Below are 269,641 nucleotides of genomic sequence, written 5' to 3' on the forward strand. Positions count from 1 at the left end.
AAACATGTATTAAGATCAAAAGAATCCTATAATATATTTTTTATTTCAATCCAGGGCACTTTCTAACTAGTCGTGTTTTTCTAAATTACTAACACATTTACAATAGATTGACAATACTCATAATTTTAAAATTAATTACATCTCTCAGCACCTCCTGGCATGCTGTGTTTAGTGGCTTGGAACTATGCTGATGTAAATGAACAAGGTATGGTTTTTTTTAAGGGTTTTTTTTTTTTTTTTAATTGACCTGGAAATATGCTTATCATTAAAAAAAAAAAAAAGCAGCCTTTTTGAGCAGTGGCACTTAGCTTCCAAAATTATTTTTTTCCCTAATAACACCGTTTAGTAGCTCATTTCAAAAGCTGCTAATATGTATCAAAGTCAGGTCTCCTAGTAATACCTGGATATTAAAACCAGCTCTTGAAGCAGAACTGCTGCAATTGTCATCTTACCTTTACGTTTAATTTCATTTCATTTCCTTCATTGATGTCACTGCTTTTAACTAAAATGTTTTCCAGTTTTAGACCTCTGTGAACAATATCTGCCAGGAGAGAGTAAGAAATAAAATGTTATCAGTTGCAGTGAAGATATTCTGACAGAAATGTTTTAAACTCTTTCGACTGAGTAATTTCTTTGAGCAATTCCAGTGCATTTTACTCTGAACTACTGGAAGCCTAACCAAAAGTATCTTTCCCATTTTGTCAAGGGAGTCAAGCAAGTATTTCAAAATCTCATTCCCCACAGAATCCTGTACTAAAGGAAAAAGTTCATATTGGTTCAGCCTTTAATATCAGTAGATCGCCTGACAACTTACAATAAAAGCAGTGGGGTTATATTGTATAATTATCAAATTGGCACGTATTTTCATGCCTGGAGTTCATTTTCTCATCCACAGCCAGTAGATGTTTTTGCCCTTTCAATGAGTACATGGAAGAACCAAAGCTTTAAGCAAGGCACCATTCCATAGCCCTAGACATCTCTGTGGAGAAAAGGGTAAATGAAGGATTCCCAGAAGTAGTACGTTGTAACGGACCGATGAATAATTTCTGTGTAAAAAAACTCCAGAAGCATTCACAATCCTACATTATCTGCCAGTTCCGTTATGGACTGTGCCAAATGGTAATGCTGCTGCGCTGCAGGTGGAAAGGCTGATGTTTGCTCAATCCTAAACGCAATGCATACCGTTAAGTAGCATCAGAGACAATCCACTTCTGCTTTTTCACCTCCTGTAACAGTCTACAGACTTAACAACTAAATTAAGTCAACACTATAATCCAAAGCAGTCACAAGTTAGGAAATAATAATACATGGTATCATCCAAAGCTGGTACAGTAAGAGAAATAAAAGAGAAATGGCAGCAGTTATTGCATCTGTAAGAAAAATAAAGTTATTTAAAAAAAAAAAAAAACAAGAAACGAACAAAAAAGCAAAACAGTCATATAGGATATTTTACTTTTTTTTACCGGACACTACAAGAGAAATAATAGATAAGAATAGGAATCAGTAATGCTTGTTAGATGTATGAACACTCAAAATCAATGAGCATATGGGAGAGACAGAACAACTTAATTACCATTTTTGCAAAGATAAGCTGTCACTGAAGCAAGACTCTGAACGATGTGCCTTGTCTCATTTTCTGTAAAATGTCCTTTACTACAAGGGATTATTTTTTTTTAATTCCCCATCCTCACACAGCTCTGTTACAAGATACATCTGCTAATATTAATAAAGAGAGAATGTAATATTTTACTTCTTAGTTTATATTAATGTAATAACAATATATATAATTAATAGCTGTGCTCCAGCTGCAGTGATAACCTAGAACCCCAATACACTTAATATTTTAGGAACAGAAGACAGAAGAAAATTGATCTGCCATAAATATCACCAGTGTTTAGTACAAGAAACTCCCAAGCTTTCAAAAGATATACATTTAAAAATATGTATTAAAATACCATGATTTGAAAACAAGGACTAAGTATGGATTTAGCTTAAAGCCTTTTCAATTCAATGTATTATTAATGGATTTTACAGAAAACCTAACGAAGTACCAATGTTTGAAAAAAACCAGAAAATACAACTTTTCAGCAAGTAGGAATGAAAACTATAATACATTACTCAAATGAGACTTCTGACCAATTCAATACCTTAAGAAAGAGAGAAAAAAACAACCTATGCTTACAGCTAACGGCAAATACTATTTTACATGCGTTACTGCAATATTTATAATACGGTGCTGTCATTGTACAGTCCTGAGATCTTTTCTGTTCAGCTCAGCAATAACACTTTTCCAACAAGTAATACAGTAAATTAAAAATTGAATAGTCATAATTTAACCTCAAATATGAGATTTTTGCCCATCTTTGGCTTTATATTTATGGAAAAAAAAATGAACTCATAAAAAAATTGGAAAGACTGCTTGTCGGCTGCTGTTTTCCCTTATTAGAAATGCTATGGACAACCAAGTGTTGCAGTTTTGTGAGGCTGTGCTGCTGAGACTGTTTCTTTAAGCAGCAGTTAGAGTTTTCTGCCAGCCTAAACTATAAGCAATGAGTAATTCAAGGCCAAAGTCATGGCCCAAGAGATAGTGAAGCACCTCTGAGAATCACATATAGGAGAAAACAACCCGGAGGCAGCTGTATTTTGCCACTGGAGAAGGGAGCGAGAAGATGTAACGAGCTGTGCAGACACCAAGACCAGGAAAGGGCGGGGGAGGAGGAGGCCCAGGTGCCGGAGAGAAAGATGCCCCTTGCAGCCCGTGGAGAAACCCGTGGAAAAGGCAGAGACCCCACCTGCAGCCCATGGAGGGGCTCCACGCTGGATAGAACAGGTGGAGACACAGAGGAGATGCTGTGATCCTATGTTGGAACAAGCCGCTGCAGCCATGAGGAGAAACAGAGACATAGAGAAGACGCTGTTTGTTCCTACGTTGGAACAAACCCCTGCCAGCACGTGCAGCCATGAGGAGAATCAGAGACAGAGAGATGAGTGAGAGAGAGATTTGCACCGGAACAGGTTTGCTGGGGGAGGCTGGTGACCCCGCAGAGGACTGGGACTGAGAGACATTGTGATTTATGACTGCCCACCATAGCAGTGACCCATGCCAGGGCAGCTGGTGAATAGATAAAGCCCTGGGGAAAGGATTCATGTTGGAGAAGTTCATGGAGGACTATCTCCTGTGGGTGAAACCCTACTGTGCAGCAGGGGGAGGGTGTGGAATGAATGCCCCCCCCACCCCTGGCCAAGAAGGAAACCAACTTGCAAGGGACTGACCAAAGCCCCCATCTCCCAGTCCCTGCCCCCTTGTGCTGCAATCGGGTGAAGAAGGGAGTGAAATCATGACTAGAGTGAGGTCTGCTAAGAAGGGAGCAGGGAGGTTGGTTAGAGGTGTTTTAAGATCTGAAAGAGGAAAACAGCTCATGAAGAAGTAACCGAGAACCCCATTTTTTCCCCAGTCCCTGCCCCCCTGTACTGCAAGCAGGGGGACGAAGGGAGCAAGATCATGGCTAAAGGGAAGTCTGCTTAGAATGGAGGGGTGAGGGGAAGGTGCTACCCAGAACTCCATCTTCCCCAGTCCCTGAGCCCCCTGTACTGCATGCGGGGGGGAAGAAGGGAGCATAATCCTGACTAAAGTCTGCTAAGAAGGGAGTGGTGGGGGGAAAGTGTTTTAAGATCTGGTTACGTTTGTTTTAAGATCTGGTCACACTCCCAAATCTGGGTTTTCTTCACTGTTCTTTGTAGTTGTAGTGTAATAGATAAGTTTCTCTCTTCTTCACTTTGTGTTGAGTCTGTTTACCCATCATTGATGACAGAAAGATCTCTCCCTGTCCTTATTTTGACTCCTGAGCCTCTTAATATATATATTTTTCTCCCCTGTCTGACTAAGAAGGGGAGTAATAGACTGAATTTGGTGGGCACCTGGCCTCCAGCCAGGGCTAAACCACCACACCAAGAGGATGGCTTTCCTTAGAGACAACTACAGCAAAGAAGCAGAGGAGAGAAACAACCCCGTGATTTTCATTATGAGTGTATTTATTTATTTATTGTTGCAAGAGTTCCAAATAGATTAGGGGAGAGAGAAAAAAAAATATAAATGAGAAATGAGAATTGGAAGAACGAAGAAATTAAATCCTAGGCTGTAGCAGTGGTCTCTGCCTATCAGAGACCAGAGTTACGAGATTCGTGTCAATACAAACCTGTTAAAAAAGATATATGACAAGATACCTCGAAGGAGGCACACTTCACATGTTGGATTGGTGTTCAGTCTACTAGCACTAGTGTGACATCTTACCTTTGGCATCTCAGATATCCCTTCTGAGTGTATTAGGTGCTCACAGTTCACACTGCTTTCTAGGAGTGCCCATCCCCACCCCAAAATGAGCTTTGTAGGAATTGACCTCATTCTTTCCAGGAACGCACTGCACTGCTTTCCAGGAATATCCCTCTGCTTCCAAAGTTTGAACCTTCAGCTTTGTGGGAAATTTTCCACATGTCTAATTTCGTGCATGATTTCCAGGAATTCCCCCTTTGCCTTATAGGACTTCCTCATGTGATTCCTGGGAATTCACACCTCAGCTTTCTAGGAATTTCAAGTGTGCTTTTGAGCCTCTTTGGCTCTCTAGGAGTTCTCTAGGTGCTTTCTGCCTTCACAGGGGTTCCCCCACACACCACCTTGCTCTTCTCCTTGGTCCACCTTGAATCCTCAATGTGCTTTCCAGGAATACACTCTCTGCTTTCTAGGCATTCCTACTTTCCCTGTCCCCTCCATTTTCTAGAAAATCTCTCTTCAGTTTTCCAGCAATTTACCTTTTTCTTTCTAGGAAACTTTTCCACAGGATTTCAAGGAAGTTTCCCTGTTGTTTCTTAGGATTTGTCCCCTTTATTTTTCGTATTTATCACTGGTATCTGAAACTATGTTAGTGCCTAAATAGCTTGCTGAGTGGGACCACTTTGTCTTTGCCACAGGTACTATGAAGCTTCTAAAGAGAACAGGACCAGGAAGCAAATTCTTAAGTTGCAGCAGAAGAGGACAGAAATCAAACACAGGCAAAGGTCTGGCTTGCCTCATCCACTGCCAAACACCCCCGCCACTGACTTCTCTGGTCAGCCTGGGACTCCAATAGCAATTCAGCTGCTGGGACAGTGAGGAGACAGTCGCTGTGTAATTGCTAGAGGTAAGTAAAACAACAACAAACAGCCTGCCTTCTGTGATGCCTGTGGCTTGGGGACTGCAAAAGCTGTCTGCAGCTGAGACTTTACATATTAAAAACTATTCTTAATGAAGTGGTAGTCCCTGGATGCAACACTGCAGAAAAACAAGCATGTTTCACATTAAAAAAAAAAAAGCATCACTTAAACTCTCTCATGCATTTTCATAAAATTCCTATGAGGTATAAAATTGGATAGTGTTTAGATACCAACAACGAAAGAGGGAACCAGAGAGCTACTGCAAGTTCAATTGCTAGGGGTAAGAAGAGTGACTATCCAATATAATCTGCTACTCCTCTTACAGGATCACAAACATCTGAGGCTACATATCTTGAGACTGTGTGTGTCCTCCTACTAGCCATATTTTCCACATAATTCATAAAAGAAAATAACTGGTTATATCTTCAGAGATGACTAATTTAGGATGGTTAGTTACTTTATACCTGTGTATATGAATATAAAGAAATGTATACGTAAAAATGCTACTTGAAAGGGGACCCATTTATGTTAATATCCAAAATGATGGATTTTATTCTGAAATTTCCATTTCAGTGCTTTTTTCAATTTTCTTTTCAGATATACATATAATACAAACTCCTCCAACAAAAGCTTTTAAAGTTTTCAGCTGAACAATTTTAAAGCCTACAATAGTAAAGAAGGGATTATGATACAAGATAAATATGTCTCCATCAGTGTGTTAACTACTGCAGGAATGATAAGAAAAGACACTTCGTACATGGATAAGAATGTACTACAGAGAAATTAAAGACAATCAACTTCAAATCCAAATTCTGTCTAATTTTTTTTCACCTGCTATCTTTAGTGTAATATTACCATTTACAAACTATTATATTGCCGAAAAGCACCATATTTGACAGACATCGGGGTACAAGTGGGTGGTAGGAAAACAGCAAATTGCCCACCACATGCAAACTGACTCCTAAAACAAAAGCTTGATTTCAAAAATATGATGAACATGCAAATTTCATTAACTTCAACTGAATGTGTGCATTCCCAGTATTTCTATTAAGTTAGTTGTACTTGGAATACTATTCAAGAGAGCTGTAAAAGCATGTAAAGCATCTGACTTCAGAGGACAATTCCTCAGAGCCTGAGTCAACAAGTAATCCAAATTCATTAAAGAATGAGCAGGTATTCACTGACCACAAGGCAGATTGACTAACTGTGTATTACCTGGTTATTGCTTCTATGGATTGAACAGAGTTTAGCTTCTTTAACTTCATTAGTTTCCCTACATAGTTACCCAGATCTAAATCCGTGGAATAATTTTTAACTTTAAAACCTATAAAGGTAATGTGTGTCAGGCTACTTGTACGTTTAATAAGTCCTCTAGAGCACGTGTTTGTTCATCAGTTTCTACAGTGGTAACGAAATATATCTACTGGGTGTGCAGACGAACCTTCTGCATGAATTGACTCAATCTTAAGAATTAAGGCATGATACCACCAGATGAATATCACTACAAGCCACTACACTATTTCAAAACATTACCTATTTCATCCTGTTTATTGCATTACCTTGTGGTAAAACAGCAATGCTAAATGTCTCTAAAAAGAAAAATAAAGAGTGTTCTAAAGTTCACATGTCTTCCGATGAATAGGTTCTTTTAAACGGTGAAAATTTCTGTGCTGGAATTCTTGTCATGCCTACTTAGCCTAACTACTACTCTGTGTTTCCATTTATTTCCTGGAAACCAGCACTTTCTACGGCCAGTGAAAGAAGTGTCAAGTTGTCATTAGGTGCAAAGAGTTCAAAAATATTCTTAGTAGAAGACAATTTGTATTATAAGACTTTATAGAATTCATTGGGAAATACAATCTTTTCATTACTTCATAGAAATGAGCACGAGTAACTGTAGAATATGAAGAAATGCCTACTCTTCAAAACGCACCTCAAAAATGCGTAGCAAAGGTCCAATACAGGGCTCATGCAGGTCCAAATCCAGTTTGCTTACCTCTTCTACACATTCTGGATCCTTCAAAAGATGAGGATACTTGTTATTCTCTCTTCCAGTGTCTGCTTGGCTGGATGCTTTTGCTAACACACTTCCAAAGCACATGTGATCTTTGTTGCAATGAGAGCAAAAAAATACAACATTGCTTGGTTCAGATGAGGCTAAATACATGGTACAATTAATGGTCTTCCATTCACTGCTTTCAGCCATCTGTTTGGTCTTACACAGGCTCTGCCCAAATTAAATAAAACACAGAGACTGGCAGAAAAGTGGCCACTGCTTGAAGAAATGGAATAAAGCCTGAAATAGGGGGGCTGGTGGAACACAAAGCCTTGTATTCCAGCTACAGCTGTCTGCCACACTGACGAGGAAGTAGATTGGCATAACACAGAATACTGGTTTGGGCAGCAAACCTGCAAAAACAAAAAAACAAAAAAAGTATAGTAAAAGATGATACTTCAGCTGGTCTATCTACAGAACAATGCTTGCATTCAGAGATGGAAAAACACCACAGTTTTTCCCACCAGACAGTACAAAACTACAATAGATTTTTCCTTCAAAACAAATGGCTTGCAACACATTTTTTAGAGGATTCAAAATACTTCATTAAATCTGAGAGGTTCTTGATCTGAGGAGTCAAATAATAATGAACTTTTAACAGGCACTGTGTGAGGACATACTTCAGCAGTACTGCCAAGACACTGATAATGAAAGCAAGTATCTCTGGGTACACCTGTAATTCCCCTGGAGTGCGCAGGATTCCTCAAAGTCTATTTTTCTCAAAAAATAAGCTACACAAAGAGGCTCAGGGGAAGTTAAAAGGCACTACAGAAGCCATGCTTACCTAAACCTTGTCAGCCAAGAATGCTAGAGGTCTGTTCCTCCACAGTGAAAAACTAAGAGGCAATACCTGAAAGTATTAGAGGATTAACTAGGGAACTCTTAACCTCGTTTAACTCTTGGAAAACCACCAAGTTGTAGATGCCAAACTACACCGAAAAGAGGTATTCTTACATTCCGGATGGCTGGTGGAGTAAGGCACTGAGAACTACCTTTAACTGCTGATACTGGTTCACATCCTGCAGGACAGGGATCAGAGCACCTAAACTTGCGTTCATCCCTCACCAAGCACCTACTCCCCCACGCTGGGGAAACTACTGCCATGTCCAGCTGTGAAGGGCAACATCCCTCATCTTGGGCAATTTGGGTTCAGTCTACAGAGACCACAAGGGTGATGGCACTTTAGAGAGAGAGAGACGAGCTAAAAGAAGGATCCAAATTTCAATAAAATAGAAAACATTGGCTTAACCTGAGAGTTTAAAACTCCCATTTTTGCAGATACCAAGGACAAAATTTTCAGCAGGCAATCTGCAAAATCTCCTCTGTTCCTATACCTCTGATGCACCTCAGAGATAACAAGGATGTCATCTGAACATCCTTAAGCCCTTTGGTTCCTCCCTATCCCCCCACTTCCCAGATCTAGGACTTTGCTTTTTGAATGACAGATGGCTTATTAGAAAACAATAGTACAAAACCCTTACATCCAGGCAAAAAAACTACTTAAAAGAATGTTCTTTTCTGATATAGTGCTTTTATAACAAGAGATAGCTTCTAATCTCACTCGATAGCCTACAGTCTGCAATTTACATTAAATGTGATTAATGTCCTATTTCCATATTTAAGTCTCTGACAATATTAGCACTCCTATTCCTACCATCTAAGAAATTTTTAACTATAATAAAAAACTATTATAATCTTTGATTCTCTGAAACTTACCAAGGGAAAAAAGTGTGATAACTAGCACAAAGAAGAGATAAGCTTAATGATACATAGAAATATTTTTGTTGTCTTGAAGGTATTTGAAAAATATGAAAAAAGGCTAAAATATTATTTTACATTTTGCTTCTGGACAAAATTTCTTCATTAAAAAATTCTGAACTGAATAAAGTCTTCTGCTGAAAAAATCAATAAACCAAAGGATATATTTTTTTAACATTATCAATAAGACTATGCAAGGAGGGATTACTTTTCCACAAAATCTTTGTGAACCCTTCATCTAGTCACAAGTGTTACTAGTTCTAAATAAATAAATAAAGGGACCTACAGCTGCTTCACATCAAACCACTGCCAACAGAAAAAAAAAAAGCAATAAAACCTCTGATTCTACATTACCTTTTGGTTGACACTTCCTGTTCTCAATTCTTTAATTGCCTTTTGAGAGTCATTTAGCCTTTGTCAGACCCTTACGGGTGTCAGTACCATAGGACAAGACATCAGGCAAAGTCTACTACGTCTATGTACACCTAACAGATTATTTTGCAATGTTTTATTAATCCCTTAAACAAGAAACTATAACAACAGCTTTAGTTAACCATTTTAAGAGCAAACAGACAGCACAGTGAACAGCGCTGTGGGTAGATAAGGATGAGAGTGGCTGAGAGGAATCCAGCAAAGAGCAAGAGAGTGCTCTGGAACGCACACTTTGGCTGCTAGATACCCTTCAGTAACAAATAGACAAAAGCTCAAATGCTCCAGCAATGAATTATCTGCCTGAACCACTCTAAGTAACTATGACATATGTACAATTTATACAATTCAAAGCTGTACAGGAGGAGCTTTGTTTTAAATAACAGGGACAATATCATATGCATGTTATATGAACAGGGAAATAGCAGAGGAGGAAATATTGCAGCACAGCTGTAGGCCCCTAGAAATGCTTCCCTGTCATACTGGTAGCTTCCCTTCTTTTCCATTATGAATTGACATTGTGATCAAAAAGCAATTTGAAGTTATTTTTCCTTCCCAACCCAAAAGTATTTTTAGGTGGTTTTGACCAAAGTTACAACAGTGTGGGATCCGAAGGGAACACAAGCTCGCATGGATATATTTAGTTGCTATTGGTCAAGGCGGGCACACTGATAGGAAGGTATTCATCATGAATAAAGAATGGGCATGCTCTAGGAACTCCCAGCCTTACTGACTGTTCATTTCTACTTTTGATGTATCTGCTTCTAAACAGAGTCAGAAATTAAATCTTCTTTCAGATGTAGCAGCTCCTTTGGGAGCTGAGATGTTACATCACCTACCTGGTATGATTTTCCTTATCTGTTAAATTAAGATAATGCTACTTATCACAACTAATGTTGTCAAGTATCAATGAAAAATAATTTTTACAGGAAGATAAGTACTGCAAGAGCTATGAATTAATACTGTGGCCTTCTCCTGCAATTTTACTTATAAAAAGCAACACCTAGAACACGCAAAGGCAGGGCCAGAACCTGAGCTGGCAGTCTGTGCATACAAAAAGCAAGATGACAGTCTGCCTACACATAGCTTACCACAGACTGCTCCAATAAAGTAGTAAATATCCTTTCATGCTATGTAGGTTTTCCCAAAAGTCTGACAGCCAACCATTCGTTAGAAAGAAAAGCTAGATAGCCCTTTTGCAAAAAGGGTGAACAAAAAAGGCCTCAAATATAAACTATAAAAAGACTCGATCCTATTAATTAATACATGAAAAATTATAAGGATGTTTTTTATGTTCAAAGGAAGAGAATGTAATTCCCAGAAAGGTGAATTCCAAGAAAGTCTGTAATAAATTCCTAGAAAGAAGAGGGATAGTTCTTCAAATAAAACAAAAAAAAAACAGTGGGAAATTTCTACAAAACACGTGGAAAACATCTGAGAAAGCAGAGGGGAAATCCTTGAATTTATAGAAAAAAAATAGTATCTGGGCAGCACAGAGAAAATTCCTGTAAGTCAGAAGGGAAATCCTAGAAAGCACAGGAAAAGTCTCTAAAATGCACAAGGTAAATTATTATAAGGGACAGAGAGAAAATCTACAAGGCCCATGGAGAAATCCATGAAGGGGAGATTCTCAGAAAGCATGCTCAGGAGGCAAAATTCCTAGGAAGCAGATAGGATTCCTGGAAAGCAGAGGGAAATTCCTGGAAATAAAAGAGGAAATTTCTAGAAGGTACATTAACCGTTCCTGGAAACTGGGAGTGGAAACTACTGGCTAACATATGGAAAATTCCTAAAAAGCAGATTGGGAAATAATGTTGGAAAGTGGTGAGGAAATATACCTAGGAAGCAGAAGGTGGAGTTTCCTAGAAAGTACAGTGTAAAGTCCCAGAAAGCCAAGGGGCAAATCCCAAGAAAGCAAGCCAGGAATTCCTAAGAAGCAGATGGATACTTTCCTGGAGACTCAGAGAGTCAGGTGTCCCACGCAGCGCTACAGTCTAACTTCAACAATTGCATCAGTTTTTGTCTGTACAGAGACCGGGAGCACTAGGACACAGCATCACCCCTGCCCTCCATGACAAAGTAAGAAAAATAACAGCAGTGCAAATGACAATAAAGCCATCGTTCGGGTTGAGCGCTTCTAGAGGCTTTCTGTCCCAGACCGTTCTGTTTTCCTCTGCAGCTCCTAAGGGTCAGACACACAGAGGAAATGAGGCGGAAGGTGGGAGCGGCCTTCCCCGCTGCGGGTTACAAGTGCTCTAAGTCTGAGCACACCTAATATTCTGCTTTCACATGTCACCACCAGCTCCACTTGTGTCATGGAAGAAAAAGTTTCCCTGCATCTCAATCCAAAGCAGGGTTCCAAATCGGGCCTGCTCTGGCGGCCACTCAGCTGCTGATGCTCAGAGAGCACCCAAAGCATTTCCGCAGGAGGGAGGGCTTTTGCCCTCAGGAGAACACGCAGCCACACAGGTGGGCTATGGGCAGAACGAGCTGCCTTAATGCTGACAGGCCCAGCCATATGTCTTGCACTCTCCATGAAAGGTTCATCAGGGATCAGGACAGATTCCACCAGCTCTTCTGTCGTGGCTGTACAGAGTGCGTACCACAGCTCCTCATTTGGCCACATGTTGAAAGAAGGTGAAGATTTCCTCAGTTCTTTGAGGAGGAATGGTTCAGGGCTGTCCTGCAGCTGAAGCCCTGGGAACAAAAAGGACAAAACCCACATTCCTTCCTGCAGAAAAACCACTACTCTAAGGCAGATATGGCTCCCCATAAAAAACAGGCTGAGATCTTACGCTCCTCCATAACTTGAACACCTATAGGTACTGTAATGTAGTACTGACCGTGAATATACTTCAAATATTCCACTGAACTGTTTCAGGGCTTTAGAAATACTTCCAGATAATTATTTCTCCATATCCATACATTAGTCAAAACTAGGACAGGTGTTCAATTATACCATATTACAATAAACAGGAATTTTTCAGTATAAAAATACTGCCCATACTCACTTTTTTCATGTTCTTCCTTTCTTGTCTAGTTGGTTTGGTTTAACATCTCTATATTATCACTAAATTACACAAATTACACTGAGGATGCATAAAAGTTGCAACAGACCAATTTATTACCAGAGATAACAGAAACTAATTACTACTAAATTACTAGTTACAAGGAACAGCCAGTAGTTATTAACACCAATATCACTAACCTTCATCAATTAGCATCTTTTATTCAAAATTTTATATGACTGAAATTGGAGATTTTGAGTAGTGCAGCTATAAACTGACACAGGATTTCCATTAATTTTCATCAGTCAGCAAAATACAGGAGGAAAAATGCACCAAATTAAGTGGTCTTATCACATTAAAAAAAACCTCCCCAAAACCACCAAAGGGTCTTCTGTGGCGAGTATGGCTTACAAGTCTGCAAAGCAAGCTTCCAGTGTTAAGAAAACATCTTCACTAAACAGCTAGCATTCACATCTGAGCCACTGAAGACATCCATGCTTTAAAATCTGCTGAGAACAAGCTACATTTCTGTTTGGTGCAAGTCAAATGCCTTAAGCCCTGCTCTGAAGACGGATCTCCCATTGACAGTATCAGAGGTGAAAACACGACTGCAGGATTAGATCCTACGTTTTAATAGTGCATTTTATTTATGGCCACTTACCAGAAAGCATTCCAGAACACGTCCAATTACTCCATCCATCCAGATACACTAAAACATATTCATACCAGTTTCAAACTGACTATAAAGTCAGTGCGAAAGCTCATGAATAAAGAGAAATTCTAGTGACAAGCCAGAGGAACCTTAAAGCAACTCAAACTGACTGTAAGACAATGAAAAGTCAACCAGCGTGTGCATTTAGCATAACGACCTTGAGTTGTCAGTACAAACACACCAACAGATACATGACAATTTTAACAACTGGTGAGGGAGGAATGCTATTTGAATAAGCAAGCTGCCGCCACCAGAAGGGAAAAGTCATCCATACATTTCTTTCTTTGGTGACTTCTGATGATCGTATAGCAGGATCGTAACAAGGCAATGCAATAAATTCGGACTTCATTTACACCAAGATGTCAATGCTAATTCCAGCAAAGCCGTGAAGTTACTCTGCATTTACACACAGGTCAGTGGGATCAGAATCATCTGCTGGTATCACTGCCCAAAAAACTGCAATAAGCCTCAGGCATGTTACTGCCAGATTACACGATTTCACTGTCAGGTTGATGAGTTGAAAAGCAGCTACCAGCTGTGGAAGATTTAATTTTCACAGGCAAAGGATCTTTTTTTTTCTTTTTTTTTTTTTTTCAATTAGAAGGACACGGGCATGGCATTTCTTTAAAGTTAAAACTAAGTTTTGTTCATCACTTGTAAAATTCTAGACAGAAACACTCTTGCCCTGTATTTTACCAGCAAAAATTATTTTTTCTCTGTGACTGGATGTGAAGAACCTGAAAGTTTGATTTCACTTTGGAATGCCATACAGGGCTTACCATGCAGCGCTACCAGAGACCACAAAACTGTTGATCCCACCATTACAGTTGACATAACACTGTGAAGTCATCCTGCAAGCAGCAGAAACAGTGGCCACAAAGGTATTTACTTCTTACTGATGGCAAGATGTAAAAACACACCCTTCCAAACTTGGACAAAGCTTGCCTCAATCAAGGCTAATGGGACTACAAAAATTCTGGCTCAGGAAACTTCTAAGAGATAAGGTAAGCTGACATGTTACAGTATGAACTCAGTACTTCCAGTTACCCATCAAAGACCTTTCAGGTGTCAAACACCCACGCTATAGGATGTACACCGATGCTTTCACTACACGAACTAGGAAGTTGTTGTAACATTCACATTGTAACATGAGTACCACAAAACTATTAATACAAACTTCCAGGATGCAAAGTCACTTCTGTCTTTCCCTTCCCCTGAGTGCAGGCAGTACTAAAGCTTTCCTTAACTGCACCTACACTGAAAACTTGTTTATATTTTTAACCTTTATGTATTTTGACTGCAATTTCCTTTCCACAATCTTCTTGACACTTGCTCTCTGCATTTCAGAGTTCTAGGATGCTCTGTTAATGACTCTGAATTAGCAAGCTAAACATGAAACTTCACAGCTTTCTAGCTGAATTAAGAAAACCAGCAAACACGCAATCCCTATTAACTTGGAACAACCTTTTTTCAATTGCTTCTGCTTACTAGCTAGTAAAAGTTAGCAAAGCAGAGGCCAAGCAGGTAGCTTTCAGCAAAACAGAGTCCAGAAGCACAGACAAAATGGGACTTAATTTTTCACAGCTCTGATTCAAGCTTTCTGGCTGCCTCTCTGTGCTCACAGTTGTCCTCCTCCGAGTTTGGCAGGAATACAGGGTGAATGTTCACACTCACCAAGCGCCAAGGCAGCCTGCAACGCTTAAAATTCAGAGCTGGAAGTCTTGTCAGCAAAAGGACATTGTTCTGACTCCACCAGCCTGTAAGGCCAAATTTAGTAGCCACTACCAACCACTACAATGAAACGATCAGAGAATTATATAAATAGACAGCTAAGCCCAAGGGCCCGATAAAGTGCTAATGAAATACATGGGAAAATCTCAACATTTGGCAGCCAAAAACAAGAAAACAACAGTTCAGACAAGCAAAATGCAATTAATTGTTGCCTGCTGAGTTGTGGTTTAAATTTCTTCCTGTACTCAGTAACTGGAATACCCAACCTGAAGCTGTGACTGCAAAAAAAGGTCTCACTCTTAATACCCACATCTCAGGTGATTCTGTGTGACACTGCAACACTCATATAATCTGCCAGGCAGTCATCAGCCTGCAAGCCTGGAAAATGGACATTTCCTTAAGTAATATTTTGGTTTTACCAGCAAAATAATTAAAATCTTTACATAAAACAATCTATGGTAATCGTTACAGTATATAGTAAGAACCAGTCTTGTAGACTGGAAAAAACTCGCAATTGCTTTTGGTTTCTATGAATAAAACATGTTTTTTTGACCAAAAAACCCCACCAACTAGGGTAACCATCAAGATACACACTTACAAAATGCACAAATATACATATGAACATATAGATAATTGCACATTCAGTATAAGTGCCATTGCACTTCAATTACATTCTGTTCTTACTTTTTCTGAGGTTTTTCAAAAGTGATGTGTTTTCACCTGTCACTGTATAACTACTTGGCTGCTCAAGGATGACATTATAGAGGGTGAAACATCAGACGCTACTCTTGTAATCTATTAGGTCCAGTTCTAACATATGATGGAGCTACGCACAACACCAGCTGCTGATAGTAATTTTAATTTCCTCATATCTTACATTACTGAACGTCTACATCACTTTTATTAGTAAGAAAACAAAAGTTTCTTGCCTATATTTTTCTTCAAGATTCAAAAAAAAAAAATTCTTTTTTTTTTTTCCCGAACAAGTTGGTATAGCTCTGTAATTCTATTTCAGTTCCCAAAGTGGGATTATATAGCTGTTGTTTAGGTAGAATTTCATTGAAATACACCATGATTTACAAGACAAATCCCTAAAGTTCAAATCACTTGGAATAGTTAATCAAATGCAAAGAAAGACCTTCATACAAGAAACATGGCTGATGCACGTATACATAATTTGACTGATAAATATACCCAAAAAAACCCTTTTAGCACCTACTTCAATGTATTTTTGATGCATATCTTTATGTTGCTCTACATAAAAAAAACCACAAAACCCTAAATTACTTTTCTATCTTTCATTTTGTTCGAATGTTTCACAACTTAAGCCTATCATATTACAAGGCTCTTCAGGAGACTTAAATAGTATTAAAATACTATCTTCAATTTGAAGGGCAAAATACCTGGAAAATTAAGGTCACATAATGTTACAAAACCTAATGGAGTATGGATTTCTGCTTGGAGTACTTCAACCAGAAACCTCAGTCATCTTAAATCTGTCTCTCCTAGATGTAATAAGTTTTAAAAGTTTGAATGAATTTCAGAGTATGTTTTGCAAACCCTGTAATTTCTGAGCAGGGTGCAAAGAAGTATGAAGTTCAGAACACTGAGCTGCTATTGGAAATCAGATCTTTCAAAGCAGAGGCACTCTTACACAACGGGAATAGACAGATAGCTGCAGGAACGTATTTTGAACCAGTAAATCCAATGTTAATTTCTCGCATCACCTAAGTGTTTAAATGCACATAAAAGCATTGTAGTGATCATAGGTCAAGGGGGGATAAAGCAGAGCTTGACGTGCTTACAAGATGTCAAGAGATACAAAAAAGCTGCATCTAACAGATATTATCATGCAGCATTTACCTGGCTTTTTGGATGACCCCGGTATCATCAGTTACTTCCTAAGGGCACACAAACCATGTTAAGTCAAAGCATAACAGATAACAGCCAAAACCATCTTCAAAGTAGGTTTTCTGAGGGGGGTTATTTTACAATAAAGATGTGGGGGTTTAATGCCTGATTCTTTATGGTCACCATCAGCCAAGGATAGCCAACACACTACTTACTGTTCAGCCCTCAGAAGACACCAGAGACAGCCTGAGTCCCACTCAGTGCTGGGAAGAGCCTGTGCTACTCCAACACCCCCCCACCCCACCCCCCCCAGCCAGCTCAGCAGCTCATCATGGTAGCAAGTGAGCAAGCAGCAGATTTCAGAGCTGCAGCCTGGTGTCAGGAATACTTCTACCTTTCCAGATACTAAATAGCAAAGGCCTAACTCTATCTCTTGCCTCAAAGTAAAGCCGGTCCTTTATAAAATAATCTGAGATGCCAGACATGGAGAAAGTAATTGCCTGCCGTGACTTGTCCAACTGCACAGCAGAACTCCCATCTGCATCACTCCAGTCATCTGTACAAAAGGAAATGGGCAGAAATTGGATATGGTTTAGTAGAGGATAGGTATGGTTGGACTCTATGATCTTAAGGGTCTTTTCCAACCTAGTGATTCTGTGAAATTGCCTTTGCCTAATCCAAATCAAAGGTGGTCATGGAAAAGAAGTACTCTACCTAGGTACTTATACAGGTTACCTTAACAATCATCCTTAAACCTACAGAGAAGTCAGCAAGAACTGAATCCAAAGCCAAAGGAACATTATGCTACTCATAGATACATCAACTAAGTAGAAAGACCAAGCACTACCTTGGTTTTCTTTGAAGCTGTGCTAAAGAAAACAGCTTTGAACAACTTGCTTTTTTCCCTGCCTGAAAGAGCCTGGAATTTTTTAACCCTTCCTTTAGAGGCTCAGCAAGCTGAGTTTGGCTTCAACCTGGCTTCCGATAGATAGTGAGGTGTATAAGATACATTTTAAACAGAGTACAGTTTTAGGCATAAAATCTCTAAAGTAAAAGAAAAAAAATCTACTAAGCTTTAAAAGAATGCCACCAATAAGATCTCATTTGAAGGCCGTAAGATCAAAAATAATATCAAAACATTGCAGCCTCTTTCCAGGAAACGTGTGATTTGCCATCTCTGTGCTGTCACAAGACCCTGCTTTATCACCTCCTGTGTTCATGGAGAAGTTGATTTTTTCCTTTGTGCACTGAGGTGACAAACACATCGCACTAAGGACCTGCTGCCTGTTTGACACAAGTCTGTTACATCAAGTACTTGATTTATTTGACTAAGTCGAAAAGAATTGTACTGTATGTTTCTGGCTATCTCTGAAATTTGGACAACAGAAAAACATGAAGAACAACTACTACAATGCAGAAGCAATTTACGAGTTATATGACTGAGGGCATGGAGACTGTGGCCAAACTGAGGGGCAGGTACTTTCTGACGTGCACCATGGAGCCCTGATTCTGTGGTAATCCACATCAGGAACCGGACTGCTTCCCAGTACACACATCAGGCTTTTATGGAAATAGAGGCTTCTGCAGGGACTGGGTCTGCACATGTGTAAAAAGGCAAAACAGAAGGCAAGAACTCTGAAGCAGACTTCTCCAACTCCAACTTAGACATTGTCATGAGGGAGGTAAATACTTGACTGGAAGCAGAGGAATGCAGATTCCCAGCACCTACCCAAACTTGGGTGTCTTGGTAATCCCTGTTAGCTTATTTCTTGCCACACTGGAGACTCAAGTAACTCAGTCTTCCCCATGAATGCTACCTCAACCAGCAACACGACTCATGTGATGCTGGCAAAAACTGGGAGTTGTGTGTGTCACATAACTCTGAGCTCCCCAACGTGACCTATGAAAAAAAGATCTTGTGCAGCATGTAGTCACAGGAGTACCTTGTAAAAAATTCTACTGTCACTGGGAAGCGTTCCCCACACCAGTGCCACATCAAAGATTCACAACACCACAACAAGCTTATCTGATCCTCTTACACTGTAAACCTGGGCTGAACAGCAAACAGCTTTTCCAAAGTACATGAGTAAAATGAATGAGTCTCCAAGAACCCATGGAAGAGTAGAGGACAAGATAGTTCACATAAAATGGCCAGAAATAGAACAACATAGGTTTTAACTGGAGACTTTCACCTGAAGCACTTCACAGACCTCTCTCATTCTGTGGAAGCTCTACGTACAGAATACATGAACACCACACAGCACTTCATGACAGGAACAGAAATCACACTTTTATCTGTGACTGTCTGGGGAGTTTCTGGTACCTGGCTGGACTGTGGCATGGATACCAAGCATCACTTCTGCCTTCATCTGAGAGCTCTCCTGAGCTGACTTATTCATAGTCCAGAGGTCCATATTTTTTAAGTATTGATATTATTTTTCTCACTTATATTCCCCATATACTGCAGTTATGAGAGGCCATTACCACTGGATGAGGAAAAAAAACCCTGAAACAATATCCTTAAAATTCAGAACACCATATATAAACCTGTCCAAACACATATGATTCAAAACAATGACACCAAGGTCTGTAGACACCCAGTATTTCACTGACAGCTTTAACAAATCCATGATGTGCAGCTAAGAAAGACAAATTAATACATGGAACATGCTAATCTGGGTACTTAGTGAGAAGAATTCTGGCACAGGAATGCACCAGCATTCCGTTTTCATACAGCAGATATCTACAACAATATTAAATTCTGGCTACTCGCTCAGGTTAGGATGACTGCATTAAAACTGCCTTGATACATTAAGAACAGTACATAGAATTTGATACCAAAATGCCATAGCGTTTTTAGAGGCATGAATGAAATCACACCATGTGAGTTTTAGCAGTCACTTAACACTGACGACCAGAATGGTCCAGCTGGGTTACTTAGATACTTCATACAAAAATACCAATCGTAAACCCCAAAAATAATTGTAAACATTTAAGAAAATAGAAGCTCAAAATCTATCAACGGGTCACAAATGCATCGAATGTATTTGGGAAAGTTCTTTTGAATCATGTCTACTGCATCGTTTATTTCACCCACAAGGTGGCATCTTTATTCTACGTTTTCCTTCTTTAATAGCCTAGATAGGTCCAACCTATCCTTTAAGTACTGTAACCTCAGATGAAAAGTGGAGGCCCCTGTAAAAGGCATGTTAGAATTTATATCCAGAAATCATCAATGTTTCTTCTTTTAAGATCAAACATTTACTTATTTTACCACTGAGACGGGAATCAATTTGCAAGTCGTGGAATCTAGTTCAACATTTTTCCAATTCAATTTATCTTCTAAATATAAAACATAAATTGCCTTAGAAATGATTGCAGAAAAATCTCTTGGTATTCTGTGTACTAATACTTGGTACTTGCAGTATTAAAGCTTTAAAAATGAAAACCCTATAAAAACATATAAAACTAGCTCAAGCTGTAAAGATAGCCTTACTGATAATCTAAACAGTTCAGTCACTCGATATTTACACCCAAAGATCTGAATTTAACCAGTTATATAAAAGTTTATCATTAAAAAAATAAAATCAAACATCAGCTGAATACATGCCTGCCAAAAAAAAGCATTTGACACAGGAAGTTACATGCTAGTACATACATTACACAGGTAAGCAGCTATAGCAGTATGTATTTAAAATAAACTCTAAAGTTACTAGTAATTCCATATTTTACTATGTCTGTGAAAACACACTGAAGATAGTGCCGATTAAAAATTAGTTGCAAATTGCAGAAAGATTTTTTAGATTATGGTAAGGCAGACTTAGGTCATAGAGAAAGTCATTATATTAAGAACAGGAAAAAGCCAAGCAATCAAACACGCCTTTCTCTTTAGAAGTTATGCTAACCCTGCTGTCTTGTTTTCATCGCTGTTCCTTTCTGTTTGCTTTTCTGCCATAATCAAATGTATGTATTCCCCAATCCCATACTTTGTTATCACAGCCTGGGAAAGTACCGACTTTTTACATTAAATACAAAAGTTCCCAGGAGCACACATGGTTGCATGCACACAAACACATGCCAAGCTAGCTGCTTTATGCAAAAAAATTTAAATATGAAATATCATTTCAAAGATCGACTCTCAAAGGTTGGGAGAGGGGAAAAGGGTACAGAAAACCGTTCCTAGGATATTCCCAAGTATATCACATTCATGCATTTTACTTAGATCTTTCTTGAAGATGAAAACTCAGTGGTACTAAATTAAATGTCATTCAGTTTTATACTTCCATCGACATGCAATTTGAACAGTCGTAAAACCCAGAAATCTATCAAAATTTAAGAATACAAACAGGGGAATGTGAATTATATGCACTGTTGCAAGATCGTATTTACTTAATAGACATGTCAGGAGTAAAAGTTAATTCTTACGGCTACTTTACTTCGCCCATCCAGCACAACTTTTTAAATTCCTTCTTAAAGACTGCTTGCCACTCAATTTAATGCACTTGTTCCAAACTTCTTCACCCTGAAGACCCCCAAGTTTTCCAATAACAAAAGTTATTTCAGAAATTTTGCGCAGACTGCTGTATAATTAATATGCAATGGTTTCCATTGTCAAAAAAACAAGGATAGGTAAAATAAGATGTGCAAGGAAGAAGTTGTTCTGTGTCATAAATAATTATCTTAGGCATTCACCTGTGGCAATGAAATAGCCCCCAATAAACTGTATGCACCTGTTGTGATGGTTTATTAAAGACTTGTTATAATAGAATTTCCCAGCTTCCCTCTAAACTTCTGGTTTCCCCAACAGCAGATTAAAAGATAAAGCATCATAAGTAAAACCTGCAACCTTTTCTACACCTCCATGCTAAAAACATTTGAAAATTCAGTTCAAATGAAGACTTTTCAGCCTTGGATAAGGAAGCAGATGAAAACACATTGTTTCAGCAAAATGCAGGAAAAGCACAAGCAAACAAACAGAAAAATGAAGGAAAAGTTCATGGTAGCAGGTGCAGGAGGACAAAAAATATCAGCAGCTCCCTATAACATCATAAATCATAACTTCAATCTGATTACAATTCATTACCTGATGTAAATCCCTGTTTGCGTAACTGCGGTACATTCCTGACGGTAGCGCACAGCCTGGTTCTGAGGTCCAGATTGGCTGTTCTTTTATTACCAGAGTTATTGATAGCTCAGCTCTTTGTTCCTTTCACTTTGACCACCTTTTATTTTCAGGGGTTTCTCGAGACATACTCTGGAATCATTCGAAGTATTTACCAAAGTGGATATCATTTAGAGGATGTGTTTGCTCTGGAAGAGTGGCAAACAACAAGTTCTCTCAAAAAACTGTTAGAGCTTCACTTTCAAGCCATGTGATGTTCTAATAAAGCATAGCTACACCACACACTACTGCTTTTCAATAGCTAGGCCTGGAGATCACAGCAAAGACTTGCTCTTTTGGCCCTTAGTTAAAAGTTTAGTTGATGGAAGAAACAAGACACACAGGCATGCACATTAAGCATCACATTATGGTACTACAGGTTTAGAAGAGTATTGATTTATGAAATATATAATTTAGATGTTTTTCTCTTCATTTCAGTGTTAGTTATCACTGCATCAGACCAGTGACAGGCACTGCTTCAACACTTCTTTTTTTTTTTTTATGAATTAAGAAGGTAAAAGCATTTGGTATGTGGCAACCTAGTGGACATAAAAAGAATTGTATCCAATATAAAAGCTGAAGCACTAATGATAATGTTGTCTATATAAATAAAAAGAATAAAAGTAACAAATAATATCACACAGAATATTCAAATATCTTAAAGAAAAAGCTTAATCTAATGGTAGTCTGGGCTGTATTTCTTTGTATAATAACTTATCATTCAAAATTCACAAGCAGCTAATGGTCCACATGCAAATTCCAGAAGACTTAGAGGACACATTACACCTTCAGACATGCAAACACAATTTTCCCATTTGTGCTTGTAGCTTGTCAGAAAATATCAAGCAATGAATATTTAAACTATTTAGAATTCCCACTAGCTCTGGTCATAATTTTCCTCTTTCAAATTGCTGAAGAGAATGAAGCTGTTCTTATTTCACTTAGGTTTGTTATTGCAATGACGTCAACAGAAAACGTTCTCAAATGCAAACACGACTAACTCTTCTACCCTTACTGGCATCGTAATTGTTCATGACAAGACCAATTTGAGGCACCTTCCCACAGAAATTTACGATCCTCTCCAAAATGTAGTGATATGAACAACATGACAGAAGTTTCAGAGAATTTACAAATAATTAAAATCTCTTGGGTTTGAGAGATGATGTTTTATCAGGCATTCCAATAAAGGTAATTTATACCTTCAAATATTTCAGCATAAAGAAAGAGCCTAGACAAAAAGTGCAGCTCCTGATCTTCCTTCAGAGTCAAGTGAGAGGGATTTATTTACCTGAATATGATTACATTTTTTTAAAATATACAATACTAAAATTCTAAAGTATTTTGTGGGCTTCTGGGGCAGCACAGTAGGTCTAGCACAACAAAACCTCAGTTTACATTGGCATGTTAGCACACTGACATTTTTTAATGTTAATAAAGATGAAGCCACCAAAGGAGATTTTGCACAGAACAGAAGAATGCCTGCCCAGCATTCAAGGCTGCTCCACAGTGTACTTGGCCACAGCAGGCTGGAATTACACGAGATTCAACATCAGGCGTCTCAGGAGCCATCCATCTGCTGACACCAACAGAGTTTGAGATCTGCTTTAAAGGAGGAAACATTATTACCAGCATTCAGATAAACAATACACTAACGTGCAGCCACCAGTATTTATATACTGTATAGTATTTCTATACTGTATAGTATTTCTATACAGTATAGAAATACTATAATATTTCTATAATATTTATAGAAATACGAACCCTGAGAAAGTAACATAAATCATTTGGAAGTGATCGGTATTTTCTGGTTTTACACACAACTAGGTATTCTACTGCAAAAAAAAAGAAGTAGTATGTATGTTGGAATTAAGAGAGGCCTGTCCTTTAAAAGATATTTGCATAACAAACAATAGTGGGGAAAAACTTGACATTCCATCTCACTCCTGCCCTAACTATCTTATTCTAGTCATTCTAGTCGGTATATCAGCAAAGCTGCCATGAGCAGATGCTAACACTGTAATTAATTCTCAAGACCCTTTTGTTTTACTGTAGGGAAAGAACGTGAAATAGTTGGGTGAACTAAATTGAGCATCAAGTACATTCAGTTTCCTGATGGCAAATTGATTTTTTTCACAGCAGGCTATCAGCACAATTTCAGACAAGCATTTCATTAAGATACAGCATACATAACTCCTTATAACTTTGAACTACCTTCAACACAGCATTAGGAACAAAGAGCAATCAAGCCTTTAAGACTACTCTTAAAGTAAAAAATGGGCACCTGGTGCCATGTTCTCCCGACAGAGTGAAATAAAAATCAAACTCAAAAAGCTCCCTTGTACAGTATGCCAGTTTGCTAACAGCATAACTGGCATGAACTGTTGCATGGCAATTTCTATATGAACTTCCCAGCACTTTCTGTAAAATGTTTTAAACTCCTGATGTCAATTCTTGATGAAAACCCACACAATCCCTGTTCCTTTTTCCCCAGATGACTTGTCACAGCAGAGCTCCTCTAACGACCAGGCATGGAGGCCAGTTGGCTTAGCAGTCCAGCACAGCAGAACACGGAGAAATATTGTCCCTGGCTTCTCACAGGCAGGTGTGTCATTCCTCTGCACCCTGCACGAAGTTTGTCATGAGGATGGAAGCAGTAACAGAGAAACACCAAAAAAAAAAAAAAAAAGAGAACTCACACAGTCCAAACCCTACCAATTTTCTCCAACTCATCCCCCTAGGTCTTCCACAGCTTATAGCATCGCCGGATTCAATTCAGGAGGCTGGAAAGAACGTGCACAGGATAAATGAGAAGTGGGATTGAAAGAGGGAGTGAGTGTAGAAAACCGCATTGCCCAAAACTGATATCAATTTATTACATTTAAGTAGAGGGTCAAACATGCTAATTATTCTAATTTGGGTTCAGCAGTGACTAAAGTTTTTCCAGATTAACAAAACTTGAAAATAACAAGCAGTTCATGCTGTATTCGTGTTCAAGATAAAATGGGGGGGGGTTAGGGGGGGAAGGGGGAAGGGGGTAGGTTCAAGTCAGTACTTCCTCTCGGTTCAGCTCAATTAGCTGTACTTACATAAAAGCCAAGGGAAAAAATGCTGCCTTGTTTACTGTTTCTCTTCTAACCTTTCAGATAGGGTTACTGGGCCTCTATTTAATGAGAGTTTTTACTTGAAAGCTCGGCCTTTCAGTGCTTTCCAGCTTGCTGCCAGAAACAATGCTGAGCCCTGTACAGCGACAGGAACTGCCAATTTATCTTCCTCCTCAGTTCACTCCCACCAGATATCACTAGCCCTCTCTTCTTCTGTCCTGCCTGTCCCATGGAGCCTTCTCTCACACGTGCCAAAACTCACGTCTCCATTCCAACCAAGCACTCCTGTTCCCTCCTGTGTTCTCACTCTGCTTTTCTCCATCTCACCTAGCACTCAGCTACATCTCCACACACACTGGTCAGTCTCATCAGCCATGTTTTTTTCCCCAGCTCTTTCCATAGCTATCTCTGAACCAGTTTTTCCTGCAGCTTAATTCCTTTCCATTCTCTCTCACCTTCCTGATATTCCACCCCCTCCCCCACCCGCCCCTTCCCTCTGGCAGGAAAGGCCTGAATCTCTCAAAAAGCATCCAAATTCCCACCCCAGTGGGAGACATCAGAGGTACTGGTTACCTTTATTTCTCCAGTCTAAACTTGAAGCTGCAAATATTTAGTACAGCCCACAGTCATACACCCAAGCTGGTGACGGGCATAGATACATTTAAAGGACCAGCTGGCAAAGGATGCACTCACCAACCTGCAATGGCAGAGCTGAACTCAGCTGTGAACAAAGATTTGAGGCAGCCTCCTAAGTAAAACCAGCAGTATTTAGTTTGGGTGGCCCAGATCAGGGCAGATTCAATTACAATTGATTTTTTTTTAATTGCAGGAGTTTTTAATCTTTTTGCAGGTGATGTTAAAGAAATAATTATTAATAGGGAGTTTTATATGGTGTGTTTTGTTCATTTTAATTAAAGCCTATATAATTTAATCCTATATACTTGAGGTTTTATTTAAAAAGACAAATTTGATGCACACTATATGTAAATCCTGGGAAATTCATTATTTTTTCCAAGTGGAGGAGTTCAGTGAAATATCTAACTGTACATGAAAACTCAAAGAACACATGCAACTAATAAATCACAGCCAGAGTTTCCTCAGCTCTGTTACACTTGCTCCAGATGATGAAACAAAACACTTCTTTTAATTGGGTGTTCCTTGTTGCTTTCCATACAGTGCTGCTTTCCCTGGGAGATTCCAAATGATAAGTAATGGGAAATTAGGATGAGAATTAGTCTGTTATTCTGCAGCAATGACACAATGATTAATCATATTAGTTTACTGCCCCTTCTGCTTTAAAACCCTGCAGTCAAAAAATGAGTTTTCTTCCATATTCCAGAAGGGATATGAGAATTGAATTTACAGAGTTTAACAAATTCCGTCAGGAAAGCCATACTCAGCAAAGACAGTAGATGGAAGAATCCTCTAATTTACAGTAATACGCAGATGGCAAGCCCCTTACTGAGCAATGCACAGATAAGGAACCTTCCCAAATGAATCACGAAAACAGACTGTGAAGGGACATGGGTGGAAATAGATCAGGCAAGTCTGAGCTTGTGCATCCTCCTAGAAAGCACTCAGAAAATGTTTCCTGTAGTTTTTTCTATACCTAATAACTACCCTGTCTTTTATCCAGTTCTCTTTAAGCCGCCTCATATTTTAAACACTCTCACCATTTTCTAAGCCCTGCTGAACATGAAATAATGGCTACTAGGGTCTAGGGGAGGCAGATGGAGGTTCAAAATCACTGCTGTACCAGCAAAAGTCCCCATATCTTCCACATTTCTGATGATAAGGTATTTTTGGAAGATGTTTCTGCCACATTTTCAATGTTGGAAAACACCCAAGTGCAATCCTACCTTCTCACTGTAGGTTTTGTACATGATATTATTAGGTAAATCGAAATTTTGGCTTTTAATTAGATTACTTTCCCCTCCCCCCCTTAGAATTATGATTAATATCAGAGTTCTGGAAAATTAAATACGCATCTTAATTATAAAGCAGCTATGGCACCAGAGGCAAGACTCCACAGCTAACCTTTGTGCCTTAGCCCTGGTGGGGATGCTCTTTGCCAGTTTTAGAATGTCAAAACAAACTGGCTGCAAAGCATTGCCTCTGTGTTTTAGCAAATAATACAAACCAGGAGTTCTATATAAAGAATGCAAGGGCTCTATATGATCAGGGTCTGCACAGTTAGGAAGTAGATTGGAGTAAAGCATTTGAATGTTTGTGCTGCAGTGTAACCAGGACACAGCTACATTATTGGGGAAAAGAGTAGCAGTAAAGCTGAAGAACATGGCTATGGGTCAATTTAGTAAATTGGCATTTTGTATCACTAATATATTGTATTTTGGGAAGGTAGTTCTTAGATGATCTTTTCTGTAATCACTGCACAAACTGTATTAAGATGGACAAAGAGAGAAAGGTAACAATGCACATTACCTAAAAATACTTTGTATTTAAAAATTAAATCCCACACTTCATCGCAAATTCAGTTCATAAGGAAAGCAGGCATACTTTTACCTATGAGACAATGCCAAAGCCATTACCCTGCAGGTGAATCCAGGCCCAGTGCCACATACTTGGGAATTCTGGTCCGATCATAAAATTCCATGGGAGAAGTCGAACAGGTGCTGCCTGGCCTGCCTGTAACAAAGAGCACAATCCTTGGCATTGGAGTAACTCAGGCCCAGAGAGGTTCATCTCAGGAAGTAAACCAACATTGTGCAGCCAGCTAACAGCTCTAGAGACAGCATCTTTGGGGATTTCAGCATTAAAAGCCATGTTTGAGCAGTAATTATAACTTTTCTTTTCTGTATTTTCCAATATTCTTTCTATGCCAAAAATATTGACATTCCACATTCATCGATACAAAAGCCTGAAATACCCGACTGAAATATATTTGACTTTCCAGTAAATAAAAACCAAACAAACCCAAAGCAAAAAGTTTCTTTTTTTTTTAATTTGCCCTTATTCTGCTCATTTTCCATTATAAAATATAAATCTGAAGTTGCTGCAGTGCCCACCAAGAAGTGCATGGTTCTTGTGCTGAGCAGAAGCATCCTCTCCCTTAGCCACTGTGCGCAAGGAGGAGCCATGCCAACCCAGGGAGGTGGCACGCATGCCTGCTCGCCTTTCGGATGGCAGGCAAACAAACACAATGTTAAAAGGCCACTAAAGAAAAACAAACACAAAACAAAACCCAAAGCAAATTCCCACACTGCTAAGCAATGGCTTCATGAGGTTCTTGGCACAAGCAACACATCATTTTAATCACGGAATGTCTTAGCTGGGCACGAGACAAAACGAAGGGGCAAGGGAAAGAACACTGATTTGATACAGCAAAAGAGGAAAACGTACATTAACTTATTGGACTGAAATGGAATCATAAACTTAAAAGGTATCTGAAGGCAAGTCAAACCTCATGGAGTCAATGAGGATCCTTGAGATGCCCTTTCCCCCTCACCAGCGCCTCCCCTTGCCCCGACTTCTGGCACATTTTTAAAAGTCCGACATCTTCTACCAAAACTAGCCCTGACTCCCCTGATTTACTTCAGTAAGAATTGTTCCTAAAGATGGGAAATTTGAAAAGCCATGCTTCAAAACATTCTCCACAAACATTGCTATCTCAGTATTAAACAAGTCTTTGAAACCAGTATTATTCAAATAGATAGGCCACATCGCCGGAGTTTAGTATTAGATCTCAGGTATTTGCCTGTTTAGTAACTGAGGTTGTAAGGACTCAAGTAATAGATAAACCATTTACTCCAGGTAAATTTTTATGCATTCCTTGTAAGCCAGTGGAGCTGTCATTATTTTTTCCCTGAAAAAAAAATTATTAATCTCCTATGCATAAAGACACAGGTATGTATTTGTCAGCTCTGGAAAAATCTGAAAGGAAATTATGCTGGCTACAGTCACGATTTAGGGACAAATTGTGACTCTCCCTGCTTTGGCCATGATTTCATGGCATTCTCACTAAAATTTGAACGCTTGTGCTGTCCTTTCTTTAGTGGCATCGATTTTTTCCTTGCAAGGAATGAGGCTCAGGGTGGAGACCCCAGTTGTGATCTGGCTTTACCATGGGCACAGAACATCCAGTTCTGGTCCTACTGAGGTCGCTAGCTGCAACCAGGAGTACCAATGCTGAGAGCGCTTTCTCAAAGGCCTCACAGATAAAAAGCAAGGCCTTCCAGACAAAAAGGAAAGAAAAGCATCTTAAAAAAATTAAAAAGAGGAATGGATTATAAGTATTTTTAAATTCCTCAGTATTTTCTATCTGTATGAATTTGGGAAGAGCCATATGACTTCATCTGCCTCTCTCACTCCCATAGTTTCAAGCATCCTTTTCAGATTACTTGAATTTCAATCTGAGGAAAAAAAAAACATCACAGCAAGCAGAGCCCAAAGTAACAGTGACTGACTTTGGTATGTCTGAGGAAGGCCACTGGAAGAGTGGCCATGTGTTGCAGGCCTTTTTGGGTCAATTAGAGCAGGATTGCTCCTCTGAGGTTATTGCGCACATAGAACGTGCGGGCCCTTCGAATAACCAGAAGTAATCCCTCTATTCAGATCTGAGAGGTTTTAATATCAGCTTTTCCAGGCCTTCTGATTGCTCCAGCCTGTCTGTGCTGTAATTTGCCTGGGTTGTGCCTGGGTCGAACTGACCTGGCTCATGCACAGCCCCACGCAGCTCTGCCATTTGTTTGTCCCACCTGTAACCTGCACCAGGGGATGCTGAATTGTCTCTGTGTTCCTGCCACTGAAAGGTTCAAGTTTGAAACTGTCTGCGTTCCTTGCCAGGAATCTTTAAGTAAATAGTCCTGTCAAATACAGGTCATCAGATAATAAGAGAATAAGCATTCAGTATTACGACGATGCGACAACAATAACGAGGCTAAAAGACAAAACGCATCAAAGCCTCACTCAGAAAATGATCCTTTCTCATGCCACAATTCATTTTTCAGTTCAAAATGTTAACTACAAGTAAGAGCTACATACGAAGAAAGGAAGCACTGCGAGAGCTGCTGTGCTTCTCTCAGTCAGTACAAGACAATCTTGACCCTCATGCCATAATATTAAGCCAAAGTTCTTGAAAGGAAGCATTGTTTCAAAAGCCAGCTGCTTTTTGACGGGTAAGAAATGCCTGTTAAGGACAGGGTTGAAACCCTGGAGGTCACGTTATATTTGACATGTGACATCTAAACTTCTTTATCTAAAAGGAGACATTTAGAAAGCTTTCACTCCTCTGTGCTACTTCGCTGTGCTTTGAACAGAATCCAGCCTAAGTGCGTACTTAGGGAAAGTCCATGGGAAAGCTTTAGATGATATCCTCTCAACTTATCTAAATGTTTATCTTGTGATGTGTGAGTACACCTGCCTCTCCCTTTAGGGTCTGCAGAACGCTGTTTGTGTCTCGGGTAGGCATGGCACTAAATATGCAGTAGAGAAAGTACCACCAACCCCAACCCCCTCCATCCATAGCAACACCGGAGGAAACAGTTACCAGAGAGGGAACATGCTGTCATTCATCACTCAGCACTGTGATTCCAGGAAGAGCTCATCTAGAGGTGCACAGGGGGTTTACCTCTTTTGCAGTGCAGAGCATAACAATCCAGTGCTGGTACCTTTAACTGATAGCCATGCCAGTGGCAACATGACGTTGTGTCACTGACAACAGGTGAAATTCGGGAAGCACTGCTTGGACAGGCATGCACAGCAGTAAACACCTATCTAATATACATATATTTTAGAGGGTCTGACTTCTCAAACCCCTTGAGCGCCCCGCTTGTGTCAATTTCTCACTGCAGGCTCATTTGGGGTATGGGGCGGGGAGAAATGCCATAGCAAAGGGCAGATATTAGCAGCACAGGTAAATGGCAGCACCGTGCCCTGCACCCTCGACGCCGACTTCTCCATCCATGCCTCTGGTGATGGGGTCCTGCAGCTCCACCTGCCGGTGCCGGTTCCCGCAGCAGCCCGCGGGGCGCCGGCGGCGGGGCAACGCGCCCGGGCTCACCGCGCAGCGGGCGGGCGGAGGGCCGAGCTTAACGCGGGCCTCCCTGGGAAGCTGCTGCAAACTCGGACGGTGCCCCGCGGAGTGGCAATAGCGCCTGGTCACGGTGTGCGACCCTCTGACCCCCGGAGCGTCCCCTTACCCGGCACGACGGGCCTGCGACACATGGGAGGCCCGGGCAGGGACACGTGGAAGGCTCGTTGAAAGAGACTCGGGTAGATATCCAGAGGGGAGAAGGAGCGTTTTGTCTCCACTTGGCTGTGGGAAGTCTCGAGTAACTTCAAACAAGCTTGGAAAATCCCCGAGATTCCACAGCACCTTCCAAGCGATGTGGTACAATGAGGAGACAGCAAAAAGCACAAGGAGGTTGGGCTTAGGTAACTCGGTCACACCCATATCATCAAATTCTCACAGGTGACCCTTTTTACTAGTGTGCAGCATGGGATATCCTAACACCAGCGTCCCCAAGATGGTTACCAGGGAGTGCAGAAGCCCCACCAGCAGGCAACTTCTCTTGGCCCAATTTTCTTTTTTTTTCCCTTTTTTTTTTTTTTGAGCATCTCAAATCGGTTCCTTCTTTCGACTGCAGAAACATGCCCATTTCCAGGTCAGCACATCAGCAGAACCTGGCCATTCCCAGCCCTCCACCGATGAGCTCACCGGCTTAGTCCAGGGGAGAACCAGGTGACATAACAGTAAGGCCTACTTTGTGCGTCTCACCGGGACTGCGGCTCACAGATACTTACAAAGCCCTTTCCATAGCCACCAGCCTTGATGCAACTGGAGATACTACTAAGGAACAGTGCTTGGTTATTGCTGGTGCCTATTTATATGGCCACAGCTTTATTAGAAATGGGGCTCTGGCCTAATCGCTGCATGAGGGGTAGCAAGCCTTCTGGAACACCCGTGTACATATAAAGCTACCCTAACAAACAGCTTCGGCTCGGTTTTCTCATGCATTTGAATGTAAGCGTTTCTTTCTAGAAAGAAAATGAAGAGGGAAATTAATTCCCCTGTCTCCCTGTAACACCAGACTGAGCACTGCAGGAGGCAGGTGTAAGCGCTGACTGTTTCCACTGGATACTTAAGGGAAACACATGGGCACAATTATGGGTTTAGGGAGGCCCTACCTAAAATGCTGATACTGATCTGCCACTCTCCGGTTCGGTTCTCGGTGATAACAGCAAATACCGGTCTTTGTAATTCTCCGTAGCCATGTTAAGCTCGGGAGAACACACAGCTGCCTCACGGGGACAGAAACCCGTCCGGACCAGAAGGCGGGATGATACCAGACCTCCGGGAGCAGAATGGGGTGCCCATGGCTTAAACCAGGTGAAGCCGAGCTGCAAATCAGCAGAGGGAGCCAGCTCCCTTGGTTTACAAATCCCAGCTCCTCTCATACCTGCCTGACAGCCTGGTGCCGGCCAGGAGCAGGATGCTCGCATGGTCGAGAGGGAATACTGGGAATACCGGAGTTTCCCTGCACCATTAAAGTTTACTGACCCACCCTGGCTGTGCCACCACCTCCGGAAGAGGCCAGGATCTCAGTGATTTTGAGGAACCTGGGAGGGGTCATACTTGTGGAACTTCAAAGGGGTCTTACAGGAAAGTGGGAGAGGGACTGTTCACCAGGGAGTGTAGCAGTAGGACAGGGGAATGGCTTCAAGCTGAAAGAGGGTAGGTCTAGGTCAGATGTTAGGAAGAAATTCTTTACTGTGAGGATGGTGAGGCACTGGAACAGGCTGCCTGGAGAAGCTGTGGAACCTCCATCCCTGGAGGGATTCAAGGCCAGGTTGGACGGGGCCTTGGGCAACCTGGTCTAGTGAAGGGTGTCCCTGCTTATGGCAGGGCGCAGGGGTAGGGAAGGGTGAACTAGATGATCTTTGAAGCATCTTACCAACCCAAACCATCCTGTGGTTCTATGAAAATACCCCTTTGGTTGCAAAAGCTAACTGAGGGAGAAATTTTTAAAGTTACCTTCATCTCTCCCCACCCCATTGCTACTGTGTAAGCATTTGGGATTTGGGTAAGCATGTTGTCTCTTCGTACAAGCTGCAGAAGCAGTCTTGCTCAAACCCACGGGGACAGCTATACACAGAACTTCTCTGGCAAAACCAGCCATTAACACCACTGCAGTGCCACCCCTGTAGAATCACCTGCCTGTGCTTACCTTTAATGCCTTTAAAGGAATTCTCCTCTTGTTCCCATGTGAGAGGACAGCGCAGAACTGAGGAGAAATCGGGCAATTATATATCATGATGCATTTCAAAATCTGAACTGCAGTTTGAGCAGGTAAAGTAATATGAGCACCAAAGTCTCTGTGTGATCTTTGGGTCTCTACTTCCAAAATCTTTCTTGCCAGGGAATTACAAGAAAACAGGTAGAAGATTAAAAGACACAGCCCTCCTGTCCCCAACTCAGAGGGCCTTTTCCTCGTGAGAGCTGTTCCTCCCCTTTTCTCATCCTTCAGAACAGTGAGTTTGGAGGCTAAGCTGTCTCTGAATGACCTGCTAAATCAATCAGTCTTCAATGTAGTCACACGGGTGCTCTTGAGGGAACAATCTGATTAGCTAATCATTTAATTACAAACTGCTGAATTAATAATGCAGGAGAACTTAAGTCAAAATGAGAAGGGCATTACAAGGCTGACAGCTGGGAAGAGGTGAGGTAAACTGATGTAAATTTATTTCTAAAGTGAGCATCTGTTACTTGAAAGCAGTAATACCCGATGAGTGCAGAATCAGATCACTTCTGCAGGTACCTTCCTTTCTCTAGCCAGAGGAGCAGAAAGCTGACTTCTGTGGCTATAAATATACTCAGATACTTAAGATATTTCCTAATTAGGACCAGTGAAAGAAACGAAATTACATTCTACCTCCATTAAATATCCTTCTGCTGCACAACTCCTCCATCTAGCAGACGAAGATGCTTTACCCAGCTCGGGAGCTGGATGTCTCCAGGGTGCTCCCATCTCTTCAGCACGTGTCCACAGCAGGCTGCTCCCCCCTGTGCAGGGGATTGCAGGCCCCAGGATGAAAGGCTCGGGCTGGCATGATGCAACACCACAGCATAGCACAGTGCTAGAGGTCTGGAAAGAGCTTTGAACATGATGCAAGTGCTACAACCAAGCAGTGAGACACTCACCTCTAAAGATCCTTGTGATTATTTCATTGCCCAGCAGACTCACAACAATTAATAGTGCTGGCACTGCAGTGGTTTCTATAGTACTTAAAACACCAGAAATAAAGATGAAGACTCATTTTTCTCAAATGGTACAGAGTAATGCTTTGGGGGAGCTTTTATGAGGTTTGTTCTCTGTAGAAAATCCACGCTTTTGGTAATATCTCTGAGATAACCTCACCCAACCAGAGATCCTGATTCTAGTATGCACATTGCCCAGGCCACTGCAGCCGCTGCCATGCTGTAAGGCAATGATAGGTTTGCCGCGGTGGGCTGAGCATTGCCCCATTCCCCTTCACTGGATACACCTTCTCTCTAGGTGAAAGGTTTGTGTGATTCCCAGCACTGCTCCAGGATGGGAGATGCTAAACTCAAGCCCCCTTTGCAGCACACTGCCAGAGCCAAATTCCCCTCCACAAGGACCAGTGGTTTCAGCTGTGCATCCCAAACCTGAGGTGTCTCATAGTACTTTCATTTAACACTGCTAGATGATAATCCTACAACCAGGACCAAGGGCTATATCCAGTTTCCATCTCTGCTGTTCACTTGTTCCAGTAGCTTATCATGCTCATTTTCAGTTAGAGATGGGAAATATCTGTAAGTGTATCTCAAACATGGATGAGAGCCAGTTTGCCAATTTCTAAAGCCCTCAGAGACCATGGGACAAAAGAAACAGAGGAATGTCCAACGTTTGCCTAAAGCTCTCAATTTTATGTTGTTATTTCTCCTCAACTGAAGCCCACCTGTATGTGTTGATGAAACACCGCAGATTGTAAACCACAGATGCTGAGGTGTTTACAGCTACATGTGAGATGCAGCACCCAGTTTGGGTATGATGTAAGGATGAATTCTGAATGGATTTTCACCTTATCTGAGCTCTGTATTGTTTATTTATACTACGGAATAAAATATCCTATAAGGTTTTTTTGTTTCATTTCTGTGATTTACAGAACACCTTTGCATAGTCTGCTGGTCATATAGTTATCATCCCACTCTCCTAATATTTGCATTACTAGAGATTAAGAGTCTTTTCCATTTGCTGTTTGGCTGCAGGAGAGAACTGCTGAGCTTGGCCCAGCCATCTGCACGTTCAGAAGTGTTGCACTGTGCACCACAGGCTATACAACATGGTATAGCCATTTCCTTGCCTTAAATTTAGGACTGTTTTAATGCTGTTCTAAGAAACATTAGCAGTGTGGTAAATAGCAAAAGTGTGATTATTTATAGAATGAACACAGTGGCTTGTACATTACCGTGCGACCCAGAAATGAGTACATAAATTACCCTACTGCTCCGATAGCCCAACTTCCCTCCCCCAGCAGTTTATCTGGTTTATTTTCAATGACTGAAGGTAGCACTGTTCCGCTGCTTTTTCATCATCGCTCTACACTGACATTTGCTGGGCCAGATATAAAACCATCTTAAATTCTCTGAGTTTCCATGGGCATAACTCAACATGTGAAACACTGCTAGGGTGCTGTGTTTCTTCATTCAGCCAGGAGAGACGTTCAGCCTGGTGCAGGCAGTTGGCACAAGACCTGGCAACCAGCAAGGTCTGTAATAGCTATACACAGGAGCAGATCCCACCATTTCAGAGATACAATACAAACATTAGCTCTGATTTGAGTATTTCACAATATTTTCACCATAAATTTCCCACCAGATGCCTCATGACTCCCCTGTTTATCCCACATCTGCACCACACCAAGAAATCAAAGGAAGTGTACTGTAAATCATGGAATCATAGAATCATAGGGGTTGGAAGGAACCTCGAGAGATCATTGGGTCCACACCCCCCCACCCCCCCCCACCCCCCGCCAAAGCAGCTCCCCAGCTCATATTGCACAGACAGATGTCCAGACGAGTCTTGAATATCTCCAGAGATGGCGACTCCGCCACCTCCCTGGGCAGCCTGTCCCAGGGCTCTGCCACCCTCACTGTGTAAAAGTTCTTCCGCATGTTGTTGCGGAACTTCCTGTGCTCCAACTTGCAGCCATTGCCCCTTGTCCTGTCTCCACAGACCACTGAAAAGGGGCTGGCCATTTCCCCCTGCATCCCATGCTTAAGATATTTATAAACATTAATAAGGTCCCCTCTTAGTCTTCTTTTCTCTAGACTGAACAGTCCCAGCTCACTCAGCCTTTCCTCATAGGGGAGATGCTCCAGGCCCTTAATCATCTTTGTAGCCCTTCTTTGGACACTCTCAAAGAGGTCCCTGTCTTTTTTATACCAGAGAGCCCAGTACTGGACACAATACTCCAGGTGGAGCCTGACCAGGGCAGAGTAGAGGGGGAGGATCACCTCCTTTGACCTGCTGGCCACACTCCTCCTGATGCACCCCAGGATCCCATTGGCTCTGTTACCCACCAGGCCACACTGCTGGCTCATGGCCAACCTGTCATCCACCAGGACCCCCAGGTCCTTCTCCACAGAGCTCTTCTCCAGCAGGTCATAGAATCATAGAATGGCATGAGTTGGAAGGGACCCCAAGGATCATAGAGCTCCAACCCCCCCTGCCACAGGCAGGGCCACCAACCTCCAGGCCTGGATCTACACAAGGCTGCCCAGGGCCCCATCCAACCTGGCCTTGAACACTTCCAGGGATGGGGCATCCACTACCTCTCTGGGCAGCCAGTTCCAGCACCTCACCACTCTTTCTGTAAAAAACTTCCCCCTAATATCTAATCTAAAGCTTCCTTCCTTTAGTTTTAATCCACTCCCCCTTGTCCTGCCATTGTCTATCCTTTTAAAAAGTTGAATCCCCTCCTGTTTCTCTGCTCCCTTCAGGTACTGGAAGGCTGCAACGAGGTTCCCCCCCCCCCCCCCCCCCCCCCAGCCTTCTCTTCTCCTGGCTGAACAAGTCCAGCTCCCCCAGCCCCTCTTTTTAGGGCAGGTGCCCTCCTCTGAACCCTCTCCAACAGTTCCACATCCTTCTTGTATTGGGGGCCCCAGATCTGGACACAGTACTCCAGATGGGGCCTCAGGAGGGCAGAGTAGAGAGGGACAATCACCTCCCTGTCCCTGCTGGCCACCCCTCTTCTAATGGAGCCCAGGATACCATTGGCCTTGCGAGCTGCAAGAGCACACTGCTGGCTCATGTTCAGTTTCTCATCCACCAGAACCCCCAAGTCTTTCTCAGCAGGGCTACTCTCAAGAAGCTCTTCTCCCAGTCTGTTTCTGTGTCTGGGCTTCTTCTGGCCCAAGTGCAAGACCTTACACTTGGCAGTATTGAACCTCATTAGGTTCACCTGGGCCCACCTTTCCAGCCTGTCAAGATCCCTCTGGATGGCTTCCTTTCCTTCTATTGTGTCAACCACACCACTCAGCTTGGTGTCATCAGCAAACTTGCTGAGGGTGCACTCAATTCCATCATTGATGTCATTGATAAAGATGTTAAAGAGAACCGGTCCCAAGACAGACCCCTGGGGGACACCACTTGTCACCGGCCTCCACCTGGACATAGACCCATTGACCACCACCCTTTGGCTACGGTCTGATAACCAGTTTCTTATCCACTGGATGGTCCACCCATCTAAATCCACATCTCTCCAATTTAGAGATAAGAATGTGGTGGGGGACTGTGCCAAAGGCCTTGCACAAATCCAGGTAGATGACATCGGTCGCCTTCCCTTTATCTACCGATGCTGTCACTCCATCTAGAAGGTCACCAGATTAGTAAGGCACGACCTTCCCTTGGTGAAGCCGTGCTGGCTGTCCTGGATCACATGCTCTTCCCTCATGTGCTCCAACATGTGCTCCATCATCCCCCAGCCTGTACTGATACAAGCAGTTATTCCTCCCCAGATGCAAGACTCTACACTTGCTTTCTTTGAATCTCATCTGGTTTCTCCCTGCCCAGCTCTCCAGCCTGTCCAGGTCTCACTGGATGGCAGCGCAGTGTTCCTGCGTGTCAGCCACTGCTCCCAGCTTTGTATCATCGGTGTACTTGCTGAAGGTTGATACAATTCCCTCATCAAGGTCATCAATGAAGATATTGAACAGGACTGGACCCAACACCGAGCCCTGGGGAACACCGCTAGTCACAGGTCTCCAGTCAGATTCTGCTCCATGAATCACAACCCTCTGGGTTCAGTCTGACAGCCAATTCTCAACCCACCTCACTGTCCACTCATCTATCCCATGCTCTCTCAGCTTTGCTATCAGGATGTCATGGGAGACAGTATCGAAAGCCTTGCTGAAGTCAAGGTAGATGACAACCACTGCTCTCCCTCCATCTATCCAGCCTGTCATGAGATCATAGAAGGCTATGAGATTGGTCGAGCATGAGCTCCCCTTGGTGAATCCACGCTGACCACTCCTCATGACCTTCTACTCTTCCAATTGCTTGGAGATGCATCCAAAACAAGCTGTTCCATCACCTTTCCAGGGACAGAAGTGAGGCTGACTGGTCTATAGTTGCTGGGGTCCTCCTTCTTGCCCTTTTTGAAGACCGGGGTGACATTAGCTGTCTTCAGGCACTTCTCCTGTTCTCCAAGACCTATCAAAGATGATGGCGAGCAGCAGCTCAGCAATCACCTCCTCCAGCTCCCTCAGGACACGTGGATGCATCCTATCCACGCCCATGTGTATTAATCCCTTTGAGATGCTCCTGGACCAGCCTCACCTCAACCAGAGGGAAGCTCTTAATTTCCCAAACTCTCTTACTTTCTTCCAGTGTCTGTGGGTCCTAAGGGGCCTTTGAAGTGAAGACCGAAGCAAAGGCAGCATTCAGTATCTCCACCTTCTCAGCATCCCCCGTTACCAGGACACCCACCTCGTTCAGCAAGGGACCCACCTTATCCCTGGTCATCCTCTTGTTATTCACATGTCTAAAAAAAACCCTTTTTATTATCCTTGCCAGTTACATTCCAAGTGGGCTTTAGCCTTCCTAGTCACACCCCTACAGGCCCTGACAATATTCCTATATTCTTCCCAGGTGCTCAGACCCTTCTTCCACAATTGATAGACCTTCTGCTTCCCTTTGAGTTTACTCATTAGCTCCCTGCTCATTCACACAGGTCTTCTGCCTCTTTCCCAATTTCTTACTCAAAGGGATGCACCGGTCCTGTGCTTGGAAGAAGCGCTGTTTGAATGCTACCCAGCTCTCACAGGCTCCCTTACCTTCTAACAGCGTAGCCCACAGGATAGCTCCCATTAGGTTGCGGAAGAGATCAAAGTTTGCTCTTCTAAAATTCAGGGTAGCTATCCTGCTTTTTGGCTTGCTTCTTCCACTCAGGATCTTGAACTCTACCATTTCATGGTCACTATGTCCCAAGCTGCCCCTGACCTTCACTTCCCCAGTGAGTCCATCCTTGTTGGTAAAAAATGAAATAGCACCAACACATTTTCCTAGAGCAGGAAATAATGAGCAAGTACTGAATTTACAAGAGATGTAAGAACTGTTCCTGCTCTTACTGACATCATCAGAAGCCAGAGGTAGCTAATACGCAAATAAGAAAAAAATACTCAAATATGTTTCATTTCCTGCCCAAACATCAGTGTATAAAAATAGATATTTTTTTTTTTTTTAAATCCAAAGTGAGCTCACACCTGTTAACGAGACACATGCTCTCAAAAAGTCACTCTAGTGTGACAAGCAATCAGGGGCATCAGGTAAGGGAGGAGGTGTTGGAATAAAGGGCAGCTACATCCTCTCAGCACAGACCACCAAGGAACACAGCATCTATATTGTTCCCAAGAGAGCTGACAACTCTCTCATCTGTAATGGAAAGCTGGATTCCCTCACTGGCTTTCACGACAGATTTAATAAGCATTGCCTCAGTATCTGACTGCCTCTGGACCCTTCCCTACTGACGTAATTGTCCTCGGCGCTACAGTCAAGATCAAGAATAGTAACTTACAAACATCCACAGCACAACCGTAAATCAGTGCTGCTACTTCTATAAAATCGGTAACCGTCTCTAACACTCTCCAAATGCAGTAAAACACTCCCTGACCTTCAGACACGACCCTATTTGCTCTGGAAAGCACTGGGATGTCTCATCTCCTTAACCTACAAAGGACTTTTCTACAGCTAAAATATACCATGAGATACAATTTACAGGGAAAGTTACAAATTACATCCCATGCAGTAAGAAGTTATCTGAAAAGTATCTTTAAAGATTCCCTTCTCAGGCACTTGGGATGAAACCGGAGCAAGCAGAACCAGACAGCGGATTTGGACATTGCAACCTCTCATCTGTATGGGAAGCATTCCCACCACAGCAAATGCTTTTCACAACAAAGGCGTCCAAATACCATGTTCCTGCTGTTACACATCCTAATATAAACTTCTACAACAGCCTTCTTATTAGGTGAAATACTACCCATCTCCTCAACGCTCTCACGAAAGCACACATAACTACGCACTAAAATGGACTTTCATACACAGTTTACTACAGGACAGGAACAGAAAGGGGGGGGTAATGTTTTTCAAAAACCTATCACTTCATCGCTCACTTCTTGCTCCTGATCCACAGAGACAGCTTTGAAAGATGTGCATCCTCCTTAACCCACGCCTTCCACCTATCCGTATTTCTGCTCAGATTCTCTCCATAGTACCTAATTAAAGCCAGAGGAACTCAGCTGGTACGGAGCTTTGAAGCCTACTGCCTGCATTTCACATTTGAAGGAATTGCATGCCCCTAAGTTTTTCTACATTCTCATAAAAGAAACAAAACAAAACAAGAACCCCAAACCCCTCTATCTACAAACTCTCTTGTAACTATGCTGGAAGAGCACCACAGCTATAACCCCAAGCCAGAACACCTCCAGGTCAGCAAGATGCTGCTGACAGTTTTATACTCCCACATAAACCAAACTGAGAGGAGCCAACAGTGACAGAAAAAACACTCACAGCCTCTGCTTGGCTTTTTACCAATCAAAAGTTTTTGTTCTATTTTTAATAAACTATTCCATAATTCAATTTCTAGCATTTTTAAGGTAGAATATCTTTTCTAATTCCGATTAAATACACTACAATAGGTTTTCACCTCAGTAGCAAGTGGTATGTCTGTTGGCACTTTAATGTATACATACATTTAAACTACGAATTTATTTTTCTACTTGTTCACGGCATGCTTGGTTCTCATTAGGTGACACCAATTGAAAAGGCAAGATATCTTCTTGGCATTGAAAACTACAGCTCAAAAAAGTTGAAGCATAGCTGCTTTTGTAACTATTCTGCTTTGACACCAGTTGTAATCAAGAACTTAGCTAATAAGTGCTAATTTATATTATAAAATCTAGATATTAGTCGAAAGCAGATGTACTCAGAGCAAAAATTTCAGATTGATGTGCAAAAATACAGTTCACTTATTTTATTGTTCAGCAAAGCACGTTACACACATAAACATGCAGTCATTTGATAAGCTGAATTGTTAAACACCCGTTCGTAGGGACTCTAATGCCGTTCTACTGTAACGATACCAGAAGTGAGTCTTTGAAATTGTCTGTAGGGGAATGAAAGTCAAGCTTGCAGCTGCCGTTTCTTCTTCAACAGACCTATTACTGAAGTGTAATTAATCTCTTTCCCAACTGCTTAAGCACAAAGAGGATTTTTCTATTCTACGTGCACCCTAAAGACAAAAGGAAAAATTGTGCCCAGTGCATTCTCTGGGGTTCCCTGCCATGCTCACTTCCAGTGGAAAGCCCCAGGCCTTCCGCCTCGCTGCCTTTCGTACACATTCTGGATTGTGAACCAGGCTGTGCGATACAAGAGCTACGTAACTACATAACCTATCGCTTCTCTTCTGGGCCATGTGGGCTGTTTAATTTGAGAAGAGAGACCCTTTCACACCTGTCAGTGCTGTTACTTGTGTGCAATGGGACTTAACAGAGTAAAAGCCCCAAGAACTTGCAGGCCCTGGTTGCACAGTGTCTGGCAGAAGGAACATCACAAGCCAGCTATTTCAAGGCAACATCCAAGACAGGTAATATTGTTGTTACAACATGCAATGCGTTGTGAAGTTGCTGACCCTTAGATTTGTGTTTGAAAGTATGTGAAGTCATAGATACGAGTTCTGTTTTTGTTCTGCTTACCCACTTGACACAAAGTTTACGAGTGTGGTTTTTTTCAGTGGTTACTAATGTCTTAGAGAAGTAATCACAGACAAAGGTCGCCTTAAGAATGCTCGGGCCATAGACTCCTGCCAGCATACATCCAAAGGGTATCTCATGCATGATGACCACCTGGTACACTTTATTTTTCATAAAGGTACAATAGACTGCTTTATTAAAGCAGATGTTCTCCAAAATTAACGGTACAGTTAAGGTTACAGCCTTTAAGAAACAGAAGCAGGTTCTTGTTGACTCTGCTCTTCCAGGAAAAGAGGAAGCCATTGGTAGTCTCTCGCATTTCTACCTTTACCCCCATATGAAGGCTATACACGGTATCATGTTTGTGCTGTTAATGGTAAGAGACAGGTCTTTGGTTGAGGAATTAGTCACCAACTAAGAAAAGGTGTAGCACAGGTAAGAGTGATTCAGACAGTTACAAACCCACGTGCATTTCCCTGTGCCAAGAGGCTTGGTCTTTTGTGAGAACAGGAATTTGACAGAAAGCAAACACATAGGAATTCACATCCAGAAAATGTAAAGGCTGTCCCTTCATCTCACAGTTTTCCAGTCAGCTTATAATATCCAGATTTTCGTTTCTTCAAACATTATCTCACTACCAAGTTATTGGCAAACCGTAAGTCACACTGATACTAGAAAGTAACATTCACATCTTTTTATATATATATATATAAACCTTTACTTTAAAGTGTTATCTAAAATAACATACATGGTTACCAGCCCAAATAGCCCATATAAACTATGCTGAAAATATCATATTTATTTATAGGAACCTTATTAAAATGAACTTTAACTGTGTTTGAGATCTGCAATGACCCTCCTCTTTCAAACCAGACCACAGCCCAGCTTTACACTGCTAGGCAGAGCTCTAAAGAGGAAGATGCCCCTCAGACACGTGAAGAAAGTATTGGCCACACAAAGCTCTGGCCCACCTGCTTCTGGAAGAGGTGCGAAGCAGCTTGCAAAGCATCGCTCTCTGATCAGGTTTCATGTCTTGTAACCTATACCACCCTTCAGTCTTTACAATATATATATGCAACCCTTTGTTTAAGTGAAGTCTAAAATTGCTCCTACAGGCCTTGGTGGTGTTCTGCCAATACATTGCAGAATTTAAAGAAAAAAACAAAATGAAACAACTGAGACTTCCTTTCATTCTGTTTGAGCTTCTACATATACACATTATCATCATCATCTTCTAGCACTGTTGGTAATCACAACTACGAGAAATAAACAAAGAGAAAAATCAGGAACATACGACATTATTTTATAGGCACATCTATAACCATGTAATTTGCTTCATAGTTAATTTACTGAATTCCAGTATCTGCTTTGAAGGAAAACAACTGGCATGTGGACTGTATAAAAATGCTACCTTTGAGGCCCAAGAAATCCCACACTGCTTTACCAAGCATGAATTAGATCCTGAAGAATCATTCTTTGCAAACAGAGCATCCAGTATGTACTTCAAAACAGCTCACACAAAGCCCTAGTATTAGCACTATTAGCACTTGTTCTTTTGTGATTTAATGAAAATGTTCTGCTTCAAAAGAAACAGCTAATCACATAATCACATTAGACAGTATCTTGTAGGCCTTGAGCAGCCAAGCTCCCAGAAAAACCATTGAGTAAGAAAACAGGATTACTGCTTTTAGGGCTACACATTGCATGGTCAACATTCACATTTCAGTTGCAAGATTACTACACGGTTACCTGTGCTCTATAAAATAGAGACGTCACGTTGAACAGATTATAAAACGGCTGCAGCAGTAGATATTATTAGCATATCACTTTTATTATTAACCATTGTTATCTATCACCAAAACATTAGTACATCAGCGTAAACACTGCAAAACATACATATGATTTAACAGCTTGAGTATTGACAGATTCAAAAGCTTTGGATCTGTTATCTATCCACGAGATCTAGAAATAAGGCATATGGTCAGCAGATAAGGAGAGTTTAAACAAACAGCCCAAGTGCTTTGCTTTCCTCCCACACGCCTTAACTTTGTCAGCTCTGCTGCTGGATTCCTCATAGCAAATCTCATATCTTGAGGAAGTCATACCTGAGGAAGGCTGTTGGCTGTCTCGAAACATCATTCTCTTAGCTTTGCCACTTCCCTGCACACAAAGGAAACAAACAGCAAACAGCTAGAGGGGCTTAGGCTTTCTAAAATTTTTGACAGTTTTCTGCTAGGAAGATAACGGTGTGGCCTGAGAGACTTCGTTTGTTCACGCTCACACATTTATACACAACTGACACTTTATTCCACTCAGAGGATCTTGATGTAAAATTGCAGAAGTGATCACATCTCTGTGATAGAAGCATGACAGTTTTCCCGTAAAACCCTGTCAAAACTTCCCATCAGTATCTGTAAACAGAATTAGCAGGGTGGCCACTTAGCAACAAAATGCTTTTGCTTTTGCAATCGTACAGCATGGCGCCGCCTCCTTTTAGGCTGAATGCACTCCTGTCCATATGATGGCCACTGAAAATCCTGGGGTGAGATTTTGCTATTCTGACTCTCCCCTTCTTCAGCATCAGAGTCTTCTTGCTGCATCGAAGGAAAATGCCTATCTGGATAAATCTCCTTCAGTTTGCTCTCAAAGAATAGATCTAAGCATCTTCCAGCCTCAGCAACCTCTGAATCTGGCTGCAAGAAAACAAATAGCCATTCGGTGTTACCGCACGCAGAAATCATCAAGGATCAAAACCACATGACTACTCAACCCCAACATCTTGCTTTAGTTCTGTCTGCTACATATCCATTCATCTCCTGCACACTTTCTACAGCCCATTAGTTCCTCTGCATTTACAGTGTAAAAACCAGATGCTGCTATTAAGGAACATGCTTCTGTACCTCTAAGAAAAAAAGATGTGCAGTGAACTAGAGAGAATAGCAGTCATCACTGGCTAGGGATTTCTACGCACCTGAATTTCCCCTAGCTATTCTTCTGGCTACAACTGACTTCTCACAACAAACTCAGCATCAGTCCAAAAAAGTTGCCTGCCAAGATGACCCTCTTTAATTTTAGATCCGTATGTCTCAAGCTCTCGGATCCATTTCTGTCATTGAAAAAAGTTACACCATTTCCAAAGACTAAAACTGATTAACCCTTCCGTTTATCCCAATCCCAAACCTGATATCACTGGAACCAATAGTTACACCAACATGACAGCCTGAAAGAGCAACCCTCTTGTTTGTATCCCCCCACATATGATAATAGAAACCTACATAATTGAACTTTGCACAGTTCCAAAACATGAGACGCACGTCAGTCACGAGTTCCTCCGGTGCAGAATAGTGAGACTTGTCTTTTTTTTGCAGCTTTTTTCGTATGATTGACAAATCCATTGGTCTTTTAATGATCTGATAATAATGCCGAGCCTGCAATAAGAATAAAATGCAGGTATGTAATCTCTTCAATGAAAACATTTTCTCTCCAATGACTTTCATCCCAGTTTGGACAGGGAGGATTCCTTGCATCAGGGAAGACAGCTCTAGGCTTTGGTGCCTGCACTTGCCCATCATCTTCCAGGCTGCTCTTTGTTTTGATTAAAAAACATATTTGCTAGCAAGACTGATCTTGAAAATAGCACACTTCAGTGACTACTCTGTTATTTGCACTTTCTAAAGTTTATCCCCAGATATAACTGCTGTCATTTTACCATAATCAATAGTATGTGTAACATTGAAAATCAGCTAACATTCCCCCAAGCAGTCACAGAAATAATTTTTCTCCTATTTTCCTCCTCCCACTTGTTTTACATTGTATTCTATTGTTACAATAGCATAAATCTACATCTTCCTTAAAACAGTGAGTTGATATTACAAACGTTGAGTACATGGATGAAATAGTCTCTGTGTCTTTCCCTCAACACAGTCACGTTACCACCTTTGTGCAAAACACCAGAAAAGAGGGAGTCCAGGGTTATTTCTAAAGCAAACCTCTCCTATAGCAGTGCAACATTATCCATGTGTGCAGCAAGTCAATTTTCTGAATCACTGGAACCCCTCATTTACCTTTAGTATCCTACTGACATCTTAAATTGCACCCAAGCCTGGCCTGCAAACATTGCTGGCATTTACGTGCCTCCAACCTGGCACTTTCAAAGCACACGCACAGGGGAAACACCCACACTTCCCTAGGAAGCAATACTGTTCAAAAAAAAAAAAGCTAATAAATATCTTTCAAGAGGACAAACAAGAAACTCAAGAAACTCACAAGGTGTGCTGAGTGCTCTTTGGGTTCCCTCTGACCCACGCGTGTGCAGTACTTACCAAGGGGCTGACAGGTTCATGGAATGGGAGGCTCATACTACTGCAGAACAGGGAAAGCACCAGCTTTTCACACTTCTGTAGAAGCCAAATTTGAAATACATTTTAATTCAAAGGAAGTGAGTGAGTTTCTTGCCCCTAGTTAATCAAACTTCTTAACAAGAGGAGTGTTCATGTAGTCTGTCCATTTCTGATGAGAAATGGCGTGCTTCACTCTAACCTAGGGGGTCTTGTAGCAAAAATGCTTCATAGCATTTCTGTAGTTTTGAAAGTGAGAATAGCCAAGAAATGCAAGAAAAGCAACATCATGTAAAAGGTTTTCTATGTGTCTATGCATGTATCCTTCCGGGAAACTCTTGAGAATTCATCACTATCACTATTTCCTTTCAGCACTCTAGATCTCGTCCTTGGCTCTTGGCTAGAAGAACAGCAGCAACAGTGTGGTAACAGTTAAATGGAAAATGTTTCACACTGCTCATATTCATTCATACAAATGAATGTAAGTTATGTAGTTGGTTGTACTGTATGAAAACAGTTCCATTTAATCTTCATTAACTTGGAAAACACACTAGTCTTCATTTTTTTCACTGATGAAAAAAAATAAAAGCAGCTCTACAAAAACATTATAATCCATATTTGCTCACAAACAACAGGATTTCTAATCAACTTCATTATTCTAAATAGACCCTCACTAATCAAGACCCAGATCCCAACTATTTCTGGCTAGGTGTCCCCAACCAAGGATCACATCAATGGTCAGAAGTTCTGTCCAGTTATGTACAGAGTAGGTGATGTCTGGAAATAGCAAGGATTAATTTGGGCAGTGCTGTGGCCACAGGGTCCCAGTGCACTACTGTCTTACGTGTGGTGCCCAGATAAGCCCAGTGCCTTAGCCGAGGCTTCACAGTGTCATTGCAACTGGCCCAAGCAGATGCCTGAGAAGGTGCTAAGACTTAAAAGGAAAAGGACTCTGAGAAAAAGCCAGGAAAAATTCACTCAGGGAAGCTTGCTCTGCTGCTGAGTGTGACTTCCCTGTTCAAAGGAGAAAGGAATTACAGATCTGCCTGTTCCATCTTTCTGTAATGTTTCATTCATTTAAAAATTTAACAGCAGTGTCTAGACAGAAGAGAATTATATAACTAATACTACCAATGCTTTTGTTGTATTTACTACTCTGAAATATTCGAGTAGCAACCAAGTCAAAACAATCCCCTTTCTGATGACGAGACAAAGCCTCACACAGAGATCATGTGTCCTTTCCTAAATAGTGCAACACATAGTTACTCCCACCTTCTGGTCGTAGTCATCAAGGCCATATTGTGCATTATAGCTGTGGCTGTAGCGCGTGTTTTCACAGTCATATTCCACCTCTGGCTTCACTGGGTTACGGCAAAGCGTGCACACCCACTCCCCCCTGCAAAACGAGATACCAAAAATTCCTGTGAAGCTTTGACAGCAACCTTGTCAAACAACAAACCCCAGGAATCACTGCATTGGGAAACAAGTTTCATCCTTAGCTAGTATTGCAATAGGTGGCAACCTGAAGCCCATTGACCTAGATGTTCTTTGAGAGATTTGCATCTAATCAGAAGTGTAATATTCTTGATTCTACTCATTGCACTTTTTCTGCAACAGAGAAAAAAACACCACAAAACCAAAAAAATAGTGTTTGAAATCATGTGCCAGCAGTGTGTACAGCTGCACTGATGCAAGTACCGTTAAAAAAAATAAATTAAGGACAAATAACCAACAGTTGGATCATAAAACCAAACCAGACCCATTTGATAATCGATATATTTATTTTTATTTGATTTGAAATACTTATCTAAGAAATCAAAATTATTAGACAAGGCCATAATTTGTGCTAATACATAGGTTCCCAAACCAGACATAATTCTACTTGGGCACAAGTGTCCTAGTAGACCCATTTTCAGAAACCTCTTGAAGAATTTAATGAAGGCAGTCATGCAACTTCCATAACATCAGGGCCTGAATAATAGTAGATGAAGGTATATTAAAGAATTATGGATACAGAATTTAAGGGAATGAATTCCCTTTATTAGACTTTAACTTTGCCTAGGATGTTTATTTTAAAAGGAAAACTTAATTTTAACATTGTTTTGAAATCAGAGGTTTAATGATGACTTAGCTATTACAAAAAAAGAGATGGAAATTTCTGCTTTTTGAACAGAAAGAACAAACCAGAATCTCCAAGCTACTGTCTCACAATGTATTTTTTCAGCTGAGACAGTTTTTGGGGCTTGGCACAAATTAAGTAGCCTCCAGTCCTATCTAGTAATGATTTGTAACAGAGCCCAGAATTATACACCACCAGAAACATGCATTATTCAGCCTCACTTTTAAAGTTTGGTATGTGGAAGTACAGGTGTACATCACTCTGGCTCTTTGTTGCACACAATTCATCTGTGCCGAGTTGTTAGGGAATGTATGTTTTAGGGAAATCAAGGTTCCAAACATTTCCACAAAAAAACCCATAATCCTGTTTTTAGAAATCCCATTAAGCTGTCTATAAAACTGAGTAGGAACTCAAGTGCTTACCCTTCCCTTCTGCTAGTCACTGTTCCTGCAAAGAAGAGCTGACGTCTACACCACAGATGTTACATGTGAGTCAGGATTTTATTTTTTCTTCAATAAGAATGTTTTTAAAGCTCAGGTCTGGCACCTCCATTGCACTGGCCAGCTAACTGCAGAAAGGGTGCACACAGCTGGAAACAGTTCCTGTTAACTGTTCACCCAGTTCCTAGTGACTGAGAAAATTCTTCACTTTGCAAGAAAAGTAACAAAAAAAGCAAGCAAGAGATAGAGAACCTTGTTCTTGTGTAAGGTTGACACATACATCCCTGAGGATATATTCTGCCCCAAGGCAGCAAGCAGCTACTGAGCATATTAGCGAAATGTCATGCATACTCACACTGGAAAGCTGAGCAGGGCTGGAACATGGCAGGAGAGATGGAAGACCTTGGGGCAGTGATCACAGCACAACAGTTCTCCTCCATTAAGACACACAGCACAGAAATCCTCATTTTCAATTGGATTGACTTCCTGACTAACTGGAGATTTTTTCCCGATGGAGATGCCATTGCTGAGCTTCTGAACAACAGACGGAGGATCTACAGCAGGAGATTGTGTCTGACCTGCAGCCTGAGATATGACAAATCCTCTGTCCTCTGGGTTCTCCTCTTTGGATTCCAGTTCTTTGGGTGAACTATCTTTATTTGTCTTGAAGGAAGAAAAATCTGGGATCACACAACCATCATTTTCATATATAAACATGTAACAGCAGTGGTTATCAGCTGGCAAAATGGTTTCCCTTCAGCCAGCTCTACTGGAGAATGCCCTGGGGTTCCACAGGACCATGCTCAGCTCAACATCTGCCCCTTGTTGGCCAGGTAACCTTGAGCAAGTCATTTTCTCCACATACCACAAGACAATAGCACAGAGAGAGAGCTGTACAGGTTTCATATCGCAGATGATAGAAACAGGATACTTTACAAACTTATTTGCAAATTTTACAGTAAACAGCTTAAAAAAAAGGGGGGGGGGGGAAGGATGAGAAAAGAGTACATTTTTTTGTTTCCAACAGAACTTCTCATTTTCTTCTGTGAAAAGAATTTTAAATTCAAGACTCCAATGAAGCAATAAAATACGAAGCTTTTTAAAAAATTATCAATTACATTTTGTTTCTGGAATCGGTTCCTATCACTCAAGTATGCATTTGGGTCAGTTTTAAGCTATTTTATCCTATATTTGTAACTAGGCAAATGACCCAAGTTTTCTGCCAGAATACAAAACCACAACCACTCTTCAATCCCAGAGACACTTTTCTCAGAAACGGAAGTATAAGGAGCTATGCAAGAACCTAAAAACTCCCTTCCGTATTACTTGAATTCATCATAGAAGTGTCCAGGGGCAAAATGAATTAACAGATGTGTTTAGTGTATAAGAACTTTCAGAAACTGTGGGTGTAACCCAGTGGGATCAAGGAGAGAAAACAGGTAAAGCCTCAAGGAAATTCCACTCACCTTTATAGACATACGTGAAGACTGTGTCCCACACTCAATTATCAAGAGGAAATTGCCCTCATGCTCATTGTCCTGGGGCTGGAGCTTAAACACTGGGAGCTCCCCCACTTCTGATGTACATATCTTTAGACGTTCCAGTCGCACATAGGGGATCTTCTGCTCCTTAGGGCCGGCTCTACAGTCAAAACAACCCATGGTTAAATTCAGACATATTCCACAAAATTCTCCTCTCTGCTGATTTTCAACATTTGTCACACGCTATTGTCTGTGCTCCTTTTCCTCTGTGACTGTGACTCTGCTGGCTAAAGCTGAAAATCTGGATGTTTTTCACATGCTGATTCTTTAAGAAACATAAATGCCATCACTTTAAATTAATCATATGTGTAAACAAATCACTAACTTCTCTGCTAAATCTTTGCCCTGCTCTGTACATTTTTGTTTTAATTATTCCAATTCAGGTCACATGGGATACTTTTTAGTGTGGGTGGCTTCTGCTTGATCACAGCACATCACCAACTTTACTTTAAAATATTATCACAACAGTAGCTGAAAAATTATTGAAATAATGTTAATCCTGTTCCCATTATATTTTTTAGGTTTAATTTGGGCTAAACTGTTTCTAATTGTTCAAGTGAGATAAGTTAGCAAATATTTGTTCATTCTGGAAAACTACACAGAATTACAGAAACACATGAACTCATGACTTCTTTTAAATCATTTTCAAGTTTAAGAGAATAGTTTACAACTTTCAGAATTATTATCTATAAGAAACCCCACATTCTTTTTAAGTTCTCCATCATCATTAAGTATGACAAATTTTCTAAATACATGCATAAAATTTCATGGCCAGCGCTTTTGTATAAAAAAAAGACTCTGCTACCTGACATTCTGATTGCTTTTCACATCCATTTCAAAATGTTCCTTTTCACAGTTATTGGAATCTGGAACAGAAGATAAGAAAATGAATAAAATATTTATAATATCAGAGTCAGATTAGGGTATAAAGTACTTCAATATTCATGTACTTTCTGACTGGTATTTAATATGATATTGTAAGTGAATTATGGAATAATTTCATCTATATGTATAGAAATGTGTGTGCTATTCTCTATTCTGGGATACAGGCTTTGTCTTTCTCATTGCTTTTACCCACAGCTTCTGTACCAAATATGAGGACCCTTATCCAAAACATTTTTATCTAAATGGTTATGTTCCTGGGGAATTATACATGTTCACAGCCATGCCGCATTCATCCATACACATGGAATAACATAAGTAATCCTCTTTGCTATACAGCCTTCACTTGAGAAAAACAGACCTACTGAGGTCTGAACCCCCAAGGCTCAGAAGTCTCTGCAGTCCTGCCTCCATTCTAAGAAGCTTCTGGATAATTCTAGTCAGCTGAAAACAGGAAGGAAATTGTGTCACCCATCTGTACTTTTAGACGAAAGCTCCACTGTACAGTTCCTTTCTGTCCTCCAAAGCATGTAACAAAAACCTACTCTCAAAACTATCCATTATGTAAGCATGCAAATAACTGTAGCTCTTGACTGATACTAGACACAAGAGTAACAAAATGTATTTGGAGAGCCTGGATGAGGAAGACATGAATGCTCCAGCGGATGACCTAGTCAATACCAATCCACTGACAAATTTCACAGTAAATCTTTCTTTTGTTAGGAATTAGTCTGACATAGATTATACTAAAAAGAAAGCAAAGCAAATATTGTGTCTATCTGGAGATAAGTGAGTGCCAGGAAAACATGTTTTTTTTAAAGAAAGAATATCTAGCTCAGGTCAGTGGTACTTAACCCATGGCTTGAAAGCAGCATGCCTCTAAGATCCTCTACTGTTGCCAGCCACAGGAAATGCAATACAATCAAGGCTGACAAGGAAATGTGCCTTTCATGTCGCTCCTCAAGTGTTATTCACTCATGATTTTTCCTTAGGAGAAGAGTGGCAGTCATGGCTCTGGACAGAATTACTAGAGGGTGACTACGTGCCGAGCTGAAGGAGCACCTCTTGTTCCAGGCTGCCAAACCAGAGGATGTTGCAGTGGTGCTAAGTTCCTAATGTTAATCCACATTTCCATCAGCAACTTGGCTTGTGAAAAAATAGTACCTATAAAATTTGCGGAAAACACCAAACTGGGAGGGTTGCAAACACTGCGGAGGACGTGTACAGCTAAGAAAGGGATCTTACTACATTAGAGAACGAAAATCTCCTAAATCAGTCAGATTGAATTGAGATAACTGTAGCATTAGGCTTATGATGGATCCAATTAATGTAACCACAAAGGAAATAACTCACTAGGGAACTGTTCTGTAGCAGGAACTAAGGATTAATCTGGACCACTCACTGCAGGTGAGTCAACCACAAAATGATGCTGCTGCTGCAAAAAAGGCAAATGCCATTCTGCAGTGTTTTACCAGCAGCGAGGCATGTGAAACACAAGAAGCTGATACCCTGGCTCTGCACAGCACCCCAGAGGCCTCAGGGGCAGCACTGCATTTGGATGTGGGTGGTACTCCTTAATTGCAGGGAACCAAGAATAGCACAGCAGGAATTAGGTGGGGTTTTTTTAAAAAAAAAGTCCCAACACTGGCCCATGAGGAGAGACTGAGGCCATCAGATTTGTTTAGTCTAGGAAAGAAAAGGGGAGGGAAGAGTGTTTATGCAAGCCGTGATGAGAAGAAAAGTGGCTGTAAGAGGGAAAATGATGAAATTATACACATTTTTACCACATCCCCTGGGGCTAGGATAAGAAGTATTTTGTTGTAAAATTAACCTGAAACATTTAGATTTTGTATTAGAAAAGGATGAGCTATATACCAGAAGCAGTAGGGTTTGGCAGCAGAGCATGGCTGATGCCAGAGAGTCCTACTGAGAGCCACTAGCAAAGATAACACTGCCTTGGGGATAGAGTTAATCTCTCTGACTGGTGCACATCACACATGGTGACAGTACCTCCTCAGGTGTCCCCTCACTGCACGCCTTTAAACGGTGAGAGCAGGATGGGAATTGCTCACTCCTGATGCTTCCTTGTGAAAAGCCCTTGCATCCTCTTGTACAACAGGACCCATGCTCTGCACAGAGTAAATCTGCAGCATCTGTATGTTGGGTCTGCTTTACGTGTGTAGCGTCACACGACCCAAACCAGATACTACAAAGCTGCTCCTCTCAGAGACACATAAGCCTGACTGAGGTACAGGTTTTTTAGGGAGTCTGCTTGATTCTTACAACTCACATAAATGATTGTGGCATAATTGCTGCAATTTGGCATAGTACATATAAGAGAAGACAAATATATTTCTTTGGCTCACTGAGCTAGGCCTTCTTTGTACTAATTAGAATTCTCTGAATAAAAATACAGCAGAGGGAGAGAAATATTAATTCATCTTTTACAGAGAAAAGCAGCCAAATACTGGCGTAAGTCACAGGGATAACAGCTTGATCCTGCAATCCTTTGCTTGCACGAATAGTCCCATTGACTTTTAGTGTTTGCAGGAATGAGGTTTTACAGTGTAGCACAAGGATGTTGGCAATATGCCCATGAAAAGAGTTAAGTAAGGTCTAATTCTCCATTAAGGCTGAAGAAATAGGCCTTGGCTGAAGGGAATGTTCCACAGCAGACAGAGCCAAGCGAAAGCACATACTGTGCAATATATTATCCTAACAAAAATTTGCAATGCTACTGATAGGAAGGACTTAGCAGAAGGCACATTACATTTGGGAAGTTTTGTGGGGGTTTTTAACAGAATTTGGACTCCTCAAACCAGCTCTTCAATGGTCATAACTGCAGGTCTCTCTAACAGAAGCACTTCTAAGAGAACTAATACTCCAGGAACTTCACACAGACACCCTCCTTACAAAATCAAGGCATATCACTTCCATGTTTTTTCTCCACAAATAAGATCAAACACCCTTTTCCATTGGATTAAGTACTCTGATAACATTTGAAACTTGCTCAGAAAGCATATATATGTGTAAACACATTGATAAAAATACTGTTTTGCAATGCTTGCAATGCACAGTGCTAAGAAGGACTGATCAAAAAACTAAATGAAATAATGAAAAGCCTGGTACCTTCTTTACTTCTAAGTTGTCTCATTCCGACATTCTCAGGCAGGAAAGAAGTGTTAGAGAGTAGTTCAGAAGAAGTGGAATGTTGAGATTTTTTGATTGAAAGATTAATAGGTTCTTCCAGCACTTTTTGCATAGAAAGAGTTAATTCATTAACCACATCTTGCCCAGCAGTAGCCAAGCTGTTTTCTAGAGGATTATCTACAGTATTGAAGTCTTCATTTTCCAGCTTCAGAGGGGAAAAAAAAAATAAAAATCAGGTTTTATTATTAGTTTTCTTCTTTTCCACCTTCAGAAAATAATTTGTAACTTGTAACTGGTCCTCAAATACCAGATAGGGAAAACTTTTCATACTGAAATAGCTGCTTTTGCCTGACTAACTGTAACACGTGCTATCAACCAAAGCGGATTCCCTTCCAGTAGAGGAGTTTAAGCAATTCCTACCTTACACTTCATGCCACGCTGGAGTGCATCACCTGGAGGAAGGCATGAGGCAGCCCCAGGGCTGAGGTCACTCGGAGCTCTGCCCAATGCCAGGCTGTAGCTGGGCACCGATTCTGGTGGAGAATCACAGTCACACAGGGTGTTTGGGGATGGACCAAGTGTTACAGCAGCTGCATCTTGCATCTGAGGATCAGCCAAGCTAGATAACCTTGTTGAAGGTAATTCCATTTCTAAACTGTTTGAAAAGCCCACAATGCTTAAGGATGTCGAATGCTGGGGAAGAGGAAAATAAAAACCCAATAGGTTAACAAATTTTTCAGCAGCAAAATGCTACTGTTCCTTGTATAATAGATGAGATGCTCTGTTTTGGCTATACATAATGAATCAGTTTTATCATGGGGCTTGAAAGAATCTGATGTAACCGTATACCATTTTCAAAAGTTTTAGTGTCCACCATTAAAACTGAGAAAAAGGAAAAAGAGGTGCCTAGGTTTACTTTTCTATGATTTACAAATAGTCTTTCTTTGATCAGTCCAAGGGATCCTGACTTTCAACTCACAATAACAAACGGGAAATCAAAGAATATAGAATATTTTACCAAATCAATCCTTGATATAAACCCTGCTTGCTTCCATTAAGTTCTTCCAGAAGAAGTTTCGGATCAGAAATTTTACTATTTTATTAAAAAAATCATCAGATCACTTTCATCAGATCACCTTCAGAAAGAAGGTTCAGAAGAAAAAAAGATTCAGATCTGACAAGTGGATGAAAGTATTGCTACTGTTAATGATGCTGAAAACTTTAAGCTAGTTACTGAGTCTGTCCCACTAAAACCTAGGGCACTCACCCTTTAAATATCATTGTGCAAATCCAGAAGCATCCTACATTTACTAATGAGGAAAGGGTGCACATGTCTAGTTTCTACAGAAAAGCAATATTTACCAAAGTCTCTGAAACAGTTTTAGCAATATGCATTTTCTACTGACTCACGATCTGTCAAAACTACAGAAATACTGTTATGCAAAACAAAGCAAATCCACTCATCTAGGTGAATTCCTTAAGCTGCCTTACAGCCAGGAATGTGTAACTGTACATAAATCAGGGCTCTTCTACCATCCATATGAAGCAAGTATAAATCTTAGGAACTATGCAGATCTGTGTCATTGGAATATGTAATTTTCCATTTATTTCACCATAGTTCATTGGTGCTTCACCCTTGATAACTAAATCCTTTTCACTTGACTACAATACAGCATGTATCACTCATTGTAATATAAAACAAGACAAAAGAAATGTGTTGATTGCACTTGAATGAGTTTCATTTCATTGTTGTTCTTATTTTCCAGCTAGGTACCTATGACTTCTAGCTGAATCTGAGACAGGACCCATCTGCTAGATTTTGTTAGTATCTGTGTCAACCATCACTCCATTTTGGTTTTGGATACCTTTGTCCATCTTAATCCAACAGTGGCAAAGACAGAGGCCTAGATTGAGCTGTCAGCTGTGCCTGTGTAAATCCCACACAATGCCAAAGTCGTCAGTCTCGAATTCCTCTGCTTGTCAGGCACATCACCTATGTGCTAAGAGAACACTCTGCCCACAGATGTTAATTTCCACCTAAGGATGTAATTTAATTTCTTTTTCCTCAGTTCACAATAGATACTGCAACAGGGGCTTTGCCTCAACAGCAACCACTTGTAAGTCACTTGTGAGACAAAATAGCCTGCATTAGAGACAGAAAGAGGTCAGCTCTTCTGCAGTGCTGGGGAAAGTTGTAGCATTCTACCACACAGTACTCCAGTAAGCCGGTTTTAGACATATAGAAGACACCCCAGAGAGTACTGGATCCCTGCAGCCAGGGCATTGGACATTTTCCTCCTTTCGAGGCAAATGAATGACCCTGAATCTAAGCTGTCCAACCTATAACTTTTTGGAACCAGCTAGAACTTGTCAAACATCTTCTTTCTACTTTATGTCCGAGCTGAAAACTAGAACACAGCAAATGAGGAAACGCATTGGTGGAGATACATTTTTCCATATACATTGCCTGATGGAACAGTCCTGGGAATGCTCAGGTTTCAAGCCAAAGGAATATATATGTAGGTCAGAAATGAACCTAGCTTTCATGGTCACACATCTTAAAGAAGTCCACACAGATCAAAACTGTTCATTTGCTGTGACAATTTGCTTGTGACAAGTTTGTGTACATGCAGTGACAAAATGTGGCCCATCAAGTACACATTTTCCTTTTTGTTCCAGCTCTCTCTGTCACAAGACTTTTTTCGGATGACAAAATAAACACGTGAATTGCTCTCATATCATTTACATAAAACAAAACAAATCAGGAGAACTTATGCTTGAACTGAACAGAACAGACAGACAGTAATCAGCCTTGCCTTTTCACCTTATTTCAATGTCCATTGTGACCATTAATTATGTCCTTGTGAGGTGGTTAAATATTTATTTAGCCAGATTCTCAAAAGCACGAAGCACACACAAATTCCTGTCTAAGTCAGTGGGAGCTACCTAATGCTGTGCTCCACTGGAAATGGGCATGTCAAGCCAAAAAAGTGGTAGGCACACCACCCAGAGTTGCATAGCAAGTTAGCTGGAGACCTTGTGGCTACTCACTTCTAACCACTACACACATCTTCCTTTACTTATGTTACATGAGTGTGCCATCAGCTGTTACGTAATTGAGACCTGACCCTGAGAAGACCCATCCGTGTGCAACTGTACAAGCTGCAGGCAAAGAGATAGTTCTACCAAGACAAGGTAGGATTGCTCCTGGCTTCAGAGGCACAAGGTTACTTACTGGGAGCAGTCACTGGGACGACTCCTACTGCAGGAAAAAAAAAAGAAATCGATACACACGTAAGACTTCGTTGTAACAAAAATTTTTAGAAAGGTGAAATTCAATTGCATTACATGGCTGTATCTTTTTTACTCTTCTACCTAGCATCAGTTTCTTCAGAGATCTTTTCAGATTATATAAGCCAATATAAAACCTTACTCTTGTTAAAAAGAAAAAAGAATAATGAGGCCATCAAACTGCCATCTGTCTTTCCCTTGGGGCAAAAGTTAATTTTGTGGTTATTTTAATGATGAAGCAACATTATGATCTTTCAGTGCAAAATATTAAAACTCACAGTTAAGAACAGACACATTCCATTCTGATCCATGGAGCTGCTGTCAAGTGTGAAGTGAACAATGCACTGGGAACAAGGCTCATTAATAGCCTATTAATTCACTCCCTAAAATAATCATTTCTTTTGCCATTAGCAAAAATTTCTCTTTTCCCTTGACAGTTCAGCTAGTTTTTGCAAATGGGATGCCTTTAAAGAATTGATCTCTGTTTTATAAAAGCTCTATTGCTGTTACATTGCACCCTTTGAACAACAACAAGCATTAATTATGCTCTTGGGTAGAGGATGGCTTCAGCTGTAGGTTAATTTTGAAACTTTTGACATTTTAATGTACAGCCTGGCACATCGAACTACATCTGTGTCATTATAAATGGAATTCTCATTGTCTCATAATTGATTTTGGTCTGATGATCCTTATAATATAATGGCAGCAGCATCACCACCCCAAAATGCCTTCTACCATGAATTTCATAGCTATGGTAGTGCAAGGTAAGAAGAAAGAACATGCAAAGTGCCTTCAAAGAACAAAAATAATAAACATATTGTTCAGTTCAAATATTTCTTTGATCACTGGTGCATTTTAAAAGGTCCAGTGTAAACATGCAGCACTAATACAGAAGAATTCTGAGAAGCAAATACTTACCTTGAAACACTGGGATTAGGATTTGTTAGGATTGTTTTGGCAAAGTCTCAAGGCTGTTGACATTAAATGTCATAGATAAAGAAAGCTAAAACTAGGAACCGCCAATTCTCTTTGCTATAAGAGAAATAACACGCTGCAAATGGTTGCAGAGTAATGAACGGCTGCTATTAAGTGGAGCAATCCCCCTGGCAGCTCATTATGCTAGGAGGTTAAACAAATGTACTACTCCAATCCAGTTGTTTAACTCACCGCACGCAGCAGCATGGATAACACAGTCGACACTTGCTTCCTGTTCGTATTTCCCAATTTCAGAATAGAATCCAAAGGATTTCCTTTCCGTTTTTATGAGAAAAAGAATCCAAATCTTCCTTAACATTTTGTCTGAACAAACTGGAGCTGGCTTAAAGCAGAAGGAGGAAGAGATTGTATGGAGCAAGCAGCATCATGTTTTATTTATCCTTTTTTCCAGGTCAAAGGAAAAGGTTTTGTTAAATTAACATTCTGGGAAACGTACCTAATTGCATTAAGCATGAATGCATTTGTGCTGTAAGCAGCTCAATTCTTTAAAGTTAAAAAAATACTCTGACACTTTAGGAATTCTCAGGACTCTGAATTCCAGGCTGCTATCATTATTTCCTTCACCTCTATTGCCCCAAAAATTAATAGTAATTAGGAAAAACAAACAAAAAAAAAAAGGAACAACAAACTCAGCTGATGTCATGCTCAGATTTGAAGTCCTGAGGTCGGCTATTAAATTATCATTACTTTCAATCACTAAGTAATCACAACGTACTCACTGCAATAGTAACAAAAATAAAACCTGTACTCTGCCCCCCAGCCCCTTTCCCATAAATTTCCCATGGTTTAAAAAAAAATAAAAACAACCAAAACTATTAGTTAAGCACTCGTCACCAAGATGGAAGAGTTGTCATTGATACAGCTTAGGACAAATGCACTGGGGCAAAAATACCCAAGAATGCCACCTACAGCAGATTGAGACCAATTATTCTCTCTGCTGATCCTGTTGTAACAGCAGCACTCACATGTCAGAGCCTAGAAGTTCACACGCATCAAGTCCCAGCAGAGGCTGAGAGGTTCCAACATGAACTGTCACTACATTTGTCTTGCATGAAATGCCACCATTCCATATAATTGGAAATAAACAGAGGACTCTCTCAGAATGCTCTCAAGAGTGCTCCTTAGATGTCATGAAATATTTTCTAGGATTTCCCCATTTCAGGTACTTTATGGTGATTGAGAAAAACAGAGGTCTTGAACTAAGCAGCTGTGACTTATTGCCAATCAAAAGAACAATACCAAAATGACACCTTGGTTACTATTTCTGGTAAGCCTCTCTCCAAAAGAATTTATTAAAACTACAAAATATAGGGAAAACAGCCAAAGATATAAAGGACAAAAATATAGAATCACTTCCATGAAAAAATCCAAGCACCACCACCCCCATCCCCCCAAAACAGAAACCCACTAGAGAGACCAGCAGTCGCTTTCCAGCTTCAAAAAGAAATTTTAGAGAAGAAATTCAATATAGACCTACAAAATACAGAAGTTATGAAGGTGGTGAATACAGATTGATTATTTACTGCTTTTCCTAATACAAGAAGGCATCCTACTGAATTATCATGCAACAAAGTAAGCAGAGGAATTTCTCGTTCAATGCAGAACTCAGTTGCCACAGAATGCTGAGGAGACCCACTGTCTTAAAATGGACTGCAAAAATGGATTAGAAAAATTCAAGGTATGCATCCATGAAGAGCTACAAACCACAACTGACTGGGTACAAGCTTCGGTTCAGGATGTCCTGAAGTCCTGACTTTCAGAAGGGGGACAGTGTATCATCAGTGGATCACTTTATCTGTTTCTTATACCCTCTCCTAAGTTATACAGTTGTTCAGTAATAACTTAGTAATACAGTGCATCACATATTTGGAGATTTATTTTAAGCAGAAAGTGAAACAATAAGCCAAGGGGAGAAACCCTCAAAGGTTGCTGAGGAACATAACCAAATGCGAGTTTGACAAATGCCATACAACTGATCAGTGTCCCACAAGGCAGAATCATGAGTGCCCAAGCCATCCTAGTTTTTTAGGATGAGTGAGGATGGTAGAGTGTTCCACTGCCCAGGACCCAACCCAACAGCTGGACAAGACAAGGGAACCACCCTCCCAGAAGTAAAGGCCCTGCTCCTAACTAAAGGGGTGTCCTCATGGAGTCTGAGGACAAGAGATGTTTGGCTAGTTCTGAAACACCATCAATGTCTGTTGCAGCAGTACCTGAGGCTCAAACTACAAATCTGTGCTATCAATGTACAGTAGTTATGACATTTCTTCAAATACTAGGTACAGTCTCTGGACCTCTTGCTCATCACAGCCACAAATGACAATTAGGTACATGTAAGCAAAACAGGGATCTTATGCCCTTTATTACTCCCAAAAACACAATTAGGCTAAAAACATCTTATTATCCTTGCCTTTGCTCCAGAATAGATGACCTCCCCAGTCCTGTGCACAAATTAATAACTCAATATCATACTATGTAAAAGCAACAGGAGTACCATATCATTGCAGAGCGTTGGTAACCCTTTCCACAAAATTATTCATCTAATGGAGTACTCACTCCTTCACACTGCAACTTAGCAATTCAATTACCTGTATAAAAATCTGTTTGCCAGAGCTTAGCATAATTCCCCAGAACAAAAGTGCAGATATCAGAAAAGTAATTTTGAGATTTTTCTTCTGCCTTGCTGGCATTCTCATGGGAGAGGTTGAGTATTTGACAAGCATGGAGATGGAACAACTCCACAATACAAACCGGAGGTACCAGCCACGTGTGCGAAGTATAGTGGCAGGGGAACACGAAGAGAAAATTTAGCCATTCTGCACACTGGCAGAAAACTTCCATTTCTAGTGCTGCATTCTTAAAAGGTGCTAGTCAGACCCGAAGTTGTGCTAAGTGCAGTACTTAATATCAAACAATCAACAGTCTAAGTACAGAAACATTTATTCTGCACACACACACAAATCAATTCACAGAGAAAGAATAGTTAAGTGAATACACAAGAAGACTGAAAGGCTGACAAAATATCACCCTTAATGTTCAAAAAACCAGTGAAACAAATGAAAACGAGCTCACAAAACTGAAGTTACACGACTAGACCCTATACAAGTGCATATAGAGCAGGTGGGCACAGACAGGAATTACTCTGAACTCCAAGACGGCAGTAGCCTTGCCACCAATGTCTCTGATCAACACCAGCTAGCAAACCCTACTTTAAATGGCTGGAAAGGTAAAATTCTGTCTGCTCAGTGAAGCTAGATTTGATTTGTCCTGATAGACAGTGAAATGTAACACACGGGGACATTTTACAAGTCTGTGAAGTGTTTTATCTTTGCTTCTCTGCTTCTGCTTATCAATAACCAGTTTTAAATGTGAGGGATGGAATTATTCATCAGAATGACTTGAACGGGTGCTCTTTGAACTCCAAGGCGCTCACATGGCATACGAGTACCGCACGCCGTGGTGTAACGGCTGCACTAGCACTTGCCTGGGATGATCTGAGTAACGTACTTGTGGTTTCCCTGATTATGAGTAATGCTGTGATCCCAAGCTATTAATAGCATCTGCTCTATATTACTTCACACATAAATAAGATCCCATATGCAGACAATTCATCTAGTTATCAGTCAACAGCATCAAACGCATACCATAAACATGCTTCAAAATTTATGCACAAATGTTTAATTACATGAGCAAGGAAACCACTGGGCTAATGGAAGCTTTTATTTTTTGACAGAACTTGGCAAACATATCACCAAATGGTTAATTCTGAGTTTTACTACATCCTGGCTCACACTGCTTTTTCTCTTTAATGAAAGAATCTCAGCAGCCAGAGAATTGCCTACTCCGCTAGGAATGCTGCACACACCAGAGGCTCTCAGAGTTCAGCAGAACTGCAACACAAAACCAAGACGCCCAATACGAATAATTCTCCAAAAGGCAGAACACAGCTCTGGCCGTTTTCTCTAACATATTTTCCAAGTGCAGTATTTTAGACTTCTCCACATTTGCTTTTTCCATGTCCTCTAAGAACTTGAGAGAGATGAGAAGTTCTGAATACAGGCCACATGAAAGTAAATGGGCAAACGCCTACACAGAAATTTTTGTCTAGAGATGACTACGAAAAAATTTAGTCGGGCAAAACAGAGATGAAAATGAATAGGCACATTCCCTTGTTCTTAAATAGGGCCAAATCTCCCATTTAAACCTAGAGTTAATCTAATTGTCAGCAAAAGCAGTCAGATATCTTTAAGGAGCATTCAGGAAGAATAGATTTCAAGGGTTTCCTTATTCTGCTGTTTCCCTTCATCATTTCTAATTAGCTATTGCCAGAGCCACTGTCAGTACATTATGGCTTCATCCCAAACAATTCATTAGAAGGGATGAGTAGAAGCAAATATATGATGCTGTATCTGTTGAAAGGCTTCGTTTCTTGCAGAAGTACAAGGAAGCTAATAAAAAAAACCCCAAACCAGACAAGCTTGTGCTTTCTGCACTTCTCAGCACCATGTGAAAAAATTAATTTTTCCTGGGAGTATCCTCTTCTTTCTGCCTTCTCAACTTGTACAGAAACATATGAGCCTTCTTCCTTTTTTTCTCCTCCTTTTCCCATCAGACTACACAAGTATCTCTCTTGCACATCTGCTCCCATTTTTCTTCCCTCTTTCTGACTTTTCTGGTTTAAGCTGTTGGGAGTAACCTTCCTTTACAGGTCCAGAAGACAAAAGGACAGCTTCTTCCTCAACATGCATGTAGAAAAAGCCCCTGAAAGCTAGCTGGTTAGCATCACCATTCATTTTCAAAAGTAAGTTTGAGAGTACGTCTGCATTTCACAAAAAGTATGTGCTCGGGTTCATGGTCTTGCTCAGGCCTTAAGTACACATTTTGAATTTTTACAGTTATATCCTAAAGTAAAGGTAGGCCCATCCTGTAAAATTTCCATGGCTTTCCTCAGTCCTGATCAGAGCTAAAGAGCATTGTCTTAGAATGTTGCAATTCTATTACTTGATCCAGAAATTCCATCACATCTACAGGATTAAGTTAGCAATTGCAGATTTCTTTGCAGCTTCCAAATCAGATTTGTGTGCTGCTTCCAGACTCTCAGTAATCATTACCTTTCCATGTCTCTACAATTCCCAAAAGGAGCTCCAACAATTCCCTGAATGGGTATTGCATCATAAACCTGTTGGGTCAACAAAGCTACATACTAAAGGATAAAATAGTTCCCTTTTCTGAGGCAACAAGGAAAGACAATTGCTTTTCCACACACAAATTCCAAGAAAAAACAGCCATGGTAGACTTCCACATGGCACAAAACACAAGTCATTCACAGAAGTACTAGACCGAATTTAGCAACCAGACTATGAAGTGCTGTTTGGAATGTTTTAAACTGTACAGGGGTGTAAAACGCAGCTCTTCTGCCTCAAATGCACAGGTGACATCCAGAGTCAGCAAGGATCTATTGATACAGATGAGCTCTCCTGGTTTTGTTTATATGCTGCTTCTTCAATAGTTAGGGCCCCTTAGTAGGTGGAAGGATCAAACCATGGCTCTATTATGTGCTGAAATATTCTAAAGATAGAGAAATCTATGATTTTTTTTTTCCTTATGAAAAAGGGAAAGGAATAGAACAGAATTATATCCCTTTCAGACACCACATTTCAGTAATAATTATAATAATTAGCGTTGTTATTTCCAGGGCAACTATTTCAAAGGATGTTTTTAATGTCTGATTTCATCAGAATCTCTGAGTCCTCCCTCCTGCCCCCCTTCAAATTAACTGCTGCTAGTATGGTAGTTGTCAAGTCATGATAGTTAAATCCCTAGAGATAGGGACTGGACAGAATTTACTCAGTGAAGAAATAGACTGTCTTTTTATTTACCAGATCATGCTTAACAATCATGCCAGCTAGATCTAAGCACTACCAGCTCACAGAACAGTTGCTGATTCTGGCTGCAGCACAGTGTGCAGGCATCTTACTGGGAGATGCACACTAGGTTAGGCTGTGACTGTATTCTCAGATTTACAAGCCATTTTGTCAACTTTTTACTGTCTTAATTTTTTCAAATTGATTGCACATCTCAATGCCATATTATATTCAATATTAGCAAATTATATTTTTCCTTTAAAGCTTTTTCTTTTTTTTTTTAATAACAGGTTCTTTATACCTTTCTCAGTGGATGGAAAGCCGATTGTTGCAATGTGCTCTCAGGGGAGTGACTGCTGACACTGGCTTCTTCATCTAGAGACTGTGGCAGGGACGGACTATCACTTTTGTCAAGAGGAATTATAGGCTTGTGGGCATCAAGTTCAGTTGAACTCTCACAGACCTAAAAGTGAAAATTAAGAATTTGTGTTTTCAAAATCTCAGAAAGAAAAGTGGTAACAAATTTTCATCAACTCACAGCATATACATTATGACAAGACTGGAAAGACCCTGAAACAACAAAGATGTTCACAGTAACCCTAAGTAGAGAGATAAATGAATAGGGAAAGATTTCTCTCAAACTATAATGATTTTTTTTAAAAAAAATTAAATTAATCAAGCTGCTGAAATGTAGAGCTGCACTAAAAGCCTGCAATCTGCCCCTAAAAGCCACTTTGAGACCTATTCAAGGTGAGAACTCCACAGGTTTATACAAAGGGAAGTCCCAGCCACCTTTCTGCTGCAATCCCCGCTGTTTAGAATGAGTTTTAAACCCACCTTACTGTGCACCTTATATGCCTTGTAACTTGGATGCTCACCACCAAGCACCGTCCCTTTTCCAAAAGCAGGACCTTTCCAGCAGAGCAAAAGAGGAGAAATTAGCCCTGCTGACAGAACTGTAGCAGAACAGCGTGTATGAATACTAATGAAAATCTTAATGGACATGATGCAGTAGCAAGAGTAGTTACTAGTAGAATGGGAAATATTTCTCAGACAGTAAATAGGTGTTCTTCACTCTCTTTTCATTAATCATTCAGATTCAAAATGGAATCTTTTTCAAGGGCTCGGGGCTTAAAGTTTCCAGTAAAAAGGGGTTGAAATCAAGATTGACACTACTGCAGTCCTCCTGTTACATATTCACAAAGGAGGAATGATGATACTTTTATTCTCCCAGTTGCTGCTCACCCTGTCTATTTAGCGATTCAGATCTTTGGCGTGCAGGTTGTTCATGCAGCTCTTTACAGAAAATTTTGGCCCAATCTGCATAAAGCATGAAGCATCTGCTGAATACATAGAAAACAACAGAAAGTTCAACCAAGTACATGAAATCCCAAAGGTGTCTCCCATTTCTGAGCTTACATTGACTAAAGGCAACAGGAAAGAACTTTTAGAGAACCTACTTGTACTTCATCTTGGATTTGTTGCTGAACTGGTGCTGGCTGCCTCACTATATAGTTGATTTGACCAACTATGGTTTGTTGAACATGCTGAGGTGGCTTGGCTTGGTTCAGTTGCAAGCTGGACTGTCCTTGGGCCTGCAGAAGAAGCTCCAGATCCTTCTTCATCTCCTCCAGTTCAAACTGGTGGTGCATTATGTCCAGGCTCTGCTGGATGACTTGTTTGTGGGTGTTGTCGTTCTGACCTGATGGTGGTGATGCTGGTGGCACCTGCTGCTGCGGTGGTGGCTGCTGCAAGTGGTTAGATTTTATCTTCTGGAGATGACCAAGCTGCACTTGCACAGTTGATGTCTGCAAAGAAGCCTGTGTGCGGAAGGGCTGTGGATGGCTTGTGTGAACTTGCTGAGCTTCATGCGATACAAGAGCGTAACCCAGGGGTGCAGTTTGCTGTGGCTGCTGGGAAGGCAAATGCTTTCCCATCCTCACAGACACATTCTCTGGCTCTGACCTCAACTGCTGTTCCACCCCAGACTGCGTTAACTTTGTAGGCTGGGGGACACCCCTTTGCTCTTTGTCATGTTGCTGCATGCTGTACTGCAGAGGGAAGTGCTGCTGATGCAGATCAGGAGGCTGTCGAAAATTATGATGGTGTTTTATATCTTGGTAAGAATGCTGAGCTTTATTTGAGTGAGGTAGGCTGAGGCAGTGAGAGCAACAGGCAGGCGTGGGACACTGAACTGCAGGTGGGAACTGATGTGGCTGGCTATTCATAGGCTCCAGCTGTGAAGCTGATGAACGGTGCCCATGATACAAAGAGGAGTGTAATCCTTGCACATTTCCACAGAGCAGCACATCTGAGTGAGAACTGTGTTCACCTTCCACAATGAAACCTCCTGGAAAAAACAGAAATTTACTCCCTCTGATGATCTTGACAAGTCTACACAATAAAGACAGGTAAATGACAGCCATTTCCTTGTCTTCATTTCAGATGTAAAAGATATTAAAATGTCCTATCCAGGCAGTCCTTCAACATACCTTCAAGACAAATTTTTCAAGATTTTTCAGTGATTTAAAATCCCAGCAAACTTGCACTGATGTCAGTGGAACTCACAGTCAAATTACCAGCACATGCTTTGAAAAACAGACCTCAATTTATTTTAACTGATGGATATAGCTTATGCTTTCATTTTTTACTAAAGTGTGAGCACTTCTTTTTATCCATAAGCACAGGTACAAAAGCCTGCTTCCAGGTTGAAAGTGACAAAAATAAGAGAGATTGATGTTATGTAGGCGAGGGTCATAAAAGCTAGAAATAGAAGTGACCTATGAACTCATCTTGCCCATGCTTTTAGTAAAGAGAAGATTATTCCCCGTAATACTTTTGATAGTGTTTTGCCCTATCTAGTTTTAAATATCTGAAAATGGGAAGAGAACCAAACTTTTAGACCTTTTATTGGCCCACCAAACTGAATTTACTGTAAAAACCCACTGCAGTTGAGAAATTCATAGCTAGTGGGAAACAAAGTCACAGTATGCACATTCATAATATAAATACACTGTAATTATTATACAGTCAATGTCTTAGGGACATCTTTGTGCCTGTTAATTGTGTCACAAGCACTGCTCAGGTCCCTCGGCCGCTAAGACACTACAGGATCTGAGGAGCACGGGCATGACTGAGCCCAGTTGCCCCTGGGTGAGGCAGAGGGACTAGCACAAGTCCCACTGCAGATACTCCATTTCACCCAGGGTACTCCTTACATGACTGCCAGAGTTGGTGTTGTACAGAGCTGCAGCTTGCAGGGACAGACCTGAACAGTGGGCCAAGTCACAGAATCACAGAATCATAGGGGTTGGAAGGGTCCAACCCCCAAGGCAAGGCTGTTTGATAGCCAGTGATGATACATTTTAAGTGATTTCAGTTAAAAGTTCTTTGTTTATCTCTGCACAGTGTTTACACTAAAGTAGTAGTTAGTTTCTTACATTGTGAATTTCTAAGACCATCAAAGATGATATTTAAAGAGTGTATTTCTAAGTAACATTTATGAGAAAATATTTATATATAGCAATGTCTTTTAATAGGTGAATTGATATAACTGGAGGGAAAACCAAGAAAGTTCAACCACACCAGCTCTTTTTCAGAACATAACAAAACATACAAAGCTGGAAGAAGTCAAAACAAAAAAGGAGAGCTCTTTCCCTAAAGCACTGTATGTGTCTGTATCTCTCTTGTCAAGCTTTGGGCACTTGACTAGTAAACAACAATGTATTTTTCTTACCCAAATTGGACAGTTGTTTGGTCCAGTAGGAGGGATCCCAAGTAAATTTGATCTTCAGAGGAGGGCCTATGTCTGTGTTACAATTTGTCTCTAACAAACGCTGGATCTGAAACACAATCTGGTAACAAATCAAAGGGTGATGATTTTATTCACGATTCTAAGATGATGAAAATCATTAAATCCTTAAAACAGTTCTTATATCCACTGAACGATTTCAATTTACTGAGAAAATAAGTATTGCTCCTACCAGTTCTTTACTGAAGAGAAAAGGGATGCTGTTTTTACTGCACACTGCCCAGTTGATGAAGTTCTGCACATGCTCTACCTGTCTGCTTAAAACCACAACACCTTGCAGTTGTTGCTCCAATTTCTGCTTCCTTTCACTGGTGATTTTCTGTTAATAATGTGAAGCAGTAGAAGATAGCTGTCATTCTTCAGAGACACATAATGCACACAATCATTGATACTACATTAGGCATTATTTCCAGGGACACCTATTTAGAATCTCTTTAAACCACCAATGACAAAAAGAAAGCAAATCCTATTCAACAGGCATGTCTTCATTCAGGAAGAATGATGACTTCCCCAGGAGCAACCAACCTACATCATTCTGGTCTTAGTTTAACAGAATAATGTAACCCAAGAAAGCTGTAAATGTTGGATGAAATTTGCACCGGGACTACTTCATTATCTCTTAGGACACACAACAGAAGAGATCCAAGGAAAATATAAAAAGAGGGGAAGCATGCAGCATTTCCTCAGAATGGTCTTACAGTCTCCAGCAATTCATGATTTAGGGAACGCAAAAGCACAGGCTACGTTACCACCCTTGGTGCATTTATCTATTAATTAGAATTACTTTTGAACCCAAGCACAATATTTTTCAGCAAGGAGTTACACACTTATTTACCATCTCTGTGAAGAACTATTTGCACGTGTTTGATTTGAACCTAGCACCTCCTGATTTCATTTGATGCCCCCTACATGCACTTCAATAGACCACTATGCATATACTTCAAGTATATGCACAGTTCAGTTGTGGTTGTCAATAATTCAAACACCAAAACTTTGTCAAAACACATGAAGCTGATTTACTTAATGCTTAATAATACTGAGACAAAAACATATTTTTCCCTTTTCTGTAAAGGTACTGATTAACCATATTTGGATCAAATGTGTCATTTCAAAGGTATCCAGCAAATGCTGAGAGCCTTCTCTTTCCCATACCTGCTAAAATTATCCAAGAATAACTGTGAAGCAGCAATTCTAATCAGATCTGATAGCTATTTTAGTGCCTAGCACACTTCAAAATGAAACCAAGTATTCTTTCACTGGACATGCAAAAACTGAAAAGTGAAAAACTGCAGGCTCTGTTACAGAAAGTAGACCAGAGGATCATTTCCAAAACAGGATATTAAGCGTGCTGCTAGTGGTCTTCTACAAATTAAACATTAAAACGAGAAGCTGGTGTGTTTTGTTAGTACTCAAAAGGTGCACACACATTCTCTCTAACCTCACAAGAAACATGGTTAACTCACGATAAGCAAACATTTTGCCACTTCATCCTGAATCTTTGTCAACCATTGATTCCACATCAAATTTTGCAGAAAAACAAAATAAGCATTTAAAAACATAACCAAAGGGCCAATAACTCTCACAATCTATATTTTTTCCATTGGCACTGGGATTAAATTTAATTTAGCTTGATTTCCCAAGGTATTAAGGAAACTAGCCTTACTTACTTCAAGTTGTTCAAGAAGGATGTTTGTTCGTTTATTGATTTCATTCATCAGAACCATCTTGGCCATTTTTATTTGATTTTCCACCTTTTTGTATAAGTGTTTTACTTCAAGCAACCTGTGGGCGAGATACATGCATCCCTGGATAAGCCAACCATTATGACATTTATTCAGAGCTTAGTAGTTATTTGTTACAAAAAACAATCTAACTATTGATAGAGAACTCCAATGAAAGTTGTGCTACTTCACACAAGTTATCCTACACTTCCCTTCAGTGTCTTATAAAATGGTTTGGGTTGGCAGGGACCTTTTAAGGTCCTCTAGTTCCTACCCCCATGCAACAAGCAGGGGTATCTTCAACCCAATCAGGCTGCTCAGAGCCCTGGTCCAACCTCACCTTGAATGTTTCCTGCAGGTGGGCACCTGCCGCTTCTCTGTGCAACCTGTTCCACTGTTTCACCAACATCTTTTCTTCCTTATATCTAGTCTGAATCTACCCACTTGTACTTTAAAAGCAATAGTCCTTGTCCTATTGCAACAGGCCCTTCTAAAATGTTTGGTCCCATCTTTTTTATAAGCCCCCTTTAAGTATTGAATAAGGTGTCCCCGGACCCTCACCTTCTTCATGCTGAACAGCTCCAACTCTTCCAGCCTGTCATCAGAGTAAAGGGGCAGAATCACCTCCCTCAACCTGCTGGCCATGCTTCTTTTGATGTGTCCCAGCACACATTTGGCTTTCTGGGCTGTGGCTGCACATTGCTGGCTTATGTCGTTTTTTGTCCACCAGTCTCCACAGGTCTTTCTCCTCAGGGCTGCTCTCAATCCCCTCATCCCCCAGCCTGTCTTGGTATCCTGCACAGGACCCTTCACTTGGCCACACTGACTCTCACAAGGTTCACATGGATCCACTTTTTGAGCTTGTCCAGATCCTGCTACATGGCAACCCACCGCTCAGGCATGTCAGCTACACCACTCAACTTCATGTGATCTGCAAACATGCTAGGGGTGCACTCGATACACTATGTCATCGATGAGAATATTAAGCAGCACTGGTCCCAATACAGAACCCTGAGGGACACCTCTCATCACTGATCCCCATCTGGACACTGAGCTGTTGACCACTACTCTCTGGATGTGACTTGCTAATGTTGATTAACTCTCTGTTGTGGTTTTGTCCCACCTGAGAGCTGAGCACCACGAAGCTAATTGTTCTTTAAAAGGGAGTGTAGGAGGAGAGTGGTGGTGTGAGGGGTGGTGCAGGGAAGAGGGAAGGGAAAAAAACAAAACCAAGGAACTGAAACCTCGCGGGTGGGATAAGGATAGTTTACTAGAATGGCAGAAAGAGAGATATAACAATGATAAAGGACTTTCTAGCAAAATATATGAAACTGGTGATACACGATGCAGTTTCTCACCAAGCTGCACAACTCAGGCCGTGCAGCCCAAAGCCACCCCAAAAAAACAGACCGTCCCCAAAACCTCAAGTCCTGGAGCTGCCTGCTCCTCCTCCAACCAGCCCCCCTTTTATGCAGAGCATGATGTAATTGGCATGGAGTACCCCCTTTGGACAGTTTGGGTCACCTTTCCTGGCTGCGTCCCCCCCCATTCTCGTTAGTAGGAGAATATAAACTGAAAAGTCCTTGATTGCTTGGCAACAACTAGAAACATCAGGGTGCTATCAGCACTGCTCTCATCCTGACTCCCAAACACGGCATTCCATCTGCTATTAGAAAAGAAATTAACTCCATCCTAGCTGAAACCAGGCCACTCTCTCAAACACCATGCCAAGAACAATCTTAAACTCTTGGTCAACATACACAGAAGCCATATCAAAAAAACCTTTCACTTTACACTTGTACTCTTTCAAGGTGTTTGAAATGGTTGTATTAATGCAGAAGAGATCCAACAGCTAACAATTACATAAACAGTAGCCACAATCTAGTTAATATAATGAAACCTTTTCATTTTTTATTAGTCTTGACTGAAATCACAGCTTATTTTGAGTTTTCTTGAAGAAATAAGGCATTTTAAAAACAGTCTTTATTACTAATCTGTTTAAATTCTAGTTCAGAAACAGATTATACAAAGAAATCAATTCTGATGGCAGATGTCACAAGCCTTATAAGGACTATAGAATCATGTATTACAATGCCATGACTTGTCAGTACTACTTAAATATGAATTTCTTATTTTTAATCTTCACATTATTTCCTATCTTCAAAAAAACAAACAAAAAAAAAGCATCTGCATTTACTTCTGTTAATCTACATTTAGTGAAAGTAATATATTTACTGATCACCCAATTTCACGGAGAGAGGAAAAAAAACTATAGCCATTACCTGTCTTCTATCTGTTTAGCTGAAACCTGAATCCCATTTTTTTTCTCTTCCACTTTAGTTATGACATTTTCCAGGATAACTCTCTGGTTTTGCAAAGCTTCATCAAGATGTCTGAACCTGTGAAAGAAGGGGAAATTCTCACACCATCTTTTTTTGGTTGATAATCAACTTTTGTCAGCTGACAAACTTAGGGGACCAGGTGTCTTAATACCTTTCTGGACATGGTCCCCTACTTCTTTCATACTGCAAATGTTCTCCATGACAACTAAACCTTATCATACAGGCCGGCTCACCTCACAAAAACTGTCCCTGTGTATAGACAATTCCCCACATAGCGCACACACTTCCACGGGCAAGCAGCATGCTTAAGTATTGGCAACTCCAGTCTTGTACAGTTGTGATGTCTTCACTGAAGACAAACAGAAGTATTTGAACCTTGTTAAGTACTGAGTCCAACTTGTGCCTTTGAGCACAGTCACAAGAAATTATATGCTTGCATACATAATATCTGGGCAGGCAATACAGTTGGGAAGGTACACACCGATGGGAGCACTGATTGATTCTGTGAGGACAATAAACCATATGTTATAGTGCTTAGGCACTGGAACAGGCTGCCTAGAGAGGTTGTGGAGTCTCCTTCTCTGGAGAGATTCAAAACCCACCTGGACATGTTCCTGTGTGACCTAATCTAGGTGATCCTGTTCTGGCAGGGAGGTTGGACTAGATAATCTTTCAAGGACCCTTCCAACCCCTAACATTCTGTGATAAGAAAATTGATCTAAGATATCTGTGGCTATTAATTTTGGATTAGCCTGCAACTTCAACCGACAGGAATTGCAGATGAATAGTGTTAAATCTAAATTAGCTAGCCCATTAGACAGGGTTGTGATTAAGCAATCGGTGTGTGGTACCTGTGCTCCTTATGCTCTGTCAAAAGGCAGTTGCGGCACATAAGTGTATCGCAGGTCTCACAAAACAGCTTGAGTGGCTCTGGAGTGTGCACTGGACAAAATAAGGAAAAACCTCTTGCTTCATCTTCAGTTGCTGAAGAATATAAAGCAATGCTCTCATTGACAAGAATTACTATTATATTTAAGAAAAAGAGTTGCCAAAACTCTGGCAATTTTATTGAAAGTCTTGGTGTTACTTTTAGGAGACCCAGATTCTGGAAATATCCGATTGCATGAAGTAGGGTTTGTTTATATTTCCTGGTCTTATGCATCCTACAAACTGAGCACATCAAAGGGGTTCAGAAAGAAGTCATCAAACCAAATTCATATTGTCTTCTAAACTCTCACGGGTTTTAAATATCTGTTATGATTTTGGGCAGCTGACTTGCTATTTTGGATGCCTTGGTCTGGCGAGCCAGTCAACAAAACTGTATTGTATAAAGTAGAAAAGTAAATATACTAAACTTGAAGTCAAAGCAGAATCCTTTGTTCTTAAACAAAGGCACATGGGAAACTGCTTTTCAAACTTGTATTTGTTGTAAATGCAGCATGTAAACATCAGCAGCTCAGGGATTTTGATATTAGGCACTAAAACCTGATGCTGAAGAGGGTGGTTTGTTCTGGTTTTTTAAGAGTAATGTGATGAAAGTAAGAATGGACAGTGGATGCATGAAGTGGAAGTGTTGCTCCTGTGCAAACTATTTTTGTTTTCTTTCCTGGATATGATAAGATTATTTCAGAAAAAGGGAACACTGTCAATGAAAGAATAGAAAAAACCCTGCTAAACCAAAACCCCTTCCACTAGAGTTAGACATTGACAAGTTCCTGCACATTAATACCTAAGGCAGGGAAGGCAAATCTCTTTTCTTGGATACAAGAAAATGCAGCCTCCAGAGCCTTATTTTATCAACCAGTGTAAGCACCAGCCATCATTATTACCAGTGAAAAATAGTGTTTTGTCAAAATCATCAAAAAACACAAGCAAAGCTAAGGTACAGTGAGAGATTTATGCAGGTCAGTGTTCAAATCTTCTGTCCACAGTACCATCAACATTATTAGCACACAGGAACACATAAGGGGACAACAAGAAAAGCACATGACTGCAGCTTTATAATATTCCTACAAAGACACTATCCCATTACTCTCTAACAACACAAAACATTGTTAGATAACACTTGTCGATACAAACTTTAAACAAAACAAAAAATGTTACTTATTTACATATTATTTGCTCATGTAAAATGAGAAAAAATGCTTCTGTTTTCCCACACCAATCCTTCCATGCTTATCAAAACATTAAAAAAAAATCAACTTGTGGCAGGACCATGCTCTCATCCTGTAGCAAAATGGAGCCCTTGGAGAACCTAGTTCAATTGGCTCCCTCTTCCACCCTCTCAACATAATGTGCAAGATAAGTTGTGACAGATCAGGGCAAAATTTCTATGTAACCACATTATATAGTTTATACTGTTATGAATTATTTACTACAGTATCATGTTTTATTCTTCAAGGAAATTTACTCTTTTACTTTATTATTGAACCAAATGCTAATAGATAATGTTATTAAAAAGATTAAATTGGGTCAGAGGTTTGTTTAGCCCACTCCAATATTTTTTCTATCAAGATAAAAGCAACTCACCTCAACAGCTAGTTTTTTCTGACTGTACTGCAAATATACTTTTACATTAAAACCTTTAGCTGACAATGCAAATAATGTAGCCAAGTTGTTATATATTGATTATACAACCTAAGGTGGATGTTGAAGATGATCTTATCTTCCTGTATGGGGTCAGATATTATATCTTAAAGAAAAATAAAATGTCCATAACAACTATCTCAGTTTTCATGAGTTGGTTGATCAGCAGCTGCAGGGAATGCAAGCTCTTTTTCTGAAAACTCAGGATCAAATAATCCATATTAAACTCTGACCTGTAATGAGATGCAGTCTTCAAGGTCCAAGGAAGCCTAGTAACAATCTCACATAAGGATTTCCCCATTTTTCAGCCTTTGGCCAATTGCAATCATCCCAGGGAAATCAGTGGATTTTTTAGCATTGGGTCACTAGTAATTCCCTAATTCAACAGACATGTCAGTGAGAACTGACACTGAGCTGTGGTATCCTCAGCTCACTTTAAACTCAGCTCAGAGCTACATTCTTCAATTTTAAAATAAGTTTCTTACAAATCAGACACTGAACAAGGGCATGAGCCTATCTTTGTAGGGTCAGACACTTTGACCACAACTGTCCATGTTGACTTCTTCAAAAGAACCTCACTTAAGAACAGGAAAAGTTCAGTTGCCCTAAATTCTCAATTAACATAATTTAAGTCACCATTTTCTACACTCTCTATTTTTCTTTATCTCAGGTGGATCTCTTGAAAAATTAAGAGAAAGTTAGTATATATTCCTCTGATCAGTTGGTGTCAACTTCGGACAAGCAAGATACAAAATCAATGGGATAGAGTGTCCCTTAATGGTTATAGGGGCCTAAAAAGAAAGTGACTGTTGTTCTGAAGCACCACACAGACTGAAGACAGCTACTAAACATGAAAAAACAGAGGATGTTTTATATCCAGAAAGAAAAGAAAAAATATCATCCTGAGTTCTAGTATATCCTAGTTTTTGCTTTCTTTGAAATATCCTGAGGGTATGTCTATGTCCTAAATAAATAATACGTACATAAACAATAATAATAATTTTTAAAGCACAGATTATATCCCAATTTTTATTGTTTTTAGATTAATTAGTCTATATATACACTATCAACCTCCTTGCACAGGAGCAACACTTCCACTTTACATATGTCCATTCTTCCTTTCATTGCATACCCTTCAAACTCTTCATTTCTTTTTCACCACACAGAATTTAGGCTTGAAAATATGAGAAAGTTTTTTAGTTTACATGTTTGCATCTTTTTGTTCATGTAGTGCACATAAAAACCACAACTAAACCACAGGTATATTTTCTTACAGCTATTTGTCAACAATATGACCTGGTAATCTTACTCAAAGTGAAATGAAATTGTAAACAATTGGAGTCTCAAAACCACAGTCCTTATCTCTCCATCGACTTAAGAAGAAAAACATATCATCCATCCAATCAGGACATTTGTGGGGGGACTGAAGGGACTTCAGTTTATAATACTCTCTAAAACCCCAGAAAACATGTGTCATCTGTACTATTCTTACAGATTATTCTTTTTTGTTTGTTTACACTATATTTTGCAATGGCGTACTGCGTGTCAATGAACATCCAGGACTTAAAGAACTCCATCTTTAGCAAGCATAAAGCCTAGGCTCCTACAAGCAAAACCCTGAAGAAAAACATACAATATAATAAGTATAATGTGGGCTACACGTATGTTTACTCCTTGTTTTTTTCCTTCATCTTTCTTATGAAGAAGAATGACAGTGCAGCACAAACTCTAGCACAAACTTCTTATGTGAGTAAAATGTAAACATACATCATTGCATGAAACTGCATTTTAGGTTACAAATTGCTTACATAGGTTTTCTGGTATATAAATAGAGAAAATAATGAGCAGTAACAGGAGAAGATAATGCTTTCTGTGGATCATCACTACATAGGGGTGAGACAAATTTGCCAATGGGCTTCATTTCTGCTTGCCTACAGCAATATAGTGATTACACTCAGGAAAAACGTTTTTCACTTCAGGCTTAGGAAAGGAACATCCTGTAGTGATCACAGCTACTTGCTGTCCATGACGTGCCCTCACACAAATTGCCGGTGAGCATGGGAATTGCTTTAGAGTATTTTCCTGAAGCAAATTATGTAAAGGAGGACAGAAATACTGAAAGGGTAAGGCTAGTTGCTGTTGTAGCCTACCAAACCCTAGCCCATCTCTCTGCAGATTGAACATGGGGAAAAGATTGTCTTTGTGAAACGTGAATAGCCAACATTTTTCGAATAGTGTGGAATGTCAATTGTGGCAATGGACCTAAAGTTATAGAAAAATCACACAGTCTCTCATTGATGTATACATGTCACTGTAAGTCACGCACACGGAACATGGTGTCTGCAGCACAGAGCCTGCAACTGCTCTTTTACAACTGAATAACTTATATGTGAAGAAAAAACATATGTCAAAGTGCCTCTTGGGTACCTGTGCAGCCCCTCATGGATACAGGGAGGAAGCGGTCTCCAGTTTCCTTGCTGTGTCTGTGCTCCTCTGTGCATGAGCTGCACAACCACTTATTGCAGCTCGTACAGAGAGTGTGAGCAGGTCTCTTCTCTTTACACGTGGAGCAGCTCTAGGAACAAAAAGTGCAATTACACACACAGATAACAAATTAGCCATACAAACTGTTACCTTTAATAGATTATGATTCCAATGGGCAAGCCTAATATTTTTCTTCCACAGATTGATGCAATTCAAGCGATTCTAAGAGTTTGCTTAGGATTGGATTAAAATTTACTTTTGAAAATGAGTATAATTCCTTTCTGTTAGGGTTGTACTACTTACTGATGGCTTTAACACATGAAGTGAGGGTACACCTTACAATTATATATATATATTTAGATAGATGGACATTTTCTACAGAAAAAGAGTGTAGGTTGCCAAGTAAATATGTGAAATGTTAAAGTCTCAAACATAGCCCATAAAAAAGTTTTTTACTTTACCTTTTTTTCCTAATCACAACATTACGCAGAAACATTTTTCCATATTATTTCCATGTCATTCATTAATTTCTGTCTGTTACTAATTACTTGTTAACTAACTAAAAAAATCCATAGGCTAGAATCCAATTCTGTTTTCATGTAGATGAACGTAAATAGCAGCCACTTCAGCAGATCTACTCTAAATCTAGATTATTTTAAATAAAGTTAGAGCTTCCTCAGTTTGCTTTAGCATTGTATGAACTGCTCTGATACAATGCAACTGTCAGAAAAATACATAAACCACATAAATGGTAAGGCAATTTAGAAAACAATATAGGGACACCCACATATTACTAATGAAAAACTTAGTTCCTATTCCTTAAAGAGCTGGCCAGAAGTTAGCTCAATTTATATATTGGTATCACAGATGGCAAACTGGAAACTTAAGACACAGGAATGTAAGAAGAACCAGAAACCTTAATTGATGATCATCTCTATTGACTCAACAAGTCAGGAAGCACCCTTTGTTATACAGGCCCTGATGTCTGGAAGTGCCACTAACGCATGTAAATGAAGTGGGCAATTTGAGCTTTGGTATCCAGAATGAACTCAAGAATGAACTCAATCCTTCTTCTAAAAAGGATTTGCATTAAACATAAAATACCTTGTTTGAAAACTCCTAATATTAATGGTTTTGACTTGCCATAGCCACAAATAGGTACTAATGGGCAGAATGAAGATGTTGATATAATTTTACCATCATCAAAGCATAAATGCTTTGTGACCAGTTTATCAAACTCAAACATTTCCTCCCAGGTCACAATATATCTACTGTACTTATGCATAGTTCCTGAATATTGCTACTACTCAGGGCTACACAGGCAACTAATAACAGATGGCAAAATAACTTCCTATATTGTCCTTTCTGTTGACCATCAGCTTATCTTCAGTTGAGTTACAATTGCATCCTAACTATTCTGATGGGAAACAGGAAGAGAAGGACGTGCTAGCACACGCTCAGCATATAAATGCTGACGCAAGCCTTGATGAATTTAATTGAAGAGTTTCTCTTTATGGCATCTCGGGATACAAAGACTGAAGGAAGAACAATCACAGTTCTTTGCTGGTCATCTTAATGTAAAGCCATGATTTAAAACTAAGTGGAACTTCTATGTTCACCTAAATTCCGAGACACAAGTCAACTTCTGCTTTAGTTCAGCACAATAAAAAAAAGGTTTTGTTCTGCTGAAACATATTTAAGTTTTATCATTATCTCAGTGGAGCTGGACTCTCATGACAGGTCTCTCATCAATTTATTGTTCAAGTGTTTCTAAGTATTCCAAATATTTTTTCAAAGAGACTGGCCAATTCTTGAAAATAAGACAGCAAAGTAAAGTTTTACATGTGCTTATTTGTCTGGGTAGGGAAGTATTTGTGTAAACTCTTCCGCTATTTTAGCCATTTATTTATCAACAATGTTTTCCAAAAGGTACATGTGATAATTTAAACCAAAAAGCCTATTAGAACTTATATAATCAAAGTGCAAGGGTATTTATTCTGGGAAGCAAAGCTTGTTATATAAACCAGAAGCATCTAATTTAAAATGTACCCATGAAGTGCCAGCTTAGGGAACAGGTGAGGGATGCTCTGCCTGCTCTGTAATAACCAAAACTGCTTAATCACAGGTTTGTCCGTAACTGTTCAGCTGTCAGTCCAACTAGAATTTATATTAACATTGTACTGTATTAACATAATTTTTAAGTTGCAGAGCACTTAAAGAGTGTTCCCAGAGTTACATTTTTTATGATGTGGAAATAGGCTTTTGGGCAAGATATTCTGAATTGCATGCTTTTGAAACTCCTGCTGCTGGTACACAGTACGTTTTATCATTTATGCTTCACTAACACACAAAGAAACATCTTGTTTCCAAACACCTCATTACAAGCCTTGACAGATTCCCATTTGAACATATTAGTTAAATTAAGAAAATGATGGTAGTTCAGGTGTGGATGAACTGGTGCTTTTCCTTTTGTTATCACTGATGGTGAAACTATGGCTTTAGTTGGGGGCAAGAGGGTGGATAAAAGACTCAAGCTTCAACAGTACACAACTTGACTGCTAATACAAAAGGAAGTAAGCTAAAACCTATGAAGAACGTTTGCAAGTCCCTCTAGGGTACTCCTATGCTGCAGTGAGAAATCTGCTTTACTGAACTGCTCTTAGGACTCCTAAGGGATTACAGAAAAGAAAAACCTTCTTTCAAAGAAGGTTTGAAAAAATAATCTAGTGCTTTTGAAGACATTAGATATTCTCATTTGATTTCCTTTCTACACAAATTCTCATTGAAAGGTAAATGATGTGAGTTATGGTAATTAAGAAATCCCAGTAGAAAAAGTGCATTCAAAACATTCAGCAATATCTTAGGAATCTTCTTTTTCTCTTTGAAGAGTGCACGTGAACAAACCTCTTCCTGTTTCAGATAAAGTTATTGTGGTGGGTTGGCCTTGGATGGACACCAAGTGCTCACCAAGCTGCCCTATTGCTCCTCTCCTCAGCAGGACAGGTGGGGAGAAAATAAGATGGAAAAACCCTCATGGGTCAATATAAAGGCAGTTTAATAAAGCAAAAGCAGGGTCTTGCATGGAATTAAAGGAGGAACAAATGATTTATTTTCTATTTCTCATCAGCAGACAATGTCCAGTTACTTCTGGAAAGTACAGCTTCAGTAGGTGGGGTAGCTGCTCCAGAAGACAGACATCATAAATTATGAATGCCCCCCTTTTTTTCCCTTGTTGTCTCAGCTGTCACTACCAAGCCTATGTCATATGCTATGGAATATCACTTTGGTCAGTTTGGGTCAGCTGTCCTGGCTGTGTCCCCTTCCAAGGTGTTGTCCCCATCAGCCTGCTGGTGAGTGATAAAATGTTGGAGAGCCAGCCTTGATGCTGTGGCAGCCCTGTTCAGTAGTAGCCAGAGTCCAGGTGTGTTATCAACTAGCTCATAGCTACCAATATGCAGCACAGCATTGTGAGGGCTGCTATGGGGAAAATTAACTCCATCTCAGCCAGACCAGATACTCTTCAAGCACCTTACACTTGAAGACACTTTGCTTGCATTATTTTTTTTCATTTCCCCAGAACACATTGTAGACTAGATTACACGTTCTTTTCCTTTTAACAATGGAGAAAATGCAACACAGAAGCAATTGAAAGGGAAGAAGTATATCCCCTCTAGACCTTTTTTGCAATGATATCACAGTATCAAGCCTTCTGCATAGGACAGAACTGACATGCAATCCATTGCTGTTTCTACAGGAGTTGAGGAGTGGAAAGATAACTTCTGCCCTATATTATGAAAAAAATGTTCCCCTTCACCCAAAGGCGTGAATATCCAAACTGAATATCCAAGGCGGTGTGGCCATCCAGTTTATTCAGGAATCAAGAGTGCATAGGAGACAGATTGAAGTCTGGGAGCTGGTTCAGAAGACTTCAGTCCAGTATCCCTGCTTCTGTGTCACTTTTCCCTTGCTTTTGGATAAAACAGTCAGCAGATCACAGAACAGTTTTCACAAGTTTTCACCTGTTTCAAATCCCAGCTACAGGCAACACCACATTCTGAAATAAACCCTATTCATGCAAATAATGGAATCCTGTTTTATAACAGCAGGCAGAAATACACACCTTTCTCTGTCCCTCCTTGTGACCCAAAATAGTAGCAACTAAAAAACTATGACAGTAGTCCTGCCTGTTAACTGGGTATTTAATATCTATATGCAGTATCAGTAGAAGGCCAAGGTAGTAATCCTATGCCTGCCAATTACCCCTTGCACTCATTTCCCAATGGGAAACTGAAATATGTTTTGGCTTTTTATCATTAAAACAGGCAATCAGAAAACAGTAATTGCCCACAGGATATAATGGGTAGTCTCGGTGTAACCATTGAGCCCATAGTCTGCTTCTGTTTACTTTGCATTGCGAGCAGAAAGGGGACAATGAGGAATCCAAGAGATTCGGTATCTTCCTATTATATGGTCACGGATCCAGTCCTGTACCACTAGTAACAATACTTTTTAACCAACTCTATTTTAAGAATATAGAATCACAGAATGCTTTGGGTTGGAAGGGACTTCAAGGACCATCTAGTTCCAAATCCCTTGCCATGAGCAGGCACACCTTCACTAGACCAGGTTGCCCAAAGCCCCATCTAACCTGGCCTTGAACACTGCCAGGGAAGGGGCAGTCACAACCTCTCTGGGCAACACATTCCAGTGCCTCACCACCCTCATGGTAAAGAATTTCTTGGTAACATATAATCTAACAGCTTGAGGCCACTGCCCCTTTTGTCCTATTGCTACACTCTCTGGTGAACAATCAAACTCATTCTTCAAATAAAGTTAAAGAAATATTATGAAGACATTATGTCCCTCTGTAGGAGTGAAGTAAATACAGTGTTGCATAAGCAAAACCAAAGAGTCTGTTGTTCAATACAAACTTTGCTCTGTTTCCAAACTGTTGATCTGGTTGTGTTTCACACTCACAACATAGCTGTTTTCACTTACCTTTGCCATAGCTGAGCGACCAGTTGGCAAATCTTTGAGAAAGAAATTTTCCACTACATCCCTTGCAAAGCAGCTCTGTTTGCACACAGGGCAGATGAGGATACCTGAATTTAAGAACAAAACAAAAACAAAACAAAACCACCACAAATAAAGCAATGCACACCAGCCATGTGAACCAGGAAGTTATATAAACCACACTTCAGCATTGTTGACTTTTTTGCATCACACAGACACACTTAGTTCCAGGAAACTAAGATGTTCTTCAAGCCATAAGTTACTTGTGGTTAGACCTAGTTTAAAACATAGGAAAGAAAAACAAAGCAACAAAATCCCTAGAAACACACTATGGCTCAGTTGACTTATCTCAGGATTTATCAATGATATCCCTATGTCCAAATTCCTATGACTTCATTAGGGCTTACAGCATTGAAAAAAACTGAGCTGCACTTTGAGCTGTATTCCCTTGTTACAGATATGCTTTCTGACACTTGTTACAGTACTTCTTACATTACCAAAGGTATACAAAGCATAAAACACACACTGCCTAATACTAGTTTTACAGTGCAGCATGCTATCCAAGTGAAGTAAAATAGGAGTAACATGCAGAAGCCACAAGTCAGAATAAAGGTAAAGGATTAAAAGAAGTTTCATATATCGAAGTCAGAATTGCAAGCCATCTATTACAACAAATCCACAGGTGCCAAAAATGTGATCACACTCAAAGCAAAGCAAGCAGCCTGAGCTGCAAAATCTGTCTCCACCTTCATTAGCTGCTGAGCTCAACTGGGACAAGTCTAGTGTTTGCCTGGGCTGAGAACTAACAGTTCACAAAGGCATCCATAACTGTACATTTGCCTCTGCTATTTCATCTCTAGACATCTTGGGCTAGAACTTAGTTTTTCAAGCTAGTCTAGTGCATGGGCTGGGGGGGGGGGGGGGGGGGGGCTGGGGTTTTTCTTGGTTTTTTTAAAGGGGTGTGCATATTTCTGACCACATTTCTGTAAATTACTGTAGATGTGAATTCAGTCCTTTAGAGATGGTGGTGGTGTGACAGTCTATTTATACCTTATCTTATCAATCTTTTATTTTTCTGTTTTTCCATTCTGTTAAGAACAGAATTTCAGTGCTGTGCTCACCTTGCCAAGTGATGTTTATGATAACTAACAGCAGTATTTTCCATGACTAAATGATGCAAACTCATTTAAAGCAAGATAAAAACATTTAAAACAAGGTCAATGGCAACTTTCTTCTGTATTGCCAGAATCAGTTCAATGTGCTATTTTCCCTAACTAAAATTATTTTTGAATAAGGAGGGTGGCCTGTAATTAAAGCTTAAGATGTTTTTTAGTTTTTTCTATTAGACAGTTATCAGAGACTCTCATGTTTTCCAGGTGCATAGCACCTCCTGCCCTTGGGACATGGCTCCTGCAGTCCCTGGCCAAGTGCACAGTTCAAGCCCTGGATGTCTCCCATTTTCAGAACTGGGCCACTGTTATTTTAACAGCAACACTTCACATTGACAGAGACACACAAACCCCAAACCTTTCCTACATTACCACTTCTGACAAAAACACCACCACTCAGTCAGATGTCTGAATACGTTTTCTTTCATTCATAAATGTTTTGAAGAAACTTTGAGTTCTGTTACATCTCCTTTGAAGAGGAAATCTTAGTAAGAACTGCTTTCATGAAATTTAGGTCTTTTTTTTTTTATCCCAAAGTTTGTTATAAAAGCAAAAGTGTTATTGTTTTCTCTTTTCCGAGGTTGGAGGCCCAAGGGGCAGACTATGGTCCCACTCACACTTGTTTAACTGTGCATTTCATACAACACTGAGTGTTCGCACAGACGTGAGAAGGCACAGGCAGTATCCACAGGTGTTTGTTCTACTTGGCTACAAGTCACCCCAGAGGAAAGGGCAACGCAAGCAATTCCCAATGCTTTGCTCATCTTCTTTGCATGTAACTCAAGTCCTGTTTAACTGTGTATTAAGTAGCAGAGCTGAATCTTACTTACCTATTCTATTTGTAGCTAATGACCTTCATACGTTACACTCCAGGACAAGAGAATGTTTTTATATTAATCACACTGAAACCTTTCCACACTTCCCCAAGTTATGGTTCTCTGTGTGTTAGATATCAGTTAGCAGCTCAGTTCTCTAGAGAAACTTAAGAGCAGTAGGAGCTGTACATAAGGCAAGATGTGTGATGCAGACAGTGCCCTCCTAACTCCTTATAAATGGTGCTTACCACAAGCACCAGTGAATTCTAGTGCTAACTCCTAGAAGGTGAAACAGTGTTCAAATTTTCCTGTGAGCAGAGTCACAACAGCAGCAGAAATAAGAAGACAGATACATTATGACTGATAACCTAGGAAGCAAAATGCCTACTTTGCAAGCAGCTTCTCAAGTAAGTCCCACAGGACATGCTCTAATTCTCTGCACAGTCGATCGGAAACCATGCACTCACCGACTTTACAAGGAATCGCCTCTAGCCCTTTGAAGCAGTGATCCAGTTTCTTTCTCCTATAAAACAGCATTGCCCAAACAACACTAGTTCTTGATCTGACTAATGCAGAGAGAAAACCCTGTACTGAGACTATGTAATATGCTGCAAAATGACCAAAGGAGATATCATCAATGGGTTACTTTCTGAAGTAAGACATGCATGACTCAGTTATTCCTTCAGCTACATGCCATATGGATGAACATGCAAGCAGTGTTATGCAAAACATTTCTGGGACCAGCTGCTCACTGGGAAACAAAAGCCGTGCTCAGGACCTTCCATAGCACAGATAACTTTGGTCTACACGCCACATAAGGTAAAAAAACCTTAATATTGAAATTACTATTTTATTACATTCCAACACTATCCAGTTAGTGCAGAATGTTAAATCAAATTATACCAATTGAATGATATTTAATGGAATGCTCATGGCCTCGGGCACCTTTATGTGAACTTTAAATTCTGCTAATTTGTTACAAACCAGGGAAGCATGAAATACATTCTATAAAGAAGGTATCAATTTGACAAAGGCAAGACCATCTTTTTAGTGCTTTAAACTATCTTTAAAGAAAATGCCAATAAATGTCACCCTAAGCAAAAATATATTACATGTGGATTCCAGTTCTGTGCAAAAGCCTCATTACACATATATATATATATATATATATATATATATATATATATATACATAGTGAGAAATGTAGTGGCATTAAGATGGAACAGCCGTGATTCTGGACACAGACATTACAGCTGATTAATATTAGGGGATATCTACAAAGTGATGTCCTGGATGCCACGGGACAATTCTTTTCCCAGGTTTTAGTTCCGAGTTATGCTACTGAAATCAGTGTTGTTCCAGAGATACACATGGAGTAAGTCCCACACACAGAGGATTCAGAACTTTGTATTAAACTCTCTACCACAGACCATCAAATACAGCTTTCACTGTGTGTCAAAGTATGTCTTAAATATCCAAGTAACTGTCGATTATGATTTCAAACCTAAAAACCCCTTGAGATGAATAAGAGACAAGTATAGCCCTCAACTTAATAAAAAATATAAAGAATATATGAACAAAGAGCATTACAGATAACGGGAAATGTAACAGGGACACAATGGCAATAGTGTACTGAAAGTAGTCTCCTACTCATAGGAGGACTAATCCATAAGGACCTTCTTGCCTGCCCTAGAACTGAATTCTGTATTTAAAGCTTTATCAAGCCTTAAGGCATGGGAGATGGATTTATATCTTCAGCTCATTGGGCTTCTTATTTGACTTTTTTCCATTTAATAAAACCCTATGCTCCCTGGAAATGTCCATCCTTTTTCAATATAAATTCCCAAAATAATCTAATGATAGCTTGGCATATAAATACACTACAGTATGATTTTTGAAGCAAGTACCTAAAATTAAGCAAACTTTATGTCGGTATCTACAAATAGCCACAAGCAGCAGCTACTTCAACAATACAAAGGGACCACACTATGCTGTGCTCACGCTCTGAGTGCGCATCACCAGTAAAGCATGATTCCTAGAAAACCCCTTACCTGTCCTCTGGATAAACAGTCACTTAGAGAGCTACACACAAAGTCACTTCCATCGGGGAGCGGGTGGTTATTAAGCAGAAGGGCACACACAGCGCTCTCCCTCGAATTAGTCTTTTCCGTACCGCAGACTGAAGTCACTAGACCTCCCAGAGACTACCTGGGGCTGCTCCCCCTTCTTCAGTCAGAAATGCTGACAAATCAGCTGAGCAGAAGGATGTACTGAGCCACTAAAAGGTGCATATTTTTTTTTCCTCTGGCCTCCTTTCTTGCCCTGGCAAGAAAGATTCGTTCAGGCCTCTGTCAAACTCGCCTTGGTTGTAATTTTCCTGTAGTAGTGGTACAAAAATCCCATAGTGAAAGTGAATAGCAGCATCCCACTTCCTTTCTTTCCTGGGTCTTCTCTCAGTCCTCAGAGTAGCCTGGAGCAAGCGTGCAGAAAGAAAGAGAAAAGCTTTTCCAGATCCAGGTAGCAGCAGGTCTTACAACATCATTCACTCCCATGGCACATTTTGCAGATCATTCCCTAAATACTTTTTTTGCCTTCCTTCCTCGCCACTGCCTCTAAACCACAATGTTAATTTGTTTGAAGAACCTGTTCTTTGCAGACAGCTTATTTAAATATATCATTATTACAGCACTGTGGGTGAAGGGAAGAATAGTCAGAAGCCCTAGAGACTCGCTGTTTGTACGTGTGAGAATGATGCAATTTCTGGATCTTCATAGCAATTCAACATGGAATTACAGGATTCAAACAACAGTTTACATATTAAGAGATCAGGAGCCAAACCGAGCTATGGTGCAACCATGATACCCAAATTAAGTCCATTATCATCATCAAAACCTCTAGAAGCAGTAAAAAGCTAAGAGAGTGGTTGACATGCTCTAGTTTTGTATGGAAATTATATTGTAGGAAGGAGGTAGGAATGTTTGCATAAATTATTTTTAGGAGTTCATTACCTCCTGCTGTTTATCACTTGAAATCATTATTTATGACATCACATTGCACTGAATGAATTTTAAAAGGGTAGCAAGGACCCTAATGTCAGATGTAAGGCCTCATCATTGTGACGTGCAGAACAAAACCCTATTTCAGAAGTGCAGGATAAACCACATATAAGGTATTCTCAGCATATTTGAGTTATCAGTCACCAAAGACCACATGGTATTAAACAGACTCCAGCAAAGTTTCTTCATGTGAGGGATGTGGAGGAATACTCCTATACTTACACCCTCGCAGGGCTCCACTACACTTTTAGCTGCCATTCATAGTAGGCTAACGCACCTGAACACCACCACAAAAAAACACCAGCACTAGAAAGCAGCATGCATACAGACATACAGACGTCTATGCCTCTTATGCTTACATATGCACGCCTCAGCCCTGAAAAGCTTCAGCAGCAGGTGTTTACTTAGCTGAATTGGCTTACAGACCCTTTTTTAAGCCACATGTTTGTTTCCACTCTCATGCTCCCATTAGCAACAGTAACTAGACCGTGGGTTGGAGAAAATGGAAACAAAAAGGCAATGGATCCAGTAGTCAGGTACAGGCATCCAGTCTGGACACTCCAACTCTACACCTGAGATATCTAAAATTGGCTTTGAGGAAAACAACCAGGTTCCACCATATACTGTGCAAGCCCTAGTTCCCCACAGGTCAGACCTCTCGCATCCCACAGCACTTTCATTCCTGTTTATGAGACCTGCCACACTGCATTGGACACAGGGATTAGGAGGCTGACATCAAGGTAGCAACCCTCACAGCAGCTGTTCCTTTGCTGAAGCACAAGGAACAAACTGAAATTTCTGAATGCTTGCAAGTCTTTACTCCACCTGTATTGTAGCAATCTAATTTGTAAGTGACAGAGCTGTGGATAATCTTCAGAAATCACCTCTGAAAGTGCAAACTGTAACCTCTCCACCACATATGGAAACTGAGTACAAAGACCTTTTGAACATCAAAAGCCACAGCTCACGGTTTTGTTTCAAGGTCTTCCAGTCTGATCAGGTTTAAATAGAAAGAACCCTCAAGCTGGTTGCCTCAGAAATAAATCAATACAGATAATTAACCTATTATTATCATGAGAATTGATTAGCATAAAGAAATAAACAATGGAGCTATTATACACACCACATGTATACTTGCTGCCCACATGTTGCACCTATTCCTCCACTCTTTATCCTCCAACAACCATCAGAATAATTATTCTCAGAGAGCATTAGCTACAGCTACAGCTCAAGCTGCAGGCATAATTTACACTTCCTTGGAGACCCAATTATAGGTTACAGGAAACAGTTCTGAAGACAACCTCCCACTCTACTGCTTCATATTTATATAACTAACCCCCCCCCCCCCCCCCAATTGTTTCACTTGCATTTTGGATCTAGCAGCTGAACAATAGTAAGAAAGACTGAGTAACTTTAAATCTGTTTGAAGATGACTATATACATACACATTATGAACAGTTTCCCTCTTCAGAATTACCTTTCAGCTTCCCTTTTTAGAAATAAAACACACATTTGGTGTTAAGTGGATCTAATTAAAGCAAATGGATATTCTCCTCCAGAATTAATAGATGTGATGCATTGCATCACTTGCCTTACATGATTGCATCAAAGCAAGGTTATTTGGCTCCTGGAGATACAGCAGCTGTAACACCAAGGCAGCCAAACTGTACTCTGCTGTAAGCCCAAATATGGTTATACGGTTTTAAAGAATTCTGTGGTTGCACCTTTTTTTTAAACACATACAGACTTAGTACAAGATAAGGCACCACGTGTTGACACCTGGATTCTCCTTTAGTCAGTACACTCTACTTCTTATGCCAAGACATCATACTGAAAATGAGCCTAGAGTCAGAAGAGTCCTAGAGCTCAATCTTTTTCTTGAAATAAGCCCCCTTGAAGATACCTCTGAACACATAAAATTCAAGTGCAACCAGCACTTGGCTGAGTTTTGGATGTGCCTCATTAACCAGCTTTCACAATTAGAGGTCCATGGTTACATATAGCACCTACATTACAAGCTAAAGAAAACCGTATGTTTTCATCTGGAAATAATAAAATGCAGCAAGTGAATGTCTGTTGACAGTGGAAATCACATGTTCTCTTTAATAGTCTGGTTTCTTTTAGTTTTATCTCATCAGTTTGCACTTTGCTAATGCGTAAACCTGTTCTATTTCTTGGCATTCAAGTGGGGATCTCTTGCATATTGAAGCTAACATAACACAAACAGGGACAGTTTTTTACACACACAGAGTGTGGACAGAAATTATGCAGTCATTTTCCATTATTTTTGCTGTCCAACCTCAAGAAACACAAAAAGCCACAGCACACTTTTAAAATAGAATTTCAGAGAAAATAGCTCAACACACAAGCTCAATAGAGAAACATGATACAATTAAACCTATCGCTTCCCAAAGCAATTTACAAAGCTGGGCAACTACTAATCACGTTTTACATAAACTGTACTTGCAGGTTAGACAAGTTACCCAATTCAGTCACAAAGTGTAAATAATACCACGGTTTGATATCAGTTAGCAGAAATCTGCAAGGTGTTGCAGTATATCTTTCCTGATCTGCCTAAACAGGTTTAAACTGTGATTGAGTAGTGATGGCTTGTGATGCGTTTTTAAAAGAAAAACAAAAACACAAACCCCAACCCCCCAGCTGAGATAGTCTTGCAAAAACATGAACTTCTCACAACAATGCACCTCCGCTAGTCCCCATTTATCTACTCTTGAAATGAGTATGTTGGTAATATTTCAAGCACTAAAACAATATAAAGCACTGAACATCTTACAGAGAGGAAGATTTGCAGATAAGGGTAATTTATTTTGGCACCCTCCTCCAATTCAGAAATGAGCAATAAGCACAGAAACCTGGATGAAGCCAGGTTTGAATGTATTCAGAACTCGGTGAGAAAGAGCAAGACCCAAAAAACCAAAGCAACACACAAGAACCAGTTTTGTTCATATTCACACTGCATTGGGAGCAACAACTCACACAGGCAGGAGCCAAGGGAAGTCTTCATCTGAGACATTTCCTTCTCAGGAGATGGGGGAGTTTTCTCTTTTTCTTACCCAATCCCTGTCTTTACATTTCCTATGCACTAAACCAACTGGAAACACACAGCATGCAGATCTGCAAAGAATGGGGGTTCTCTGTTACATGAAGGAAGGGGGTATAAATAAGGAAAGTGACAGTGGCGCGCAGAAAGAAAGACTGAGAATCTTAAAGTCCTCTTCATAAAAAAAGCTTATGTAGGAACCAAACTTGGAGAGATAATTTTTACTTCCCTCTCAAATTACTTCCAAACACTGAGTTCTCACAGCTTTGAATGAACTCTATGCAGCTTTTCCACAAGAGTTCTGGCTATCTCGTAACATTCTTTCAGAAGCTATCTCAAACACATACAATATAAAGGTAAGTTTCCAACGTCAACTCCCATCAAATATCAGGACCTCATATTTCCATCTTCTCAGCAATCTTAATACTTACAACAATAAACTAGAAGTGAGCTTTATGTTAGTATAGTGCTACTTATAGTAAAGCATGACAAAACCCACAAATTCCAGTAGGCTTTTGTAGCAAATGTCAGATTGACTTCACTTGGAAATACATTCACTCCTTCCATCCATATATATTGCATAAAGAATTCATAGCAAGTACAGAACATGTTTTTCTTACAGGCAACATTTCACATTTACTTCGCTAAAATGGTTTAGCGCTTTCATTTACAGATTACCATTAGCACTTACTTACACTTATACTTAAAGAAAACACTGAAAATTGAGGAGATATTATTCTGCCCCCAACCCACCAATCAGTGTAGATAAGATAAGCAATATTTGGCATCACACCATCAAAGGATTTCACAAATTTAGTGAGGCTGACCTATGGTAGTTGCAGTTTCAGCAACTGACTTAAATAACAGACACAGATGTTTTGGTTTTGCTGCTCCCCTTGCTCATATATTAACTGAGTGTCTGCACCTGCTGTCTCAGTTTATTAGGTCATCACCATTATCTCTTTTCTCTAATATCGCTCTTTCCCATAAAAGTTCCCTATCTACAAGAGAAGGAGGAAGTAAACAGGGAAATTGAAAAATATACAGAAATAACCTAGTATTTATTCAGATTTCCTACAGAAAAGTAATTCCTAGTCTGCTCAAGAGCTTGAAGGAGATATCTAATCTTTTAACAACTCACAAGAACCTCTAACTGTACATCATCTAAGATCACCAAATGATATGAATTCACTCTTCCACTCAGCAAACAGAAAAAAGGAGGGGAGAGGAGTGGCTTAGGTGTCAAATGAGGATATGTAAAAAGTAATAGAGGAGTTATTTTCAACAGCGCTTTACTATAGATAAAGTCCTTCAGACTTTAAGCCCACTATGACTGAGCATTAAAAATTCTGAGGAGACATTTACTTGAAATGACTGCTTTGTGCTCTCTGTTGTCTTCTCTTACCTTTATTTCCTTTTCTCTCTGTACCCTTTGCCATTAAGTTAGTCATTTTCCTTTATATTTTGTGTTTTGCTAGCTTTTCAGCAGTGATCTCCTCACACTGTTTCCATTTGTTCTCAAACCTGAACTTGTCTAGTTTATGTTACCTTGTCAATTCAGATTACTGTCACCTCAGAAAAGGTATCTTCTCTTCCTATGTGTTTCCAAAATCTGCTACAGAAGGGATACTAAATTATACCACTTATTCATCTAGAGTTCAAAGCCTGTGAAAATACAAATAATCCACATGCCTTTGCTCTTATAAATTAGCAATGAGTCTGGAATGCTTCCCCATGGCAATTAAGGATCACTCCGTTAAAATGACTGTATCCTGCAATTAAGTCCTGTCTTGTTCAAAAAAATGGTTTTTATTTACTATTAACATCACTACCAAAAACTGTACACATAATTTCAGGATTTCAAAAGCCACAGTCAGAAAATGCTTCTTGTCCTCACTGGTTTACTCAGCTTGTTAGGGTGAGTTAAAGTATAACCTGCAGCCAGAAGGGTTCAGAGAGGAAGAAACCACAGTTATGACGAGACAGAAGGAAGAGTTTCAGTGCACAACAATACACATATTCCAATAACAATTATTATGTCCTCTGTTAGGAACAAAGAATGGGATTGGGGGGTTGGGCAGGGGAGTGTGGAAGGAGAAAAGAAGGAAGAATAATTCTATCACCACAACTGGTACCATAAAAAAGTCCAACATGTCCAAAAGATTGGATAAAGATGTAGCCCAGAAACTGCTTTGTATCATTTATTCCGTTACTAAGCTAAGGAAATAAAATATTCATAATGTCACACTTGTTAACTGAAACTTAGTTCATTCTGGAAAAAGTTAAACATTGCCTGACTGTCATTTCTCTTCAAAACATTGCTGTTGCACGTGAAACATCATGAAGGAGGCTTGTTCCCAATCCACCTCTGCTCATACAAACCTTGAGTCTGTGAGTTGGTTCTTTCAAAGCAGTACTGCAAAGGAATAGGCTACACAAAGTACATCTTAACCCCTCTGTTTCTATTAAGTATTGTAATACAAAGAGCATGAATCAGAGATTCTTAAATATTACCTTCATACAGAACTTCATACTCGGTGGGAATACAGCTATAGCCTTGAATCAAATCCGGAAGACAGTCCTTACAGAAGGAATGCAGGCAAGGCAGCATTCTGGGGTCCCTCCTCCGCAGGTCCCATTTGCACACCAAACAGTTCCTCAGCAGATCCAGGGTCTCCATTTGTGCTGGCTGAAGTTTAACATCGAAAAAGCGAAGAGTCACAAAATGGCTCATGACAACCCCTTCACTGAGCAAAACACTTGATCACTCAAGCGCAAACTAGAAGGCGACAGCGGGATGCACGTTCTCAGAAACAACATTTATTTGGTCCTTGTGAAGAAAAAGGAAGTTCCTTGCAGCTGAAAATCACGTACCTGCTTTACAAAAAAGAATATCTTTGCAGGTTGTTGTGCAGGAAAGTGTGGTTTAAGGTTTACAAACCATGATCCCACTATCTCTCGATAGTATTTGCAACTTCTGTAAAAACTAAAGTAATCTGTTCTATTGATCTACTTACAAAGCTGTTACCAGGCTGAATTGTCACACGCTGTACATTTCCTGCTAGAAGCACTGAAACTGTGCAGTAAAAATGCTGATATGTTCCGACTGCTTTTACAACTTCACCTTAATATTTTACAGTTTTAATGTAAAGCAAATAATACGCATATCTGACCATACGTCCATCATTTCAGGGAGGCATGTTAGACCTGCCTTGATAAATGTACAGCATCTTCTGCCAATCTTCTTTATAGAAATTTAATAAAATGCACTTTGCAGCAATCAAATTTCAGCTGTTGAAATGACCACAGATTAAATTATAGACCAAACCTGAGCTTTCCACAAGCAGGACAGTGTTCCTCTTGCCTACCTAAGCTCAGTTTTGCCATTCACATTCCTTCCTGATCCTGAGATTTTGAGAGATGTTGATTAGATACAGCCTGCAAAGGGAAACTTGTAAGTTGCATCAGAGGCAAAAAATTAAAATACAGTCTCATCCCCTCTGGAATCACCCCTCCAGCTGCCCAAATCTCCTGGGGCCAGACCCTGGGGAGCTGCCCATTGTCTTGGCATAGTAGCCCTGCTACCAGCAGTACATAACTTGCAGCTACAACCAGACATGTATTCTAATCTTACAGCTGTCTATTCTCTTGAGGGATTCTGTCTGGGGTCAGATTCCAGTGGAAATGGTTAGTAAGTGCGTTTGTTTTTTTTTTTTCTTTGATTAAAAAAAAATAATAATATCTCAGAAATTTACAACCATTTTTTTTAAGTGTTGCACTCTGAACTCCTTGCTATTCAAAATATAGAAAAAAAGAGACCATCTCTGAAAGTCTGCATCAGATTTCCTGTTCTAGGACCTGTTCTAGGATCAAGTCCACCAGCTTCACTGAATTCACTTAGACAAATTCAAACCTGCCTCTAAAATTTACGATTGTAATTTCAAAACTAGAAAACCCTTTAGAAATGAGCTGTGGTAGCTGCACCTGTGGTTCAACTACTAAACACTGTATCAGTGTGTGTTACATCAGCTCGCTTTATACAGTGCATCTTCATCAAGCTTCTTTCAGAGGAAATGTCATTAGAGAAGCACAGCTTCATGGCTCACTCCATCTCTATTGTATCTTGCAACAACTGTTGCTAAGAAGACAAACCAGCACCTACAAAAACATGTAATTTCTGCAGTAGGAAGTTGAGGTCTTAGACTAAAGCATTGTATAGACAGAGAAACCACAGCCTGGGGCCAGAGCATCCATGCAGAGATAATCAGTGCAAACAAAGCCCAACACTGGGAAATGCTGTATCACCATAGAGGCCAAACCCGTGGAGGATTGAGAAGCAGGTTACCATACATTTTAACTTATGCATTTGTACATGACATATAAAACTACGTACAAGTCTTTTGGTAGAAGGAGGGCAGATGAGGACAATCAAAAGTGTTTATATTCCTGTTGACACAGGTATGCAAATAGGAAACACCAAGTCCAGCAGCAGCAATTACAAAGAAAACAATTTCATCTGGAGATGGGCTGTGAGGGTGAAGCGACAGGACACAGGGCAGAAACGGGTGAAGGTGGGCAGAGCTGGGGGGGCAATCTGCAGCCTGAGCCACACCTGCAACAGGAAGAAAAGTTGAGGCTCTGGGCAACCTGGTCTAGTGGAGGTGTCCCTGCCCATGGCAGGGGGTTTGGAACCAGATATCTTTAAGGTCCCTTCCAACCCAAACCATCCTGTGATTCTATGAAAAGTGCTGGGCTTTCGGTGTGTGAGTGCAGGCTAAGGAAAGGCATTGTGCTGGGGGCTGCCGCAGGACCCACAGGCCGCTCCTGGCCTGGGGAAGGCAACAGCCACCCCAACACAAACAGCAGTGCAGCATCCAAGTACCACAGGGGGAAGGTCTGGTAAAGTATTAACATATTTGTCTGCAATAATGCAACTCTTGGAACTTTATAATTTCAGTATTTTAGGGGTAAATTCTATGCAAGTTTTTCAGTTTCCTGTGTTCCTTTTTCCCTCAGATTTAATCAGATTTATTTATCTTCTTCCCTCCATTAAATGTGGATGTTGCTACAGGAGGCTCATTACAGCATTTTACAACATTGCAACATCAACTTTTATGGTTTTGCCTATAATTGCTTTGTTAGCAGTATTGTAAGTTGCCAAGAATATAGAAAACACAGACTAAAAATAAAAATATCCCCATCTACCCAAGCACAATGTTTATCAGTTTTGAAAAAACAAAACCAAAAACCCCAAACAAAAAGGAAGAGGTTTTACATTTCGAAAGTTAGTTGGTCTTTATTTAGCTTAATTTGTCCTGTTTTTATACAGGAAAATCCCTTATTTGGGCATCATGGACAGCCTCCCTCGGGGTTTGCCATCAGCCCTCACAGGCGCTTCTTAAGCCAATAAATGCTGCTTGCTTGCGATTACTCTTCCCTCCTACACCTCGGAAATGCTCCCCGCCAGTATTTTACCCCGAGAACCGGGAGGTGGCCAGCGGGCAGCAGAGCCTGCCCGGGTCCCTCAAACCCCCTCCGGCGTGACGGACGGAGCCTCAGGCAGCCCCGGGGCGCTGCCGCCGGCGGCTGTGAGGGGAGGGGAGGGGAAGGCAGGGCAGAGGACGCGCCCAGCCGGCGCCCCCACGCGCCCAACGGCCGCCTCGCCCAGCCATGAGTGACTGGAGGGGGCGGGACTCAGGCGGGACTCGGCGACTCCTAGCGGGGCCGCCCTACGTCAGCGGAAGCGGCCTCCCCGAGGTGGTGCCGGACGCCGTTGCCATGGCGAGGTGGCGCGGTTTCTGCCGCCGCCACCCCCCCAAGCGGCCTATCGAGCGGAGCTTACCGGCAGCGCGGCCCGTTTGGGCACGGTACGGCCCGCGCGGTGCTGCTTCGTTCCGCGAGGCCATGGCAACACCCCTCCGCAGGCGGGTCCCCCCGCATCAAGCACCGAGCATAGAACTCACAGCCCACCGCAAAGGGCCGCACCAACGCATCCCACCGCCCACAGAGACTGAACCAGGCAGCGCTGGTACAGGGCAACGGGAGCCAGAGCCGGGCGGCAGCAAGAAACCCACCACTGCTCAGAAAGGGCCAGAAATAACGGAGCAGACAAAGCTTAAGCACAACCAGTGCCTGGACGAGTGGGGAAAAACCCCAGGGAGCTCAGTAAACCAGCACATTCTTACACTGTCTTTATTCAAATGTTTTGAATAAACCCAAGGCCTTCATGCCACAAGCACACAGGCACCACCAACTTCTTTGATCTTCTCCTCGGCTCTTCTACTGAAGAACTTTGCTTTCACAATTACAGGCTGCTTGGGCAGCTTCCCCTTGCCCAGGACTTTGTAGTAGCCCTAGAATGAGTAAAAAAAAAGGTTAACTGTTTGTGCTCAGACCCGTGCTTTAGCACACACTGGTTAAAACCATGACCTCATTCAGTGCCTGCCTCAGACGTAAAATTGGCACAAATTGAAAGGAAGGTACCCTGCATTACCTACTGGAGCTGCATTTGTTCAGAGAAAAAGTAAAAACTGTAAACTGAACTTTTCTGTCATTTAGGTGTCTATATACAGAAACCACTGTGAAATCTCAGTCATCAGCTTGTCACCCCTGTTCCAAAGGAAGAGGGGTTGGCTGCACTTCTGGCTACCCAGTGAGTTCTGCTTGGTGCTCTTCACCTGCAGGGCGTCACAGTACTTCTGACAGAGCAGTGGGCTCTTCTGCACATCTCAATATGCCACAGAAGTTGCTGTAAACCTCACAGCAACAGCTGCTCTCTACCACTGGAATTCTCTCTTTTCATTTTAACACTTAAAGCACAATCATGGCACAAGGTCCCTTAATAACACAGTTGCTGAAGTCATCACTTGCTAGAAGCGGTATAACCTGCCAACACAAGCATCTTAATTTGTGACTCTTAACCATGCCTCCATGGCAGACTGGTTCGTGTCTCTGATTCGGTGACTGGCTGAGACATGGGACATCACAGCCAGTGAATAGGGATCAGATGTTTATGTTCGAGAACTATAGCACACCAAGACAATCAAACATGTTAAGATGTGACTCTAGTCTCGGTATCAGAGAAGTGAGTTCACATAAATGAGACTACTTCTGCCATGTGTTTACGCATACTTGCAGTAACATTTTAAACAAGCCACCTTTCACCACCTCCCAACATCAGGCAAGTTCTTACAGGAAAAAAGAGTAAGTCAGAGTACCTGCATTACTACTTATATGCCAAGATACTTGTCTTGGTAAGCTTACAGATATTCAAGCACTGCAGTTTATTTGCAGTTCATCATCTTCCTACTTGGCTACACAAAGCTAGGCAACACCTGAAGGACCAGGAGCTGCAGCCCTGCATATGAGCAGAAACTTACCGAGCGCACAACATCAATGACCGGGGCCAGTCCTGCCTCGTTTTTTGCATAGTTGAGCCTTGTCTGTTCACTGACAAGCGTCCATAGTTTATCCAAATTGACAGTAGGACAGAACTTCTGGTTCCTCTTCAAGTGATAGTGTCTCATGCCTACTTTTCCAAAGTAGCCAGGGTGACTGTGAAAGAAACACATTCCTTGTTAGATCACATTTTAATTCATCCTGAGTAGGTAGGACCACAAATTACCACCAACAAGCAATTACCTTGCTTGATTTAAAAAATAAGAATGTCACATTATACTTTTATTTGTATTAACATACACAGGGTTTTAGTGTAAATAACACTAGTATCCAAAACAAAGGTAACTTATTTTCTCTTGAAGCATTTGTTTTCCCTTGAACCCACAACTCGACCCCCCTCATCCACAAGGCTGGGCCAGCCCTGTATTTCTGGGACAAGCCCAAGCCCACGGACCCAGGGAGGGCTGCACTGCCCAAAGAGCTCCAGGGCTCCTGTCACTAACCTGGTGACTGACTGAGTCAAGAATGGCCACAGCCAGTGAATATAGATTAGTGGTTACTGTCCGAGTACTCCAGCACACCAGGACAACGGGCAGTGTCCAGACGTGACTCTAGCCTCGGCATCTGGCCGGACACCTCCCCTGTCTTTACAGTGCGCAGCTCAGGAGGCAGTTTGGGTTTCACCTCACATTCTGAATGTACGTAACATTCTGCCTGCACATCATTTAGCAGGGAAACAGGCAAATTTGGACAACTCTGCCAAATGCTGCAATGCACTCTTGAATCAAGACACCTGGCTTAAGTGAAAAGGACTTTGGTTTTAGGGTAAATGGGGACATGAGTTGACTGTAGCTTAACAATACACTCAACATTAGAGGAAAAATACTAGAATGGTAGGGAATTTTGTTTATTCAAATATAAAAGTTAGTTGTTTCTACTTAAAGAACATACATTTTGCCTGAATATATTAAAAATATCAGCTTACTATTTATCAAAGTTAATCCTGTGATGGTGCATACCACCAGCATTACCACGCCCTCCAGGATGTTTCCTGTGTTTGCCTGAAAAGAAAAATTAAGCTTATTACACCAATAATATTATACAATATACTTGAGCTTAGAGATGCGTTTAATGTCAGTTTAAGCTAACTATTCTGATTAATAACCACTTGTATCAGTATCAGTACAGACTGATGACCTGCTGCAGAGCTCTGTGGAGAAGGACCTGGGGGGGGTCCCAGTGGCCGACAGGTTGGCCATGAGGCAGCAGTGTGCCCTGGTGGCTAAGAGAGCCAATGGCATCCTGGGATGCATCAAGAGGAGTGTGGCCAGCAGGTCAAAGGAGGTGATCCTCCCCCTCTACTCTGCCCTGGTCAGGCCCCACTTGAGTACTGTGTCCAGTTCTGGGCTCCCTGGTATAAAAAAGACAGGCATCTCCTGGAGAGAGACCAGAGGAGGGTTATGTCATGATTAAGGGCGCGGAGCATCTTTCCTACAAAGAAAGGCTGAATGAACTGGGACTGTTCAGCCTTGAGGAAAAAAAGACTAAGAGGGGATCTTATTAATGTTTATAAATATCTTAAGTGTGGAGGACAGGGAGAAATGGCCAGCCCCTTTTCAGTGGTCTGCGGAGACAGGACAAGGGGCAATGGCTGCAAGTTGAAGCACAGGAAGTTCCACATCAAGATGCAGAACTTTTTCACAGTGAGGGTGACAGAGCACTGGAACGGGCTGCCCAGGGGGGTTGTGGCATCTCCATCTCTGGAGATATTTAAGACCTGTCTGGACACCTATCTGTGCAATCTGTCCTAAGGAACCTGCTTTGGCAGGAGGGTTGGACTCAATGATCTCGAGGTCCCTTCCAACCTCTACAATTTTGTGATTCTGTCCCCTCTTCTCCATTCAACAAGATGAGCCAACTAAAAGGTAAGTCCACAAGAGGAATAAAAATAACCACAGCCTGCTTCTGGCTTGCTTGCCGGAGTGCAAGACACCCGTACCACCACAAACAGGACGACAAGAAAGGCAGGAACTGAATGGAGCGTGCTCTGTCCCATAAGATTACGATGTCACACAACTGGCACCTACTGCCCAAGCAGTACTTAAATTACCAACTCATCGAAGTCTAAAACAACACGCAAGGCTTCAGACCAGCCCATCAGTGTGGCATCTGCCTCCCACAGTCGCATTTTACTGCGACTCGGGAAGACGGGCAGCCTCCCCGCCCGCCCCACCCCGCACCGGGTAAGCAGCGACGAGCACGCACTCCCTGCGGGGCCGCAGGCCCCAGCGCCCGCCCCGCCACTCACCAACGCGGCCGTGCCCGTGGCTAACGTGTCCTCTCAGCTTCCGGGTCTTCCTTAGTCTGGAAGGCTGAGAGAGAGAGCGGCTGTGAGCACGACGGCCAGCAAGAGGCAGGGCTACCTCCCCGAGCCCGCAGTCCCCCCGGCGGCCGCGCAGCCAGGCGCCATGGCGGCCCGGGCCCGCCGTGGGAAGGGCCGAGCGGCCTCACCGCACCCCGAGCGGGCCGCGGGCTCAAAGAAGCGTCTCCCCTCCACGCCCCACCAACCCCCCCAGCCACGACCCGTCGCGGGAGCGAAGGGCCGCGGGGCCCCTCAGCCCAGCCCAGCGCGGCGCGGCCCCGGCGGCGATACCCACCATCTTGTCGGCGTGCGCGAAAGGAAGAGAAAGAGCGCGGCGCTCGCGAGAGCGGGGCAAGGCGCGGCGCGGGCGGAAGCGGGGCCGGGCGGGGCCGAGCGGGGCCGAGCTCTCGCGACGCTTCGCTGTGGCTCCCGTAGCAGGGGGAGTGAGACTCGCGAGATCTGCGCGGCGCGGCGGTCTGGACCAGCGGAGGTGCGGGTGCCGCGGGCTGGGAGCCGGGCTCGGGCGGCCAGCAGAGCCGCCCTGGCGAGGTGGGCGGCGGCAGCCAGCCACGGATTTGCGCTTCGGCGGGGTTTCAGGCGGTTTCTGAAGCCTAAACAGCCCGGGGCTGCGGCGCGCCGCCGCGCCCTGCGAGCGCTCACCGGCACCGACGCAGCTCGCCGCTCACCCGCGGCCGCAGGGGACACGCAGCGGCCCCTGGGGCCGCAGCCACCGCCTGCCCTGCCAGCCGCGGCTCACTGCCGGGCGCTGCAGCGGCCGCTGCCCTGGCAATAGAACGGGAGCATCTCTGAGGAGCTGCCCGTCCCAGGGGGGTAACCTCAGTGGGCAGCCAGCGCCAGGTGCTGGCCCGGCTTAGTTGCTAGAGCTCGCCTCCTTTTCCCGCTGCGAGCTGTAGCACAAGGAGGATTTTACGCAGAGCTGAGGAAATGTGCAAGCCTGGGCACTTTATTAAACCTGAGTAACAACAGGAAAATAAATACCATGTACTTGAACACAACTTTGTGCCTGCCATGCTGGAGGGCATTACTGTTCCCTCAAGCTTGGTTTCTCGTGCATTTTGTACCAGGACACTGCAGACAGATCTTTTACCAGTTTGAAATGTGGTTCATCGCTACCGGCTTTGTTCTCCTTCAGGATTTCCTTCTCAGTTAAGTGGGGTACCCAGAACAGTCCACACTCAGGAACACCATTTGGCACCTGATACAGAAGGCAAAACAACACACTGCCTATTTTTGGTTCATCTGACGCCTTCAAGCACAGACTGCTGGGTAACAGGATTGTTTCACGCAGCCATAGTTTGAGTACCAGTAGGGCAGCTACAGGTTGTCAGGTTTTTATTAAAAAAGTGACCTCACCACCTCTGGTACTCAGTCCTCTGAGTCACATTATAAAAACTGGGACATATTGATGGGTAATATAATTTTTAAAAGCTTTCTAATTAAGATTTTTAAAGTGCAGATGGAGGAAACCAGCGTTGATGTGGGAGATGGGTTTTACAGCGCCGCTTTCTTTTATGTCAGCATTCTGTGGCTCACTCTTGCCTTTGTCACAACCCCTCTCTGCAGCTCTTCCTTCAGCCAACGATGATGTTTTATCCATAATTTTAAGTGCAATATATATTTCCTCATGTATTTACCAGCAGTTGTTATACAATAGCCAGAATCCAGCAGTACACATGAAGTTACTCCTTCCACTTTGAAGGACGTCTGCAAGTCCTTCTGCAACTTGTTAGAGGTTATTACAGAGGGAAACTAATGGAAATTAACATCTGTGATTACATTTCTGCTAAATCAAAAGCACTTGGTATTTTACAGACATTTCACGTACACATAACAAATTCTGTATGTACAGAAGTGTGAGGGAGGTGAGCAAAAAGGAAATGACTTCACCTTTTTTTTGTGAATAATCCCTCGATTTTGTTCTATGAGGCTGATAGCAAACCAGAACCACTGTCAGGTTAGGAACTGCGCAAGCCTCAGAGCCATCCTACCTCAGGGAATCACACTGCAAATTAAGAAAAATACAGTGTTTGGCTTGAGTTTTTGAAAGTAGGAAGCTTTAGCTAATTTTAATTATCTCTCAGATTTGCAAATATACTCAAGTACATTTTCTTTATATTTTCTTCTGCAGGCTAAAGAAAAGCTTACCAACTCTCAACTCGAGCTACGCAACCCCATCAGAAGTGAGTGTTAATTCACTGCTCTGCAGAAGGCTGGTGGCCAGCTAACCATTCCTGCCCTGCCTAGCAGCCTTCACTGGGACACAACCACCACCCAAGCAGACTGCAGCTAAGGCAAAAGAAAAGCAAACTCTCATGAAGCAGCTCATCAGAAATTTAGGCGAAGGCTCTGTCTCCTACATGCTGCTCATATTCTACTCTGATCACCTGACCAAGGCAGCACAAAATCAACCTGAAAATACTGCAGTCTGGGAGCAGGATCTGTGATAAGTGGACAAGAAATAATTTGCTGATAGCCCATGCAAAGGGGAAGGAAAATGTTTCAAGAGATGCTTCTGCCAGGATAAGGTATAAAATGCCTTGTCTCAGCCCTGGCAAAAAACACTGACAAAAAAAAAATATCAAGCTGCATGTTATGAAACAGCAAACCTACTAAAAGACAGATTTGTAATAACCACTTTGTAATTTAATTACAAATTCATTAAAAATCACAGGAAATTTACTCTGGTTTTATACTTACTCAACATCAGAAACTGCAGAGCTCTGCAATGAATATAAACAAACAGGTGTATTTACAGAGTTTATTAGGAACCATACATACATGAGGAAAGGATGTACTGTACCTACTCATTGTAGCTGGCATGTCAAAGAGCCGAGATCTCCTCAGGTTTAGCGGTCTTAGTGCAGAATGTATTACAAGTAGTTTACTGACCAGAGTTCAAGCCAACTGGAAGTTTTGTATTGTGAACCAAGTACCTTATCATCAAGTTACTTTGTTATTTCTTTAAAATTAATTAAAAGGAAAAAGCCACCCCAAAACCCAAACTCTGCCACATGAAAGCAGCGGCTGTGCGTACAACCTCTCCCACGTACCCCAGATCATTCATCCCCACAGTATCCAGGCATCAGCATAGCTCACAAACATCCTGAAGTCAGTGGTTCTGCTGAGACAGCCAGCTGCACACAGTCAGCTGCTCAGTTTTGCACCAAGCATAACTCAATTCATACGACAGGAAAAAAAAAAAAGCACCTGTTATTCTCAGGAATATACAAATATTTACCACAGTTTTCACTGCTGCCGTTACAAAAATCAGTTACAAAAGCTTACAGCACATTATGTACAAATTCTATCAAAATACATAAAGGAGCCATTGTCTGGCACACTAACAGCATCAGTTGGCACTGAAAGCTGCGGTCGGCTTGCTCCGCTCTCCTCCCACACCAAGCTCTGAAACGTCGCAGCCTCATAAATAGTCCTTGGGTTGGCATTTCAGCAGGAAGGAGTTAGTTCTTCTTGTGAAGGAACTTCATTTTGTTTCCTAAAGAAAGCACACCATCAGTCTGTGGAAAACCCAAGGGCAATGAACAGTCACTTAGCACCTGGGTTGGATTGTAAGGTACTTGCTGCAGAGTAACTTCTGCTCAACAGCAGCGGGGCCGGATGACTCTCTGAACCCCCAACCGTCAGCCACCCGCCGCCTTCTGCCCTCCCCTGTGGTTGGGTGTCCCCTCCAAGAGGAAATCAAAGTGCTAACGGGGCTTTGTCAGCGTTCAGCGTGCTTTCACTGTTTTCCTATTTCCTACCACACACCCGAACTACCCTATTACCTGGCTGCACCATAAAAGCCCTAATTAAAGACATGACAACCAACTCCAGAAATAGTTCCAAAACGCTCCTCACCGAGGCCCCGCAGAAACTTGTTCACTCCGCTCTGCTCCGTGTCTGGAAGCTCTTCCAAGTACTGCTCGACCCTCTGCTCGAAGAGACCTGCAGGAGCGGAGGGAAGGCGGCCGGGGTGAGCTATGCCGGCCCGAATCCCCTTCGCGCCCCCAGCCCTCTCCTCCTGCCTCGGTAACGGGCTCTTCAGCTTCACGCGGCACCGGGACGGGCACCGGGCGGATACCCCTGAAGGGCAGCGGATTCGAGGGCGGAAGAGCCAGGGGGCGAGGGCGGCCCGCGCTCCTCGCCGGGCCCGCTGCCCGCTCCGGCCGCCCGCAGACTAGCCGCGCTCTCCGCCGCTCCGCCTCCGCCCCGGGGCGCGCCGCAGCCGAGCGGGACGGGACCGGGAAGCGCCCGTCTCCGCTCAGCGGCCGCAGCCCAGGCAGCGGGCCCGCCGCCGTCCCAGCAAGGCGGGAGCGCCCCGGGCCGCGCCTCGGGTTCCATGACCTCGCTAGATGCGGCCACGGCCGCAAACCCCCCACAGCAGCAGAGACGGGGAGGGCGTAGGATGTGACCCGGAACCGGAATCGAGTCCCGCCGGTCCCCACGTACCCCCGCAGGCGGCGCTACAGTGCCACAGGCGCCCGCCCCGCCCCGGGCAGGCCTTGAGGCAGCCCCACTGCCGCTGCTCCCCGCCCCCGTCCAGCATCCTCCACTGCGGCCCCCTCACCCCCCAGCAACCCCCACCGCCGCTGCCATCCTGGCTGGCGGGGCTTTACCTGGCGAGTGCAGTGAGGCGTCTCCCCGGGAGCCCGGGCCAAAACGCAGAACCCCGTGCCCCGGGGAAGAAAACCGCCCTTACCTTTAGCCCGGCATTTCCTCAGCTCTCTGTCCTGGATGAAGCCGGCAAACATTTGGGATTCCATGAAAACTTCCAAGAAGCGGCGGATGCTCTTGGAGGCCACGGATTTACGGAAAGCCTCCCTTTGGAAGGCACGCTCTCCCTTTTCATTCTGGGTTAGGAACAGGGAATAGTGGCCAACCGTCTCCACAAAGAAGCGGATGAAAACCTCTGACACTAATCCATTCAGGGTGTTACATTCTGCAAAATAAGGCACCAAAATCAGCTGCTATCAGAGTTCTCAGGATCATCACCCACACGGGGCCATGTACCATCACCTGTCAGCTTAGTCATGCCATGCCAACAGCCAAAAGGAGGGGCGCTGGCTCCTTGCACCCCTGGACACACATTAGATCAGGCAGCAGCTCTATAACCAAAAGTGCCACTCTGCAGAACTGGTGTTTCATAACCAGGAGTCAATGAGAAATACAGATCCTCAGGAAGCGGCACAGAAAATCAAACATTTTGCGGGTGCTTCATAAAAAAAATATACCTGGTATTTTAGCTCTTGAGTAAGTTTTCTTGAGATGCTTCTGAATGACTTAGAACTAAAATGTTTTCTCTGGAGATAATAAGCCTTTACCAAGAACTGATCAAAACCGGGTATGTTGTAGAATTTGGGTTTTCGTCATTTCTGACATGTTAAAACAGTTTTGCATATGTAAATTACAGACAAGTAGAAAAAAATTTCAAAAGCTGGACAGGGGCCCGTTTCATACCTTTTAACCACAGGCATTTAAATTCACCCTGGGCTGGTTTTCTAATTGCTGGAGAGAAATACGAACCTTAAGAGGCAACGCAGCCCCTCTTGCACTGAAATTATTTCCTGGTGGTACCTGCTTCTCTCTCCTGAACATACTAAGTGCCAAGAGTAACTCCGACCTCAGACACACCCCTAAACATGTATAGTTACCTGGACTGAATGAGGGCCAAGTTAAATGCAAGCCTCTGTTTGAGTAAAGCTTTAGAGGTATTCATGGGAGTGCTTATCATTTACAAAGAAATTAAAAAATATTGCTGACAGCATTTTACTGTGGGTTGATCTATCAGCCCCCACTCCCTGACATCTTTGATGTCACAAAAGGTATTCAAGTTCGAAAGTCCCATCTTTCTTTCTCCTGGATGGAAAGTCACAACGCTACCTACATGTTGTTTATACAAAACCCTGTTTCCAAATTAACTTACCGTCATCTGAATCACTGTCTGAATCCTGATTTATCAGCTCATTCTTCCTCTCTAGAGCCTGCTCCAGAGCAGCTTGCAATTTCCTAGGTAATAGCGTGTCTTCATCATCCATCTGACAGAGGGGGAAAAAATTAATAAATCTTTAGATCACATTAATAAATGCAGCAACTACAGCAAATACTTTTCCAAGGTTTAAAATTCTGAAGAAAAGCATTTTGTATCTGCTACTGTCATCCCTGCATAAACAAAATAATGCAAATCTATGTGCAACTATCATGTATTTCTAAACAAAATTTCTTGTCACTCTTAATGAGATTAAAGTCAGGAATGATAATCCAAAGAGCAAGGCAAACATACAGAAACTTGCAATCAGCTCCTTACATGACAGATTCCAAATAGTTGTCTTTAAATACACACCCTGCAAAGCCTAGTTATGTGTACACACAGCTGCCCTAGTTGGTTTTAGGCAGCTTCTTTGCTTTTTGAAGGTTGTTTTTACTTAGATTCTAGTATATCTTGTTCTCTGGGTCCGTCTGTCCCCTCCCCTGTTGCTCTTTATTTAATGTTTGTTCAGCAAAAGCGAGTAGACGCAAGAATCTTAGCTCTGCAGCCACTACTCACCAGCAGGGAATTCATCTAACCTGCAGATTGTTATTTTTGAAATTATTTAGTGCCACGTTACTATCAGGAGATGGTGATCCTTCATCTCCCCGTTCACAAGGCTCCTGTTTTTCCTAACACATTAAACTGTTCTTCACCTTTCCTCTCTCAATCAGACCTTTCTTTGCAATTTTTGACCTTTTCACCTCCAACACACGAGTTTTCTTGCTAACATGATGTCATCATCTTTAGGTGTTTTCCTTGCCCTGTGCATACAGTTCCTGACTTCTTCTGACAGTCACAGCCCTGATGTCTTTTGCATACCCATGGAGCAGTACTTATTTGTAGGTAAAACAGAAAACTGCACTTTGTTCTTTCCTGATCTGTTTCCCACTGCACAGTTCCCCCCAAATATCTCTAATCAATGCTACAGGAATAAACAGCTTGCCAGACTGCAAGGCAACACTTCAAGCTATACTTTACCTGTCTGATGAATCGATCAGATCCCAGGTTAACCATCAAAGCCTAAAGAAAAGAAAACACTATAGTGAAATGTATCTGAAGAGACAGAAAACATTGTGTCTGCCTTTGAACGGTGAAAGATCATCTGAACAGTCCCAAGCCTCAACATGAATCAAATTCCTACTGCGACACAACAGGCTTTATAAAGCACGCGCTTTATAAAATGAGAAAATGAAGTTTTTATTTAGAGTTTAAAGTCTACTTTAACACAGGTTTAGATAAAATAGGCCTCGTGCTAGGTTATTATGTAAAAGAAGGCTAAAAAGGGTTGGGCAGGTCTTTTTTCTTAAACCTAAGCAAGTTATTGCTAATAATTTTTGTTAACATGGAGATGGAAAGTATTCCGAGGGGTTTAAAGAAAGCAGCATCGCTTGGGGCAGCAGGGCTTCTGAAGGGCAAGGGTGTGAAATATTAAAGTGATGAAGCAGCAAAGCTGCAAGACAGAGCTGGGAAGATGTGGGAAAGCAATGTTAGGAAAGTGGGAGGAAAACAGATTTTTATGGGCCAGAGGCACAGAGGGCCTTGAAAGCGAGTACAAGAAAAGAAAATTACATAGAAAAATGTCAAGAAACTAATAGGAGCAAGAGAAGAGTGTGCCCTCAAGTCTTTTTGTGGTGTTTTACTGGAAAAGCTGATGAAGTGTAACTCCTGTTTGATTTCCTATATAGAGGTAACAAAGACTTAGAAGTGGGGGGCGGGGGGAAAGTTCTATTTTCTGTGCTGACTACTGTTAATAGGTGTCATAGCAGATGGCACCTTATGTCTTCTTGTTCCAGGTATGAAAAAAACAGACCAAATCAGCACATTTACACTGTACTTACTGGTTGCCCAGGTTACATTCATGCCTGTCAAGGTGCCAGGTATGGGAAGAGGAATAGAATAAAGAGAAGACTAAACCTATTCTTGTGGTTTTACCAAGAGGCAGTTTAGGGCAGAGAAGAAACAAAGAGGCAGATTAAAAATTAAACATGTGAGTATTTATGTGTGCATGGCAAGCCCTCTCCAGGGTGAGGCCAGCTTTACTCCAGGCAAACAATGGTGGTGCCAGCTCCTACCTCCTCTACAGGCAGCTCCTTCAGTTTGGGTAGAGAGCTGGAGAGCAGTCCCACCAGGAAGGGGGTAGGGCAACACACGATGTCAATCATGGATGAGGGCAGAACAGGAATGAAGGTGTGTTGCCAGGAGAAGGGGTACAGCAGGGCCACCACTGCGTGCGAGCAGCTCGAGAGGGTGCTGGAGAGAGAGGAACAACCATGTTAGCAGAGGTTCTCCATCCAGCACTCTTGCCACCTGCTGATAACCTTAGCATGCTAAAATGCAGGTGCCCAAGTGGCTGCCCTGCTGGCTTCAGCTGGACTAGGCCCCATCCATCCCTACCGCTTCTGTACTGTGTGCGCAGTGAGGTGGTTTCTCCTGTGTGCAGCTCGAGGTGACTTGGCACTAAAGGTAAAAAACTAGAATCAGTTTGTTTCGTTACAGCAGTCAGGAGATGCTTTGGTTTAGAAGATGAGGTTTAGTGTTCCCAACAGCACTCAGTAGCAGCTGCCTGCTTTGAACGATGCTTAAAATCCAAAAGCAAGTTCAGTTCTTAGCTGTTGCAACCCTGTCAGTACCAAAATGCCTAGCACTGATGTTCTTAGATCAAGCACTAATGCACAAACAAGGGGAAAAAATTCTCAAGAGAAACTTTTCTAAATTAGATTTACATCCACACACACCCCCCCCCCCCCCGCCAAGCAATCAGTACTTTTTACAAAAGAAATCCAGTAAAAGCACATTTTCCAAAGTACACATATTTTTGTGACAACAGTATATTTTTACTATAATAGATTTTAATGGGCTTATTGACCAACTCTAGGAATAAAGGCATTAACCCTGCTTGGCAGAGTGCTCTAGAATACACATTGGTATGCTCTAAACATTGAGGCTTGATATCATTTGGGGAAAATGTCTTGCATCAATGGTCCATTCATCTACTGAATCCGATTCCCTTTTACAGTCACACAGTTCCCAAACGTTAAAAATACAGGAACCTCATTACCAAGCTAGTTTTAGCATCAGGGGAATGAAGACATTTCAGAGCTTTAATTTTGGACTAGGTTACAACGTCTGCTTCTCGCAGGCCGAGGATGACAGAAATTTGGATTTGTACCCAGCCTGGCATGACTGAGCGGATTTTCTCTCCGTGCAAACTTCTGCTGTGCTTAATGTAGCACGGAGGACTATAAAAAGTAACTTCACTGCTGCTCCTGCCTGAGAATGATGGGCAGAAACGCCGATTGCTTTCACTGCAGGACTGGTTGGAGGCTTTAGGTGGCAGCAGACCTCCACCGGAATAGCCCTCGCCAGTATCTTTCGTTGTAGTTTATTACAGGGCCAGGAGAAAGGTTTCACCTGTCGGGGATTAACCTTGGAAGTCTGCTGAAAGGGTAAAGTGAGAATCGGGGGACAAAGAGAGAAGAGGTTGGGGAACAGCACATGCTTGTCTTTAACTGGAAGTAGTCTGTGGGTGTGGTTTTACTTGACGTTTCCTTCCAGGTCTGTCAATCACAGCACGGTTTGGTAACCGTGCCTGACGCAGGTTGCTTGTAAAATGACAAGTTTCTCTGATTGATTTTATTCCACAGCAGGCAGTGGTGCTGCCATTGCCTTGTATTTTGTTCTGGCATGTCTACCATAGCAAGCATGGTGATGTGCTCCAGAAGAGCTGTGGAGCACAGCAAAGACTCCCAGCACTTTCTCAAGCTCATTTTAATGACTCTGGCATTTTCAGCTACTACACATCCAGTCATCTTTGCCGAGCAACTAAAAAAAGAGCCATGTTAAGCTAAAAGTGGGAAGACAAACATTCTTCTGATGCTCAGTGAGTATTTTTTTCCCTTTCTATAGAATGCCCTTTTGTAACTTGCTGTTTTACACGCAGTGCTGTGACGTAAATCAGATCCTGCATCCTCTTGTGCGTGCTATTCCCACGCTAGGGCAGGCTTCGGGCTCCAGCCCAGGACACTGGTCTCTCTTCCAGAGCTTTCCCGCGAGCTGACTGTGGCCAGGCCGCGGCTGAACGCAGCGAGCAGCCGTGGGGGGACGTCCTGCGACAGCACCCTGCTCTGCTCCGACAGCGTCCTCTGGGTCACACCGCTGCCCTTGCAGCACCGCAGCCTGCGCGTTGTAAGGCTCCACACTGAGTTTCTCAAAGTTCAGCCTCAGAAGGCCTTCCCTTGTGAGATGTCTCAGGCTGACCCCCTCAAACACATTTGGTCCCCAGAGTCGCCTACTGCCTTCTCTCCTGGACACTGCTCGTGCAGGGGGAGTCCCACACGCCGTTACCAAGCTCCTGCTTGTACAAAGCAGCTGTGTCTCCTCTGTATGTAGCAGGAAAGATTCGTCTTTAGAAAGGATACACGTCTTTCACTTCCACCTGAAGTTTTTATACTCTGCTAGGCAAAATTCCAGGAGGATGGCTGTAAGGGAACCCCCAGTTTAAATCTCAAAAACATGGTTCAGATCCTTTCAGAAGGGTATTATTAGTGAGAAATGTGTGTTCTGTAAATTGAAGAATAAATCCCTACCCTGGGACACCAAGCCTGCTCCAGTTTGTCCTTTCAAGGTGCACAATGCACACATTGTCCTGCAGCTCTTGCTTACGAGAAATTTTCTTTAAGGTGTGTGAAGCACACAAAGTAAAGCAACAGGATAGCCAAAGAAATTAGATTTTCAAAATGTTTTGACTTTTAGTAGTCTAGGGCAGTTCTGGTAATCCAGAGAGCTGGTTTTGAGAGTAGGCTTTTTCATCTGGTCTGTGCAGTTTGTACAGGAACTCTGCCTAATGAGCTAGCTGTCATTCTACTGGAAAACACTCCTTATATTACCCACACACAGGTAATTTTATACACAGGCACAAGAAGCCAAACTATTACATAGGTCACACACTAACAGGGAGCATAAACCATCACCTACTCCAGAGGGGAAGCACTGATGGAGTGGGGCACAAGCAGAAGACACACTGATGACGCCAGGGCTCCTGCCATCCCCATGCAGCATGGGGCCAGCTGTGCCCAGGGTCCCAACACCTCACTGGCACATTCCTCCCACCTTCCCTCCAGCACACAGGTCATGCCACTGCCCTGTTTAATGCCAAGCTCGCATCCTGCCCCACAGATGTGGACCATCCTGCTGTGATGCTCTGGCTCTGCAGAGCTGCTCAGGGGAAGAGGCAGACTCCTGCTTAAACCCAGCGCATCTCTCTTCTCTGTCTGCTACAGGCTGTCCTGCACAGACATGTAGCTACACGCAGAGTAAATCTGCTAACAGCAATTGACTGTGTAGAGGTGACTGTGTTTGGCAGTTTTGTGGGATGAGGGGACTTCCTTGGGTACAATGTGTAAGGCTGTTACCTTGCCATGCTACACAACCTGCGCCACTGAACTCACCCCATCACCTGTACCCATCCCAACAACCTGCACGCCTCTAAAGCAAAATCAGTGAACAATTTATAGATGAACATCCAGTTTCAATCAATTTAAAAACACAAGCAATCCACTACTACCCCTTCCAGACTTTTGTCCATGGTTATCACCTTGTTGAAAATTATTGGAATTTTCCCAGGTTTTGGTTCTTCCTGTGTCTTTTATTCTCTAGGTTAAAAAAACCCTTCAGTGTTTGATCTTCTCCCCATATAAGTATTAATACAAAATTATATGGTCTGACGCGTTCTTAATAACAACTTTCTCTTAAAGAAAAGATCTTTTATCATGTTACAGGAAAAAGATGGCAATGTGTCTTTCCCACTCATGGTTGCTCTATCTTCCTCTGGGCTATTTTGTTTTCCAAATCATTTTCTCAGAAAACTTGTCCTTGATGTGTACTTGGCTGTGGAGATGCAAAGCTCAGACAAAGAGCCGAGGCCCAGGAACTTCTGACATCACCGTGACTCAGCTGAACTGTGGAGACTGCTTGTGAACACGGGTTAGGCCCATGTCAAAAGCAAATTAACATGACTTAACAAGAACATTCACTGTCCTTTAGATAGGAAGATCTCTGCTATGAATTTCTGCATCAGTCAGCCAACAAATAACCTCAAATCTGGGCTATGTTAGTGTCTAATTACAGCACAGTTACCATATTCTGAGAAACACACGTTGTCTGCTGGTGAGCAGCGATCAGACCCTGCCCTGGCTGCGGGGAGCACTGCTGATGCACATACTAGTACTGGATGTGTCTGCTCCAGAAGACCACGGCTTGTAGTGTGCTGCAAGTCACCAGCTCTCACGAGATCTTAAAGCCGTATTCAGTTACACGTACTACTCACATGGGAAATACTCCACAGATACACTTGACAACTCTCTTTTCTCTGTAACAACAGCCAGCAGTTATATTCCTTCTCACTTCCCCCTCTACCACCTACAGTTCCTCCCAAACCCAAGGAAGCCTCACACACTGAGCACCTCCTGAGTCCCAGACTAAGCCTCTAGCACAGACAAGCACTTGCTGGCAGGGCCCCCTGATCCAACCTTGCTACTGTCATACACGTCCATGGTCATTTTGATATTTGTATTGAAGGAGGGGAAGGTGAGAATACCCTTTCCCCTTCCTCCTCCTCTCACGAGGAACAGACAAGCTTGCTCACCCCAAGGCTGCTGCCAGCTATGGACATGCGCAGGACTGGCACCGATTGTCAGAATCTGGTCCCTCTGCTTCCTCAGATGGAGAAACGTGGCCAAAAATGTAAATTCACAAAGAAGTGTTTCCACTGCCTGTGTTTACTTTTCCACAACCTTTTCATGTTTCTCATTTCTCCCAGCTGATTTAATCATGTTGCTCTGTCCACATTTGCTGAACTCTTTAATCTGCTGTGTTAGCACACTCATGCTCCAGCCCACAACTGCGCTGTGACCAAGCTACCTCCCTGACCCACATGTTCTTGCCTGCTTGCACAGGAGTCTCTGTCCTTCCCAGGTGTAATGGCTTGACCCAGGTGGGTATTACACCCACCCTGTGCCCCTGCAGAGGCCACGGACGTGCTTTTCTGGGATAGCTCCTACCTTTGTGCCAGTGAGGAACTGCATAGGGAGCAAGAGATGTTGGACGTTTCCTATGCCTTTCAATGCTTTCCCCAGATACTGGACTAACTCCAGTCTCTGACAGATACAGAGAGACAGAGAGACAGAGAGTCTGTGACAACTCTGCAAGATAAAACCATCTCAGAGGTTTGCAGAAGACTCTCAAAAACTCTGGGAAAAGGCTACAGGGCCAAGGATTCAGCTCACTGCCCCAACACACACAGACTGCAGAAGTAGAGGGGAAGGACAGAGCAGAAAGCTTGAAAAGTAAAAGCTCCCAAGTAAAGAGAAAATAGAGGTAAAAACTGTAGCAGATTGCTGTGTCTTGGGTGGGAGATGGAGTGCATGTAGTGTTGCTGTTACTTTGCTGGCAGTAATTTGGAGCAGAACCATGCTGTGTCAGATACAATACACACCTAAGCTATGAAAAAGGGAAGATTTCTCTGGCTGCATAAGAATAAATAGTAGCAGCACTTTTATTCAGGTGGATGAGGCTAAATACTAGCATCAGGGCCACGATATAAATGAAAACCTATTGGTATCGTGGCAGCATCCACACTGTCTCACTGTAATCAGTTCCCACAGTGTTCCTGCAGGACGTCAGCCATTAACACGAGCCCCGGAGCATCCCTGGCCTGTCAGAAGAGCTGATGGCTGGGAGATGTTACCACTTTCTCCCTACTCCAGTGTGTGTGCTCAGCTCCAGTACCTCCCTTCACCCCCAGGCACCTTCTGAGGCTGTCCCCCCCAGAGCCCCACACACCAATGGGCTGCTGTGCAGACACGTCTCTCATTAACCCACACACCACAAACTACTCACCAAACAGGGAGAGGAGGAATGAAATGAGAAATCAAGAAAGCTTTTGCTACTACAATGGTGCAGGACATCTCCAGTTTTCTAGCCAGTGTAAAAGCATCTGACAGGGCAACGTTTCTTCCTATTTGCACACAGTCATTGCTGATTGTTTCTCTGTCACCACTCTAGGAAGTTTAAAAGGGAAGAAGATCTTCAGTTCCTCTCTTTTGACTCAACCCAAAGGAAGGAGATGGTTTTGCAGCTTTTTAGCAAGATGACCTACCCTGCAAACATTTCAAAATAAAATCACAGGAGTGGTTGTTGCCAGAAGGAAAGAGAGGAAAGTGATGGAGCCATCTGACTGCAGGGCTGAGGCCCCAGGTTCAGGAATGTGCAAGCACAGGCGCTCAGAAACAAGAGGCACATTCAGAGGTGCCGCATCGGATGCAGAGAAGGTGGGGAGGGAGCTGTGGCAGATAACCTGCTCACCAGGAACATGAAGCAATAAATACCTTTGTGCTTGTAAACTAATACTGAAGCAAAGCTGAAACGGAGATTTATTTTTTTTAGTTTTGTTTTGTTTTGAGAAGCCAAGCTGACACGGGTAAGGTCCCAGCTGATGCGGGATTAAAGGAGAGGGACCTCTGTGGGTTCATCCACACAACCAGCAACTACCAGTGAGTCTGGGAAACCTGCTTATTTGCAAGGCACTGTTTTCCCACAGTCAGGATTCAAACTGAATCACAGAATGATTTGGGTTAGATGGGATCTTAAGAATCACCTAGTTGCAACCCCCTGCCCTAGGCAGGGACACCCTCCACTAGACCAGGTTGCCCAAAGCCCCATCCAACCTGGCCTTGAACACTGCCAGGAAGGGGATATCCACAACTTCCCTGGATGACCTGTGCCAGGGCCTCACCACCCTCAGAGGGAAGAATTTTTCCTTGTATCTAATCTAAATCTGTCCTGCTTCAGCTTAAAGCCATTACCCCTTGTCCTATCTCTACTTGCCTTTGTAAACAGCCCTTCTGCAGCTTTCCTTTATGCCCTGTTCAGGTACTGGAAAGTCTTGCTTTAAATTGTTTTCACCAAATTTTTTTAACTTATGTGTCTGCCTCTGGATAGCTATTTTGTTTTTCAATTTCAGGCAAAATTATACAGAGCTGAGGAGGTCAGCTGATCCAACCTCCTCGTCTGGTATCAGATCAGTTTGCTCCCAGAGCCAGATAAAAAAAAATAAATGTTTTCATTATATAAACCATATTTGCTGCCCTTTTTAAACTTCCATTGTGCTAAACTACTTTGCTGAATTGAAACCTCAAGACCTTTCCTTTTTCCACTTCTGTTTTAACCCAATCAGCTCCCAAGGACACAGCCAAGACGTGAGGGCCCCTTTTGAACCACAAGTACCCCGAATGCCGAGGAAACTCATGCTGCCTGAATGGCTACAGTGCCAGCCTCTCCTGTCAGCAAGGCTCGGCTCTGCTTCCGAAATCGGAACAATTTTTTACTTTTCCAGAAGCCCTTCAGGGGCAAATCAAACTACAGAGAATCCTTCAAGCCTTTATAAGGGGATCTGTAAGTAGAGACTATAATTTTTGAAGCTATTACATTAATTTTAATATATTAATAATACATTAACTTTTAATAACGTAATTTAATTTTTCATTGAATAATTATTTATCAACCTGCTGGGTTGAGAACTCCCCACGGCAGAAGCCTTCTGCAAAGGGCCCACCCCTGTGCAGGGGCAGACAGGGAAGAGGACTCCCTGCTGCAGCCAAGGCGTCTCTCCTCACCTGACCTCAGATAAGTCTGTGCAAATCTGGATAGCTGCAGGATGCTCAGGCCAGCACGGCTGCATAGGGGACTATCAATGAGGATTCTGGCCTTTCTGAATTTCCTGTTACTAAATCTGACCTGTCTCTAGAATAATCGGTTGGATGTTTACAATCTAAGTAGCAGGTGCCTTTTACATGGAGAATCAAGTGAGTTTAGGCTGTAAAAGCCAGAGCAGTATTTTGTACTGTGATTTAGTTTTTTTAAGCAAACACTTAACTGAGAGGTAAACTTCAAGTCCTGACATGAGGTCTCTGGAGGCTGACCTAAAGCATGGTGCTGACACTGTGTCTCTGATCAATACCTGACATTGGTCTTTTCAGGAGATATGGACACAACTGTATGTGTGTATTTTAGATTACTTTTTCTCTTGATGCCAGGGGAGATCTGACAATAGAAAGCTTTGCTCCTAGTGTCCTAAACAAAATAAGGAATTCCCTAGTGTAAATGTGAGTGTGACAGAGGGGAATGCATATAATTCATGTGAGAATCACGGTGAGCCACATCCATTCAGGCCAATCCAAACAGAGGATCCAGTTTTGAACTTCTCATGGTTAATCATCACTCAAGCCACAACAAACACTGCTACAGCTGATCTGTGCAACTGGCAAAGAGCTCTCTAAAGCACGGATGGGGCATCTCGGTGTCTGTTATGGACTGCAACACATTTTGCTCAGTATTAGCAGGGAGCTAATGACTCAGTCCAGAAGCAAGTGAAAATCCCTCCCTCTGCACAGGAGCTTGGCAAAAAGTACTCTTCAGGAGGGGAATGCTTCCCAGTGTGGGTGACTGATTGATCAAACCAGCGCGCTGCGGCTGCCCTGTGCCTGCCAGGCTCCGGGGTCCAGGCAGTGCTTCCCAGCCAGGCTTCCCCACGTGGAAGCAGCAGCCTGGCGCAGAGTGAGAACCTGGCTGCGCTTGCGGACGAGGGCGAAAGGCAGGGTCAAGTCATGGTGGCTCCCCGCATTTGGCTGCTGACACATTTGCTACGAGTGACCTTTGTGCTATCTCAGAGTGCAAACAATACCTCAGCAAAACACTGGCAAGGAGAGAGTGGCACGGGCTGAGGAGGAAGCGCATACTTTCCACATCACATCAGCCCAATGATGTTATCGTCCTTTGCAGGATCTTTTCAGCTATGCTTACAACTCGCAGAGCGTAGCTGCTTAACCCTCATGCCTCTCAAACGGTGATTTATCTTTTTTCCCCTCATGAAAACAAGGCCAAACACAAACCTTGTTTTGCAAGCAGTGAGTCACATGTAAGGTTTGTTCTGGTGCATTCTACCGTGCAGTCTGAGAAAAGACAAGCCCTTAAAATTCTCACAAAGGCATTACAATGTGGAATCACTTGTCTGGCAAAAGCAGTGCTGCGGTTCCTTATCTGTGGGGCACCGGTGACGCAGTTAAGTTTGGGACAAACTCTGGTGACCGCTGAAGGTAAGTTACAGAGAGCTCAGGCACCCCTTCCTCTCTGCTGCTGACAGACACAGTGGTTACTCCCGTTTCTGAACTTGTTTTCTTCAATTCACCCAGCCCCGCTTTGCCTGCTGCTGTGTCAACGAGTGCAATTCACAAAGCAGACTTTCCCAACAGTTTGCATCATCATCTTTGTCCCACTTCTGGTCCCTCCTTATCATGTTTAACAGAAAACTGAGTAGGAAACACTTCTTCCATAAACTCTTCTCTGACCATATGGCCCCCAGCTTAAGTTTGCAAACTTCTCCCTTGTGCTACCTTATCCTGACAGTATGGTTGCATCAGCAACCTCGCCGTATCTACCCGAACATTGTGAGCACACCAGGCAATGTGGAGCAGAAGGGGTTGAGAGTCCATCATGGCCCTTGCCTATCCCTTCATCGCTTCCCTGTGAAAGTGAGTTCAGAAGCACATGGACAGAAAAGCCTGTCTGCCATCATAAACACCCCCTCATACCAGGACAGATGTCACAGAACTTCAGGTAACGTTTTGATACACTGGGCACTCTGCTAAGATACATGCTAAGAGCATGGAATTTAAATTTTAGCGTTTTCTAAGATGATGAGAGACCAAAAATTCCATCTGCGCTGCTCCCAGCAGCCTGTGTTTTGCAGAAGGCTGCAGCACTCTGTGCTCACCTGCAGCTTCCAGTCAGTGGCTGAAGGACTGAGCAGGTACGTTACATGGCATGCCATAGCACAGCCAGGAGATGATGGCGTCAGGAACATCCACCACAGCTGCCTACCCTGTCTCCTAGCTAAACAGAGACGGACAGAAATACGAGGTACTGTCAGGAATTCCTTTTTAAAAGCTGCTGGATTTGTCAATCAGTTCAGGTAATTCAAATTTTCAATGTTTTATAATTATACAACTCATTATGGGATATTATCAAAGCGGTGGGAAGTGCAGGATTCATGTTGACTATACAGGAGGCTTTCTTTTTGGTTTTCATCCACGTATTGGAAGACAGATATTTAATGCAAAATTTCCAGAAGTTACCATAACTTTACACAGATTAGTGAATTATCTCACTTCATCAAGAGCTGGGTTTTCAGAATCGAGCTCCCACCTGCCTGGAACACCAGGGTGACAGTCTGAGGTCCCACATATAGCCTGCAAAGCACACCTCTGGCTCGTGACACAGATGAAGATTGCATCACATGGAGCTGAGAATTGCAGACCAGAAAATGCACTGTCAGGAGATATCTCTCCCTCTCTGAGAGTATCTTTGCAGTACTTAATTTAAAAGAAAGCAGAGAAAAGTTGATTAAAGGAGAATGTGGTTTTAATGAAGACATAATTTTTTGCTCCCATAATATTTGTGCTTGAGAATAGAGGCACGCAAAAGCCCCTGGAGAAAGAGACATGCAAAGTGCCCTTCAGAACAAGCATTTTGGCTTTTCAAGCAACCATACTTTCCATAAAGTTCAAGCAAATGAGATTTTCTGGGGGAAAAAAATAAATCATTGCTTTGACACTACAGCCACCTACCTAAGCTTTGTCAGTTGCTTACAAGAAAAACCCCCAACATTTCAAAGTGGAAAGTTATCCTTAGGGCCCACAGAGTGACCCAGTCCCTTTCTGCAGGACAGCTTCTTAGCATAAATCCAAAACAAAAGTAGTTCTGGCCCAGGTGCTCCAGAGGAGCGTTAACTGCTTCTTCCTTCTACACTGAGACTTTTGCTTCCACCAGTCCTTGTTAATGTTCACACCAGTGGTTTCAGGTCCACAGGCAATCATTGCACTATTAACAGCTGTACGGGAGGATGAAGATTTTTTCTAGGTAATAACAAAGGAGGAGAAAACCAACCCCAACTCCCTAATCCTACTCATTCAAAAGCTAAAAAGAGGGAATCTATCTAAATCCCCTTGCTGGGAGCCAGAGGCCAAGTTGGAGAAACGTTGCATCTTATTGCCATATGGTGGTTACTACACCAATAAGCAGTCCAGAAGATAATCTCCAAACAACATGGTAGCCATCCCATTGCCTTTCACAGGGAAGAGGAAAGGAGAGAGAGTATTTTGTTGCACAAATCGTAAGTGGAAGAATGATGATGTTTCCCACCATAGAGCTTTGGGCAAAGCCTGAGGTGACATGAATAAATACCACTGGGAAGACGACAGGAGGAAAAGGAAAATCATACAAGCTCTACACTTCTTGTCATGTGGCATATTAAAAATGCCATCAAAGTTTACTGCATATTAGAAATGTCATTATTAGATTGCTTTTTTTTCTCCCTTAAAAATCTCGAGACAGCTCTGTCAGTTGTGTCAAACCACCAAATTCACATCACATTGAAAACCTTCAATTTTAGCAGTGAGACTGTAAGACAGGGCTCAGCATCTTGCAGGACCAGGCTACATCCAAATATCCATTCAAAGGCAACAGCTATATTTAATAGGAAAGAATGAAGCAGAATGTCAAGAAACTGCACCTATATTAGGCCAAATAATCACACTTACTACAGAATGTTTAAGGTTTGTTTAAGTATATATGTTTCTACTTGGGGATGCTTCATAGTGCAGCAGATTGAGAAAAATCCAAGTCTCACAGAAGGAAAGCAGCGGGCGGGTAGGTAACAGAGACTCAGACAGACTCCAGAGGATGCTTCTTTTATAAAATATGAAGGGAGCTGCAAGTTGTTGTCCCTTAGTTGAAAGCAGTGGTGGTCTACAGGTTCTAAATCACTCCTCAGTGGGGGCTGATCTGGCTCTCACTGAAGGAAATGGAAACTCTCTGGTTACTTACATGAGAAATGGATGTTTTTGCTGTAGAATAAATTCTGTCTAGTGGGCATGATAATTTATTGGATAATTATATGAGCACTCATTCCTTCCACTACAGGAGAAATAGAAAAGTGGAAGAAATTCCCCAGCTTGTTTTCAGCATGTAGGACCAGACAAGAACAATAACCCTGATTAGCCTTAGCACTTCAAGATCTTTGGATAAAATATCCCAGAAGAAACGTCAGCCACCCACACTTCTCCTGGGGTTAGACATAAGACCTGGGAGCTATTACACATTCATCAGGTACAGCAGTTTGCATCTCTAAACATCCCTTCTGCAGCGCACAGCTCAGTATAGGGCTGTGCCAGGTGTGCCCAAGAGAAGACATAGTTGAGTCTCCTGTAGCTGGTGCTCAGAAATAGTCCAGACCAGTCAGAGACTGGCAACAGTAAATTCTCTCTCACAAGATGTTTTCTGTCATGTTTGTTGTCAAATTTATCTCACCTTTTTGTGTGCATGTACACAAAAGTAAAGCAAAGGAAATCTTTATTACCGGTGGAAGCTCACTGTCTGTTTGCTGAGTACACCTCCTCTCTTTGTCCTAACGTGGGTTTTCACCTTTCAACCTGCAGCTCAGCAGATTTTACAAGCTATACGATACAGCAGACTACTGGAAAGGAGCATTCCAAGGAAGCAGGTGAGTCAGGTCATGCCTATCATTGCCATGATTAGAGTTTGTAAGAATTATATCCTACTTTTGTTAATTAAAAATAAACAATAAGGAAATAGGGAATGAGCTTTCATTTTAGTAACCTCCCCAAAAGTTTAGCTAACTCTTCCTTTTCCACTTGACCTTGCTACAGGGCTGAGGTACAGTAGTTTTACCACTAAAACGCTGCCACTTATCTCCCATTTAAATTTGCATATTTTAACTGGAGCTACAAGATGATGCTGTGATTTTGTCTGCTAGATTAAAGGATCCCTAATGCTATTTTTTTGAGGTGGGCACTGAGAGACTGAGAGCAGGCTGCCTCTCAGCTGCTAACTGCACTGTTTTCTGGTGGGGCCTCACAACTCCCAGAACAACAGATTCCAATATGAGGACAAGCGTCAACACTCCCTGAATGTCCCCAAAATGTTTCTGTCTGTGAGATTAGGGAAATGCCATTGTTTGCTCTGAAAGCTTTTGCCCTTGTATACAAGTACACTCTGCTCCCCTTTTGCTCCAGAAAGTTAACAGAGACATGCCAGTGGGATGACTTCCCCCAGTATTTGCATATTTATACTTCTGTCCTGTGTTAGTCAGTGTTTCTGTCTGGCGCCCATAACCTTTGGTCAGGTCTGGGACATGCCTGGGCTTTCTGCAGTTGTGCAGGAAGACAGATTCCTCCTGGGAGTCTGTAACACTTTGGGAATGGGCAGGGAGGTTTTTGTCCTTAACAGGATAAAGACTTTGCACATCGTACGTGCCTTGCTTCTGCTTGCAACAGCACCTCTTGACTTCATGGGGTGAGCACTGCAGAGGAGCATTTCAGGGGCTGCAGGCTGCTGGTCAAGGAGATGTGGGCTGGCAGAGAAACACTGAGGGAAAAAACTCTCCTCTAGAAGACAAAGTAATCTGTGGCCATCCCTAAAGGAGGAAGATGCTAATGTGCAGGAGCTTTAGCTGCACCAAAGTTCACTGTCATCCAACATTCCCTCAGCCTCACTCCCACAGATCTCCCTTGGACACAGGTGAAGATCTGTGTGTTTATTCACAAATTTCCAGTATCTCATGAATGTAAATTCCACTGGCGTACACCTAAGGACGGTGCATGATAGACCCTGATCAGTAGCAACACCACCTTCAAGTGTACCCATGCCAGGGCTTCTGGCCAGCCCCAGCCCCAGCCCCCTGGCTCTGCCCCTCTCCCAGCACAGGAACTCCAGTGGGACCTGGCCAGGGGGCCTGCCTGGTTTGGAGAAACTGGAAAATGACTAATCCATACTGCAGCTGGGCTGGCACGGCCTCCTGGGCGAGGGAGAGTGTGGCACAGGGCAGGAGCGAACAAGGGAAGGGGGGTGGGTGTCACTTTCTGAGCTGTCACTGCTACTTAGAGAAACACTTGGCTCACCTTCACTTCAGGGTACATTTCCAAGTTCACCCATGTGGTTCAAGAGCATAAAACCCATTGCTGTCAACGGGGATTTTTTAACCTGAGGCCCATGCTACTGCTTCAGTGAGAAGTAGCTGAAATACCTCTCATAAAACCAAAATTCACAGCAATGAGAAGTTATTTTGCCTTTTACAAGAGCAGGGGCACTGTAGAAGCCTTTCACAGCCCCTAAAGCTTCAGAAAGGCCACTGAAAGGAATATTCTTGGATTTAGATCCAAAGCAAAGACGAGCCTCATACAAACACTCCCACTGACTCCAGGCGCCGTTGGACTGGACCCACATGTGAAATGTAAGCAAAATACACTCCGAGTACTTCACAATATAGTGGATTACAGCAAGAGTGGGTTTTATTTACAAAAAATGGGGTTATAACAAAGGAACACTGAGATGCCCAAGGCCTTCCTTTCCCCCTCTCCAAACATTCAGAGGAAAAGGCAGAGACTGTTCTCACAAGCACGGATACATACCTCCTCATCAAACATGTCCTCATTTTTTCCCTCCCAGCATTAAACTAAAACAAGCAGAGAAATATTTTTCTTCCAATGTTTGCTTTCTATTTATTTTCTGTTGCTACCTTTGTGCCTGCAGCAACGCCAATGTTCCCCGAGCCCATGAGCCCACTAATTTTGCATCTGCTCCCTTCGAAACTGCACTAGAGCAGCTCTTACTTTGCAGCTAGCAGAGTTGTGGGATGCTTTCAGAGTTGGGGTGAACAGGAAGAATGCTGGGAACATAAACAGGGGCTCCCAGCTGGGACAGGGATTGAACTGGGATGAGACACACCAACTCAGTCGTGCTTTCAGCAGATGTTTAAGGAATGGAAGCTTTAAGTTACTTTTTTATGAGTAATTATTATTATCATTGTTATTATTATTCCAAGTTTCTCTGTTGTTACCTTTATTTCTCTGTTGTTTTCTTGACTGTTCATGGAAAGCAAAATACTGCAAGGTCACTGGCAAATTCAAATTAATTTTTGGAGGTGAAAAAACAGCTGCAGGGATTTATTCACATAATTTCAAGCAGAAATAAAATTTACAAGCAACTTACTGGGGAACACCCCCCTCCCCAACCTAATTGCATATAACTAATCAAGGCAACCTCACAGTCCTGTCAGTCAAAACATTACTATTGTTTCCTCATTGCTGGTAGCAGCCCTTTCTGTGTTGAAAAATGGCAACTTCTGCGCAAAGATCAAGGACTATAAATTTTCACATTCTGGGCACTATATGAGATCCATAAATAACAATTTATTGAATGAATCTCACTGCACTAGGCGTGACTTTCCTTAACTTGTATAAGGTGTGAAATCATTTATTGCTTGGAGACCTGTTAAAGAGGCAGCCGCAAAAGCCCACTGCATCTCATTGTTTGAAGCCTAAACCTCCACATCGTTTATTTCTAAGCTATTTTTTGGGTACATGCAGAAATCAAACCCTTGTAAAATCTTTTTAATTTCCTGCTCTCCTTCTTTGGGCCCACAGACTGGACCTGTCAGATATTTCACTACTTTTTCTTTTTTTCCACATTACTAGTAAACTCCTTCAGTTTCAGCCATCATACCCATAAACAAAATTCACGTCAGACAAGGCAAAGGTTCCAAGACAGACAGTTATTAGCTCAAAGCCAGAGTGTTTCATTTTAGCCTTCATCCCCATTTAAACCATGAAAACCTCGGCGAGTATTGAATTTAAATCCACTGTCACTTTCTCCAGGCCTCTGTCAAAGGAGTCATTATTAGCTTCTATTTTACAGTACCTCCTAGATCCCCATGCTGAGAGGGGCCACACTATATCAAGCAGAGCTGCATACACACGCAGAGCAAGAAGCAGTCTCCGTCCTGGAGAGTTCAGGATCCCAGGCAGACCAGACAACAGATAAGAGAGAGCTATGTTTGCAGCATGTGTCACACAGCAGGTCAGAGGGTTCAGGAGAGCTCAGGATTCACAAGTCTTAATCCAGGCCCTTATCTACCACATCAGATTTTGTCACACTCTTTTTAAACAAATCAAAGTATATCCATATATTGAAGGGCACATGCAAACATAAAAAAGTATATTAAGAAAAGACTTTCCATAAGAAAGGTTCTGTCCCTTCTTACAGAACAATCACCTCATAAGCAGCTTGGTTTACTTCTCAAAGTACGTGCTAATGGCCAATAACCCAATGCCTTGCTCCCACCACAAACGGTTTGCTGGAGAGCAGGTCTTGCAGGAGAGCGCAGTATTTGGATATGTGTTTGCTAAAAGGGAACCTTCTCATTTCTGGTTCCTGTTGGCCCTGGTGCCCTATTTCCATGTACCAAAAAGGAGAGTATCAGCGTTTGGTCTGTAAGCAGGACTCCGTCATCCTCTGATCTGGAGCCTGTAGCTAGGCAGCTACCAGGAGATGGGCCATTGCATGGGCAAACCTGAGCTGTTACCTTCCAGGCAATGGGTATAAAACCCTGGTTGCCTGATGAAGTCTGGGCTACCATGAGCCCTCAGCACTGGCAACTTGACCATGTAAGCTAGGCTGACTTCAGCCTGTCAGACGGGGTTTAATTGCTACTTCTTTTCTCTGAACAGTGCCCGGAAGCATTGTATGACACTGGTGAGGCCAGCTGTCCTAGAGGAACGCTCCAGGGACCAGTGGCTTTCTGTCCCAGCCCTTGTGCCTGAGGATGCCTCCCACAACAAGCCATCCCTGCAGCACTGTGCCTGTGGTCAGTGGATGGAGTCTCAGGGTACTTGGCCAAATCAGGACAACACTGCAAAGGAGTGACTAGGAACACCAAAGTAGGGCAACATTTGTCAGTAGCACAGCTTGGCCCTCATTTTCTCTGTCATATTTCTGTGATCTTTTTCACTCAAATTGCTGTGCCATTTGAGGGAATGCTGACCTGTGCCATTCTGAGTTAATGGTTTGTGGGTGCCACTAATTCTGCTGAATGAACAATGAGGTAGAAACAAGAATGATGTAATTAAGCATGCTGCAGAAAAAGTCAGAAGGAAGACACCAGCGGTATTTTCAAAAGCCACCTGCCCTGGTATTCCTGGTGAGACCCACATCATCTACTAAAGCACTGCAGAAACCCTGGACTAGCTGCACAGTTCTCACCAGGAGTTTATGTGAAACTAAGCTATCCCAAATGGTCATTCAAACCAAGGGTTACTGACAGGGTAAGGGATGAAATAAAATGTTCCTGTTGTTCTAGACAACAAAAAAGACTGCTAAGGAAGTAACTTTATAACCTGAGAAGGGTCTGCAGCTTTAAGAAATTCTCCCCTAAAGGTTGTAAAGCTTTTACTATGCAAAGTATTTTTGCTATTATATACACTGGCGGCCACTAAGTGCAGCTATTATTTCTGGCGGTCATTCAGAGAAGGTCGGAGCTGATAAAGTGTTTAACAGAGTTTGTTTGGGTAGATCCATCTGTGTTTTTAACCACCCATACAGTCTTCTGTGTCTTTTTAAAAGATGCTGGATGTTCCTGAGACTAATAAATTACGGCCTTTATTTTTATTTGCCATTTTTTTATTTATCACACCACAACAAAGAACGTCTTCTTTAAAATGTCTGCACTTTTCTATAAGGATTATGTGAGCATCTAAAAAAGGAATGATTCTTTGCTGCAGGGCAGGGGTGCAGCCTACACAGGGCTCCCATGTCCTTGGTAAAGGCCATAGAATCATATTGGACGGGACCCCAGGGATCACAGAGTTCCAACCCACTGCCACAGGCAGGGCCACCAACCTCCAGGCATGATCTAGACAAGGTTGCCCAGGGACCCATCCAACCCGGCCTTGAACATCTCCAGGGATGGGGCATCCACCACTTCCCTGGGCAGTCCATTCCAGGACCTTACCACTCTCTCTGTAAAGAGCTTCCCCCTACTATCTAATCTAAACCTTACTTCCTTTAGCTTTAATCCATTCCCCCTTGTCCTGCCATTGATTACCCTTTTAAAATGTCCTGCCACTGTCTACCCTCCTGTTTATGTGGAGACACAACCAGTTGCTCTCACTCTTTACACCTGTGTTCATGCCTCAGATGAGCCAAGGAGGGGAGGCTGCAATCAAAGGGTAGGGAAGTAAGACTCATGTTGAAAGGATGCAGCAAGGAGTCCAAGATGGAGCTTTGGAAGGGAAATGTTTTCAGGTCATCTGAGCACCAGGAAAAACATAACAGCATTCTTATCACGCCAACTGGATGGGTTTGGTAGTGCAGGATTTGAAACCTAGTCCTCATTACAAACACTCAGTACTGCCTGGAGCAAAACCCCACTTCCCTGCCCAGCTGCAGCGCATGGCCACAAGATGAATGCAGCCCCTCAGAGGCCATCTCTGCCACTGCTCACGAATGCTCTGTTCCAAAAACCTGATATTAAGTATGACTAGGATTATATTACTTCAAAAGGTGGTGCAAACATTTGCTGTCTATGAAGCAGATGAGCATTGGTATCCCCATTTTACAGACAGTGAAGTAAGAACAAGTGGCTTGTAGCTAGTGACAGCTAGGAAATGTGTGTCCCACCTTCCATTAATGTAAAAATTACTGAAATCCTACAGTGAGAAGATCCTGACAATCTGACAACCATTCTGGACAGTTCATACAGCTATTTTTACCAGGAGATAGTACCCACACGAACAAAAAAGTGGTTCAGGTCCCTTTGCCACTCACCTGAGCTTATCTGCTACAAAAATCACACGCCGCTCCAGCAGGAGAGAGGCGAAGATCCGGATGATCTGGCGGACGCTGAGGCACTTGAAGAGGCATTCAAAGTCCACGTGTTCCAGGCGCGAGTCCATCGGCCGTCGCAGCTCAATGACCTGAACACATCCAACAAACATCAGTAAGCATCACCAGCCAGGGCTGACAGCACCAAGGGCCCCCAGCACCCCAGCCTGGGCCCTCCAGCACAGTTCCATGCTTGCCTGTTGAGGGGACACACAAGAATGACTCCCATCCTCTTTTAGAAACTGAGGCTAGAGGCACAGCACCCCAGAGAAATGGTCTCTTACACAATTCACTATCAACTCATTCTTCTTCCCAGAATACAGTTGTGGGTGTTAAACCTGCTGTTATTTCTGAAGGAAGCATAATTCTGCCTTCCAAACATCCTGTCTGAGATGTAAAGCTTGGCTGAGTCAACAGTGTGAAGCAAGTAATAAACTGGAAACACTGGAGCTGGAAGTTTACGGGGTTAAAATAGCCATAACAACAAGGTAAATTTGGTTATAAACTTGGGTAGTGATTCAAATTACCATCTAGATAGCAGCCAGGCACTGAACTTGAAGGTCAGGCAAAATTTAAACCCAATTGACTTCATTTTCACTCTTCTGTGATGCATAATTCACTAGATAACGATTCAAAACCTTTTTTTTTTTTGTCAGAAAAATATATACATATATATACTTAACTGGGGAGTCAGGACAAGGTCTTAGATGGTGACTTGTGACATCCCTTTAAAGTCTAATTTTCATACTTCATCCATGACCTCAGGCCCTCTCCTTCCTTTTCTCAAATGTCTTTTGCTTGGTTCCTTTATTATATCTTCCTTTTACTCTGCAATTGACATGCTCAGATGTGGAACTTGAAGGTAAAGGACAGAAAAAAGAAGAGGGAAAAATAACATGAAGAAGAGAGTAACAGAGGGAGAAAAATATGAAGTGCAAGACAGCAAATGATGAACTACTGAGGAATTTAAGGAAACAGAAGGGAAAGGGGAAAAGTTGGCCAACTTGAAGCTGTGTTGAAATCTCTGAAGACATCTTAACAGGAACATATACATCTCTTTCTTTCCATATGTCCGAAAATCACCGTCACTTTATTGCTTTAGACCACTTTTATGTCTTCACACACATGACACCACATTCCACAAGCATACTGTAGTGGTTTTAAACTTGAGTAGCCCTTACAAAATTCCTCACAAACACAGTGCTTTGAGGATACAATCAGCAGCAAGACCACAGGACACCAGAAGTGAAACCAGTCCATACCAGTTTAGCTGTAATATTATTTGGGATCAGTAGCACAGGACTGTAAAAAGAAAGAGACTGCTAGAAGAGTATTCGTGTACAGATCTGTTTTTCTAAAGCCTGGACTACAGACACTTCATGGTGGTGTGGCTCAGCTGTTGCCTCCCACAGCAGTGGGAATCAAATCGTGGCGTGAGGGTGTAATTTCCTGCCAGCCGACCCCGTTCTCACATTCGGTACGGGTGCCACTTCCATTCCTTAGCACTGGGAGCACAAGCTCATATCACGTCTACGTGCCAAATCATGAGGAGCTGGTTTTACTACAGACCTTGCAAAGCTAAAATCTTGCTGCAGGGTAGGATGCAATGCAAGTTACGGCAGCTTTTACAAATGCCATGGATGTTTTCTGTTGCCTGGCAAAACCTTCTGCTTTAATCTGCTCGTCACAAAGAAATATTCTGTCTACTTCCCAATTAATAATCATCTTTGTTTAAGCCAGAAGAGCCACAATGGAAGGACAAGACTCTGTTCCTAATTAAGCCAGTGCATTCCATTTAAATAACAAGTTTGTACTAGCATAACAGAGAGCAAAGCTCAGCCAGAAGAGAGTTGTTTGTTTGTTTGGAATTATCTTAATGTTTTTCTCTGGGAGAGTTCAGAAGCTTGAGTGGAGGACAGAGAAGTTGCAGATCCATGGTTCCCAGATATATTCACATCAAAACAGCATTATCAGATCTTACCACTGTTATGCCAGTCAGCCTTTTAATTTTCCTTTCCTTCTCCAGAAGAAAATGCTTGTGTCTTACACATGCCTTGCAAGTCATTTACACAAGTAACCCTTTACATTTCCTACCATGTTATGTCACAGGCCTGCTCCATTGAAGTCAATAGCATTACACTTGGATAAAATATAGCACAGTAAATCTAACCCTGAGGACTGTAAAGTAACCCTAGAGGGTTTGGTTGGTTTTTTTCCTGCTTTCAGTAACAGGGACACATTCTGTTCCTATCTGCATAGATGTGTTTCCTCTGTGTGCTTGCCCATCTGAGTGGAGCTACTGAACACAGGGACGTGCAGGGAGCAGGATTGGGCACGGAGAATGGCTAGCAAGCCTCAAGTGACAAAAAACTTCTTAAGCAAGGCATCAATACTGTCATTTTCCAGTAAGGTCTGTGTTGTCTAATACTACTCTCCTAGTTACTCCTGTCAGTAATAAAAGGAAATTACATCTTGTGCATGTGCACACACACACACAACCCCCCTTTCATATGACATGCCTTCCCAAATATAGACTTTTTATTAGAGGGACAGTTAAAGGGTATTTATTGCCAAAAAGAGGCACTTCAATGCTGCTGGTCACTCCTCCTACCCAGGACAGGCAGCAATGGGGTTTGCAGTACCAACCAGCTGCTGGCCTGTGTGAGTACAGTTGGCGTGGGAAAACTGCGCTCAGGTGTTATCGCTGTGACGTAGCCCAGCAACGCTGTCGTTCTGTTAAACGCGCTAGGCCAGGCATACTGCAACAGTGGTGGCGTTTGTGGGTTTTCTTAAACACAACTTACAGTAATGGACACATAACACTAAATTGGCTCACAATCAACAGTGGGAACCGGCATTAGCATATCAGCACTCGGTGCAGCTTCTGCAGTGCTCTCTTTGGGGTGTGCCACCTCCCATGGCCTGTTTTCCTTTTGCTGCTTGGTACCAGAGTGGTGAGGGAGTAGCATTTAACTGTTAATGTTTGCAGTTGCTTTTTACCTCATTTCCAGCTCCAGGCAGAAAGGTTTTGACTTTGATTGTCTTTCCAGGTGCAGGAAAAGGAGATTCCATAAGACTCCTCATAAATGGATAAACCAAGGCAGCAGATATTCCCCGTCTCCTTTCAACCTCGTCCAGGATCTGATCCATTAGTAAATGCATAGGAGAGAAAGAGACAGCACATGTCAGCACTACATACACTTTTGAAGCATCATTTGACCCAGATGTGCCTAAAAACATGGCAGATCTAAGTTTAATTCTCCTCTGCCACTCATTTCTTCACTACCATTGAAGTCACAGAACTCGATCGTACTCAAAAAATGAGACGTTTTCCAGTTACAAAATGGAGCCTGTTTGTGAATGAAGTGGATATTCACAAGGAAGAAATAACAAATCGGGAGAAGTAACAAATCTGGAAAGTAGAAAGAAGACTCTATGCCAAGAGAGACCTGTATTATTGGATTTCAACTAGTTGAGCTGAAGGAGAGAAAGATCAAGGCAAATCCCATCATCTCAGGCCAGGTCAGTATGATGTCTCAGAGATGAGAGGGCAGAAAAAAAGCCAGACCAGCAAGGAAAGACATCCTGCCACACTATGCTACCAGCAGAGCTCCACCAGGAAAGAGGTCCTGTGAGAGTCCCGGCCGTGGCAGCAGCAGTCATGTCACAGTCCATGCTGAGCTGGAGCCAGCCGTGAGCAGCCTCATCAAGCGTGCCCAGCTGTTTATTTACACTGGGTGCCTGCATTGAGGTCATTTTCTGTTTGACATGATGCAGAGCAGGCAATCTAGTTTTGAAATAAGCAGATGGAACTTCTTAAAGATAGAGAGGATTATTATTTTATTTTCTCTTTGGTCACATGGGCCAACATAAATTAGATCACAGCTAAGTTTTCCCACATTAGACAGACCATATAGATGATAAACCTAAAGAAGACAAGAAAGCAAGCTACAAAGCAGTTAGTGGTTTGACCTGAAATGGTGATCTTTCAACCACCACTCAAGAGCGAAAGGCCGTACAAGAGTTAGTGGGTCTGAGCCAGGCATTTTCCCTTGTTTCTCTTGGAAATGCTTTTTACTGAAACTGAACATTAAAAGATACTTAAGCACAAACTGGTGCCTTACAACGACAGCTAGTGACACCAGTGCCAGCAGAGGCATATGCTGGCACAGTTTCCCCTTCCTCCTTGCAACACAGCAAAGACCTAACTAAAGCAAAGCTGACCTTATATACATAGCTTGCATTCCAGCCCATGGAAGGGGCAGATAACCATAAATGAAAAGATTAATTTCATTCCTGATGTAATTTGCAGCACAACAACTATTCTCACCAAACAAAACCAGCTGCCCAAATGGGAAGCTGTAACGAGCCAAAGCTATGCCCCAGGTCCCTGGTTCTCCTGCACACTACCAGCACACAGTTGTGATGTGTCCAACACCTATCTCCTTTCCTGCGGTCACTATTAGATGAATATGCATAATATGCTGCATAAAGCATCTAATAGTGCATTAGATGGATTTGGGGGCCATGTGTGTCATATCCCTGTCTCAACAACCTTTGTAACACAAACAAAGAGGAGCATTTAAACCAAATAAAAGTTGAACAGAGATCTCGGGAGATAAAATGGTCAAAAACATCTGTTGAAACCATGACCAAATGAACTGGATGTCTGTGGTTCTCAAGTCTGTCTCAGCAGTAGGTATTACAGCAGTGAGCATAAAAGGCTTTGAGGAAGATGAAAATAATGCTGGCTATGAGAAACAGGATGATAAACATTTTAAAACAGAGGACTCTCTTTGCTTTTCTGATAAATAATATCCAAGGTTTAATATCTCATGCTCTTTCACCACTCACATTTTTCTGTAAAGACAACTGTTCCTTGTTTTTACTAATTTGGCAAAGAGCACCATTGGGATCATTTTCCTCTCTTTCACTGGATTTTTTAATTAGGACAGCCCTGGTTCTTCTTAATAGGCTGGAAGAAGAGACTCACTTTCAAGAACTTTCGTCTCCATCCACACCACATCTATCTTCAAAACCAACAGGAATGCCAAGGCCCAAACTCTTCCTCCTCCACTTAAGATCTGCTTCATCCAAACCCTTTCCAAACGCAGTGCTTGGAGTGCATGCTGTAGAGCTGTGCTAGATCCAGCCCATGTGCTGCCCAACATGCTGCTCCCACTCCAGCGCTGGTGTGGTCAGAAGGTGACCAGCCCTTTGTAGGACAGCACCACTGTGGCCAGACTCCTGTGCAGATGGGGTCCTTCTGTGGCTCAACCCCCCATGAGTCCAGTAGTTGAAATAGAGCAGAGGTGTGTAGGTGTGTTTCAGCCCCATTCAGCACCAAATATGCAACAGAATGAGAAACTGCCTTCCTGCACAGACCAAGAATTTGAGGTCTGTATGGCCAGGCCCAGGCTGCCTGGGAACAGCCCCATCTGATGCCAGTGCAATTAGACTCACCTGTCAGCCTTGGGTTTGCTTTGGCTGGGTGATCAGACGCTTTTTTCCAAGTTACGGATTGAACTGGGAGAGAGCATTATTTGCACTTTTGGTGTGGCCTCCTTTGTCTCCTCTAGAGTTTATACCTTGGCTGGAAGGAGGATACTTAATTCTATTTATTTTTAATTTTTTTTCCTCCACCAATTTTTTTCTTTTGAATATTAATGCACTATCATGACATCTCTCCAGACCATGAGTTTGGTGAGCTGTGCTATCCTCCCAGAACAACACATCCTGTTTCACTCACAGATATCTGTGTTTAGATACAGATTATGTTGAAGAGACACTGCTATAAACCCTTGATTTCAGAGCTTTATGAAAGACATCAGAAGCAGAGTTGCAATTAACTATTGCAACCCAATTGTTTTTCTTCACTCAAGATTTGTGTTAAGCAAAGTTTTGTCTAGAAAAGTTTGAAACCTACTTTGAAGATGAAGTTCCCTGTGATTATTAGATCTTATGAGTAATATAAATAACTATGATTTTTATTAATGTCAGTGACTCACATGTTCAACTTTATTCCTACACAAATGCAAATCTGTGTAAGTTCTGTGAGATTTCCCACACCTGAAGTGAAAATCTCTGGCAAATTAAAACAGCATTTCTATGAACATTGTATCAAAATTGGAAAAAGGGAAGGCAGCCATTTGACAGTAGAGGTATCATTGTTGTCCACAGATTACCAGTAAACCCTACACGATAGCCTTAGACGCTTGCTATATTTTGCAAGAGACACTCTCAGAGGACTAGGAGGCCTTAAACTGGAACCTAGCCAGATATTTCAAATGTTAATCAATCAGAAATGTTATACAGAGTTAACTTTATTAACCTTTTGTCTTACAACAGAAGAATGCTTGTGGCTGTGGAGCTGACTGGCAGTTCATTGTTTCTATGGCTATTCAATCCCTCAGTTTAGCTGCAGTGCCCTGCTTGTTGTCTTGAAACTCGTGTCAAGATGTGTTGTTAGCAAGGTAAACCACATCAGCAACTCTGAATTCATTAATGTGGAGGCCAATGAAAAGATTATCCATGTTTTCCTAGCCTCCAAGGATGAAAAAGCCATCTCAATGGAGTTAAGCATATAGAATTCACTTATCAAATCATCTTTTCTCTTAACCTCATCATTCCATCGGGTATTGGAGTAAAAGTGGTACTGGCCCATCCTTCAAAGAGTGGATGCCAAGAATTACAGCTCAGCACAGAACTGCTTTAGAAAACAACGGAAAAAACTTCAGTCAGCCAGATCATACAGACACCCAGATGGTTTCTGAATCAAGTTCTGCCTCAGTCGCAGAAGTAATAAGACATTCTTTGATGACCCCAATAATAGGGATGGAATATCCAAAACAGCAACTGTAAAATACAGTTATCTCCCATCAAAGGAAGAAATTCTTCTCGTCTGGTTCACCGCTGCAGATGCGTCTCCGTAAACAACCAAATTAAAAAGCAATACCCAAAAAACCCTTCTTACCTTGGAAAATAAGTCAAAGCACCCCAGCCGGCTGATGACACAATAAACTTCGGGCAGGCGTGGGCCTTTTCCACTTGGCTGATAACAGTAAAAAAAGAGGTTGAAATTACATATTAATTTAGAGTCATAAGGAAATACGCTTCTCTCTCTGATCACACTGCTATCATGTGACATCTTTCTCTATCCATTTCTCCATCAAAACAGCTACTCTTGGAAAAGCATCATATTTCTTCCATAAGACAGGAAACTAGAAATCATAAATACTGCTTATCCACTCTGGAAATCACAGTGCACTGGAGCTGTATTCCAATACACCAGAGCTGGCAGACATAAATGCACATTTAACTACAACTCTTAACTCATGAACTCGTGCCTGTCGCACAAGGAGTAGGGCCACCCCAGGACGACATGCTGGGAGATGAGAACTACAACGCTAAGGGTGGTTATGATGGCTATAGTTGCCCCATTCACTCCATGATGTTCAGAGAGAGCTCAACTTAAAGAAAGCAAGCTCACAGACCTAAACAAAGGTGAGCTGCATGAGCTAAATTATTAACTTCCTCAGAGTAATGTGTGATAAATTCTTAAATAACTTAAACAGTGGCAAGTACGAATAGATGATGCACATCCCTCCATCCCCCAAAAATTTCCTACACTATGAAGACCGTCCTCTATCACCACCCTGTCAAAGACATTTCCTAGAGAAGCAAATGGTTTAAACTGCCATGAGTAACATGTACTCCCTCAGCACACAGGACTCTGCAACCCTGCTCGCACCACTGACTGGAAAGGCCCAGCAGCACCGTGTGTGAAAGAAGGGTACAACCTTCTGCTGGATTCAGCATGTTTTCTGGAAAAGAAGTAGAATTAGGCCACTTGTGAGAACCTTAGAAAAACCATTCTCACTGGCAGAACCCTCAGAGCACAGAGCTGGTCTGCCTGTGTCCTGCACGTGTACGCAGATGGCAGTGACATCCATGCAGATGCAGCATGGCACTTTTGTGTAGTTGCAACTGGTTTTCAGCAGATCAGCAGACACACGCTTTCTAGGAGCTGGTGCTTTAACAAGGCAGTTTGCTGACTCCAGATGCAGTCACATGTAGTCCCAAGGTACAGTGTGAGGAACGCTGCCTTGTCCAGGAACTATGTCCCTCACGGTACAGAACATCTGCAGGGAAGCTAGCAAACCCCAGTACCCCAGCTGCAAAAAGCTGAAAGCAGGGTCTGAGGCAACAGGTGAGGCTGCCTCCTTCTTTGCATCTCATGGAGTCAGCTGTGCTTGTGGCACATGTAGTGAAAAGGGGCTGTAAAACAATCCCTTGGCACCACGTACCCTCTCTGCACAGCTGTATATTATTGATTTGCAGCAGTGACAGAACCATTCCCATTAATAACAGCTCTGTGATAAAGGAGCCCAGTCACTGTTTCCATCAGCTTCTGCCCACTTGTATGCTTAGCCAAAGTGGTTGATCATCTCCTCTGCATCCACATATTTTTATTTTTGTCTCATCATTAGACTCTGCTGATACAGTGATTAACTCCCCCATGGTGTGTCTGACATTTAGATGCCACAAGGATGTCAATCAAGAGAAACCAAGGGGTAGCTGTGCATTTTAAATCTGAATATTGCAATCTAGAGTTGGACAGTCAGCAGGTGCCTGCCTGTTAGAAAGACCACAAAAAAATACCAAAGCTAAGTGAACGCAGATGAGTCTATTTCTGGATCCAAACCTGCTCGCTACACGTCACATCTCTGAAAAAGCAGAGCCCTTTTTTGTCCATATTAGGTATAAAACCCTTTCTAAAGGCACTGAGTGATTATATCAAGCATGTGGGATTTTGGTTAAAATCATTGTGTCAAATCTGCAGGAATGCCGAAGCCATGCCAGGAGCCTTGGATAGCTCCCAACCAAGAGCTGTCTCACTGAGTGCCAGTAAAAACATCACATTCCTGGGTCATCTATAAGACCAGAAACAATAACTGCTCAGCGCTTACTCAAAGATTCTCCTTTATGAAACAGAATTGCTTTCAAACATCTTAAAGGCTACATTCAAACATCTTAAAAGCTCTCAGAGCTGGGATTCTTCCCTCCTTGCACTTATTGTATAGAACATCCTCTTCTGCTACTTCAGAGACTTTTCTTGCAAAGGGCACAGCCTCCCAGATGCACAGAAATCATCTGTAAGAGGCGGCAGGCAAAAGCCTCAGGCAGAGACGATCCGAGGGGCAGGACTTCTCAAATTTCTAACACTGGCAACTATTCACATAACCTCCCCTCTCAGCCATAAGTTTACATCTCAAAGATGGATCTGAAACACCTGTTCACTGTGCTTTCACTTGCTTCTTTCCCAAAAAAAAGAATATAGGGGACATGACACTCCTCTGTTCTCCGCCTGGACTCATCTCACTTCACTAGGCGAGACTCAGGCACTGGGTCTGGCCAACAGTACTGGTTTCAACCTTTCTCAGAAGAGAGCGCTTCCAAGTTGCAGGCTGTGCTCCACAAGGTAGCTACAAAGCCTTGGAGGCATGTCCTCTAAGGCTCACTCTTCCACACGATAAATAGGTCCAGTTCAGGGAAGCTGCATGGTAAAGTACAGCTGAGAGGCATCTGAGTGACTCTGCCCTGATACACTGCACTCCTTCTAGAAGAAGGAGGATGGAGGGAATGATGTTTTGGGTTTGATTTATTTTCAGTTTGTTTTCTTGGAGCCCAGGATATTTTCAGGCTTAGTCCAGTATCAAGAATGAAAATGCTAGTGAATTTTGTCGATAACAAGAGTTTCCCAAGAGGATGAATATGAACTGACAAGAACTTGGCTATGATATGGAGGAGCTGAGATGTGCATCAGGGCTGGTCTGCAGGCGGCTCAGGACAGTTATTTTTTACAGTGAGTTTAATCTGAAGTTTACTGAATAAAGCCCACTCCAAAACCTGCTATGGCAGAAGAAACAGGAGGCTTTTGCTCCAATAAATAAGCCTGCCATTTCTGTCTTTCAAATCAAACCTCTCTGCCCATGTACTTGAAATCTAGGGGAGCCTTCAGAGATCTCCTCCCAGTCTGGCACAGCTCAGAGTCTCTCACACCCTGTGTGTGCCTGCTTTCAATGCAAGGCAGGCTGTCCCTGCAGCATGCATACTCACCGGCCATTCATCTTACTCAGTGGTTTGGGGTTTTTAAGATACCAGTGAGGCTGTGGGATGTCAGGAAAGCTCCTGGTTTCACAGCTCCAAAACAACTGGGGAATGCTAGACCCAGCATTTTGACATCAGAGGAATGAAAGCAGTGACAACAAAACACAATGTTTTTCCTCTTGCACTTCACTTCCTAGCTCCTCCCATCTACCTGAAGACACACTGTGTGGAGAGGAAAGGCAGCAAAATCAGACCTACCAAAGAGCAAGAAAGAGAAACGTGCACCACAGGCCTACCTGCCATCTCAAAGAAGCAGAAGTGCTGACTAGCATGAAGCTGAAGACTCCAGAAGGACTGGGCTCCTTCCTCCCCCAAATGGACAGGACATTTCACCTGAGATCTTCTAAATAATTCCCCAGAGACCATTCTTAGGAAAACTGAAGGAAGTGGTAAAGGCTGCCCCAAGGCCAGGTGTAAAAGGACCATCACAATTGCACAGCAGCAGTTGGCTTGTCTGAAGGAAGCAGCCTTTGCAAAGCACATGCATGAGCTCTGCATAAGCCTCTAAAGGGTTCCCTTTGAGAATAAAACCATAGAGGCTTCAATTGCAATTAGCTGTAGTTAAAGCAATGATCATATAACAGAGATAGTACATAACTTTGGATGACAATGCAAATGCCATTTTTACACACACACACACACACACTGTGTAACATTTGCTCCCTTCTGCAGGAGAGAGAAAAAGACACTGTTTTATTCTTACTTGACTCTAGAACTGCCTTGATCTTGGAACAATCAAAGATGCAGATCCAATCCAGAGCTCAAACAGGGAAACACAGTATTCCTGATTAACCTCCCAGCACAGTTATATTAAATATATGTATATCTAATATCTCCTGCTCAGTTGTATTAGAACCACACACAAGCTGACAGGGCATGTAGCTTGAATGGGTGACATCAAGATGACAGATGAGATGCCTTCCATGAGCAATTTTCTGTGCATATTAGTTAAGGCTTGGCAGTTTTAGAAAGAGAGAGAAAACTGAAAAGCCAGCAAGGCTCCTTCTAGGGAAGTCTGCTGCTTTGTTGCTGTCTTAATTTAAAGAATGACAGACCTACAAATAAAGAAATTAAAAAGCAGGTTTGCAGAAATCAAGCTATTGCTTCAGATCAGATCACCACTCTCTTAAGCCTAACACAATCAGGTTCTCTTGGCCACGTAAGCCCCAGCCTCACCAGCAAGCCAACACACCCAGAAACAGAGATGTTCCTTAATGGTGTCGGCAATCAGAACAGTTCAAATGTTGAGACTCTAAAATAAATGTGTCAGTCACAAGCCAGATTCTGCAGCAGCTCTCAATTCCTTGTTAGGGCAAATCCAAATTCAGGCCATGAGGCAACTATGGGTGCTTTAAATCCAAAAGATTGGCTTCTTGTTATATGTAAACCATGAATTTTTAATGCCAGAATACCCATTGTTCACAGGGGTGCCAAAGGTGCTTGAGTGAGGGAGGACAGAGGAAAGAAAGGCAGGGGAAGGAAAAGTTTTCCATCGAGCTTTTTTTGGTTCCATAAACATTGGTCTGCATCCCATGAAAGTTGCTTTCACAGTGTAATGAATTCCTCTGTCCTGCCCCAGCAAATGCAGGATGAACCAGTCCCACCTAATGACTGGTTTTCATGTTTTGATATACACACTTCATGTTCAGGCATCTGTTCCTACACCGTCTCCTGGGGCTGGCCCATCTTAGCCTAGAAAAGTGCTAGAGGAGCAGTTTTTGTGAGAGGGAAAAGAGAGGTAGGACAAGGTGAAACAGACCCTGCAGGTTTTCATCATATTTCTGCACATACAAAGTTACCAGCCAAGAAAACCTGACATTGCCATGCTTTCTGCTCTGAGAACTGGGTCTTCTAAGATGTCTGGCCTATATGATAGTAATGTGTGTCTCCTGCTATTCCCAGGAACCAGCTGCCAGCTGTGACAATGAACTGCAGGGCATCATTTTGAGGATGCAGTATCTCATACTCTAAGATTACCCCACAAGCTAGAACTGGCACCCCTCAGCATCCACAGCAGCTCCCATGGCAATAAAGCCTGAGATGCTTACATGCCATGACTTTCTCTGGGGACAGAGGCTGGCACAGCTGTGGATCCCCACCGTAAGGCCACTGACAGCCCAGGCTGCCAAGAAGCTTGCACGGGATCCAAGCATCTCCTAAAGGATACAGGCCTGGTTTCTCTCTATCTGTCTACACCCTTTTTCTGAGCATTCATGGCCTCCCAGTAAGGAAAGTTTTGCAGATTTTACAGTACTGGTGGGTCTTACAGCGGAGGCTCTGACAGAAGAAACCCACTGAGAAGGTCCCAGCTTTCACCGCTGTGATCCTTCTATATCCACTGTGCTCTCACAGGGCATAAGCCAAGGGGTTGCACAGACAGAGAAGAGCCAAGACTTCAGTTACATCCTTTAGAAGCAATTTTTTAACATATTAAATCAAAACAATTAGTAAAATGAACTTATGCATAGACTAAGCCAAATTAAAAAACTATTTTACAAGGCACACACAGGTCCATGTTGCAGCAGCTTCACCTCTGTTCCTTCCCCACCGTGTGCTCCAGCTGTTCCTGTGCTCCTCCCCCTGCCCAGGCTGCTGCACCGCAGCACCAGCACCATTCTGATGCCCAATGGAGAGGGCTGTGACCAGCCATGTGAGGCTGAGGCCTCAGCAGGAGCTGCTCAAATCATCTTTGCTGCTGACATGTGCGTGCTGCAGAGCCATAGCCCAAGAACAGCGCTAGAAAAGAGCCTAGAAAGCCGATGGATTAATTAGCATGGAAAAGAAAGTGAAATTATCTGGCGTTATTAAAGAAAAATATAATATTTGCTGTAAAATGGCACAGCAGCATGAGCTAGTATCTCTACTTGTATCTCATTTCCTTTTGTATGAAGATGCATACTCCTCACACCAAGTCTCCAGGAAAGCTGTTACACGATTGCCTTGGAGGTATCAAGATACAACTGGAAACATTCACGCTATCTATGGAAGTGCAGACTGTTCTCTGTGGTACAATAGGTTACATTCCATTCTAATCCTGTTCCAAAATGAAACAAAACAATATAAATACATTTAAAGGGGATACTGTACAGGATTTGTAGTACAAACAGAATGTAATTGTCACTGTATCCCTTGAGGTAGTTTTGGCAGGGTTTTAGCACACACTCCCCAAACAAAGGGTTTGAAAGAATCTGAAGTCCAAAGGCAGAAAAGAAAACGCGGAGCAGTTTGTTCATATCACAACACGCCAAAGGAGACAAAGGCTGACACAGAGCGATAAACAAAGGAACGGGAGCACCAGCTTCTGCAGAAGGCCCAGCCACCCACCCTCGCAGGATCATCCAGACATGGAGCCTGCAGCTGAGGACTGCCAAACGCTCTCGAAGGTGAGAGCCACCTCTCGCCGGCTATTACAAGAGCATCTCTCTCCAGGACGGCTGCGGAATATTTCCTAAGGAGTTAGTCTCACAGCGGTTGGCTTGTTCTGAAGCAGAGTGGTTTAGAATGATTTTAGGGTTTTCTTACAGTTCTGTATCGCACAGTATGGCCCCATCTCTCTCTGATGTCATGTTTGCCAAAAACAGCATGTAGGTCCCAAATTATGGTTACTGCATTTGACACGACTTGTCGGTCAGGCATAGGACTGATCAAAGGAGGTGCTGTGAACTCCTGGACATCAGAGCCACCCTGATTGAAGCTTTCAGAAACTGCTCAGGAAGTTGGACACCCAAATACAAAAAATCTGCTTTAAAGCCCAAGCCTCTGGCATATAAGCAGTGCTCGCAGACGTTATTTGTCCCCTGTTGTATGTACAAACTCTGAATTTGCACATTTAAAAAATAAAATATGCACATGAATGTCAATAGAAGTATCACTGTGAGCCACGCACCAGGGAGGCCATTCCACCCGTGCACCAACATTTGCAGGGGACAAGAAATTGTTGCTCTTCATGAGCACAGCTGAACCCAATGGAGGAAGCACTTCAGGTAACAGATTCCCTCATTTCTTCCAGCAGGACAGAAAGGGGTTGCAATGTCCAAGTAGCAGCAGATCTCTGCTACTTTTGCCGTTTCCCCAGACAGAGAATCATAGAATCACAGAATGGCTGGGGTTGGAAGGAACCTCAAAGATCAACTAGTTCCAACCCCCCTGTCACAGGCAGAGACACCCTCCACTAGATCAGAAATGCTAAGATGTTTCTCTGTAGGTCCCCGAATCCACTTTTTTTCTAAGCCCCAGACCATGTTAGTTTTGCTCTCAGAAGGCATGGCAGAATTTGCCCCCATACAGGACAATGTGGTAAAGTACATTGGTATCACTCTGCTTTCATTTGCTGGGTAGGCTGTATCAGTGAGATGAGCCATGGCATGTCAAGTTTTGGGGCCATCTTGAAACATCTTGAATTCAACAGTCTCTCAAGGAAGTGGTAGACCAGCTTTATAACTGGCTTTGTAATTTTTAAGACAGGTTTAACAAGACAGTATTTATTATTCCCTTTTTTTTTAAACACTTTTTGCTATCTGGTTGGCAGATTTTTGCCATAGCCAGTGTCGGATAAAAACAATCTCTGATGCTGTTTTAAAATACCATTCATGTGTAGTATTGACTTAATTTTATTCTCAGTATTTCCTGCTATGCTAATCTATCTCTTATAACAACTGAAAATCCCCATTCTATTTTTGTGTTGACTTTAATGGTAGAGTGGACTTCACTGAGCCTTCAGTGAGTAAAGAAAGCCCACATTAACCTTCCGTTGACAAACTAATTCAGTATTTCTGTGTATAAATCTTTTTTTAATTGTGACTGATTAGTTCAGTCATCCTGATCCATCCAGGATCAATTGTTTTGCATTTCACAACCGTAAGCTCTGTGCACGGTTCCAAACTTGCTAACGTTCCTAGAAACAGAAGCCTTGTATTGCCCTTTACCCGTAGAGTGAAAACATTCCAGAATTTAATTCTAGCCAACATTTTCTGAGGTTTGGGAGGGTTTTTTTCCAAATTTACCTTATTATCCTTTTAAATGACACCGCATTTAAAAGTAGTTGAATTGTACTGCTGTCCTACATCTCGTTATGCTTGTTTACACCAGCAAAGGTACCTTCAGAGTGCTCCTCTCATTTGTCTCTGAATCACCCCCTGACCAGCCCTTGATTTACTGCCACGCAACCCATTGTTAACATTTTCTTTCCACATATAAACCTCATCGTGGCCACACTTACACACTGGGTTGCAGAGAGTAAGCGAGTCTCTGTGTTGCTACCTATGGCAAATACCGCCCACAGAATTGATAAACAAGTTTTCTGTTATGTTTAAACGAAACTTCTTACAAATAGAGGAACCAGACACAGCAATACCTCCCAGACAGAGCATCTGTTGTCTGCACAACAAGGAGCTTTGCCACAGGCAAAGAGCAGGGTGCGAGCAGGGTCAGGTACAGGCACAGGCAGGTGAAGGGTGCTGCTCTGTCTACTGGAAGCCACTGAAAGCTATAGAAGGCAGGTGCACCCTGCTTGGAAAGATGGGAAATAACTCCAGAGAGTGAAGGAAGGGGAAAGCAACAGCATGCCTTTATCTTAGACTGGTGCTTCTGTATGCTTCGCTGCTACCCAGGCAAGATCTGCAGGATGGACAGCAAAATCCCTGTCTGCGCTGTGCTTCACCTGCCTACACTTGGCAAACCTTTGTGCAGTTTCCTCCCCCATCCCCTGCCCCAACACACACACACACACACTGCCAAGTTCTCAATGTATCAGTTAACTGGTGATTTTCCAGGTGATAAGACAAAGTGGTTTGATAGGCAGTCAGGTCCCTGCACCACCAGTTGACCACCCCTGATTGTGAGGACTTGAAAAGGAGCCTGAGAACCCAGATGTGCTGGCAAAGGCATCTGCTTAGTGCTTGGTTGTGAGCAAACAGTGATAGTGGCCCACTCTCCACTACTGCTGACCTCCTACTCAACAGGGTGGCTTATTTACCTCCATCATGACCTGCTGCAGACTGATTAGGCAGTGCTGGCAGAATACCTTAGAGATGTAAGCAACTGTCCAAGAGATAAATGCTACTCACAGATGTTTAGAAATACCACATTTTCCTTGGTGTGCAGGCTTGTAGTATTTCTGATTCTGCTTGAAAGCATGTAATATAAAGAATATTAAAAGTATGTGCTCACACAAGAAACTTTCCATATTCTTATGATTTTCCTGTAAGACTCGGGATCCATTTGATTCAGCCAGCCATTACAAACACTTACTTTACTTGAGCTCCTTACATTTCAAATTTCAGAGTGACTAGCTCTGTTTTCTTTTAAAACCATGAGAGACAACCCCAAAGTTCAGTCTATAGTTTTGAGATATTGTTTAACAGAATTCTGCATTTTGAGGTGAAGTTGATGTACTTACCAACAGCCTCCTGCAATAACCAAACCGCCGGCTCCCATCTTCCCCAGTCAGCATGAAAGAGAAGGTCTCACTAGAAGAAAATAAATTGCCCAGATCTTATACCAGAACTACATCATAGATACGAGGCAGATCATTTAGAGAGACACTGTCTTATGCAGTGAGAGATTCTACCCACTGGAGGGTCTTCTCCCCCTCTGCCCATCACCTGGACATACTCTGAACAAATTCCACCAGCAGTAGAGCAAAAATATCTGCATGGTTGCAGACAACCTAGCTGTCTTCTTATAAGAAGAGATAGGGTCTGAATTTCAGCCACACAGCAGTCACTACTGCAGAAGGAACACAAAATTCAGAATCTGAGGGCAGTTTTCAAATGCTGTATCTCCCTCACATCTCAGTTACAGCATAACATTGCACTGTGCTTTGTTCTTAAAGGGAGAACCTTAGATATTCTCTAAGAGTAGAGACATCATTTTCTAGCCAGAAACACCACAGACTTCCAAAATTCAGCTCATTTTATATCCCTGTCTAGGGTAAGTACCATTTGTGACAGAGAAGTAAAACAACAGCTTAAGACTGCAATTACAGCACAGGTGAAGGGATGGGTCTGTGGACTTGTGCCTGGACTGAGAAACATTCCTGACTGCTTTGCAAGTTTTAAATGGCATTATAAAGCATTTTTAATTTGTGCTGGAATGCCAGGGTTTATACAATTATAGCTGTATATAGGAGGAATATCTTGTTTCACAAACATGGGCTCATGAAAGCTCTGTCTAGGAGAGGGGCAACAGAAGAGGTGGAATGATGTGTAGGCAGGGCTGTGTGCTTCTCATACCAATGTTGCCCACACAGTCGTCTGCTTCTTCTTCAGTGTTTTCAATAACTCACCATTCAGGTGCTTCCACATAATGCCATATGTAAACCAATCAAGTGTTCCATATGTATTCTTGGTTACAGTAACTCCTGCAGGTGAATGCTAGTTCCTTGTTTTCGTTGAAAGTCCCTCTAGACCCACTCTGAGCAGGTCTTATCTCATTTACCCACGTCTCAGAGTAAGCATTGTAAAAAGGCATCACCCATTCCTGGTGAATATGGGGAGAGCCCAAGTGGAGCACTGTGTCCAGCTCTGGAGCCACTCAGCACAAGACAGGCGTGGGCCTTCGTAGCCTGTCCAGAGGAGAGCCACAGAAATGATCAAGGAGCACCTCTCCTATGAGGCCAGGCAGAGAGAGAGTTGGGCTTGTTCAGCCTGGAGAAGAGAAGGCTCCAGGAAGACCTTATTGTGGCCTTTCAAGGCTTGAAGGGGGCTTATGAGAAAGACACACGGACTTTTTAGTAGGGCCTGTAATGAAGGAGTAACGGTTTTAAATTGAAATAGGGCAGAATCAGACCAAGCATAAGGAAGAAATGTTTTAGGATGAGGGTGATGAAACACTGGAACATGTTAGTCAGAGATATGGTAGATGCCCCATCCCTGGAAACATTCAAGGTCAGGTTGAACAGGGCTCTGAGAAACCTGCTCCTCTCGAAGATGTCCCTGCTCATTGGAAGGAGGGGGTTGGACTAGACCTTTAAAGGTTCCTTCCAAGTCAAACCATTCACTGATTTTATCCCTTCTGCCTACTCTACTACTCCTACACATTCTGATCAACAGGTTCTGACACAATGCAGGGTGAAAAGACTTTTTTTTTTTTTTTTTCATTCAAAAAAGAAGCTGGGCTGTAAGCTGGGCTCTCCTTTCTCTTGTAGTCATTCATCTTTGAGGGAAGGAAGATAGGGCCCCTCTGCTGGCATAGAGCTCAGCTCCAAAAGAGTTCTCACAACTGCTTTGAGCTAAATGAAGAGGTGTCTTGCAACATCAGAAAATCATTCTGGGGTAAATGACTAGGACAGGTGGTAGGCAGGGCCCTGTCCTTTGTAAGATTTATTTTAAATACTTTAATTTATGCTTTTGGGTTCAGCACTGAGAGGAACCTTCAAACCTCTTCCCTTCAGCCACACAGGCCTGTGAGGCAGGCAGACTAAGGAAGAAAAATAATACAGAACTTTTAAAAAAATTAAATACAGCTGCTTGAGCTTGAAGTGGCCAAGACTCCAACTGCTGCTTCCTTAATTGGGCATCAGCAAGCCTGTGGCTGCTCCAGATGCACTCCATCAAGACTGAGCAGTGGAGCAGCGCCGGAGGGTTTACCTGTTGTATTCAGAGACAGGGAGCCAGTCCTTGGCATCAGGAAAGCAGAACTGAGGGATAGCCTTGAGACGCTCCTCTGCTTCACGCATCTGCTTGGTTGGTCTTTCTAGCTGCAGGGGAGAAAATTGAGGTTCAGTCAGTTACTGTTAGTGCCAGCTTCACAGCACCTCTCAGGAAGGGAGGGTTACTAATGAGCTCTGAAGAACAAAGGCCCATCAGCTTCTTTATTTGTGCTTGGCAGAATGAGGCATGACCCCAGGACAGGCTTATAGATGCCAGTACAATAGAAATAATCACTGCTGATTTTTTTAAAATTTTTTATTTAATTGCCCCAAACTCCCTCATTGCACAATGGCCCCTTAAAACACAGTCCTAACTCAAATTCCTTTCTGCTGCAAGAGCACACAAGAAATGCCATAGATCAGCAAAAGTCTTTCCATTGACTTCAGTGAGTTTTTGAGTTTTGGAACAAATCCTAATATAGCCAAAATGAGTTAGAAGTGAAATATTTAGAAACTGAATTTAAACACAGTCTCTGAAGCACCTACCCTCAGGCCAAACTCTCCAACACTGGAAAAGATAAGTTTCTAAACCGGGAAAGCTTTCAGTTACCTCCTCTAGGCCCTTTGCTTTGCAACAAACTGCTTGGGGAAAATTATGAAAGCTGAATGATTAACTCCACTTAAAAACAGATTTCTATTAATTCTCCCACTTATTCACTGTATCGATCTTAGTATGAACTGTACATAAGAACTTTTCTTTTACCTTGGGAAACTGATATGTCACTTCTGGGAGGTAAGTGTTTTTAGATGGCTTCTTTTTCAGTGACACTACCACAAAATACTCAAATAGCTCCCGTTCCTGCCATTCTATCAGCTCCAGCTCCAGGGTTCGGTAACTCGGAGCCCTCTTCAGCATTGACTGGATGTGCACTAGACGCTGGGTATGAGCTAGTATTTAAGAAAAAAAGAGAGACAGACAGTTACCTGGGATGGTAATGTATATGTTTAAGCCACAGCCATTCACAAAGGATGTTCAACTTGCCATTGTAATAATCTAAGCATGTTCTCCTTTCAAAAGCAAACCTTCATACTGTAGTCTCCCCCACTAATTGCACCTATAAGTCAAAACTCTCTCCAAGCACTGAAGTGATGCAACACTATGTCACTGGAATAATTTGCAGTTCATAACTGCTACCCTACCAGAGGTCTGCTTTTTCTTCCCACAGAAGACTAGATTATAAACCACTACGTGGGCGTGCAAGGCAGCAGGGCCTCCAGGGTGACACATCTCAGGACTGTGTCACTTGGATCTGGTTTACATTGGTGAAAAACAGTTCTGTCCCTACATAGCACAGCTTTATGCTGGGAACCACTGAAGGTACATTCTCTGTATTTTCTTCTCTACAGCACAGGCACAATCCATGCAAGCTGCAGAATGATCTTCAGGGAAGGGGAAAGCAGAGGGGTATGAATTCCCTCCCGTGGGATTGCTTTCCTTGCGCAGTTTGACTGAGGTGCCATCTTAGATTCATGGTCACCTCCAGTCCTGATTCAAAGATATGCCTTGATCCAGTGACTGTCACTAGACATCTGTGGCAGATCAGTCAGTAACATCATTACTAGTTCTGGTAGGCCAAGAAGTGAAAACAAGTAAGTCAAACCAGGTTCCTGCATGCTCTTCCCCACCTCCTCACACCAGGAAAATGAATTGTTACCAGCACATGTCAATCCCCTAAGGCTCTAATCCCTCACGATGCCCACAGTTTGAAAAAAGCAGACTGTTGCTTGTGGTGGGGAAATAAGATGTCTCAAGCACTTGACCACAGCAGTAATGAATTGACAAAGGGAAACCCCTTGATGATCAGCCATCATGCAAGTGGTTCAACAACACCGAAATTTAGATTTGTTTTGATGAAACACTTAGGTCTTGATGTGACTGCACAGCTAGGGAAGCTCAATCACAAGAAACAGCCCGCCCTGTCCTTCCTTGAGACAGCCCCACAGTGCTGGACAGTACTTCATGCTGCAAGAGGTGAAATCAAAGGCCCACCCCAACAAACAGGAACCCAGTGAATCCTATCATGCCACATGTGACAAACGGATCTTTGGCTCAGGATGCCCTGAGGGTATCAATGTAAATATAAGGTCACACAGGTGAAGTCAAGTCAGGGAACCATCATAATGAAGATCCTCTGGTTCCACAGCAAAGAGTGAAAGAGCTTCCCAGTTTCCAGTGAAATCAGAATACCCTCCCAATATCAAGACAGATGCAGCATGCTGTCTGTCTTCATTCAGGGGCCTTGAGCAAAAGCAACCCCTAAATTTTTTGACACAAAGAGAAACAGAACTGTAAGTGCTTTGGGGCTGGTACCTATCTAAAAGGGAGCAACGAATCTTTTTCCACACATTACCACAACACCGCATACAGCCTGGTTTTGGGCAGTCTTACCATCACCTATCTAGAACAAATCTTTTTCTCCAAGCTGATTTTTTTCCAGCAAATGAATGAACAGTAAGCAGGTGACATCTGCAATAGACAGATATGAATGCTTGCCCCTTATAAGCTCAGCTCCACGCTCTTGGGGTGTTTTCCCCTCACTTACTAAGGACATGATAGGCTTTTAGTAATAAAATCTGTTGTTGCTGCCTTAAACTTTTTTTATAGTTCTCTCTGTGTATCAGGACTCTTGAAAATGAGAGACTAATGTACTGTCCTGGCTGAAGCCGAGTTTGTGCAGGTGCTGTGTGCTGATAAAGGAATTTCTACAATTTGGAGACTGCAGACCTATAAAAGAGGGTAAGAGTCGCTCCGCTGGATCAGACCCAGAGTCTCGCCTCCAACAGCAGCTAGCTGTAAACACTTAAAGCAGTGCATGAATAAGAAGAGAGCATATTTATCCAATCTCATCCCTCGAAGTTTGCACCCAGTAGTCAGTCTGGAAAACATCAGCATCTGTGAAGTGGCTGACAAAGCAAATCTATCAAAGGTCCTGTTCTTCATTATATGACACAGTTGCCAAATCCTTGTTAGATCCTCACAGCTCATTTTGTCCTTGCTTTCCACATTCACGCTCCTGTGTTGGGAACTTTGTGAGCTCTGTTGTAATGGAGTTAGCACAGTTCAGGAAGGAAAATATAGGCCACAGACAGGAACAAAGTGCAGTAGCAGGAGAACGTATGTTGATAAGGTTTGTGACACTGGCTGACTAGAAGGCATCAAAGGCTGATCTCTTACCTTTAAACCTGTCATCTGAGTCACTCTCACTCTCGCTGTTCTCATCTGCAGAGGAGGTAGAGGATCAGTTAATGCAAAACCAAAGCAAATATAAACTTCGCTTACTGTGGTGAAACTAGGAAAAATAATCGCTCACACTAAACTTTGTGATCCAGGCATGCTTTCTCCTCAGTTTTAAAATATCTTGAAATGCCCAGGTTGAATTACTCCTTAGGTTGTGTTTTCCTTGGATTAAGTTTCATTTTTCCTTGAGAATATGAGCTTTGTTTTGATGAAAATGCAAAACTCAGTCTCCATTACAGCAACTGGTTGCACTGAACCCCAATCTGTGCTAAGCTACAGAGGTGAACATGCCATTTAGAAAAAGGATTTTAACCTTTCCTCTTTTTTTTTTTCAGACATTACATTTTTGAAAGTAAAAGTGAGAAGTGAAAGTGAGCTTTATGGGACTTGTCTGTCCAGACAACATTCTCAGTCACCAGAACTCACCAAACTGAGTGAGAGTAACATGCAAAAGTAACATTATGACAAGATGTACTTGCATTAAAAGCACTATTTTACTTCTGCTACAAACACAGGCTGAATTTCTTTTTGGTCCCTGCTTTTACAGAAGCAGTCTGATGTGCAGTGTGAGTTATATTCACATGCCAAGAAAAGGCATGAATTAATTACAAGGTCAAAACTGAATTTTGAACAAAACTTACAGATGCAAATTACTCAAAAAGTGAACTAAAGAAGCTGGCAAAGTCCAACTGATCATGGGATTAATAGGATAGACAATGCTGAGAGTATTGGTCATTTGTAGTCCATTCCTATTTTCTATTCTTGCAGACACAAAGTTACCATTGTTCACAGAAGAAAGTGCTAAACAAAGTAGAGCTTGGGGTAGATGGTGAGGAAAGAAGGGAATCTGTTAATCCTGCACCATCCAGACAGATTCACTGAACTGTGAGGACTGTGTCATACCTCGTAGGGACGCTGTCTCAATATTGGACATAGAAAGTTTCTTCAATCGTTTCTTTCCTCTTTTTGCACTGTAGATGGAATTGATTCTTTGGACAAGCTGCAAAATAAGAAAATGAGGAATCAGTAAGACCAAACACTTTCCTGCCAGGAGACTTTTAATTAATCTATCCAAACAAAGAATTTGACCATGGATGATAGGCTAGCTGAACCCCCTAAAGAGCATGTCTCTCTTGTTGTTTGAATCACTTCTTTTGAATATATGCTTTTGGATATATTTCTAAAAACCAAATAATTCACAAACTAAATTCCATTTTCAAAATTCACGTAGCCATTTGTAAGAAATGCACAATGAGCCTGGGGATTCAAAAGTAGCCATTATCCTCTACCACGTCCTTCTCTCTACACTATTGTTTCTCTTCACTTGCACTAAATAACAGTGATCCCTTAGCCATACCCAGCTTTGCCAAACTCTTGTGGAGCTTAAGGTCATATTCTTATTTTGAATATGAGAGCAACATGTATTGGCACCTCTCTGAACTGAGATTTCAGTGTGTTCAAATAAGCCCAGAAGAAGATGGCTCTAACTTTTTAAAGCCTCTTCAGGTACAAAGTGGATTGGCTGCTTTGAGGCAATATCGTATCAGCTGAGGGTCTGGCCCATATGGACTTCTCCCTCCCACCTCAGTAATTAATGCTGTAATTGCCTTACTTCGGATGTGCTTTATCTACTGTCTAAATCTTACCCTTATCTACCAAAGTTTTTTGAAGTTAGCTGGCTTTAAACCAGCACTAGCCAGAATTTAAACTCCTGGTAATCATCTTTATGAATTCTCTCAGGAGAGCTCAACACAGATAATAAATGTCTATGTAAAAAATTCTGAGATGATGGAAAATATTAATAAGACAATGTGCACATGGTGCCTTCACCAAGATGTTGGGATTACTAAGAATTTGTAATTAAACAGAGCATTAAAACTTCTAGATAGTTGTAAATATGTAGCAATTCAACTTCACAATGTTTTTATGAGTCAGGAATAGTATATTTCATTCTATAGCAGTTTTACTCATTCAACTACAATACTTTTTGCAAAAGCTGCTTTACCTCAGCTTGCAGAGAGAAATCAGCTCAGTGAGAGAAACTAATTTGTCATCGACACAGTAGAAAGTCAGTCGCAGCACAGACTGGAACAAAAACTTGTGCGACCCCTCCAGAAGAGGAAGAGGGTCTGTCCCAGAACGGGCAGCCTGAAGTGCTTGCTAAAACCCTGGTTTGCCTGCTTGAAGCACCGTTGGGGATTTTGTCTCTGCATCCTGAGTCACGTGCAAGGCTCAGCTGGAACTCCTCTGGCTGCAGCCATGTGCCTGGCTCTGCCTGCTGGGAACCTGCAGAGCACCAGGGCAGAGCCAGGAGGATGAAATCCCTCCTGACTCCCTCTTGTGCACCAGCCCAGAAACTCCTGCATGCGACCTCTGAATAAGGCATCAGGAGCGAAGGGCTTCCCTGGGATTTTGCACTACCCTCGCTCTGCTGCTTGGCACTTGGTCTGCTTCAGCTGCTTCACAGAGCATCACAGGGGGTGGTAAAGAACAGGAGTTTCTAAAGTTTTTCTTTCTAGTAACTAACATTGTCTCAATTAAGAAAAATAATTCTCCAGTACTACGTGACTCCAGGAGGTAGAGTGGTCAAAAATACAAATTATCACCTGATCTATGATAAACTATGAACATTCGTATACTGAAATTATAATTTCATATAAGGAGAACCCCTGTCCCTTAAATCCAAATTTAAAAGAGTTGGATACAAAATTAACAGCCAAACTTTCCAAGTTTTATTCAAAACCAAGTAGTAAACTACTCTGTAAGTTACCCTCTAACTTCATGCACAGATGTGTACAGTACAATGAAATCATATATTCCAAGTGAATATAGTGAATTCACCATGTTCACTTGAAATATACTATTCACTATATATAGCCTGTCAGTCTATAGTGAATAGTATATTCCAAGTGAGTAGTATCTTCCAAGTGAAATAGTATATTCCAAAAAAGTATAAATATAGTGAATATTAAGGACATAGAATTAATTTCCTCCTTTTTGTTTGCTTCCTGCTTAGACATAATTTCAGACTAATTGGCAAAAACATAAAAATCTCCCCCTACTCACAGTATTTACAGACATGCACATTAAATATGCACTCTAATAAGTACAGGAAAGAGCTGAATATACAGTAAAAATCAACTTTGTCCACAAGCCAAAAATAAACATATTGGCAGTTCTCTCCCTCTTTGTTGCTGTTGTACTAGAAAAGCTTTCTTGGGTTGGTTTTTTTTTTTTTGGTCATTTGGTGGCTTGGGGGGAAGGGTGTGAGGGGTGGATCACATCCCTTTTAGAAGTGGAAAACTTCTTGAAAAATGGAAAGTTAATTTTTACTTCAAATCCATCAAGACAACAGGGTAATCATGCTGAAGTAGGCTGTGAATAAAGGAAGAAAAACACAGTAGGCCAATAATATATTCCCAAGACCAGTAAACAAATGATGGGGAAAAAATCCACTTCAGATGCTGCTGCACGTTATAAATAATAACTGCTTGGCTATCACCCATTCAAAATCATAAAGTTAGGTACACAACAATGCTCTGGCCCACAGATCTTAAAGAAAGGTGTGGAAAGTAGAATTGGTTTAAAATGAACTCTGTTCAGAGACGGCAATCAAGGTGTTTGCTACTCTTGGGCCAGGGCAGAGTTACCCACTCCTAGGGAAGGGATTGTCACAGCATGGCTGTGTGTAAAAAAGGAGCATATCTTGGTTGCTGAGAGTTACTGTTTCTGGTTTGTCTCAGTTTTCCTTTAGAATACAAAAGGAGCTTTCAGCGATGGCTCAACACTGGACAGAAATTTGCAAGCTCTTGCAGATCAGCGCAAGCCTGATCACCCTGACGGTACCTTTGGGATCCTCCTGGCCCGCCGTGTAGACAGCAGCTCGCTTGTAGTACTCAGGCTGTCCTCATTGAGGCTGGAAGGAGAGGAAGGAATGCCAAGCTGAGCTAGCAGCAGCATGTCATCGTGACTGTGCCGCTTGGGCAGCCGTGGTAAGCGGTGGCTCTTCCTTTCTGACCAGTTCCCGATGCGCAGAGACTGGCTGCTGGGCTTCGAAGGCAGCTGCAGGAACAAGAACAGCTTGAGCTCTTCCCCTGCTCAGCAACCCTTCACGCAGCAGGCACGTGAGCGGTGCTACACAAGGCACGTGAGCAGTGCTACACAAGGCATGTGAGCCATGCTACACAAGGCCATCATGCCAGGTGAGCCACTGCTCTGCAGGGTATGTGAAAAGAGACGGCTTAAGGTCACAAAGACAAGGGTCAATATCTAAGACTTTAGTTCAAAAAAGCCAATACTTTTGGCTTTGGTGCATTTCCACGCACCCACATCACATCAATTCTACGAGCCTTCAAACCTAACTTAAAAGGTTTGGCTGACATCAGAGCACTGACTTGCTGGGTCTCATCCATCTCTTTCACTTCCAGTAGTTAAAATCAAAAGCAATTACACTGAAGTTCCTATTTTATCCTAGAGAAAGAAAGCAGACCTCAAGTTTGCTGTGTTTCCACGGGGTTAAGATCTTTTAAGATCTGCCCATGTACACAGGTGCAGTTACAGCTTTGTCCCACGTTCCCAACGAATTCCCCTTAAAACACAAAACTCTTGTCATGGCAGGAGGAAGGGAAAAATCTCACTGAGAGGATGAAGCACAGAGTAAAAGCTACCTTTGAAAAACTGGGGGTCTTTTGGAGCAGTCCTTCGAGCAGCCCTGCCCAGCTCCCCAGAAGGTTAATTGGCAGGCTGGTAAGGCCAGGTCCCTTGCCTTCTCCTCCCAAACACAAACACTGTAAGAAGCTTAGCCAGCATGTCTACAAAAAGGCACTATTACATCAAACAGCTGTCAGTTGGCATTTGCTAATATTCTATTAGCAGTATTACGAGCCATAAACCAGCAGCGATGAATGTCCCACTTGTTCTAGCTGGAAGGCTTACCTATGACAGTGCCATGCTATGTGGGATTAGGCACAGAGGCTTCTGTATGGGTGTGTTCTGCACCACAAATACAAGGGCATAGATAAAACATCCGTTTTATATCTGGTGACTTCAAAAACTGAAAATGATGAATTGGAAAGGAGAAGACAGCAGGATTCAAAGTGACCACAAGGCAATGTTTCTGAGGTCTCTGCTTACCCCAGGTTAGCATGCCAGGAAAATCTGCAGCCATCTATACAGTAATGAAAACAATTATTTTTGGAGATGATCGTTGAAAGCCTGCTGACCTTCTGATCTCTCACATCTTGTTTATCATCACCCATGACTGAAAAGTAACATTGCTAATCCAACTGTGTTGCTAGGCTAGAAAAAACTGAGTAATAAATCATTGCCAAAACTGCCATTCCTCAGGAAATTGAGAATTTTCTATTTCTGGTTATTGGAGAGTTACCCAAGCCCATAGTTGACCTGCTCTTTGTGGCTCTTCGCTTTATATATCAGCACAATGACAACACAATTATGGCAGGCCTGAATCCTGGCAGAAAACTCCTGGCAGCATTTCAAAAAGAAGCTACCAGAATAAAGATAGCCCTGTTGCATAGATACCAGAGAATACTTGTTTACCGAATCCATTTTAATCTGTATATTCTTTGGTCACCCTGGGTAAACCAGAGAAAAGTGGACAACATCTTAGTATGAATCTGTAAAGTTCCTACCTCCATGTTACACCCTGTTGAGTCCTCTAGATGCTACAAAATTCCTGTCCACACACACACCGCCAAAAAGACTTGTTTTGCACAGCATGTCTCTCACTACGAGGTTATCTTCCTGGCTGAAGTTTCTGTTTCCTTACTCCACCTGGTTACTACTTTCCACTTGTGCCCTTTTCAGTAGCTTTGCTGAAAGCACTCCTGTTTCACAAATGATGTGGTAGGTGCATACTAAGAGTCCTGGTGCTACTTCTTTAGTCTCTTGGACCGTGATGCTCACATGCACGCAAAAGAAGTGAAAGTATATTCAGTTTATTTCTAGGTCTCTTTACAGGACAAAAATGTAAACCGTTGTGACCTTTTGTTCAACTGCAATTTTTCTGTTGATTCAGTGCAAAACAAAGTTCCTTTAAAAGGCATCTTGAATCTCAAAATGAAGCATGTGGTGAAGTTTGTATTTTTTTTCTTATGAACATCGCATAAACAACAAAGCAACCTGCCATTTCATAGTGTTCACAAAAAATAGACTGCTTTGGAAAATTCACCATAAAATGGAAAGTCTGCAGAGTTTCTGGTATTTTATTTATGCTGTAAACACATCTTGCACAGCCTTGTTAAATGCAGACACCCAGGTTTTTCTGACTATTTTGTTGTTCATGCATTCATTTGGGGGGGGGGGGCATACTCAGCCTCCTCTGTTTTACAATAAAACATGCCCTGCTACATACTTCACAAGAGCAAAGCCACACATAGCAGGCAAGATCAAGCAGCTGACTGAACCCACAAACGTGGAGGCAGTTCACAGAGAGGTGCAGCCATACAAATAATTTAGGGCCAGATACAGCTCACAACCAACCAGTGGAAGGATTCTGCTTAAACTCCTCAGGCCGTAGCCAGCACAAAGAGCCATCAGCTCCTGCACCGCAGCGCTGAGGAGCTGAGCAACAGCTGCCAAGAGCACTCACAGCCACAATTTAGGCATTCGATCGCACCCTTTTTCCAGACACCCTTTATCATTCAGCACGGCTGCTCTTCCTCCTTTGCCGTGAGTCATTTTCTTGCAAAAGCTTTAAATAAGCTTCAAGTACAGAAAGACAAGTGTCATCATGCTGTTACCTGGGGAGGTGACGTGTATTTCCTGTCCTGTGGCGTCCACATCCTGTGCAAAGAATCTAGGGAATTCTCCGAGAGCTGATGGGATTTTCGGCCCGCATGACGGCCTTTCAGCTCCACATCCTCATACGGGTTTTCCTTGGGTGATTCGCCTTCATGGGGTTCCGTTATTTTGTTTTTAGAGGGTTTTTAAGAAAAGAAAAACAGACAGGAATGCAAAGTTAAAAAAAAAAAAAAGAAAAAAATCATGTGAACCAAGTGAAAGGCTTTTAGAAAAGCTCCTCAGCTTTCAGCATGACTCATCCCTCTAGCTGCAGCTGGAAGTATTTGGAGGAGAACTTGGCTATGAGGTCAACAAGTTTCTTTGGGTTGGTTTTTTTTATTTTTCCTTCTTTTCGTTTTAATAAAATGCAAAAGTTTCACAAGATGTGCTCCTGAGCATCCACAGCTGTGGAAAATTTATTGATATATAAAAGCTAAGGCACATAAATACTTTAAAGTGTATCAGTAGATTTTATAAATCTATCGCAGCCACTCACAGGGTGAAATGAACAGCAATAAATAACTGTTCTCAACATACCACCCTTACACACAAGAAGATAGCCGTTATTTGATGCTACCTTCATTATTCTCTTTCCCAGAAAGAAGGCAAAGAAAGAACAAACTCTCCAGCTCAGCAGTGCCAAGAGAGAAGACTGGAAAATGTAAAAGATGAGGGAAGAATTTCTGCCCATGAACATACCACATCCTCAAAATGTCCTTTGAAATACATCATGCCTCCTAATTAAGCAGCTATTTGTGTCCATTTCTGTAAAATTAGTATTTCCTACAAGGAAACTCATCCTGCCAGTAACAGGTAGACACTAATCTCTAAATTAGACATAAATGAAAAATACGTGAAGAAGCAGACTGCAATCTTTGCATTTTTTGCACTTGAAAAGCAGAAACAAAATTTACAGCCCCAGTTTGAGTGAGATCCAGTACCCTTCGGCAGTCCAAGGACCAGTGGAATAACTCTCCATCTTCTCAAAGCTCCTGAACTCCCTAAACCCCTCACTGAACTGAGCAGCACAAAGATGAATGACTGCCCTCAGTAAAATGAACATGTTATATCCACTTCAGACAGTTCATAATCAGCAACTGGTTTAGCCCTTCACTATTTTGAATACAGGGACCTTCCAGTTTTCCAATCATTGTACATATAAAAACATCCCCAAAAAAAGTGATCTAGTCTAATTCAAAACTTGAATTTGCAAACACTTGAAACACACAGGAAGTTCAAAGCTTCTGAACCAGCACAGCTTTTGGTTTATGTCTAAAATTACTCTAAAACTCATGGGCTTAGTACAACATATATTGCAACACAAGCCATTAAATATAGGAAAATCCCATTTTATTACATACTGCACTGCTTAAAAATTGAGGACAGAAAACTACAGCATGGTTGGTTACACTGCCGCAGAAAACACTCATTGCTTTTTAGAAAGATGACAAGGCATCAGTGTTTTCAGTAAGAGGAAAGGCCTGGATAAATACCCAGTTCATTTGTTCTAGACAGAATATTACGTTCATTTGTTGTACAAAAGCAAACAAAAGTAGTTTGTGCTTTCCACTTCATTGTTAAGCCTGGAAGCGGGAGGCATCGGTACATCAATTTATAGCGGTAAGAGCTTTTCCGTAGCAAGTTGCCTTACAATAAAAGCAAAACTCCAGTTCTGCATCATACTAAGATTTCTAGTCAAATATAAAGACAGGAGTGAATGGTTTAGCTTGGTTTTAATTAGAAGCCTGCATAACTGATGCTCTTGGAGAATGTTTGAATTGGCAATCACATCCTATTATTTCATCCAGAGGGAATCTGATTCTACAATGTGCACTCTGCCTGGGAAGAACACCTTCAGGTGCACGGGATACTTGGAAGATGCTACAAATAGAATAAATCTTAAGCAACAAATATTCCTACAAAAAATTTAAAGCTACAAATGTTCTGATTGATTCCTTCTGCAGTAAGGAAAATAAATAGGCATCGCATACTAATTCTGTTACTTGTAAACTCTAGAGCTCTAGACATGCTAATTATAACAACAATAAATAGCCAACTTTGCAAAATGCTGCTAGTTACTCACAGTTAATTGGACTGCACTAGCATAATAAAATTTCTTGTAAGCCCAAGTCAAGTACAGGTCAAACGAGCATTTTAGAATGGATTAACAGATTTCAAAATACCCAGCTACATGAGGCAGTGCCTAAACATATGCTTCCTTGTGAGAACAAATATTATTACATTAGTCTGCATAGTATCCAAACTCCTGAGACACAATCACCCCATCAGTTGAAAAGAAACCTTCTAAAATGTAAAGCATTTTAAAGTTTTAGGGTGATTCTCTTTCCAAGACACTATGTAAAACAGAATTGCTTGAACCCAGTTAAACTCAACATTACTAATGTTGATCTAAAATATTAAGTATAGAAGCAGGCCCAGAGAAGTCTTGGATGAGAGAAGAGGGAGGAACAAGGAACTAAGAGCAGAGGTTGCTTTCTGATTCACATTCTCTACTAAAAGAAAGCTTGGGCCAAATTCCTCTTCAGAGTAATGTGGAGGTCAGTGGAGACACCACAGGGATTTTAACCCCTTCCCTAGAGCAGTTAGAGTTTCTTCAGGTGACTAGTTTGCTGTTCAAGAACATCTGCTTCTTTTCTTTTCTCATTTGCCTAAAAAGCAAGTTATTTCAGGGTGGGTTTTGTGGGTTTTTTGCATTTTTAAATGATGCCTTGAGACCAAATATGCCTCACCTTTTTCCTTTTCAAGAACAACCTCCTTCCACACCAAATCTGTGATAGTGAAACAGTTTGATCATCCCATAACAACCTGGTTTTGGTGATTTGGCAATTGAACCAAGTATTTGGTGCAGCCAGTAAACTAGAAGAGACAATGTGTTTGTCTAGGTCTTGAGCAATTTTCAAACCTTAGACAACCACCATTTTCTACTGCACATGCTCTCCCTGCTAGATGAGACACAAAGGACCAGATATGTAAAAATAACATTAGACAGCCCAGACAGACATGTTTCTGTACAAGTGACAAGAAACCCAAGATATCAAGCAAGCTAAAAAGATCCGTGAGGATACCCTGAACTACCTCAGAGCAGCATTTAACCCCATCTGACTGCACAGTGACTCCCTTCCACGGGAGAAAGACCTGGGACCCCGTGATCACCACCAGCAGGTGTGAGTCCCAGACCAGAGGAAGGCTCTGGGGAAGAGTGGCTGTGGCAGTGGCTACTACTGTTGCTGCAGCAGCACAAATATGAAGAAAGTCTCTATATAGCTGGTCTGGCTCAGAGGCTGGCAGCTTTGATCTCTGCATTTCCCCTCAATACCATCACTTCTCTCCTCCCAAGACCCAGACCAGCAGTGTTCACAATCTGCAAGCAGCAGCACTTTTGCATTCATTTGGATTTGCTGCAAAAGGAAAACACATTTACAGTGAAAGAACAAGGAAACATCCTTGTTCCTTCCACATGGATGTCTCTCTCAGAAGCCAAAAGGAGAAACATTATGCGGTATAGAGGCCAGGCTTGTCTTAATGAGGCTCATCCAACTGCCACACAAGACAACAGCAGACTATCAGAGACTTCAAAGGAAGCAGAATCAGACCCCAGGATACATATGGTCACATGAAAAATCCAGTCTTTGGCAAATACTGTCTCTAATCACCATCCCTGCTTCCATATCAGTTCCCTTTATAAGCATCACTTTCTAAGTTCCCATTCTCTTGAATTCTACATACCGAATTGTTGAGTTAACACAGGACATTTATCTAGACATTTATCTTCAGAAGATCTCACAGGCAATTTAATAATTGGTCCACAGGGGGGAAGAAAAAGGAAAAGGAAATTAAAAAAAAAAGAGAAAAAAAAAAGAAAAGAAGAGATAAAATAACAAGTGGTCTTAAGAAAAGTCCTGAGGAATTCAGTTCCTTGAGCTTAAGCATCGATGAGTTTCCTCCAGCAATTGCAATTTCTCCCTCCGTGATCCTCTGCGAGTCAGCTCTAGCAAGCCCGGAGGCAGCACACAATGTTCCTCTGCTCAGCCTCTCACACGTGGCAAATGGGAAGCAGAGGCAGACTCAGCAAGCCCGTCTCACACTGAGAAAGGAGTGAAAAGTAAGGCTGAGGGGAAAAAAAAATGCAGGCAGACACTTCTCTATAAATGGTAGAAAGCAGGCAAATGCATCGCTTCTTTCTAGATGGGAGAAGTAATTATCATAGGAATTAAGTGATTCACTGAGTGCTGAGTATAATGCCTGCCTTTTATACTGCCAAGGAAGAAGAATCAAACAGCAGGTATACAGTAAGGGAAAAGGCTCACAAGCTTGTGTTAAATTGTGTGCCTAAATTAGGAGCCAGTGTTCACAGAGGAGATACTGACTCCAGAGGGTGATGCTGCACGCCCAGGCTAAGAGCCTGCTACTACCTTCCCCGGTGGCTACACAGAAAGCTCAGGCGCTTGAGCCAAACCTCTGACAGTTGTGGCACCTATCCCCCCCTCAATCTTCTGCAGTGTTTCTGTAACACCAGACACGAGGCACAACATCAACACCCTTCCACACATACTCCCTCTGATGGCACCTACAAATCCCTGAACTATCTCTTTCACCCTCTGCCCATGACTTCTGTCCACCTGTCCAGCCTGATTCACCCAGCTCACGCACATTTGGTGCACGGAAGCCCTTGTAGAAGATTAAGATAAAATAAATTGGGCAAGGAAGAGGCAAGCAGGGAAGGGTGGCCTGGAAATTCTGCTTTAGGGGCTGCTGAAGAGAAAGCAGTAGGAATGAATCTCTGAGTACAAGCACCGCACCGGGGAACAGTACAGGATGCATGGGCTGTGCAGACTTACAGTTCCCCAGCATCTCTGGAAACTTAAGTCCAAAAACTCGCTCAATGGTGAGAATCCAGGTACGTTCCTTGCAGTGCATCTGTAGTACTCATTCATTTAATTCATGAAATTACACAAAGGCAGGTTCACACCGCCAGTGCTGGAGGGAAACTCAGCCGCTGGGACGTTTACAAGCATGTTCAGATCAAATGGATGAAAACCACAAAATCTCCACTCTCTCATAAAGTATCTGAGCTTAGATCTTGAGTACATAGAAGAGCTCTTTCAACATCAGAGAATCTGCAACTGTGCATCTCAGCTGAGGAATTTACCCCAGGAATCTGTAGAAAGAGGAACTATTTCAACATCAAATTACAGCTAAGACGCATGAGAACTGCTTTGAAAAGCTGTTGCTGAACAGGACTATGTCACAGACTGCTTATAATCCTGCCACCCAGTGTATCAGCTCAGCACCACGTTCTCAGAAAAGCAGTATGGCATCCGTACCATGCAGAGTGACAAGACTGTGACTGGCCTTTTGAGCCCTGGTGCATAGAGTTTGTAGGCAACTTCCTGTGATTTCTGAGCTTTTCCAGGATTTTTTGCCATGCAATAAACAGAAGAAACACTGCAGATACTTTCAGGTCTCTGCTATCTCTGCAGGGACAGGAAGAGCATATAACAATCATAACAAAGCATTAGATGGAGAAGAATTGGTATGGCTGATAAATTAAGAAATGTCAGCCCCACCCAAATCATCCATACAACAGTCAGTCCAAAAACCACGAGCATGAAAATGAGCAACTATTAGCATGGGCATGCCTAAACTGCTTGCACATCACAGGGTTTTAACCCTCCTGAACTTCAACACAGTCTCTGAATTTAAACTAGGATTTGGGAGAGCAGCCTCAGGGTCATACTACTCTCTGTTTTAGCAACCTGCATCACTGACTAGAAAACCAGGCAATAAAGCTGACAGGAGACTGTCAAAAGAAGCTGTAGTGGATGCTCTAGCTGTGAGAAAGGCTCTACAGAGAAATCTGGGAACTAAATAAAACATGAGATGCTTATTAAAAATAACTGAAATCACGTATCCCAACATAGCAACCAAGCAGCAGGCCAATCATCAATAGGATCAGGCAGCTAGAGTATTTGGCCTTCCTTTGACAGGCCCATATGGATACTGTTTGATTTAAAGTGCTCTGTCTGCCATTTCCCTACAGTGTCTATTATTAAATTTGCCACTATTACACTCTCCAAAAACTCACATGCTTTTTAGACTGTGAGAGGCAGACTGGAGGCATGGAAGGAGACAAGAACATACGTTTCCCTGATTGCTGACTGCACCATCATTTTGTATCAATCCTAGCCCTGTCTTTGACTAGCAAATACCCAGAAACCTCCCTGTAAGGGTCTCACTAAAAAACAAAATGCTTTCAGAGAATCAACTAGCACAGCAGGGCTGGCAGAGGTGCAATCTCTCCACACTTGTTTCAGCTCCACAACAGCCCAGCAATTCTAGTTTCTCCCAGATTTGTACAACCCTTTTGATGTGGAATGATAATATGACAGACACTAATGTGATAGGAAAGCACGACAGGCGACAGTGTGGCATGTGATGATGGGGTTTTACTGGAAAGATCAGCTTGCTGTCTTTCTAACCTTTTTCCACATTTACTGGAAGAACTTTGCAAACGTTCTAATTTGAAAGCAATGTCAAGCTGGAACATCTTCCAACTGGACCTCAGTCATCATTTCCGCGGCTCTTGGCACAGGCAACGGAGGATTCAGTAAAAGAGCCAAATCATCCCGTTTGTTACATGACATGCACTATGTCCAATTTAAATCAGAATTCAAAACAGCTAATCTGTTTAGGAGAGACAAGATGCCTGACCAGGAGGGATAAAGGTAGTGACACGCTGTGCTGGACTCCACTGGGAAGGTTAAGCCACAGGTGTTTCCTCCACACTCAGGACCTTGCTTGTAGGTCCACACCTGTCTATTTTAACTGCTCATGCACTCACTGAGGTGCTGCCCTGATGCTCCCCTTAATAATGCTGATTTGAGACATACTGCTCCATCTCCTCTCTTACAATTTCTGACTTACTGGGAAACAGATCAGCGACCCAGATTTATCTGTTCTCATCTTTCTGGAAAAGACTATGCGCTCAGGTACAACAACCACCTGACCCTCAAGGAGAGATGGCTGCACCAAAAGAAGGACATTTTGCTGCCCAGATGATTACCTGAAACCTGTATACAAGACCTATGTGGATATGATTTCATGATTTTACTCAAAAAAAACCTAAACTGAAAAAACAACAAACCAAAGAACAAGAAACAATGAAGGCCTGGTCCCAATCTGACAGGTTTGGGAATTTATAATGATTTATTTTTCAAGTCTCTGTGAAGAAGGCCCATGCAAACCCAGAGCTAGTTGACCTGTTATAATACAGAAGTAAACAAGTAGCTGATTCTCCCCTACCTGAAGTGAGATACTCAAACTGACAGAGGAAAACAGCTCAACAATTGTGTATAACTGTCTCGCTTTCTGGTCGCCTTGGGACTAACAAGGTTCGCCTATATACACCTCTCCAGGAGCACAGTGATTAAGTTGCTATCATCAGCTTTCTCCTAGACGTCAGGTGAAAAATGCCTTAGAGACACCAGGGATCAAATAACAATATTCAAGTATCTCAACTGCACTCAGGGGAACAGACTGGGAAACTGAAACCGTACGGTACATATGACAGGAAATACCATCGTCCACAAGCACAGCAGAAGCAACCGTTTTGGACATCTCTTAATACTATGATAGTTTCTTGAACTCACACAAAGCCAAGCATGGTTTCCCCAACTGGATTCATAAAGCCACATCAATTTTGGTCTGATTAAAGACTCATTCAAAACCACAAGAAGCAAAACAATGTTAAGTTTACTATGACTGCCACATTCCTGTGAGTGCTAGTACAGAAGATGAATGAAGTCCACATGGTTCCTCACACATGGAATACAGCTCTAATTAATATTAGGAATGTGCACCCCCTTCATATAACTGCTTCTTGATTAATGCAGAATGAATCATTATGTTCCAATCCAATATCTGTCTTGAACTTAACAGACATTTAATCTATTAAAGTATCCAAAAATATTATAGAATTACACAAAGCGTCTGGTTCGTAATGTCACAGGATTTCAAAGCACAATTATTTTTGGGTTTAGGGTACCTTAAAGCAATTTTTTTTTTAATCCAGCTCTCAAAATAACATAAACTACCCAGCAGTTCATCACTATTCTGCTTATTAAAGAAGGAAACGGCATAAGGACACCAGGAGAAAGACAAAGATTTAGTGTGCATATGCATCAGTTGAGGTCATGTAGTAACCTCAAAACCTATGATTCTAGTCCTAACACTTACAGACTTAGAAGATATATTTTGATCATTGCACTACTCTGAGAGCACTCAGTACCTCACACTGTATCTTGTAGATATCCGACATTAAATATGCTTTTTGTAGAAGATACCCTCTGATAGATAAGTCGATTTATCCACAGGTCTCCTCTGCTTTCCAGCAAGTAAGCAAGAAAAAGAAGTATTACCACCTAACATCCATCAGCACTTTGACAGATCCTCAACAAAGGCAAGCACTGGAATGAAAGCACCATAGATTTGCAAGTGCAAATTGCACAATAGTCTGTTCATGGAGAAGGCTAATGATCATACCAGGATGCTCTCCACAGAAAAAAAACTTTTTAGTATCTACATAAGCTCTCATTTTTTTTTAACAGACAATGAAGAGCAACATTTTTGTGTATCTGTGTTCTAAAAGCATTTTTTGAATGGTATAGAGGGACAGTAGAGATGAAAATGGAAAAAAGTAAATTCCTATTTTCACTGAGGCTGACAAGCCTGAGACAGAATTTGGGTATAAGGATAAAGAGCCCCAAGCTGCCATTCCTTGCTGTATCAACTGATATGACCAAGAAGAGTTTTGTTCTATCATCTCTGTTTACCCTTCAAACATTTGTAAGCAGCATTTGAGTGCCTCTGGTCCTCCTTTTCACCAGACTAAACAAGCCCAGCTTGTCAGTGTCTCTTCAGAGGACATGTACTTTAGGGCCCCTGACTATCTTAGTAAACCTCCAGTTTTCAGTAGATAAAGATTCATTGTCCAAAGTAAAATGAAGTACCCTTTCTATCTGTTGTAGTAATACAACACTGAAAGAGTTAAAAACAATGCAGATATTCATCACTTGTATGGAAAATCTGTGCTCTGAAGGGCTGCCCAATTTTCGGCAATTATAACAACTTTTTTGATGTTAAAAGAATGTACGCGTAGGCCATACATTTCCTTCTAAGACCAAAAGAAACATGTTTTTCTTGTGGAGCTTAATCAAAACAGTGTTTTTGTTGCACATTCCTGATGGCTCTATAGCTAAAGGAAATTATTTTTTTCTTTAACCAGCAACTGGGACTTTAGGGGCGACCAGGCCTGGTGTTTTGGGGCAGTCCACGCAGGAGCTCTGAACAGCTCCGGCTGACCGCACAAGGCCTGTGAGGTTAATCTGGCTATTGGACAGTTCTGTAAACACTACCTCAGGTAGAGTTCTTTACATTTTTGTACTGTTCAAGGCTTCAAGCCAAGGCCTTGATAAAAATAGTGATGTGGTTCATGAAAAGCAGGGCACAAAGCTGAACGGTGTGTTTCCAGTACCACGCAATGAAGTCCAAAGGAATCGAGACCTCCTCCATGCAGCCAGAGTTAGGTTTGCACTGATGCACCAAACCCGTTCAACCTCTCTTCACTGACAGCACTAAATGTTCTCACACAGGGTGCGTGCCCAGCAACACACAGCCTGCCCACAAAAGCTCAACATCCCGCTGCAAGCCCATGCACAGTGGCCGGTTCTTACCTACAATGTCTTCATAGGCATTCTCTTCTAAAGTGCTCTTGGATCCGAATTTATGCTGGCTCTCAGTCCCATTCTCAGTTGGGGAAGGAGGGTACAGCGATTGAAGACTTGATGCATCCTCGAACTCAAAGGATTTTCTAAAGTGTAAATTAATAAGTAATTAGTAAGTAGAATGCAAAATGACTGGAACATTTAGTTGAGCATTTGTTTGCTAAGAAATGTATACAAGATGACCAGAAAAACCCAAACCACACATCGTGCTTTAAGGACTAACTTTTAGAGGACCTCAAATTCTGTGCTCACAGCAGTGTTTGTGAGACTTTTATGAGGTTGGAAGTACTGTTATCCCCATCAAGCAGACAGGGAGAAAGTACCAAGGAAGTATGTGATATTTTACAAAGGTTACAGAGTAAGTTTGCCGCACAGTCCTCAGGTTAGAAATTACTTTGCTTTTGCCAGGGGCCCCAGAAACACATGGCCCTCTCTCCATGTGATAGATGTTTCTCTGGAAAGCATTGCTCCACCAGTTGCTCTGTGAGACACAACCCTTAGTTCAAAACCACACACGTCTTGAACCTTCAGAGATTTTCCTGCATAAAGGTCAGTGTACAATTGCCAAGGGCAAACTCATGTGGAAGTCACCTGTTTCCCTTGCACACCCTGTGCCAAGCACTGGCTGCAAAGAACAAAGCATGGAGGAAATTAAGGCTCTCCGAGGTAGACAAGGAACCCAGGCTGAAGGCTGGGGGCATGAAGGTTCAGGCTTTCTGACAGGAAGGTGGGGGGCAGCTGGGTCAGATGAACCCCCACAACTTGACTCTCAGCCAGGGACTCTAAAGAGGGGCGATTCACCACTTCTCCCACACCTGTCTCAGTGCTGCCAAACAGCCCTGTGACCCCAAAACTCCCCATTCTACAGTCTGCCCAGCACTTGCTATCCGAGGCAACATCTACAGTGGGGTGCATAGTTTGCACTGCCAGCTGTACTGGGGTGAGCATTCACTGGACTCATTTAGTATCAAGGATGAAACAGTGTGAAGAACAGGCTCGGGTCACAGGGTACTGTAAGGCTTTCAGAGACTGTGGATGCCCACACTTTCCTGCCATCAAAGCCCTTTCCTCTTCTCCACAGCTGGAGTAGAACATATGCTGACAGCATGTCCATATAGCAGTGGCAGGGTCTCATGAGATGTACTTCAGCCTGTTAATTGGCTCGAGTGTCCCTAAAGGCAATACACCAACTATCATACAGACACTGCATTTGACCAGAGCATTTCCCATGTGTCAGCTGGAGCAGACTCATGGGTCTGGAACAAGCTTAAGGTACCCCTCTCTAACCTTTCCCTAATCTTAAGAATATCCAGGTCCATAGTATGCAGATCAGGATCATGGCAGAAAGAAGCCATGAGTTTCAGATGCAGATATCTGCTTCTCCATACCTTCTAGCAGTTATAAAAGATGCTCAGACACTGAAGACATACCTGTGTATGAAATGAGACTCTCTAAAGTAAATATCCAACTTTACAGAATTCAAGGCAACACTACAATGCAATGACACTGCACAGGACCACAGCAATGAGCTTGTGGACCAGCACTCCACTGTAGTCCATGTGTCCCATGCCTACCTTGTGATATGCCTCCCTGGGCTGTGTCTGTGCCAGAGATCTCCAACCACTAGAGAACATCCAGCTCATGTCTATCTGAAGTGTAAAAGTTACCATGGGCACCAGGTCCTCTGAACAGATTGGCTGGATGCTACAGCAGGCAAATGTGAGAGACTTCCTTCATTTTAATATGTTGAATTATCCATCACAAAGAAAACCAGTGGTTTTGACCAAAATATTAGAAAAGTAAATATCCACAGTCCATTCTCATGACATTCTAGTGAGCGCAAGTTCAAGCTGAAACACAGTTACAAGCTAAAGACATCATGCATGTCTGTTTTCAAAGAGAGAACAGTTTAGAGACTGAGTTATCAATAATATTGAGAAAAACATTGTCACTTTTCATTCTGTCATTCTTAGGATGACTTGCATGGTCTTAAGCTCTTTGCAAATCTTGGAATTCTCTTATGGTAACTAAAGGAAGGACAGTAGCAGAGGCAATAAAGTTAAGAGTTTAAGAAGGATTTTGAACCCAGCCTTGAAGTCAGACAGCAAACATGATTTGGGGACGTTGATTTAAACTTACTCTGATCATTATTAATCCAAGGCAAGTCCAGAGAAGTCATTAAGAGTAAAGCTGTTAGAAGCAAATGGAAACCTACCCTCTGTACAATGTCAAACTGATCTGCAAGAATGATCAGGTTCACATGAAACACTGTAAATCCTACAACTTACATTCCACTAATCACAACCTAAATTAATACATACTGCTTCTGTTTTGGCTGGTACCCACTAGCCCCACCCAGAACCAAGGCTCTATTGCTGAACCCTGCTGTTGTCTTAACTTGCTATGGCAGGGGACTGAACCTGCAGAACAGCAGGTCCAAGTATGAATTGTACCTCTGCTTGAAAGAAGCTTCAAAACTTCAGCTCGCAAACTCATCATAACAAAATATGATGGTTCTCAGATGACTTGTATGGTCTCATCTCATAGAGACAGATCACTCAGCCACAGATGACATAACGATTTTATGTGAGAATAATCTCTTGGTATTTGTTCCTCTCCACCACCCATCACATAGACTGTTCTAGCACTTGCCCCTTAATTTTCCAATAAAGGCTACCATTACCAGCAGAACATTCAAAAATTACTGTCTTCTGTGAGTTGGAAATGCTGTGCTGAACAAAATGAGGTCACCTTTACTTTAGTTCACAAATTCTTGTTAAAATCTAGATTTACTTCCTCTAACTGGGATGATTGCCAGAACTCAAAGGCAAGTGCTGCTAATCAGAGCTTGGCTTTCCACATTTCCGCTCCCACCTCTTTCAGAGAAACAAGGCACACCAGCAGAGCTGTTTGATCTGTTTCAGAAGCAGGTGTCTCTTGAAAGTAAAGAACAGAATCTGAAGGCTCCTCTGCTCCTTTTCCTGCCTCAGTGAAACTCAGGTCAGGTTGCGCCCATAGAAACTTTTAATTAATTGAGGCAAGGTCAGGCACTGGTTACTGAGCTGATAGCATGCCTTTGAGATGCTGTGCAGCAGCTACTTGCAAAGCTCATCACTAAATACCATGAGCATGTGTGGGTATTGTGCACATGCAGAGATAGGGGAGCTCGTTAAAAATGCCCTACTCTGAGCACTGAAGGACTGTGCCTTCAATTTTCTAAGCAGTGAGCAGAATGGGTTGTACCATTTCCAAAAAGTCAAGGGAATCTTATAATTAAAACAAGCCGAGCTCCACAGACTGCTGGGGAAATGTAGCTGTATACTCTGATCATCAATAACTCAGGAAGGAAATAAAGGCCTTTTTGTGCTAAAACATGTTTTTCTCAGCATTAATCCTTTACAGCTATTGACACTAACTTAGGACAATGTTTCTAAGCACTGAATTAAATAAAATCTTCAACACTGCCGTGGTAACAAGCTTTGGAAACACAAACCTCTGCAGTATGTTTTGCAGTGAACAGGCAGATAGGACTATGACAGAGCAGCTATAATACCATTTCAAAAGCATAAAGCAATTTTGCTCCATTAAAAATCTCAAGGAAGGGCATTTGTGCCAAAATAGTTTAGCACACGTGACCTAGAGCCTTTTCCAGGGATTGAGGAATGCAGGTTGGAGAATTACATAACTGTAGCCATGTGAAGATATTGGTCCAGTGCACCCCATCGCTGAAGTCCAGCCGAAAAATACTTGCCGTGCACACAATTTCTAGCCATTTTCAGGTCAAAAGCATTGCATTAAAGGCAGAATTTAAAATACTGTTACTAAAAAATATGGCATATTTATTTATTTGGAGATCAAGCAAAAGACAGTTCCTTGAATTTTACCTATTCTGGGATTTTCTGTGAAATCGCGACTCTTTCTTCTGCCTTCTGGTGACGGGGGGTGCAGGAGTGGACGGGAGGGGAGGAGGAGCAGCAGGAGTAGGAGATGGAGGTAGGCCATTGCTTGGTTTGCTTTTGTGGTTTTTGTCTGCTTCATACTCAAAGGTGCGTTTGGGCTTGGGGACAGGATTCACCGCGGTGTTAGCCGGGCTTTCGAGGAGCAGCTTAGGGCCAGCCGAGTTTGCAGTCACCCCCTGTTTTGTCTTACTGCTTTTCTCAGCCTCAGTAGGTGTCTCTGGTTCACTCCCCAGATTAACACTCCCTCCTTTGTTATCACTTAAGGTTTCACTCAGTCCCTCCATAGTGCTCAGGGTCACAGACTTTTTCCTCCCTTTGTCAACACTGTAACAGCTACTTGGTAGCTGGGGGAGGCCTCTGCCAGGCTGCTCTTTCAGTGCTTGCTCTATCTTCTGTATTCTGTTGAGCACGGCAGAGGACTCCTTCCTCACGTGGCCCTTGTGGAAAGCAGCAGCAGGAGGCTCACTCCTGCCTGGTCTCTTATCAAACCGGTGGCAGGAATCCCTGTCCAGCAGTTCCTCCTCCTCCGTCTCTGGGTAAGAGCACTCCGAAAATGTTCTGCTCATTCTTCTGAGCCCTTTGAAATCAAATGTCTTCTCACTGCAGGGAGAGGTCAGCACACTGGGGCAGCTCTCACTGCCCGACCTCTCCCCAGCATCCCTCTTGTCCACACACGCGCTCATCCTGGGGGACGGCTCCCGGCGGCACTCCCATTCCGTGATCTTCTGCCTGATGTCCAGTGCCTGGGAGCGGACACTTGTCCGGCTGAGGGAGAGATTCCGCAAGTTGGTGGCAGTGCCCAAGGACAGAGTGCTCCGGGCAAGCGGATGGCTCCCTATCGCTTCCCCATCTTGAGCCTCCTTTGGACTCTCCTTTTGGTCCTCGGCCTTGAACACAGACAGCCTTTTATCCAAAGCGCCCACGCTGATGGCCTTGAGAGGGTGGCTCGGGGAGTCAGTGTCCGAGGCACTCGTGGAGGTGCTTCGCAGCGTAGACGTGCGGCTGCTCCCGTCCTTGAGGCGCAGTCGGGAGCTGGAGGCTTTGGTGAGCCTGGTAGAGCGGCAGGAGTCCTCGCTGTCACTGAGGGGGTAGGCTGGGCTTCTTCGAGGGGACAGAAGAGGTGGTGGAGAGACTGACTGACACCTAGAAGCAGAAAAAAATAAAAAATCAAGTCCTTGGGGAAAGTAGTGTTATTTGCCAAATTTCTTCTGGCTGCAGGTAAAGAAAAGGAGGTCTGCAGACTGCAAAACTAGCCCAAAGCATCACTACAACCCCAAATACTGTTCAGCCACAGGGTCAGGGGTGGCAGCAATTAACTCATGTCAGCAATACACTGATGAGCAGGGCATTTGGCACCTCCAAAGCCACTTTTCTCACCACTGTTTGATACTCAGCTTTTCCGTGTTTCCTGAGTTTAAATATAGAGGAGATTCTCATAGCAAACGATCACCTTGGACGCATCTACCACCTCAGCAGAATAGCTCCCTGGCCTCCCAGACTAAGGAGTCCCTCGGCAGGAAATGGGGGCTGCCAGGGAGAAGATTCCCACTGCAATAACCGTGGCAAAGACTGACCAACAAGGAGCACAGTTTGCTCACTGATTGCAGTGAACAAACAACTTTTAAAAGAGGTCAGATCTTAGTTCATAACATCTGAAGCAAAGTGCCACCGCGCTCAGCTGCTGCAGTGTTTTAGCCACAGCATGTCCGCCCCTGATGTACACAACAAGCTAAATAAAACAGGAAAAAAAAAGACCTCTTTTGTCTTTGGCCTGATGCTGTGGGCAGCAGATTAAATTCTCCTTATCAAACAGAAGCAATTTCTTATCAAAAGAATATTACAGACTGAAAAAACATACTGATCTGCCCACAGTATGTGTAGAAGAATATAAACTATGCAGAAAGGTCTTGGTGTTACCCTGGGAAAAAGCAGTCAGAACAAATTTTTGCCATGGCTTGCAACATCAGCTATTGTTACTGGGGTTTTGCACATTGTTGCAAAGGTTTTTAAGACAAAAAGACAAAAGGAAATTAAACAACACGCTAATCAGAAAATTAAGCCAAAACCATGTCTAAAAAAGGAGGTTTAAGGTACTGCCATAATGCATACATACAAACTGCAGCAGAAATATTCACGACTACTTAATGTTTTGCCCTAACAGCCTTTCTGTTCCGGACAGTACAGAAAGAGGAAAGAGCCAAAAGTAGTACCTTGCATATGCAGTTTCTGTTGTGTGCAGACTGTAGGCAGCAAGTTGGGTTTGGTTTTTTTTTTTTTTTTTTATAAACTGTCCTGCACATACAAAATCCAAATGAAAGAACTATTTAACAAATAATAATAATATTCTTTTAAAAAAGCCTAAAGAAAACCACGGGAGCAAATATCTCCAACTATAGCAAGGGAGAAAAGTTTCAGAAGATCCCTGGTACAACACGGTTTTCTCCCCACCAGCCCGGTGATACCTCCAGGCACAGATGCCAAGTTCTGTGCATTAATCCAAAAACCCAGAGCGGTGGAGCCATTTCTGAAAGATTGACTTTGACATAGGAGGTTCTCCTTCAAACACATCCCCAAAACAAATAATTAGATTTCATCCCCACTTCCTACAGTGGATATTTTGCAAGCAAAGCTCAGAAGTATCACAAAAGAGAAAATTTCTGATCAGAAAAGGACAATGACCAAGTTATCACAAAAGGGAATTTCTCTCTTTTTCAGAGTCCTGGGATAATCAAGCCTTTTCAGCACAGAAGTTGCACCGCTCAGTGTTTCTTGTTTTGAAAAATAAACATGCCCACAGGAAAAGAGAGACTTCATGCCAAACGCAATGGCAAATACTCCAACAAGAACTGCTTAAAGCTTCCTCTTTCCAGGTCTGAAAGGAACATGCCACAATACACTCTTCACCCTAGAAGTTAAATCTCCTGCTATTCTATACAGCTTCAGATGGGTGTCTTAAGAGATCTCAGATGAAAAGCAGGTGACAGGTGTTTTTGGTTGGTTGTTGCAGCACAGAGTTTGTAGTGAATTATCTAGAATTACCGTGGCCTACAAACCTTTTACAGGGCCTGAAGATGCCAACCTAAATCAGCCTCCTCAGACTTGGCAGGGTGCCCTGATTTGTCATTATTCCTGTCTGTCTCACCTTGATCTTACTACCACAAAGTCAAAATTTTATATTATCCTTACAATTCCTTGAGCTCAGACTTGAGGTCATGTTCTCCTGATCCCTGTATGTCACGCAGGCCTGCTCCAGAGCTGCACTGACATTTCTCCCAGTGAAACAGCTATCAGCCAGTGGAAGCTGCATTTTCCATACAAAGGCTACCGCCTCTGCTGCAGCCTTTGAAGCCGCACCATTGGCTGAGTTCGTGGTCAAGATTTAAGCTAGGGGATAGGGACAGACCCCACAAAGAGGCCACATGGAATGCTTTAGCATGTTAAAACTTATTCATTAGAATGTAAATTATAACCTGCATTGACAATAGGAAGAATAAAATAGAAAATGACTGAGGTAAAGTGAGTAATGGGACAGCAAAGGTGAAGGTTGCACTGACAATCTTCTCTGCCTTTGACCTGCTATATAGAAAATACCATAGCTATGTCCCTCCTCTCCTTTCACTGTAAGAAACATCTTTTTGGTTGTTTCCACTGTCAGGGAAAAGTTTGTTGACTCATCAGGAAAGGAGGACAAGGGGAAAAGCAGGATTTGTATAACATGCAGAAGTTGCAAAACATTTCTTCTTAGAGATATGAGCCATTCTTTTAAACCCCAGCTCCCTGGCAAGGTAACTAACTGCACTTAAGGCTCGACCTTGAAACCCCCAAATTCACTCACAAAACTCCCACGCACTTCAGCTGTGTGAGACTGGGCAGCGGTGTGAGATGGAGAGCAAAAGGCCCTGGGGAGGCATGATGTAAGAAAGAGATTCTGAGTTAAATTGATGGTATAACACAATGTAAGTGATCTGGATAGAAGCTATAGGACTAATTCAACAAGAAAGAAACAAAGCTTTGTCTGTATGCCTTCAGGCACACACTCTTTAATGGACAATGGCAAGTAACAGAAAGGAAAGAAATTTGAAGAGCAGCCCAAAAGCTGCAGTAGATAAGAAACTGGTCCTTCCCCAAGAAACCCATTTCCGTTAGAAAAATACTCTCTTGAAGGCACAATAGTTCCACTGACTTTAAAACTAGTATTATTGGACAGAGACAAATAACTAAATAACTTGCAATCTTCCATACAAAGACTGTAAAGCAAAACATTTTTATTGAGGTTTTCTACAAACATAATGATACACGCAGCATCTTACAAAGCATCTCGTTACATACACTTTCAAAACATTACATATACACATCATAAATTATGATTATGGAATCAAGATTAGATTTCTTAAATCGTTCACTTGTACAGCACCTTATTTCTGGGCAATGACATTTCGTTGATGATATCAGCATTTCACAAAACACACAGGAGTAAGTCACTCCAACTGCCTGTCTGATCAGGGCGTTCTTCCAACACACAGCTTTAGGTACACAGCTCTCAAACCACTGGCAAGTCAGCAGTAAATTGCAGTCTCAAAGGCAAATCACCCACCAAGCAGCGCACACTGTCTTGTGAACCGGTCACAGACCCTACAACTACTTTCCTGGTGGGACTCACTGCTGCACAGGGAGAGGAGCAGAAAGACTCTGAGAGGTGGTTTCCAGCCCTCTAGATGATGCTTAGGTTTCTGCTGTGCGCTGTTCCCTGACAACTCAGCAGAATTGCCCACAGTGGGAGAAAACTGATAAGATCAGTCACTGGATTTTGAACCCCAGGCACAATTGACCTTTAAACTGATTTAATCTCCTCTCCACTTTCTCATCTTCTCACACAAACATAGAAAAAAATTTAATTTATAAAACCTCTGATTCTCCAAACCCACTCTCAAATAAGAGTATGATTTCCATGGACCAATGTATGCTTTCATATTGTTTTCCCTAATAAAGGCTAGTATCAGCAGTGCCAATGAACACCTGTGGGTAAGAGTAGAGCTGTCTCTCACCTGCACCAAGAAGAGAACCACCTGCCACATCGTTTTGCGATAATTTGCATCCTCCTCATCACAAACCACAAGATGAAGAAACTGAATTCCTGCCCTCCATGTGAGGCTTTTGGCAAGGCTGACTTGTACTAAAACTCTATGGTGGTGGAGAATAGCTGGATCTTGGTGCCACATATGCCTGAGCCCTTATCCTATATCTGACACAAAAGTCAGAAAGTCTCTGATTTTGGACATCACACCAATCTTTTCCTACCTGCAAAGTATGGGTGCTAACACCTGTCTGTGTGTGACACAGGGAGAATTTAATCCAGGGACACGACTCAGAAATCGAACAATACTAAATCAGTACCAAAAGCAGAGATCCTTTGGATCCAGCTGAGCAGAAACACAACTCCTGCCTGCTTCCCTGCCAAAGAGCAACTCCAGAAAATAGAATAAATGAGTGCAGACAATTCCCAAAACTTCCTGAAATAGCTTTCAACAAAGGCAGCAGCCAGAGAGGTGGTCAAAGAGCTGGTTTTATGTCCTTTGGAGATCAGAGTACAGTCAGTAATAAGAACTTAGAAGAGTCCGCATCTGTGATCCACACAATTTTTGTAACCACTAATAACAATACTCAGTTCCATTTCTGACCAGGGATGAAAGGTGACTGCAGGGTGGTTAGTGATTTGCCATGGGAGAGTTACAGGACTCTTACCTCCCACTGCCCTGCTCTGAGCTAAGCAGCTCAGACTCCATCCACAGCACAGCTTTAGCCCTCCTGAAGCGCCAGCAGTGACTCCACAGATCATCCTGTGCTGAGGAAGGGCAAGCTGGCAAGAGCTGCTCAGTGATCTTTCCGTTTCGCAAATCCCATCTGCTCTGCTTAAACCAACACTTAGAGAATAAGACAACAGGTTTTGGTGCTCTGATCCAGGGAATTTCCCACTTCAACATGCTCGTGCTTGGGAGCCCATTTACTGAAAAATGAGCAGGCAACGTGTTGACAAAAAGACACTGGGTCTTTCCAGGCTCCTGTCGATGAGATCCTGTCATTTCACAGTAATACTGATGCCTGATGAGCTCACACACAGCCTCACAGTGCTGATTCTATTCCTCTGAACTTTCTCCCACCTTTTGCCAGGAAAACATTGCTTGCTTAGTATTTTATTTAGGTTTTCTGCTTACCCCTGTTTTTTCTCAGGGCACTGTGCCATTTCATCACGGACTTAACCTGTTTGAGAGCAATGATAATAATGTCAGAATTAGTTGTGATCATGAGCACGTTACTGTGTGTATTTACCAGATTTGGCCCGCCACACAAAACAAGGCTTCTGTTGCTCCAGCCAGCATTTAAAGAAGTCTGAAACAGAAGCAACAGGAATTTCTCCTTGCAAGAGCCAAAAAACTAATTTTTAATACATTCAAGCTGCCCTGATTTCAGGTAGTTGAAGATGTAACTGCAAAATTCTCTGGAAACTTGTAAGAGAGAATACTAGGAAATGCTCAGCTACCAACTCTCAAATTATTTCATATGACACTCAAATAATAACATTTTATGATTAATTATGGTCTTAATGCATATTTAAATAAAGAACTTCTCTCAAGCAAAAGACTGGAGAAAGAAACGATTTTAAGCACGAATTCAGATGTCCATTGTCAACACTCCATTGGAAAGAATGGCAAAGCCCACACATTTCTACCATCACGTAAATCTTTTTGGCTACTGAGCAAACCAAATGGATGTGTTCAGACTTCAGGATGAAAAATCTGAAATTATCTTTACAACTGAATGTTGAAAACCCTAAATCCTGGGGATTTTATTGTGTGCCCAGATGAGCCTATCTATGTCCAGATCTACAACCAGTATAAGCCTCCAAATAGCTGAAAGACATGCGAACCAAGAAACTCTGAGAACAAGATATAACGTACTGGATTCCTGAATTTTCAAAAGGGAAGTTTCTCCCAAGCAAATGTAACTTTTCACCACATTAAAAAGCTGTACTTGCATTTTTGTATTCAGAGTGAAAACTGACTGCATTACGGGCTCAGGCCTGATTTCTACCCATAATTTGAGATGCAAAACCAAAAATGAAGATGTGCATTTTTTGAACTGAGCAAGAGGCAGGACAGTGGTCCATCTAAAAGCAGAACCCTGCATGGTCAGGCTGTAACGCAGTGGTTTGGAAGCACAGAAAGGTCCCTCAAGTTAGGAGCTGCTCCTACTTTGTGCCTGACACCATGAGTGTGAATACTGGAATCCTTCCTTCCTGGAGCAAAGGAAAGTGAGAAGGAAGCACACCCTGCCCACCAGTGTGACTGGAACCAAGCATGACACGTGCATTTTGATGCACCACTACTGGGAACGGATGCAATGGCTTGCTAGGGTATTTGCCACCATTGAACTGCCACCTGAATTAACAGAGCAGGTGTGTGTACACCCCCAACAGAAGCTCAAAGTAGAACCAGTGTTTCTGCATATTTTCTTTTGTGACCTGCACAGAACAAGCACTTTTGAAAAGGTTTGGCACTGGCAGTGCCAATGTAACTAGCACAGTCTCCCACCAGGAGTGTTTCTGCTGCCAGGAAACCCCCAGCACACAGAGAGAAAAGCGCTCTCCTGCCTGGGGCAGGCACACGCCCGTGAGAGCTCCTGGCACAGCAACACTCGGGCACAAACAGGACTGGAACACACTACAGCAATCTTCCAGTCATGCCTTGCTGGATGCAAAAACAAAGCAGAGTAGTTTGAAGAAGGCCAAAAAACCTTAGTGACTTTGACTGAAGCAATGTTAAGGGGCACTCAAAAAAATTCCCTCTTCCTCTGTAGAAGAACTAGGAATAATTTCCTCTATGCTTTCCTCTGTAGAGTGATGAGAAGTCCAGTTTTGTTATCAAACATTACCAGTTAGTGGCCTGGTTACATTTTGAGATGAGTTATAAAACATACCACTGGACAGAGAAGCAAAGATTCAGCATCATTTTCTTGTGACACTGTGCCCTTTCCTTCCCCTACTCCCATCGAGATCCTGGATCCCCAGAATAACAATGATTGCTGCAAGGCTTTTCTGTAAGGCAGCAACATCAAATGCTCAGGGGACAAATGCAAGTAGTCAGACTGGTATAACTGGGTTACTAGGTGGTTAGCATGAGGGTTAAACGTGCAACCATCACCAAAACCATCACAAAAACATGTGGCACAAAATGGCTTTGTTGCTTAGCTGAGATGCCAGAGAAGATCCCATATTGATGTTCCTTTGAGTTTTGACATTTTCTTTTCAAATACAAATGAGCATCCAAGCTCAGACAGCTGCCTTGCACGCTACAGAAAAGCAGATGAATTGAATCTTTCGTTCTATTAATTGTACTGGGAGTAGAGGATTTGAAAGTCAATACTATTGTTACTCCATGTAACTAGGGGTTATGGGAACATTAAGACCAGACAAAAGGGACCTCCTGCACTACTGCATTGAAATCCGATTTTGTTTGGCACTAAACCTTTCTACAACAATATATCCTGCACTCTGGCTTAGCATATGGTATTGCAATTTTCTGCATAAATCAACCCAATAACTACAGATAATATTTCATTATCTTAAACATAAATAATCACTTGTGGTGAGTAGAGGAGGTGAACTTTTTGCACTCAGTGCTGGGCACACAGTAGTAAGGTGGTTTTTGAGCTGATTCACCTTGGTAATGAAGTAAGCAGTACAACTTGTCATATCTTGCCTCTAGCGTGGAAAGTGATATAAGAGGCACTAGAACAACTCCTCTTCCACCTGACCCTTTATGATTTTTGAGCTCAAAATCCCCAAAAATCTGCATTTCTGATAACCTCCTCCCTTTATTGTTGACTTTGGCATTATAACAAAAACAAGACAGAAAATACTTTCCAAACTGAAAAGTGAATTTGCATTATAAGAGTGTTTGAAATAGGCTCGTTCCCATGACTGTGTGCTAGTGATGGAGAACTCCCAGCAGTTAGAATGAGACAATAAAAATCTGAGGCTATAAAATCAAAGTTGGTGAGTATCACAAAATGTTCAAAGATACAATAAAAATAGAAACGGCAATTATTTTTCTGTTTGTACCTCTGATTTCCCCTCCCCCCCCAGGGAATTTTGATACTTTCTATTTAAATAAAAATTGCAACCCTATCAGAACTAGCTGCCAAATGATAGGCCACTCGGACTGTGAAACAAAAAGATCCAGCTCTGTGTGCTGCTTTTAAAAGCCCTAGTTTCTGTGGCCCCAAGAAGTACTAAGTTAATGATAACAAACATGGGATGCATTCACAAGAGTGCTCCTGTGAATTCCGCTGTATAAAAGCCCCTCCAGAGCTCCAGGTCTTTGCAGTCAGTTCATGAAGAGAAGGTACACAGAAACTCAGCTGACTGCAGTCAAACTGTGTTCTTACGGCTCGAGGAGCAAAATGGCCAATGGCTGATTTACACCAGTGACATTCAGGAGCCTTTCTGCCCAAGTAAATTATTTGAAGTGGCAACCGTGCTCTACAGCTGTACAAAAAACAGGCACATAAATCAAAGCTGATGGGCCCAATCCTAAATACTCAAATTAGACTGGATCTGCAAAGTAAAGACAGCAAAAAATCCAACAAGGACTGTAGAATAAACTGTGTTAAGTCAACATGTACTAGGTACATCCTTTTGCCAAGGAATTTCTAAGGGTTAAGAAGATAACAGGAAATTGCAAAATGATCTAGACTGAGGGGGCTAGCTGCCTGCTGCTCTGGGTTTGTGGCTGTCCTCTCCTGTTACACAAGCAGCGCAGGATGGTTTTTATACCATGCCACGTTGAAGCCTTTTTCACTCACCCTGTTCACAGACAGGTGACTCTGCGAAGCACAGGAGACAGCCTGGCCTGTGCTGTACTTTTCCTCACAGTGACCAGGAGCTGACCGTGCACAGATTAAAAAACAAAGTAAATCAAAAGCAAGAACCGAAATACTGGGGAGATGTTCTCTCTATTCCACCGAAATAACAATGCACTGGGCCATCTCACCTCAAAAAAGTAATATGTTTCAAAGTTGAATAAAGGAAGCCTCCCTCACAGTTACTCTTTTCCCATAGCCTGTGCTAAGTAATAATTTATGCAATAGATATTTCCACTGTTATACCTCCACTGTTATTTAGTTTTACTATGTTATGGAAACAGTCCAGCATGCTTATGTCTCACCTGTTTTCTTAAGATCTTGGGACTTGTATTGGAGAGAGTGTGGTGACACAGCAGACAACAGCATTTTCTTAAATCAGGCAGAATGCAAAAGCTCTTATTTGTCTACTTAAGAACTGCCAGTCCTTGAAACTTGTTCTTTAGCAGCATGTCTAAACATGACTGTTCAACATCCCAGCACACATGGAAGCTCTCAGTTTTGCTTTTTCAAAGGACAGGTGATTTTTCAACATGCTTGCTTATCTGCCCTGGAATCTCAAAGCAATAAACTCTGTGGAACTAATTCTGCCAGAGCTTTGCAAGTTTCCTACGTTTAGATGCACGCATTTTAGGATGGTTTAAAAATTATTTTTATGAATTGTAATGCTTAGTTTTTAAAATATCTGAGGTCATTCTGGGTTTGGTGACCTCCAAGTCTGGAATTGTGGTTTGGAAAAGCTGTTCTAAAATAGGTTCATCCCTTTCCTGCTCTGACAAGTCAGAAAAACTTACGAGGTCATTGTACACTTTACTGAAATACTCTATACCCAAAGGGAAAAGAACTGAACTGGAAGCCAAAAAGTCATGAGTCCTGGCTGCACACTAATCCAGAATAAAGCCAAGCCTGCTTTCCCTGCTTTACATATAAATCAAATTCTAGGTCACACAAAACCTCATCAAATAGACCTAAGAATAAATATCTAATAGGGATGGAAAAAGAATGGGAATTCAGGACTCCATCCCATCTTTAACTCAGAGAAGTTGCTTTCAGAATAAATACAGAATTCTTCGCCTGTTCTACCAGCATCCACAATTTCCTTCCAGACTCACCAGCTTAGCTCTGGTACTCAGTGTGCTGCCAACGTCCAGTGAGGTCTTTCTATTCAGATTTGCTTTTTCCAGTTTTCTGTGTTTGTAAAATAGTTTATTTAACACAATGAGAAAGCATCCTAAAAGAGCAGGTTATAAAGCTTGAAGCCTTTATCCATCTGTCTGCTATGAAACAAGCATTGTTAATTTCTGCTATCATTTAAACTACTAACATCACTATCCATGAGGTTTGAGGCCTGAGGCATCTGGAGAAAATACAGTATGTCACAACAGAATAGCACCAAAGCGATTGAAAAGATCTGAAAATGTCTGTGCTGCTTCTAGAGTTTCCACTGCATAGGAAAAAATACCAAATAAATATTAAAATAATAAACTAGAATAAATTTTAAAGTCCCAGCAGAACAGGAGCTCCTGCGTTACCTCTGTGAATCCAGAGCAACCTCAACATCAGCCCCGTGTGAATACAGCCTGCCTGAGTCTGACACAGCAGTCAACGTGCACTTGAAGCTCAGGCATTGTGCAGGCAGCTCACAGACCATCTGGGGCAGGGGAAACAGAGGAGTAATTCTCATTTCACCCTTTATCTAAAGAGTGTGCCCGGGCCTCTGACCGGCAGCTGGCTGCCATCCTGCCATCAAGACAACCGCAGCGACTCGGTTCAACTTTGTGCAAACCTCTCTGTAAGCAAAACCTGGAATAAAGGCAGACAGTCAGCACGCTCCAGGTGACATCATGCTAAGGGAGCTATTTGCTGAAGAGCTCTTTTTGTACCTTCCTATAACACAGGTGAAGCAGCCTGACACTGTTACTAATAAGGCTAGAGAAACGTGCCCCTGTTTTTCATCTTCAGCTTCATTTTATGCTTCACCCTCTCTTCTTTGTCCCCTAGCAGAGTGCATTTCCACCTGCCTAGGTCTCCAAAGGTCTCTGCGCCTAAATCCTGGACTATTTTTTCCAAGCAATAAAGGGTATTTCCAAAATAATAAAGGGTATTACCTTCCCTGGTGAACTTAGTCACTCTGTTACACAATCGCACCCCAACAGCCGTGTCTCTGCAGTGACAGTCATCGCAACCCTTGGAGATGGCCAGTTCTCCTAACAAAAGGCACATACGCCCTTGTTGGGTTGGGTTTTGGGGGGAGGTTTTGTTTGTTTGTTCTAAGAACAAAGCCAACCTTCGTAACACACTTTGGAAGTTCTCTCACAACCCATGACTTATGTGAACAGCTGCAAGAATAACACCAGTTGTAGGTTATTTTTTTCAGCACCTGAAGAAGCAGAAAAGAGAAGAACCAGTTGATAAGCAAAATACGATTCGCGGAGGTGCTGAAGCAAAGCAAGAACACTTAACTGCGTTCTCAGATACCAGAGATACATGTTCAAGTGATATGCAACACTTTGTATGTTCAGGAGAAACAGCTAGTAGGACAGTTTTGGGTACAGGTTGAGGGTACAAAGAGCATTTTGGAAGGTGCCACTGCTGTCATGACTTACTCTGACCTCTGAGTTCTGTGTTGACATCCTTGCTTCCCGCCTCTGAAGGCAGAAAGATTTGAAGGTTTATGACCCTCGCCTCTCTTATCATAATTTTCTTTAGTGGCTCTGACTGTATGAAATGCCAACTCTGACAGACAGACATGACCCTTGGTACACATTACACTGTCCAGATTGTAAAGAACTTGAATAATTAGCTGAATTTAAGAATTTCAGTTTCACTGATGTCCCTTTTTTGTTCACTTTGTTTAAATGTCTGTGAATCATGGTTTCATTTTCTTCTGGGTTACATCAGCCCAAATCAAGAGTTGCTGAAGAGAAGACGCTAAAGATGAAAACTGATGCAAAATTTGTTCTTACAGGAAGATTTAAGGCATTGACCTGGTCCAAATGCAGGCTTACGAAAAACAAAGTTTTGGTCTAAATAATGTTTGCACTGAAAATTGCATTAGGTTACTATATCTGACTGGTTACTGTATGCCTCATTCTACTTTGTTTAGATAAACAAGCCAGGAAAATAAAATGTGTTGGCAGGAAATATGTTGGGCATACCCTCAACTGAGTGTCATATGAAAGGCTTATCCAGACAAGAGCTGTTAGTTGTTTTTTTGTGGGTTTTATTATTGTTTTTTTATTAAAGTTGAACACAGCTTTGAAAAGCATGTTTGATATATTTATTCCCAAATCCATTGGCAGACACGTGAAAACTTAAAAAGAATAAAAATAATAACCTTAAAAAGCGCCACACTTGACTTGCATGTGACTTGCAATACTTGTTGGTGTCATACTTATTTACATAAGAGTCCACACAAGGCCAAATTTAACTTGACCAAAGGCTGCATCCTGTCCTAAATCAGTTTCACTGACTATTAACAAAAGAGTGATCAGCCAGTGCTCGAGCACTGCGCACACCAATATTCAAAAACATTATCTAAAGGAAACTTTCCAGAAGACTCAGACATTGGCTTATCTCTGTTTTTTTTTATGGACCACAATTGTCAACAGTTAGGTCAGGGAAAGGCACTCCCCATCATTTTCTTCACCAGGATCAAGGGTAAAATAAACGTGTCCATTACTCACACAGCTGAAATGAACCCTCCCAGACCACATTTCATCACCACACCTACAAGAGCTGTGGGATCTCAAGCCTAAATTTGGAATCAGGATAATACCTGGGATATTTATATATCCTTTACAAACATTTCATTCTCACTAGATTTTTATAAAACTGTGAATTTAGTTTTACACTCTTCTGTTGGCCTCTTAGGGTCTATAAGATGCTGGCCAACACTCTTTTATTTTTTCTGTCTTAGGAGAGAATTTGCATATATTCAAATCCTGAGAATCAAAACCTTTTACTACCACTGACATGCATCTGGAATGTTGCACAGCCATAAGTAAGTGCAAGTTTTACTTAATTTAGGGGAACTAAACTTTAACCTAAAGCAAATGAAAGCAAGTAGACATTTCTTCTCTCACACATCCTTTCTTTTCAGAACAGTACCAAAAATAAACCTCATGTCCCTAAAAGAAGATACATAGATAGCATCAGACAAAGCACCAAGAAAATTAAAATGTTATGGAGCAAATGAGGCAATACCAACATCTGTGTTTAAGGCAGCAAGAAAAAGCAACTAGCAATGTTTATAAGCTCATCAGCTGTGAAAATATTTGTTCTCCAAAGACTACAAAAACTAACAACAAACTCCTTGCAGTATCCCATCAGCTCTAAACTAATGAATACTTGAAGCACCAAATGGAAGGCTAGATTCTGACCCTAAGTTACATCCCTCAGAGCCCCACCGAGTTTGGCCCGCAATACGTTATTTTTTCTTGAAAAGCACAAACCCATATAACTTCTGCTATTTATTCAGTGGGAAAGGAAAAAAACTTCAAGCTGCCTCATACTCCAGAATGTTTCTTAGAAAATGTATTAAAACCAAAAAAAACCCCAAGCAAACAAACAAAAAAAAACCCCTGAGACCGGGCATCAAACCCAAGACAGGACACACAAGTGAGCCAGCAGCACTGCGTTTAATGCCGGGTTTCCGCATTAATGCGGTTGGCCAGCACCGAGAGCAGCGCAGTCATTGTAAACCCTGCTCAGCCCAGGTATAAATTAGTATGGCCCTTCCCTAATAGACTAACTCCTTCTGTACAGTAAAAGCAAATTTAGCTTAGTATTCCCAAAGTAGGCGTCCTAAGTACGCCAGAAGAAAAGGCTGTCATTCCTCATACACAGTGTCACCCAGAGACGTATCTAAGGGAGAGCGGTGGCAGAACGCAAGGGTATCAATACTGCTGTGTAACATACAAGTCACGTTTAAGGACTAAAGAGAGAAAAAAGAAGTAATCTCTTTAGAGTAGACAAGAAACATGCATTTAGCCCACCAGAGAAATTAAGTTCTGCCTAAGAGAAAGAGAGATAGGGGGAGGAGGGGCTTTTGAACAAGGAATTTTAGTCCCACAAAGTCACTTGTCCTATACCAGATCGACAAACACCAGAAGTTAAAGCTATTGCTATCGCTCTCTTTAGTAAGCAGAAGGCTGGTGTCAAGTTCCTGCCTAGGAGTAGAAAGCCCATCTACTGCAAAGCTGGCTATAGGAAAGGACATTAAAGAGTTTGGTACTCTGGCACCACATGCTCTTCACTTCTGCTTTAGTTTCCTCCTCTCATGCCTCTGACAAGCACACAACGGTGATCAGTTCAGCCCACTGATCCCAGACTTACTCAAAGCTCTCCTCTCCTGGAAAGATGCAAAACAGATGGAGGAATTCTGCTCTCAGTCCCGCTCAAGTCCGACCGTAGTCTGTGCTTCCCGAGTGCTGCTGCTTCACTTGTTAAGCAACAAATGACACACGGGCTGAGCGCGTTTGTCAAAACCTCTGTCCCTTTGTATGCTTAGAGGGAGGAAACTGGCATTAATGTTTAACAAAACTAACAGTAGCAAAGCATTCCCTGCAATCTGACGTGCTGACTTTGAAGGGACAGGTGTGTGAGAGAAGGTTTCTCCCAATTGCCTGTGGCTTGGAAAAAAAACCAAACAAACAACAACTTACTTTGTTTGGATTTTTATTTTAAAGTTGCAGGGAGCTGCAGTTCCAGTTTGTTCCTGAGCCCGTGAACTGAGGCAATTTAGCTGCCTGAAATCACAGCAGCTGTACCGGGTACCAAACCACGTGCACACAGACCTAGTGAACTAGCCTGCCAGACTCAACACACATCACCAAGGCCACATGGGTGACAGTGCTGTTTGACAGGAAAGGGAAATTAAAACTCCATAACAAACATTTTCTACGGGGTTTGTTTGACAAATTCCTGAGGAGCTTAAAAGATTCTCACTGGTGTTTCTGTAGGAAAACACATCTCAGCAGGGCAGCATGGGATGCCTCATTGCTGAGAGCCGCGGGCAGCTGCCTGGAGTGATCCCACAGCTGAGGTCAGCGGTCCGGGCTTTGCTTCATCTGCGGCCCGACACAGGCAGTGACACATCAAGACCACATTAGCTGAACTCATACCACTGGCCTCTTGATGCTCTAACAAAGTCCCTGAGGGCTGCTCTGACTAGGAAAACTAGGAGCTGATTTAGACCAGGCTACCCCACAGCTGACCGAGCAAAAGAAGATTTTATTTTATAATGTGTAATGTATGCTTTAAATGTATTTTAAAATATATAAAATGAAGACCCAGCTCCCTGCTTTAGGCATATCTAGGTCACTCTCATTTCCAAACCAGTCTCCCTCCTTCCCCGACAGAGTCCCTTGAAAACAGACTTGTACACCCAAATACACGTTAAATGACAACCACTGTCCTACCCAAGCCATGCACAAAGGAAGTTGTGCAAAGCCATCAACCGCTTCAAGGGCCCCTGCCTTCTGTCCCTGTCAGCTGCATCTACACCTGTGTGCCTGCTCCAGGGAAAGGTTGTCACTGAGACACACTGCTCTCAGTTGGTGGTTTTGGTAAGTGTTTCAGCAAGTGGGAGAGGCAGCAGCAAACGCATCAGCATTTTTTCCCCCCAGTGTATCCCTGTAACACTAATTGAATTGGCATCCCAAAATCCCACTAAACTTTCTGTTAGGCACGGATGGGAACATCATGCACACTGAAAATTTTATTTAGGTGTGAAGAGTAGTATAGCTATCTGTAACCTCTTCTATGGAGACCCCTTTAAGCCATACAACTAACTGTAGAGCCCAGGCAGACAGCCTTGCACCTGCAACTGAAGTGCAGCTTTTCTATCAGTCACAGCAACACTGTCCACATACTTCGAAAGAAAGAGCAAGAGATGAGAGAATTCTTCATTGTAATTGTGCTAACACAACAGCAATCACATATCATAATTGGTGGAAAAACTGTGCATATTAAAGTTTCAAATAAGACTAAAACCTCATTGTTTTAGAACAACACAGGGAGAAAGGATGCATCCTTTCATTTCCAAGTTATTGCTTTCTTCACAGTGCTCTCCCATTCAGAAAACTCAGGGCATGTAATAAATATTATAGTCAGTGGATGCAGAGTTATGCCCCTCCCCACGCTCTGTCCCAGTAATGGTGAGGGAGGTGGTCTGCGTTGTCCTGTCTGCCCCTGAGGTACCCAGCTTCTTTGCGCTGGTGGCAAGGTAGTTCCTTTGCCAGGGCAGGCAAACTGGGATGCATCTGGATGAATGACCTGACAATAAATCTGGACAGTGTCTGAAGTTTAACACAGAGCTGAAGGGTACCTATTCGTTTTGGGGGTTTTCTTCTATTAGGGATGGGGAGTTACAGTAACAATGGGATCCCAATAGACAAGTTGAAATCATATTGTTACATATCAGATAACAGCAAGCAAAAAAGCACTACAGTTGCATCCATGAACTGATGTCTCTAAATGAGAGAGAAATAGTGCACGAGCACAGTCTCTCTGCAGACAGAACTTCTGCCTACACAGACAGGTTTTTCTTCTCCTGACATGAGGTCATCTTTGAAATGAAAAACTTACTGTGGAAGAGAATAGAGCAACCCCAGGACAAGCCAGCAGAACATGCTGCCTGTGACACCCACGCTCAGCACTGACCGCAGCAGAGCACTGCTTAACCCCAGTGCCAGACACAGCCGCATGTTCCTTTCTTTAAGAATTTCAAAGTCTCAGCTCCTAAGGGAAAATATTTCTAGTCCTCTGCCTAGGCCTTCACCACCAGAGAATTCTTTCTTGAAAAGAAACAAACTATTTCAGTTTGGTTTATTAATGTGGACTAAGAATCAATTTCACCTAAAAATAAATTAATCTATTTGCTGTAAAACTGAATTAATGCAGCTTGACTAGGGCTTATTTTTGAAGTGACTGTACATCTTCATTTTTTTACTGCTGAAACACAGACATCAAGTCAAGATTTTTCTTAAAGCTTTAATATTAGTACTAAATCATTTGCTAAGGGAAAGCAAGCCACATTGTTGGGAGAGAGCTACAAATACCGCTACGCCTTTTCTTCAACTTCTGTTTTCTTAACGTTTTCTCAGAGTTAAATTGATCCTCTTAAGTATGGTGCAATCAAACCAAGGAGTCATTTGACACAAACAGGTCACACGGACGAGTTGCAAGCATACTATGGGCTCCTTTGTCTCCTGTTAAAGAGTTAATAAGATTTTTCACAGAGCTGCAGCTGCTTCCTGACAGAATTGCTAAGAAGTCACCTTCAGATACATGTAAGGTGCTTTCCTAACCTCCTGTTCCTTGGCATTCACTTCAGTGACTCAGGAGAAGGGATTAAAGTAATGTCCTTGAAGTTCACTGAAAGCCAGGAACCCTCATTTCATAAGTATAATAATCCTCTTGCCAACTCTCTAATACTCGCTTCCAATAAATGACTCTTGCTCCAAACAACATCAGAACACCCCCACTGCCTTGGACCAAAGAGCATCACTAGTCCAGGCTCTGTCACTGACCGTGACTGTTCATAGGTGCCTAGAGAAGAGAGTAAGAGCAAGATAAGCATGCAGTGCTACTTAGCCAGCTTAAAAGTTTGTTGACTAATAGACTTTGTGGCTACAAGCCTTTGGTAGATTTTTCTTCCATGAATTTATCAGATTGCAACATCTTCTAGCGGTAAGTTCCACAGTTTAAAAACATTATGCAAAGAAGTACCTTATTTACAACCCACCAGCTTCATTTTATTTGATCTGTATTAGTTCTTAAATGGAAATGGGTCTTCTCTATTTACCATCTCTGTTCCATGTATCATTTCAGAGATTTCTACTACCCTGCAAGAATCTTGATGCTTACAAAGCATGCAGTTGTACAAATGTTTAGGTGTAGGCACCTCCTTTTCACTAAAGATACATACTAAAATTTAAATCCATGATTTATGAGGGTTTGATTTGCAGCCAAAGTAATTAGAAAGACTTCTACAGACATTACTGACCTTTGCTTCTGTCCCATAAGGAACTACAAAAGGTTGAACCAGATGGTGACACTGTATCACTGAAGCACGCCTTGTGCCTTAGAATCACAGAATCCTTTAGGTTGGAAAAGATCATTGAGTCCAACCAAACAGTCTTGCAACAATAAACGCCATCAAAACTAGGATTGACAGGAAAATGACACTGAAAGGCTGTCTTGGCCACCAGGAGACTAATACACCTGGGTTATGCCAGTATCAGCACTTACTGAAACCCTACTCCCTCAAGGAATAGAGAAAGTACATTTGCAGAGCTGCAAATCTCCAGTCAAGTCCCACAATACACAGAGACAATGACTTTTGAGTTTTCATGGATCTTTGAACATGCTGACAATAAATCCCACAAGCCTTACACTTTTATTGTGCCAGCACTTGCTCTGCTGATTTACAGTCTGACTGAAACAGTGTCCTCATGGTTGACTCAAATAACATCATCTTACAGGGCATCACAAAGGCAGGTGAAGAAGATTACATAAGACACAGTAATGGATGGAGAACTGGTGCATGACAGCCTGTCACGCAAGTGCAACTCCAAGATTTTCCTTAGCTTCAGGTCCATACTTGCACTTACAAAAAGTTTTCCTGAAAAATTCTGATCAAAACAGATGGTGATTATAAGGAAAGACAGTTTATTTGACAGTTATTATCCAGTAACTTAGTATCCCACAGTACTTTCTAAAGTATTCTCAGAATGGAAAAGACTTTAAAACAAGAGAGTAGGCCGAAAGCTTGCTGAAGTCTAGACCTACGTTCTCAGCACCAAGCTGTCTGTGCTGATGGAAAGATGACAAACAGCTTAAGAATGCCAGATATCATTAGGGATCTGGTTTTAATATCCACATATGAATATCTCTCTAGAAATTGCTCCAGCCACCCTCTCCCCCACTTAAATGTTTTTACTCTTTTGTACTAGGAGATGCCAAATGCACAATCTAACAAACTGGGAAGCATACAAGAATATCAAGTCCGTTTCTGCTGAGCTTTAATGCAGCTTAATATGCCTAATAAAAGACAAAAGGATGGATGATGGTTATCTATATCTTTAGCCAACTGCATCATTTAAGAAGTGGAAGGAGCACAGCACTACGAGGCAGAAAGGCAAACCACCCTAATGAAAGTTTTGGACGTGAGAAGGGTGTGACAATGCCTCAACAGAGGTCACTGGCAAGACCAGGACTAGGGCCAAGGTTCTACCTAAGGTTCTTACTAATTGTCTGCTACTTTGTACGCCAGCCTAACCACGGGTAATCAGGATGATTGCCATTTCATACCAACAGCCTGGAACTATTGTGATTCGGTAATATGTTAGATAAGTGGGAAGGTGTGGCAGTTTACTGACAGAGAGAAATAAGTTATTAGATACAGAAGGCAACACAGAGGCAGCCTTATGTGCATGAAATATAGAAAGACAATTAAAACTCAGAACAAACCCAGAATATTTAAATGCAAAACAGAGATGTGTCATTAAAAAGACATTTTCCTTTAAATAAAAACAGAAAGAAAGAAACAGTTAAAAACATGTATCTCTTCCATTGCGTCCATCCCAAAAGTCTCAGAATTTAGTTTATATTTTCCCTTCTCCATTGCTTGTGGTTGGAAAAGTTCAGAATACAATGACAGGTCTGCTACACCAAGCCAGTATTCAGCATTGCTTTCAAGCTGACCTACAGCTCCCTGCTAGGATCAAAGCCAACTCTCCCTATTTTCTCTGTCTGAACTTCTCCATCTTTGCCAGCTATTCTATCTGTCAGCTGCCAGAGTGGGGACTTTTTGTCTCTGAAGTTTCATTTTTCAAGTGGATAAAAAACAAACGCCAATTCCATGATCTACTTACCTGAATATCAGTCTTTGCTAATATATTTAAAACAGCAAAGTTGTTCATAAATACTAATGTATTTGCAAACAGCAAAGTAATAGCCCCCTATGCACATGTATGGCTATCAGGTAGGAGTAACCCTGGTACAGCTTCTCAGGTATGATACCCACAGTCAGGTATGGTGAGAACAGTCACAGAGCACCTTTCTTGTTTCTATTGCCCAGTACAAAGGTATTACTGCAGTACAGAGACTGTAAAGTTAGTGCTAGTTATTTTCACATCCTTCCTCCATGGTGTTTATAATGGGGCTAAAGTCTTGTTTTGAGCCAAAACACAAGAAAAATTAAGACAGTGGCATGTCATTGTGTAAGGGAGTGTAGAACAGCCCCTCAAAACAGAACAGGATGACATACCCCTGCAAGAATCCCCTGAAGAGATGGATACAGCTACACTAAGGACATAGACACATCAACAGACACCTCATGCATTTGAAAAAAGACCCTGTAGTTTTTGTGGCTTTCTGCTCACCTCACTAAGATGACATCCAAAGTCTAGAGTTTTGCTCCTGTGTTCCAACAGCTAATTCATAAAGGTTCTTTAATCTGTAGGTTGTCTAAACTTTCCCACTCAAAGCATAACAAAGCTACCCTAGTGGGGCTGCAGATTGAAGAGAGGGTTTTGCAGCTGTCGGTCCCAGGATGAGACAGCTGGTGGGCTTGTCCTGTGCAAAGGACAAAGGCTGAATTAGCCAGCATTCATTTGTAAAGGCTTTGGCTGAGAACAAGACTCCTTCTGACACAGGTATGTGAACTTCTTCATTGCAGGTGAGTTGTTTATTTGCATACCAAGGCAATATTGCAAAGCAGAATTGCCCAAAGAAAACTTCCTGTCCTCAGAACCCTGCTCTTGATCACTGTAAACTGAAGGACAAGGAGCAACAACTGACTCTGCCCTTCTTCCACTGCACTAATTCATGAGTGAAAAGTACCCGTTACCTACAGGCATCTGCATCACTGCTTTCCGATGGACCGGAACAGTATATCTTAGCAACAAGTAAACATGCACAAATTTGCAAGCACACTTTGTTTCCTGGTCTAGAGAGAGCGATTCCCACAGGATTTCCAGGACTTCAGGTGTCCTGGGTTACAGTTATGTGAATGATTAAGTTGATCTACTTACTCCGTAAATTACTTAACGCTACATAAAGGAGGCCAAATAGGCAAAGCAACAGAGATGAGCCCTGTACTTCACATTAAACCCTTTCACACTCACTGCCTGGCCTGCAACAGGAGGCAGTCTCCACCCTTCATCTGTCAAGGCACATTCAGCAGAGAAAATTGGCCAGAAACCAAACCAAAACACAACCTGGAGACTGGCAACCGAGCAAAGTTGACATGCAGTCATACGGCCAGGAAGGTCAGTTCAAAGCCCTGAGGCCTAGACAGTGCCTTCTACAGAGGTCCTTCCTTGCAATCGCTACCATCGCAAAGAGCCAGCAAGCAGCAATAGCTCAACAGAGATCAGCCAGCAGCAGACCTTTTTTTCATTCCTCTGTTCCTCCATTTCCTACCAAAAACTTCTCTCAGCCTGGCAAAGAGGTTGCTACCAATCAACAGAGATTTTGTTCCAAACACAGGCAAATGCTTCTCAGAACCGACAAAGCCTGCAGTTCATCACTTACCTATCCAGAGTGTCCTGAGGCACTTTACTCCCTCCAGCTCTGCTGTTGACACTGGCATTCTTGTTGGCAGTCATGGTCATTTCTGCTTTCTAAAAATCTGGATATCTGTGAGAAGAAAAGTAAATTAAGCTTCAACAAGCCCAAATTACAATTAAATTTCAAGACTGCTAGAAGCACTATGCTGTGTAAAGGCAGAACTCTGGGCTGCTTTTCGTTCTGTAAAATGCAATCAGTGTAGCTATGATCCTGAAAAACTAAAGCCTACATCTCTGCTGCTTCTCTTTCACATGCCCAGCTGAGTTTATCAGAGCCCAGTGCTATAAAGGGAGATATCTTAGGGGAATTAGGTGTACACTTCAGGTTCTGGCATGTCTGATGAATACCACTTGACACAGAGCCCATAAAATATCAGGTGTTTGGTGTGGTTCTTCCATCCATCAGAACGAGAACCCAGTAACTAACTGCACTGAGTGATGCTTGCCAATACCATAGCTATGACTGGCATTTTGGCCACAAAAAAAGGGAAGAAACTGCAATTTTAGCATGCAGCTCTATTGTGGAAATATTTTCTAACAGATAATATGGTCAATAGCAAATATGTTGAATACGATTTTCAGATCTGCTTGTGACAGGAAAATATCTATAAATGGGCTCAATTGGCCAAAAGATTCTATAAGTAAAACTGTCTTGGAACACTTTTAAGACCTCCGGTAATATAAATAAACATTAATAATTCCTAGTTATTTACCAAATAAGCTGTAAATTTCATTTCAGCCATGGTAAAAACCCTATATATATACAATGAAGAGCCCAAATCATGGGCCTTACATCAGTAAGGTTGCTGCATGCCAGCAAAGGAACAGCCGAGCACCTTATCATTCTACCTCAATAGGAACACCATGCTGCGACTGAAGGGAGACTATGACGATGTGGATATGGGTGAGGATGCAATCCCAAGGATGTAAATGTGGTAACCTCTGCTGGCACACACTCTGGGTGGTTTCTGAGATGCTCCTTACTTTCTAGGCCATGTTTGCAGCACTACCACCCAGGCTCTGACCAGAACTACCAATTTTTACAACCATTAATGGCATAGTTAATGCAAAAATAAGGAGTATTACAAAACTTCTTGTTTACTCAAACCCACAGAAAGTTCAGACTGCTTGAGAAGCCAGCAGTAATGTGATGCTCAAAAGCAAACTGGTTACTGACAACACACAAAATCCTTGTACAAATAGACCCATCAGGGTGAGGAGGACGTTCTCTAAACCTCTTTATCCCAAACTGTTCTGCCACAAATAAGGTAAGAAATGACTTGAGGCAGAGTCAGTCATGCTGACCACAGACTCCAGGTCTACTTGTCCTCCAACAGTCACGCACTGATTTTCCCGGATTAAGTGGAATTTTTTTCCCCCAGTTGTTAACATTTTTCTACACTGAAGGTCCCCAAGATTCCTCCTGTGTCTCAATGCTATTGTTAGCATTGCATTATCAAGATAACAGGACAGTTAAGAACTGCCTGTTCCACTTAGGAAAGGGCTAGCTTGGGACAGGAAGGGAAACCCGTTGTTGCTGGCCAAGCTTTCTAGGACTGTGCATTCCACAGGGAGCCAGCAGTTTTCTTAATGTTTTCCGGTCACCAGTTCAATGCCTTTACTGTGTTAAATCTGAACCACTTATTAGCAGTTAAGGTGAGAAAAATAAGAGATATAAACATGGTATAAGCTGAATAACAACTATTAGCATGCACATGTTATATTCATTTTCCAAAATTTGCTTTTCTGTTCAAGGCCAGAAGAACCTGAATGGCTCTGCAAAAAAAAAAAGATGGGATACTGACCTCACACACACACACAAGATAGAAAACAGCTACATAAAAGCTCATTAAGAGGCCGTACCCATATTTATGGAAAAATTCATACCCATACCCAAAATTTAATAGAAAAGAAGTAGGCATATATATGTATCAGGGTGTTTGCTTTTCATGTAAAACTTTCTCAAATTTCAGCTTCCCAAAAGTTTGATAAAAATTGCTGTAGTCAATGTAAAATTAAATGTGTTCTTTAAACCCCACATTTCAAAGCTACCTTAAACATATATATGCCAAACTGGTTTGCTTTCAAGCAAAAGAAAATTTCACAAGAGATATTAAATTTAGCAACATACGTATTTCTTCCCATACAGTTGAGACTGCTATAAAGGCAGTATCAACTGACTTTTCTATGTAATTTTTTTTAATGCTTATTTTGCCTTAATATTTTACTGTAGGTGATCCTGGTATCATCCCAGCATATGCAGAAAAAAATCCAAATAACTTGAACATGGGAAAAAAAAAAAAGAAAAACAATCAACTTATCGAAGTGCCTGGAAGGAAGGGCTTAATTAAAAATAAATAAATAAACCCACCCCAAACAAACAACAAAACCCACCCCAAAACCAAATTGGAGACAGAGGAGAAAAAAACCCCCTAAACTAAATTTTACAGTCATGTAGCAACTTATTTCAGAAACTTCAAAAAATGTCTGACAGCCCTGTAAGTTTATATGGTAAGAATCACATCCCCTGGGCGCATGTGAGAGCATTCTTCTTCACAAAGCAATGAAAACCATAACCTCTCAAGTATTGAGACATAGTGTTCAAAACAAATCCAAAAATAGTCATGTCACATAGATTCTGCATCGCCTAGTTAACCATCTAACTATGCTTTGCCTAAAAATGCAGAATTCTGTTTTATTCATAAATGTAAATAATTACTCTGAAACCCTTATTTAGCCATAATTTGTGCTTTCCTCCAGGCATGGTCTAACTAATTTCACTAGGACAACTCTCAAATTGGTGCTAGCGATCCTTACTGCATCACTGACTCTTCGATTCCATTAACAGATATTAGGAGAGGAGGTGTAAATCCAACACTCCTCCTCCCTGCATTTTAAAATTATTCTTAATTTCCTAAAGCATCCCAACACTTCAGAAGCACCACTCCTGGCTGCGATACACTGCAAGTTGTTCCTCAGCCCACTCTCATTTACCAGTGGCGGAGGGCTGGAGCTAGGCTTGGAGCAGACACCTGGGAAGTCACAGCAATCCTGAGCACTTGCTTTACTTGTACTACCCGAGACTCTCAAGCTCTCAAGAAATCCTTCTGGCTTTTTTACCCACAACATATCCGTCAGCTCTGGCACCCCCAGAACTGATTCTGCCCTCCCCTTCTGTGTAAGGAAAATAACATCAAGCCGAGTTATTTGTGTCTAGGCTCAGATGTCTCAGACATGTCTCAGATGAACAGATGTCTTAGAGAAAACGCTTTCATAATTTGAATCATTCCATCTTCCATCCGGTTAATGTAACAGGAGCAGAAGAGGACTTTTCATTTGACATTTCTTCAGCTCAACAGACAAGCCTGATTTTTGTTTGTTTGTTGGGGGGTTTTTTTGTTGTTTTGTTTTTAATACTATGCTCAATAACTCTTCCTATCCATAATGTCCTTTTCCCTACTTAGATATGAAACCGATCATTGCACTCCATTTTCTGCACTCATTTTTACAAAATCCAAATTCTGCTGCTTACTGATGACCACTGAACTCACAACAAGCAGAAGACACCACGTAAGTGGCTCCAACCCCTCATCCAGGCACCTGGTGGGACCACGACTGCAATGCAGATCCGGTTTGGAAGGTGGCAAGGATTATATGCAGAGTTTCTAATGACTTGAGAAAGAAGCATTTGAGCGTAAGCTCCTGAGTTCTTTCCTAACTTTATCACTAACAGAGGGGCAAATTCTACCAAGAAAAAGTGCGTGCCCAGCAAGGATGTCAAATGCATTCACGAGACCTCTCTGCTCTGGATTTCTGCTGTTACTTTTGAGAAGTTTGTCAGTGACAGTTCACTGCACGTAAGGCCCTTGTTGTCTCACATGCTGCAAAGATTAACCTACACTTAACTGTCCTAGACTGAACCAATCTGAACTGCAATTGGTATAATTTATAAGGTATAATTTGGGTTGATCCTTGAGATCGGTGTTCTGAAGGCTTTTAAGGCAGATAATTTTCCTCTTGAAATTCCACTAATCTGGGATCTGGCCTGTAGACATAACAGGCAGGCGTTACATGGAAGAAGCACAGGCTGATGAGACAAACTCAAGCTTCTGAAAAATTACCTTGCAATAAAGACAAACTCTCTGAAATATATTATTAATAATAACCCATTCAGACTAATTATTTTTCTCTTAACAGTAGCTGCAGCAGAACGCCTCAAGGCACTGAGAAGTTAGTTTAGAACATTAACCTGCTTTTCTGAGTGCTTTACAGAAATCTTGCCCACGTTTCAAGAGGTGGTCTATTGCTAAACTTCTGTTTGAAAGTAGTGGCTTAGCTTTTTGGCCATTTGCTTATTCCTTTCCAGTAAAGCAGATAATTATGTCCTCCCAGGGCAAAGTCAGTTCTGATGAACTGGAAAGCTCAATAAAGTCTTTAAAGATTTCTGCCTTGAGGGGGCTTCTCTAAAGATGCCAAAGAACATTTTGTTAGAGCCATGTGCTCTAACACATAGCTCTAGGTAGACAGGTATCTAAGGTGGGCCACTAAGCTTAGCCATGCAATACCACACAAACTAACATCAAGAGGTATGTGACCTGCTCAACAAGGCAGAGATATTCAAAAAGCATTCATTCAACTATCTTAGCCCAAGTTTAGTCTTTACAGCACAGAGATAACTTACGGTCACACTAACGGGCTTCTTGCAAGACATGAGATCTAACAGCCTTCAAGGCTAGTCCTAAAAAATCCAGGCTTTGGCCTGAGTCTTTCTTCCTCTCTGCAGTCTCCAACAGCCACTTTTCATCTAGCTACTAGCCTATATAAGACTTCCTTCCAATTCAGATAAGTTACAGCTATTGTTGTACCAGCAGGGAAGTAACTTCACTGTAACTTCTTCAGGCTCGTTTATGCTAAATGAGTGTTCGAAGAGCTCCCACTGAATATAACAAGTACGCAGTTACTGACAAATCAAACTGGAATAACTGGAGGTTCCTTCAGAAGTGACTGCTCCCCATGGCAGCAAGGGAGAGACTAACAAAAAATACATGGCTGCTTTTGCATCAGAAGTTAGGATTTAACCGCATAGGTTGAAGAAAAGGTTTGTAATTTAGAAAATAGATTGACTAGTTCAAGCTTGACTATCTCTGATCTGAGACACCAGGTTAGGAGGAGTTTACAATACTTACCAGTCCAATTGGCTGGTATTATTATAAGCTCAGAGGAATTTAATCTATACATTTCAGTGGCAGTGTGAACTTGTGTAGCTTTAGCCAGTCAGGAAAAACTCTCACACTGCCCTTAAAACTGATGTCAATCTGAAGTGCTACAGTCTTATTTTCCCATGCCTATGCTAGCCACACATTCTCACCCCATCACACTGATGCAGCTATCTGGTTCAGGGAACCAATCCATCTGAAAATTAACTGGTTTTTTTTTTTTGTTTTGGTGAAGCTGATTTTTCAGCTATTAATCTGGGTGGATCTGGACTCCCAGGAAAAGATACTTTAAAATTACCTTCAACATATGTGCTACTTAAAACTGAATACGCATGCTTTCTCTTTAAGATAGAAATCTTTTTTGATTGTGGGCAGCACTTTAAATGTTATGAACACATTTCTACAGCATATAATACATAATGTTGGCCTTGCAAACACACAGGCTATATTTGCTTTTACATTTTTGAGAACAAAGAGACAAAATGGATGAAAACATTCAGGATGGCATTTTTCTCTCTGATATGAGAGAATATCACTTTACATCCAGTATCATATATTTGATGTAAAAAAACTTATAGATTTTGGGGTTTAGATGCAAAGCATCCACGTTACTGTCATGTGGTTCAGCAAGCAAGATGTGTGCACCTCAGATCTGGATCAGGTTTTGCAGAAAAACATCCTCTTGTTTCACAGAATCACAGAATTGTAGTGGTTGGAAGGGACCTTGAGAGATCATCAGGTCCAACCCCCCTGCCAAAGCAGCTCCCTAGCTCATATTGCACAGAGAGGCGTTCAGACAGGTCTGGAATATCTCCAGAGAAGGAGACTCCACCACCTCCCTGGGCAGCCTGTCCCAGGGCTCTGTCACCCTCACTGTGAAAAAGTTCTTCCGCATGTTGGTGCGGAACTTCCTGTGCTCCAACTTGCAGCCATTGCCCCTTGTCCTGTCTCCACAGAGCACTGAAAAGGGGCTGGCCATTTCCCCCTGCATCCCATACTTAAGATATTTATAAACACTAATTAGGTCCCCCCTTAGTCTTCTTTTCTCTAGGCTGAACAGTCCCAGCTCACTCAGCCTTTCCTCATAGGGGAGATGCTCCAGGCCCTAAATCATCTTTGTAGCCCTTCTCTGGACTCTCTCCAGGACATCCCTGTCTTTTTTACAGCAGGGAGCCCCGAACTGGACACAGTACTCCAGGTGGTGCCTGACCAGGGCAGAGTAGAGGGGGATGATCCTTTGCTTCTGCTACACATGAGCGTCAGTCACAGTCTGGTAAGTTCTTTCAACAAGCTGTATTTAAGCTTGATGAACACTGGTTTGTTGAAAGCCTTCAGTCTGCACATTTTGTGATAAAGGCTTAGTACAAAACAATCTGAGACGTATATAGTTTGGCCTTTGCAACACAAATATTTCCATGATGACCAGACATTGCTGTGAAAACAGCCAACTTGCAAGTTGTGCCTGACTTGTATCACAGTTCCTCAGTATTGTCCTTCCATTATGCTTTCCCTTCATCCTCAGGATATTTGCAAGAAAAGACCAGTTCAAGTACCAGCTGCTCACCTGCTCCTGTTACTTATTCCTCAATGAAGTCAAAGTCTTCTAATTGCATCATCAACATCATTTGCACAATAATGAACTGTTTCTTGTAACACAAAAAACAGATTATAATTTTACTAAGGAATGAGAGTAAAGTAGCTTTAAGGAATGAAGATTTTTTTTGCATTAATTATTTTTGCATCACAAAAATACATGAGAAAGTAGCCTGACCTCTGCTATTTCCCATGGGATGTCACCACTCCCTAAAACCTTCACAATTTAAAGCACAGTTCACTGCTTTGTGCAGACTGTCTGGGAGCACAGGCTGCAGGGGAGACACAAAGGGAACAAACCCAACTGAAAGCCTTAGTAACTCTTCAAAAGAGCTTCCCTGTTGTGCTGACACTGATGTCTGAACCTTCCTCACCCCAAGACTGACTGACAAAGCCTGGCAGACAGCTGAGAAGCATCCTGACTTTGCAGCTACTGCAGGTTCTACTTCATTAGAGCATCACAGGAGGCAAAACACGGGCCACAGCTATAATGCAGAGCACATTGCTGTCCTCAGTGTTGTTAGCACACCTCCCTTCCTTCCTGCCAGGCACACATGGCACTCAGAGCACCACAAGAGTTCAAACTCCAAAATCAATTCCAGTTACATGCCTCGTACAGCATTTTAGTAATACGTAATGGGAGGAAGAAGGATTGTGATACAGTTGCACAGGAACTTGAGAGAGATGGATTCAGTCTTCATTTTGCCATACACTTCCTGTGGGTAAATGGCTTCAGTTGTCCTAGTTGAACTATTTCCTGACTATTTCTCTGTGTGCACATCTTTTCGAGAAGCAAGCTGTGTTACCCAGCAATGTCTGAAGTAAGCTCAGCCATAGGGAGAGTGGCTTAACAGCATCTATTATATTGTACTTTCTAAGTGAATTCACTTTCCAGTGTAGACAAAGTACCTTAATTTTCATTTCTCAATTCATACTCTTATAAAGCAGAAATAGGTTAGAACTTTTCTGTACAGAGGAGAATTTACAGCACCCTAAATATTCCAAACAAACTGTGCAGGCATTCTTATTGCATATTTAGGGTGGGTAACACACTATCCAAATTACCTTGTATAAGGGCCTGATTAGGACTAAGACTGCAAAATGAGTGAATTCTCTCAGAGCAGGTAGTGGGCTATAAATTAATAACGTGGCTTCCCAGTTCCTGCACAAACTGACCCTTGAGCTGCTTCTCCCATGCCCTGAGAGACAGCAGTGAAGTTGCCACTTGCAGAACTTGAAGAACAAAATGGTCTTTCATTTTGCAAGCGACTGTGCCAGTGGGGGAAACAGCACCCCTGATAAAAGCATGGAGATCTAAGGGTTCAAATGGCCAGCTTGACCACTGCAGCTTGTGCCACTATTTTAATCCACTTTCAGAAGGCCACAAGATGACTTCTAGCACGTTTGCCTCAGGCTCCTGCAGAGCCCTTCCTGAGAGCAGCGAGGATGGTCAGGGAAACACCTTGCTTCCAACCTCCACCCAGACAGTCAGTGACATCAGGGAGGGAAAAAGGACAAACAAATTTCTTTGTACCTCATCCTGACTCTTCTTCCTTGATAGAATAAGCTGGAAAAAAAGAAGGAATCGGTCTGAAAAAGAAAGGGAAAAGGGAAGATAGATGTACAGGGGGTGAACAAGCGGGAGGTGGGGGATGTCTTAGTGGAAAAGCAAACAAAGCAGTAAAATGAGAAATAAAACAAGGCTTGATGAAAATGTTACTCCCACATCCAGTGCAGCAGGTGAGGTCATTTGTCACCCTGAGTGTTCAGGCTCAGGCATGCTTTGCTAAGAGATGAAGTGACTGTCAGTATGCTGGCATTGGCTGTAAATAAAGAGAAGAACAAAGGACTTGCATTGTTCAAGCCACAGCAAGAAAGCAAAAGCCTTGGATCAGCCTCCAGTGTAATTGCCTCTCCCCAGTGCTGAGCTGAAGGGAACAGGCAGGATGGACTACAGGAACAGAAGAAAATCCAAGACGATTTAGTGACCAAGTTTGTGCAAAGATGCAAACAGCATTTTGCTCCCAGTGAAGGCTGTAAGGAGCATTTAGTGAAGGAGTGTGTGAGAATAACCAACTCTCCTGGTCAGTGCAGATGTCACCAGGAAAACAAACTTCACAAGAAGGTGCCAGGGAACACATGGAGAGGGATGTAGAATTGATGCTTCATCATTCTCAGTAGGACTGGAAAATAAAGGCCTTCAGCAGAAGTAACTGATGGCTGCTACTGGTGCTGTCCTGCACAAAGTCCTTTGACTTCTAATACCATGCAGGAAAAGAAAACTAAATTCATCAGCATAAGCAGAAGACAGGCTGGTATTTTCACAAAGTGCTGTTTTAAGTTTCAAGCAGTGGTGGAAGATCTTTGATACCAATGCCTCATTAAGGTCAAGAACTGATTTGTGGAATTATTACGAATCTCCTTCTGTTTAGATCACTATGTCTAGTGATCATGTAACATCATGCAAACAGTAATCATTTTACAGCTCTGAGCCAGCATCTCCAAGAAGCGAGTCCTGTCCGTGATACCTAAGCTGCCAATGCTAACATTCCTAAGGAAGCAGCTATTAATTTGGGCAGACTGTCTCTATATGATGATATAAAAGCATCCTGGGAGGATGAGAAACAGGCTGGAGACCTTATGGATGTAAGTAGAAAGGATTAGTCAAAACTGTCTTGGCTTGTACTAAGAGATGAGAACAGCCTTGGGTCTGTCTCTTTTGCTCTTGGCAGTTAGGCAGGAAATCTGTTGAAAGGCACCGAGATCTTAATTCCCCTGTGTCCAAAGTACATCCAGAAGTGACCCTGGACACAGGCATTAGCAGAAGCAAATGGGATGGCAAGCAAGCCTGTTGTTTGTATTAGGGATTTGTGCAAGAGCAGTTCAGGAGAGGTATCTGTTTGCATTTAGAAATTATGTTCTTGCACTTAAAGCAACATCTGCACGATGCAGGAGTTCTGAGCTGCATTTGAGCTCTTTTGTAGTCTCAGGAGAGCTGCTTAGAGGAGAGATCCTTAAATTCAGTGCCAGAGTGTAAACTCCATCACCCACATTCTGGCATCTGGTCGAGTGGCACATTTTCCCAGAGCTGCTCCTATTGTTCCTACTTCAGAAAACTGTGGTTTGGTATCTCCAAATATCACAGTTCTACCAATGAACCAGGAGTAACTTTATGACTTGGCTCACACACGAGCAGTGAGGACATGTTCTTTAGTAAGTTTGAGTTCTCCAGAAACATGGTGAGGCCCAGGCATGTGGCTGTGACCAATGGTAAATGCATCAGTAATAAACCAGTCTCGCTCTCCTGTCTGCCATGGCTGCCTTCCTGCAAACTGGCACCTCTCTGGGCATCGAGCACCTGCTTTGCACACAGCGGTTTTCTGGTTCACATTCCTTTCATGTTTATGAACCTCTTGGCTGCTTTACACTCTACATGTTCTAAGCCAAAACAAACACCAAGCCCCCTGTGCTCCCAGGATGATAAACCACAGCGGGGTGTGAGTAGGCTGACTGAGAGGGTGCGGACCATGCCCTGCCTATCTAAGCTCCATCTCCCACCTCAGCCAGCTGAGCAGAGAAAGGAAACATAGGAGAGAAGCACGGTGCCAGCAAATCGAGCGAACCTCAGCCTTCCTCCTAGCCATGCCGCTGAAACAGAGAAACACGCAACAGGAAAAGGGGAGGAAAGGTGAGGAGCAGATAAACGTCAGAAGAGTTGAAGACTAGGAAAACAAGGGTCAGATGAACATACTGTCTCAGAAAAAAGCACAGGTGGGAAACAAGAAAATGAAAAGATTTTTAGAAGGAAAATAGGCAGTAAGAAACAGCAGGAGGGAAGAGAAATAGGCTCCCCTTCTCCTCCCTCCTGGGAACGCACCCTGTGTCCCTCAGAGAAAGCAGCCCATCTTTCCTCATGTTCAATAATGTTTCCATTCCATAACTAAAGTTTTTCTCATGGAATAAACTTTTCATTTCCCCAGAGATACTTCAAGAAAAATGGATCTGTGACACTGTGGTATCCTGACCGAGACAGACACTTCTGCTGTCCTGCAAAGTGGGTGCCACACCATGAGTATGGGACATGTCCAAACTCTGGGTATCTGCTCATTCATATACAAGCCCAAATTCAAATCCAAACTCAAGTTTTTGAGTCCCCAATTCATGGGTAGAACCTCATCCAAACAGCTTCTTTAGAGAATTGACTCACGGTGGAGGGAAAAAGGGGAGAGAAGAAGAGATGGAGAGAATATTGGCAGCTGTACCAGAATCAAAATAACATAAACCAAGCGCAGCAAACTACTTATTGCCTTTGTTACCAAAATTGTAGTATCTATAGCAACAGGGGGGGTGAGGGTGAGTGTGTGTGTGTGTGTGTGTGTGCGCGCACAAAAGCTCAAGACTTTTTGAAACCCCCAAAGAACACAGCTTTCTAATATGGAAAAATAATATTTAAAAAAAATTAAAATCAAGATTTATTGCACCAGCAGCTCCCAGAAGACAAGTCTATAGTAGTGCACAATGGTTTCAATTAAAAGCACGAATCATTAACCAGTGCAGCTGGGCTTAGCAGTTGGCAGACATCATCATCTCTTCCAGTGAGCCACGACTTCTTCAGGGACTGAACTCACTTCTCTTGCTGCAGGATGTGCCCTTCAGTCTTGTTTCTGATAGGCTTTACCTCATATCCGCTGCCAAGCCCTGAGACAGAGTGACTAATGCCACTGCTCCACAGAGAAAGTTGGGGAAAGAATTCCAGCACTGGAGTTGTGTGCGCACACCCCTTGCCAGCCATCGCATACTGCTGTCCCTGCGGGCACAGCCCTTGGCGCGGCACAGCATCAGCAAGCAGCTCGGAGAGAGACCTATCTTGGTCCACTGCTGTCCGTGTGTATTTTCCTCCCAAACACACACGCTCTCCCAAGCTCAGAAAGGGGAGGAATGAATGTCTGGCACTTCTGCGGTGACTATCTGGCAGAAGCACCGCTCCACTTTCTGGCAAGTTGACCAGGGTCTTAGAACAATTATTTCAGTTCCTGATTCAAGCGCTGGAGACAGAAGATCAAGTTACATTTCTCTCCAGCCATCAACACTAATTCAGTTTTCACTAAGTCAGCTCTGCTGGAATTTCACTCTTCCATACTAAAACAAAAAGGAAAGTGTGAATCAACACTGAAAAGCCATTAGAAGACACACAAAGAATTTCAGGAGTTGCCCTTCACAAATGTAAAAAACACCAATAAGGGAGAAAGAGATGTCTCTTCCTAGAAGGCATATTTTTGTAATCTAAAATTATGAGGGGAAAAAATACATTGCAAAGGAATTGGTACTATGGTCCTCTGGTTTGTGAGTTTGTAGAGAACATCTTCCCAGCTAGCATGTGGTCACAGGTGTACGCAGCTGTCAGAAGAAGAGCCACTTTTCTGAAGAAAAGAGTTCAGCTCCCACAGCACTGACCTTTGTCATGTGCATGAAAGGAAAGCCTCGACAAGCTACCACAGGCGTAAGTGTTATAAATCTCCTTTCATCAGGCCTTCAGCCACTAGACAGCAAAACAACTGGAAACACTTAAACCTGCTTTAACATTCCTTGTAGTAGGAGGCAGCAAAACACCCACCCAACCACCCACCAGAGCACGTTGCAGCCACCTAACTGCTGTGAACCTTGGTTCCTGCCAGCTGAGGGTTCCTGCTGAGGCTTCCCACAGGAACAACAGGTCCCAGCAGAGCAAGGAAGCTGGGCAGCAGCCACAGACCGGCAAGCTCCGCTCTGGTGAAGGCTGCATTCAGTGGCAGAAGGGAGCAAGGGGGTTTTAGACAGAGGAAAACCAAAAACAAACCCACAAACAAACCATGAATGATATCAAACATCTTTTAAACCTTCCTATGCTGAGAGATGGTATTTGATGGTTTGAAAGAGCTTCTTCGCTTTCCTTTTATGTAAATGATTTACATACTGCTGTGTACATGACATGTTAGAGACCTCTCGAGAGATCAGTCACTGTTCCAAAGAACTTACGCTTCTATGACAGGAATTTCATCAATGAAGTCACTAACTATCTTCCCAGATGCAGGCGTGAATGGACCCACTGTACTGGTGAGTTCTGCTGAGGGAACAATCTTTCCTCACAGTCCACGGAGCAGGAACAAACCTGATGCAGAGCAGTGTTACAGACTTAACCGTTTCATCCTTCACTGGAGAGGACCAAGCCCCACAGCAGCAGTCAGACGAGCACCGCCGCACCTGAGCACAGAAACCTAGAGCCCATGGCACAGGCTTATGCAGAGCACTCCCACACCCAGTCTGCAGGGGTGATTCAGACCCCCCACATCCCGCTGCTCAGCTCACACTGCAAGTCTTAACTGCCACACCGCTGGGGAGGGCAGCCTCAAAAACGCATCAAGAAAGAAGCGTGATCCATTGAGCTGGATGTTTCCAGGAAGAACAAGTAGCCAGTGCATTCAGGAACAGAGCCCCCTTTCTTGTTCCCAGGTTGGCTGCAGTGCTGTAATGTGCTATCACTTATGTTTAATAATATTAAAACATGTAACAAACTTGGAATATTTGTGTGAAATGATTAATTTTATCCAGACAGCATTTGGAGTGTCACTCTGGCAACAGCATTTCCACCCAAGGTTTTAGCACCAATGTTCCTACTTCAACTGAATTCAAAACTTAGTAAAATATAATTTAATAACAATTTGATTTTGCAATGATCTCATTGAAAAGGCATATCCAGCATTGCCTTTGCAACACAGAAACGGCCACAGGATAAGCCTGAGGGACATGGATTAACACCCAGATCAGATGCAATTTCAGCCCCTTCTCCCTTGCAGGGAACGTTTTGGCCTCTCACCAAGCAGAGAGCATTCCATACTCAGTAGGGTAGATTTGGTACAGCACCCATATGGAAATATCTTCTTCAAGACAAGACCAGGGTGTAAAAACTATTATCGGCACACATGGACTGTCTCATTCCAAAAGTCAATGAGCCTATAGCAAAGCTTGACTCAGATTTTCCCCATCTCATGGGAGTCCACATTTGAGCAAACTTTTGAATGCAAGCATCAATCACCCCGGCACTAAAGCTGGTATTCATCTTTCTTTCTTCTGGATTTAAGTTGAATGCAGCAGAGCTCTAATTTGGATCTGCTCCAAATAAGGTTGGTGGGTTTTTTTGCTGTTTCTTTTAAAGTGCGGTTACTACAGAAAATTAACTTTGCATTGGCCTGACCTTCAGAATTACACCTGTCTACTCCCAATACAACTCAAAGAGAAGCATCAAAACAGATTTTGTTATGAGCATAACACAGTTCACCTAGCAAAAGGGCAAGCCTGAAATCTACTCGGCTTTCAAAGAGTTCATGCTTATGTAGTTGTCAGCTCAACTGTAGTTTCAGACATTCCTTTGCCCACGTTCATAGAGGATGATATCAGAAATGAAATTGTCTTTCAGAATTCTCTCCTGGCTCCTACCCCTTCGCTGCTCCTCCTTCAGTTCACTTGTATGCACAGATCGTTCCCATAGCAGCAATCAAAGAGCTGAAAACGTTCATCTACAAATAGATGAATCATTACAGATACATAGGTGCAGCCGTACGTGCACAACACTGCACAGCCAGTTTAACCAAATTCACAACAAAACTTGTCTTCCAGTAAGTAAATTAGCCCAAATAAAGTATCCACAGAGTATAAATAATAATTTCCTTTTGAAAATTCCATCATCATAAAACAAGTAAGACCTTTGAGGCTTATAAAATCTATTGCATGAAAACTCTTCACTTTCAACTTAATTTGAACATATTTTTTCCTGGGTTTGATTAACAAACAAATCGAAACATTCAAGACAGAAATGAATCAGTTTTGTCTGGCATGAGGTCTGCGTTGCCAAATTCCACGTGGCTTCCAGTTGATACCACAAACTTGGCCAGAGTTCATTCAAAATCCAGTCCTCATCCTCCAAAAGGTAGATAAATACCTGTGAATCATTTTATGATGCCGGGACGGTGAGATGTATTACAGAGGCAGGTAGAATCATATCTCTGCCTAGCACACAGTGGGCAAAAGCTGCCTGCCAGCAGATTTGATCCTGCTAGAACAAAATAAATGCCTTTGTGCTCCAAAAGGTAATGAGTTATGAAATTATGAATACACTTCAAATCTTGTGTGATTCTCTACTCGTCTGATGATTTGGGGCTGAGTATTTTAACTGATAGCTTGCTTTGAAATGTGTAGGCACTATAAATGCACAAGGATTCACAGGTTCCTACAGAGCACAGATTCCTGAAGTTTCCTGATGGAACAACTGCATCTCTTTTGTGGTGTGCCTATTACCTGTCACAAACTGAACTCCCACCTCATTCTCCCCAGACAAATCTTTTTCTGTTTAACCTGAACAAAGCACGCACAGTGGGACATCCATACACAAGGGTTTTTCTTTATCCTATGTTTTAGATGCAAGAGTCACACTAAGGATCTTTTTCTGATCCTAGGAAGCCTAAGGATGTGAAAACATGAAATCCAGTTTAGCTGAGTCTTCACAGCAGCTATACTGCAGTTGGGGCTCTAAAGAAAATATGTGTATGAATATGGTTTGATATTTGAGGGTGGGGGTTTTTTCTGCTTTTTTTCTTTCCCCTCTCAGACTGTAGCTGAATTTTATGGCAATTTCAAGGTATTATCTCTGCTGGTCCAGACATCTGTCTTTTCTTAACCAGTCTTCCTTTTAAAAAGCCAATACATTTTGAGTTCATGTGACTGACATACTCTCCTCATGCTTTAGCCATACCACTGAAACATTAAGAAATGGTTCCATTCAGTCCTTCCAGATGCAAGTTTTGCCCCTTCCAAGTTTAATGAGAAAACTGGAGCCACAACATAAAAAAAATGAGAGCCCTTTGGTAGTACAGCCACACCCCACCGTCAATTCTGCTCTGTCCCCAATCTCCTCACACAGCCACAGATACACAACAGAGAAATACCAGCTGATGAAGTTTTGCAGATGGCAGCTCCCATACTGTGCCATTTTGGACTTTCTCCTCAAAGGATTACTCCACATGGCTTCTTTTGTAGGGTTGGGATTTCTTTTCTTGGGGAGATGGATATTTGGGCATGGAAAATAGCTGTGGGCAAGAACAATGGGGAACTAGCATTTAGAAACCAAAATAAAGTCTTTCAATTTGTGGAAACAGCTGGAGGGAGGAATGAATCTTATGAATAACGCAGCTGAAACTGAACAGACTATTGACAGTGAGTTCTTTCAGATGCTGACTGTGGCTACACTCTTACATGACAGCACAACACTTAAATCTATAACTAAAGATTTAATGCACAGTGACGTAGCCAGCATTTTCTGGTTTTACTCTGCTGAGATTATTCAGCTCACCTTTTCCCTACACATAGTTTTTAGGGAAGAGTAGTTTCTTCTGCACTGTGTGTACTTAACAGGGATATACAAGTGCTAGAATAAGCATTCTTTTTCAGTGCTATGTGAGAGACACACTATACTTGTGTCGACGTGGAGATGCTCCCTGAAAGGAAAAAGATTGTCCCTGAAAGGAAACAGTTGCTGCTTGGAATACTTGCTGACACAAACGGTACAGTCTCCACAGACTCCATGCCAAATGGACCTTCTGTGCAAGAATTACAGCACGGGCTGAGCATCCCAGAGGTAAGTACAGCAGCTCAGGATCAAGGGAACACACACGGGCATGTATCTGCCAACCAGCGAAGTAGAGTTACGCTTTTGTTTGTCCCACCCCCTCGCTGTTCCTGCTTTTATCTCCTCCCTGCTCATTTCATTTGGAGCACAGCATCTGTTTTTCTCCTGCAAAAAGAAAAAAGACTTCCACCAGAAGCCACCACTCCACCACTCCAGGTAACTACCCAACACAACCTTTCCACAAGTATCAGAAACACTTAAAGAAGTCTCGTTCCGATGCCCAGCAATGGGCTCTGTACTCTTTAGCCAAAGTATCATCAAAGTCAATAGCATGCAAATATTCAAATCATTTAGGTGCCCTAGATAAAGTTCATTTCCCTCAACATTGCTAATATAAACTGGACATGGTCTGCTTTAAGCAGGCAATTCATTCAATGCAGGAGCATTAGGCTAGACAGACTGCCTAGGGCATACATGCATATGTGCCTTTGAGGGAGCATCTGCTGAGCTTTACTCATCTGAAAAGATTTTTTTCACTCCTGCCTTTGGGTATCAAGAAGGTATCACACTTCTTACAAGAAACAAGAGGGAGACTTCAAGTATACATCATTCAATGCAGCAGCTTTTCAGAGTAACTCCACAAGTGAATGCCCAGTTAAAATAGACAGAAAACACTGAGCCAAAATTCCACGTAAAGAAACACCTTAGTAATCTCTTTAAATAATTCAAAACACTGTCAGTAAGCCACTTTACCCATGCTAAGGAGAAGCAGATCTATTTCAATAACAACTTTTCTTTTTCTTGCATAAAAAAATAAAAGCTATTTGCCAGCTAAATCTTTTATTTCAAAGCTACCGTGCTTCAGCCAAGCCCCATTACTCATTGTGATTGTGCTGTTAGACAACTAGATTGCTTTCATGTCCATGGGTCATACAGAAGATTTAACACAATAATCTGCCTGAAAAATTCAGTGGTAAAGTCAAGGATAAACCAAGGTAAAAAGTGTTTGCCCAGTTCTAATTTAGTCAAGAGCTTTACTTGTTTTATATAAGCCTGAGAAGTTTATCAACTTTTGATTGTTATTTTATCTAACTTTACATACTGCAAAACCTCCAACCTTCTGATATTACTGCTGCCTGACTTGTCCAGCTTCCTGGAAACTCAACCATCTAAAGAGAATGACACTAAATTAGAAATACTCTTGTCTATAAATGAGCTGTACAGAAGGCATATTGATACTTAATCAGTTACTGAGTTTAGTATTACAGGTTCACATTTCAGAAATAAACAGCTACAGAGATGTGAAGATGGGGAAACAGACATGACCAGAATTATGGAAAATCACTATGCCCAGAGAGCTGAGAACTACCTGGTTTTTAATTTACAGAGTCATCCCTATTGATTAAGCTGACAGCCCAAAAGCTCTGTGAAATCAGCTTACTCAAAAATGAAGCATTTTAATCTGTTTGCTGGGTTTTTTTTCTGTGAACAATAGTGGTTAGCAAGCAGGAAAGGTGCCATTTCAATACTTGTCTGTCTGACAGTAACCTCACAAAATATAGTCTTTATGCCTACACATTGGATCCCAAAGCATTTATTTCTGATATCAACAGAGCTTTGCCTGAATGATTAAGGGTCTCTGTTGCTTCCACTATGCATTGAAGGTAGTTCAGGAATCTGGACCTAAGGCCAAGGGCCACTGTATTTTAGTCTGAAAGTAAATCATAAAAATAAGGTTAAGTAGCACCAGTGAGTTCTACAAGCTCAGAAAAACAACCCCAGGACCAGGGGAGGGGTAAATAAATACAGGGATCCAAAAGGCCCTGTTTGCTCCAGACAGGTCATTTGAGTCTCTTTCTTTCTTTCTTAGCCAACAAGCAGTATTTTATTATATGCCCTCATCAGGGGCTGTGGGGAGATGAAAGGTTCTACAGACATGAGGAGGCAGGGGAGGTAAGAAGGGGTCTTCATAAGGGTATGAAGATAAGCATGGCTGCAGAAATGTCAGCATGTCTGCTTTGTATGGACAGAGAGGACAGACAGACAGGTAGTTCATCAATTTTATAGTCCAAAGTACAGAGACTGAATCTAAAACAAGCTCCTACCTTCTGTACAGACCTTGATAGTTCATTAGCACCTTTAGGTTCACTTGCTCCCATTCTTCTTCTCAAAGTCTCCCATAATGCTTTAGAATGTGGGCAGAACATGGGGCCTGGGGATTGTTAGGGTTTGGGGGTGTGAGAACTAAAGTTCTCTTTGGGCAGTATAAACAATAAAAGCCCTACACTTCCTCTCTCAGACAGTGAGTATATCTCTCAAGTACTAGTTTCAGAAGAAACTATTATTAAAAAATCTGTTGGAAAATAGCCAAGTTACGGTTTGTGGACAGAAAAAAAAATTGCATTTAAAAAAATTGCATTGGTACTTCCATTATGAAACCAAAACCATAAACGTACGGACCACAAGACAGACATCAAGGCCCTGGAGTGTGTCCAGAGAAGGGCAACAAAGCTGGTGAAGTGTCTGGAACACAAGTCTTATGAGGAGCAGCTGAGACAACTGGCACTGTTCAGTTTGGAGAAGAGGAGGCTCAGGGGACACCTTACTGCTCTCTCCAACAACCTGAAAGGAGGTTGTGGTGAGCTGGAGTTCAGCCTCTTCTCACAGATAATTAGCGATAGGACAAGAGGGAATGGCTGCAAGTTGCACCAGGGAGGTTCAGGTTAGAAGTTAGGAGAAATTTCTTCCCAGAAAGAGTGTTTAGGCATTGGAATGGGTTGCCCAGGGAGGTGGTGGAGTCACCACCCTTGAGGTGTTCAAGGAAAGGTTGGATGGTCATGGTATAGTTAGTAGTACAGGTGGTAGGGGGACAGTTGGACTAGATGACCTTGGAGGTCTTTTCCAACCTTAATGATTCTATGACAAATAACTATTTAAACTAATGCTATGGCAATAAAAGATTTTTAACAAAAGGTTTTTAACAAACGGATTTGACTCAGATTCCTACCCTCTGTTTTAAGAGAACAATCTTGTGAACAGCTCACAAGCATGTTGGTTCTCCTAATTTATCTCAATTGTGTAACAATTTTCAGAGCATCAGTAAAAGACTTCCAGAACCTTTTCCACTTTGCTGCCTGCATACCTCCTTAACAGTAAAGAATATTAAACTGAACTAAAGCTGAAAACAAGCAGCATTTAAAATCATAAAACTGGTACTGTTCTCTCAACACTAGCCTTATCTTTTCATGCTTACCGCTTCCCACTTGCTCTATTGATTCCAGATTTCTCTCACTCAGTAGTTCCCACTGTGGTTCTGCCCTCGAGCAGAAATCCAAAGAGAACAAACCTGCCCCTTCTCTGCCTCTTGCAATAGAGTTATCAGGGGAGCCATCAGATTAGTCAGCACAATCAACCTGTTACTTTTAAACTCCACATCTCCACAAATCCCTTTCTTTGAAGATGGTTTATCATCATCAGAACCACTGACCTGCATTTTTCCTCTTCTGCAGCACAGATACTACATTTGCCATTTCCAAGCATGTGGTAGAAATCCTGCCTCTAAAACACGTGTTGCTATATCAGCTGACTTTCATGTGCCTTTTATTCTAGTGTTTCTTCTTTGCCTCCATGACCAATCTTACCCATCAGGTCAGCAATATCTATCACTCCCTTTCACTCCCTTGGCAATGAAGGCAGGGCAGTTTCTGCACATTCTATACATCACTCGTCATTAGCCATTCTTCTCATGCTATCCCACCTAACCTGTGTCTCTGCTACTTCCGTTTTTGTTAAGTTTCAGGAGGGAAAAAAAAACCAAAACAACAATAACAAAACACAAAATCCACCCACCCCAACCTACTTTGTTTAAACATCTTTAGCAGTGTCTAATCCAACTTCACCCTGATGGTCCTCACTTTGCGTTTATGCTTCTTGGCCTCAAAAACGCACTTTTATTTCCCCATAAGTTTTTCACTCCTTTTGTTGCAGATTTCATGTTTTTCTTCTTTGTGGCTAATCCCTGGGACTCCCCTCTGAGACCCCAATTCCTGGCAGCTCTAGAGTCCCTAACTTTGGGAAACTCCTGGCCTATTCTGTATTTAGGTACCTGTCCCATTCAGCCCAGTCCACACTACTAACTAGTTGCAGTAGTCCCGTAACAATTTGCTCTTTGAAATAAGAAACCTTGTTATGGATCCACCTGTAATTCTTCTTACTCCTTTCAAAAATAAGAGTAATTGATGTTTTAAAAGACTGCTTGAGCATCCACAAACTGTTACTTAGAAAACATTTTTTATTAGCTCAGAGAAAAAAGATTTGACATTTCTATGCATTAAAACCACAAACTAGCAAAACCAGCAAGAACGAAGGCATAAATATATCCTCAAAATAGAATTTCCTTTTCTCAGGGAAAGTTATAGGAGCTCAGCATCTTTAAATATAACAGTGAGAAAGAATAAATTGAAAAAAATGTTACCCATTAACAGATGTAAAAATCACACCTCAAACTTTTTGCCTCGGCTTTTCTTCTTTTGCATCTCATTTTTGTTTCTGTCAACATTATAACATAATCCATCTGAGAGGTTTAAAACTAAACGGTTTTAGGCTGTGGGTGAAACCACAGTATGTTGACTGACAGGACATTTTGGCACCTTCTTCATCTTTAAGCATCTACTTCTCGGCTGCTGTTTCTCTGCAGCAGGGGCTAGAAAGTTTACAGACGTCAGTCCAAGACTCCTAATTTCCAAATACATGCTGCTTAAGCACCTTTTGCTTGTTTCCTTGATAACAACTATGCGATTGCTTTCCAGCTTGCCCATCTGAATATAATGGATACACACTCACATTTACTACACCTAGTGGCTTTCATCTGAGCTTCGGATTGTATCAGACCATGGTAAGCACCACGCATGGCTGTGACGCTGTCGAGCTGTTAACCCATCTAACAGGAGACAGAGCCGAGGCAGGTGATGCCCATAAAACAAGACATGGATAGTGACAAAGGGAGGTAAAACAGAAATCCAACTGTGAAACCTCCGAACATGAGCCAATTCTCCTTCAACCCAATATAAAGCTGTTTTCAATGCCTAAGCTGCAGACAACAGTTACAAACCTGTTTCTTTTCAAAAATAAAATGTTTTTCCTACAGCACACACTCCACAGCCGTCTCCAGCACAAGAAATTTTATACTTGAACAATCTGAACAGTGGGAGAATGAAAGCTTATAAAACACGTATCCTTGTCTGTGTTGGAAATAGCACAATTCCAAACCAGAGACTAATGCCGAAATACAATCCAGGGGCTGTGCTTCCATTCATAAACTGTTCCATTCGAACGCAGGGTCTGGAATGAATTTTATCCTCATGTTCAACCAGAGAGCCACAATTTATTATAGTGCTGCACTTTTCAGTTTCAAAACCATATCCCTAATATTTTTCCCTGTCAAGTCCAATGGAGATTAGCAGACTTCTGAACCAGGATCATCCATAAAGGGAAAACACAGCAGAATCCAACTGCCCGGAGACACAAAGCAGCAAGTCCAATTATGTACCACATGACTCAAAGGAAAGGAAACCTACAGCGTACACACAGATTCATCTGTTTAAGCTGGAAAGGCATCAGAAAGGTCCTTTCGTTAGTAACAGCATTAAGTGAGATCTCAAATGTCCTTACTTCGGCTCTGCCCCTAGCTCAGCACTAGACAGCCTGTACAGCAGGCTAGCTCTATTACTCCTGCACAGTATCACTGTAATGCTCCCTGACAACTTCAAACCCCAAAATAAATAAATTTCAATCAATAGACTCCCTGCTTTTTGCAGCATTTGTCTCCAGTTTTTTACGGTGTCTTAAAATATTTCTCTGGTAAAAGGACCACACCAAAAATTACAACAAAGCTGACAAAACTTTCATCAACAGTTCTCTGCATGCAGCAAGAGGAAAGAAGCATAGGATGCTATGAAACCACAAACTAAAAGCAATTTAAGTAACTACAACAAAACCTACAACAACTCCTGGACTAGCACAATTTCCAACTCTGAGACCACAAAAGGAAAAAAAGAAGGAGAAAACGAAGCACAAACCCTTTAAAACTGGTAGCATGGTCCTTCAGCCCAAGGAGCAAATCCAGCCAACCTAATCTGTGATTTAGCATGTAACTTCTAAATAGTCACTTTTCTCACAAAACTTATTGCACCAGGAATCTCTGATTTCATCAAGATATATTCATAATGTGTACAGAGAAGGAGAAACTAGATTTAAATTAACATAAACCTTTAAATCAAGTCAAAGGCAATTATGACAGCCATAAGGTACAGAATTCTTCTCTAGTAAAGTTTATTATTAACTATTACCCACATTTTCTCATAACAAATAGAAAGCTTTTTCTGGCATGTGAAAAGCATGTGTCTTGGCCAGTGTAAAACCACCACACCTCCTTCGCGCAGCATTCTCACGTCTCATCTACATGGTCACCTAATAAGACATACAGTGAATCCATCTAGCTACCTTCAAATCTTCAAATCCTCTTTGACTGGGAAATTGTTTTACAGGACAATGACAGTTCAACATGAACCCTGCTTTGACTACAGCTACTGTAGAACATCTTTTTCAAGCACAGCTCTGAGTGGCTTTTTGTTTGTGATTAAGGTAAAAAATATTTTAACACAGCAGCTACAACTCTGTCAGAAGAAGCTTCACCATGTATTTTGGAAGGCAGTATGCCAAAAGAACTGTGGTACATTTTCATTCACCTCTTGGCTACTGCTTCTTCCAAGGTTTCTGTTCAAAGACAGCCAAGACCAAGTTCTATGAATCACTGCTTGAATGGGATCTAACTATTCAATTACTTTTAAAGCCTTTCCTGTCCTTATTTCTTCACAGTCTTACACACCTCTTGCCCTTCAGGGCTTTTGTCCTCACCTCTTTCCCACAATAGGAAGTGCAGTCAATTTCTTTCCCACCCATTAACAGGTTCAGATTGAGAAGGGAACTGACTACGCAATCCTGTGCATCCCCTTTGGATATGCTCCTTTTTAACTATGCAGAGAGGAAGAAGGAAAATCTGTACAGTCACCAACTCACAGATGATTTTCTGAGACCTTGATCTGCTGCTTCACATACATCACAGATCTACTGTCCCTAATCTAGGGGTAAGTTTACTCCCTCACAAAGGTGTCTGCCACATTTATCTTTACCTGAGTATCTGAGATTATTAAATATAGCATCAGATATGAAACTGCAAATATATGATCCACCCAGATATGTTTAATTATGGAAAGCTTAAAGTTTAACTGTGAGACACAAACTGCTTTGAGTGCACTAACTGGAAAGTTTTGATGATGGGGAAAAAGAAAAATCTTAACTACCATTCTACTGAACATCCCTCAACCTCTATGGTGCAGAGGCTCCCCTCTTACCCTTTTTCTTTCCACACTTTTTTATTTTTTCCCATCTCTTATTGTTTTCTTCTCACAGCTCTTCAGCCTTGCAACTGTGAAGGAATGCTGCTCAAAGCCCCATGACTCCCAAATGGATCCACTTTGCCTTTGCTGAGCCAGTTTCTGCACAGCTCCCAAGGACAACTTGGTTTCAATTTCTTTTTCCAAGGAAAACATGAAGTGTTTACCTTTCTCACTGTAGTGAAATGGCGACATAATTGTGGACTTGAAAATAAACTTTTCTATCTGAAAAAGGTAAATACAGTTTCTGTTTGACCAACGACTTAGATACACTACTTTAGACCACAGAGTGTGCACACAGGAACACCTTGCAAAGGTGCTTACAGGATTTGAGTTTCTGGAAGTCAGTGGGACTTCAGGGATTTCGAGAACATTGTCCTCAGACAACAAAAGCACAGTGAGAAGAGATTTCCAGCTGACTGTTTAGTGCAGTTGCCACATCGATCAACACAAAAAACTAATGTTTATTGCAAGGGAACTTCAAAATGCTGCTTGTAATTTTAAAATTTCCTTGCGCAATCGAGTGCTCAAATACACCAGAAAACTGATCCTCTGTGTCTTTAGGGGGGTACTTTGGAGGCAAAAATCAATCTTTGCATTCACACCTTGGTCATCACATTTAGGCTGTTCTCTGGCTATTGAAGAATATTTTACTACAGGTACTAAGACACCTAGCATTACAGCAGCCTGAACATGAATTCTCCATCTTACTCCTTGCAAATGCCACCATATTTTGTTTCAGCCACCACTACATCAACGAAAAAAAACCCCGTCTCAAAATCATGATGTCTGTTTCCTCCCTGTATGACTCCACTCAAAAGAAATAATGAATGATAGAATATAAATTTACAACAAATTCCTAACTATCTGTTCATCTTAATCATTAAGACCATAACTCCAGGCAACAGCAATCCCTCAATTCCCAAGGAAGATGACTCAGTCACTTACATGGAAATACTGCCTGGGCTTCAAACTCATTTTTCTGGGGGGAAGATTTTAAAGGCAGAATAAAAATTACAAACTAGGATGCTGATAGCTAAGAGACAAAGCACTTCTTCACAATTCTGAGAAGCTGGTTTTCCACTTTCCTGCCTGCACTGGCTGCAGGAATGTGCTGGCTAAAGAAACACAGCAGAAATGCAAACTTCCCATTGAGATACACCATGGAGAGATTTTTTAAGTACTACATTTTTAGACATTTTAGAGATTTGTTATGAGATTGGGAGAAATTAATAAGCAAATCAATATGCATTGACTCAATCTCCCATTCTTTTAACAAAAAGATAATTAAGAGCTCTTCAAAACCAAAACATGCCTATCTTTTGGAGAGCTACAGCTAGAAGAAAGGAGTGATGCTTATGAGGCATGATTTTTATTAACCCAGCTGTTGTTATAACCACTACCTCAGAAATTCAACCACAGATTAAGATTTAGCATATTGAACAATATACAAACAAACCCCAAAATTTTTGTCTCACCTAAGCAGTTTCTCTTCAACCATTACAGCAACCCAAATTTGCCAGGATGTTTTCACAGTTTCTTACACCATCACTGTTACTGAAACAGGCTGCCCAGAGAGGTTATGGAGTCCCCTTCTCTGGAGACATTCAAAACCTGTCTGGACATGTTTTTGTGTGACCTAATCTAGGTGATGCTGCTCTGGCAGGGGATTGGACTACATGATCTTTCAAGGTCCCTTCCAACCTCTAACATTCTGCAAATCTCAGAAGGGTACAATGGAAGAGGTAGCTTGCTGGGACCAACTGTTACCAGGAGAGGAAGACAACTTTGTGGTAAACTTCATGAGTCAACTAATGCTTCATTTTGCTGTAGTTTTGAAAAAGAATATACAGCACAATCAACAATGCTGCATACTGCTGCCACCAGCTGCCCTTCAGCTCACAGCTGTTCCCTTCACAAGGCTCACTGAGGTTGGGCCTGCCCTAGCCCTGGTGACTGCTTCCTGCCTGAAGCCTGACTGAAGTTCTGGAAACGGTCACATTGATGTCTTCAGGCTACCCACAAAGTCCTGAAAGCAGCACAAAATTGTTGTCAACTCCTTTTGATCAGCTATCCTCAAATACCTCTTCTTCTTTCAATACCACAGACAAAACACAATCTCAAGTCTTGCAGAGAAATACTTTATTCATTAAGCATCACCTTCCCCTTCTTAATGCCTTGTCCTTCTTTCTCAAAACAGAGATTTGCTTTTGCTTAAAAAATATAAAACAAAAGGTATTCCCTCACAAAAGGCCCAGATATGCTGAGGTACACGGCATTCTTTGAGAACAAACATATTTCTATCCCTTTTCCTTCATTCTCCTGACTATGCTTGATCAGTCATAAAGGTGATCAGTTCCCTCCCTCTGCCATTAGTCACATGGAAATCAGGAGAGTAGATATTTGCCACTACCACATGACAAATTTTGTCTTTCTGAGGTATATCCTGATATATTTTTGTTCAGCTTCCCCCTCTGCACCTAGCAGACATGAGCTATAAAACAGGGTTCACATGTTTCTCTTGGCAGCTTTGTCTAGAATTTCCATCGGTGCTTGAAAAAGCATTGACTTTATTTATGAGGTTACTGCTATAAATTATTAGATTTATTACTCATTGTTTTAAAATAAATATTCGCCTATGTGTGTTTCAGTCAAAGGCATCACCTTCAGGTTTGGAATGACAACTGCAGCACTGTAAACAACAGCGCACTACTGAGCAGCTGAAGTGTGACTATTTCCTGCCTTGGGGATAATGCTCCTGGGAATCACAAGCCAGGGAGTTACTCAGTACTGCTGGTGCACAGGCTTGTTCCAGTCAGACAAGATGGTCAGTCCCAGAACAGTCTTGAACTAAATAGGTTTGCCTTTACTCTCTTGGGCAATGTTAGAATCTCCCAAAGATAAGCTCCTACCTGGTTTGAAGACAAAATGTTCCTGGTGAGAGTAGCAGATTTGGAGTCTGCTAAAAGGGGCTACAAAAATGATTAGGGGTCTAGAGCATTTCTTACAAAAAGAGGCTGAGGACTTAGGACTACTTAGCCTAGAGAAGACCGAGGGGAGATCTTTTCAATGCTTATAAATACTTGAAGGGTGGATGTCAGAAGGATGGAGTCAGTCTTTTTTCAGTGGTATCCAGTGACAGGACAAGAGAGAATGGGCACAAACTTGAATACAGGATCTTCTTCAGTGTGAAGGTGGCAGAGCACTGGAACAGGCTACCCAGAGAGGCTGTGGAGTCTCCATCTCTGGAGACATTCAAAACCCACCTGGATGCTGTCCTATGCAACCTGCTCTAAGTGATCCTGCTCTGGCAGTGGAGTCGGACTAGATGATCTCTAGAGGTCCCTTCCAACCCCTATCGTTCTGTGATTCTGTAATACAGATAGCTGAAGTGAGCAGTAATACATACAAACACTATACAAGCACAGAGCTGTCAGCTAATCTGCACAAAACCAGCGTACAGCAGCAGGATTCAACCTCGAGACCTTCTGATACAGAGCCCCAGGGTCTATCCCTTCAGTTAAAAAAACCTCCATCACCTGCCAATATTAGCAAAGCTGCATCCTGTTTGCAACTCCCTGCAGAGACAGGCTGAATGCTTGTAAGCAGATCTCGTTCTAGTCAGGAAAGTGCAATCACACTGTACTTCACAAAAGCTCTAAAGCCCTCCTCATTTTCTTATTTATGTAATATTATCTAACTTATTCAACTGGTATTTTCCTTCTTTTACATTTCCTGCATAAAAGTGGCAAATACTTACATTACAGATTCTGCTAGATTTCAAGATCGATACATTTGCAGTAGAGATCTCTGCATGTCAATAATTTTATCCTTTTTTTTTCCCTCATTTTATTTGTGAGTGTGGTTTGGTGTTCAAGATATTAGTGGATTACCTACAGATAACAAACAGTTGCAGATTGCTTCACCTTGCAGCATTCAACAAGAAGTTTCAGAGGGAGATACTAGTTAGTTGAATATAAGTTATCTTTATTTTTTTAACAACTGCAGCAGAACAAGCCTGGCTGCTTACACCACAGATGCAGCCCTGGCCAATGCACCTATCTGAACCTCTGTAACCCACCTGCAAAAAGGTCAGTTTGATACAAGGATGCCCAAGCATGCCCTGTAATAGTCAGAACAAAACCTCAGTCCAACCTTTAGAGTTTCCTTGGTCACTGAAACAACAAATGAAACTTCTTAACAAATGGAAAAAGGTTTTAGTTCATCACTGGTTCAGCCGCATACAGGAGTTACTGCAAATTAACGAGGAACAGAGCTAGTCCTAGCTGGCTGGTTCACATACAAAGAGCAGAATCGGTCAGTAACAAAGAGCAGGAAGAAATTTTCTCTTATCCATATGCTTTCCTGAGTAGGGCTAACAGGGGATTTGCTGGGGGATTTGCTGATAAAACACAGCTTTGTCACATTTGTCAGACCTAAGGCTGCCATGGAAACATAACTGATGTGACAACTGTTAATGAGCCACTGTCACAAGGGCAATCTGTCCAAGCCGACAGATTTGCTGCTCCTGTTCAGTGGTGAAACAACCTAGCAGGCTCTCAACACCCTCCGGCCAGCCACAAGGGTCCAGGACTGTTTTGTTTTGAGAGCACCATGCATACATGTTACTGAAAAAATATTTTACAGGATTCTCAGTCTGTAATGATGGGTTGGTTTCAAAACAGATTGTAAGGAAATGTTTAAACGCTAAGTGTTATGCTGAGCCAGAAGCCTGGGTTCTGACTTTGTTTCTTTCCTGCTCGCCTTGCAGGAAGCCAGCCACAGACAGAAGGATGAGAAATACCTTTTAACTAAGTTTTCTTTCCTCTTTCACAGGTAACCAGCTGGCTCTTTTCCTCACTCTCCCCTCCAACCTATTCCTAGCATCCCCCTTTTCTCCCCAAACTCAGGAGTAGCCAACTGCTCCCTCACTGCATGCATCATATTTCTCCTTTTCTCATGGTAAATCATTTTGTAATAATAAGCATTTTCACACTTCCATAAGCCAGTGCATCATTTGGCACCAATACAGGCAGCAAGAGCTCATCCTTCTCAGAAACAGTGGTGGTTCGCTTTGGAGTCTGTCCTGTCACTGTGTCCCCAAAAGGCACACATGACATCAAATCACAGAAGACTGAGGCCCCATGCACTGCTACTGTGGGCAAGGTCATATACCTTTTGGCAGAGCAGCTGCCAAAAGTGATGTTACACACGTGATAGAACTCAGCAAGAGGCTGATGCAGAGGAGAGTTTCACCTAATGCAGCCTGTTTTTCCACAGGGGAATGTTGTTCAGCTGAAGAAAGAGGAATGTGGCCGCTTTTTCAGGATTTCAGGACATCACACATCCTGGCCAGGGCAGCCACAGACCAACACCTCAAACCTCTGGAACAGCCACTTTGCCCTCAGTCTGCTGTATCCAGAACATGAATTGCATAGATTTCCAGAAAATTTACAGGACCTTTGGCATAAATCCACTGTTTCATCTTCCTCTACCCAAGGATCTAGCCATACTTTTAGAATAGGCAGGTGCACCCACGTTATCAGTGCCACAAGCACAGCAGCTATGTTTGGATCTGCTGACAAGGTGCTGCAGCTGACAACCTCAGGCTGCCCTTTGGACCCCCTGTTCCTCCAGTTGGTCACAAATCCCCAGAAAGCATTCTGTGTTGTTGTAGTACACAGCACTGAGTCATGCTTACATTTGTTTTCTACTGTCCATGCATGGCAGCCAATAGTAAATAAAACACAGCAGGGACCTTAGCTCTTGATGTGTCTCAGCAGAAAACTGTATAACATCTCTGTAGGAGAGGAAAGTAGATCTTAATGCAAATGCCAAATTTGACAGTATATTATACTATCCACTAAGTCTGGCAGAGAAGAGAGTATAACCCGCTGATGGGTTATAATCCACATGCGTAGCAGCCCTCACAACACACAAAGAGCTCCAAGCACAAGGACATGAAGTAGGCATTTGTATACACAGTAAGGTTCAACCTCTGCCTGCACCAAAACTTTGTGTGAAACAAATCTCATTTACAGGGAGACTTAAAAAATGAACCTGGGCCCAACAGCTGGAGAGAAAGTGAAAAAGCCCCACTCTCATTGCTACCCCTTTCCTCATCTCCATGGTCCCTTATAGTGAGCAGGAGGAGGGTAGAGGCAGCACATGGCAACAGGCAGGGTCTGTAAGGACCTAAGCTCTACATGTGTTTTGGGACCACCTCCTCCATATCTTAATAACAGTTCTGGCCTGGCTTGAAAAAAACATGCTCTTGCCCAGCCAGCCACTCAATCACCATCAAGGACACAAGCTCTGTGCTGAAAAACATACAGTCTCCTCCCAGTCCACAATGACCAGGGGCAGTTCTCTGCTCCCATCTTTCATGAGAGCACCCCAAGCGAGGGCAGAAGAAACCAGTCCCATGACATTATAGCATCAAGGCGCAGAGGCCCATTGTTGTAGGAAAGGGAAAGTCAAAATGGATCATCTTACACAGCTCCAGGAAGAGGACTGTTTCCCCATTCCCATTACAGCCTCAGATCAGGGTGAGCTGTGCTCCAGCTGCCCAGGCCAGGAGCAGAGTCACAGAGCACACATAGTCAGTGGTTTCCACAGGAAACAACAGGGATGGCCAGGCAGCCACCTGCACACATCCCAGGGTGATACCACTCAACTTGCAATGAACAGTCATGCCCTGCTGCTAAGAGCACCGAGAAACCAACATTTGTCCTTAGGTCTTCATTCATGGTCAAAAGCCAATCTGCTGCCCCAACCATGACACTGATACCATGGTGAAACCCAGTCTGGTGCACCACAGAGCAGCTCTAATCCAGATCATCAGCTGATTACAGAAAGCATATCATGTCCAGAAAAAGGGTTTGATGACTTGGTCATAAAGCAGTTCTCTCTGGAATACGCCATTCAAGTTAATCAGCTGTCAGCTATTTTCCTTTTAAAACTAATAATAGAAGATCTGCATGGGCCTGTGAGAGACTGAAACATGGGAACACAAATTGTGCAGCTGCAAATATTTCCATGCCGCTGCAGCTCTCAAAGCGCTGTTTACTCTCTACCAAGGAGACATGAAATAGCATTGCAGGGAGCAGGCTTTGTACTGTCAAAGTTATCCAACTCTCTGCAGTGCTTCCACAAAGTGGTAAACACACAGTGATGCCTTAACTTTCACACACACTTTAAAGAGGGGAGGGATGTTCTGGTCATAAAGCAACAGGCTCAGCTGGACCGGGAGCACGGGATAATGTGATGGCATGTAGCCTTTGGATGCCAACTGCACAAGGGATGCCAAATTGCACTTTTGCCATTGGCAGAAGTTTTAGCCTCCGATTCATCTTCTTGTCATCAAACTGCAACAGGATGGGGGAAAAAAGAAAGGTTGACGGGGGGGAACATTGCCTCTGACAGGATGGGGAAACGGGACTCCTTGGAACAGCTTCTTGCATACAGCAGTTTGGCTCCAAGTGGGCTGAGAGGATTAGCGCTACATGAGGCTTGGACTCAGAGTAAGAGCTGGCACTGGAGGAAAGCCAGCTGTGAGACACTCCTCTAACTGCTTAGGCAAATCTGTTGTTGTCACGTGAAGCTGAGGAACAACTGAGAGGGTTTGTTCAAAAAGCAGTCAGGGTGGAAGTGTGTCTGCAAAGCCTGGGAAGGAACAAGAGCAGCACCTGCCTCTGTCAGGTCTGCCGGCAGCTAGCACCGTCAGGGGACTTCGCCTCCCCCAGCAAGCGGTAGGGTCGTTTTCAGCCTGAAATATATTTTACAAGGCCTCTCTGGCTTTTAAGAGAAAGAAGTTGTTTAAATCCCAGACCGGAAGCCTTAATTATAATGGATTTGTGTGAAAGTTGCCAGATCCCTCCCTGCTCTGTGATCAGGGCTGTGCCAAGAGTCTGCTTTGTGTCATACTAGCAACTGTGTTAAGTTCAGCAAAGTAACTCGGTCAAAGATGTGAAGGCAGAACAAAGATCACTAATTAACGCTAATGAGAGCCTGCACTGTAGGGCAGAGTGACAGTGCAATGGTGTCAAGGCTCTTGCAGAAATTACAAGGTAGCCACACTCATGTTATAGGTGAGCTGCTCAGAACAAACCCTTCTGCACATCGTATTTTACACCTTAGTCACCCAGAGTCGCCCTGACTAGAAAACCATACATGAGATGAAACAACCGTGGAATTGGAAGTACCCTACAGAAAAGGGGAGAGTTGAGCGTCCTCATGAGCAGCTCTACTAAATAAGCAGCAAATAAATTGCTTTCAGTGAATTAATTTGATCTATTGCGAGCATAAGGTTACAGATGAAGAATACTGATCTCATGTTCAAAAATTTAATGATGTATCTGCCCACAACTGTAACACCAGGTGCTCTGACGATTACCCCACCCGACCTTCAAAGAAGCAGAAACAACTACAGTGATTTTCCCAGTGCCTCACAGACTTTCCCTAAGAAAAATCAAAGGGGCTAGAGTTACTCAGAGAAGGGAGTAGGAGCAAACACAAATATGAAATGATACAAAGTCAGTCCTAGGCTTCTAGATCTCCTTATCAAGTTCCCAAACAAAGCAGTGTATTTCCAAATAATAAAGACAAATATGTCAATATAGCCATTAACCTGGAACTCACTGCAACAGACAACAGGGAAACATACACTGTCAACCTATGAATAGAGGAACAATGAGCACACAAAAGATGATCTAATAAAAGACAAAGCAAGCAATTAAAACTTCATAATAGAGTATAAAAATGAGTCATTAGATAATCAAGGAGAGAGAACAAAAAAAAAAAAACCACCAACCACCAAAAAAAGGTTTCCACCACGTCCTTTCACTTTCCTTCTAAGTGCAATGAGACAGGACACAACTAATCCTATCAAAAAAACACATTAAGCTCTCTGGAAAACTCAGAGCCACTGACTATCCACAGAAAGAATGTGGGCACAGAGCCACTGGTAGAAACGTGGAGGACACATGGGACCAACAAGGAGATTTATGTCAGGACAACATAAACCAACTTGCTTCAAGATGCAGAAACAAACGCACTTATAAAGCCACAAGTACAGCAGGCTGCAAACGCTGGGCAATGGAGCACAGAGCACCTGCCCACAGAGCCACTACACTGCATCCTTACACAGGCTGCTGCAAGAACTCCCTGCATGTTACTGGGTACAGGGGTAACCTTCTCAAGCTGCTTATTCCCACCCTTAACGGGTGGGAATAAAGTATCCTGTGCCAAGGCCTATGGGCTGTTGGCTACAGTTATGCCCAACCATAGTAGATCAGCTATAAAATACCTTGTTATGAGTGTAGCTATATTAAGATTTATTGATTTATTTCCTAGTGTTAAGGTATAAGTAGAATAAAACATATGCAAACTTCTTTTGGAACCATTCAGAATGCTAGGACATACAGAAATTGTATTAAAGGACTATGAGAATGATGCCTTGCATCACTTTTAAAAGTAACATGTAAACACCACACTACAGACCATTAAGGGAAATGCCACTCAGCCAGGAACACTGGGAGAGAATTCACCAAACTTGCTGCTGCATCATGCTGCACAACAGGTAAATGCCAAAAAGCAACTGCTGTCTTTGGAATGCCCAATTTTTAACTGCCAGCAGAGATCTTGTGGGAGTCTCAGGCTGACCATCTCTGAAATACAAGTCTTTAAAAGCACTGCTTCTGACTTTGAATAATCTTTCCCTGTCTCAGATATTTCAGGGACTAATAGCATTTTCCCACAAAAGAACCTTAAACTTGGGTAATCATCACAGTGTTCCTTCCTAATGAGGGGGATGGTTCAAATTAACATGCCAGGTCCACAGATATTTAATTCCTAGTCAAGAATGGCATAAGGATTTCTTACTAAACTGCTTTAAACAGATGAAAAGTTATCATTTTTCCCAGTCTCTTAACCAGGTTATTAATTGATACTCACAAACAGTGGTATTTTAATTATGGAATCAAGCTGGTCAAATCTGGTAGGCAAGAGGCAGGACACAAAACTTTAGGCTGTGTTGATCAGCCTTCAGATTCACAGATGAGAGCCGTCAGTTCTGCGTGCATGCAGCAGAAAGATTGCCTGATCCAGGACAGCCTGCTTCTCCCTCGTGGGAGCTCTACAGGGAGATCACAGTGGTAACTGTGTTTTCTGCCCAGCACTCTCCCTGGAGCGCGGCCGATATTGCCCTTTGATCAGGGAACAACTTGCACAGACCCACACACACAGACACACACTCCCAACAACAGCTGTTTGCAAGGAGCGAAAGTGGGATAGAAGGATTTGATTTCCATTCACTGCACTTTCCCCCCCCCCTCTGGGGTGATTTTGGGAGAGAACAGAAATAAGCATCACCATTATCTCCAGCATGTGTTAGCAGCCATGCTGAAGTCAGTCAGCAGCGCCTGGCATTGTTTGGAGGAACACAAAAGACCTTCTGTTTGGAAAGTTCAAGAAAGAAAGCGGAGAGCCTGTGGCCTGGTCCTGCAGTCCAAAGGCTGAAACAGAGCCTGAGAAGTTCTCAGGCACAGGCTGCTCTGAAGCTCTTTGAAGCTGACAGGAAAACTCCCGTGGACTCCTGCAAGCTTTGGGTTGTGCCTCAAACACACAGAAGGGAGCAAAGATCATAAAAGTAGAAATGAGCATCTGCTAGAAGGGAGTTTAAGGAGCATAGGGGTGACCTAATCTTTTCATCCTGGTTATCAGCACAATGTATTTTTGTGATGTTCCAGCACGTACCAATTTGCTAAGTCTTTTCATTAGGTCATAACAGTTTTACATTCATCATTAGGTATCTTTCTGCTTAAAGTGCTACGCATGCTACCCTAATGCCAAGTGCTGAATACAGCATTTAGCAAATGTCTCTGAGGAAAAGGAGGGGGAAAAAAATAAAAGACCCTTTAAAATTGCTGAAATTATTAGTTTGCAGATTTCTTCCCCCCCTACACTCTCCCAAAAAGATTGGTTTAAAGCTATAAAAAACACAGTCCGGGACTGAAAACCTTATTAAAAACAATGCTTCCAGCATCATCTATTCACAAGCAGCAGTTTGAGACAGAGCCCAGCCCAGAAGAAACTCTCTAGCAGCGCATTCTCCAAACAATTGCTAAAGGATCCCAACTGCGTGGAACTTCTAAATCCTCCGCCTAATTACAGTGCAATTAATTTTCTCATCAAAGATGAATATAGGAGCATCCAAGAAGAAAGAAGTGTCTTCTGAATTCTTCAACACTTCCATAATTATTTTCTTGCATATAGGAGTAATTGTCACAGTGGTTTTAAAGTTTGGTGCTGTTTAGGTCCTAAATGGCATTTTCTGGGAATTAATTTCTTAGAAACATTTAAAAAAAACCCAAACCACTTCTTGCAGCCTTTGCACAAGATTCAACAAAGAGCCAAAGTATTTTATGTTTTTTCCCAAAAAAAACTCAGGATGTTTCCTCTTTCCTTGGCTAATAGAATCCAACTGTTGCTGCATGACATCATTCCCCAGAGCTAGGGAATCCAAGCTTGCTCAGACACTCAGCTGGGAGTAAACAGCACAGGAAAAAAAAAAAAACCAACCAAACCCCACACCAAACTTTAAAATGGGAGAAAATAACATTTAAAAAGCAATTTTTGTTACCTGAAATTTGGAGCGCTTCCCTTTCCAATCCATTCTCAGATTTGTATTTCCCAGAAAACAAAACTCTTTCTTATTATCTGAGGCGATCAGAAAGCCAGTCGTTTAGCGTCTAATACCTGCTGTGCTTCCCACAGCTCCTTCAAATGACCTTTCGCAGCACCGATTCCAGCTAAAATGATTGCAGGGAACAGACTGGCCCGGCCAGTTGTCATGGAGATCTCTGCTCGCTCGCTCGCTCTTCATACGCGGGCGCATACACACACACATACAGATTTAAACAATTCTGGGAGGCATCCACAACACAGCATGCCTTTTCATCAGCTAAGTTTTTGAAGCATTCCACCCCTCCTCCAAGCCCTCCCTAGAGTCAGCCCAGGAAGCTGAGCTTTGGTCATGAAGCGATGCTGGAAATTAGAGATACTGCCTTTTAAAAAAGAAAACCACCACAGAGCTTGTACCTTTTTTCTCTCCCAGGAAGGGGAACAGAGGTGTTTGCTGGCCAAAGCTTTGAACTAGAAGTAAATCTATTGCACTCAAACCTGTGTGCTATTTATCTTTGCTCGACCTGCTAGGAATTTGATATCCTAAAGCATGAAGGCTTTGTTAAAATACAATCACACAGATTACAAGAAATGCTGCTGGCATGGCCTGACTCCTTACCTTGCTGTTCTCCCAGTACCCAGCCAGTGACTTAATTAGCACAGGTATTCATCGTGGTCATGCAGGACTTCCTGTATTCTTTCATGTTTCTGTAATTAAGAAGAAAAACAGGCAGGTCAGGAACATGTACAACAAACAAACAAACAGAAAAAAAATCCCCCAAACAAACAAGAAAAAACACACATGGAGAAGTTCAGTTCTGTCATACTGGCTATAAGTACACATACCTCTTTCCCAAAACTCACAATTCTCCAGTTAAAGGAGAAACCCAAAACTGATTATGTCCCAGTTAAAGGAGAAGCCCATTTCAATGACGTTTGCACATACAAGAACTGATTAATTCACCATATTCACTGGCACCATGGTTGCAAAACAAAACTCATTCCAAACATAAACACAGACACGCATTTTTTCCTCGACAAAAAAAAAAAAAATAAATCTAAATTAATCCCCAGCAATGTTGTATAAGAAATCCTGGGCTGATAAATCAGGAGAACAGAAAAGACTTTTCAAAACAAGAACAACATTGAGTGAGGAAATTCGGTAAGAAGTATTTGGACTCAGAACAGGAGCTCTGTGCTCAAAGTTCTTAACACTTGGAGAAAGAGCTCGGAGACGTACTCTTTAGAGGATTTAACGCAAGCCAGTCATTCGAAGTTTGTGAGAGACCCTCAGGGAGGGCCCGGCTCCGCTGCCTGCGGTGAGCAGCATCCACAGCAGTCCCTCTAGCGGGCGGGAAACCGCACAGCCGGCTCGGCGGCACCGCGCAGGGCACCAGCATCCCCCCTCGCGATCAGCCGCTTCCCTGTGCCGTTACCGTGTTCCCCCGTGCCATTAAAACTTAAATTAAATTAGCATCTGCAACCCTGTAGGTGTTATTTAGGGAGCTGACCACAAGAAGACATGGGCGTGCAGTATGTAATCGACACAGCTAGGTTTGTGCGTGAGGAGATTGAGGAGGTCCCACACATTACTCTTCTGGTTGTGTGTGTAACGTGACAGCAAAAGCAGGATTACAAAAAAAACCACCCATACTTAGACAGCGAGATAGCCAGGATGTCCAACAGCAGCATCTATTGCTCCATGTAGCTTTTATAAGGTATAAACTACACCAGAGCACCGGACTGTGCTTCTCAAAACTCCACATTTTGTGAATGACAGAGCTCTCAGCTTACACCACCTCTCTATCAAAAGCACAGAGATGTTTACATGAGGCAGGTTTTACACTGCTACCAAAAGCTGCATATGGACTAATCACCAGGTAGATGAATATGAAAAGACAGCTACTTCAGCTGTCAAGAATCCAGAAGGTGCTGAAATGACATCACATGATACTGTTTTTCTAGACATGAAAACACCACATGCGAAGTTTGCAAGCTCACCCTAAGTTCCTCTGAGGATACACCAGTGAAGCCCAGCAGAACCAAAGGGGTCACTTTTTTTTTTTTTGGGGGGGGGGGGGGGGCTTTAAAATTTCCCTTTGGTGCATGACTAGGTTGAACTCCTTGCATGTTGCATTTCAGGACTCTAACTGGGGAAAGAGGGAAATGGGTAGCTCCTCCCAAGAAAGAAATGTTTTACCCTACATCGCTGCAGAGGGAATGCTCAAAGGCACAGAAGTATTAAAAAAAAAAACAACCCCACAACCTCTGGATTGATCAATGGACAGGTGATTTAGTTGATCACTCCCAGTTTTCTTCAGACCCCATTACTGGTAACATGGGAGTATGTACCACCTGCCTGCATTATGTGCCCCTGCAGAGTTCGTCACAAGGCTCTGTAGCACTTTGTTAGCTGTGGTGGATAGAGTCCTGCAATTCAATCACCAGAGAGGAGCAACAACGTTTGTTGAGATAAACCAGCAATGTATCTGGTTGATAGTAAATGTGACACTAGTTTGCCAAGAGTCATGGCAATGTACACTTGATTATTTACTGCATAGAGGACAGACCATTGGGGAGACCCTCCCACAGAGTCAGCTGGCTCAGAAAGGACTGCCTTGCTTTCTAAACTCCTCAGAAAACAGTCTAAGTGCAACTAGAACCAGTCCTAGTCCCAGACTTTATCGGCACTTTATGGCTGACCAACTATTTAAGCACAATCAATCCTTTATATCACTTAGCTAAGATTTCAAAGTTTGGCATGCTGTTAGTCACTTGGCAAGGATCTGTTGTGGCAAAGAATCTCACAACCTCAAGGAGAGACACATCTCTACTTAAGGGGAGATCCTGTCATGCAGCCCGCTGCCACGCAGGAGACCTCAGTGGGCTCTGGGCTGTCCACTACTTACAGACCAGGGTCATACTTGCCTACCAGCAAGGCTACTGTTCCAGACAGTCCTTGGCTACCATGTTTCCATCCATTCCCCAAAGTCCAGCATAAGCCAGATACAGCCATCATAACCCCCACTGGCAGCTATGGCTTCGGGTGCAGGGGGAGCCCACCACCACGTTAGGTGACTGCATCTGCATTTACAGCAAAGATCTTGGGGGAGCACATGAGCTGATATTTATAAACAAGTGAAAGTGCTCATTGTGTTACTTATACACTCAGTTATAGTCCCAAACCAAACAAATTAAGTTGTTAAAATAGATTATGCATGCACAAATGCATAGGTACAAAGCACAGCAGTAAAACTATGACCCAAGTTTTAGTCTCAGGCAGGTGACTACCATAGAAGACCCCAGGCAATCACATTTCTAGTCTAAGCCTCACAAACACACTCCTAATAAATTCCTTGCAAAATGTGAAATATTTTGCTGAGATTGGTGCCAATGAAACCAGTCATATCTTTTTACTTTTTTTCTTATTGGGCTTTTCTGCAAGCATATCAACATCTCAGAACAAAATTTAATCAGGACAGATTTAGGATCATAAACAGAGGACATTCCAAACAGCTGCTAGTGCATTAATTACGGCACTGTGTCTATACTGCAATAAAAAAAGCTTTAGAGTATGTATCCTCCACCACTGCAGGAGACAGACAATCCATTGCTCAGACATGACTGATGTTTACTTTCTTATTTCCCATACACTTCCTACTCCTGACTGGTTGAACCCACTCCTTCCTATGCTCTTCGGTCACTAGCGCAGGATACAGAAGCCACATGATGCAGGCAGGAGCAGACATGCCCTGAGCAGGGTGAGTGCGCTGTGAGAGTCCTCGCCCAGGCACCTCTGGCTTCTCTGCTCCTGAGACAGGAAAGCGAAACACCATCTGCTCTCTCCACAAGCCGCGTGGACTGAGATTCCATACTGAATGCTTTGCAAGTCAGGCAGCCACGATCAACAGGAGAGGAAACAAAAATCAGATTTGCTCCTAAACAACTCAAGTGTTGTAACTTTCACTAGGTGAAAACATATCATTACCTTTGGGACTTAAAAAGGCAAAGGCAGAGATGAGCTACAGAGTAATCTGTCCATAACAGCAGCACAGGTGGGTGTAAATGGAGATTAGTCACCGCACTAACTCCAGTGGCTTTATTCTTTGCAAATAAAGTTTCACATAAAAATGCTATTGTAAAATGATTGATTTATGATTCCTCCCTGCCTCAGATAGCATTGTGCCCTGCAGAAGGGCCTTGGCCCTTTCCCGTAGAAGATGACCACTTTATTTCTTTCTCTCATGCCATCTCTACACGCAGCAGTTACTGACTGCCTTTCCAGTGACCTCAAATTCAAGGCTCAACAGCAAAAAGTGCTGCTTGAGTACACACCACCCCAGTGTGTTTTTAGCCCAGTTCCACAGAACAACAAATGCCTGGCGCTCCTGCTCACCTCACTGGGAGAAGCAGAGAGGTAGGCAGTTACTTGCAGAAGCATGGAAATAAGGGAAAATGCCCCAACCAGCTCATAATGCAAAGCTTGAATACACTGCAAAACCATGCTCTTTGTGCTTTATTTAGAGGCCCAGCACTCAACACTTTTCCACAGGCCATTCTGTGACTACCAGGTGGGACAAGACAATGACATCCAGGACAGCAGCCACCATACTCCTTGGAGCAGTCCCACAACACGCTGGAGTTCTCCCCTAGGATTAACAATTCACAGCACTGTCCTTTGTTGTTAACAGTCCAGCAAAACAGCAGAAGAGCAATAAAACATGTGCCACAAGATAGCACCTCTGACCCCAAAAGAAGCATCATTCTACTCAAATGAACAAAACGTCCACTGACTTCAGTGGCACATGAATTTCAGCTTGGCCTCACTGCACCATGTTTTGCGAGGATTGTGGTGTCATATTAAGTAATAAAGAAGCTTATCATGGCCCTGCAAACAACATTGACCCAATATGCATGACACAGTGGTTGCAGTGGGACTGCAGAGGTGAAGGGCTAAGATCAGTTAGCTATGAACTTGCTTTCTTGCCTCATTTCATCATCTGATCTGTAGCATTTCCATAACTCTTTCTTCTAGCAGGAGAATTTAAAATTTCCATGACCTCTTTAATAGCCCAGAGGATCACGTTTGAAGCACTGTACTGATTTCAATAACCCAGAAAAAAAGAAGTATATATATACACACACTATATGTATATAGGAAATGAGTAATCATAGCTTTGCACTCTTTGAGATGCTGCCAACCCGTTTATGGTCCTATATTCCATTTCAGTTTGCTTTCATTCTGCAAATGAAAGCCTGCCATGCTTGGGTCTGACCCTGACATCTCAACTGGGTACAAGACAGCAATTTGCAAAAGTTGGTATATGATTCAGTGAAAAAAAGAGGATATCTGTACCTGGTAGGCCATGATAAGAAGCTGACACATGTTCAACTCCTGTGCGAACACTCATTCAGAAAAAAGTGGCTTAACTTTGTGACTAATATTGTTTTAGGCCTTGATTCAGCAAAGCACTTAAACATTGACTTCAAAAGAGCTCACAAATATGCCAAACACGTGCTACAATATTTTACCAAAGCGGTGTTTTAGTAATTTTGAGTGTTTCAGACCAGAGAGATGGAAAGAGTTTTTATTTGGCAATTAAAGCTTTAAGACGTCGTTTGGTGATATAACCAGGACATGCTCCCCATGCTAAACCTACTAATGAGTTTGAAAATCTGCTGAGCAATAAGCTGAATAATTCCTTAATAAAACAACTTTAAACCCAAACAGTGTGGAATTAGCTCATGTAAATGCCTGGTTTGAGAATTACCCATACCTATGGTCTGATTCATGACAGGAGACACATATTACAGCTCACCCCGCTAGGAAAGCTGTGCAAAGCCAAACAAGCCACACAAACTGGCTCTAGGCCCAGGCAGCCAGTTCAGCCAGCCCTCAACATCCCAGTGCTGCAAACTGTGTCAGATGGCACCAGGCCAAGGCACAAGCTGAGCCACAGGGATAACCAAAAGGTGGAAAACTCCTGTAAATAAGTCTTTCTGCTCCTTCACTCTCCAGAGCCAGCCCTGTCGGCAACCCATCGACACTCCAGTCAACACCATTCCTGGGGGTGGCTGTGCTGTGTCCCAGGCATGCCTGAGAAGGAGAGACGGGAAGATCTAGGACCGAAATTGATGTAGAGGTAAGTCCCTGTGGGAGGCTATTTGTCCTGTCTGGACAAAACAAGAAAATTATATAGGTGTTAGTCTCTTCCTGTACTTCTTTTTCTTTTCTGCATACATCCCCATCACATGTAGATTTATGTCCCAAGAAGGCGGCAAATGAGACGAACAGGCTTCCTCTGGGAACTAGCCATATCAGGAGAGATGTCAATGTGTAGCTTGAAATTCCACAGGAATTGAGATTTGACCCTACATGAACACAAGATATCTCGCTTTGCCTTAGTTCACTGTTTCTTTTAAGTAAAAGCTGAAGAACAAGTGTCTGTTGCCCTCGTTCACAGTATGCATCCTGCGACACAAGATGCTGCTTCAGTGTGGGATTAGAAGTAAATTTGAAAAACAGATCCCCTTGCAATGTAAGCTGCAGTGTAAGAGGACTCACAAGATTATAACTCCAGGAAGACTAAACCTTGCGTGCATATGAGCAAGTGCTGCAAAGCTTTGACATAATGGGAACTGAGGGGCAGAATCCTCCTCAGAATACATAAATGATGGAAACATAGATCTTTTAAGCCAAATCCCTACCTGAAGAAGCACTTTTCAAATTGGTGTCAAGGTAGCCCTTCCCGTACGTGCATTCAGGTAGTGGGGCAAAGAAGATACTCTTGGGAACCATCTCTATTGTTATATTTGCTCCACAGAGCTAATAAAGGGAAGAGGATCTCTTAGCAAAGCAATATACACGAGGACAGGTGTGTTCAAGAATACAGCACTGGCTTCTGAAGCAGAATGTGGTTGCTGGCTGGATCTTTTGCATTTTTCTCTCCACTGCAAGAGAGCTCTTAATTTAAACTCAAAATGGAGTATGACAGAGCCTAAGGCTGAGCATCCAGTATGAAATCACCTTGTTGACATGAGAAAATGACAACAGTAACACTGTGCACTCTTTGAACTTGTAAATAAATCAATAAATAATGACATGATCAAAACAAATCACAAAGCAACTATGAAAGGTCACAGGAAGTTTATACAACCCTCTCTGACTTGATACATCTTCCAAGCCAAGAGACTAGAAGAAGAAAGTGTCAGCCTAAAATTCCTTTGCACAAAAATGAATGATTTATCTGTGTGCTAACTTCTGCAGTTGGCTTCCTTTATTTCAGTCATGACTATAACCTCCAAATTGTCCTGGAAACCCTGTGAAAGGCTGGTAACATGCTGGGTGAATGTCTGAGAGCCTTACTTAGCATCTCTGGGGAGGAAGGGTACTGCAAGCACCAACCAGCCACTACTCCCATCACCGACACCCCATCCAAATCATAAGCCAGTGACAGCACATGTTTTCTTAAGCATATAATGAGTTTGGATTTCATATTGCCATAATCATTACAGTAGGTAGATTTTTCAAGCCACAGACAATAAAGTTATTTCCTTCTCTCTTTTGCTTTGACTTTCATTCTTTACTTCACGGGTTCATGGCTTTGCAAGGCCAGGTAAATGTCACTCCTGCGTGGCTGGCTGGAACAGAGGAGCAAATGCGTGCCAGGCTGCACAGTGGCCCCTCCAAAACAGCAGATGATCAACCAGGTTTTGAGCACCAGGCTCTGCTGCCTCCCTTGATATTATAGTTAAGACCTGGAAGGCAGATGGGGTCAGATGAACACAGCTGGGACATGGGAAACAGCTAAAATCAAGCCTTCCTCCTAGCTCGTGTCCAGTGCCACAGAGAAAAAAGAAGTCAGTGGCAGTGGAGTGACTAGGATGAGCTTATATAAAAGAAAACCAAAACTGGACCATGCAGACAGTTCAAAAATATTTTGTGAACTCTTCTAGTTTTTCAGTACCTCAGCACTTCCCGAGTTTAGCAATGAAGCATGGTACAGAGATGCCCAAATGAGCCACAACCATCCTAACTCCCGAACTGGAAGCAGCCCAGCCCCAGTAGGACAAGGCAGTGCTTGAAGTAGAGCAGCTCAGTTTTTTCAGGAAGGAGGTTGTGCCTGCACACAGTGCCCCGCTGCACCATAGGGCCACGCAGACCTCCTGGAGTCAGCTCCAGGGCTCTCTGTGCCAAGCTCCATTGTGCAGCGCAGGTGTCCCCTCAGCGACATAATGTAGACCACAGCAGAAGATGGTCCCACCACTGGGAATTCAGCTCCCAGCACCCAAGCTCCAGATGAATGTCTTAAAAGCAAGGTCATTCCTTCTTCAGTTCTGTGTGCTCTTCCAAACAGAGCTGAGGGAAGCCTCTAAGTACAGTCCCACATCCAAGGAAGGACTCTCCTGACACTCCCTTTTAGGCTGCTGGGGAGCCACATATCTACCTGTGTCCTCTTTGCCACTAACAGTAGGGGCTATTATTTAAGAAGAAAAAAATTTAAAAGTACACATTCTGCTTTACTCTCATCAAAACTCAGAGATAAATTTTTTCCTCTTACCATGAAAAAGCATAATTTCTTCTTTTAATTAAAAAATTTCTCATTATAATGACAAAAGAAAAGCAAGAATCAATGGGTTTGTTTTGTTGGTTTTTTTTTTACATCAAACTAAAAAGGGTGGAACTTGGGAAAGCACCAGTGCTTTTTTCCAAGTCCAGGAAAACTATACAGCTTATATAGGCCAGGACACTGTTATAGATATTTTTCCCTTTAAAACATTGGATAAGGTCCATACGGTCACATGATGGACCCATCGCTATGTACATTGCTTTATGGGGACGGACACCTCGCTCCCTGCAACTGCTGCTGCTTGCTGTTCATACTGTGAAAACGGTGAGCTCCCACAGCACCAGCTGAATGTTAACCGTTTACCACCCAAAGATCACGCACCAGGTTGCAAGAGACCTTGCTGCCAATGAAGTGCCAGCAAAAGCTTTCCTAAGAGTCTTGATTTCTAGCTTTCCCCAACCCAGGTGCAACAGCATGAGCACTGAACGCTGCTCCAGCACCTCCACCCACATGCCATGGCAGGGGCAGACTTCTGCAGGCACCACCATTCCCAGTTAAACAGTGAGTCATGCCAAGATTCAAACACATAACTTTGGCTCTTACCCTTGCAGTTGGGTGTGTGTGCGTTCACTGCAAACACAGGTTAGCGCCTACAATGCTGGAAAGTCTGAACTCCAAGATTCAAATCATGAGGAGCATGCATCACAACTTGCTTTGGGGAAAATTCCCCATTCAAGAACAGACATGCTGATTACGACTCCGGTTTAATTTCCTGATGTGTGAAAATCCCATCAGTAAACACGAGAGCTCTGTGCTTTCTGAAAGGATGAAGCAACACTCTCAGTTTTCCAGTAAGAGCTGAAAGGGCTTATTTTCTTGGTGCACATGCATAGCATTGAAACCCTCTACTCTGCTCCCTGCATGGTGTGCAGGGACCTAACAAAGAGTGAGAAGAATCAAGTGTTGTTCTTGATTTCGGCACCATCCAGTTATACAACCTTGGATATCTTTCTTTGCCTAGTGACACAATACCTGTTCAGCTTTCTGAAGCACTGAGAAACCAGAATTGGGGAAATGCAGTAAATTGCAATCTCATCATAAACATTAAACGATATGTGTATTGGATCACATTATACAATTCTGTACATTAAACCACCTCCAAGGCTCTTTCCAGTTTCTTAACCTGCTTCATGTCTGTATTTTTGCTACTCCCTTCAGCCTGAAAAAGGTCAAACAGGAACAGGGCTTCTTCATTGTCTCCATCACTGAAATAAGCAGCTTTTCTCACATTTTATGCAGTCCTGGCACACACAAAAAAAAGCAAATTCAGTCCTCAGTCAGGGAAAGATTTAGAGCCTCATTTTTCCAGCCTGTATGTGATGAAGTCAGAACTTTGCATCATTATCCTTAGGCAAAGATTTTGTACCTGTTCACACTCTAAAATACCAGATAATTGCATTGGAAGATTATGAAAACAAAACAACCCACCAAAGTTGTGGGCCATTTTTTAACTCTCTGCCACCCAGCTGCATTTGGCATAAACCGCATTGCACCTGTCTTGCAAGAACCTCCACAGCGGTTAAAAACGCCATACAAAGCCCTGTGTTTTATCACTAGTTTTTTCCTCTGGTTTACCAGGGTATGACCCAGACCAAATCTCAGCACTCCTACTACCTCACCTCCCCTAGAGTGGCTCCCATGTGTCATTCCCATGGCTTGCGAACCAACTGTGAAAGAGCAGGGGATCTTGCTGCCCCGGTTCCTGGGCAGCCAAGATGCTCATAGAACGCCAGGAAACCAGCACAATACGAAGAGATGGCATCTGTAAAACGCAGTGCCAATTCACATCCATCTGGAATGGCATGCCAACTATTTAGGAAATATAACCCTCCCCTGCAATCCAGCACGAGCCATGGGTAACAAACAGCTTTCTGCTTTCTGTCTTGGTTTCCTTATCTCTAAAGTGCCGGTAATAACCGAATGTATGAGAAACACCATTAGTATAAATCTATTAATCTTTGCAAGGTGACTGCAGACTGCTGGGAGGAAAGCATTGCTGTATTAAGAAAGAGGCTGGCTACACCTCTTAATTCAACCAAATCCCCACTACTAAATGTATTTTAGGGGCTGTATTAATATAAGCCTCAGAAACACTTTTGCTATACAAATTTAAAATCATAAGCTGGGCTAAGGAACAGAAAAGAAACGTCATGCACTGTCATTCACACACAGAGAATGAGAGTCAACTGCTTGAACACTGTCTGCTGGATGAAAGAGCGAGCCCATTAACAGGAGGTGGTGATAAAAACCCCCATATGCAGCGCAGAGCACCTCTAAAAGCCAAAATAACAACAGGCATTTGAGGTGGAGAGTAGAGCAGACCACTATGACTCATAGGCTGTAAGTCTAGTCAGTGAAAAATCTGGCAGAAGTGTGCTGTTTGACTATGTCTATACATTCCCAAGAGATTTATAGCTGCTTATTAAATCATCTGTTCCTGTTAAAACCAAAAAAAAAACCCTGTGGATGTTTCACTGGATTTTACATCTGCCAGAAAGACCCATTAGCTCAGAGTATTTTTTCTATTGAGTGAGCCATTCAAAAGATTTTAAGACATTCCTTGCAAAAGTAAAATCCATGCAAGGGACAGGACACAGGAGGGTCTGAAACCTGTTGTATAGGGATGGGTGTCCCTCACTGGCATCTCTGGTCTGCCTGGCTAATCTTCAAAACCAGATGGGTTGTCTGAGTGACAAACAGCTTCTGCAGAGGAAAAAAAAAGGAAACCAGTACATTCTATGGAGGAGAGTTCAGTTGAGGAAAGTCACGTCTTCAAGAAAATGACCGCTGTGGCTCAAGGCAGGGTGCGTTAGGGAGGTTGGTGGAATGTGGGGACACAGACACACACCAATGGCAGGGGACCTGTCAAACTGCGAGGAGCAGGCAGCGGTATCAGCCAGTCAACTTTCTTCACACAAAAGTTGATAAGCTCTGGAGCTGGAGGGAAAACACCGCTGTCACAGCAGTTTCATCTCAAAAATCCAAAGGAAAAGCTGCTGAGCACAGCCCTGCTCCACGCTGCTGCTTGCACATTGGTGGGTTCACAGAAGAGTGAGAGGAGGATGGGCAAGGCTGTCATTTCAATCCAGCCTGTTTAGCTAAGCAAGTTTTGTTATCTCAGAACGCTCCTTCACCGCACCTCCACCCCTACCCTTCACACACATTACCCATTGAACAAAACTGCACAAAGAAAGAACTTTCCTTCCCCTGTCTCCTCTCCCATCGGTCTTGCTTTGTTCTTTTTTTACCCTTGGGCACATATGCAGCTTAGCTCCCTGAGATAGACATCTCTTTACTGGTAGTGTACAAAGATGTTATTAAATAGAAGCCATTTGCTGGGGCATACCTCGATTGAATATCCCAAATTCCCAGAAGGTAGGAAAGTCTAGCACACTTTTAAATTAACCCCTTAAAAATAAACAAAAATCCAGGCATGTTTGCCAAACATCTGAGAATACAGAAACACTGTATCCATGGCCACTTCAGTGCTGACGTGGGAATATACTTTAAAAACCCAGAAACTGCCCTTCTGGGTGAGACCAGCGGTGCATCTACCTCAATGCTCTGCCTTCAGAGTGCTAGCTGGGGCAAGCCCAGGAGCCGAGCTGCTTTCTGACCACTTTTCTTTGTCTGAGACTGCAGGCTGTAGGTGAGCAGAATTGAAAAGCAGCAAGACATGCAGGATTTGCTACCAGCACGTTACTCTCATTATTAGGTCTGTGACGTGAAACGTGACAGAAAGCCACATCTGAACTGCTGTGCTCAGCTGAAAAGTCAGCAGCTGGGGAGTGTGGGAGCACAATAACGAAATCAGGACCCCACACCAGCTTATGTGCATAGACTGTCCGAAGCTGCAAGCAAGGGAGCCGAGCACCACTGTGCCCGTGGGTGCAGCCGTGGCAGATTTGCCAGCACGTGCTGGGTGGGGGGGACACACACGAAGGGATGGGTTGTTCAGCACATTTCTCTCTTATGTTTTTTAATTGCTGCCTTGTAAAAGTCAATTTACTAAAAAACATAAGATAAAGGTAGGTCCTGCCGAACGTGCAGAACCATGCTCTGCCAAGCTGATTTCTGCAGTAAATCAGACGCAATCGCTCTCAAAACACAAAGGCAGGGCTGTACAAATCTGCAGGCTGGTTTAGAATGCACATTTGCCAAAAATGACAACATGTCTGTCAGGCCTTGTTATTTCTCTTTCTTTTAGCATGCTGAATCAATACAGAAGGAACAAACACGCATGGGGAATCTGACCTCCCAGCAATCTACAAAAACCTGAGTCAACACACCTATACTGACTGCAACTCAATAAGCTGCAGTCTCCTACCCTACAGCTGCACAGACCCCAACCATCACCAGCTTCCTACCCTTCACAGTGACTAACTCATCAAGACATTGAGGCTTATTTAGTGCCTTCCCACTTAAAAAAAAAAAAACAAAAACCAAACCCAAACCACTATAAAACAGCACTGGGGAGAAGACTATGGCGATATCCATACCCAGCACAGGAATGCCACATCTCAGCCCATTCAGGGTGAGACACGGTGACAAAGGCATATCACCCCCAGCTGCCTTTGGACTAGTCACAAGTAACAAGGCTCAGATGGTGGCGTGGGAAACAGAGAGCATTATTCAATCCTGAATAATCACCTTCATACCTTTTGATTTGGCTCTCCCTCTCTAACAGGAGGCAGCTACGCTAGGTAACACAATTTATTGCTCCACGTCAGCTTTGTCCTCTGTGTAATGCAAACAGTAACACTATAACTCACAACTGGTGAGCTCAAAGAAAACATGCATCTGGGCCAACTCATTCCAGATCAACAGCACCACACCAGTGGACATCACCCACCCACAAAAACACCTCCTCAGTGACCCAGCCACAAAAGTTTTTCCTTTGCATTGCAAAAGAGAGTTTAGCACTGCTAGGAAAGAGGAGTGATCACTGTATTTCACAAGCACAGGAGACACATCAATATCACTGTCCCCTCTCACAAGAAGAATCACCACATGAGAACAGTTGTGAGAACTACAGGAGCCTCCCAGACCAGCATGAAACCTGAGTCAGCCCTTAGGCAAGCTGCTGAGGTCAATGCTTAGCTTTTAAGTACATGCTCAAGTTTTTGGCTGAGCTGGGACCATTTTCAAGTGTGGGATGCAGAATCCCACTCAATGGTTGCTCCAATGACAGACTACAAAAGTATTCTTGATACATAGTAGTGCAGCAATTTATGGGGGTGCGTTCTCCCTCAGCCAGAACCTCAGATTCATCTGTTCTTCACAAGAAATTGTTTCTTAAGTGATGTTGCTGTGCCACTCATCTGCAAACACTAAGAGAACAGCTGCCAGATGCAATAGGAAATGGTTTATACTGTTTGGAAGTATTTCTAAAACCCTACCAGTTCTCCTCCACAAAAAAAAAAAAAAGAAAAAAACACCACACAACAAAACACAACCCAAGGAAAAAGAAAACCCACACCCACCAAAACAAAAAAAACCCACCAGTAACAACTAAAAAACCCAAGAGAATTTGTTAGTCTTTCTTCTGCATCTTTGCTGAGAAGTAAAGGTCTTTGTTTTCCCATTCAGACCATCCTGTTATTCACAGAGTGAATTACAGACCTAACTAATTCTATAAATGGTTGTTCCCTGAACTCATGGTTTAAGTTTAGGTCAAAGGAAGATCGTTCACATGTGAAGCACAACTCCTTTGGCAACATAAAGCCTTTCTGAATCCCAACAATGTTACATTTAGCTAATTTTAACTGTCCTGATCTGCTGCCTCTTTTCCTCAAAAATCACTGAGTGGTAGGGGTCAGAAGGAAAAGATTCTGCAGCCCTCAGTTAGAAGGAAAGGTTACCTGGAGGCAAGCTTGGAGCCAGGCACTGATGTCCCCTTTCTCACCCAGCCTGTGCTGCCTGCCCACGAGCTCACATCTCTTCAGTGCAGCCTGTTGCCTGCTGGTGAGAGCCCAGGCAAGGTAAGACCTTCCAAACCCTACATTTCACAAGGTGCCACTGACCTACCCAAAGTTACATCAAAATCTCAGTGCCTCAGTGCTGGATTACAACAGTTTGCCCAATTCATGGGTTATCATGAAGATGTAGTTATTAATAAACAAGCTTGTTACCATTTGTAGATTGCATGCTCTTCTGTTGCCCATGAAGCTGTGACTACTACGTGCCTGCAGACTGAGACCGTTGATGGAACAATTTAAGCCCTGCTAAAGTTGTTGGCTTTTTTTTTTTTTTTAAACCAAATACACACATATTAGGCAGTAGAAGGTTAGCCTTGTAACCTTGTGGTATTGCAAGGTGAATGGTGTAGCTCTCCACAGAGGTGCAGCACCTGCTGGATAGAGGCTGCTGCATTAAGTGGGTAGCATCTAGTTTTGAAGTCACAGGTCACACCTACGATTAGTCAAGGTTTTAGATGCCCAAGCACCCGTTTGCACCCACTAATCAGGTACTGAAATGACTTATAAGAAACTATCCACAGACGCTTGAAGGCAGGAGATCATTCCTGTCTGTAAAGTGTCCACAAAAACACAAACACCATACCAGCTGCTGGGCTCCAAAGCTGACCCAAAGCATACAGCCACTTAAATATAGACAGCACCCTGGTAATCTGCCTGGTTTTACAGCTGTAACGATGCAGGCAAATAACAGACTGTCTGAAAACCAAGGAGCAGAGTGACTAGCTACACCCCAGTCTTTTGGTTACTACTGATGCAAAGATTTTCTTCCTGCATGCCTTACTGCCTAAATCAAAAATGCAAGTTTCTATGAAACTTCAAATCCTAAAAGGAATTTTGGGGCAGGAAGGATGTGGGAGGGTTGGATGGGGTTTTATCTTTTTTTAAAACAGCTCAATGCTTTCAACGTGTTGCCAAATAAAACTGGATTGGCTCTGAAAGGTGCCAAGGGCCAAGAAAGCCTTCAACAGTCTGAAAATGAAACCTCAAAATACTTAGTTCCCAATTGAAAACCCTGGAAGCAAATTAAGACTATTGTCACCTGGGTGTCCAGCAGGAAAAAGAAAACCAAAAAAAAAAATGACTCAACGCAGGATAACATCTGATTTCCTGCAAAGCTCCACTCTGAAAAGCAGGTGTCAAAGGAGGGGAGTGCCCAGGTTGGGAACAGCCCTGGTCAAACACCCCTGCTCACCTTCACTGCAGACTTCAGCACAGTCACTGGAACAGCAGCAAAGTGGAGAGCATGGTCATAAGGCTGTATTACCCTGATGCAGGAGAAAGCTTCCAGCTTATGAGTTAGCACCTCATTTTAAATGGAAGACCAAAGCATTAGGAGATTCTCCTGAAAAAGCTCGTCCTTTTTTCCACCCATCCCCTCATTCTAGAGAAGTATTTTTTAGACAAACTGCATACAGTACATGCAATCCTGTTGGTTGGAAAATAATGCCTGTTATTAAAATCAAATGCAAAACAAAAAAAAAAAAAATCCATTTTTGATGGCTTTGCTTGGCATGCCAAGGCCCCCAGCTTCCATTCTAAGGGATTTACTGAAATATTTGTTTATTTACACAGAGATGGAACTCTGGACTACCGGGTTCTCTTCTGGCAAGATCTCTGGCCATGCTAAGAGGTAGTAGCAATATTAAATATATTTCCAGTGACATCAGTAGGAAAGTAACTGTGCTGTAAATAATAAGCTACACAAAGTTGTGGGTTTGACTGTCCCTTGTAGATAATCGCCCATGTTCAGGATAATGAACGATATCACTTCACCTTTGCTCCAAGATGGAGCACCGGTTCCCTTCCATTCAGTGAATACAATTGCTTCATCACTCCAGGTACACTTAATTTTCCAGTCTCATTTCCTGCTCTTCCCCCCCCAACCCCCCCCCCCAACACCACACCAGCAAGTGGACAGTGAGAATAAAAAGAAACTTGTACTACTGGGTTTTAAGTACTTCATTGCCTTGAGAAAGGGCCCTGTGATACCCACAAATACTGTGAGATAACCTAAACATATCACCCACAAAAATCACACTGTATGAACACACTGTGACAAAACACTCCTAGTTCTCACTTTCAATGTCCTTAGCCATTGTAACTGCACACAGAGCAAACAGGAACTGCTTCACTTGCCAGCAAAACACAGCAGCATGGGAACCACAATATGTCAACCCTTACAGGATGCAGAATTTGAATACTGGAAGGCCAGAGCCCTGACCCAAATGTGCACCATGCTACATTTAATGACACAAACGAGAGCTATTTGATGAACATTTGTAGTTCCAATAATAGCTTTTTCTTTCTGTGCGAAAGCTGACAACTACTTCTTGCAAGATACAGGCACCGTGATGTAACAGTTGTTGGTTTCTACTTGGGGAGACAGGAAAGTCAGGCTGTGACAAACCCCATGTTTGGACACCACATCTTACCTATTGAAGGCCAACTCTTCCCTGCCCCACACTTACTCTGAGAAATTCATACCCCAAAAATGGCACTTCTGGAGATGAAAAACAAGAACAATTAGAAGGGATCCACCAACACAGGGCATACGGTTTCACACCAAAACTTTCTGGTAACACCTTGGAGCAAATGTATTCATCTGCACATCAGGCTTTTCTCAACAGGCTATGGTGTCTGAGAACATCATCCTCCCACTCACTAGCTCTACTTGTAACCTTCTCTGTAGTCATTCCAGCAATTACTGTTTCCACATGAACCATTATGTGCTGTCTACACTTCAGCTTCACTCCCAAAACACATCCATGTTTACTGCAAAAAAGCATGCTATCAAAAACCTTCCTTCCAGATCAAAAATGCAAGCGAGCTGCTGTGTGTTCCTGACCCAAGCACCCTGATCCGGGCTTTCAAAACCACACGGGAACCCCAAATGCAGTGACTTCATCCCAGGCCCCAGGAAACATGTGTGTACAACTCAATCCTGGGGAACCAGGGTGCATCTGACATTCCCTTCTCTGGGGAGGCCCCACGCTACGGATAGCAGCTGTGTGAAAGTATGCTCTTGAGGCACAGATCAGCCCAAGCATTTTCCTCCTCGATTGTACAGCTCCCTTTGAACTCCCTCATAATTACACCAGCCTTGTGCACACATGTTCACTGCCTGAACTGTGGGTAGGCAGTGCATCCGGCACCAACTCCATGCAAACTTTGTAAGGCTTAATTCTCAAAACCACTGAAGTCATCGTGGGCCTTTCTACAGGCTTCTCCAAGCTTGCGACCAGATCCACGTTCCTTCATTTTAAAGGACATCAGAACTGCACTGAATATTTTCAGGCAAGCGTGGAGTCAACAGACCAATGCTGCAAGACCAGGAGAGTGACCTGCTCAGCAAGCCTTTGCACAAGCTCTGAAGACAGACCTCATTCACTGCACTTGGAATTTGTTTTCCCCTCATTGACTCGAGAATAAATTAGACAGAAAGTGGCCATGAATAACCTTAGGCTGGCAATTAGAAAAATATTTCTAACCACTGGACTAGCAAAGAGCTAGGAGAGCTTTCCAGAACCACAGCGTAAAAACGGTACCTGCTGCACCATTTCAAAGGGATTCGTCCACTTCCCAGTAGCAAGGCATACTGGGGTAACCTCCCCACAGCAGGAGCCCTTTTTACCAGGACAGCTCATGAGCACCACACATCCAACACCCAGCAAGAGGAAACTGGAGCAAAGAGACACTATTTCCTGAGCTTGAGCTCCTTGGATATGCCAGTTCCCAGGAACTTGCTACATGCCAACAAGGCTAGTGTTGGAGCTAGCATCAGAGAATAGAAAGACCATCCAAGAGGTGATGCTTCGGTCAGTAGATTACACTTCTATCCCCCACACCAGCTTTCTCATCCACATGGATTCTGCACCTGGGCTTTTCAGCAGATCTATTTAATATTCAAAACCATCCACTGAAACAGATTTATTTTTATGTTCCTTCAGTGTGCAGGCAGAATCTCACCTGGCCCTAAAGCAACAGATTCAGGGATTCACCCTGTTCCTAAAATTATATTCACCCAAACTCTCCATTAATCCAGAAATTTCCCCCTCTCTGTCACACACAAACGTAATCGGCACACAAAGGGTAAGACAGCAGGATGCCATAAAAATACTAACACAACACTGTGCTTTTCACTTTGTAACATTTGGTTCAACAAATAAAGCTCACCAGTGCCACCACCCAAGGACAGTCTTGCAGACCCTTTGGGAATCATCCCACCTGTAATCCAAAACACTGTAGGAGAGAGAAGGCGGGACTGAGGGAGGCTGTGTTAATGGAAGGCTTTATTTTATCATGCCAGACAGAAGCAACGCCTGAAAAGCTTTAAATGAAAGACATTATAAGGCAGAATATGCCTATTCTGCACCAGTGTGTGTCTCCAGTGAGTAGCAGTGTCCATTACTCAGCAGGCAACTATCCCAGCAGAGGAGTTTGAAGTTTAACCTTAAGCACTTGTTTAGCATTACCACAAGGATGAGCTGGAAAATCTGTTTGGGTAGAGATGCACAATGCCCTTCCCCACCCCACTGTGACTTTACAAGCAGCACAGAAGAAAAACTGACCTCTCCTAACTCAGTATATCCTTCCCCACTCAAGCGGACAGTGGTGACTGCTGGCAGTCCCAGATAAGTCCTTGAGGGATGAAGGGAGTAGATCTCCCACCCCAGCAGCAGAGAGCTTTATTGTGGGACTGACACCAAGAGGCAGAACACAACAATTCCAGCCTATCAAGACTCATAACCTGTTTCTCACTTTGCCCCTCAGGAAGTTAATGTTGGTGTCTCCCTTGCTTTGGCTTGGGTTAACCACATAACTCACAATTTGGCCTCCAGAACAAAAGCCCTACTACTCCTTACTCATACTTACTAGTACTTTACCTACTGGTCTGTGTCACACAGCCCAGGACTTCTTACATAGCAAATAACACATACCATCAGCATGTCAGTGTCTGACACGCATCAGAGCAGCTGTCAGGGCCCCAAGTGTATCAACAGCCTTCAAATCCCCTGACCAGCCTGACCCGGGTCCTGCACCCGCACAGCTTCTGCCCAAGGGCCCAAAAGCCCAGTTTCACCTTCAGGTGAGCTGTGCTGCAGGCTCACGTGCCCCCAGCCATGTCCTTGCTGGGCTCAACTTGCTCTCTGGATTAAAATTGAACTGAACTACTTCCCTTTGCATCTGCCCAGCTATCACTGGTCTGCCAGGGAAACCTGTTACTGTCACCAACCTGGCTCCAGTCAGTTGCTGTGAGGCTGCGCCGTGGCTCATCCTGTCCCATGGGACAGCCCTCGCTCTCTGCTCCCAGACAGTACCATACACACCATGCTCCATTCCCATTTTGAGTCATTGTCCCCAGCCTCATGAAGCCTGAAGCATGATTAGGGTAAGCTGGGGCTGGGAGATCATTGCATTAAAGTTGAATTTTGTAGAAGGAGAAACATCAGAACTTCTTTTCCAGAGGTATTCAGCACCTTGTGATCCACAGAGGAGCTTAAGAAACAGCAGCTATGCTGGTATCAGAGCAGGTTTAGGGAACGGGGTCACTGGTTTTCCTGGTGATTAATTCCGGGGTAAGATACTGATCTGGTTCAGGCAGAGTTCAAAACACCCCTGCTTACACAATAAGATGTAGTGAACAGGAAAGGCACTTTTACAAGCCAGCATCTTTCCTCTGAACAGCAATACTGCATCACAGAAATGCACAAATTCCTGCTTACAGAAGGGGATGATAGGTAAATTCAATTATCCACCCCTAGCAAGATTCTCAGCTATAGAGATTTTCCTAGCTAACCTGAGGATAAAACCAGAAACTTAAAGTTTGCTATCCCTGGGAAAACAAATTGCCAAAAGCTTCTGTCCTTTTCACTAGATGCAACGTGACACAGAGCTGCTTTGCAGCCCCACAGCAAAACTCAAACTACAACAGAGAGCTTTCCTGAGGATACACAGCAATCCTGGCGAGACCCTGGTCTTGTGTTGCTCTGCCTGTTGGCAGCACAGGCTGGAGGCATGGAGAAAACCAGCATCCAGTTTTGGAGATGGTTTATTTTTCATTTTGAAGATTCACTTCTCCTTACACACCATCCTTTCAAATAAAGGGGAAAAAATATTTTTAGTTTCATGTTCATAGGTAAAGGCAAAGAAATCCAGAGAGCTGGTTTCTGAGACAGATACCGAGAATCAATCAGGTGCACTGTATGAACTTTGCAGAACCAGCAGTAACTTCTGAGAGTGACAGGACAATGTGCAAAACTACAACCAGAAATGGGATAGATGGTCAACAGAGAAGTTTCACATGTGAGATTCAAGTCTGGGGGGTTTTTTTTCCAAACTGGTATAAACACTGCAGGCACCTTCATAGTGGTTTCCTATATTATATGCCCCAAGAAAACCACCAAAATACCGTTTCTGGTTATAAATTATTTTGTTTTGGGAGGGGTACCATTTTACATACAGCTCTCTACTATTCTAAATAACCTACTTGCATTGTTTGTTTTGGTTTTCAGAAAGCAGACATTGCCTTAAAAGTCACTGTGCCTCAAGGAGGTACCTATAAGAAAGCTGGGGAAGAACTGTTCACACAGGCACGTAGCAATGAGATGAGGGGTAACAGAGTAGATTTAGGTTGGATGTTAGGAAAAAATTCTTCAGTCTGAGGGTGGTAGATCTGGATCTACCCAGAAAGGCAGTGAAGGTCCCATTCCTGGAGATATTCAAGGTCAGGTTTGATGGGGCCCTGAGCAACCTGATCTAGTACAGATGTCCCTGCTTACTGCATACAACTAGATGACCATTAAAGGTCCCTTCCAACCTAATGCATTCTACGATTCTATAAGGAACTAGAGAAGATTGGGACTAAACAATAGGGATGTTTCCATGACTGTTAAAATGGACAAGAATATTCAAGTAACTTGAATTCCTTTAAGTGTTTTGTTCATCAAAAAGTAAGATGCGATGGTACAAAGTCCACACTGAAATATTTTGCCTGTAAATAGTTAAGGACACATTTTTCTGCAACATTTTCTAAAATTATGTGCGTTGACATTTCATTTAGTCTAATTTCATAATTAAAAAATAAATTTCATTTGACACAATGATCCAGGTTATATTTCAAGAAGAAAAAAAAAAGCGTTACCCCGAAGTTAATCTTCCTTTCCCAATTCAGATAGGGTTACCCTCAAAAGTCGGTGAAGTCCATGATTCTTAGCAATCCTTGCTACTTTTCCTGTGCTTAGCAGAGTGTGTGCACACAGAGTGCAAATGCTACCTCTTCATTAGAATATCACTCTGCTGAGGCACAAAAAAAAGATTTCTCTCATTAAATCCCTTAGGCCTGTAACAATTGCAGCCACCACTTGGCTAATAACAAAGTTTTACTTGTTTAGTCAAGTACAGAGGCAACACCTTTAAAAATCAATGAGCCAGTCCATCTGCAGTGATTCATATCCTGCAGAGCAAACACTGCTTTTCACAAAGAAAAGCCACGGAGAAAGTCTTGTTCATTAAAAGAAAACAAATTAAACTTCGAGTCTCCGGCAACATTGCTGTTTCCCAAGAGCTTTACCCCAAGTCTGCTTACTCAAACCATTTGGATGACAGTCCTTTATTTCAACAGACTTCAGCTGAAACACAGTGTTCAGATACTGCACATCATTGCACACAACAGTCTCATGAGACACCAGGGGTTTTGCTGTTCCTCAGTACATTTGGACAACGTATATTTCCTTGCTAAAGCTTGCACAGTATGTGTCTCTCCCACCCATCCCCACATGAAAGAAAATGCATCTCTCTAAATAGCCACACACAAACTCTTGCAGTGTTACTGCCTACACATTCTGGCTTGGGGGAATTAGGTTTGGGGTTTTTGGGGATTAGGTTGAAGGATAAGCAGGTTCACTCCCAGAAGATAAAGAGGGGGTTTTGATCACCAACACTGGCCTCTCAAGCCTTTAGTGGGCATTCTGGTTCACAAAAGAGACACTCATGTTCTATGGACAATATGGGAAACAATGTGCAAAAGTGAGCTGGCACAGGTGCCCTGGGTGTCCTACAGGTAGTCCAGGTTCCATGAGGGAAACCTGGAGGAAGAAGAGAGATCCTGTATGTTCTTTCCATGATGGCACCTTTGGGGTGCTAACATCTGTCTGCATTGCTCTATTTCAACACAACGTGCTTGCTGAAAGAACTGAAACTCAGCTTCCCAAAGGATACTCAGTTCTGCAGACACTTGCACTTCAGAGTGAAAGGCATATTCCACCTTCCATATGAAAACAGGATCAAGAGCTTTATCACGAGCTTTCCTAATGAAGGAGGAAGATTCAAGTACTTTATTGATAAAATTTAAAAAGTAAATCCAACAACACACAGTATAAATAATGAAAGAAAAAACAGAGGAGGCACATGAGGGACCTGAAAGGGGAGGATGTAGAGACAATAAAAATATCGGTTAGAGGAGCATGGGGCTAAAGGCAAAAAAGAAAAGTGACAGAAAACACAAGGAAAAAACATTAAAATTATAAAGAGGTCTGTATACAAAGAGGAGGGCCACAAACAAAAAAACAACAGAAGAATTTTTAAGAAGCCCTCTTGCAATCAAATCCAGTGGTAGGAGCTTTGAGACACAGAGATTAAAACATGACTTGGGCAAAGACCCCAATGAGCTCTACATGCAGAGAAGAAAGAAAAAATAAAATCAATGAGAACAGTGAAGGACCAAGAGCATCCACTGCAAGGAAGACTGAGAGATAAGGCACATACCACCACTGTTTTCTTATCAGCCTCTTTGCAAACAACTTAAGCAATTTGGGGTATTTGATTATATGCAGAAGCATAGGAACAGCCTACTGTAACACAGGCAGAATACAGAACACTCCACAAGATTTTTCTGTTGCTTCCTGCAGAACTCCGATTCGTTGGCTGAACACAAGATCCTGGGATTTGACTCTGGATGCTTCTTGACCAAGCATTAGCTTTTTGCTCTCCTGATGCCAGCTTGACAACATTTCAGTGTCTGCCATAAACAGGCCACTTCACTCTTGTCAAAGGTTCATTTGCTCTGCAAGGCCACAGGGCAGCTCCAGCTCAGAGACAATCTGCCGGAGGCATTAGCCACCTCGCAGAAACCTGTGCTGATTGTTCCCTGATAGAAAAATGAAAATGCATCATGTCCACATGCATGGATTTGTTGGAAGTAGTTTGTCCTAAAATCTGAAAGGCAAAAGCTTGTGGCAACAATCAGTTGAGTGTCAGTTGCACACCTTTGTAACTGATGCCCAGCTCCTGCAAAGAGATGGATTTCTTCAGCTGGAGAGGCCAACAGACTCACCACTCACGGGATTTTGATGGGCAGTGTCCAGAAGTTTTGTAAAACACAGACACAGGAAGAATAACTCTCTATCTTTTGCAGGCATTATCCTTACATGATACAAAGCATAAAGGTTTTTGCTGGACACATGCTTAAGGACGAGAATAAGAGTTTCAGCAGGTTTTCCTCTATCTCCTTAGGCCTCATACACAACAGCTGAGTCACACCAGCTATGAACTCTTTAAAACTATTGCTGTTGATGCCGTTTCCTCTGACCAGGGAGGTCAGGGATATTTTTTGGCCAAGAACCTTAATGACCTAATGGCACTAGAGACAAACCTTTTTCAGCTAGTTGTCTGCATTCTTTGGGAATGAGGACATGAAGAAGGGGAAGCACTGAACTATGTAAAGCTAAGAAAGAAAGAGACATTCCACTCTATAAACTATTCAAGTTAGCATCTAATTTATATTCCAGGATATAAACATAACTTCTCTCCCATATGCTATGAAGCTTCCCATACATAATTTTTCAAGACCAACACTGTGTAAACCTGCTTAGAGCCCAGTAACCCCCTAACCTTTGAGAACTGTTAGGGGGTGACATATTTGACTGCATTTCTGTATACTACCGATAAACGGATGAAGGTGAACATGTACATCCACTTCTTATACCTGCCTTTTTCTAATCAAAAAGGGACCTTTTTTATTGCTTACACACACGCAGTTACTGCCTGTAGAAAGATCAAGAAACCTGGCTTCAATCGCTGCTGCCTGTAGACAGCCAATAGAAGAGACATCTGAGGAGACCATGCATGTTTTAATGTACAGCGTGGCATGGATGATGAAGGAAGGTTTAGTAACAAAACACAAGGAAAAGTAGAAGATGAGGTAGGAGGGTGCTGTGCCACCTAGATTCCTGTCAATGCCAAAAGGAAGGAAAGAAATGGGTTTAGATCAGCAGCCAGGCCTGTCTCTGAGCTGAAATCCCCGACATTCCCAGAAGCATGTTTCTCTCTATTCATGCATACTTTAGAAACCTCTGGAGACCACTATGCAAACTGGAACGCTAAAACAAAATGTCAAGACAAGAAGCAGGGCATTGAGTCTCTTCGTAAGCAATAATGCAGAGTAGTAGTGTAGTAGTAGTGTATTTTAGAATGCCCTGAAAGAAGATAGAGTGGGGCAGCACAGCATTACTTGACTGGATCAATTACTTTCAAAAACTTCAACACAAAATCTGTCCTGCCACAGCTGTATCTTGGTGTTTTCCTGACACCTATTCTGTAGTGCCACAGCAGGTACGTTGTTAGAGATACTAAGAAATAGCAAGAATCCATTTCTTTTTTTTTTTTTAAATATAATCTGAAGAAATTAATTCTGGTTCCACCTCTGCTCCCAAACTCCTATTATATTCCAAGAAAGTTGGAACTGTTGCAATATATCAGCAGTCTAACAGTTAAAGGTTTATAAGCATTTAAAGCTAAAGGTAGGCCTATCTTTCTTTTTCTTGAATTTGAGAAAATTGCTGTCATTTATCTACACACTTTGTTTTGCTTGGAACCATAAGTTTAATTTCTGCACAAAAATAATAGTGCTTATGCAATAGTGGCAAAGCAAGTACATTGTTAAACTATGGCAAAGTATCAGAGAGGTAGCCCTGTGGCTGGAGGACTCAAAACCCCAAATCTATCTTTGCTATATGAGGCAACCCCAGTCATGCAAGTAATTTTATTTCCCTCCACTTTGATTTCTTAATCTACAAAATGTGAGTTATTCCTAAAGTCATTCAAGGGCATTACAGCATTCACAGTTTTATTCTTTGCTTTTACTTAATGTTTCAATGAAACCAAAAATCCTTGTGTTGCACAATAAGACAGTTGTGCTAATACATCCATTTTCCCATGAAAAGCGGCTGCAGGGTCTGTTCCTGTTTCAGTTGCGCCTCTAATCCACCCTGGCTCTCTAGGAAGCTTTCCTACCATCAACTTAATCCCAAAAAGCGCTCAGAATATTTTAATTACACCACATTTAATCAACAACTTTCAAACAGCTCTAGTAATGGCTCCAATCAGCTTTGCAAAGCACTTTGGAGGATTGCAACAAAAAGCACTGTATGGAAGGCGGGTATTATCACTTGCACAGAAGTGACCTGAAGACTTCAAAACACATACAAGAAACATTTTGAAGCAGTGCTTGAATCAACAAAGGCATAAAGTCATATGATATTCCTCAAGGAAGAATTTAAAAGCATCCAACAATTAATAACCTTGATACACCTTTGAAAAATAAGCAGTGAAAAGTGGGCGCCCGCACAAATTGCTTTGTCTACTGCTGAAATACAGCTGTGTCTGGAGCGAAGCATAACACCGTTTAACAGGACCTAGCCATAGAAGCATAGAGGGCATGAAGGAAAAAAATATTATTATAACCATTTAGAGCAACAGAGGAAGTTTGTGGAGGCAAAAGTAAAGTTAAACAAACCAGAACTTAAATAGCACCCTGTGCTTGATGCCAGATTGGTCAAAAATATCCCACTTTCCCAAATTTGGTAATTTTCCAATGAGTCATCGAAAGCAACAAGTCTCTGTAGAGCTTTTTTTCCTAGTTTGATTTACTGGCTAACTTAATCTGTAATGTTTATGATTGTTTAATGGTGTTGGTGGGCTGAGCTTGTGTTATCTTTAGATGACACTTTAATGTTGCAGGGCAATCATTATTATATTCTTGTGAGCTCAGAGTGCCTAGAACAATTGTTTAAATCTGAGCCATGCAACAGCTCCTCAGGCAGAGAGTCACGAGTGTTAAGTCACCTTAAAACCAGCACCTGATCCCCACCTCTCGCAAAAACCAGGTCTCCAACAGGAGCTATGCCCTCAGCTCCTTGCTGGACCATTGATACATGTCTTCTCTGTTCAGGGGACTGATGGCACATGCTGAATCACAGAAACAAACATGCTCCTGGGAGGTCTCCTACCCACATAGCGAGCCTTTCCCAGTACTGTTTAGCTCATGAGAAACTGTTTAGTCAGAAAGTCTTAGAGGACCTTGCAAAAACTAGTTTTGCATCACACGCCTTGCTTTGCCAAACCCACTAGCCCCAACTCAAAGGCAGATTCCACACACTGCTTCCAAAAATTTACATTCTTCTTCAAGCAAGGGCAAAGTGCTATCATACTTGGATTGTTTGCACTATTTTACATTCAGATGAGTAAGAAATACTGAGAAGCAGGGGAGTGAGATGCAGGCTTAATCAGTCTTTCAAACATCATTGCAGAAAAGACTGAGATTCAGCCTGAGGGGAAGGAAGAGCACTGTACATGGTCACTACAAATTTCAACCAGAAGCACAGTCCCCACAGTGCAGTGATCCCACAGAAGCTGCTCTCTAGACAAACGGAGCAGAAAGCCAAAGCGTTAGGGGTGCTGGTTTTGTTACAGCTGTGCTCCCAAGCAGGCAACAACTGGGGATCACTCAGCTTTAAAGACAAATACATAACCCTAATCTTATTACATATCAGACATGGTAAAACATACATTTGTCCTTGCTTTTCAATTCACTTGCTGTTGCTGCTAAGCATAGCACAGAAAGCCATCAACTGACCAGGTCTCCAAATAGGGAAAAACACTGCTGGGAAGATCTAACTTCATTTCCACCTTGTTGGAAGACTTTTCCATTACTTCTCTATCCTCTTCCAAGAAACACAGTATCACACTGTTTCCCTGTGCTTTAATGCCACACATTTTGCTAAGATAATGCAAGTATTTATATAGTTCAAGGTTTAAATGTCTATTTCCCTTATTTTGAAGAACATCCTTTACAAAATATGAGAGACATTTTCGGGATTTTTTTTTTTCTGGCTAAAAAACCCCAACAACCAGATGGGGTTTCAGTCCCAAATATGCAATTGGCATTTGGCCCAGTGTAAAGACATGCCCAAACTGCCTGAGGATGGAGCAGCTGTGGGGCCGGGGGCAGGTCACAAACTGACTAGAAGGAGACACTGTAGAAGCAATCCCCCTCGGGCCAGAGAGCAGCTCTAAGTAAAAGAAGCATCAAGTACACTAAAATCACCTCATTTGGTCTCACAATACACAAGTTGAAACCACTTTCCCTCTGTTCAGTGTTCCTTCTTTCCCCATCCAATTCAGAAATGGCCACCCATTCTGGCCTCTTGTTTAAACCATCTCCCTCCTTAGCTCACAAGGACAGAAGATAATTTCCAGAATAGCAACAGATCTAGTGTGGTACTGAAAGTAACTTTTGGTAAATACAATAAAACACAACGAAAGATCAGCCAACTCAGCTTGTAACCCAAGCTCTGTGGAGATGTCTACGTGACTATAGAAGAGGACTAGAAAAATTACTGGGGGAGGAAAAGAGAGCAGCTCACTTAGCCAGCCTGCATCCCTTCTACAACAGAGGGGCAGGAGAAATAACTTGGAGCCCTGGTACCAAGCATAACTAAAAGGACACTGTGGAAATCAAAGCACAGTAGAGGACATAAGTAAGGCTCTTGTCATCATTTATTCTCCTTCTCCGTATTTTATCCACACAGCTAAAAAGAAAATAAATTTGACCCAAGTGCAATCCATTTACACTGTACAAAAATGTATTTTGGAAGAGTTGCAGTGAGGTTTGCCCCAGGGGACTGAAGTCGTCCTAGCAATTCAAACATATGTAAAAAGAGTTCCTACGGAATCCAAGGGACTAAAAAAGAAATAAGGTTATTAGAATGTTTTTTCAGATAAATTGTCATCTAAAACACAATTTCATAGAACTTTTAAGTTTGGAAAAGACCATTAAGATAATGTCCAATCATCTGTCCAAAAACATGTCAGCTAAACCATGTCCTGGAGTGCCACATCTACATGGTTTTTGAACACCTCCAGGGACGGTGACCCCACCACCTCTTTGGGCAACCTGTTCCAATTTCTGACTACTCTTTCAGTTGAAGAGATTTTCCCTAATATCCAATCTAAACCTCCCCTGATGCAACTTGAGACCATCAACTTAATCTGAACTTGAAAACTTCAGAGCCCAGTAAATGTGCAGAAGACCCCATTTCCTATTACTGCCTGCCAAACAGATTTGTTACACATTTAATAAAGCAGGAAAATAAAGTATTTGTATAACATGTTTAACTGTAAACATATTTGTACTATTCTGTTTAAATGAAAACATAACCCAATAGATGCTGCAGTTACTTAGCAATGGGAAACGTGATGAGAAAAAGGAAAGCTGGGACTTCTGCTACATCACAGCCCTAGCACAGTCCTGCTTTAATAGGCCTGTAAAACCTACATGCTTTGAGCCTTTAACAAGAGTGCCCAGCTAGCAGTTGGTAAATTTTCAGCTGCCTTGGAGGGTCCAGCTACTTCAAGGAGTAGTCTTAAATACTCTTTGCTAGGTCATATATCGCTGCTATTCCTTCCCTTCAGTGCTTCACCTCATATTTGGCCAATGAGCACAGCTGCAGCTCCTTCCGATGCCAAGACCTTTTCCTTGCTTGGCTAGAGGTGTCAGTGCAGAACAAACACAAGGTACTGCCTTCCTAAGTTCAGAGCTCCCCGAGTCCCATGCACCTTTCAGGCTCAACCTTCTCACTGAAGCATTACAGTGTCATCAGTCTTCGGACTGCAATTTCAGTCCAGCACACCTTTTTCAGGTTAGGGAAGAAACACAGCAAACTGCAAAGGTACATGTCATAGTAAGCAGCTTAATACAAACATCAGTAACATTCCTAAGATCTACACAGTAAAGAAACGAAAATGTGGAGAGATACCAGTTATCCCTTTGCAGATGCACAGAGAAGCTGAGGTTGCAGGTTATGCAATGACTCTGAAGATCCAAGTGAGCGAACAACAAAGCAGGAAACAGGACACAAGCTTTGCAAGCTAGTATCTCCTCCTGGATTTACATCTTTCTATATACATTGGACTTAATAGTAGTTGCTTCAGAAAAAGAAACTATTCTCTTTTGGAGAAAGATGAGCCTGCTCCTCTTTATGGGCAGTTATTTCCAAAGTAGATAAAAATCAAAAGGATACATAAATAAACCTGACTTTACAGAGCAAAGTTGTTTTCTTCTGAATTTGACCAAAAAAGTGAAGCAGATGGGGTAAAATTGCTTATAGAAAGAGGTACTTCTCTGATTCAGTAGAGACACACAGACAGATATAAGTATCTTTAATACAAGGAAAACACTGAAACAATAACTTGCTGGCTTTTGCTTGCAATGCTTAATCACATTTTTCATGCAAAGATCCTGAGTTCCTTCTAATAAGAGCATGTGGATGTTTTATTGTTAAACAATTAGGCCAAAGCCACAATGAGGATTTTTGTAGCTGGTTTGAACTGACTCTAATGGAAAATTAGCATCTAACTCTCACAAGCCACTTAGAAAAATCTCAGCAGGGTTGGACAAGAATCCAGAGCATTTTTTATTCTGTTTGAATCTAGCCTGATTAAGGCTTCATAGAGAGCTGAGAACTCATAAATAAAGATAGGAAATTGAGAAGGCAGAAAGGGTCTTTGTCTCCTCCACTCCCTGGTCAAAATGAAGGTTAGGCATAACTGAAACATCTGCTGTGCTAACTTGCGTATCCAAGCTAAGCGCTGCTTACATGGATAAAAAGGGCTTTACAGCTAATGTAATAACCATACAGAAAACGTTGCTTGGACTATTTGTGAAATTATATGGATAAATTACTATCTTTTGAATAGTTATGATAAGTATACTCTAAATAAGATGCAAACCTGGGCTGTGCATTGATGTGAGAGAGTGTTTCTTTGCCTCTTGGCAGAGATCGTGGGAGCAGCAGGGGGTGTGGAATAGTAGATACAAAATAGCTGCCACCTTGTACAGAGATATGGTTACATAACTAAGTCTCAAAAATCAAACATAAGCAGATACAGAACTTGTGCTTTTCAGGGAAAAAAAAAATTGGATTATGTGTATATCCATTAACATTCTCTGGAGATTAAGTAGTTAAACATTGTATTAAAAGCCTGAACTTTCCTGATGGTCTCACCACCTCGTCATACTGGGATAGATTCAGAAACAATTTGAAGAGTCACAGCCAGAAATAAAGTGCCAGGCAAGGAAGAGTTGAGCAGGCACTGCCTATATGCTGAGGCAAGTCACCTGGTCCAAATCACACCATGCTGTGTGGTCTCCACCCCAGCTAACCTTCTGACTACATGTTTGTCTGGGCTGGACAAGCAGACGCGGTTGCCAGCCCGTACTGCTGCAAAGCATACGGGAAAGGGAAAAGGAAGCTTTGGTCCAAGACAAAGCACTAAACCATCCAGGGCTGGATTCCTGCTGGTTTATCCATTACCCATGGACTGGTAAATATGTGTGACCCTCAAAATCCATCACATATTTTAAATGTCACACTTGAATATGCTGCTGAACTTAATGATCCTGCTTCCAGAGCATACATCCAGCCCAGTAGCTCAGATACACTTGTCGAGGGCAGAAACCTCTACTGTCTCTCCAAACTTAAGAATAAGCCAGATTCTTTCCTCTATCACATCAGTCTATCCACAGTAGTTCTGGGTCGACACTAGTATGCCAAAAACTACATTCTGGTTCATCTTATACTCTCCATGCATAATTATGCTCTCCACTAAAAATTATGATAACAGATTGAACCATTAAACTTCAAAAGAGAAGCTGGTTTCACCAAGAGCAGAACATAAATTCTCTCATCTTTTGTATAACCTCCTCAGTCCTTCTGTTGCCAGAAATATCACATTATGCGACGATCCACCCTACTGAAAAGATAAAGCTATCATTTCCCTTCACTCTTACATCCTGGAGCATCCCCACAAAAGGCACAATCTACTGGAGGTGCATAGATAAACAAACATTTTTCTTAAAACTTTTTACCCTCCACTGTTATTCTCTCTCTGAAACATGTACTTGCCCCTGGAAGCCTCATTGTTCTCTTACTGTTTCATTTGGGAGGCATCATCTTAGCCACACATTCATCAGTTTCTCTGTTTGCCCAACTCAGAGATAACTGTCTTTCAAGGAGAGACCTCAATGGCAAACAAAGCCAGTATTACAGCTGAATCAAATCTTAGGTGACACTGGCTTTAGGGTACAAAGCACAATCTGACATCTCTCTCAGCGTTCAGCTAAATAACAGATCTGGACATCAGAAAAATGGCCAAACAATATGTCACCAGCTGACTTCTTGCAGCTCAAATAGGTGCTGTCAGGGAGAACGCCTATGACTGACAACAAGCCCCAGTGCTCACAAGCAAACAAAGAATCCCTCTGTCACCATTCTTCCCCTTTATAAGGCCTAATGAACCCCTAGCTACAGCTGAAACAGTACCCACAAAATCTAGATCTCACATCTGTTTAGAGCTTGGATGCAGTGGCAGCACAATTAGAGGGTATGACACATACCATTATTAAAGCCCATCTGCTGTTTTTGGAGTGCTTTGAGAGGGAGGCTTGAGACCTAAAAGGATAAGGAAGAAAAGAATTGGGGGGGTGGGGGGGTGGGGGGAGGGAGGGGCAGTTAGGGGTATTAGTGAATGTTTTCCTGGGTGCTAACAGGCAAGTTTCCCCAAAGCACAGAGGCTCAGGTGTGCTTTCCTTATGTGCAAAATAGCAGACATCTGAGAGCTCTTGCCTCTCTTGGATTTATTTTTTCTCAGGAGTTACCTGTGTAGCCCAAGTTATGTAGCCACAGGAAAAGCAGGGCAGGCCAATGAAGATTGCCTTCAAAACACCTTGGCAGTGCATGAGAAGGTAGCTGTACCACCCAGCAATACTGCCCCTTGCGTCCCAGCCTGAAGACATCTCAGGAGAGAAACACCAGTTCCTCTGCTGGCTGCTCTGCCACTGTGGCAGCAAAAACCTCAGTGAGCCCTGCTCAAAGTGTTGGTTCAGAGGATAATAAAACACTGAGCCAATCAGAAGGACACCCCTCAGCACCCACCCCCAGCACTGGGGAGGGCAGAGCTTAAGCACAACACCTGTGAAAGTGGGAAGAGAGGCTTAGGAGATACGCTGAGGTCTGTAAGTACCAACTCAATCAGCTCAGGAGTACCCACAGGTACTTCTGGAAGTCACATGGGCTTTAGAACAATCCAGATGCTGAGTAGGGGACAGCGTGAGCTCCTCGTGCTTTCCTTGCACAGAATACATTTTTAAACTTTACAATTAAATAATTTGCACATTTACTCATTTCCACAGGAGAAATGGTGATGAATGCATCCATAAAACACTAACAGACAATATGTGTGCAAACCTAAAGAGGCATGAATTGTATTGATGAGCACTGAATGCTGGTTTAACAGTTTCAGAGACTGTTAAATAACAGTTACAAAAGGCCTAGGAGGAGGTTCAAATTATTTCAGGCTTCCTCTTTTTGGTTCCTTCCTGTCCTTTTCTACTCTTGCCTCTCCAGTCAGCCATTTCTTGCACAGTTTGAGTGGCATGAGGGATGTTCTGCTCGGACTCTAAAGTAAATGGTATAGCAGGGATGTAGCAGGCAGTAAAATGCAAGCTGTGGTGTGGAACTGCTGACCAGTTTGCAATTTAACAGTGGAAACAATCAGCACCTGCCATCCCACAGGAGCTTTGGTAAGCTTTTCTACTTTACTCACCTGCCATATCTTCAAAACAATACTCATGGTTAATGAAGCTCATTTGAACAATGCCGGTTCACAGGATCTTGTGAGACTAGGGCTGGGATTAAGAGACAAGGCAAATTGGAAGCTACAATCATTACAATCATGTAGCACAAACGAAGAGCACTTTCACACACAGTCAGCCAATATCCCCCATTTTTCTTTAGCACATTGTGCCCACACAGAAAGAAACATGACTTCAGGCCAAATATATTTCCCTCCCCAGTGACCTAGAGTGATAAGAGTTTCCACCAGGACAAAAGATCAAAATCATTACAGCTCAAAGAAGTAACAAAGTTGAAAGCAAAAATGTCAAGAGACAAATTCATCTCCTGACTTGAAGGACTTCTCAGAACAATGAACAGAGTCCATGACTGGAACATCTGCTCCTCGCTAAGGAAGGGTTGTGTGGTCATCCGGGGCAGCTCTCCTAAAGTACTTTGGTCTCTGCCCTAATACTTGGAATAGCAGGCTGAGCAGGGTGCTTGGCACAGTGCTAGCTAGTTAGCATCTGTCCCCTCTGATTGTGACTGGATGTCCCATGAAGACAGATAATCTTGATCTTAAGGGGGAAAAATGCAAACCATTTATTCAGTGTCCCAACCCCATCAAAATGATGAAATGAATAGTAGTATTAAAACTTCACACAATTACTGGTTTTAGTAATGTGGGAGTTAAACGTTTCAACTCAAAGACCTGGTTTCCTGTGTTGGCACTGGTGCTAGCAGTAAATGTTCATACATCAAGCATTTTTACATCTTCATTTTAAAGAGAAATTAGGAGACAGATATACTTAAACTGAAATAGCTTCCTGTTCCTGCGTGAGCAAACACACATGGGGTGAATTTCTGACAAAAACTCCCTGTGCTTTCAGTGCATCCTTAAGGGCTTTGCCATTTGCACAAATTCACTGAAGCCTTAGTTATGCGGCAGACAGATACAGCTCAGACAAACACTGCTTCAAGGAACAGTGAAAGGTGGCATTAAAAATTAACTCCTACCCTTTTCTGATGTTCCTCAACCTAATAAACACATCCCAGAAGCTTACAGCTGAACATTTCAAAAGTACAGTAGGAATTATGGTATTCATTTACCTGAACAGTTCTGTCTGGACATATGCTCCAGAGAACAAAGTTAGGTTACTCTAAACATGCTCACTGTGGATTAAGCTAAGGCACTCTAATTCCAAAAGAGGTCACCTAAGTTACAGACCTCTACTGATGAGTAGGAACTTTTACTGTAACTCATTGCTACTCAACCACCTCTACGGATAGTCTCTGGCTCCCTACAACTAAACTACCTAATTTCAAACTCTGGTTAACAGCAACAGACCCAAATAGAAAGGCATATCCAAACAAGAAGGTGTTTAGTCATGAAGAGCAAGCTAGCTGATCCCTATCACTACAGTTGGGGCCAGGTGGTCTTCAGAAAGTTCAATTGCTAATGCAGACCAAACTTGCAATCTCTGTCCCTAGTGAATAACAAAATCTGACAGCTCTTCAAAGCCTCTATGAATGAAAAGAGCACTTAAATCTGATTCTCCACGAGCAAAAATCCCTACTGTTCAAGTCAGTCCTTAAACTTTACATCTGCACACCCAAATAGCAAGGAGCAGGAAAACAGTAGCCGCAGAGGCAGGAGGATCTTTACCTCAGCCTCTCTATCAGGGCAGAGATCTAGAGTAGCACAGGAGAACAAGATTTCCAAAGCACCTTGTAGGTGGGCAGGACTTCTCTTCAGTGACATTTAACTTGACACATCTCACCAGCTTAAAGCATTTCTACATGAAAAAGAAGCAAGATACAGGAAGAGATTTTGCAGTTGGATTAGGAGTAAAGGTGACAGGTACTAGATCTCAGCTGATGTACATACACCCAAAGCAACATACCCAAAACTCTTCCCAAAAGGGGAAACTTCAGGTCTTTGTGGGGTACGATTCTCCAAGGCTTGGCAAAGCCATTTATAACCTCACCAAAGTTCAATATGACTATGAGTGTTTACAAGCACAAGGACTAGGCCAAATTGAGAATGTAAATATTTGGATTCAATTCCCTAAACTTGCCTCTATCTGCACTGCCAACTAAATCCCCACTGCAGACTTAAAAAGAAAAAGAAAAAAAAAAAAGCAAGTAATGGTTGCACACACTGTACACACTGTATAGCACAGAGACAAAACTAACACACGTGGCACTCAGCAGCAGGAAGAAAAAAAAGTAAAAAAAAACCCCAAAACTCATAATATAAACTGAACTTATGTTAAACAAGACATCAATGAAGTTTGGACCAAAACTCCACTTGACTCAACTATCATTTGGTACTCTTTAAAAGTCTGATCAGTCCAGATGTTGGTCTTCTGCCCAGCAAGAGACTGGGTTGCATTAACCATATCTAGCTTACTCAAGACCCAACAGACTATACAATGGGTCTAGCACACTGTGGTAACTTTGACCTAAACCACATTCTCTAAAGCCATCAAAAGCAAGTACTTCCATTTTCTGGGCAGATGAGTTGAGGAAAGCCTTCTCTAGATCCAAAGCAATTAAGTAATTCATTTAGCAACCCCAGTCCCATATTCAGAATTGATTTAGGATCCCAAATCACCTTGAGCTCTCAAAGCCAAAGCTTTTTTTTTTGTTTTGTTTTCTTTTGGTTTTTTTTTTTTTAGTTTTACCCCAGTTCTTTTAGCTACGGATAAGGTTGGCAGCCAGGAATCCATTCAAGAGAGTTGTGACCTCCCACAAATAACAGATCCTATAGGATACACCATATTCTCTGCTGCCAGTTCCCAGCCCTTCTTAGAAAGTGTTAAATGCCTTTCAGTCCTATATCTCCATTGCAGTAACTCTCTGGAGAGAATCGGAAAGCAAGACCGGGATTTTTTGTGTGTGTGATAAGAATTTGAGCCTCCTCACTCCTACTACTGTAAACTAACAAAAAGTCCATCCTCTCCCTCTTCAGTTAAGTGGGAAAAGTACAAATCTGGTTCTTTAACTTTACTCAACTGTGGGAAACTTGGTTTTGCTCTCCGGCTAAAAGCAGGCTCTTCAGCGCACTTCACAATGACCTCTTCACAAGGGGCTAGTATCATTTCTTCAAATGCCCCTACACTAAAAATAGTCCTGCTTCCTAAACATGAATGTTTAGCAGTTCCAGGCATTCCGAGATCCTGCATACCACTTCATTTATTTTTTTTCTAAACTGGCAACATTTATTTAACCAGCAATTAAAAAAAGGAGGCCCAGCCTCCCCAGTGATTCTTCCCAGAGGGTCTTAGATGTTTATGAAACACAATGAAAACAATAAAGTGGATAAAGTCATGCTATTCCATCAAGTCTTTGGCAAGACTTCCCAACCAAGAATAAATTGGCATGGTACATTACAGTCAACAGATTACACAATGGTTTACGGGGTCACCGATAATAAGGGGTCACGTGCTCCTTAAAGAGCTGCAGTAGATGTTAAAAGTCACTCGCTTACAGGGAAACAGCAATGTTTGGTCCTGGGCTCCTTGGAGCAAGTGCCGGTACCCACAGCACAAACATGCTGGAAAGGTAGAAGAGGACAGAAGGCGCCTCTCCTCCCCAGCACCAGGAACAGCAATGACTACTCAGCAAGCTGGCCGGGGGTGTTTAACGCCCTGAAGGGAGCAGAAGAAAGCCAGGCCAGGCAGGACTCCCTTATTTCTGCCTAAGAGAGAAGAACATACACTGTACTCTAAGGAACGGGACATACTGTACTCCAGGACACCACATCACCCCCTCCCATGGAGCCCTGGTCCTCACTCCTCCACACTCTCAGAGGTCACTGGTTCTACCCCAGAGAAAAAGAGGGCAGTTCCCTATCAGCCTAGTCATTCTTAACAGTGTGCAGACTGTAGCTAGCTTTAAAGGGTGCTTGACTGTATTCTTAGGTGACTTGATAATGTAATCATAATTGCTTAAGTGTTGCAGTTTTCCTTTAAATAACTAACCTTAAAGCAAGAGGGGAAATGAATGGTCAAAGTCATAAATCTCATTCTCACCCTTCAACCTGGTAACAGATTTCTACTACAGCACCTGCATAACCTGATCAGCAAAAGGAAAGCTGCATTTTGACATTCCTCATTTGATTTTCTCAAATCTCACCTTAACCATGAAATACTTCTACTTCTGCTCTGTTAATTTACCCTTCCACCATACAGAATATTTTCACCTACTGACTATATATTAATCACAAACAATCAAAAAGTTATCAAGTCTCAAGGGCAACTCAACTTGAATTCAACCTACCCTACATCATCAGAAATCAGACCACGACTAACGGTTTCATCCTCTCTCTTCTACAAGTTCTGATCCCTTTAGGTGGGCTTTGATGGATTATTCAATATCTGGCTGAAGGCAAAAACTGTCAACTCCAAATGAAAAAAAAAAATCAAGGGTGTAGCAAACACTACTATTCACATACTCCATGCAATAATCCTACGCATCCAGCTTCATTTAGCGTCACTACTAAAATTCAAAGTACATTTGAGTGATAAAATCGGAGTAAACAGAAGAAGGCTCTCCCATACGTAGCTGCTACTCTTTGATTGCGGTGACCCGGTGCTCTTTGGTAAAGCAAACGCTTGGTACCAAGCCAAGCGCAGTACATCTGATTTTCCCACAAAGTGAACTGCTGAAGCAGCTCCCTCAGCTCCTCGGCTAAATCTGTCTTGGGATCCTAAAGCCTCCCGTCAGAGCCCAGGTGGCTCCGCTGCCCTTTCCAACGCGCATGCAAACGTTACAGCCGGCGGGACAAGGCAACACGAGTGGGCACTGCAAGGGGGAAGAAGTGCCACAGCTCCCCGCCTCTCTCCAGACCAGAGCCCCACGCTCGGCGGGCTGGCTCTCCAGCCCGGTTGCAGGCAGCGCGGTCCCGCCGCGGCGGCCCCCGGCTCTGTCCCTCCGAGGTGCCTCTGCCCCCGCCACCCACACGAGAAGCATCCCGCGAGGCGGGGACAGCGGGGGCGACCAGCGCCGACCCCCCCACTCCACCCCGCCCGTGAGCAAGGACTCCGCGCCCGGCTGCGCTCCCCCCCGCCCCAGGCACGGCTGGGACCCCCGCCAGGGTCGCGGGGCCGGCCCGCGCTGGCACGGCGGCGGGAGGCTCCGCTGCCGCAGGGTCTCCGCGGTTCGGGGAGCCGCAGGGCCCGGCCGGGGCAGCACCCCGCGCCGCTGCGCATCCTTTGCCCGTCCCGCTCCCGGGAGGCGGGCGGCTCCCAGGGCGCAGGGACCGCGAACGGGAGCCCGATCAATCGTTTCTCCCCCCAGCCCCGCTCCCCTGCCCGGATCCCCAGAGGCGACCACCGACCCGGCAGCGCGGCTCCCCGGCCCTTACCGAGGCGCGTAGGGATGAGCTCCCTCCGCCGGACGCCTGCAGCCCGCAGCCCGGGCGGTTGTAGTTTTTTTGGAGGAGCTGGGAAGTGGGAAAGAAAGAAAGGGGGGGGTTAGGGGGAAGGGGGAGGGAAGGGACTGAGATCGAGGGAGAGAGAAGTATGCAAAGGCAGGAAGTGGAGACGGCCACGGCCAGTGCGGGAGATTAATGGGAACCAGTCACCCGGCAGCCAACAAAGAAACCTGCTCCCCCAGAGCAGTCCGGCAAGGGCTGCAGCCCCGTCACGGCCGGGCAGCCTCGGGCGGACGAGCCACCGCTGCCGCCGGCAGCTCTCCGCGAAGGGGTGGGCGCCGCCCGTCCCCCACGGCCCCAAACCCGGGTTCTCGCCAGGCGGGAGGGAGAAGAGCGACCCACCGAGACCGGGCAGCACCGGCCGGTCGGCGGGGAGACGTGATGGACGGAGGAGGAAGAGAGAAGAACCGAACCGCCGCCTAACAACCCACCTCCCGCCACCCCTGCGGAGCGATAGGGCTTATTTTTTATTTTAAAATCTAGGCGCGCCGAGCTCCTCTCCGCGCGGAGCCGCTTGCGGGGAAGGAAAGAAAGGAAGGAAGGAGGAGAGCGTGCGGCGCGCTTCCTGCAGATGGTTTCAATCAGGGCGCCGGGGATGGCCGAGCCCCGGGGCGGCGGGACGTGGGGCGGGACGCCCAAGGCGCCCGCCCGCGTTTTCCAAGTTCCCCGGGGTAGTTCGGAGTAACAGTACCTGTGGAGAGGGGGGGAAAGGAGGCAGCGGCACGCCTCTGAACTTCGTTCCGCGTACCACGGTCCAAATCCCGCCCGCTCGGACCGACAGGGATGTTGTAACGCTGTTCCCTGGGGAGCGGAGCCCGAGGTGCCCCGCTCGGGGCATGCCCCAGCCAGGGTCCCGCTGCACACCAGGACACGGGGCAATGCGCGTCCCGGGGGGGGTTGGGGGGGAGGGCGGCGTGTGAAGATCTTTGCGTGGCACAAGTACTAAAGCACGTATTCCACGCGGGCCACTAGCAGCATCATAGGGGCCAGCTCCCTGGCCCTGTCTGCCTGCTGAGGGTTTCACGGATGAGAACCCCCCAGGAGACATTTGATACAAAAGCCACGCAAAGCGGCGGGATGCTGGCTGTTAGCAGAACCGCAGGGACCGCGAAACACAGAGACTGCACCTAAACCTTGAGGTTTTATTTATACAACAAGTCCCTTCACAATATAGTAACTGAATGATAACAGGCACAGAAGAAGACAAGAGAGCAGTGATGTGAGTATTCAGCAACTGGAAATACAAGTCACAAGTCACGGGAACTTAAAGTATGCGGTCACTTACTTTCCACTGACTGATACCGAACTGAAGTGGTGCTCAGCACTCGGCTATCACTTATGAGCTTTCCTACACAAGGATACCTCTCTGAACCCAGAGCAGAGTGCTCAGGACAAACTACTCCTGGCTTTCTCCACCTCAACAACAAAATAAAATATATTGTCTTGAGATGTTTCGATCTGTCATCCCACACGACAAGGAAATCTGGTGCAAATGTCCAGCATTTCACAAGCCTCCATTATACTTCAAAAGAGTGAATGCACAGGAAGTAAGGGTCCCTCTCATCTGGATTCTGATGTGAATGTGTATTTCAAAGCAAAAGCTATTTCAGCTGTCAGCCTTATTGGGAGAGATGTATTTACTCAGCTGCAAAAGGAGCACTGTGTCACCAAACACTTAAAACAAAATGAAATGGTGTGAGTTTAAATTTCAACACACATAAGGAATAATTTACCTCCTGAACAACAAGCTACTGCTACAAGTACCTGGCAGGAGTATGAAGTAAATACAGTTTTCTTTCCCTGTTAGGAAAACGTCATAGGAGGGCCTTTTCAAGTACATTTCACAAGTGGAGCAAGATAGCAAACCCATCCTCCTCTCTGGGAGACCAGTAGTAACAAGGAATGATGCTCAACTTCCAAACAAGCAGTAACCAGTCTATTCTGGCTGCTTCTCCAGCACATCAAACAAACATCCCAAACATACTAATATTGCTTTTATCAAATATTATTTTCCCCACCCTTCCCCCCATTTATATTGTGTCCAGTCCTCCAGATCTCAAGCAACTTGGCAAACGCCTAAATTTTCCTTTAACTACAGGAGACCCAACCTAAAATTAAGTTGCATTTGACCACTGAATTGGGGCCTTCACTGTTTTACTGAACAAGCAGTCTGTGAAGGGCTTGTTTATTACAGGAGCTGGCTGCTGCTCTGGTTAAGCAACTGGAAGATGACAATAAAATGTACACTAGGAGAGGATTATTTTTCTTGCTTTCCAAACAGATTACAGCTAGCAGAGCTCCACAAGCAAGGATGAAGGACTTGAACAATCTGCGACTGTTAGTTAACCTTGGCCATACTGCACGTAAAAGTTTCTCTGCTTATTTTGCCCTTCCTACTGTCATCTCGGTACAAGCAAGGTTA

General features: G+C 42.6%; 4 protein-coding genes across 7 annotated transcripts in view; all 4 read right to left on the reverse strand.

Annotated features, from left to right (window-relative positions):
- Nucleotides 1–1,713, reverse strand: part of STK33 (serine/threonine kinase 33) — a gene marked incomplete at both ends in the record, with an annotated part of 13,879 nt that extends 12,166 nt beyond the window's left edge. The window contains 3 exon segments of the mRNA XM_084263131.1: nucleotides 453–541; nucleotides 1,574–1,673; nucleotides 1,675–1,713. Coding sequence (XP_084119257.1) covers nucleotides 453–541; nucleotides 1,574–1,673; nucleotides 1,675–1,713 — 228 coding nt within the window.
- A 42,445-nt stretch (nucleotides 1,714–44,158) lies between these two features.
- TRIM66 (tripartite motif containing 66) lies at nucleotides 44,159–93,639 on the reverse strand (the record flags this gene model as incomplete). Its single annotated transcript, XM_084262946.1, is given in 21 exon segments — nucleotides 44,159–44,359; nucleotides 44,361–44,387; nucleotides 44,702–44,920; nucleotides 45,503–45,655; nucleotides 46,550–46,624; nucleotides 47,837–47,960; nucleotides 49,479–49,786; nucleotides 50,590–50,764; nucleotides 51,470–51,530; nucleotides 54,676–54,901; nucleotides 55,117–55,389; nucleotides 65,149–65,310; nucleotides 66,308–67,197; nucleotides 68,584–68,701; nucleotides 68,831–68,977; nucleotides 70,326–70,440; nucleotides 72,662–72,778; nucleotides 73,573–73,705; nucleotides 77,735–77,882; nucleotides 82,790–82,893; nucleotides 93,420–93,639. Coding segments are annotated over 21 exon segments (3,828 nt in total). The 3' UTR covers nucleotides 44,159–44,326.
- A 3,444-nt stretch (nucleotides 93,640–97,083) lies between these two features.
- Nucleotides 97,084–101,033, reverse strand: RPL27A (ribosomal protein L27a). Its single transcript, XM_084263649.1, has 5 exons — nucleotides 100,961–101,033; nucleotides 100,612–100,675; nucleotides 99,289–99,364; nucleotides 98,285–98,459; nucleotides 97,084–97,258 (listed from the first exon to the last, which is right to left on the reverse strand). Exons 1-5 carry the CDS (start codon nucleotides 100,961–100,963, stop codon nucleotides 97,130–97,132), a joined length of 447 nt encoding a protein of 148 aa, XP_084119775.1. The 5' UTR covers nucleotides 100,964–101,033; the 3' UTR covers nucleotides 97,084–97,129.
- A 2,280-nt stretch (nucleotides 101,034–103,313) lies between these two features.
- DENND2B (DENN domain containing 2B) lies at nucleotides 103,314–192,666 on the reverse strand (the record flags this gene model as incomplete). Of its 4 annotated transcripts, XM_084262645.1 has the most annotated exons (19): nucleotides 103,314–104,182; nucleotides 104,545–104,631; nucleotides 105,386–105,625; nucleotides 106,610–106,721; nucleotides 107,693–107,734; nucleotides 108,787–108,964; nucleotides 127,448–127,596; nucleotides 130,505–130,645; nucleotides 134,478–134,555; nucleotides 144,072–144,141; nucleotides 146,263–146,372; nucleotides 147,028–147,212; nucleotides 149,500–149,544; nucleotides 150,466–150,562; nucleotides 153,409–153,624; nucleotides 156,324–156,472; nucleotides 166,116–166,252; nucleotides 170,051–171,268; nucleotides 192,587–192,666. In XM_084262645.1, 19 exons carry the CDS (start codon nucleotides 192,664–192,666, stop codon nucleotides 104,148–104,150), a joined length of 3,369 nt encoding a protein of 1,122 aa, XP_084118771.1. In that variant the 3' UTR covers nucleotides 103,314–104,147. The 4 variants fall into 4 exon arrangements, with proteins under 4 accessions (XP_084118771.1, XP_084118772.1, XP_084118774.1 ...); XM_084262646.1 differs by lacking the exon at nucleotides 170,051–171,268; XM_084262648.1 differs by lacking the exons at nucleotides 153,409–153,624; nucleotides 170,051–171,268.
- Between the last annotated feature and the right edge of the window lie 76,975 nt (nucleotides 192,667–269,641).

This window comes from Gallinula chloropus, assembly GCF_964237585.1.
Source record: "Gallinula chloropus genome assembly, chromosome: 4".
Taxonomy (NCBI): Eukaryota; Metazoa; Chordata; class Aves; order Gruiformes; family Rallidae; genus Gallinula; species Gallinula chloropus.

Coding starts and splice junctions, on each gene's coding strand:
- RPL27A (XM_084263649.1), bottom strand. Junction 99,365..100,611: donor CCACGGGCACGGCCGCGTTG/GTGAGTGGCGGG, acceptor TTTTCTTTTCAG/GCAAACACAGGAAACATCCT. Junction 97,259..98,284: donor TCATTGATGTTGTGCGCTCG/GTAAGTTTCTGC, acceptor TACTCATTCTAG/GGCTACTACAAAGTCCTGGG.